Raw genomic sequence first — 283,759 nt, forward strand, 5'->3', positions numbered from 1 at the left:
ATTGTCCAGACGTGGAAATGGAATCACAAGAGAAGTTAAGGAACATGGTTCAGTCATAGGGTCGGGAAGTGGCCGAGCCAGGATTAAAAGCCAGAGTCTCCTTTCAGACATTATACTGTACGACTAAGTCAAAGAAGCAAAACACTGATGCAGCATGTATAAGCACTAATATTTCTAAAAATATTAGAAATAACCAAAAATGTAGGAGTGCTGAAAAAAATTTAAAAATTGAAAAAAATCCTATGTTAATCAAGCTACAAGCACCACTTAGTCTAACAAGCCAGGTTTATGGACTAGTTTTCAAAGAGGGAGAACACACACCAAAAAACTGTGATGTGTCTCACCAAACAAAGGAAAAAACAGAGTTAATGTAGGTTGTGGGGAAGCCTGGAGTGGAGGGTTTTGATGGGCTTAAAGAAAAGCAGGGCTGTGTGAAAGGAGGGGCATCAGAATGAGGCTTTGAAGTACGTCCAGGATCCTGTTTCCTTGGAAACCGCGAAGTTAAGATAAAGGTGGAATGTTGTGTTTAGAAACCTCTTATTGTAGTTTTCATACCTGGTCTAAGATCAAGGCTGATGCTCTGTGTCAAAGTGATTTGGGTCCTCTCAGCAGGAAGGAGGATGTTTCATTCTTGCTGATGTGCTTTCAAACAGCGAAAGTTCTGGTTGTCTATGATTTTTAGAACAGGTTTCTCAGGGAATAAGAGAAGCAGTGATCCCTCAAAGAAGGGATCGTGACTCTAGCTGCAGCATGTCCTTGGGAGAGATGTCTCCTGCTAATTCTTCGGCTCGCTAGATCTCTGTTTTCCCAACCTGATGAACAGCAGAACGTGTTTTTATTTTCTTGGTTCTAGTTAATTTCTACTTTCTGAGAATATACCTAAGTGCGGTCGTGATTTGCCAGATAGAGATCACTAGTAGGCAGAGAGGCAGGCAGAGAGAGGGGAGGAAGCAGGCTCCCTGTCGAGCAGAGAGCCAGATGTGGGGCTTGATCCCAGGACCCTGGGATCTGAGCTGAAGGCAGAAACTTTAACCCACTGAGCCACCCAGGCACCCTGGGTCATGTTTTATATCATATTCTATGTTTCACTTTCCCCCTGCTCTAACCTTGTTTTAAGAATTGGCCTTTCCGGGGCCTGAGATCATGACCTGAGCCGAAATCAAGAGTAGGATGCTCAACTGACTGAGCCACCCATCTATCTATTTTTAAAAATATTTTATTTATTTATTTATTTTCATGGCATCAGCCCTCCTCTGAGCCCACTTCCAGGCCAACCCTTGCATCATCCAACTCTCTGAGTTTTTCCCCTCTCTCTGGTGTTAAGTGATATCTCATTGTTTTCATTTTTGTTCCTTTAATTGTTAATGAGCTCAAACATCTTTCCATGAGTTTGATAGCTTTTGTGTTTGTTCTCCTGTATATTGCCTATCCCTATCCTTTGCTCCAACATTGTTTCTAGAATAAAACCTAGCCCCTCCCTAGTTTGGCATTGAGTCCCCAGTACTAAAATCTCACTTTTTTTTTTCCCCAAGATTTTTTTTTTTAAGTAAATTCTGTACCCAACATGGGGCTCAAACTCACAACCCCAAAATCAAGAGTCACATGCTCAGGGAGGGTGCCTAGGTGGCTCAGTCAGTGAAGCAGCCAACTCTTGATTTTGGCTCAGGTCGTGATCTCAGGATTCTGGTATCAAGCCCCACCTGGGGCTCTGCTTCAGGATTCCCTCTCTCCCTCTGCCCCTCCCCCTGCTTTCTTTTTCTGTCTCTCTCTCTCTAATAAATACTAAATCTTAAAAAAAAAAATTAAGAAAGAGAAGATTTTGTCTCATGTTCCACTGACTGAGCCAGGCAGCTGCCCCTAAAAGCTCCCTTCTCATCACTGTCCTTTGCCCAAGCTACATGTGGCCCCACAACAGTTCTTCCGTCTTTGTTTTTCCTGTCTCTTCTGCCTGGAGTACACCAGGCCTTGCCCCCAGTCTGGCATGTCTCAAATCTTAAATATTCTTTAGAACCCAGCTCAAACTATCACCATCCTTATTTGCTCAGCTGGAATGACCCTTTCCCTCTCAGCTCCCACAGAGCTCAACCTGCATCTCCCATTGTCACCTGCCGCAATATGGCTTCCACTGTAGCTGCTGAGGTGGGTATCACCTCCCTACAGAGTCAGGCATGGGTTGTATGCAAGCACAGAGAGGTTCAGGTGGCCTGTTCAGAGAAATATTAAGACTTTAACAATAACTAAGATGATTTTGACTTTATTCTTCGTAGTTTCCTCTGGACAGTGTTTTCCTAAGTATACCCGTTAGTGGGTTATGAAATCGATTTACTTGATAGAGATCACCTTTTTCCTTTTCCCTTTTTTAAGAAGCATAAAACAGAGTATATCGCAAACAGGAAGTATCATTTTGTGAAACGCATTGCAATTTATATTAAGAATATAGGCAATGGCGCCTGGGTGGCTCAGTGAATTAAGCCTCTGCCTTCGGCTCAGGTCATGATCTCAGGGTCCTGGGATCGAGCCCCACATGGGGCTCTCTGCTCAGCAGAGGGCCTGCTTCCCCCTCCCCCTCTGCCTGCCTCTCTGCCAGCTTGTGATCTCTGTCTGTGAAATAAATAAATAAAATCTTTTAAAAAAAGAATATAGGCAATGGAAAATGTATTTCGTACTGTGAGTTGAGGTCAAGAGAGGTCTGTTCTACTGTACTGAAGCATCACAGAACATATTCCCCCAATAGGTGCTACTTTGGCATATTGACTATTTTGAGCTGCAGGCACTTGAAAAACAGCAAATGCAAGGACAGACTTTCTCTAACCACACCTGCCAAAAGGCAGAAAAGGAACTCAGTTGTCACAAATCCCTTCCCTGGGAATTTCATCAAACAGAGAAGACTGCCCCTTATCACAGGAGAACTGGACCCCACAGCCAGGCAAACTTCGTCAGAAACTATCATACCTCCCGTGAATTCTTCTAAGGGCCTGTTCATCTTTCCTAAAAGGCATTTACTCTCCACTAAGAGGCCTCCAGGCCTCCTCTCCTTTCACTATTAAGATGGTATTTATGTCTGAATTCCAAACCACCTCGAGCAGTTACTTATTTTTTCTCAGGCATCTCCCATGTATCCATGAGGTATGCATATGAATAAACTTCTGTTTGATTTTCTCTTGTTAATCTGTCTTTTATTGTAGGAGTCTCAGCTAAGAAGGCAGAAGGATAGAGGGAAAATTATTTTCTCTTCCCTACAGTACAAATATTGATGATATTTGTATCCATGTGTGTATCACCTTCCTCTGAAATCTTGACCCAAATACAAAAGAAAAGTAAAACACAAAACCTAGGTTCAAATTCCATCCTGGCCACTTTTTAGCTGGGTGACCCGTAACCCCAAGGGTCTTACATTCACCAGAAATTTCCCTATCTGTAAAACAGGACTGAAAAGCCCTACCTCCTTCCCAGGGTTCTTGTGGAATCAAATGAGAGGATATAAAGGAAAGGCTTTTGTAAGTCATGAGACACCCAGGAACCCAAGTATTCTTGTTTTCTGGGTCACAGTCTAGAAGAATGTCTAGATGGTACTGATCTAGAGATTATATAATGTACCAATTGTTTCCTGGGTGTTAGTCTTTCTACATCGTGATTGTGAGTTTCCCAAGGTAAAGATCTAGGACTTGTATTGATTAGTGTTTATCATAATGAAATGACTAATAATTTATTGAGGTATTGCCATGTTGAGATTCTGTCCTAAGTACATTGGATGGACTGTATTTATCTCATTTTATCCCTGTGGTAACCGTATGATGTATGTACATTTGCTGTCACTATTTTACAGATATTCCAGCTGTAACACTGAGCCCTTTTTCTAGCTCCATGTCTTTTCTTTTCCTGAGGAAAGTTGCCTAGTTGCCCAGACAGTTCGGGCTTTCTCCTGGTTACTGTAGGTAACTAGCCAAGGGCCAAAGGACTTTCCATGTACTGCTCTGAAGCCTGGAGTTCCCTAAGCAGAGACACAGACTCCCTTGTGACCCCTACACTGTTTGGACACAGGGAGTGTTAGCAAAAATGCGATCTGCTCCTCTTGGTTTATTCTCAGGTATCACTGACTGACAGAAGGACCTTTTGGAGATGGAGAGCACAGGGACACTTAGAGAGGGAAAATCATGGGAAGTCTCTGGAAGGCCTGCTTCCAGAAGGACCTCCTAAGAGGCCCTGAGCTCAACAAGTGCAGGGGGTTGACCAGTGTCCTCCCAGAAGTCATGTCCACCTGGAAGCTCAGATTATGACCTTATTTAGAAATAGGGCCTTTGCAGATGTAATTAAGGATCTTTAGATGAAATCCCGCTGGATTTAGGGTGGGACAAGGGAAAGGAGTAGGAGAGTTGGACACAAGACCTGGGGAAGGCGGCCATCTGAAGACACAGGCAGAGATTGGAATTTTGCTGCTGTAAGCCAAGGAAAGCCAGGAGCCACTAGAAGCTGAAAGCCAAGGAAGGATTCTTCCCTAGAAGCTTTAGAGAAAGCCTGGCCCCGGTGATACTTTGATTTCAGAACGGTGAGAGAATCAATTTCGGTTATTTTCAGCTACCAAGTTTGTGGTGATCTGTTTGGGAGCCCTTAGATGCCCTCACTGGCTTCTAGCAGCAGTTGGGGTGTGAGCTGTCCCCAGAATGGGAAGAGCTTGCCGCTGCTGCCAGCCCCCAGTGAAGCCTGTCGGGGTTCTTCCTGCCCGGACATGGCGTCAAGGAGCCCACAGAGGTCCAGGACTGGGGGAGGTCAACCACCATCTAGGGGTGCTCAGTGCCACTAGTGGAGATGGAGATGCCCTGAAGAACTCAGGGCTGAGCAGGTTGGGGAGGCTGGGTAGGCCCATGAAGGAGCCAGTCTGCTCACTGTGGGGCACCGTGTCCCATTCCCGACCCCTTTTTTCTCCTCTGCCATCTTCTTTCCTCCAAGTACACTTCCTGCTCTGCTCCTCATCACTCTTAACACTCCCTCCCCGCCAAATTACAAGAACCTGATGTCTTTCATGAATGAAATGATGGGATGTTTCCTAATACTGCTTTAACAGATTACCCTAAATTTAGAGGCTTAAAACAGCACAAATTTATTCTCTTACAGTTCTCGAGGTCAGGAGCCCCAAATGACTCTTAAGGTACTACATTCTGTGTCAGAGGACTGATTCCTTCTGAAGGCTCCAGAAGGAGAATCCATTCCTGTCTCTTCCAGCTTCTAGAGGCCATTGGCATTTCTTGACTCCTAGCCTCAGCATCCAATCTCTGCTTCTGTCATTGCATTGTCTTCCCCCCATGAGGCCTCTTGCCTCTTTCTAATATGGCCTGTTATGATGATATTTAGGGCCCACACGGATCATCCATGTTAGTCTCCCCACCTCCAGGTCCTGAATTTAATCACACTTGCGAAGTCCCTTTTGCCAGTTAAGGTCACAGATTCTCAGGTTGCTGGGATCAGGATGTGGACGTCTTGGTGGGGGACTATTCAGTCTACCCCCAAATTTGTACTCCTCCGTAAAGCATCTCCCCTGAAGCATTGATCACCCACTGAGGGCACTGGCAGTGGTGAACTCTGCCTTCAGCTAAGGTCACCAGAGGCTGGCTAATGGTGGACTTCAGCCATTTGTGGACAAGTGTCACAGCCCAGGACAGCTATCTTCTACCCTCTTCTGGGACCGACCCGCAGGAAGTTCCTTCCAGGTATTGGCTAGACCTGATTCTGACTGGCAAATTCCCGAGAATTCCCTGAAAGGTGGTGTGGAGGTGGGTAGATACTGGGTGCTGTGTCCTTCTGAGTAAGGATTCAGAGTCTGAGGTCTTCAGGTCCCTCATCAGGCATTTCCTGTCCACTGAGGCAGTCAGGATGCTGCTTTACAGAGATGAATAGGACAACACGCCCATCCTGACAGAACTCAGAGTCTGATGAGGAACTAGGAGGATAAATGAATCCTGGAGGAACTGCTAAAACCAGAGGAGAGTATACACTTGTTAGAACCTGGGGAAAGTGCTGTTGGTCTGAGAAGGAGGAGTAGGGGTTGCGGGGGGGAGCACATGAGGAAAGCTTCACAGGACTGAATTGTATAGACTAAACAGTAGGTCCGCCAAGGAGGGGAATGTATCTGGACAGAAGAAAGGGTTATGCCAAGTCATGAGAGGAATTGCAAATTGCAGACATTGGGTTGGATGAGAACAGATGAGTGGGGTTAGGGGAATGGCTGATGAACATCCAATGAAAAGCCAGGGAAGGTTTGCAATTTAGGAGCTGTAACGGTATTTACCTTTATAATTTTGTTTTGACTTTTCTGAATAGCTAATAATCTTATTAATTTTTTTCTGTTGTTTATTTTGGATCAGACTTGTGGCGGTCACTTTACAGGAACTGTTTCCTTAAATGTCTCCAGATACCCCATTTTACAGATGAGGAACTGAGGCCTGGTGAGATGAAGCATCTTGCCACAGTGTCCTAGGTGGTAAGAGGCAGAGCCAGGACTCAAACTCAAGTCTATGGCCTTGCCCTTAGCCTCTGCTTCTCTGTACTGATCATGATACATGGGCATGCATTTCATGCTGAGGATAATAGGGTGGAGGAGGTGGAAAGAGTGTGAAGCTCAACTCTGGCACCGGGTGGAAATTTTTTCTCCCTTGAGAGTGGTAGAGACAGGTGCCTATGGGTAATGAGTCCATTGAATCAGCGAGTCCCTCAATCCTGTACATCATGAAGTTCCTGTTCCTGACCCCCGTATCCAGCTTCTGGTATGTGCTCTTCACTTGGTCTTTTCTGCTTTGGAATGTGAACTTTGGAGTCCCAGAATCTTGGTGAGAATCCCTGGCCATGGCACTCACTAGCTGGGGGAGTGTAGGCCAAACACTTTAAGTTTCCTACTTTGTAAAATGATAAAACACCTACCTGCCTTGCAGGGTTGTTATGGTGATTAAAAGAAAGATGAAATAACAGGCTTAGTCGGAAGTGACCAAACTTGATGAACACGAGTGCTTGTCATCATTTCTGAATGGCATGCACAATATGGCCCTGTTGCTCTCACCTTTGCCTCCCTGGGACAAATGCTGTCCAGGTAGCCCTCATCGGTCTCCAGCTATCCTTCTGTCTCTTGGCATTCCCTTCCTTTCCTAGCCCCATCACTGCTCTGGCTCCCTCAGTCCTCTTCTCCCAGACCCATGGCTAGATCTCATCAAATCCCCTGCCTTCTGTTAGCCCTTATTCCCTTATCCTTCTGCTAGGAGCTTCCCCCAGAGTATCTCCAGCTGAGCCCCTTCACTGAATAGATTAATATTCTTAACTCCCGGTGAATGTGTTCCTCCGGACAGTTAATGGGATTCTCAACACCAGTGTCAGAAAGGCCTTTAAGCAACTTCTTGGTTCCAAAAGAACCAAAGTTTGTTCTCCCTGAATTCTTCACTTTAGTGAATTTTTCCATCATCTCCTAGTTCCTCAGGTCAGGGAGAAGCTCCTTCTCCTCTCCTATTCTCCAAATGCCTACATCACCAAATCTTTTTTTTTTTTTTTTTACATCCCCAAATCTTACCAGATTTATCCTTCTACAATTCCCTCCAATCCATCAATTCATCTATGTCTTCTAGTCACTGCCATAGCTGATGCCACCATTAGCTTTGATTAAAGGACCCAAAGTCCAATTAACAATACCAGTTCTGGGGCACCCGGGTGATGCAGTTGGTTAAACACCAGACTCTTGGTTTCAGCTCAGGTCGTGATCTCAGGATTGTGAGACTGAGCCCTGTGTTGGGCTCTGCGCTCAGCATGGAGTCTGCTAGAGTTTCTCCCTCTGCCTCTCTGTCCCACGTGAGCACACGCCTTCTCTCTCTCTAAGAAATAAATGAATTTTAAAAACAAAAACAAAAAACCCAATACTAGTTCCATGGCAGATCTTTTCCAGGAACCAGGTTGAACATGATGAGACTTTTTCGTTTTCCTTCAAATTTTGTGATGAGACTTTTGAAGAGAACATGAATTGCCTTTTGCCTTTTCCTCCCATCCAAGTACTAACCAGGCCCAACCCAGCTTAGCTTCTGAGATCAGATGAGATCGGGCGCGTTCAGGGTGGTATGGCCATAGACGCCTTTTGCCTTTTTCTTTATGACTAGTTTGAAATTATGTATCTAAAACAATAAAATTTTGATACTGACAAAAAATTTTGGTACTACTTCACTCCTAGTTTCTCAAACCAACAAAGACATTCCAAACATTTCCTAGGAAGTTTGGATTTCACAGAATAGTGGCAGGAATGTCAGCTCTGTCCTACTACCAAACAGGTGTCAAAGTTGTCACTAAAATGCCTGTGGCAGTTTGGGAAGCCCTTGAAGACAGTGGAGAGTTCCTTGTAGTCCTCCCCAAAGATGCTTACAGTGAGAATCAGATTCTGTGGCCCTAGCCCTGTGGGGGCAGATCTCCAAGGTGGCAGCTGATAGGTAAAACAGCAGTGTCCTGACAAGACCTGATGCTCTGCTGGGTGAGAAATATTGAGTTAATAGGTCCCACTTCCTCAGAAAATGAGTTTGCATACTGCTTTTGGTTTGCTAGCCCTATGTGAGGGTAGGGGGCTCAGTCAGGCTGAGGAGAGAACCCTTCCATTGTCAAGACCCAGACCTGCCGTTGTGTCTCACCTTTGACAGGAAACCAGTTAACACCAACCAGGGAGGGCCTCCACTGTCCAATACCAGTGAGGGACCAGGTCCTAATTCCCCAGTGCTCTTCGTCTTCTGCTTTCATTCACTGTTTTCCTTCCACATCCCGCAATCTTTAAGTTTGGTGAGTGAGCACTCCACTGTTGTGGTGAGAGGAAGAGAACTGGGTAGAAACATGAGAGGGGTGAAGGCACATCCTAGCCATTCTCATTAAGCTAGGAGCCCCTATCTTAGCCATGACAGACACACATGGGCTGTCCTCCAATCTCAGGGCCATGGGCAGGTCTTGGGTATCTTTGGTATTTTAGATTATTGGTATCTTGCTTTCAAATCTGACTTAGTATCAGTTCAAGGCGGGTAATCCTGGGAAGGAAGGGTTCCGACGTGGAAAGCCACATGCTCAGGCATCTGCTCAGACACTAATGGCTCTGACACTTTGGAAGTAATTCTTCCTCTAAGAACTTCAGGCTGCACCTTGGAAAACAAATTCCAGTGGATGAGATGCTGGGTGCAAAGCTGTCATCTCTGCACAGCTCTAAGTCACTGCTGCTTCTGCTTATAATTAAGTCACAGAGGATGCCATCACGTACTGTTGGTCTGAGCAGGGACTGAGGCCCTGGGCAGAGACCCTGGAGCCTGTATTGATCTCCTAGGGCTGCCCTAACAAAATACCACAGACTGGGTGGCTCAAGCAACAGAAACTTATTTAGTCACAGTTCTAGAGGCTGGAAGTCCAAGATCTTTGTAATAGGGTTTGGTTTCTTCTGAAGCTTCTCCTGAGCTTGCAGATGGCTGCCAGATTCTCCCTCTGTCCCCTTATGGTTGTCTCTCTGTGTTGGCTGTGTCCCAATCTCCTCTTCTTTTGTTGTTTTCTTAAAGATTTACTTTATTTTAGAGAGATCACCCACGCAAGTTCATGTGAGAGCAGGGGAAGGAAAGAGCGAGAGGAAAAGCATCCCAAGCAGACTCTCCACTGAGCGCAGAGCTGCCTCATAGCCCTGAGGCATAGCCTCATAGCCCTGTCATAGCCCTGAGGCATCATGACCTGAGTCAAAACCAGGAGTCTGATGGCTAACCAAGACACCCAGTTACCCCCATCTCCTTTTCTTATAAAAAAGACACTACTCATATTGGATTAGGGCACATCCTAATGACATACATTCCTTTCCTTCCTTTCTTCCTCCCTCCCCCTCCCTTTCTTCCCTCCCTCCTTCCTCCCTTCCCTTTATTTCTTTCTTTTGTTTCACTTGAGAGAGAAGCACAAGCAAAGGGAGCAGGAGAGGGAGAAGCAGGCTCTCCACTCAGCAGGGAGCCCAGTGTGGGACGGACCCCAGGACTCTGGGATCATGATCTAGCTGAAGGCAGATGCTGAATCAACTGAGCCACCCAGGTGCCCCCCCAATGACATTTTAACTTAAATGCCTCTTTAAAAGTACTATATGGCCTTAATTACAGTCATATTCTGAGGTACTAGGAGTTAGAGCTTCAACATAAGAATTTGGGAAAGAGGGCAGGAGACACAATTCAACTCGTAACAGGGACTATGAAAATCTGAGTCTGGGGATTAAAACCGGAGCGACAATCCATATTGCTCTCTCCTTCCCACCCCCCTCCCCGCCCCAACACTCCTTGCAAAAAGGCAAAAAAAATTTCAAGTCTTTCTTCCTCAGTTTCTGTTCTCCTCAGTGAATTTCCACCAATCTCTGTAATGGTTTTACCTGTGAACAAAAACACAAACTCTGGCCTTTTCCAGGTGCAAATAAGTGGTGTTCAAAGAAGAGGGGTCACCCACACACTTGCTGCTGAGTCTTGCGCAGTGCCGGCTTTCCAAGGCCCCAACCGACTCGTTTCTAAGATACCAAGAGGCCTTAAATCTTCCACTTTCATCTGGTGTACGAATCGCCCGTCGGAGATAAACTGGTCTCTGCCCTCACAGATTCTAGGGCAGCCAAATATAACCAAGGAAGGGGAGGAGCAGAGCGGGTTGTGTGCCTCCCATTGGTTCCGACTGCCCAAGAGCTTGGACTACGAGCGCCCCGCGCTGGACAACTCCTCCACTACATGCACAAAGCTTTATGTCTGCATCTGGGGTTGTTCTGGAGGAACAGGAGTCTCCTGCTGCGGACGTGAGCAGGTAACGGTACCAACAAGCAAAGATCGCGGGGAGGGGCCTTGGTTAAGGCGGCCTTTGAACCTTCCTGCGACTGCCGCTCTTTTTGATGAAACCCACAGGACTGTCAGAACTGAATGCCTGGCTGCAGAAGCCGGACCCTCTTTGTCCTCCGGTTCATTTCTTCTTGGAGCTGCCCATACTACCTGCCTCGAGGTCCACTGGCATTAAAAAGGGGGACTGGGTGGGGACAAGATTGGGGAAATGAGAACGTTAAGGACTTAAGACCTCTGGCAAAGTCGCTCAGGCCCACAAGGGACTTTGGACCAGCAAAATCCGGTTGATCTGAGAAGCCTGGGCATTACTGACACCCAACCCGCTGGTAAAGCTCAGGAATCCAGAACTTGACGCGGCAGAAGTCGGGCCATACGAAGGTGGCGATTTCCCTCCCCAACAAGAGTGCCGCGCCTTTCGGGGCCACTTCCGATTGGGATGTGGAGGTCGCCCGCGCACAGCGACGCCGCACCACTCCCCGGGGCTTAAAAAAGCCTGCCCGGGGGCGCCTGGGTGGCTCAAGTGGGTTAAAGACTCGGTCTTCGGCTCAGGTCATGGTCTCAGGATCGTGGGATCGAGCCCCACATCGGGCTCTCTGCTCGGCGGGGAGCCAGCTTCCCCGTCTCTCTCTGCCTACTTGTGATCTGTCAAATATATAAACAAATAATCTTTAATTAAAAAAAAAAAAACCAGCCGGGGTGCGCTCTGGACGGCAAGTCTCTAGCGTCGCATAGAAACTCCGTTGTCTTGGGACCCCTCGACCCTGAAATCCCTTTTTCACTTCCTAGACAGCTTACAACCTGGGTCACGGTGGAGCTGCTAAAAGACCACCCCACACCCATCAGTAAAGCGAGCGTGGACCGCCGTTTCGCAGAAGCGAAACTGAGGACCCGGGCCGCCGGGAGAGGGAAGCTAGCCAACAGGGTACCTGGATCCGGTTCGTGGCTTTTACGTCACCTGTCGTGAGGACTCGTCTGTCCCACCCTCCCGCGATAGAGAAGCGTCCGCCGGGAAGGAGCGGACAAACAACTAAAGTGGCACAGCTTCTTCCAAGTGCTGTCGTGGGTGGCTCTGAAAAGAGCCTTTGAATAGGATGGAACCTCGAGCCGAGCGCTCACTCAAGCCCGCTCCCCGCGGATGCGGCGCGCCAGCTGGATATCCTTGGGCATGATGGTGACGCGCTTGGCGTGGATGGCGCACAGGTTCGTGTCCTCGAACAGCCCCACCAGGTAAGCCTCGCTCGCCTCCTGCAGCGCCATGACGGCCGAGCTCTGGAAGCGCAGGTCCGTCTTGAAGTCCTGCGCGATCTCGCGCACCAGCCGCTGGAACGGCAGCTTGCGGATCAGCAGCTCGGTGGACTTCTGGTAGCGCCGGATCTCCCGCAGGGCCACGGTGCCCGGCCGGTAGCGGTGCGGCTTCTTCACGCCGCCGGTGGCCGGCGCGCTCTTGCGGGCCGCCTTGGTGGCCAGCTGCTTGCGCGGGGCCTTGCCACCGGTCGACTTGCGAGCCGTCTGCTTCGTGCGCGCCATACCAACCAAATCACGACCTCAACCGCGCTGCCGCAGCCACACTAACGCCGCTTCCGCCCGCCGCCCCACTTTTTATAGGCACCGTCTGTCTCCGATTGGGCGGGACAAGACTTGAAAGTCCCGCGCTGCCTGCCCATTGGCCGTGACGTCACCCGCCCTGGCGTCACCCGTTGGCTTGGGCAGAATCCTCCCTACCCCGCCCTCCCGCCTCGCTCACTCTCCAGTTTGCCAACAGCCTTCCCGCACCTTGTTTTTCCTTTCTTTTCGGCGGGCGGGGGAGGGGCGTGTTAGCTCGCAACCGGGTCAGAATGTTGTTCCAACCCAGCCCTTCAACCTCCTAGAACACACGGCTCCCCGTTCCTTCCCACGCTGTCTCCCCAATTCGACCTCAATCTTGCGTTGGCTCGGTCCCCCAAAACGCCTTGTTACCTTTGCAGAGCCCCCTCGTTCCGTCTGACGGGCCTTTTTTTCCCCGCCTGTCGGGGCTTTTCAGGTCAGAAAGCGGTCTCACCTCATCCCCTCAACCCCACCGCCTTCCGAGCGCGAGATCCCGCCTCCAGGAAGCTAAGTGGGGGCCCGCACCGCCGCTGCCAAGGCCGTCCCTCACTTTTACTTGACCAACAGCCGGCCCAGGAAAGCCCAGGACCAGGTCCGCCGCACTCCCGCAAACTGCCCGCTCCCTTGGCGGCCGGCAGGGGGTGCACGTGTGCGTTGGGCAAAGGCCTCGGCCCCTCACTTAAAAGTAAAGATGATCGAGAACTCAGGGCTGGAGACGAGCAACGGGGGAGGGGCAACCCCTTCGCCTCGCCGTCTCCGAGATCGGCCCACTACCCGCAAAGGCAGGAGGGAGCAAGCTGGCTACTGTAACAACTCTTTTATTTGAGAGAGTGGGTGGCTCTTAAAAGAGCCTTTGATTTCAGAGGTGTCCCCTTCCACACCAGGGCTGGCTGGGCTTCAGGACGCCGGCCTCACTTGCCCTTTGCCTTGTGGTGGCTCTCCGTCTTCTTGGGGAGCAACACGGCCTGGATGTTGGGCAGGACGCCGCCCTGGGCGATGGTGACTTTGCCCAACAGCTTGTTGAGCTCCTCGTCGTTGCGGATGGCCAGCTGGAGGTGGCGCGGGATGATGCGCGTCTTCTTGTTGTCTCGGGCCGCGTTCCCCGCCAGCTCCAGGATCTCCGCCGTCAGGTACTCCAGCACCGCCGCCATGTACACCGGCGCGCCGGCCCCCACCCGCTCGGCGTAGTTGCCCTTGCGCAGCAGCCGGTGCACTCGGCCCACTGGGAACTGCAGGCCGGCGCGAGACGACCGCGACTTGGCCTTGGCGCGGGCCTTGCCTCCTTGCTTGCCACGGCCAGACATGACGACCACGCTCCCGCAAAACACCTCCCGCTAAGCCACCGACAAAGTCGCCGCGCACCACCCCGCTTCACCCTTTTATAGACAGAACCCGGATAGTCCAACCAGCCCTTCCATTGGCTGAAGCGCATCTTTGTCCTCACGGCCAATAGCGTGGCTCGGCCAGAATCCGCTCATTTCCATAATCTCGTCCCCCCGCGCGGGAGCGCCGCCGAAAACTCGCGAATCACCACGCAGCCCAAGCAGAGCCTTAATTTGCCTACGGCCTCTTTAAGTAGCGAGGCGCTTCCGGCCGCCTGGGCCTTACTGCGCTGCGTGCGCCTCCGGACGGCTCTCGGGTTGTCTCTTGCGCTGCCCGCTATGCCGGAGCCGGCTAAATCCGCTCCCGCGCCCAAGAAGGGCTCCAAGAAAGCGGTCACCAAAGCCCAGAAGAAGGACGGCAAGAAGCGCAAGCGCAGCCGCAAGGAGAGTTACTCCATCTACGTGTACAAGGTGCTCAAGCAGGTGCACCCGGACACCGGCATCTCCTCCAAGGCCATGGGCATCATGAACTCCTTCGTCAACGACATCTTCGAGCGCATCGCCGGCGAGGCCTCCCGCCTGGCGCATTACAACAAGCGCTCCACCATCACGTCGCGGGAGATCCAGACGGCCGTGCGCCTGCTGCTGCCCGGCGAGCTGGCCAAGCACGCCGTGTCCGAGGGCACCAAGGCGGTCACCAAGTACACCAGCTCCAAGTGAGTCCCCGCCGGGACGCGGCGCTCGCCTGGGGCGCCGGCCGCTTCGCTCCAAAAGGCTCTTTTCAGAGCCACCCATCTTCATGCAAGAAGCTGTTCACGTACTGTACTGCGTATGACTCCTCTATTATGTTTGGGGGGCTTCTTTTCTAGTACATTAGATTCATGCCTGTTGTGTTCAAAAGTCCGTCTCTTTTCCTTTCTAGTTAAGCGATAGGGTAGTTCATACCTACCTACTTAGGTTGGTGAAAAACGAACTGGGGTGTAGGTATAATGTGGCTTGTCGGAGAGGACTGTTCTTGAAACTGGCTTTGGTTTTGCTACGTGCAGTTGAACATGTACACTACTACGTTCGACTGAGAAAAGCTGTGTTGATTTTCATAAACTTCTTTATGCACGATAAGATAGTCGTCAGGATAAAACCAGCAATCCTATCTTGTTACTAGTTGGCAAAACGGTAGTGGTACTTAAATATTTAATTATGTATGATAAGAAGTGATGGCTTTTATATTTGGTTCCAACAAATCCCTCGAGTCGGTATCCTCGATTCACAAACACCTCCCTATATCATTTTATGGAAAATTCTTCGATTAGGAAAATTGAAGCTGATTTTGATAGAGAAATTAACCCTTCCTGATGGTGCCTTCTTTGTGCCTTCTCTACCCCCATCAAATCCCACAAAACCTGCCTAAAATATGGTAGTAGTGATTTCCCCCCAAGAACTGTTACTTAGTTTGTCCGATTTAAAGGCTATTTTCACGTATTAGGAACGAAAAATGGGTAATTTCTGAAGCAGGAAAGAGACTCAAATGCTAGAGGAGCAGAAAGCCCAATATGGTTGGCAAAGTGAAAAGGAAGTTAATTAGCTTGAGAGTTTGTTCTCAGTGTTTAGGGAACTCTTGGATTGTTTTAGGCAGGGATTTGTATAACCTTAAAAAAGATTACTCTGATTGCTTAGTGGTCATAGACCTTAGGTTGCCCAAAGTAGGAGCAAAAAAAAACAATTAGGAGGCTATTGTAGTGTTGCAGACTAGAGCAGTGATTCCTGAAATCTGGTCTTCAGATCAGGAGCATCAGCATTACCTGAAAAATCTATTAAAAGTGAGAATTTCAGGCCCTGATAATCTGTGTTAACAGATCCTTTGGGTGATTCCAATGGGTGCCTAAGTGTGAGAACCCCTAGGAAGTTTAGACACTTTGGATTGGAATACAGTGATGGTAATGGTGAACTTGCCAAGAACAGGATTATATTTTGGAGGTAAAATTGACTCGTTTTGGTGAGGAATAAAATTATGTAAGAGCAAAACCACTAAATTTTTGGTTTAAACAATTACTGCTGTGTGGGTTTTTTTGTTCTTTTAAAGATTTGTTTATTTGAGAGAGAGTGTGTGGGTGGGGTGGAGCAGCCAGGGAGGGAGAGGGAGAGAATCTCAAGCAGACTCCCTGCTGATCGGGGAGCATGAGGCAGGATTGATCCCCCAGACTCTGAGATCATGACCTAAGCTGAAATTAAGAGTCAGATGCTTAACCGACTGAGCCCCCCAAAATGCCTCTGAACAACTGGGGCTGTAAATCAAAATGGAATACTGGAGGGCACCTGGGTGGCTCAGTCGTTAAGTGTCTGCCTTCGGCTGGGGTCATGATCCCACTAGAGGAAAAAGTACATCCTCAGGGGAGAATCGGAGAACTGAACCAACCACTCATGGAATTCAGCCAAACTGCAAGCCCTGTTCTACCATCAGACATCCAGTTAAGCCCATTTATCTGACATACTTTCATTTAAACTAGTTTGAATCTTGAAATGTTTGAGAAATAATAACATAATTTCCCAGCATAAACAATGATAGACTGTCCCGAAAGGTCTCAAAGAGGTTAAATGAGGTAGATAAGAAAAAAATAGAGGTGCTCCAACTGCACATTTGGACCAAGTCTCCAAGTTAAATTAAAATCAATACTTCACCAGGGCCAGAGATTAATATTACCATCCAGGAGGAATGTTTGGGATTTAAAGAAATCGGATATTTTATTTAAAAACTTAATGTAATTCTATGACTAAAATTCTTAGTATTTGTATGAGTTTTTCAGGGCTTCCATAACAGAGGGCCAGAAACTGAGTGGCTTAAAACAACAGGAATTTGGGGTGCCTGGGTGGCTCAGTAGGTTAAGCCTTTGCCTTCGGCCCAGGTCATGAGCTCAGGGTCCTGGGATCGAGCCCTGCATCGGGAGCTCTGCTTGGTGGGGAGCCTGCTTCGCCCTCTCTCTCTGCCTGCCTCCTTGCCTACTTGTGATCTCTCTCACTGTCTCTCAAATAAATAAATAAAATCGTTTAAAACAACAACAGGGATTTATTCTGCCGTAGTCCTGGAGGCTAGGAATCTGAAGTCAAGGTGTTACCAGGGCCCGGTCCCTCTGAAGGCTCTTAAGGAGAATCCTCTGTTTTTCCCCAGCTTCTGGTAGCTCCAGCGATTTTTTTGGCATGTGACTGCATAACTCCGACCTCTGGCTCAGTTTTCTTCCTGTGTGTTTGTACATTTTCATGTTCTTAGTCACATGGGATTTGGGCCCACCCTAATGACCTCATTTTAAATTGATTACAGGCAAATTTCATTTTATTGTGCTTTGCAGATAATGCATTGTTTACAAATTGAAGGCTTGCACCAACCCTATGTGGAGCGAGCCCATTGGCATCATTTTTCCAACACCATTTGCTCACTCAATGTCTCTATCACATTTTGGTAATTCTTACAATAGTTCAGACTTTTCATTATTATTGTTAATGGCAACCTGTGATCAGTGATCACAGCTTGCTGAAAGCTCAGATGATTGTTAGCATTTTTATCAATAAAATATTTTGTAATTAAGGTATATATATCGGAGGTTTTTTTTTTACATAATGCTATTGCACACTTAATAAAATACAACACAGTGTAAACATAACTTTTATATGTACTGAGTAACTCAAAATTTCATCTGATTTGCTTTATTGCAATATTTGCTTTATTGTGGTGGTCTGGAACCTAACCCACAATATGTCAGAGGTATGACTGTACATCGCTGCAAAGACCCTACTTCCAAATAAGGCCACATTCTAAGGCCCTGGGGAGTTAGATTTCAACATATCTTTTTAGAGGACAAAATTCAATGCCTAACAGTAGTCAACAGCTGTGGTAAGAGGCACATGGCCCCCAATTACATGCACATCTAAGTCCGTAGAATCTGTGAATGTTACTTTATATGGCAAAGGGGACTTTACTGATACGATTTTGAAATAGGGGGATTATCCTCAATTATTTGGGTGAGCCCCAAATGTAATCACCAGGGCCCTTATCAGAGTAAAGCAGAAAGGTCAAGGGCGGAAAAAGGTGATGAAAGCAGAGAGAGATTTGAAGATGATACGACACCTTTGAAGAGGAAAGAAGGTCCCCGCCTAGAAGCTGGAAAATGCATGGAAATGGAGTCTCTCCCTTAGAGCCTTTGGAGAGAGTACAGTCTTGGTTTCCACTTGGTGAAACTGATTTTATACTTCTGATCTCTAGAACTGTAAGAGAATACATGTGTGTTTTAAGCCACAAAGATTGTAATACAGTTAGTTGACCCCTGAACAACACATTTGAACTGCACAGGTCCACTTGTACACATTTTTTGGATAAATACGGCCCAGAACTCCAAATGTATTTTCCTTATGATTTTAATCACATTTTCTTCTCTTTAGCCTACTTTATTGTAAGAAAATAGTATATGACACGAACTATGTGTTAATGACTGATGTTATCAGAAGGCCTTCCTTCCAGTCAACAGTAGACTAGTAGTCGTTTGGGGGGAATCAAAATTCATATGCAGATTTTTGACTGCTCAAGGGTCGGTGCCCCAAACCCTTTGTTGTTCAAGGATCAACTGTAGGCGGTGTTGCCAGTGCCCCGGCGGAGAAGCTGAGGTCATCATCGAATCTGAAATACTTCAAGTGGATACAGAGTGGTTTCCGCACTGCAGACAATGAAGTGTGTTGTTGTGGGCAATGGTGCCATTGGTAAAACATGTCTCCTGATATCCTACACAACAAACGGATTTCCACCTGCCCATGTACCGGCTGTTTTTGACAAGGATGCAGTCAGTTACGATTGGTGGAGGGCATATACTCTTGGACTTCTTGACACTGGAAGGCAAGAGGATTGTGACAGATTACGACCACTGAGTTATCCACAAACAGGTATATTTTCATCTGTTTGTCAGTGGTCTCACCATTCTCATTCGAAAATGTGAAGGAAAAATAGGTGCCTGAGATAATGCCCCATTGTCCAAACATTCCTTTCTTGCTTGTTGGGACCCAAATTTATATCTGAGATGACCCCTCTATGACTGAGAAACTTGCCAAGAACAGACAGAAGCCTATCATTCCAGAGAGGGTTGAAAAGCTAGCCCGGGGACCTGAAGGCAGTCAGGTGTGTGGAGTGTTTTGCACTGGCACAGAAAGGCCTAAACAATGTATTTGACGAAGCAACATGGGCTACCTTGGAGCTTGCCGGACCAGAGAAGAGCCGCCGGTGTGTGCTACTGTGAACGTCTCTCCAGAGCCCTTTCCCTACGGCTGGTGTCAGCATCATACTAAAAGCAATTTTAAATCAAACTCAAGATTAAGATTAAAAATCATTTTTGCAATAGTGACAAATGTCTGCACCTACCCACATGCACTCATGTGAGACAAGGCCCGGATGTATGGTTCCCTTACCCGTCTCTAATTTGAGTAATTGTGTATTATCAGAAGAGTGATTAGTACTAATTATTGTTTTGTCATTTGTTTAAAAGAAAGGCATGCTTGTGATGACTCTAGCAGATTAATGTGGGATTTTGAAGTTGCTTCCAGGCTCCATCCACTCTGGAGAATGATCTGGGACATTTAATTTTGTTTGTTTTTTTCTGGTTGTGGTAGGGACAGTGGGGTGGGGTACAGGAGTGTGTGTGGGGGGGGATGTTTTTATTTAGTCATGTTTTTTAAATTCATTAACCATTGGACAGCCCTTAAGGGGAGGAGGACGGATTGATTCCACATTCCACTTCCTATATCTAGTTTAGAAAACTTGTTCTTTACCTCGTGCTCTTAGGAAGGAGTATAGTAAATGCCTCATTTAAAAACGTACTCCTTCAGGGGTGCCTAGGTGGCTCAATGGGTTAAAGCTTCTGCCTTCCGTTCAGGTCATGATCCCAGGGTCCTGGGATCAAGCCCCACATCGAGCCCTGCATTGAGCCCCGCATCGAGCCCCGCATCAAGCCCCGCATCGGGCTCTCTGCTCGGGGTCGGGGGAGCCTGCTTCCCGTTCTCTCTCTCTCTCTCTCTGCGTGCTTCTCTGCCTACTTGTGATCTCTATCCAAAAAACAAACAAACAAACAAAAAAAACCCTCAAAAAAACCCCACAACCCACTCCTTTTTGAAAGTTGCCTTTTCTCTCTACCCTTGAGTAGGTCCAGTATTTGATGAAACTCACGAAAGTGGGTGGAACGTGTCTTGCCCCTCCTCTCTTCTAGGATGCACACTCTATATGTGACTGTGACTTTTAAGGAAATTTGTTTGCCATTTGCTGATTTTTTTTTGAAGTTAATTTCTTCTTTCACTGGTAAATGAAAAGTATTGTGCCTTTGGAAGTACACCAAATGGATTGAGTACGTAATTAAAAAACATTTTTTCCCCTGTCATTGTCTTACATGCTTAGCAGAGATCTCCAGCCTAATAGTGTACAATACGGTGTTCCTAGAATACAGCTGAAGACCTGGTAAATCGAGGAAATGTGAGGGGTGGCGCTAGGAGACAGATCTTTGGAATGATGCACATCCTCTTTCAAACTGGGAGGATGAAGAAGCTGGGGGTGTGGATGGGGTGGGGAGAACATTTAACAACATGAGACCAGTCAGGGGAATCCCCTTGTTTCTGTTTTGCATATGAGGAACCCTAGAGTAGCTAGTTGAGGGCTCTAATTTAATTAAAAAAAATCATGGAGTCTTAAGACTCTTTGTGAGTGTTAATAGGAATTTTATCCACTTATTTTGGTTGCAGTTTCCAATTTTTTAAAAAAATGTTTGGGTAATTTTCCCCATCTTCCCCTAATCCTAATTCTTGTAGATTGATTACTGTTGAACCAATGCTTTCTCATGTCCCAATTCTATGTATATGAATTCTTTTCAGATGCAAATTAACAAATAAATAATAACAAATTAACAAAAAACCCTTCACCAAAAAAAAAAAAATCAACTGTAATTTGTTACAACTGCAAAGACTATTTCCAATTAGGCCATGGAAACTAATACAACAGTTATATATAGGATATTTTTTTCACAATTGAAGACATTTGAATATGGATTGTATATAACAATATTAAGTCAGTATTAAATTTGTTGTATGTAATAATGGTATGTAGTCATATAGGACAATGTATTTCTAAGGGAGAAATGCTAAAGTGTTTAGGGAGAAATGTCAGAATGTTTGCAACTTATTTTTAAATTATTCAGAAAATGTGTAAGTGTGCATGAAAAGTGATAAAGCAAATGCAGCAAATTTGACAATTAGTGAATCTAGATGAAGATATGGTTGAAGATCTACTTTTTTTTTTCAATTTTTCTATAGGTTTGAACTCCCCCTTCTTGAGAAATTTTTTTTTAATTGTGATTAAAGACTTTAAGCATGACAGAAACAGCTTTCATAGACATTATCATCCATTTTATTTTTGCAATAAAACAAATCTATGTTAACTGATACACTTTCATCAAGAACGATTTTTCATCTCATTAAAGGGCTTATGTATGTTTGAGAATGATCATCCATCTACTAACTAGAACTCTGAATGTTATCTCTCGCTCATCATACTTGCTCTACTCATTAAAGATTACAGTGACTTGGGGCGCCTGGGTGGCTCAGTGGGTTAAGCCTCTGCCTTCAGCTCAGGTCATGATCTCAGGGTCCTGGGATCAAGCCCCGCATCGGGCTCTCTGCTCAGCGGGAGCCTGCTTCCCCCTCTCTCTCTGCTTGCTGCTCTGCCTACTTGTGATTTCTGTCTGTGAAATAAATAAGACCTTTAAAAAAAAAAAGATTACAGTGACTTATGTGATTGCACTAGTCCACGGATGCTCCAATTACATTGGCTTAGACATTTGGTTATTCTATCTTCTAAAGTCTGAGATTGAAAATGAAGTTGCATAGAGGAGTTTAGTCAAATTTGGTCTCAGTAGACCAAAGCTAAGTCATTTCCAGGAAGAGAACACATCTTGACATGTTCTAGTGAGCGATTCTAAGTGCTTTCAGAAAGAGACGGCAGATCATCTACAAAAGAGCAAGAACCAGACTTTCCACCCCCAACCCCTTTCTCTTCCCTGAACTCCAGATTATCATATTTCATATTCCCATTTGGGAATTTGGTCTTTCCTATCTGATTCCTACTTGATACTTCCACTCAGATAGCTACCAGGAGTCTCACAATTTTGTCCGAAACAGTACTTTTGGATTTCTCCCTCCAAACCTACTCATCACTCATGTCAGTAAATAGCAGCTCTTTCTGAATGCTCTGTCCAAAAACCCACAATTAATCCTTTATTCTTCTCCCGTCATAACCTACATTCAGCTCATCAGTTTCAATTAAAATATGTCTTCACTACTCAGATCTCCAGTGATACCACCTATCTCTCTCCTACTACTACTCTTGCTCTCCTATAGTCTATTTTTTAACATAGCATCCTGGATGAGCTTTAAAAAAACAAGTCAAATAATGTCGTTACTCTGATCAAACTCTCCAAAGGCACTCCAACTCACTTGGAATAAAAAACAAAATCTTTGCGATGGCCTATGAAGCCTCTCTATGGCCTACGTGGTCTGACCTTCAGCTACCTCCCTGATCTCTTCTCCCTGCAGATACTCTCTTTGCTTGCTGTGTTTCAGCCGTACTAGCATTGCTTATTCCTTAACTCCCCAAACTTGTGCCTGCCCAAGGCCTTTGCACTTGTTTCCCAATTCTTAGAATCCACTTCTCCAAGGTAGGCTATGGCTCACTATCCTATCTATTCAGGCCTTTGCTCAAATATTAAGTGATCAGACCTGTTGTCCACACTGGATTCCATATTCTGTAGTACTCCATAGTACTTATCATTCCCTGATTATAGTATATTTCTTTCATTTACTTCTTTTCAGCATCCACCAATGAACACATAGCTTTATGTGGACAGGGACTTTTTCTTCTCTGTTTATTGCTGCATCCCCAGCATGTTTTATTTATCTGAGGGTGCAAAATATGATCCCCCCCCTCGCCTTTATTGCAGGAAGTGGTGTGCACCAATACTCATGGTGGAGCCTGAACAGATGTCTGTTTTGTTTTCACACTTGTAAGTGTAAATTTTGATTCCAAAGGGAATTATTGATGGATAATATAGTTACACTGAGTCACCTCCACCTTTAAGAATTAGCTATTTTTGCTTTCCTACTCAATATTCAGAGAATCCTCAGAACAAAATAGTAATGACTCCCTCCCCAACATGTAATTACAGCATTTGCCCAACATCCTGTGTGCCTCTCAAAATGTTTTCATTATATTACTACCCTGTAAACTCAAACCTCCCCCTATTTTCTTTTCTCCTTCCCATTTCCACACTTCAGCCTCCTGCCTAATCTCTAAGTAGATTCAAGCAAAGGCACATGCAAAAGCAGTAAGATGTTTCTTGGGGTCTAATCATTGGAAAGAAAGGATGGATTCAGTAGAATACTAGGAAATAAGTTACTGTTTTTTAATTGGGCAGGGCAGACAGGAGGCAATAAAAATCATGCTGGAGGATCATATTTGGGATTTTATGTGGGTACATGAGAAAAAAAAAAAAAGAGTATACACAAGAGGATGAGCTAGGACACCTGCAGTGCACTTAACATTTTTTTCCAGGAAGTTTTAGTTTTACATCTTTATTTTAGTACCTTATTTTCTGTTCTCACTTGACCTCTTTAAAATGTGTTTTCAAACACTAATGAAGGTAGAAAAGCAAAGTCTTATGCTGTATTTAGTGCCCTGAATTAATGAGGGGATATATGAAACCAATTTTCTTTGTAGTATTATAAAGAGTTCTGGGAAAGGACAATTTAGGAAAAAGGAATAAACTGTCTGGGTGGTGACTGAAAACTCCAACAGGTTCTTACCAACTAATATGGCAACTATATAGACAGTATGTCAGTGGTTATCAAATATTTATTACCTGGAATGTCCCAGAGGTTGTCCATCCTTGCCTCTCCCCCTCAGTGCCCGTGATTTGGGTTCAGTGGAAATGTGTGACTTTAGGGATAAACTGACTGATTCAGGGTCAAATGGCCTCAAATATTAGGAAATATTTGAATTAAATATCTCTAATATTTAGTGCTTCTATTTCAAAGAGGAAGAAAACACAACTGTTCCAAGAAAGTGACAAACATTTTTCAGACTTAAAAGTTTTAGCAATGTTGAGTTCCTGGACATTTTATGATTAGCAGGCCCAGGTTCTGGAAATCCCTGAGAATCTATAAACCCTCTTTCCTTCCTTCCTTATCCAGATTATAAAATATCAAAATTACAACTATGGGGAATTGTGTAACTTAACACCTGAGCAAAAATGGTCTATTACAGATTGTAAGTGCCCTTTATATTATCTGAAAATTTAACGTCTCCAATTTTAGAAATACGTACTGACTCAGTGTACCTGAAAGGAATACTAAACTGGGACAGGAGAGGTATGTAAACTAGAAATTACTTACGACAGAATCCAGATATCGAGATACACGAAGAGGAAAGAGTTTCTGGAGATGGTTTCAAAAGCATTGCTTCGCATTTATAACACATGAATTTTCCACAGCAAGGAAAATGAAGTCACAAAGTACAATCCCAACTAAGTGCTTTACAGTAAACACTCCTTAACACTAATTACCACAATCTTTGAGACGTTGACAGCCATGCATCGCTAACCGTTTAAGTTAGAGGTGTTACTTTTCAGAACGAATACACCTACTCTACACCAAGCTCTCCACCATACAGAAAATCAGGACCCATTTTGGGTTCCTTTCTGGTTCTCCAAAGGAAGACTGATATTACCTAAGGAAATAAAGCTAAGTGCTAAAAAAAGAGAAGTTTTGAATATAAGTAAATAAAAAACAGCTTCTTTCACGGAGAAGATGGGTGGCTCTGAAAAGAGCCTTTTGGAGCGAAGCGGCCGGCGCCCCAGGCGAGCGCCGCGTCCCGGCGGGGACTCACTTGGAGCTGGTGTACTTGGTGACCGCCTTGGTGCCCTCGGACACGGCGTGCTTGGCCAGCTCGCCGGGCAGCAGCAGGCGCACGGCCGTCTGGATCTCCCGCGACGTGATGGTGGAGCGCTTGTTGTAATGCGCCAGGCGGGAGGCCTCGCCGGCGATGCGCTCGAAGATGTCGTTGACGAAGGAGTTCATGATGCCCATGGCCTTGGAGGAGATGCCGGTGTCCGGGTGCACCTGCTTGAGCACCTTGTACACGTAGATGGAGTAACTCTCCTTGCGGCTGCGCTTGCGCTTCTTGCCGTCCTTCTTCTGGGCTTTGGTGACCGCTTTCTTGGAGCCCTTCTTGGGCGCGGGAGCGGATTTAGCCGGCTCCGGCATAGCGGGCAGCGCAAGAGACAACCCGAGAGCCGTCCGGAGGCGCACGCAGCGCAGTAAGGCCCAGGCGGCCGGAAGCGCCTCGCTACTTAAAGAGGCCGTAGGCAAATTAAGGCTCTGCTTGGGCTGCGTGGTGATTCGCGAGTTTTCGGCGGCGCTCCCGCGCGGGGGGACGAGATTATGGAAATGAGCGGATTCTGGCCGAGCCACGCTATTGGCCGTGAGGACAAAGATGCGCTTCAGCCAATGGAAGGGCTGGTTGGACTATCCGGGTTCTGTCTATAAAAGGGTGAAGCGGGGTGGTGCGCGGCGACTTTGTCGGTGGCTTAGCGGGAGGTGTTTTGCGGGAGCGTGGTCGTCATGTCTGGCCGTGGCAAGCAAGGAGGCAAGGCCCGCGCCAAGGCCAAGTCGCGGTCGTCTCGCGCCGGCCTGCAGTTCCCAGTGGGCCGAGTGCACCGGCTGCTGCGCAAGGGCAACTACGCCGAGCGGGTGGGGGCCGGCGCGCCGGTGTACATGGCGGCGGTGCTGGAGTACCTGACGGCGGAGATCCTGGAGCTGGCGGGGAACGCGGCCCGAGACAACAAGAAGACGCGCATCATCCCGCGCCACCTCCAGCTGGCCATCCGCAACGACGAGGAGCTCAACAAGCTGTTGGGCAAAGTCACCATCGCCCAGGGCGGCGTCCTGCCCAACATCCAGGCCGTGTTGCTCCCCAAGAAGACGGAGAGCCACCACAAGGCAAAGGGCAAGTGAGGCCGGCGTCCTGAAGCCCAGCCAGCCCTGGTGTGGAAGGGGACACCTCTGAAATCAAAGGCTCTTTTAAGAGCCACCCACTCTCTCAAATAAAAGAGTTGTTACAGTAGCCAGCTTGCTCCCTCCTGCCTTTGCGGGTAGTGGGCCGATCTCGGAGACGGCGAGGCGAAGGGGTTGCCCCTCCCCCGTTGCTCGTCTCCAGCCCTGAGTTCTCGATCATCTTTACTTTTAAGTGAGGGGCCGAGGCCTTTGCCCAACGCACACGTGCACCCCCTGCCGGCCGCCAAGGGAGCGGGCAGTTTGCGGGAGTGCGGCGGACCTGGTCCTGGGCTTTCCTGGGCCGGCTGTTGGTCAAGTAAAAGTGAGGGACGGCCTTGGCAGCGGCGGTGCGGGCCCCCACTTAGCTTCCTGGAGGCGGGATCTCGCGCTCGGAAGGCGGTGGGGTTGAGGGGATGAGGTGAGACCGCTTTCTGACCTGAAAAGCCCCGACAGGCGGGGAAAAAAAGGCCCGTCAGACGGAACGAGGGGGCTCTGCAAAGGTAACAAGGCGTTTTGGGGGACCGAGCCAACGCAAGATTGAGGTCGAATTGGGGAGACAGCGTGGGAAGGAACGGGGAGCCGTGTGTTCTAGGAGGTTGAAGGGCTGGGTTGGAACAACATTCTGACCCGGTTGCGAGCTAACACGCCCCTCCCCCGCCCGCCGAAAAGAAAGGAAAAACAAGGTGCGGGAAGGCTGTTGGCAAACTGGAGAGTGAGCGAGGCGGGAGGGCGGGGTAGGGAGGATTCTGCCCAAGCCAACGGGTGACGCCAGGGCGGGTGACGTCACGGCCAATGGGCAGGCAGCGCGGGACTTTCAAGTCTTGTCCCGCCCAATCGGAGACAGACGGTGCCTATAAAAAGTGGGGCGGCGGGCGGAAGCGGCGTTAGTGTGGCTGCGGCAGCGCGGTTGAGGTCGTGATTTGGTTGGTATGGCGCGCACGAAGCAGACGGCTCGCAAGTCGACCGGTGGCAAGGCCCCGCGCAAGCAGCTGGCCACCAAGGCGGCCCGCAAGAGCGCGCCGGCCACCGGCGGCGTGAAGAAGCCGCACCGCTACCGGCCGGGCACCGTGGCCCTGCGGGAGATCCGGCGCTACCAGAAGTCCACCGAGCTGCTGATCCGCAAGCTGCCGTTCCAGCGGCTGGTGCGCGAGATCGCGCAGGACTTCAAGACGGACCTGCGCTTCCAGAGCTCGGCCGTCATGGCGCTGCAGGAGGCGAGCGAGGCTTACCTGGTGGGGCTGTTCGAGGACACGAACCTGTGCGCCATCCACGCCAAGCGCGTCACCATCATGCCCAAGGATATCCAGCTGGCGCGCCGCATCCGCGGGGAGCGGGCTTGAGTGAGCGCTCGGCTCGAGGTTCCATCCTATTCAAAGGCTCTTTTCAGAGCCACCCACGACAGCACTCGGAGGGAGCTGTGTCACTTACGTGTCCCGGTGTCCGTTCACTCCGGACATGTGGCGTAAAGGTCACGCGCCGGATTCAGGTTCCCTGCTGGCTGCCCTCTCTTCCGGGCGGCTAGCTCTCCCCTCCCCCCCACCAAGTTCGGCTTCTGGGAGATGGCAGTGCGTGCTCGATTTACTCAGGGACGCGGAGGGAGAGGGATGGTCTTTTTTTAGCAGCTCCACCGTGATCTAGGTTGTAAGCTGTCCGAGCAGGAGAAGAGGGGCTTTCAGGCTCGAGAGGAGCCCGAGACGGCCAGGAATCCCTAGGGGACGCTCGGGACTCGCCTTCCATAGCGCGCCCCACGCCTTTCTAGGCCACTGGGAGTGGAATTCGCGCCAGCGACCCCCACATCCCTGCCGGAAGTGGTCCCCAGAGGCACCGCGCTCTGGCTGGGGAGGGAAATCGCCACTTTCGTATGGCCCGACCTCTGCCGGCTCAAGTTCGGGATATCTGAGTTTTGAGTGTGCCTAATCCTCCCATTTCTCGCCGGTAGGATAAGTCCTATCTTCTATCTCTAAGACGGAATTGGGGTTGCAGGGACAGGCTGGAACGTGACTGCGGTGAGCTGGGCCTTCGCTGGTGCATTCTCCGCATAGACCCATAGAAGTGAGACTCGTGTGTTCTGTGAAGGTCTCTAAAAGCTTGGACTCGCGTCTGGGTTTTCTGTTCAGACTCGGAATTGTTTTAAGACAAGTGGGAACGCTTCAGGTATCTGAGAGGTTATCCAGAGAAAGAACAGATGGGTGGCTTCTGAGTGAAAGTTCTTGGGAAGAGTAAAGAGGCAGTCCTCCTTTAGGAGATGAATTTCCCCACAATCAGGAAATAATGAGGGTGTGGGCCTTAGGAACGGTTCTTGCACCATTTAGGAAGTGGAAGTGCAAGCCCTCTGGAGTGGGAGAGAGTCTTGCCGACGCCCCTCCACAGAGCTCTACAGGTCTGAGATGCTACGGGTACAGGTGCAAATGCTCTGCTGGTCTTAGATGACACCTCTTTTTAATCTTAGTCATTTCCTTGCCCCGGAATGGGCCAAGACTTGGGTTTTCTGTTTTGTCGCAGCGCAGTGACAGGTTAAAAATATTCCACCAGGAATTCACAAGGGAAAGAAGAGAAAAGGAAGGAAACAGTTCTGTTTTGTAAGTTCCTGTTCCCTCCCTGAAAAGCTGGAGACCAGCATATTTTCGTAGGGACTGGGTCACACCAATCTCCAGGGCATACCCCCAGGTTCCTATTCAGACCATTATTCCCTGTTTAGGCCCTCATTGCAGGGTAAATCCGTGGGTCTTGTGTCTGTACTATCTGAGTTAAGAAGTCACTTTTAGAGGTGGGGGTGGGAGTGGGCACCACCTTTGCACCCATCATCTCATCCATCATCTCATCCATCCATCTTTCAGGCACATAATAGGGCTTTCTGGGGTACAATCTGAGGCTCTCAGGTGTGGCTTGTCCAACATCTCAGGCCCAGGAGTGGCTGAACTGACCCTGGAAGCTGTGATGTTGGTTACAGGTGTCAGTCTTCTACATCCTGCACTTGCCCCCAGTATCACACTGCTTTAATCTACCAATCTGAGTGCCTGTAACCTCCAGGAAGTCTCCCTGTCTGAACCTCAAAGGGAAATTTAGTGGCATTGTTGATAGTCAGAAATAGAAGAAAATCTTGTGTTCCTGTTACTGGAAAAGCCTCCCCTCCCAGCAGCCTTTCAAATCTTTAAGAGACCAGCACAGACAGTACATCAATACAAGATAACAATTTAAAATCTAAGTATTCATATTTAATAATTTCTGTACTTAAATGTCTACTCTTAGGTGAGAGTTAAGAGATAGTTAAGGACAAGGTAAATAAATGTTCTTCCTGTAACGATTAGCTTCTACATGGCTAGCTGGGTTTGCAGGAAAAGTCTACCCTGAACCTGCATTTTTTTTTTTTTTAAAGAATTTTATTCATTTATTTGACAGTACAAGCCAGGGGAAAGGCAGAAGGAGGGAGAAACAGGCTCCCCACTGAGCAGAAAGCCTGTTGCAGGACCCTGGGATCTTGATCTGAGCCAAAGGCAGGCATTTAACCGACTGAGTTACCCAGGTGCCCCAGAACCTGGGATTTTCAAGAAGTGAAAACCAGTTTTTGTTCAGATATAAATTGGCCTTAGGGTAGGGGGTGTATTTGCATGTGTAGATGTAAGCTCTGTGGTATGGCCCTGTGGGCACTACCTTTTCTTCCTTGGAAGAGGACTTGGTCTCCGGGTTCACACCCTCTCCTGGTCATCCTTATCCTTCTCCACATCCCCATCTCAAACTTCTCGTGTTCTCCTCTTCTCTGCCAGGCCCACCGATATTCCTGGTTTCAGCCATGCTGGCCTTGGCTTTTTCTTCCTTCCAGCTCAAAGGAGATCGTGGATTCCCTGCTTGTCATATCTCTGCTTCCCTCAAGTGCTCCCAAGTTGGTATTTTCTGCCATGTCCCCTGTCTTGAGCTGTACACCAATATTTTTAACTGCCGGGTGGCCAGTTTCTTCTGGATAGGTTAATAAGCCCTTCACACTCCTCTTATTTCTAAAAGTACATCATCTTGCTTCCCATCTTGCTCAGATACCTTCATCCCCCAGGCTGTTTGGGGCAGAAGTTCCTTGCTCTTCCCCTTTGTCCAAATTTCAGGAGGCACCAAATGTTATCAAATCTACTTTCTGACTTTCAATCCCATCACCCTTTCTCTATCCATCCAGGGTCTCTGTGTTAACTGAGCCCACCCCCCACCCCCCACTCTGATCTGGAGGATTAAGCTTTCAGGCTAGACTCTGCCCTGCCAGTAAGCTCCCACTCTGTCACTCTCGTGTTTTAATTTTTTCTACCTCCTTCCCATTCCCTTCAGGTTAAAGCCTACCTTCTTTTGTATGGTAGTTCAGAGCAATGGAGGTTAACTAGTTGGGGCTCAGCCATTAGATGAACCCAAACCTGAAGGCCTTGACTTCAGCAGGTAAATCTCGGTAGGCCTTACTTTTCCAGTTTGAAAAATGAGGACATTTGTACAATGGGAACATCTTACGAATAGTGTTTTTGGAAATATTAAAAGTGACCATTCTTAAGGAACCTAGCACAATGTCTGGCCCAGAATAAACATTCAGTTAATTTGAGCTACTTTATTAACCGTTATTAAATTTAAAAGATCCCAATAAGAATTGATGTACATCTAGTTCCTGCCATTTCTCAGAGCCTTCCCAGCTTTTGGACCCCCTGCCAGGCAAACAAGTAAGTTCTAGCCCCATGGAACATCTGCAATCCCCAAGGATACCATGTCTTCACACATTCCATTTCTTCTATCTAGAATTTCTTCTGTCCTCCTCCCCTTTTTTGTAACCCCAAGAACCCCTGCTCATTCTTCAAGAACCAGCCCTATGTAGCCCCCCCTTCCCTTTGTCTTCCTCCTCCTCATCTCCTTGCCTCTCCCTCTACCTCTACTTACTCCCCTTCCTTTACCCTCAGCAGTAGGCCAGCAGCATTGCTCAGGGTGAAGGTCATCTTGTTTTCCCTCTTGTTCAGGCCTGTGGCATCAGTACGCAGGGTGCATGGCATGCCCCAGGGAGTCAGGAAATGCTTGATGAGGGGCCCACCCTTTGGCTTTTACATGAAGAAGTTGGGAATAAGAGGCCCCAGCTCTTGGGTCCCTGCAGTTAGAGATGAAGAGGAGGTCTGAACTGGACCACAGCAAAGAACTTCCAAGGTCCTTGGGGGTGTGTCTTGGAATGTGGGAACAAGAAAGTGCCCAAGAGCAGAGTGTCTGGAAAACCTGTTCCTGGTGATAGTAACTGAGAAAAAGAGTTCCCTGAGCTCTACCCCCACCAGCACCCCCAATCTGTTCCTGAGTGTAGACGATCTGGGGAGAAATGTCTCCCTTTCTATCCCCAAAGACCTCAGATTTAGAACTGCTAATTGGATTTTTTGAGGATGTGATGGGGGACCAGGAGCAGACAGTAAAGTGTACGTAAGGAGAGGTGGGAAGAGGAGGAAGGATGGCAGAGGAGAGATAAGGGGATAGAAAAGGAGGCCCAGGGTCCTTGCTGCTACAAACTGGGCTTGAAGTCTGAGGCCCATTGCAGGTAGGACCAGGGCTCCTGACCCCTAACCAGGGAAAGCCTCCCAAGAGAAAAGACCGGGATCTCCATTTCTTCCTGTGTAAAGCAGGATCATAAATGCACCCAATGCACGAATGTGAGGATGAAGAGAGACCATATAGTCCACACAAAATGCTTAGAACAGAGCCTTACATGTCATCATAAATCAGTATTAATAGTATCATTAACATCGAGGGTGTAAATATTAGTGACATTCATAGGAATTGGTGTAAGTTACCACCCTGTCAAGTCACAATCATGATACACATCAAAACTGACTAATAATTGTAACTACACAAGCAGTTTCTAGACTGTGTGGGTCTGGCAGTGATAATATCTAGGTCCAGGTTCCTAGATGGCTTAGGGCTCATCTTTCACTCACCTGTCATTCAATTCACAATAAGCCTGGGGGTGAGAAAGGGCTTTTTTTCCTTTTTAAGATTTTATTTATTTGTCAGAGAGAGAGAGGAGAGAGAGAGCACAAGCAGGGGGAGCAGCAGGCAGAGGGAGAAGCAGGCTCCCCGCTGAGCAGGGAGCCCGATGCAGGACTTGATCCTAGGACCCAGGCAGACGCTTAACCAACTGTGCCACCCAGGCATCCCTCGTTCCTGTTTTCTAAATCAATTCTACCACCTGCTAATGGGTTACAACCTGCAACTGAAAACCTCTGCAATAAAGAAAATTATGAACAAAGTAAAATCATCACTGAAATGAAAAATTGTTATTATTTTGTTTGGCAGGAATCCTAGCATCTCTTCATGCCTGGAAGCACATGCATGAGTTTGCAACATTTATGGAAATGAGTTCTCCAGGCTGTGTGAGGAGCCCTGCGCTATAACGGAAGGCATGCTGTGCCAGGTGGCAGAGAAGGTTTGGATGAGTTCTCCAGAAGCTCAGAGGGAAAGGTGACTTCTAACAGAGGGAATCAGGGAGCTCTTCCTGTAGGAGAACTTGGGCTGAGGCAAGGAGTCTTAATCCAGGCAGAGGAACGAGAAAAAGATGAGGAGAACTGTGAGTGGAGGCCAGACCACAGGGTGACTCAAGGGAGGGAATGGGAAATGACTTTTCAGTCATTTCTGACTCTGAGGCCAGCTTCTTGGAGGTCTTTTTGGGGGTCAGCATGCCAACCTAGGGAGGGGTAAATTTTATTCTGTAAACAGCATAGGGGAAAGGATTACAGAAGAGGAAGCAAAATATTTAACAAATACATAAAGAGAGATGCTCAGAAATATTAGCAATCAGATGCACCTGGATGGCTCAGTGAGTTAAGCGTCTGGCTCTTGACTTTGGCTTAGGTCATGACTGCAGGATCATGAAACGGAGCCCTGTGTCAGGCTCACACTGGGCACAAGCCTGTTTAAGATTCTCCCTCTCCCTCTGCCCCTCCCTACCTCCCAAAACTTGTGCTCACGCATGCTTTCTATCTCTCAAAAAATATATAAATAAATAAGCAAATAAATAGATAAAAGTAATCAGAGAAAGGTAAATTAAAGCAATAGGAGATGGCACTTTACTCTGGACACTGGGAGATATTGGAAAGCTGAATAATGCCAAGGGTTAGCCGGGATGGAGGGCTTCAATGCTGGTGGGGTGTGGACTAGGAAAGCCTTTCTGAAGAGCAGCCTGGTGCTTCTTAGGCCAATTAGGGATACACATGCGAGGAAGCAACAATTCTGTTTTTGGGGTGTTTTTTTTTTAAGATTTTTTTTATTTATTTGACAGAGAGAGAGACACAGTGAGAGAGAGAGAGCACAAGCAAGGGGAGTGGGAGAGGGAGAAGCAGACTCTCCACTGAACAGGGAGCCCGATGTGGGGATTGATCCCAAGACCCTGAGATCATGACCTGAGCAGAAGGCAGACGCTTAATGACTGAGCCACCCAGACACCCCAACAATTCTGTTTTTGAATATTTATTCCAAACTTCACCCACAGGCCTATCAGGGCACATGACATTAGAAACCATGTGGGTATTTGTCACTGGGAGAGCAGATGGGGAAAGTATGCTGGATTCACTCCCTGGGGGACTCTGCGGCAGGAAGAGACAGTGGATTAAATGGACACATAACTAGGACAGATCTTAAAAACATAGTTCTGAGGGAAATAAGATAAGGAATGGAATTCGATGTAAAACAATACTATTTATGTAAATTAAAAGACATAAGTATATATTTTGCAATCATGCATAGAAACAAAAAGATAGTTAAAACATAGTAGAATGGTTTTCTATGTGGAGTGAAGGAAAGTTTGGGAAATGAGGATAAAAGAGAACAAGGAAAGGGAGGGAAGCCAATAAAGGGTTGTGCCTCAAGTAGGTGGGTCACAGAATCAGAGCTGTGTGTAAAGAAGGCCAATCCGGGGTGAAGGCGTAAAAGGAGTGAGAGATGAGTAGTGCCCAAGGTGGGAGGCCAGGACAGAGGCCACACAGACATCGCAGATCAGGGGTGTTGAGGATGAGAACAAGGAAATCAGCCACAGCGATGGAGGGGAAGGAAAATTTTGACATTTTTGCATGTGGAAGATTGCCGTAGCCTGGAATGGGCAAGGGACAGAAGAGGTTGTTGTGGCCAAAAGTGATCAAAAGATTTCTCTAGACCTTCCTGCCTGAGTGACTAGGAGGATGTCACCTTGGCAGGAATAGGCAGCCTGGGAGGGGGCTGAGGTTTGCACATCAAGCCCCATGGGGTCAGAGCTCTCAATAGGCAGGGGCAAGTAGCTGTGACCTTCAGGCAGCTGGGAATGTGGATCTGGCCCTAGATCTAGTTACCCCGCTGGGTTCTCTCATCTGCCCTTAGGAGCTAGAGAAACACTTGGGTGGTCCTGGGAAGAGCTTGTAAAGACATGGCCCAAAGGAGAGGCCTCTTAGGAACATCTACACCACTTTAGGGATCTGGTAGGGAATGGAAGCTGGTACCAAGTTTTGTCCTGGAACCAGAGGGAATATTTATATTATTTATTTTATTTATTTGATATTTTTATAAATATATATTCATATTTACATAAAATACATAATATATTTATATATTTATATTTATAACATATAATATGTTTATAATATATATTTTTATGCAAATATAAATATATATTATATAAGTAATAATATATAAATATTTATAAAAATATATAAATGATATAATGAATCTATATATAAATAAATATATAATAAAATATGTAAATATACATTTATATATACAAATAATATATTATAAAATATATTTTATGCATTTATTATATTTATTTATTATAGTATTGTTATTATATTTTCTCATATTTATTTTTTTTTTAAGATTTTATTTATTTATTTGACAGAGAGAGAGATCACAAGTAGACAGAGAGGCAGGCAGAGAGAGGGGAAGGGAAGCAGGCTCCCTGCTGAGCAGAGAGCCTGATGCGGGACTCGATCCCAGGACCCTGAGATCATGACCTGAGCCAAAGGCAGCGGCTTAACCCACTGAGCCACCCAGGTGCCCTTCTCATTATATTTAATGAGAAAATTAGACCAGATGAGGTCCTTTCCATCACCAATATTGTATGGTTTTTAATTAACAATTAAATCAAAGAGTGGTATCTAAATTCCACCCACATGTCCCCACAAATTTGGGGAAACCAGGGATTTCCATGCCTCCTGCCAGCACCATCTCTTTTTCCAGTATCTTCTTCAGTGCTACTGCCACCATTCTTGTCCAGGGCCCTGTCTGGCTTATAACAGCCTCTTAACTGGTTTCAGTTTCTCACTCTCTGCCCCCTTCAGTCCAGCTTGCACCCAAAAAGGTCACTCTAAACTTGCCCAGAATCAACCCAGATCTCTAGGCTTTCTTCTTTTGACTCTAAATGGCTCTGTCTTATCTCAAGATTCTCCAAGATTCAGCTTTTTAGGGTGTTGTTAGCTATGGTATTGTGATATACAATAAGAACTATATATTTGGTCTTTGTCTCAGTTAATCTCACTCTCTAAAGCTATATAAACTCTATATAAACTTATTCTGTCTCAATCTGCCTCATTCTTATTAAAGGATGTAGCTTCTCATTTAAAAGATGCTTCTTGGGGCACCTGGGTGGTTCAGTGGGTAGCCTCTGCCTTCGGCTCAGGTCATGATCTTGGGATCCTGGGATTGAGCTCCTCATCTGGCTCTCTGTTCAGCAAGGAGCCTGCTTCCCTCTCTATCTCTGCCTGCTTCTCTGCCTACTTGTGATCTCTCTCTCTGTGTCAAATAAATAAATAAAATCTTCAAAAAAAAAAAAAAAGATGCTTCTTATTTACTCAGACTCATGTTAATAGATATTTAGGTACTATCCAGATTTTTGCCACTAAAAACACTGCTACAATTTATTATCCTTGTGCACAGAACTTGGAGTATATTTTTCCAGTAATTTTGGTAATTATTGCTAAATGGTCTTCCAAAAATTTCGGTACAACAGGCTCTGGACATCAGTTAACTTTTAAATCTGGCTGGTTTGTTATCTAGTTCTGAATCTCACAGTCCCTCTCAGGCACCCGGATGAGTAAAAAGTTAGGTGTTTCCTGGTCTTGCAAATTTTCTGAAGGCAGCGGTTCCTCTCCAGCTCATCAGGGCCCCTGCTCTGGGCTAAACTTTGAGCTTCTGAGTAAGTTTTCTCAGCCAGGTTTTGATTTCAGGTTTCTGTTTCTTTTTACACAGTCTTTTTTTTTTTTTTTAAAGATTTTATTTATTTATTTGACAGAGATCACAAGTAGGCAGAGGAGGCAGGCAGAGAGAGAGAGGAGGAAACAGGCTGCCTGCGGAGCAGAGAGCCCGATGCAGAGCTCGATTCCAGGACCCTGGGATCATGACCTGAGCCAAAGGCAGAGGCTTTACCCTACTGAGCCACCCAGGTGCCCCTCGGGTTTCTGTTTCTTTGATTGCTCTTTTTCCCTTCCTCTCTTCCTTTACTACTTGGTTTTTGTGTTTAGCTCTCTTTGAGGGTTTATTGTTACATTGTCCTGGCATTGCAAAGCTGTAGAAAAGGAAATGAAGGGCTGGTGCCCCTTGGGTCATCGGGATGACCTCCTGGGTCCTTGCTCAGCCCATTCCAGCCTGGTCCGTGGCTCTGTAGACTCACAAATTTCATTTTGCTGGTAGGCTGGGCGTAGGGGTCTCTGAGGACCTAGATCCCACTGACTGGACTCTGAAGGGACAAATGCATAAACCCTAATAATAACTGTTGACATTAATAGGCAGTAGCATGTATTGAGTGCCAGACATAGGGCTCTGTAAACATTAATACATGTTATCCACATAAAGCCCTGACACGGTAAATATTCTTTCCCTCCCAATACTACTAATAAAGAATATGCAGTTTAGAGATTAAGGAATTTCCTCAAGGTTTTACTGTTAGTAAATGGTGAAGTTAAGACCCTAACCCGAAGAGTCTGGTTCTAGAAATTGTGCCCTTAATTTCCGATGCGAAGCGGAACTGATTCACTCATTAGCTCCCTGCTGGCAAACCTGTACAGGAAGCCAAAATTCAGTCAGAAAGTTGGGGAGGAGCATGGAGGCAGGTGACCTCAGGCGCTGCCATTATTGAGTCGGAATGCTGTTTCACTCTAAAGGCGGCCTCATTGCAGGAACTGGATATGCTCCCTAGAGCCAGGATCCCATCTGCCCTGGAGGGTATCTGGAGGGTCACAATGCCATGGTTGTGTCTTTACCCACCCACCCCTTGTTTCCAGCCCTCTTCTATAATGTAGTTGTTGTGGTAAGAAATTACTTCGCTGTAATCATGGCTTCCCACTCTGTCACCAGACAAAGGAATCCCAGAATTCAGGGAACACAAAGGTTCACAGGCCATATGAAGACAGATATACCAAATCACACAGTTAATTACAGCCAGTTAACACATACACCAAAGAGGAAGGGGAAGGTGATGGGGGAAATCAGCACACTTAGAAGAGGGTGTAGTGATGGCAGAAGCACCCCACAATGTCCAACCTTGACTTACACGATCTGTCCCAGCTCGATCGGCCTTCCCAACTCAGACTGCAGTTAAGAGGATTACAGCTGAGCAGGGGCGTGGAGGCTCAGCAGATGGAAGGAGTCTGAAGCTAACTTATGCTCACTCCATCACAATAACCTGCTGAATAGCTATGGATTTCCCTGTGTGTGGCAGGCAGAGGACATATTGGGCCACAGTTGGTCTCACCAATGGATGGCTGATTTAAGGCTTGAACACTGGGTACCTCATGCACCTCATGAATATTCAGCATGGTTCTTGGCCCTTCCAACCCCACCCCCATATCTCTGTTTACCACACATACTCTACTTACATTATTTCTGTTAACATGTCTCAGAAGCTATGTTTACTTATCATCTACAATTAGTTTCTTCCCTCTTATTTTTCTTTCTATAGAAGAATTGACTTTTTTTTTGAGAAGGAGAGGTTTGGCAAAAGGGGAGAGACAGAGTCTTAAGCAGATTCCATGCCCAGTGCAGAGCCCGAAGCGGGGCTTAATCTCACGACCCTGAGATCACGACATGAGCCAAAACCTAGAGTCAGACACTCTACCACCTCAGCCACCCATGTGCCCCAAGAAGTGAATATTCTTAAATAATACATTTAACACATTATAACAGTCAACTCAGCTGGGGAATCTATTTGATTCTTTAAGATGACTTTACATTTTTCTTATTTAATACGGCCCTGCCAACCTGTTCAGCCCTCATTTTTATCACTGTCACCATCCTCTCAAAATTTCGGCTATACTGTCTCCCCACCACACTCATTATAGAGCATGTAAGAACTAGATTGGGTGAAATAGGCAATAAATACACCAACTTTAGTTTCTTTTTATATTACTTCAGGGCTTTAATCTTTCACGTAGATCTCCTTTGATCCTTAAAACATTCCTGTGAGAAAGACAGGAATTCTCGGTAACACTAAAGATGAGAAAACTGAACCTTGGCAAAGCTAAGATTTGTCATGGTTCATACAGCCCAGACTCCCTATCTACTTATCGATCTATTATCTATCTTGTGATTGATTGGGGGGAAAATTATACATGCTTATTTTAAGAAATTCAAACAATTCAGAAATGTTCAACAAATGTAACAAAAACCAACACCAAGAAATCATTCTACAATTTTTTTTTTTTTAAGATTTTATTTATTTAGGGGCACCTGGGTGGCTCAGTGGGTTAAAGCCTCTGCCTTCGGCTCAGGTCATGATCCCAGGGTCCTGGGATAGAGCCCCGCATCGGGCTTTCTGCTCGGCAGGGAGCCTGCTTCTCCCTCTCTTTCTCTGCCTGCCTCTCTGCCTATTTGTGATCTCTCTCTCTGTCAAATAAATAAATAAAATCTTAAAAAAAAGATTTATTTATTTGACAGACAGAGATCACATGTGTGTGTATATATATATATATAATTTAAAACTTTCTGTGTAAATGATAGCTCAGGTCTTTTGGCTCAAGTAGAGAAGTCACATATTAGAAGTAACATAGCTAGAATAGGAAGCACAGAGTGAAAGGTTTCCAAGGAAGAAAATAAGAATGTAGTGAAGGATGATTCAGCAGCGGCTGGCCTGGGTTTCTGGGAGGATAATGCAGCTATCCTGACAAGTAGGGAGCCTGGAAAGGGAAGGTAAGACTTCAGACTGGTCCACTGTGAGGTTTGATTGGCCAGTGGGACACTTAAGTGCCTCTACTTCCATGTGGAGGTAGACTAGCAGACTGGATTCTATAATCATGGAGATATACATATATTCTAGTGGAAGTCCTGAAATCACCCAGGGAGGAAATCATAGGTGGCAGCCACAGCTAGTTCACAGAGAGCATCTGAGTCATTCAGGGGTGGAAATGAGAAATAAATTATCTTGTTGGAGATTAAAGAGATTAAGTAGCTATATTCCTGTTACAGGTGGTTAAGAGCAATAACAAAAAGCCACATATTAACGTAAAAAGATGCAGAACGTGTATTCTGTAATTCGGCAATACTCAGAGGCTGGGTAGAGCTAACAGAAGATTCAGTTATGCCATATAATAGTATTTACTGAAGGAGAGACGATGAGAACAAGGATCACTGTTAAAATCACTGTAAAGAAGGGCACCTGGGTGGCTCAGTTGGTTAAGCAACTGCCTTTGGCTCGGGTTATGATTCTGGAGTCCCAGGATCAAGTCCCACATCAGGCCCTCTGCTCATCAGGGAGCTGGCTTCTCCCTCTGCCCCTCGCCCCTTTCATGCTCTCTTTCTCTCTCTCAAATAAATAAAATCTTTAAAAAAAAAAATCACTGTAAAGAAGATGCCTGATTAATAGGTAAAGGACCATAGCTTGGAGAAACTTGAGAAGAAAAAACATATCCATTGATTACAAAATTCAATAGTATTAAAACACAAGCCATTATTATTTAGGAAAACAAGCTGGCTACACTTTTCATTCATACATCTTTTATGTTTGCCCCACATACTTTGAGGAAACAAGCTGTTTTACCTTTTCCTTCTGTAATATTTTGTGCTAGAGAAAATTTACTAGGATCATTTCCCCAGTGTTTGTGTGTGTGTGTTTATTCCCTTCAAAAAAAGCAAAATTTAACATTTTTGTAAACAAATTAGGGCAATATATATTCAGATGTAAATACTTTAGTTTCATTTAGAGAAAAACTGCTACGTAGACCAGAGGTTCTCAAACTGGGTATCATAATCACCTGGAAGGTTTGTTAATACACAAATTGCTAGGTCTTACTCCTTTGAATTTCAGTAAGTCTGGGTGGATCCAAGATTTTGCATTTCTAACGAGTTCCCAGGTGATCTGAAGTTCCTAGATGAGAGACTACATTTGAGAACGGCCAGTTTAGACAAAGGACATGTTCCCCACCCCCTTACGTTATTCTCTGAGTTCTCTTCAAACTTCTGGTATCTCCTCCTCCAGAGTACCTCAGTGAGGATCAGATATAGCAATCCTCATTGCCCTTAAAATTAAAAACAAAACAAACAAAAAAAAAACAGCGATACTTGCCACAAGCCCCACTTCCACAGCCAGTATTTCCCATTTCCCAGCAAAAGTGGTAGTGCAGAGAATGCCTTACTGTGATCTAGTCTAGATCAATTGGTCTAGAACAATTTGTTTTACTTTGTCAAAAATTGTGCTTTCTGTATTGATGGGTATATTCCTACTGGTCTCTACAACAGGCCCTAACAGAAAAAGTCAAATACCTGAATTAACTGTTTCCTCCAGACTTGCTTCCATGATGTTAAGACTATATGGTTTGCTTGGCACTCTCTCTCTCTCTATATATATATATTTTAACTTATTTGTCAGAGCACAAGTAGGAGAATCAGCAGACAGAGGGAAAAGCAGGCTTCCTGCTGAGCAAGGAGCTGGATTTGGGACTCAATCCCAGAACCCTGGGATCATGACCTGAGCTGAAGGTAGACACCTAACCGACTTAGGGAGCCACCCAGGCATCCAAGTTTGCTCAGCTTTAGCTTTCTGAGCAAGTTTGAAGCTGCATCTGTATCTTTGCAATGTCTTCACTGAAATCGTCTTCTAGGCCTTTGACTTAAGTTCTTCCTTGGATATAGCATCAAAAATGAAAAAAAAAAAAAAAAAGGTACTCAGCAGACAATATGCCAAACTTGTTCTAAAACTGCCCTAATGAGCTCATCTGTTCTAATAACCTAAATTTATCCTGAATGTTGGCTGGTTGCTGACTGGACTTCAGCGCTCTTGCACTTTTTGGGTAAGAATATAGATCACAAAGCAAGGCCCGCTATGAAGAGGGCCCTTAAGTCATGTAGTCCTCCCTCTCTTGCTGTAGAGGTGGGAAGTGAAACCAAAAATAAACTGAGGCTTAAACCCACCGAACAGCCTAGCCGGCACTTCTGGGTTGCAAGCCTTCCGAGTTTGCTCAAGCGGATGCAGCGGGCTAGAGAACTCGACCTTCACGGAACTCTACTTTTCACAGACCAGCAATCACAAATGACAGAGTACCAAGAAACAAACGGAAAGGCTGCTTAAATCTGGAACCTAATCTTTAAGAAGCGAGCGAATGAAAAACATTTTTAGTTAAATGCTTAATGGATTTTAGTTTAATGCTTAGTGGATTCAGGGTGATTAGCGCTGCAGAAGCCATTACTTCCCACTAAGCTTGCCGACTCTAGCGCAACTCCCAAAGCAAAGTTCCCCAAGGTCTACCCAAGTGTCCAGCTCCTCTAAAAACTAGATGGTTGGCCCTAAAAAGGGCCGTTGGCATGGATCCACGCAGAGCTGAAGTTCAGGCCGCTTAGCCCCCAAAGCCGTACAGGGTGCGCCCCTGTCGCTTGAGGGCATACACCACGTCCATGGCAGTGACCGTCTTGCGCTTGGCGTGCTCGGTATAGGTGACTGCGTCCCGGATGACGTTCTCCAGGAACACCTTCAGCACGCCCCGAGTCTCCTCGTAGATGAGGCCGGAGATCCGCTTGACGCCTCCACGCCGGGCAAGGCGCCGAATCGCCGGCTTGGTAATACCTTGGATATTGTCCCTCAATACCTTGCGGTGGCGCTTGGCACCGCCTTTGCCCAGGCCCTTACCGCCCTTTCCTCTCCCCGACATACTGGCCGCAGCTCGCAAACACAACCTTCGGAGGGGTGAGCGTACCGGTCCCCTTAATATACAAGACTGCCGGACCAGATTGAGAACAGAAGGCGCGCGGCCGGGAAGCCCGCCCCAAATCGTCCCCGCCCGCTCGGCATCGCGTCCTTTCTTTGCCCTGTCCCCAGCCCCGCTTCCTCGCTCTCCACGGCTCCCTCTGGCGGGCTCTGTGAAACAAAAACCTACCGGCCGTTGTCCCGGGAGAACACAGATCCCAACGCCAGGCTTCCGGCTGCCGCAACTGTCTTTCGCCTTCGTCTCTCTCCATTTGCGGACTCCCCCGGCCATAAAATGTAGGCTAAGAAAGGTCTTTCTGGTGGGAGAAGACGAAAGGAAGGGCAAACGGAGTGGAGAGACGGGAGGAGAATACAGCGCCGGCGCCGGGTCTCATCCGAGTAAAGGGGCGCGGGGTTCCGAAGCACGGTTGCAGAGAACAGCAACAAAAGCAGGTCCGATGCTTTGGCAGACCTAGAAGGTCATGGCCAGGGCCGCCGCACCCGTGTGTGTGCGGAGTGTGGGCAGAGAGCGCCGTAATTTCTGAGTCTAGTGTGTTTTGTTGATGGTGGGAGCATGGAATTTCACGTCCCCCGGGAGAAATCAGATCCTAGGCAAGTTGGTTTTACTATATTTGCAAGCCTTCTCGTGGAGGTCAGTGAATCCAACCCACTGTCATCCAAAGCTCGGCCGAAAGAAGCAATATATACAGAAAGAAGACAAGGATGTTCTGTGTCCCCGTTTCTACAGATCCTCTAAAGTCGACCCTTGCTTGCAGCCAGAAATCGGTGGCAGAATTGTGTCCCCATGGACGCCCCACGTGGAGCTAGCAAAGTTTGCTGAATTGGGTTTCTCAAGGGGAAATCTCCCTTTTGAAGATCATTACCAGAAACTGCCCTATGAAGTTGGTTGGGGTCCTTTAATGATAGCATGTTTGTTACTTTACCAGGGCCTTCTGTAAGGAGAATCCACCAGAAGATGTGGTTTCTGTATCAGAAAGAATTACCCCTTTTTTCTGAGGGATGTGTATTATCTTAAATCTTACATGCCTTTTTTCCTCTCCTGGCTCTATCTTTTATATGCCAGTGAGTCCCAGTAATATATCTTTATCCAGACTTCTAGGCTCCAGGCATAGAGATCCTCCTGGTTGTTCTTTAGTCGTTTTAAACTAAAAAATCTCAAAAAGCTTAAACTTCAAAGCTCCAAGGTGTGTCTCTAATGGGGGCTGAGGGAATCCATTCTCTTCCTTCTTCCCCAGCCATAAACCTTGTTCTCTGCTCGTTGAATGGTGCCACCATCATCACTTGCCTAAATCAATACCCTGGGATTCACAATAGGTGTTGATTACAAAAATTAAATGAAAGGAATGTTGATAAAGAAGGTATCTTTAAAAAATAACCTTTTTCTTCCTTCTTTCCCACCTCTCCCCTTCCTCCCTCCTTTCTCCCCTTTCCCTTCCTCCCTCCCTCCCTCCTTTCCCCCCTTTCCCTCCCTTCTTCCCTCCTTACTTCCTTCCCTTCCTTTCCCTTCCTCCCTCCCTCTCTCCTTCCTTCCTTCCCTTCTTTTTCTTTTTCTTCTTTCTAGACAGGCTGTATATTCATTAAATTGTGAACATTCTGTCCTAATTTTCCCCATAAACCAGAGTTAGTGTTATACTAACATCTGTGGCCTGAACTTAAAAACAACAACAAAAGACCCCAAGTAATTTACCTTTCTCATGGAAAATTTTCTGAGCTGCTTTTAGGTGGAAAGGGGTAGGTCAGAGAGCCCCTCCTTTATCTGTTGTTTCTCTAGTAACTTCAGCTCAAAATAATTAATCTACCAGAGTGGCATATTTGGGGATGGTACCTTCTGAACCCTGCCAACTAAAATCTGCTGTAGAGACAGGAAAATCTTACCTTTACCTGCTTAGGTTTTTTCTATTGGGCCTGATCATTAAATTGACACAAGATGGATTAACGGGAGAAAAGCATAGAAATCTATTTACTGAGTTTTCTTTGACACTGGAGCCCTCATAAGTAAATGAAGACCCAGAGAAGCAGTTAGAGTTGACTGCTTATAGACTGAATTGGACAGAAGAGTGAATCATGAAAATGTCACAAGATGGAAGGGTTTTGGCTAGGGCAGTTCATGGTGGAAAAATTGCTAGGAAGATAAGGGTTAGTTTAACAAAGGTTTCTTTGTGCAGATTTCTCTTGGCATCAACTCCCCATCCTCGGTGAAAAGAATGCTGTTTTCCTCCTGGTATAGGGAAGACATCTTCCATGTGGGTGTTTAGTCTCCTGTTTTTAGGAAAGAAACAGAGGTCAGAGCATACTTCTTGCACCTGCTGTTTTTCATGTACCTTTAGCTCAAAATAATTCATGTGCCAAATGGCATAATTTAGGGGTGGCATATTCTGTCACTGATGGGGTTTGGGACGTGCATATTAAATATTTTAAGCTGAAGAAATCTTGAGAAAGGGCTATAAGCAGGAAGGTCATTGTCAACTTCCCTCCAAAGCCTTCTCCCTTGAAACATGTCATAAAAGCTTCTTGTGGCTTCCCTGTAGGACTAGAGGGACAGATGAGGAAAGGAGCATCTTTGGTTCTAAAGACAAAGGGACCCACAGAAGAAACCTAACAAACAGGGCTCTGTTGCCTTCTCTGGCTTATTAGACTTACCTCATACTCTGTACCCTACTGCATTTCTTTGGAGTGCCTACACTTCACCACAGCGAGCACAAAAATACTACAGTCAAACTGTTTCTTTGGATCTCCATTTCCTTAGGAAGGTTCCCACATCACATAAAACTTGTTTTAAATACCTATATGTTCTCTTCCGCTGTTGGTTCTGTCTTTGTTGGTTTAATTTTCAGCTGGGTAATTTAATTACCAGCTGGGTACCCGAAGAGGACTGAGGAAAACTTTCCTTCCCTATGCCACCCCTCACTACATAGAACAAGGACTAGTGTTAAGGTAAAAGGGGGAAATTTTCATCCAATGAGCAAGGTGTTGAGGGTATGACTTTATCTCAGAATGGAGTTAAGGAAAGAAGGTCAAAAGCCCCTGGCTTCTGAATTTGGTCCAGGGCTAAGGGCCACCTAAGATTAAAGGAAGTCATGTCATTCATGTGTGGAATTTAAGAAACAAAACAAATGAACAAAGGAAAAAAAGAGAGCGAGACAAACCAAAAATAGACCCTTAAGAGAAGAAACTGATGTATACCAGAAAGTGGGGGTGGGGCAGTTAAATAAGTGATTTAAAAATTAAAATTAAAAAAAAAAAAAAAAAAAGATGAAAGTCAATCAGGCACATGGCTGGCCCAAACCACAAACCAAAGATTCAGTCTCATCTTGAGGGTACTTGAAGCCCAGGGGTGTCTGCAATCAAAGACTGAACACAAATTCAGTCTTCTTGGAACATATAATTTAGTCCATTACTTTTATATTAAGAACAAACACATGCACATACAAAACATTATCTTTTTCTTTTACCTGTTTATTTCCTGGGGCAAATGTTAAAATTTCATTCATATGCTCTTCCTCCCATTCAGCACTAAATAATGAAACTTCAGGGCTCAATCTGGAAACTGCAGATTCTTATTATTCCTGGCAAAAGAAATTTCAGAGATATTAGTAGGAGAAAAATACTCCCTTTTCCCCACAGCAGCAGCAAATCAGAGGTTCTTCTGCATTGTCAAATTTACTTTTTTTCCAAGATTTTATTTATCAGAGAGAGAGAGAGAGAGCATGCACAAGCAGGCAGAGGCGCAGAGAGAAGCGGGCTCCCGGCTGAGCAAGGAGCCCGATGGGGACTCACCCCAGGACCCTGGAATCATGACCCTAGCCAAAGGCAGCGGCCCAACTGACCGAGCCACCCAGGCATCCCAAATTTACTTCTGATAGAGTACTGTATTGAGAACACTCACAGGAATCATTCCATTGTCCAAGGTGGAGACCGGGGGAAATCAAACGATTATGGATCTGAATTCTGTTATTAAAGGTGACTTCTAAGTGTTGGGGAGCAAGAATTTCCTGTCTCCTTCAAGGTCCTTCTACCTAGACTAAGAATCAAATTGACATGAGACAGATTAACAGAAAATCACATTTAATTCTGTAGGTACAAGGAATCTACACAGCATGGAAATTCCAAAGGCAGGTAAGATGAACTAAGGAGAAGGAGTAGGGGCCTGGGACTTCAAAAGGAAGGAATGTGATTCACAGGAAGATGAAAAAGAGTCCATGTTTGCTAAACACGTGTGCTGGGCCACTCAGAAACAATGGGACACAGAGGACTTTGATCAAACAGGCCTTGCTATGTTCCTCCCTGTCAACCAGACCTAGTTCATGGTGTAAGGTAGTTATCCACGGTGACAGATCTCTTTCTGGAACAGGTCCTCTATCTCAATTCTTTTTAGGTAGATGTAGGAGAGGTAAAAAGCTTTTCTTGAATCTACTGGGTTTTTATTGCTTTTTTATTTCATATATATATATATGTGTGTGTATATATATATATATATATATTTTTTTTTTTTAAGGATTTTATTTACCTATTTGTCAGAGAGAGAGCAAGAGAGCCAGCACAAGCAGGGAGAACAGCAGGCAGAGGCAGAAGCAGGCTCTCTGCTGAGCAAGGAGCCCGATGTGGGGACTAGATTCCAGGACCCTGGGATCACGACCTGAGCCAAAGGCAGATGTTTAAGCGACTGAGCCACCCAGGTGCCCCTTTTGATTGCTTTTTAAACTTGAAATAATCTTCACGCTTGACCTTCGCATCTGTAAATAACAACTTGTTCTATTCTGAAGATAGCCAGAAGAAGACTCTTAGAATTTTCTCATTCTCTATTTTATAGAGGTAAAATACATCCCATGACTGCGGGATTTTGTATGAAAGTACATTGTAGGGGAGCAAAACTTTGCTCCCCCAAAAAGTGTTTCTTTGGCACATAGATTATTTTAGGCTGATTATTTTTAGGAAACAGAAGACTCAAAAAAGTTTTTCTTTTTGCCTTCCTCCTAACAGCTTAAAAGAACTCGGATAGAGGAGCTGCTCTAGGAAGGGAACTATGTATGACCCTAGAAAACTACTGTACAGTATGCCCTAGGCGTGGTAGACAGGGAGGAACCCAGCAAAGTCTGTTTACTGAAATTCTTTTCTATACCTCATTGTTTCCCAATGGCCCAGCAAACATTTGTTCACCAAACATTAACTCATGTTATCTTCTTGTAATGGTCTTTCTTCCCTTTGCAGTCCCAGACCCTGACTGATCCCTTTCTTAGCCATGGATAGCATATAAACCTCAATTGCTTGACTGCCTTGGGTCTCATATTCTTGTATGATTTTCTTATATTCTTATATGATTTTCTCCTGTTAATTGGTCTCATGTCAATTTAATTCTTAGGCCAGCCAAAAAAAAAAAAAAAAAAAATGAGGGGTAGAGCAAAGTTTTTACTCCCCAACAACAGGTAAACAATCTTTTTCATATCTAAATGAATGCCATGGCCAAGAATGCATATATTAAAAAAGAACACCGCAAAGAAATGTGAGGCCATTGTGAGCTGCTTTAGGCTGCCATCTAGATTCCCGGATGGTGGTTTCCTATTCTGATGGCATTAGTTCAGTGGGGAAAAAATACTGAGGAGTTTGATTAGATGGGATGGGAATATTCTTCAGTGCTTTAAAATGTGCACCAAGCCTGATGAAACTGGAAATCCATTTTAAGTTCATTATTTTGTTTTATGGTATCATGCAGGCCTTGTTACTTGCCTGGGACAAGCCATAACTTCTCTGAGACTCTGTCTTTTTATCTGTGGAATGGGGAAAATAGCATCTATTTCACAGAGTTGGGATTAAACGAGACAGTGTATGTAGAAGAACTTTTAAATACTGAGTCATGCTCTCTATATGTTCATCATTATTACAAAACAACCACAGGAAGGGGTGACAGCTGTTCACATCAGTTACACTTTTGCAGGACATCTAAGGTCTCCCTAGAGCAGGAGACTGTGCTGCCCATGGGGACACTTGAAGATATAAAAAGAAGTTTCTAGATTGTTTAGTGTTCAGGAAATCCCCTCAAAATAACTTTTATTCTGCCTTCAGCAGGAAGATGATCATTCATATTGATACCATAAAGTAAGTTTTAAGCTTGTTGGGCCTGACTGTATTCACAGTTTTGAGGGGTGTTTTTTTAAATAAGGTTTGGATGCAATGCTCTTTCAACAGAATGAGCATATGATTAAAAGTTATATATTAATTCTTCACACTTTTTAAGCATTGGTAACCTTACATGACTTGTTTCATGACATGTAATTTTCTGAGCAATACTTCAAAGCATATGAAATAACTAAAAAGCAGAGGATCTTCAATTTTCTTATAGAGAATAGAAAAAATGAAACAGGTGAAACTTTTAGATGGAACTACTTTATTGAAGAAAATATGTTAGCAACTCAGTGATCAACGAATAATTTATTTGCTTTGAAATTTTATTATAGCTTTTAATCTGATAAGCAAGTTGACTCTTTACAAACTATTCACTATTCACAATTTCTCCTTGTAAAGGAGAAATTAACGTTTCCGGTCCTATATTCCTTGACTTAGAAGCGTCTCGTCTACAGGACCTGGGATGGCCATTGATGGATTCAGGGGAGGGAACCCTACTCCAAGGTGAAAAACCCAAGGAAAGGCGGAAGGCTCTACCCTGCAGGTTACGGCTGATTCGCATACGACTTCGGAGTTTCGAAGTTGGGTAAACGTAAATTTAATTTTTTGTTCCTTCCATTACATACTGTTTTGTTGAATCACCGTCGTACTGTAATGCAACTAACGCACTTAGCGCAGAGTCAGGCGGTAAATAAATGTTAGCTATGGGATTGGAGTTACAATAACTCTTAACTGGAAATGGAGGCTGAAACCTAGTTCATGGAAAGGCGTGCTTTTATTTCGAAGGCACCTGTTAAAAAATAAATCCCAGGCTGGCGAAAACACTTTAAAAATTGCTCTTACGAAAATGACAACAATTTAAAGGAAAGATCTAAAAAGAAAAACGTTCGTGATCGGTGAGATTACAGAAAAGTACGGTAAAGTGAATAAAGAGGGACAGATTAGCATAACAATCTACCTGGGCAAAGAGGATTGAATTTTAGCCAATGACATCACACTCTGGAGGTTCCTAACCCTTCTGGCCCAATCAAGACAAGGATACGTCTATAAATATGACTGCCTGGCACTCGTCGGAAAAAAACAGTAAGACATCATGGCTCGCACGAAGCAGACAGCTCGCAAGTCGACCGGTGGCAAGGCCCCGCGCAAGCAGCTGGCCACCAAGGCGGCCCGCAAGAGCGCGCCGGCCACCGGCGGCGTGAAGAAGCCGCACCGCTACCGGCCGGGCACCGTGGCCCTGCGGGAGATCCGGCGCTACCAGAAGTCCACCGAGCTGCTGATCCGCAAGCTGCCGTTCCAGCGGCTGGTGCGCGAGATCGCGCAGGACTTCAAGACGGACCTGCGCTTCCAGAGCTCGGCCGTCATGGCGCTGCAGGAGGCGAGCGAGGCTTACCTGGTGGGGCTGTTCGAGGACACGAACCTGTGCGCCATCCACGCCAAGCGCGTCACCATCATGCCCAAGGATATCCAGCTGGCGCGCCGCATCCGCGGGGAGCGGGCTTGAGTGAGCGCTCGGCTCGAGGTTCCATCCTATTCAAAGGCTCTTTTCAGAGCCACTCACGTTTTCATGAAGAGCAGCTGTGCAGTTTTTCGGCTGCGGCGGGCTTGCTATAGCGCACCGGTGCACTGGATAGAGACATCAGGGGCAACTCACACGTGTAGGGTAGTGATATCATAGAATCAGTGACTTAGTCGGCTGGCGCGCTAGAGGGAACAGCTGAAATGGTTTATAGATCGTTTTTGCCAGTCCCGCTTTTTAGGTGCGGAGTTACTTAAAGGTCTGGAGCGTCAGATACAGAAATTAAGTGGGAAGGCTGCCATGTGGGTTTGTGATAACGGCTGGAATGGGAATCTGCGTTTATCAGCCAGATTTTACAGCTGGGAGAACTAAACCAGATGTAAGTCCCTGTTTAAAGATTTTTTTTTTTTTTTTTTTTTGACAGAAATCACAAGTAAGCAGAGAGGCAGGCAGAGAGAGGAGGAAGCAGGCTCCCTGCTGAGCAGAAAGCCCGATGTGGGGCTCGAACCCAGGACCTGGGATCATGACCTGAGCCGAAGGCAGCGGCCTAACCCACTGAGCCACCCAGGCGCCCGTAAATCCCTGTTTAAATACTGAAACCTTTCCCTGGTTTATGTGTCTTAAGAATTGTAAAGGCAGTGACCTAATATGTTCCTCATTGCATAATCTAAGCGGCGCAAACAGGAATTTGAGGGAAACCCCTGATTTTTTTTTGAGATGTGGGATTAGGTATTCTAAAACCCAAAGAGCAAAACAAACTTCCACGAAGCGTAGAGAAGTAAAACGGTGCAAAAATAGGAGAAAGTTGTCTTCAGCTGTTCCTTCAGATCTCTTTTGTACGCAGGCGTAGGACTGAAAAGTGAAAACCATCCTCTAACGCCCCAAACAGGTGAAACTATTGGGTAGCCTGAAATGGAACATTTTGATTGGCTAAGAACACATTTACTCTGCGAGCCAGTAAGGAAGTATGAGCCGATGCTTTATCTATGTGGACTCCACCCCCCTATGACGACATTGTTGAAAATTAACCAATAAAAATGCAGGCGTGTGCGAGCCCTCATTTGCATACAGGCTCTATAAGTAGCGCGTAACCAAGCACTTCGGAAATAGTCCGGATCGCTCCTGGCGTGTGGCGTTTCTTCTTGTAAAAATGCCTGACCCAGCAAAGTCGGCTCCTGCTCCCAAGAAAGGCTCTAAGAAAGCTGTTACCAAGGTGCAGAAGAAGGACGGCAAGAAGCGCAAGCGTAGCCGCAAGGAGAGCTATTCCGTTTACGTGTATAAAGTGTTGAAGCAGGTGCACCCGGACACCGGCATCTCCTCCAAGGCCATGGGCATCATGAACTCTTTCGTCAACGACATTTTTGAGCGTATCGCCGGCGAGGCCTCCCGCCTGGCGCATTACAACAAGCGCTCCACCATCACGTCGCGGGAGATCCAGACGGCCGTGCGCCTGCTGCTGCCCGGCGAGCTGGCCAAGCACGCCGTGTCCGAGGGCACCAAGGCGGTCACCAAGTACACCAGCTCGAAGTAAGGGCACGTAAAGGACGCAATAGAACAGCTACTTGACCCAAACGGCTCTTTTCAGAGCCACTTAATTAGTCACAGAAAGTGGCTGTAAACACCGCCTAGAAGATTCTGGCTTCTGGTTAGGCGGGGTGGGCCTGTGAACTCGAGAACATTTGGGTTTGGGGCTAGGTTAGAGCCGTGGTAAAGATTGCCGTGGCTCGGGGCGCCTGGGTGGCACAGTGGGTTAAGCCGCTGCCTTCGGCTCAGGTCATGATCTCAGGGTCCTGGGATCGAGTCCCGCATTGGGCTCTCTGCTCAGCAGGGAGCCTGCTTCCCTCGCTCTCTCTCTCTCTCTCTGCCTGCCTCTCTGTCTGCTTGTGATCTCTCTCTGTCAAATAAATAAATAAAAAAAATCTTAAAAAACAAAACAAAACAAAAAAAAAAAAAAAAAAAAAAAAAAAAAAAAGATTGCCGTGGCTCTTAAAATCTGGAGCCTGCGTGTGGTGGTGTCCCCTAGTGGCACGACTCTTACTGGTAAGGAAAAACTAATTCCCAAAATGGTCTCTACCTTGTTATACGGATTCCGCGATGGAAGCTTAGATACAGGTAAGTGAGCAAGCAGGTTTGCTTAGTTTAAAGTTTTGTTTTTGGTGGGGGGTGCTGTTATACTTTTCTGTCTATAAATGTCAACCCAAAGGTTTCTGTAAGTGAGCTGGAATTTGTTTTTCTTAGCGTACCCGTGGAAGTCCCTCCATTCCCCACTGCCTTAATGTTCTGTTCGTAAACGTCTCTAGGTGTCTGTCAGGAACGATGAGCAATAAAGCAATATGCTTTAGTCTATTGACCTATGTGTAAGTTCCGACTTAGCACTCCTTACCTAACTTCCTCCCTAACCCAATCCTTCAGCCAGGTAAATTCTGCCTTCCCACCCTTTGGAACATTTAGGCCCAGCCTGGAGACAAAGTCATCTCCTGGGGAGGGATGCTAACGGCATTTAGTGGGTAAAGGTCAGGGATAATTACAAAATGCATAGGGCAGCCCCCCGCAGACAAGAGTCCATCACCTCTGTAACCCCAGTCCTTGTGCGGCAGTTGGTAGACCCAGCTCCCAGACTTCCTTTACATCAAGATTTCTCATTTGGTTCAAATCTTCCTTCCACCCCACCACGTAGTCAATGTTCCTGCTCTTGGTGAAAACTGAGCAGAACGCAGATTTACTCTGATTACTTAACACTGCACAGGAAAATTACCTTTTCCAGGGCAAGGAACTTGTTTTTCTGTAACAGTTTCCTGGTTATAAGAACCACCTTGGTGCTTGTTAAATGCATTTCCAGGTGCCTGTCCTGGAACTTCCGGATAAAGCCAGGTTGAAGTGGGGACTGGGGAGTTAGGTGGTTTTTAGTGTTCTCTGGTGTATTTTTTTAAAAAGTTTCGGGTGCATGGTATGCAAAGGACACAACTAACCTATGGGATGAATTTCTAAAGACCCCTTAGATCAAAACTTGCATAATTCAAGACTAATCCCGACAGAGGCTGGTGAATGCTTTACCAAACCACAGGTACCCTTAAGGTGAAAGGAAAAATCTTCGTTTCCAGTTCATTTGGCAAGCTTTGAAATTAAGCCATTCTTCATCAATATTAAGGAATTTGCTTGACAAGTTTGTGCTTAAAACAAATTTTAAACATTTTATTTTGTCAGAGCACGAGCAGGCAGAGTGGCAGGCAGAGGCAGAGAAGCAGGCTCCCCACTAAGCAAGGAGCCCGATTGGGGGTTCGATAGCAGGACCCCAGGACCACGACCTGAGCTGAAGGCAGCCGCCCAACGGACAGCCACCCAGGCGTCCCATGAATTTTATTTATAATGTAAGAGTTCAAATTTACATCCACTTAAAGTTACATAAAATGGGCTGTATATGATTTCTTTCCCTGGAAAATGAAGATTTTTCGGAGTCCTTTTCCCTGGCGAGAGGAATGACTCCCTGAGAATTTTAATTTCCTAGTGAAAGAAAAGAAATCGTTATGTGGCACATTTTCGAGTTGGAAAAGTTAATAAGTGAAAAGGCCAGGGTGTCTGTTGTACTCCGTCAAGTTATCAGCCTCTCGGAGACCCCATCTGGTGCCCTCCCCTTGGGTCTTGCAGGCTCTGCTCGCGGAGTGAGCCATGTTTCTCATGGTCTTTGGAAGTTGTTAAAGCATTGTCAGCTGGCTCACCTAATCAAAAGCGGTCATTAATTACTCATGACCAAAGGAGTAAGCCTCAGCCCCTTACCTTGAAACTAAAGGTCTTCTGCCATCTGGCCAAAACTTTCCCCTTCAGTTGCCTGTTTTCCTCCGATCTCTAGCAGAGCCAAAATGCAGTACCCAGTGTCCTGTACTGCCTCTTCTCTTTCTTTGTGCCTTTGTTAGGTGGTCCTTCTAAACTGTACTACTTTCTGTTGCTCTCACACTACTCATTGTCTATCCGCTGGTACCGTTACTCACATCTTGGTCCTTGAAGCCTTCCCATTCCATTCTAGGTCACAGGAAGTCTTTCTCCTTTTAACTCTTAAGGCTTTCTTTGTTCCTTGCACAATGAATTTTCAATTAACTATAGCCTTGTGAACTAGGTAGCCTTTTTACTTAAATTTTTCCCCTTGTTTTTACACGTTCTTGTTTGTCTTCTGATAGAAGACCGGGTTTACTTTTTTAAGATTTTATTTATTCGTTTGTTAGCACGCACAAGCAAAGGGAACGGCAGGCAGAGGGAGAAGCAGACTCCCCGCTGAGCAAGGAGCCTGATGCGGAACTCAAACCTAGGATCCTGGGATCACAACCTGAGCCAAAGGCAGCTGCTTAAAGGACTGAGCCACTCAGACGTCCCCAGGGTTTACTTTCTTTAAAAAATTACTCCTTGGGAATTTTCAGAAAGGCTGTTCTAGTGTCCACTATAAAATAGCATCTTGGAGCACCTGGGTGGCTCAGTTGGTGCAGCAACTGGCTTTTGACTTCAGCTCAGGTCATTATCTCAGGGTCATGAGATCAAGCCCTGAGTTGGGCTCCCCACTCAGCTGCTGAGTCTGCTTGAGATTTTCTCATTCTCTTCCCTCTTCCTCTGCCCCTCTCGTGCTCTCTCTCAAATAAATAAAATCTTAAAAAACAAAACAAAAAACATCACAGGGAAAGTTTGTTGACTGATTGCCCAGACCAGAGGATGCTAGAAAATTGGTCTGAAGGTGGTACATTCATGTACTCCAATAGGCTTTTTTTTCTCCACTTTTTCCTAAATTTTCTTGCTCCTTTAACCTGAAACACTCATAATAATTACTGACTCAGTTAAAACAACTTTCGGAGATTAAAAACTCCTAAGAGGAGCAGAAAGTACTGCACTTGATTGCTTTCCTTTATTCACTGTATCTATGTGACCAAAACAATGGGATTCTACTGGAGCTTTTCCAGCCTAGTTTAGATGCTGCTTTTCCAGTGCTGCAAACATCCATGAGGAGGGAGATGCATTCCAAAAGATGAAAAAAGCCTGTGGTATGAAGATAAGGAGCTTTAAATATCAGATCCAGTGAGCATTGCAAATGGGCTTGGTCTGGGTTAGGTCAAGTGTCATTAAGACTGGTTAATCATTATTTCAACTACTGGGGAATGGATTGTGGTATCTGTATAAACTTACAAACATGACCGTTTAACTTTGTCATAATTTGTAGACAAATGCCTCCATTTTAAAACTGGGTCCAGGGAGCCTGGGTGGCTCAGTGGGTTAAGCCGCTGCCTTCCGCTCAGGTCATGATCTCAGGGTCCTGGGATCGAGTTCCGCATCGGGCTCTCTGCTCAGTAGGGAGCCTGCTTCCCTCTCTCTCTCTCTCTCTCTCTCTCTGCCTGCCTCTCTGTCTACTTGTGATCTCTCTCTGTCAAATAAATAAATAAAAATCTTTAAAAAAAAAAAAACTGGGTCCATTTTCTCCAAGTGATCTAAGAGTCAAAATACTTAAATTCGGGGGACTATAATTCAAGCACAGGACAACAGATGGGAAATGAGTTATATGATCTCTTTGAGGGGCATAAAGTAGGAGTTATGAAAGAATATCAATCTTAAGGAACAAGATTGACTGTTTTGGAGAATTACTAGATAGTGATTTTTTTTCTACATTTCCTAACTTTAGCTGAGCCATCATGATTTGGCAAAAATAGAAAACTTGATTTAAAAAAAAAAATTCTAGGGGCGCCTGGGTGGCTCAGTGGGTTAAGCCGCTGCCTTCGGCTCGGGTCATGATCCCAGGTCCTGGGTTCGAGCCCCACATCGGGCTTTCTGCTCAGCGGGGAGCTTGCTTCCTCCTCTCTCTCTGCCTGCCTCTCTGCCTACTTGTGATTTCTCTCTGTCAAATAAATAAATAAAATCTTAAAAAAAAAAATAAAAAAATAAAAAAAATTCTAGATCCCATATTGCAAACATGAACAGACTTTTGAAATATAAAAGCAGGGTGTGTTTTCATGTGTAATCAAAGAAATATATCAAACATATATTAGCAAAGCAATGAGATGGATAAAAAGATGTAACTCTCATAAAGGGATTACGCCAGAATAAAAATAATTACAACTCAAGGCAAAATGTGTTATTTCCAGAAGATGGGTAAGAAGGAAATATTATGAGTTAAGGAGAATGATAGGTTGCCTCTGGCTGAAGGGTTCAAGAACATTCCATGAGGAGAACTTACATGTGCCAGGTCCTATATGAGTGATGGGATATAGAGGTATCCTCCTTCCCAAGTCCATGAGGTTTCTCTGGAATATTGTTTGTAACCAATATATCAAGTGTCCTTTGGAAATTTTTTAAGTTTTAGTTTTATCCAATTTTCTGTAACCTCTTTCAATTTTTTAATCATCTGATTTTGGTAGATGAAAATCTCCATCATTCTATACTCTGTGACTAGAGGTCATAATTCTGCACCCCTCTTCCCCAAACCCTGCTGAGGTTGCAACAGCTATGGTCCATAACCCAGTTGAGAAGCTTCACAGTGTAAGTTGTTGGATATTTATACCAACCTACACTGATTGAGAAGCCATAAGAGGGTAAAAGAAAACTTTTGTTGCCTCTGCTACTCTCAATACTTCCAGCTACCAAATGCACGGGTTCTCCACACCAACCAATTCTGACCTTACCTCCCTGGATTTGGCACAGATACCACAGATTAAGGGCTCAGCCCCATAAGACCACCCCCCACTTCAGACACTACTCACAGTAGGGGGTCTCCGGGTTACCCAGGCTTTTGTCAGTCTTGGCCACAAATCAGCGGTTCCCATTGTCCCCTCTTCAGGTTTGATCATTTGTTACAATGGCTCATATAATCCTGGGGGACATGTTTACCAGTTTATTATAAAAGATATAGGAAAGGATACAGATGATGATGATCCAGATGAAGATGTACACAGGGCAAGGGTCAGAAGGGTCCCAAGTGCGGGAGCTTCTGTCCCTGTGGAGCTGTGGTGTCCACCCTCCTGAGATGTATGTGTGCACCAACCTGGAAGCTTTCTGAGCCCCATAGTTTGGGGATTTTTATGGAGGCTTTATCAAGTAGACATGATGGATTATTGGCTCAATCTCCATCCCTTCTCCTCCCTGGAGGATGGCAGGGGTGGGGCTAAAATCTTCTAATTATAGCTTGGCCTTTCTGATGACCAGCTTCCATCCTGAAGCTTCCTAGGAGCCCACAAAATCCAACTCTTTAGAACAAAAGACCCTTCCCATTACCAAGGAAATTCCAAGAGATTGAGGAGCTCTGTGTCAGAAACCAGGGGCAGAGACCAGATATATATTTCTTATTATGTCACAGTCTACCCTGGTCTCTAGCCAGGGGCCCGTTACAGCAAACTGATTATAATAAAGTCAAAAGATACTGGCTGAGGGCCCCTGGGTGGCTCAGGTGGTTGAACGACCAACTCTTGCTCTGAACTCAGGTCTTCATCTTGGGGTCACGTGTTCAGGCCCCACTGCGTTGGGCTCCATGCTGGTCATGGAAGGTGAGTCCCAATCTTCCCACCTAAGAGCCATATGACCTTGGGAAAGTGTCTTTACTCCTCTGACTCTCAATTTCTTCCTCTGTAAAATGAGCAAAATAATGGAACCTACCTTATAGGTTTGTTATGGAGATTAAGTAAGATAATGTGTTGTGTGCACTTCATAGAGTACTTGGAACACAGTAAATATTTGATCAGTGTTTCCTTATGATTGTAGTTAGGCACTTCCTGCAGGTACCATTGTATCTCTGGAGCACTCTTCCTGTCCCAACAAGTATGGCTTTAAGAGATTTCTAGTGATTTGAGAGTCACCTTCCTACACACTGGAGCAATAAGACTTTCATTTTCTAAAACATCAACCAAGAAGGCAATTTTCACAATTTACTGGTCAGGCCTTTGATTCTGTAGAAACTTCAAGTATCTGCCATGTGTCCTGAAGGAAAAAAAATGAATTAGGATACAAAAGACCTTATTTAGTGTCTGTTAGCAGTGCTCTATAAAGACCTATATTATCTGGCAAATACCTTTTTTTTTTTTTTAAGTCAGATGATGTTTGCAATACTTCCCATCGATTGTTCTCTGGAAAAATAAAATACTTTCCTTAAATACTTCTTTCCTATTTCTGATTTCTGAGTTGAAAGCTCTGGATTTTAAGGACTTAACACAGGAGCAAGGCAAGTGAATAAAAATGATTTAGGGCACACTATTAGGTACCACAGAGAAGGACACACCTTATAACCAAAAGGAGACCAAATAGGCAAATATTTGGGAAATGTTAATATCAGGAATTTTATTTTATTTTTTTTTAAAGATTTTATTTATTTGACAGAAATCACAAGTAGGCAGAGAGGCAGGCAGAGAGAGGAGGAAGCAGGCTCCCCGCTGAGCAGAGAGCCCGATGCGGGGCTCGATGCAGGGCTCGATCCCAGGACCCTGAGATCATGACCTGAGCTGAAGGCAGAGGCTTTAACCCACTGAGCCACCCAGGCGCCCTAAAATCAGGAATTTTAAAATGGGCTTGGTGGAGTCAGGTTGATGACTTATGACCTCAGCTTTGTTTTTGTAGGCAATGATGTTTGAGCCTTGTCTAAGTTTTAGTTTCTACTTGGTAGATTCTAATTTTCAAATGCATTGAAGGAAAATTCTTTTGGCCAAGAAGGAGTATGAAATACAGCTCAGCTACACCACAGATACAACTCTGGGCAAAAGTTGTTCAGTGTTCTTAATATAATTCCCAATCCTAGGGTTGGGCCTTGCACTACTTGAATTTCTTTCTGGAGATGTGTTTCATCTAGTTTGGCATGTCTAGGCTCAAGACCCACGATATAAGATGTAGAATAAGGAGAAAGAGAAAGACACACTGGTTAACCTAGATATAATAGGGTTACTTCCAACAAGTGAATATACTCTTGTTTCCTTAGGCTTCTACACTCCTCTGCCTGCTACTCTATGAAAAATGAGGAAAAGTTATTTCGCTTATTGAAGTGTCTCTGTAGGGGACTTTTCCCCTGGTATCTTTTTAAGTGTTTGAATTGTTGAATTGTTCATAGTTTTTTGTTTGTTTTTTGTTTTTCACATTACTGTTAAGGGACTGGGCAACAGAAATTATTCTTAAGTGAAAATTTTTTTTCAGAAATAGCAATTATGTGTAGAGAACACCATTTTAGGATTAGCAGGAGAGTTAAGTAAGGTAAAACTTGAATTTCAATCCTTGGCCTACAGAAAAAAACCTAAGAAACTTTTCATAGTCTAAGGGAGGTGTATTTCATGGCATTAAGATTGTGGGATGTGTTTAGATGGGAAAGGGGCACAACAGATCAATCTTTCTGGATTAGTATATGCAAATCATTTCTAATGGGGAAAAGTGGAGTCTCAGGCATTGGCAGATCAAGTTGACTAAAACTTGTTGAGGATATAGAGGATCTGAAGAACATGGTTAACAAGATGAGTCATAACTATACTTACCCCCACACCATCTTGTATCCAAAGTAGAAAACATACATTTTGAATTCACATAAATACTGATAACAACTGACCATGTGAAAGATGACAAATGGAAGATCAACAAGTGTTGAAAAACTTGAAAGTATATGAGACACATTCACTAATCCTAATGCAAGGACATAACTTAAAATATTCTTCTTGATCTATACTGTTAGGAAAAAGCACAAGGACTAAAGAGGACATAAAAATAAAAATTATATACTTTTTGTATACAATAATAAAGATAGCACTTATATGTAGAGATCAGAGGAAAATTCATAGCTTTAAAATGCATTTACGAGATAATGAGAACTATTAAAATTAATGAAGTAAACTTTTGACATAACACCAAAACAGGAGGGAAGTAGATGCATAAATTAGGGCTGAAGCAGAAATGAATAGATCTTACTTCCTCACTCCCCCAAAATAGAATCAATTAAGCCAAAATCTGGTTCATTGAGAGAAAGTTAAAGGGTTAATCCTTTGGTAATTTAATAGTGAAAGAGAAAAAGTACACTACTATACCAGCAACATCAAATACAGAAGATATTTTAAATGGTATGTGTATTTTAATACATGGATTTGCAAATGTAGACAAAATATTTAGTTTTTAATATAAGTGATCAAAGTTGCCTTAAGAAAGGTAGAATGAGGGGCGCCTGGATGGCTCAGTGGGTTAAAGCCTCTGCCTTCAGCTCAGGTCATGATCCCAGGGTCCTGGGATGGAGCCCGGCATCTGGCTCTCTGCTCAGCGGGGAGGCTGCTTCCTCCTCTCTCTGCCTGCCTCTCTGCCTACTTGTGATCTCTGTCTGTCAAATAAATAAATAAAATCTTAAAAAAAAAAAAAGGTAGAATGACTGAATAAAAATAGCTGAAGGAGAAACTGAAAAAATAGGCAAAGACCTATCCTTAGGTCTACCAGGTCCAGAGAGTTTCACCAGACATTGAGGGAAGAGACAATATTTACATAAATGGATCAAGATAATGGAAAAAAGATTAAAATCCACATGCAATTATTATGAGGCAAAGAAAGCAACAGATACTATTAAGTTTAAGTGAACTAAGTGTGCCTGGGTGGTGTGGTTGGTTAAGCATTCAACTCTTGGTTTCTGTTCAAGTCATAATCTCAGGGTTGTGAGATCCAGCCCAGCATCGGGCTCTATGCTCCACACACAGTCTGCTTAAGACTCTCTCTCCCTCTGCTCCTCCCTCCCACTCTGTCTCTAAAATAAATAAATAAGTCTTAAAAAAAAAAAAAAGATTAAGTGAAATAAGCCTTGCAGAGCAATTAAGGAGTGTTTGGTAAGGAAAATGAATCCATAGAAGTTAGATATTATGGGCCACAATATAGATTTCAAAGTGGAATGAAGAGTAATTGGGATAAGAAACCGGGAGCTGTTAGGTGCACGGTTAGGATTTGAATTCTAGTGTGTTGGACCCAAAGCCTGTGAAATGTCAAGATGTGACCGAATTCAAGTTAGGAAATTACTATTTTCTAAAATACATATGGTACTTACAAACCTGTTGCAAATGTCTAGTTCTTCTCTTTCAGGCCTTTTTCTGCCCTTTCAGAAGAAATGGTCTTCAAAGTCACAGCCAGACTCCAGAGCTGATTCCCCGGAGATCATGCTGAGCAGAGATCATGGCCTCCTCAAAATTATCTCCTGACGGAGAACCACATTTGGAGAATTTATTTTTTCAGAATGTGTAAATCAATTATTTTGAGTCTTTCTTAGAGATATTCTGTCTCCATTAACTCGCTCATCATGTTTGGGAAACTTCCCCTTTAACACATGGTCCCTCTTCACAATTTATTCTTTTTTTTCTTTTTAAAGATTTTAATTATTTATTTGTCAGAGAGAGAGAGAGCACGTGCGTACAAGCACAGGCAGGCAGAGGTGGAGGAAGAAGCAGGCTTCTAGCTGAGCAAGGAGCCCAATGTGGGACTTGATCCCAGGACTCTGGGATCATAACCTAAGCCGAAGTCAGATGCTTAACCGACTGAGCTACTCAGGCGTCCCTTCACAACTTATTCTTAAGTGGAGGAGGTAAGGAGTAACATGTACTTTATGTGGTATGGAGATGAAATGGGGAAGGCAGAAAGATGAGCTTCTCACCCTCTAGGGATTTGGACCCTACAATTAGAAGCAAACCTAGAAATAAGGAATAAAGTAAGGACAGCAAACAATTTTACTGGCTCCCATTTGACTGCCAGTGTGCATTCCAAGGAAGTCTATACCTAAAAGACCTTCTGGAGGTCCAGATTTTCAACTGACTAGAATTTTTTTTTTTTACATCCTGCTTCCCATTGCCAAGCTTAATAGACAGTTCTCTTAGGGTCTTTCAGTTTTTAAATTCTCCTGACAATGAGATTGGTAATAATCACTTCTTAAGATTTTAACAATACTGTTTATAATAACTTACAAAAATGAAAAGCCTTGGAACAAATCTAATGGAAAGATGAACAAAACTTCTAGGGAGAAAATCATAACATTTTTGAGAGAGATTAGCAAGGATATAAATAAATGGAGAGTTATACCATGTTCATGAATTGGAAAGTCAGGTATGTATACATATGTATGTATATGTATGTATACAATGATGTCCGTATCTCTCCTTCACTATCACTCCCCAAATCTACATAGTTAATGCAATCCCACTCCAAATCCAGTACTCTTCAGGAGAATTTGACATAGTTTATCACTGATTTTTTTTTGAGGCCTTTCTTCTTTTCTGTTTTTCTATTTCACTAGCTATTCCTTGTCAACATCCTCTGTTGCCAATGCTTTTATACAACCTTTAAAATTTGGTGCATCCCAGGGTTCAGCCTTAGGCCCTTTTCTGTTCTCTATCTGTGCTTTCTGCTTACATTGTCTCTTCTAATCCCATGGCTCTAAATGCCATATATATATATGATGATTCTCAAATTTTTATCTCTACTTCAAAATTGTTCTCTGAACTCCACTGCTTCTTCAACAGTTAAATAGGAATCTTGACATGTCCAATACAAAATTTTTGCTTCTTGCTACTCCTCTCTCCTGTTACACCAACTTGCTCTTTCACAGTTCCTGGTCCCAGTCAGTGGAATCAGTTTATTGCTCAGGCCCAAATCTAGAAGTTGTTTCTGGGTTCCTCTTTTTCCCACATTCACTACATCTAATCAAATCAGCACGTTTTCTGGGCACTTCTCAACACCTCCACTGCTCCCTCTGAGTCCAAACTACCATTGTCTGTCACCTGGATTCCTAACTGGTTTCCATGCTTCCACTGTTGTCCAACCCTTGCTGCCCATGGGCTCTGTCTCCAACTGGCCTGGTGGCAGTGAGGACTGCTGGTCCCCTTCCAGCCAACTGCCAGCTATGCCTCCATTCCATCTGGTTTTCAGGAGGTCTGGCTATCTTTGGCTTCTGGGGTGGAGGTGGGGGTGATTCCTAAATCCAGAGGCTCTAGGGTTTCTCCCAACTGTGCGGTAGCCAGGAAAGACCTAGAATGGACCCAACTCTTCCCACTTTACCCCAAACCAGTCCATATGCCCTGAGGTTTCCTTCTCAGGCTAGTAACACAAATGGGCCTGAACTCCTTTAGAAGCTGGAATGAGTTTAGGGCTTTCCCTGTGGAGCCTGGAAGATGAAAAACTGAACCACCCTTCTCATAACCAATTGCCTATTCTGCTCTGATTGTCTCCTCTGGGATGTTGTGCTTAGTTCTGCAAGCCCTGGGGATTACAGAATGTGCCCCAGCGCCATGATATGTCCAGCAGGTTTTTGGGTATTGTCCCTGAGCAGTCTCAAAGCTATGAAAGAACATCCTCCCTCTCTCCCTCCCTCCCTCCCTCCCTCAACACCTACCACCCTCCTCCCTGCCACCTGCACCAATCCCTCCGGGGCCTTGTACTCAGTCCTGGAAGGTCTGATCACCCGGGATAGGACCGGCTTTGGGAGAAGCCATGTGATGTCCGAAGGCATTTCAGAGCGGCCCCTGAAGGGCCTACGGTCTCCCTGCCCACTGCCCAGCTGGTTCTGCAGGCCCGGGGTCCCTTCCTGGCTCTGATGGTGGTGGAACCGGTAGGAAAGTCATCTGTGTTTGAATGAACTGCCGTCATTCACTCCTAACCTGCTCCTTCCCCGCGGCCGTCTCCTCCAGCCACCGTTCCACTGGGTCTCCCGGCAGGTCAGCGCCCGTCCCCTTCCATGGTCTTCCAGTCGTAGTCCTCCTCTCCGTGGGGTGGCGCCACCGCCGGGTCTGCGAGCAGGAGGGTCGGCCCGAGGCCGGCCTAGAGAGGGGTTTTTCGGCTCCGCACTTCCGGGAGGCCGCCCGCCAACCCGCACTTTTTGGTTTCCCGCTGTACTTCCTGCGGCTGGAGACCAGACGCAGTGGGGAATCGAACTGTCACATTTGCCAACCCCGAACTGGTAACTACTTCGGAGTTTGGGGGACCGCCCACGAATTGGGTGCTCTTCTGGGTGCCGGGACTAATGGGACACTCACGACTCCTTGCTCTCCTCTCCCCGTCGGCCGCTGCGGCCGCCGACACTTGCCAAAGGCCGTTTCTCGCCGCTGCAGGCTCTGGGAAAGATCTCTCACCAGGTTTGGGGGAAGGTTGCGAAGAGCGAGAGGCGAGCTAAGGTGGCAGTGTGCACGGGTGGCCACAGGGTGGAGCCAGCGGCCCGCTGCGAGACTCTTTCGGAGCACAAGTTCTCCGGGCGGTGCCACAAACCGCCTAGGTCTTTTGATCCAGGAACTGGTTGTAGCCATTAATTAAGCGTGGAGCTTAAAAGAGTGTATTCGTGACCGTGAAAAGCTGAATGCAGTAGAATCTACTAACCGTGCCAGTTAGGAACAGAGAAATGGTTGATGAGCATATTTGCAGCCAAGTAAAAATGTGACCACGGATTTACAGTATCCAGTACTTTTTTAAAGATTTTATTTATTTGACAGAGAGAGATCACAAGCAGGCAGAGAGAGAGAGGAGGAAGCAGGCTCCCCGCTGAGCAGAGAGCCCGATGCGGGGCTCGATCCCAGGACCCTGAGATCATGACCCGAGCCGAAGGCAGCTGCTTAACCCACTGAGCCCCCCCCCCTTTTTTTAATTAACGAAAAATTATTCTAAATTGCTCAAGAAAGTTAAGAACACCAACTTACTTTCTGTACATTCCTTTTACTTGGAGGTGTAATGTTGATCTGTTAGAGGTAAAAAGTTTCATCTCTCTTTTTGAAATCAGGCAGAATACGCAACTGAGAAGCACTGAATCATGGGTGAACGCATTGTCAACTCCTTCCTTCCCTTAGAATACTGAAAATGCAGGGAGACTGCTCTTGGAAACCAGTTAATTCCTAAAATGCTTTTAATAGATCTTAAATACTCCATGTTAGCATTTATGCTTTTACAGTATTTCCAGCTTCTTGCCTATGCTTTCTTTAGGATTTTACATCCTCTTCGTGGTTGAATGGAGCTAGATAACTAGGTCTGACTAGTAAGGTGGAAGTGTTGTGTGTCCCTTCTGGGCTGGAGAATTTAATTCCTAGTTTGGGATGCTCCATGCTCTCCCTCAGCTCTGACACAACTGCTGGCAGTGTTCCCCAAAGTGCCACCTTAACAGCCTTCTCATTTGCCTCTGGTGTAACATGAATGAATGATAAACCTCTCTTGGTTTAAGGGGCTGAGATTAAGGAGTTAACAAACCCTGGCCTCTTCTTACACAGCCTAATTCAGAGATGAATGGGTCAGGTGTAGAGCTGTGCATAAGTTTGTTGCCTAGATAAGATGCGGTTATTAGTATTTCTTAACACTCTTTGCATTGTTCTCAGGACTCTCCCTCAAGAGCCAGGCTGTTTTTGTTGTTGTGGGTTGGTTTTTGTTTTTGTTTTTAATAATAATAAGACAGAAGGTCTTTAAACAAAAATTGTCATAAATTCTGCTTTACCTGTCTTTACAGTATACCAGGATTCAGAACATCTCAGCATGGGCCAGAATATTTATTTCTAATTCCTAGCGTTGCCCTTAATGCCCATAAACATGAGACACAAAAACTTACCTGTTTTGTCTCTGGTACACAGAAATTTTTTTATCCTCGGGACAATAAATCATGATTAGTATGAGTAAGAGGTAGGCCTTTTGCAGCCTGGGTGAAGGGTGAGTGGGAAAGAGTAGGTAGAAAAGCAGAACTGGCTTCAAACATTTACAGTGAGTGTGTTCTGAGGCACACAGTATAGTGTTCTCTTTTAAAAATATGGACGTCTTTAGAAGTGTTATTGGGACAAATGGGTTTTATAAGACTCCAAAGACTTTATAAAATTTGCAATGGCATACAAAGCACTCAGACTGAACCCTGGGAGATGTTAGATAGAGTTTGAGGTGCAAGATGTTTATTAAGGATGAATCCCTATAAAAGGAAGAATGAAGAGGTGAGAGTGGGCAGTGGAAGAAATCAAGAGTGCAACAAAAGCTTGCTAGAGCCTTGACCATACCGCTGAGGAGCTCTGGAGCAAATACTGCTCGCAAGCATGGCCTGCTTTGGGCGTAAATGTCCTGTTCCGTTCAGGCAAGACATGCTGGATACTCTGGGAAAGATAGGACTTTGGGAGAGCTGTGGGGGGTCTCAGCAGACAACAGTTTGCCTTCTGCTGGGTTTTGCAATTCTTTCCCTTCTCTCCCTTTGGGCCACTCGCTCCCCACTTGGATCCAGTCATTTCTGTGTGTGTGTTTCCAGTACAGGATGGAATGAAAATAGTGAGCTCTTAGATAGGTAGGGACAAGTGTCAGGGACAGGGAACCCAACCACTGTAGGGAAACTGGAGGGCTGGGCACCCACCTGGACAAAATATGAGGTGGTACCAGGCATTGACCCGACCGAGAACCAAGGCTGGGAGAACCAGCAGGTAGGCATCAATTTGGGGGACTCCCAAGAACCTATTCCTGTCACAGCTACAGGCCAGAAGTAACGGTAGACTGAAGTGCAAATTGTTCAAACGTTAGAGTAGGCAGCTAGGTTCTAACAGGATACATGGAGGCCAGCAAAGAGGAAGTCATGGCTAGGACTGTGAATGTCAGAGGCCTGTCCCCACAGAGCCCGATGTGGGGCTCGATTTGAGGACCCTGAGATCATGACCTGAGCTGAAATTAATCAACTGAGGCCTGAGACCAGTATTATCTTGAAGTTAGTTAGTAATCATCCAGAAAATCAGAAGGGCAGAGTAAATCTCTGGAGGTAAGAGCTGGGGCTTCATGACATCACTACCCCTCCCCAGCTGAAGCTGCCCCTTGCCCCTCCCTGCTGGGAGGTCTGGGTATAATTTATTAAGGAAAGCCTCGGTTCCATGATCTTCCTGTGGGGTGGGGGAGTGGGATAGGCAAGCAGGACTCCTGGTATCTCTGGACACGGAGATGTTATGAGAAAGCCTCATACGAAAGGGCAGAAGTCATGCCCCCATCTGCCCTATTGCGCATCTGCCGTGTTCTCTGTAAGCTGTGTGGATCTTCCCCTGCTTGTGTGCTGGAGAGAGAAGACACCAGATAACTGCGAGGACTCCAAGGATGGGTCAGCGCTCCACCCACAGTCTCTGAGGAGCTGTCTGCAAGTTTCCTTTCCTTCTTTTGGGTCTGCGTGCTTTTCTCGTCTCCCTGATCCACTCTCTCTTTATCTGCCTCCTTGTAACCCTCATTCTGTTTCTTTCTCTTGTCTTAATCTCTTGTACATAGGCACACACTTACCTTTTCACCCTGTCCCTAAAAATAATAATATTGTTCAAACTACCTAGTAGGATAATCAGGTTAGACTGGACTTTCAAGTTATTAAAGATTTCTTTTTTTTTTTTTTAATTTTTTTTTAAGATTTTATTTATTTATCTGACAGACAGAGATCACAAGCAGACAGAGAGGCAGGCAGAGAGAGAGAGGGAAGCAGGCTCCCTGCTGAGCAGAGAGCCCGATGCGGGACTCGATCCCAGGACCCTGAGATCATGACCTGAGCCGAAGGCAGCGGCTTAACCCACTGAGCCACCCAGGCGCCCCTATTAAAGATTTCTTTAGAGTAGGTCTCACTTCAAATCATCCCTGATGACCCATTTTCCAAGCTTATCTCCACTTAAGTCAGCTCATTTGTTTATTTCAGAGTTAATCAGATGTCATGAGAGTCACAGTTTTAATGTCTTTAAACTTTGGGATGTTTGCACCCCAGTGCTTGCATAGAGAAGAAGGGGAGGGACTGGGTCCGTGGGCACCAGCTGGGCCACTGCTATGGCCCTCCTTCCAGGGACTTCTGGTATGTCCTTTCTTGCAGTGCTCTTGTTCATGACATTATGGCTCTTCTAAATACCTCTCTTCTTGAAGGTAGGAGTTTACTCTTTTCTTTTGACCGGAGTCCAAAGAGACTTCTAAATTGCACTTTTTCTTTCTTTCCAGTTCCTTATATATAATCATACAGAAAATGGTGTCCACCAAAAACAGTATTCCCACTGGCAGACAGAAAAGAACGTGAAACCAAACAGGAGGTTGTGTCTGGAGGCCTGAAAAAGTGACAAGGGGAAGAAATGCTAGTTAGAATGCAAAGCAATCTGGCTGAGTTATGTCTGGGAAGGAAGGCTGGCTGACACCTGATATGCCTGTCCCCAGTAGAGACACCGGTAATTTCAGGGGGCAGGAAGGTGCTGCACCTGAGCTATGTGGTGTTAAGTCCAGGGGCAAGCTCCTCATACGAGCTTAACTGCCAGAGCCCTCAGTGGACTTACTTCCTAGTTTTGGACATAAAGTCTATTTCTCTGCCATTTAATACTTGAAATGAATTTGGGTTGAAGATAAATTTTTATCTTTATCTGTTTTAGAGCTTAGTCTCCCTACCTCAGCCAGACAGACACTTGGGCAAGTATTTATGTGCAATCCACAAACTCCCTACCTCACCAGTCTACCATGTGAGCTCCTTGAAATAAGAACTGTACCCCCAGTGTCTTCATATCCCCACACCAATGACAATACACAAGAAGAACTCAATATATTGATTAGATTTGGGGGATGGGGGGAAAGTGAGGGGGAAAGAAAGAGGAGAGAAAATAGGAAATGAAGAAGAAAGGAAGGAAATAAAGGGGGAAAGGAAAGGGAATTTAATGAAGTTCATGAGAATAGTGAAGGTACGAATCAAGAGTGGAAAGGCCTGTTTATGGGTTTTTCCTGGCTGGGCGATGAAATCCCCTTAAACAGACCTCAGCCCTGAAGGAAAAAAGGGAGCATCTTCTCCATGTGCCTCCTCCTGTCAGTTCCCTTCATTCTCACCAAGCACCTGAAGCTCCAACTCGGGGCTGCGCTTGACCATGCTGCCATCTTCCGTGGTAGCCTCACACCAGTATAAGCCCGAATCTTCTCTCGTAGCAGTTAGTATCTGGTATTCAGAGGCTGTGTTCCTGCTCAGCAGGGTCTTGCTGCCCATGTAGAAGGAGAAGTAAAGCTGCAAACCAGGTCTCTGTAGGAGCAACTTTGTTTCACAGCTCAGGTTGACCAGATGCCCCTCCAGGATGGGTGATGACAAAGATGCTTTTAGCACTGGGGCTGGAAATAGCTCTAAAGAAAACGTTGATGGGGACAGGGTTGCCTGCTTCAGTGTTAAGGTTTTGTTGTTGTTTTTGTTTTTTAACAAGAGATATACCCCCTACCTCCTTGGGAAACCTGCCCCTAGAGAATGCATCCATAAGACAACTTTTCCCACTTCTAGCAGAGAGGCATTCCACATAGAAACTCTTATAATGGCCAGCTTCCTCATTTCCTGCTGTGGCCCTCCACACTGTCCAGGCTTCCCTGAATAACCATATTATTATGTGACCGTGCCTTTTGGTAGTGGTCCACCAGGAGTGGACACTGATCCATACACTAGCCAGGTCACTGACTGATTATTTGTGTTACTACCTCAAAAGATAATCTGGGACAATCCTCTCTTTCCCATTAGGAATGATGAATTCTTTTTCAGACAAAAAAAATGGCTTGTAGTTAATGAGTACTAAGATGAAAGAACCACAGTCAGGCCCACATGCAAGCTGGAACAGAGGAAGCTGCTTTAGTTAGCAGACGTTCAGAAAGAAGAACTAGAGAGGCCACATTGCCTCTGAGAGATAGAAAGTATAACCAAGTCCTAATGTCCTCATGGCTTCTGTTTCTAGGGAGCTTTTTATGAGATTCCATTGAGTTCTTTTTTTTCTTTTTTTTTTTTAAGATTTATTTGACAGAGAGAGAGATCACAAGTAGGTAGAGAGGGGGAAACAGGCTCCCTGCTGAGAGCCCAATGCGGGGCTCAATCCCAGGACTCTGAGATCATGACCTGAGCTAAAGGCAGAGGCTTAACCCACTGAGCCACTCAGGCACCCCCCCCCATTAAGTTCTTTTCTAATAACTCTCCTACCTCCCATGAGTGAATCTCTATTCCTTGCAACTAAAATAAAATTGATGAAATAGATCCTCACTATGCCCTGGCCTTCATGTTAGCTCCTGGGTTTATTGAAAAGAGCAACAGACTGAGGCCCAGATAACCTCAGTTCCAGTCCCAAGCTAGCCACTGGTCTTATTTCATGGCCTTCCATGAAACAACGACTTCCCCGGGAACTTAAGTCTCTTCACTTGCAAACTTAAGTGATGATTTATGATGGTCCTTAAAACTACAGCTTTATGACTATTCAGATACATACCTTTTACAGTGATATATACTCCTGCTGATTCAAAGCGTTGCTTTCCCATGGCTGAGCAGTGATAGATGCCATTGTGACTCAGGTTGGTTTTCAGAATGGTGAATTCAGAATTCCCAGTAGAAAATTTAAAGACATTGCCATTTTGGTAGAAAAGCACATTGTATATCGTCTTATTCTTCCATCCATGACACCTCAAGGTCAGAGGTTCCCCTTCCGTGACAACTCTGCTAGAGACCTGGAGTAGTAGCCAATCTGGAAATTGTAGACCCAAAATGTATCTATACAGTAGCAGAGGTACAAGGAGGCTAGAACTGGGCCCTGGGGGGGTTTCTTATCTTTTTTTTTCTTTACAACATTCCAACCTCAGAGCTCTGCTGAGTTTGAGGCCTGTTGCCCTTCCCTCAATTATCTTTAGCTCCACTGGGAAGAAAAGTAGTCTTTACTACTTTTATTTTTTTTTATTTTTTTTATTTTTTTACTTTTACTGCTTTACTGCACACAGCCCCTTCTTATCTTCGGTTTCTGATTTCAGAAGTTGGTTGGGATAAAAACAATTTACTGTATGTGGTAGGCAGTACTCTAAGATGACATCCCCCACCCTCGTGAATCACACCCTTGCATAATCCCCGTGGGTGTGGAACCGGAGACTTGCTTCTAATCAGGATATGACAAAGGGTATGGGATATCTCTGTCATGATGATGTTGCATTATATGACTGTTTTAGCTGACTGGCCTGAGAACCTCCCACTGGTCTTGAAGAAGTGAGCTACTCTGCTGGGAGAGGGCCAAATGGCAGGGGCCTGCCTCCAAGAGTCAAGACTGGCCTCCAGCTGACAGCCAGCAAAAAGTCTGGAACCTCAGGCCAACTACATAAGGAAGTGAATTCTCAAGTCTACCACCAATGACCACGTGCACTTGGAAGAACTATAGGAAGGAACCGGTCATACCCTGATTACGGCCCCTGCGGAGCACCCGGTGAAGCTGTGCAGAGACTCCTGACTCATGGAAAGATAACAAATGTTGTTTTAAGCTGCTGTGTTTGTGGTAATTTGTTACACAGCAATAAAAGAAATGAATACACTCCAACTCTTAAGTTGTTAATGGGATCCCACATACTAAAACAAACACATAGAATAGCAAACATGTCCAGATGATATATACTTCTAAAGTGACAGGATACACGTATGTGCAGATCTGTGATCTAGTTGGTAAAAATGAGCTCCAAGTCCAAGGAGCCCTCCCTTTAGATGTACACCTCTACACAGAACTAAAAATACTTCCTTTTTCTTTCCCTGGGGCAGTGGGTTTGGCTAAATGAGGACCAGTATCTTAAATGACAAAAGAAGAGAATGGACAGTAGTGCTTTTTCCCCCTCCAGAACTTACCTAAGAATGGAAGGCTAGATGTATTCCAGTGCTAGATGGAGCATGATTTTTATAGTTTCGGATGCTGCCGTAGTGTTTCTAAATATAATGACTACTCTTCTCTCCCTTATTCCCATTCGCAACCAAGAGGTGCTCTACCTAGAGACTACACTACCCAAACACAGACACCTTTGCTTTATACATCTACAAACACAGTGGTAGATTTTAACACCCCTCCATCTGAAACGGTCAAAAATACTAGTGATGATATATTAAATATTTGAATGGCACAATTAATAGAGTTGGTTTTGTGGATTAATATAGGATGCTTAGCTTAGAGAAGATTCATACTTTCCCAACATACATGCAACAGTTACAAATAGTACATACTAGGCCACAAGCAATTTTCAACAAATACTAAAGAACTGATATCATATTTAACAAATTCTTACCAAAATGCCATAAAATTAGAAATCAGTAACAAAAGGCCACCTTCCTAAAACACTTCTAAATAAGTCACGAGGAAAGAAAAATACATACATACTAATGAAAATTAAAAATATTTAGCCTTAAGTGGTAGTGGGAGTATTATACATCAAAATTCATAGGATGCAGCTTTTAGCAGACATTACTGATTTCCTACTCAAAAGCCATTCTCCACCTTCATCATCTTAGAGCAGGAGGGGAATGCTCACTAAGCCATATGATTAAGACTTAGGTCCTCAAGCCAGCTGTGTTTTTGTGGTCTCAGCACACACACACTTAATAGAAGTAACAGAGAGCTACTATAACTGCAGTTGAATCCTCCACTGCTGGTTAACAATGGCAAAACTTTTTTTTTTTTTTTTTTTAAGATTTTACTTATTTGACAGCAGAAGCACAAGCAAGGGGAGTGGCAAGCAGAGGGAGAGGGAGAAACAGGCTCCTCCAGTGAACAGAGAGCCTGACTTGGGGCTCAATTCCAGGACCTGGGGAGCATGACCTGAGCTAAAGGCAGACATTTAAATAACTGAGTCACCCAGGCACCCCTATGGCAAAACATTTTTAACTAAGGGCATAGAGAGCACCAACCTAAAAACCTGATGTATTATACTACTGTAAATGTAAGCACTTCTTTCACTGAAAAAAGAAAACAGCATAGATAGCAAAAAGACAGGCCACAGAGTGGAAGATATTTGCAACACTTGAAAAAGGACTAATTTCTGAAATATAGAGCCCCTACAAGTCCATAAGTAAAGACAATAAAGAAAAACTGGCAAAAAACCTAGACAGGTACTTTACAAAAGACGATATCCAAATAGGTAAGAAGTCTGTAAAATTCTTAATGTTAGGAGTTTTCAGGAAAATGTAAATTAAAGCTATGTGATAACTATTGCACATGCACCAAAATGGCTAAACTAAAAAATACGGAAACTAGTGGTTTGTATGACAGTCTATAACTGTTAAAAAACTGTATGACAGTCTATAACTGGTTAAAAAAATAAATAAACCCACCGAGTGTTGATGAGGATGAAAAGGAACCAGAACTCTCAAACTCCACTGGTGGGAGTGTAATATGGAATAACTGCACTTTGAAGAACTAAAGCTGAACAAATATATGCACATTTTGTGACCCAGCAATTCCACTCCTAGGCATATTCCAGCACATAATCTATACATATATACAGCAAAAAACCTGTATAAAAATGTCCACAGTGAATACATTATATGTTTATAAAAAATTTAAAAAGAAAATGTCCACAGGGACGCCTGGGTGGCTCAGTTGGTTAAGCAGCTGCCTTCGGCTCAGGTCATGATCCCAGTGTCCTGGGATAGAGTCCCACACATCGGGCTCCTTGCTCAGCAGGGAGCCTGCTTCTCCCTCTGCCTCAGCCTGCCACTCTGTCTGCCTGTGCTCACTCTCTCTGACAAATAAAATATTAAAAAAAAAAAAAAAAGTCCACAGTGGGGGCACCTGACTGGCTCCGCTGGTATAGTGTGTGACTCTTGATCCTGGGGTTGTGAGTTCAAGCCCCATGTTGGGTATAGAGATTACTTAAAAAAATAGAATCTTTTTTAAAAAAAAAAGTTCACAGCGGTACTATTTATAAGAGGCCCCAGATAGACGGGCCCCTGGGTGGCTCAGTTGGTTAAGCATCTGACTCTTGATTTTGGCTCAGGTTGTGATCTCACTGTCCTGAGATGGAACCCCACGACAGCGTGGAGTCCGCTTGAGATTCTCTCTCCCTCATGTTCTCCCCTCTCTCTCAAATAATCTTTTTTTTTTTAATATAAAATATATTCTCAATACATCATCATGCTGGGGCTTCTAGAGTCTGTGCAGAAGTAAAGAAAATGGCCTCTTCCCATCCCTGCTTCATTTTTTGTTACTTGAACCATGGAACACATTGCTTCTGCTTGAACTACACAAAATTCTTTTTTTTTTTTTTTAAAGATTACTTGACAGAGAGAGGTCACAAGTAGGCAGAGGAAGACAGAGAGGAGGAAGCAGGCTCCCCAATGAGCAGAGAGCCTGATGTGGGGCTTGATCCCAGGACTCTGGGACTATGACCTGAGCCAAAGGCAGAGGCTTAACCCACTGATCCACCCAGGTGTCCCAAACTACACAAAATTCTTAAAACAGTTATGTCTGGGGTGGGGGGCGGGCAGTCAAGCCTCTGCCTTCAGCTCAAGTCAAGATCCTGGGGTCCTGATACTGCTCTGGGGTCTGAGCTCACTGCTCAATGGGGAGGCTCCTTCTCGGTCTCCCTCTGTTCATGCCTGCATTCTCCCTCTCTCAAATAAATAAACTAAAAAAAAAAAAAAAAAAAAAAAAATCAGTTCTGACAGCTCCCCTTACATCTGTAGCCTAGCATCTGATTCCCAGATATCTAAGAGACATGAGGAACGCCTAGCATTTCCTCTGATAGTCTCAATATTTCCTTGGCTAAAACACATTACCTCCAAAAGCAATCTAGTCCTTACAAATTTAATTCTGCCTCCAGCATGGATTAACTTTTACATGATCAATTACAATGAAGCTTTAACTTACTGCTTTTGAATAAAGAGCACATTTGAGTGATTTGTACTGAATAATGGAACATTTTACCCTAAAAAGTACTGCAGTTTCCATTTCTTGACAAATAGAAACCTTTTACAGATTTAAGCGGATAGTGGGGTTCTTTTTCCCCTTGTATTCATCAGTTTAAAATGCATCATCTCACAGTAATTTCATGTCCAGATTATTATCTTACAGATATCTATATTATGAAATGTGCCCCAGACTATACATAGAAATGTCTATTGCAGCATTGCTTGTAAACACAAAAAACTGGAAATACACTTCAAGTTTACTAATAGGGAAAATGATTTAATCAGTTAAAGCACAGCCATAAGGCAGACATTTGAAAGTGCACGATAGATGTCTATTGATTTAAACAGACCTTCAAGGTATTTTAAGTGATAAAAGCAAGGTAGAGAACAGTATACAGAGTATTCTACCAACCACTTTTTTAAAAAGTTCATATATGTATTAGGAGTTTTACTTCTATGGCAGGTGACCGTGGGACTAGGGCTTTGGGGTGGAAGAGAGATGTCATTGTTCATCACTGTATGCTTCTCTGAATTATTTACTATGTGCAGGCATAAATTTTTTCAACAAAATTAGATCATTTTAATTTTTTAAAAAAGATCTTATATCGGGGTGCCTGGGTGGCTCAGTGGGTTAAAGCCTCTGCCTTCAGGTCAGATCATGATCCCAGGGTCCTGGTATTGAGCCCCGCATTGGGCTTTCTGCTCCGCAGGGTGCCTGCTTCCTCCTCTCTCTCTCTGCCTACTTGTGATCTCTGTCAAATAAATAAATAAAATCTTTAAAAAATAAAAAAATAAAAAAGATCTTATTTATTTAAGAGAGAGCATGAGCAGGCAGAGGGAGAGGGAGAAGCAGGCTCCCCACTGAGCAGGGAGCCTGATGCCTGGCTCTATTCTAGGACCCTGAGATCATGACCTGAGCTAAAGGCAGATGCTTACCCAACTAAGCCACCCAGGTACCCCAAAATTAGATCATTTTAAATAATAAAATCTTGGGTCTGAGTTTTATACTGGATAACCTGTTCACAGCTGTCCCAGTTGGGGTGCTGTTGGGGCAGTTAAAGGACCCTAATGTGATATCCTGAGTATCTTAATTTCATCTGGTAGGCACATAGAGCTGAAACTCATACTCCAATAAATGAAAACACATATCTGGCATGCAAAAAGGAGAAAACACAAGGAACACCTTGTGATTTCCAACTCTCCTGCTCCATGCCATACTTACCCCTGTGGACTTCCAGCTGTACTGGGTCACTTGGCACTGAGAGACCTGTCTGGCACCTGTATTCACCATTGTCATTGACACTGGCAGCAGCAATTCTGTGTCTGGGGGTCAAGGTGTGAATGGCTGTGCCATTGAGAAACCACTGTGTAGAGGTGTCCCCAGGTAAATGGGGTCCCTCACACCATAAGATTACATTTTCCTCTTGGAACACACTGACCCATGGAGGTTGCAAGGTGATCACTGCCTTTGAGGGGTCTGGGGATTTAAAAAAAAAAAAACAAAAACAAAAAAAACAAATGGAATAAAAGGAGGGTCTGAGCAAAGTTTGGTAGTGGTAAAGTTTTCTGGGTAGCACAAAGGTAAAAATATATATTTAGATGAGACAGAAAAGTAAGCAAATGGGAACCTACAAAAACTAGATACTGAGAGTATCTAGACTGTGCAGAGAGCCCTGTTCATGTAATCAAATCAACATCAGGACGTTGGAGCTTAGGGGTTCCTAAAAAACAAATGACTAATTTAGTTTTCACTGTTGGTAAACAAAGAAGCAGGGTTTTAAACCAAGGAAAGTCGACTGGAGCCAGTTGTCTTGCCCCCTGTGCAATATTTTCCCTAAAGGTTAAACTCAGGCCTTAATTAGCATTTGCACTGGAAACCAATACTCAAACTCTCACTTTGAAACCTTCAGTACTGCTTGGTTCTGTCTGAGGAGAAAAAAAGTACTTGGCTTTCTTCTCAAGAGGACTAGTTCAAGGAATGTTACAAACCCCCCCCAGAGCTACATCTATGGTTTTGCAACTCTAGCTTTTTCCTGCTATTATATACATGTAGGCATTTAGTTCTGAAGTTGGGGCTTTTTCAGGAAATCTTAGAGAGAAACCTTAAAAACCAGGATTTTATCAAAATCATGCTCTGAATATAGGGGACTTTACATCATTTCTAAATCCTTCTAGTTCTATCCTCTCCCCATACTCTCTTCTTCAGGATAACAAAACTCACCCTTTAGAACAGGAACATGGCAGAGGAAGAGAAACTAAGTTAAAGATTACTCACCCGTTTGCGCACCAGCTGGCACTGTAAGAGACCGAAGAACAGAGGCATAAGTAGGTCAGTGGCAGATGACAAGGAAAGGAATCGAGAAGACAAAACTAATGTGGACATAGAGGGACCAGCTTAGGTCTCTTGAAGCTCTCTCTACTCTCTCTCCAAATCAGGTACTAGTGGTATGTACAGTCTATAGATGGTTATTGATAAGGCTTTATTTTGATACGATGCTTCCAGGCTAAATTTTACTACCAAGTCTCTCTTCCCATGCTTTTGGTAGGAGCATGAATAAACCATGGAAGCACAGATCCAGTTGTCCCCATATTCATGAGTTCTTAGCCTAGGATACCAAAGGAAGACAAAAGGTCTTGAGTCCCCATTACCAGAGCCAGTTCCCCTCTAGCTACCCCCTTCTAAGCCCAACTTACCCCAAAGGAGCAGAGCTGTCAAGAGCCACATGTTACCTCCAAGCTGATGGGAGTAGTGAAGTCTGAAATGTGCAAGATATTGAAGAGTTTCTGCTGGAGGCTCTGAAGTTGAAATTAGAAAAGAGGAAGGAAATTGCCTCTTCTAGCCACTACCATCATGCTCCTTTTTTGTGAAATACATCCTTAATTCTTGCATTCTCTCCCCATTCTCTAACTACTTAGCCTCTCTTCCCCAGTTTGAAACTCTGGGTTTGAGGCTTATGAAACTCTCAGAACTCAAGGGAAAGACTAAAGTTTTTATTGATATTCTAACTGTATTTTCCCTTTACTAATTCTGTTTCTTAGGGCTAAAATACGGCAAATCCTCGTTTCTAAAAGTGATTCAAAGCCTGGCCAATGCCTCTAAAACTTTATCATTTGAATCCAGATTATTCTATATCAACCTCTACATGATATGGGAGGAATAACTCATTTATAAGAGTTCCTCTACTACAATGAGACCTCTATTCCTCTGGGAATGCATACAGGATCAATGTCCCATTTTGGTTTGTTTTTTTAAAAAGCCACCTCCCTGGAAGATATGAATGTGAAGTGTTTGCCTTGGCTACATCTAAGGAAATTAACTGTTCAAAGTAAATGCTATAGAGAAGAAAAATGACTTATATGTGAGTGGAAATATCCCTAAGATGGGCTGTGTCTTCATGGACATGCCAGATATTTCTAATGTTTTACTGTTACAACCAGCACTGCAAGTCTTGTACTTAAAAGATTTAAGCACTCAACTTACTATCTCCATAGGACACATTCCTAGAACGAATGTTGCTCAGTCTAAGGAAAGGTATGTTTTTTTCCTTCAGATAAATGTTGTCAGATTGTCTGTTATCATTATCATCATCATTGCATATATTTGTAGATTGCTTATTATATGCCAAGCAAATGTGCTTGGTATGTCTCTTTTCATTTAACCCTCATAATAAACTATGAGTAGACAGACACTCTTGTCGTCTCCATTTTGTAAATGAGGAAAATAGACAAAGTATGAAAGGAATTTAGTAATTTGCCCAAGGTTGTAAAAAGTAGAAGCCAGGTTTAAACATGCAGTATGATTTCCTTCACTTTCTCACCAAGAGAGTGTAACATTACCCAGCCCATCCCTCACAATTCCTTTGTAGGAAAATAGCTGCTTCTTTGAAAAATGAGTGAATGATCAGGAAACATGGGGAAATGAATATTGTTGTGGAAGAGGAGTGAAAGACATTCATGATCTGGAAGGATGAAATGTTCTTTTTTTTCTAACAAGTATCTGTAAATGGAGCAAACACTATTAACTAAGGCAGATAGACAAATCTCCAGTATTTAATGATCAATGAAAATCATGATGCCCAGAAGAGCCATAGGAGAATTTACATCTATATATGACAGTTATATTTCCATATACTGATTTTTTATAAGATCATCATATTCATAAGCTTCATACTTTTAAAATCACCTCACAAATACACTTTTCTCAAAGGGAGATGCAAAGTCTTATTTGCCTATTTTAACTAAAATTTTTCTCTTCTTTACTACAGAAAACAATTTGTGAACAATTATTTTGTATATTTTTTATGGTAAAATAATTTAAATCTCATACAGAATTGACCAAAAATTTATTTTTACACTCTTTACAAGTAAAAAGCAGTCAGTAATACTTTATTCTCTACTTAAGTCCTCCTTTAACAACCATATTTTTAGGAATTATTGAAACCTATCAACAAAATTTTAAGTACTTGTATATAATTGTCTACAGCACAATTTTGCTTAATATGTTTTGTATACTATTGTATATCTCTTGAATAGCTGTAATAATACTACCTTTATATATTCACTAATGCTGAAAGTGTTTTTCAAGAGATTCAGTAAACTTTATCTAGTGTTTTTCTTCAACAACCATTCATTTTGAAAAGTTCCTGATTGGTTCAATTTCAAGTTTCCGTTAGAAATCCAATGAGTTTTTTATCCTTAGTTATTCTTACTACTTGACCTATCAAATCTTTCTCTGCTTCACGTATCCTCAAATGATTTCATCAACTTAAAAAATTAATTTTCCTCCATGACTAGATGACATACGTCATCTAGCCTTTATGGTTAATTTCTGGTGGTATTATAATTTGTATTTTATAGGTTGTCTCAGTCTGGAATGACCTTGTCCATTTCCTCTTTCTCTAACCCCACTTTTTTTTTTTTGTCATCATGAATATATTCATCAAGTCCTTTGTCTAATTTTCCTATATACCCTTGAGATTCTTTCCTAAGCTTTTCAGTGATTAAATCAGTGGCTTTACCAAAAGCTCATTGTCATGGAATTCTATGCATGGGATATTTTCTATAGAAACTCTATTTTATCACTTTTTCCTTAAAACTATTCTAACTTACAGCTAATCTAAGATGCTGTCTGCATACTATCAATCCTTTCAACATTCCATTGCAAGAGAAAGGACCCCTTTTATGACAACATAAAAAATTTCTAAGAACTTTACTACTGGTGACACAATTCTGACCCTCAATATTCTGATGAATTAATGATGAAAATAATAGTGATTTTTTTTTCATAGTGACTATGAGGGAGGCAGACTAGACTATAGGTAAGGATGACTACAAGTGAAATTGGCAGTTTGAAGAACATTTCATAATGCAATACTACTTCTGCTAGAAGCTTCTACTCTAATGATTCAGCTAATGCTCCTGCCTACAGTTCCTCCGGCGGAGTCCAAATAATAAGTAACCTTCACTTTGTGATCAAAGTTTGTGGGAGTCAAACCAGTTTTTTTGAACTTTGAAAAGCTCTCAGCTCACAGAACTACTAGGGGTGGGTTAGTGTGAATTGATGGACTCTAAGATTTTGCGATAGGAGAGTTATTTGAATGAAAATCTTGTACTTTTTAGAAATCAGAAGCAGCACATATGGTAGTCTTAATCCTTGAAACTTTCCATACAATAACTTTGTTTCTTAGGGTTTTATCCTATCTATTTGGATGAGGTTGGCTCTTACCACAGTCTCCAACTTGTTTTTTGCCACCACAATTAGTTTCTCTTCCTCCAATAGCTTCCAGGCTGATTCTCAACAAAAAGTAAAAACGAAACTTACTGGAAAGGCAGGGTAACAAAGCAGACGAATCCATCTAAACAAGGCTGGAACACTCCAACATTTTACCTAGATGAGAATATCTTGCTATTACCTATCTCAATTTTGTGCATGAGAAATAAAGCTAAAAGAGGTCAAGCACCTTGCTCATAGAAAGTTAATAAATAGTGCAGTGAGACACAAACAAGCTCCAAGTCTGGTTTTGTGCAGTAGTGATATAATAATGGTAAGATTTAGCAAAAACAGAATTACTGTTAATTGACCCCAAGTATGCTTACCTCTGTACCGTAACTCAGAAATCTTTTCTGAGGGAATTGGCAGCTTTATCCTATGGAAAGGAAGTCAAAGCCAGATGCCCTCTGGGGAAAATTAGTTCTTTACTGTAGAATTGTGCTAGAGATAAAGCATTTATATCTCCTGGCAGCTGGCTAGTGTAAATAATGGATTGGTCTCCAGTATTGGTTACTGCAGACTGTGGCTCAGAATTCTATTTTTATCAATGGTCTAGCCATTGTCCCATTTGCATATTCAGTCCCTCATCTAGAATCCACTACAATCACACCTTCATTCTCATCATTCTCCTGAAACTGCTCTTATCAAGGCTGCCAAAACCTTTTTGCTGAACCTAATGGTCAGCTCTTACCCTCATTTAATCTAATCATCAACATTTTACAGTTGATCCTTTCCTCTTCTTGGAAACATTTTCTTCACTTGGTGGGGGAAAAAATAAATTTTGAAATGAAATAAAAATAGCTAAAATTAAGAATTCAATGAAAGAGTTCAACAGGAGAGAAGTCACAGCTGAAGAGAAAATAGTAAAACAGAACATGAGGAAGAAGAAAAAATTCAAAATGTAGGGAAAGGATAAAAATGTAATATTAAACACACAAACAAAAAATAGCAAATGGAGTGAGAAAGTGTATCTTATATTTTGGTTAGAGTCTTGGAAGTAGAAGAGAGCGAGAAAACAAGGCAAAAGCAATATATTTGAAGAAGTAATATTTGAGAGTTTTCCAGGCAATATCAGGAATCAACAGATTCCAGAAGGCCAACCAATCCCATACTAGGTAAATAAAGCAACATCATTACTAGAGAAATCAGTAAAACTGCATAAGATAAAAACAAAGACAAAAATTGTAAAAACAAAACAAAACAAAAACAAAAACCCCAGAGAAACAGGAGAGATTACATTCAAATCAGTAGCAATCAGACCACTGACTAACTTCTGAAAAACAAAAATCAAATGCAAATTTTTTCAATATTCTGAGAGTAACTGCCTCCTACACTTACGTACTTAAAGAAAGTCTTCAATAATTAAAGTCAAATAAAGGTACTTTCAGATTAAAAAACGCTAAAACAGCTCTTCCCAAGCAGACTAACACAAAAGAAAATTCTAAATGATGTTTCTCAGGCAGAAGACAAATGATTCCATATGGAAAGACAGGCATGGAAAGATATAAAGAGAAAGGCAACCATAAATACATGGATAAATCTAAAATTGATTATATAAAAGTATATAAATTCTGGGGCTTAATACTCAAAGCTATAGCAAATAACAACTGCATATATGTGGATGACACTAAATGGAATTAAAATATTCCAAGGTCTCTACAGTGTCCAGGATGAGGGTAAATACAGTAAATATTACTATGCTTGATAAACCAAGGGATAAAATTAATGAAAAAAGAAAAACTTAAGATTAAGACTCATTTTTAAATTAATCACTGAAAGAACAGAAGCAAAGTGAAATACAATGAAAAACATAGAAGGACAAATGGAAGTAAAGTATATAAACAATAAAAAAAGTTATAGTAGTTTAAAAGAGAACGAATTCAAAAAGAGAAAGAAATAAAAACATAGATCAAGGAGGAACATAGAAAAAAGATAGATTTAAAATTAATTATATCAACAATTATTAGAAAGACAAGTAGACCTAATTATTCAGTAAAAAATAAATACTGCTAGACTGGATTTAAAAATTAACTATATGCTGTATTCAAGGGACATAATAAAACCATAAAGTGATAGAAAGGTTGAAAACAACAGAAGAGAAAAGGAGCACTATTGAAAACATTAACCAGGGGCGCCTGGGTGGCTCAGTGGGTTAAGCCGCTGCCTTCGGCTCAGGTCATGATCTCAGGGTCCTGGGATCGAGTCCCGCATCGGGCTCTCTGCTCAGCAAGAAGCCTGCTTCCCTCTCTCTCTCTCTCTGCCTGCCTCTCCGTCTATTTGTGATCTCTCTCTGTCAAATAAATAAATAAAATCTTTAAAAAAAAAAAAAAAAAAGAAAACATTAACCAAAAGATAGCTACATTAATAGACTTTAAGGCAAAAAGCATGACTTCAGTATGTCTCTACTGGAATATAACCATCCATTTTTAATTGCCTTTTCTGCTAGTTGGTTATCATGGGTAATGATGTATAAATTAATCTCCAAGAGCCATTTTGTTAGACAAAAAGCTTTGATACTTTCTTCTTTACCCTTCAACTATAATGAACGAATAAATCTTTAAAGATACCTTATTTTTAAATTTGTGTGTGATTACTGTCATATTATAATTTAGGATGATTCCCTGGCCACAGCCTGCACTGAAGTCAGAACTTCTACCCTAGATGAATTGTAGGTTATTAAGTGCCTGGTGTGAAGGGAGATTGCCAGGAAGAACTGCAAGAAAGCACCCAGGCATGGGGCTGGATAGATGGTGGTGCCAGATTCCTTGCCTGCCTTGCCCAGCTTTCTGCTGCACTTTTGTCTCTGTCTCCCATAGTGTATCAAATGCTCATCAATGTGGCTCCTCTCATGCCAACTGCTTTCCTGATCACAGGGCCAACAGTGGGAAGTATTTGGTCCAGAACAGTCTTCCACTACCCCCACTGAACTTCCAACATTGTCCCCCAACCCTCACCCCTTAATTTTGTTTCCTCAGAACACCAAAACTGGTGATGGCCATTCCTCTGTCCTACTTCTTGGGGTATCCCCTAAATTATTGTGTTTCCTAAGTGTGTAGCAAAGAAACAGAGGTTGTATACTCTCCTGCACTTTCAGCCTTCTGGAGCTGGCATTTTGGACAGAGTAGAGATAAGGTGGACATGCTTCGGCTTTGGCAGTTATCACATTATCACTTGATGTAGTCGCATTTGTGAAGAGTGGCCATGTGATCAGTCAAATCAGTTAGAGAGTTCAGTCGTTAATTGAGTGGTTGACAATTAAAACTGACCGGCTTTTGATTGGCTTTAGAACTTCCTAGCACTTCTTCCACACTTCAATTTCTCTCTTGTTCTGAACAGTTTTCATTCTACATTTGCTATGCCCACCTAAGTCAGAAAGTCTGAATACTCCTCTATTTGTAAAGTACCTGTAGCTGTCTGATAGGCTTTTTCTGATAGAAAAGGCAAATACTTAGCATTCAAAAGAACTGACTTCTCAGACACTAGGTTCCTGAAGTTAACTTAATGTATGATTTTGACCATTCATGATAAAATGACCTGTACAGTGACCTATAGAGAGAAATTTTCTATTGGCCAAATTTCTCAACTTTCTGGTCCAACTTAATACATAGGTGGTCAAGAAAAGTTAATGGAATAGCAACCTAAAGGAGAGGATGCGACATTTTTTATGTTCCTCAAGTCTCCTTCCAGGGATATACATACACATACATGTATCATGACAACAGAAAATCAGAATCAGGATTGACAAAGAAGGGAAATCTTCTGGCCTTTATCCACAAGTAATTCCCAAAGAGAAAAACACACACTGAAGTTATTCTTCATATTCTAAGATACTTATCTGCTAGTACGTGATGTCACATTAGAAGTTTTATACATGAGTATGGCAAGAATATCAGTTCCAAATGTTACATACATGTCCCCAGCAACATACAAGAACTTACTTTACACCCTAGAGGAATAGTTGTGCAACTCATGCCAAGCACTAATCCTTCCATGATCATAGCCCTGTCCTAGTCCCAAGGCTGGAAACCACTGTGCAGGCACACTCTTTAATCATTTTTATTTTCCAAACACTGCCCACTTTATTCTTTCTCTCCCTCTCCTCAACTGACTGCAGTGTTGCCCCTGCCTGTTGGATCTTTGCATAGACCAGTCTTGCCCTTGTAATAAAGTCTCAAGAAGAGGTAGTAAATGAAGTTACTGTGGTGGAGAAAAAAGAAAAACAGTTACTTGTATGGGCCTGCAACCAAACCTGGAACAGTCAGGCGGGAGGTGAGATGCTTGCTACTGAAGCACCAGTATTCTTAGGTTAAGGTGTCCTTTGGCTTCTAACATATCTGATTACTTCATGAGGTTGCTTCTCTCACAACCCACAGCAGGCCCAAAGACTTCATCTACAGGGCTTCACAGAAATGGAGCTACCTGTCTATACAGGGACTCAGTGACTGCACAGATCCCAGCTATATTAAGCAGCCCCCTCTGGAGCCTGATCTGGGATGGAAGAGAACCTCAGGTGGGATTTGCTCTTTCGAAAGGGTACAAATTCTCAGCTGAAGAATCCAAAACTGTCCCTGTGTGGAAACTTCTGTGCTCCTAGGACACCTCTGAAGCTTGACTATGAAGAATTCCCATAAAACCAAATTTCAAACTATGTTCTCCAAGGAGCTTCCTATTGGGCGTTTTGGTAGCCTTTATCCCAGCTGTCAGGAAACTGACTTGGTGAAACTGAAAAATTAGTACCTCAGGTTTACCAGCACAGTGACTCATTTAGTTCTTGCTTCCGTATTACCAATCCTTTTCAGAGACTTGTACTTCTCCAATTTGTATATGTGTTTCAAGCCAACACAATCCCGAACCTACTAGCTCTATGAGTTATCCACTGCAGTTCTTTCCCAACACCTTCTCTGGTTCCCATGAACATGGAAGGAAGGACTACTGTTGGTTAGCTACTGTGGTGGTGGACGTGGATTTAGGCAATAGGTATGTCCAGCTTTACACCATGGAATGATCAGTGAGAGTGCAATATGGCAAATGGATTGAAGTAGACTAGGCTGGCTGTAAGAGGACCAGTTTTTTATCTACTTATATTAATGGAAGTAAGAGGTGATAGATGGAACAAAAGACCTCTATGTTAATATTTCAACAATAAAGTATTTTTATTTATTTTTTTTAAGATTTTATTTATTTATTTGACAGAGACAGATCACAAGTAGATGGAGAGGCAGGCAGAGAGAGAGAGAGAGGGAAGCAGGCTCCCTGCTGAGCAGAGAGCCCGATGCGGGACTCGATCCCAGGACCCTGAGATCATGACCTGAGCCGAAGGCAGCGGCTTAAACCACTGAGCCACCCAGGCGCCCAACAATAAAGTATTTTTTTTTTTAATTTTAAAGATTTTATTTATTGACAGACAGAGATCACAAGTAGGCAGAGAGAGAGGAAGGGAAGCAGGCTCCCCGCTGAGCAGAGAGCCAGACACAGGGCTTGATCCCAGGACCCTGGGATCATGACCCGAGCCAAATGCAGAGGCTTTAACCCACTGAGCCACCCAGGCACCCCTAAAGTATTTCTTTAAAATAGTCTACTTGTCATATAGCTAGTAAATCAAAGCTTATTAATTTGGGAAATTAGATTCTCCCAAACATTAATTGCAAACTTAATTTTTTTATCTTATATCCATTCAAATGTTTTATACACATTAAAAAACCAGATGCATTCTTAGGTTACAAGATAGCTCATTACTCTTTTACCAAAAAAAAAAAAAAAAAAAAAATTAAAAGCTACAAAGGACTAACTCCATAGACCAGAATTTATTTCTTCATTATATCTATCTTGATTCTGTTCTTTCCCCTCTTTTCCATCTGATACTAATTCTGGTTCCAATTCTTATTTCTTCTCTGGATTAGAATTTTACTCACCTAACCTACAAGTTAGGTTACATTCCCAGAACCACTAAGACAACAATTTGAGGTTGACAATTGAAGATTTAGGAAGAGAAACATGGAACTTAGATGAATTTCTTATGTTTTTCTATAGGAGTCTGTTATGCAGCTGGAAAGAGCCCCTTTCAGAATTAAGAGTTTGATCAGACAAATCAGATATTATTTTTATATGTATAGTTTTGTCTAGTATAAGTTTTCTATAAGAATCTTTGGTTTGGGTGCTTTTATTAGGTATTAGCCAGCACTCCAAAAAACCGGTTTTGAACTACTGTCAACTTGTTCTGGATACCCCTAGATTTCACCTATAGCACACCATAGGAATAGGCATTGGTGGTTCAGTGGCAGAATTCTTGCCTCCCACGTGGGAGATCTGGGTTTGATTCCTGGCCAATGCAGTGGGCTTTCCTTCATTTCGGTGAGGTTTTCATATTTTTATCCCACAAAATTATACTGCGCAGGCAAATAGCGTCATTTAGGAGTTTTGATTGCTATTGCTGCAATGCTTGCATTGAGCAACCACCTTCTTTGAAAAGTGGAGTGTTTCCTGGTGGTTTGCAGTTTAGACTGTTTGGACTTAAGGCCACAGTTACTTTCAGTCTTTCCCCTGCAGGACCCACGGAACCCAAAGGGCCACCAGGTCACTGAGGCCCGTGTTGGACCTGGGTCGGCCGCTGGGCCACGTCTCACCCCGGAGCGAGGGCAGCCACGGGAAGGTCGCCGGAGGGGAGCCGCCGCGGGGCCCGGCAGACACCCCCAGTGGCCGGGGCAGCATCGGCGGCCCGAGGAAGGCACAGGCTGGTGGACGCCAGGGGAGCTGCGGCCAGAGGCCCCTCGCTCGCGCAGCCGCACCGCACACCCGCAACCGAGTCGTTCGCGCGACCGGCCACCGCGGTCCGTGCTCCTCCCGCCGGCCCATCCAGGTTCCGGGGAAGGACTCCGCGTGCCCGGCGATGCGCCTCAACAGGTGTGGGCCCGAAGAAGAAGAGTATACTTGTGAAAGGAAGAGGAACTAAAGACTCCGGGAACCGTGGACCCGGGTTTGTTCTCTAGCTCTTGGGCGCTCCTTGGAAAGGATTCCGATTAGAGGGTAGTAGGGGCGTGACTGCGTTAGACACTGCGGGTGATTAACTTTCATCTAAGAATAGCTTAAAATTTAAGTTTTTTAAGCCTATTTTCAAGTCAACAACATTTTTGCTTTTTAATAATTTATTCATGTCCAACGGCTTTCTTATTCTGGCATTATGTCTTTCTATATTTTACTGTAAACTGATGGTGATTTTTTTTTAAGTCCTTACCAGGCAAGAATGTGTTGAAATCATCTGGATTGTTACTATTTTAACTTGTTTGGGAATCCCTGTATTTGTTGGATAAACATTGTAATGTGATACATAATTTCTCATTTTTTAAGATTTTTCTCTAAACAGGAGTCAGGCTGTAGAGAAAACAATCTAGAGGCTTTGATCTTATTATAAAAAAGGAAAATGATACACTACTTAGGTGAGGAGGCACACTGCAAAGACTCATCAGGTACCAGGGATTGACCTAGATGATCAACTTGAAAACAATACCATAGTAAAGCTATTAGACTTTAAAGGTAAAGAAAACATCTTCAGGTTCTCCAGGTAAAACTATGAAATAGGTTACAAACTCAACAGAATTAGATGACTGCTAACACAGAAAGCAAGGCAACAGTGAAACAGCATTTTCAAGAAACTTACATAAAGAAAGTACAAATCACAGATATTATATCCAGCCAACCTCCTTTTCAGTGATCAAGTATAGGAGAATGACTCTGCTATGGCACTCCGGTGACCTTGTACTTCTCCACATGGGCCACAAAGGCAAGGTTCAACTGTTGTTTGACCCAATTCTTGGCTGAATATCCCCGTGGAACATGTAAAGATAGGCAGTCTTGTGAGTTGCTATTGTATGGATATTGTATGGATTAATCTCTTGCTGTAGACTGCCTGTCCTGCCTGGGGCAGGCTACAAATAGACGCTCTCTCACCTGTCTTCCTGGTTTTGGTGAGACTTGGAAATCTCCACCTTATCTCTACCCTGCAGGTTGTGACTACAAGCTATCAAATGACTTGGCAGCAAAATGAAATTGGCTCCTTCATGACAGAGCAAGCCACCACTTGTGTTTTCTTGTCATCTGATCCCTCCAGTGTGGTGTCATGCTATAGGATTACAGATGTGGGCAGGTGACATGATACACTCGCTTATGCTGTATATATAAGTAATAACTACTTCAGTTCATTTGAGATTGTCTCCTTACTAGAAAGGCACACCTAGCAGCTAGTACTATACTACTGCCTAGGGACCACTATACTGCTTGACAAAGGTGGTACTCAATGTGGGGCTGGTAAGGTCACAGTGCTTTCTCAGAGACAAGACAGCAGGGAGTGCATGGGCCAGGTTAGGGAATATGAGAAGGTTTCTCAGGATGATCTCCCCTAAGTGGTGGTTATGAGCCAGGGGAGTAAGGGCCTTTTGACTGTCTATGTGTTCATGGACAACTGGAGGTTCAGTAGTGACAAGGAAGGATGGAAAGCAGCCACCTAAATGGTGCTTTAGTTGTTACTAAAAGTTCACTGAGACTGAGTGGATGACCTCTTAAAACCAAAAACAACTACATGGCTGTGCTTACTGTAGGGGTGCTGCTCCATCCACAGCCCCCATCCCTCTCGTCCCCTTATCCTGACCTCAGAATATAAGTAGATTCCCCACTGCTCCAATGGGCCTCACAGTCTAGTCACACCTCCTTGCTCTCCCTGAGCCCTTTGTCAAGGAGATAAAATGGTCTCCCGGCTGCTGTGTAACCTGTAAGTGTTCAAACACAAGTGCTCAACTCCTTGGTCTGTGTTCCTGTAAGAGAGTATAAATTCTACTGACAGATTGTGGGTAAAACTTGTGGTAAAGAGAAAGGGAAGCTAAAGTTAAGAGAAAGGCTTCTGTGCCAAATTAATGTACGGTTGTGAAAATGTGTAATTGAAATCAATGAGTTGAATACTTATACTATGAATGCTCTTAAAGTATTAGAGGAGATTAAGAGATTCTTCTGTTCAGGGCACTGTCACGTGTAAGGTGCTAATGGGACAAACTCCCCTATCAGTTGCCACCAACAGATGGCTCAAAATTTAGCCTGAGTGAAAAATAAATAAATAAATTTAGCCTGTGAGTGCCTAAACCCTCTGATGTCCAAAGTCCGACTGTATAAATAATGTCCTATTGATTGGCAAGTCAAAAGTTTTAATCTCAACAGCTCTGCCTGCAGTGTTAACAGATCTCTACCAGCAAGAGTGACTGATAAACCTCACCAGTTTTCAGGAGCTTGCTTGCCAAGTAAAGTTTCTTGGGACTATGTAGATAAATCCTTCTGGCAATGCTCAATCCTTCTGGCAGCCAAAAGGAAACAAACAAACAAAAAACCTGTTTTTTCTCACAAAGAACTCTATATTTCTGATACAGAAGCTACCACTGCATGCTAACCTTGTAAGTCCTGCCAAAGTTTGACCTGTTTGTTTTACAACAAAAATTGTTCTTCCACTGTCTTATGGCCTCCATACTTTTCGATGAAAAATCTACACTATGGTTTAAAGTTTGAAAAGTACAGAAATAACATTAAAGTAATAATCTCCATTGCCTCCAAACTGAACTGTCCAAAATAAACAGTGTTTAAAATACAGTGAGTATAATTTCAAAAATGGTGGAATTAGAGCACTAACTGGTGGTGTTTGGCCAGAGGACCGAAGAATTCCCAAATCTCATTCTGTCAATAACCTAGGTTCCCTGGTGGGTGCCAGGGTTCCTGAGGGAGATATACACACCAAGAAAAGTGGCAACATGTATATAATCACAATTTGTTATTGGTAGGGCTTGTGTCACAGTAGAGGGAAGCCTAGGAAACCGGTCAGTTAAAGGTCTTAGAGGGTTTTCCTTCTGTCTAAGCACAAAACCACCTTAACTAAACTTCCCCAAATGAATCCAATGGTACAAGTTCTTTGAACGGAGAGTGCCAGGAAAAAAAGGCAGATAGATGCAGGATTAGAAGCTCTCCTTGTCACCAGCCAGGCTGACAGTTTTGATGGTCAGGGAGGAAAGGGGCAGCAGAACCCACACCCTTTCGTATGATGTTTTATTATAGTGTGTCCTCAACCATTAGAAAAGGAAGCTCAGTATCTATCCTGGTATGTGAAGGATGAGAAAAGTGTTTGCTCCTCCACTGGAAATTAAGGGTTGGGAAGGAGGAAAAAAATTTCTACACGAATATTTCCCTTTGCTTTTCTGATCTCGTTCCAAATAACAATAAGAGAGATAGATTAGGTAAGTCCTTCAAAAAGCCATTTTCCCCCATGGTCATTCCTGTGTATCATACTGGGTCAGGAAATGGGCAACAACTGACCAAGGGAGGCCATTTTACTATTATAGCATAGCCCTCTAAAGTATGTGAGAACACGGCATAAATTCAGTTAATCTCAGGGCTACACTAAGAGGTTACAACACCTTCCTACTATACTTCATTTTTGGAAACATAAATAGCTGCAGTACGGTATGTATTACTGTGTCGCTGAACACAGCTCATCAGGTAATGTTATACAGTGTGCAACACATGACAGCATAAGCCAACTATATCAGTGTGGATAATGTAAGATGTGAAATTTTATTATTAAATCTTACTATTTTTATTGTTTATTATATTATTAACTTCTTATTATCACTGAATTTCCTTTAGAAAGAAATAAAAATATAGAAAAATTACTGATCCAATAAAGCAAATTCCCTCCACTAATGTTCTCATCAAAACAGATCAAGTGGAGGCCCCTGGTTGGCTCAGCCAGAAGAGTAAGTGACTCTTGATCTCCGGGTCCTCAGTTTGAGCCCTACACTGAGTGTCAAAATTACTAAAAATAAATAAACAGAGAGGATGAATACTTACCATTTACATCGACATGGATGGAACTGGAGGGTGTTATATTGAGCAAAATAAGTCAATCAGAGAAAGACAATTACTGATTTCACTCATATGTGGAACATAAGAAACAGCGAAGAGTATCATAGGGAAAGGGAGGGAAAACTGCATGGAAGTCATCAGAGAGGGAGACAAACCATGAGAGACTCTTAACTATAGGAAACAAACTGAGAGTTGCTGGAGGGGATGTGGGGGGGGGATGGAGTAATTGCGGGATGGGCCATAAAGAGGGCACACCTAGTGTGATGAGCAACTGATGAATTATTGAACTCTACATCTGACACTAATGATGTACTATTTGTTGATTAATTGAATTTAAATTTTTTAAAAACTGAAATAATTAAAATAATAAAATAACTCTCATCTTCCTTCATTTTTTTTTAGAGAGAGAGCTGAGCAGGGTATTAGGGGTGGGTGAAAGGAAAGGGAAAGGGAGAGAGAGACTCTTAAGCAGGATCCAGGCCCAGCATGTAGCCCTAGGCAGGGCTGGATCCCACCACCCTGAGATCATGACCGAGCAGAAATTAAGAGTGAGATAACTCCTATCTTCCTTTTAAAAAAATAAAGTGGCCATCAAAACGAACATTGAATTATTGAAACAACTTTTCTCTGGTTTTTAAAAATCTGCTCTGCTTCCAACCATTGTTAGGTCTTCAGAAGCTGTCATCTTCATTTCTGGTGCTCATTTATTTCTCCCAACACTTCCGAAGATGGATTTAGGGACCCTCCTGTGCACCACTTCCCCAAGTTCCTCAAGGTGAAATATGCCCATGAAACTATTCAAGTAACAGCTCCATAGCCACAAAATTTAGAATCCGCAAGACCACTCAGGCAAAAAGTCCAGACTTCAACGTTTACTACAACTAATCTTACATGGAAGAAAAGGTAAACACCCGAGCAGAACATGGAGACTTCAAGAGCGCTGAGATAATAGGCAATTCTTCCAGTTTATTTGTCCCTTGTGGACTCAAAGGCTATGGGAAAATGAACTCTGAAGAGGTTGGTTGGTGGTAAATAAAGTTTGAGATTATATTTAAAACACAGATAATTTATAGTGCTAGTTTTATTTTTTTTAAAAGATTTTATTTATTTATTTGACAGAGAGAGATCACAAGTAGGCAGAGAGGCAGGCAGAGAGAGAGAGGGGGAAGCAGGCTCCCTGCTGAGCAGAAAGCCTGACATGGGGCTCCATCCCAGGACCCTGGGATCATGACCTAAGCCGAAAGCAGAGGCTTTAACCCACTGAGCCACCCAGGCGCCCCATATAGTGCTAGTTTTAAATGGGAGGTGGGGGAATGAAGTATCATACAAGTTGCGGCATATAATTGGTGCTTACAGGTTGGTGGGTAGTATATAGAGGAGAGTCTGAAATTCTCCATTTCACTTAGCAGTTCTACTTTCTGGAATGTAGCCTCAATAAATAGTGAGCTCTATTTTCCCGCCAGTCTCAGGAACGGGAAAAAACAAGCCAAACCAAAACTCAACACTGAGACAACGACCCGGGAATCGAACCCCGGCCGCAGCGGTGAAAGCGCCGAATCCTAGCCACTAGACCACCAGGGAACCTCAGGAGAGCTCTCTTTAAAAATGCTCTGAGAGGAGTTAGCTCTTGCCTGATTTCTCTAGAAAAGCCGCCCGGATCTGCCTTTACCTTGCCTCCCGCTCTTGAAAGGAATTCTCCCTAAATCCATTCCCTCCCTGCTTTCTCAAAAAAAGAGCTCCACAAGAAAGACCGATAGCTCGGCGGGACAGCAGACGCGCCCCGAGCCCCCCCGCCAGGTCCACAAGTCCCGGCATCAATCCCCTCCTGGTGGCCGCTCAGAACCACCCTGAGAACGCGCCTTCGTGAGGCGGCCGCACGCCAACACCAAGTCGCAAAGAGGACCCGGCAGCGCAAGGCGCCCGGCGTGACACCCCGGGGTCCCCAACATCAGCCGGTAGACTCCGGGGGACGCAGCAACCCAGGCGGCGCGGATTGAGACCGCTTTCAAGAAGCTTCGGCGGCCCGAACCGGATCTGGGGTCCCGCCCCCCTACAACCCGCCGCCCTGCGCTAACCCCCTACCTTAGCCGCTGCTCTGCACGCTCGGCCGGAACGGTCCTTTTCGACCCTGGCCTTTCTCCTGAGCCACACAGCCGCTCTGTTCGAAGGCGTGTTTCTTCTCTTCTCGGCCGCGGTCTCGGAGCCACACGCTCTTCTCCCGGCGGCCCGCCTGCGGCGAACAACTCTCCCGACACCGGCGGCGAGGACTAAGCTCGGACCCCGGGCTGGGCCGCCTTGGAGCCTCTTCCCGGCCCCGCTTCGAAGGGGAGGGGCAGGGCCGGGCCCCTCCAGCGCGGGCCCTCTCGCGGGTCTGAGGCCCGCACTCCTGAGTGCCTCCCGCACGCCAACTGCGGGCGGCGTCGATGAAATAGGTCGGACTTGCGACGCGCATGCGATGCGCGCGGCCGCCGGCAGCGAATTCTCGGGCTCCGCGCCCGCTGCCCTCGCGGCCCAGCAGTCCGCACCCGCGGGCCCTAACGTCCCGGCCGGACTGAGCACCCAAGACGCCCCAGCGGGAGGGACCCGGAGGAGAAGGGCAGCCTCCCCTTTCGGTCCTGTCCGATATTAGCTTCCCAGAACGCTCTGGAAGAGACAGAACGGGAGAGCTGGAAACAGAGCCGAGAGAAAGGAAGAACTCCATGCGATTTTCCTCATCTAAAAACCGCATGAAGATGAAATCGGGGTTCGGTCGCGGGTGACGGTGAGTCGAGTCCCCCTCTCCAGTGGGAGCCAAAGCCTTGGCCTGGCCACCCACGAGTAAGCAGCCGCTGCTCCTTTTGGCATTTGAACGTCTCCCCCCTTGGGCTTTCCGTGGATTCCAAGGATGCAACTGGTAAATTTATTTTTAATGCCCTTCCTTGAAGTAAGAGTACTTTAAAATCTCTTAACAGAAGATACGGTTTCTGGTAGTTTTTGAATGAGGTCTTCCAGGTGTGGGGGAAACTAGAGAAAGCAGCTACAGCTGAGAATCACACACTCCCAGGAACTGCACTTCAGCCAGGTGGGTTTGTCTCTTAGGCTGGGCCAATGTTATTTTAAATACATCTTTGGTTGAATTTAAGATAAATTTAGGACGTTTGTGAGGAATAGTTTAATTTTCATAGGCTTTAATTTAAATACATATTTTAAAAGTTATATAACAAGCACATGAAGCCTGCCAGTTTTACAAAAATGGGAAAGAAATTATGTATAAATGGGAAAGCATCATAAAATGGCCTGTATTTAATGGCCAGTATTTAGTGGTTGTTTCCACTAAAGGTTTTTATCCCCTTGGATAGGTAACCACTAGCTTCTCTTTCTATAAAACCTGACAATCACTGCAAGAACTAAAATTCGACTTTCTAGTTCCAACCTACTCTTCCTTACACCTTTTCTCAGCATCTACCCCTAATCTTTTCTAATGCAATTTTTAAAAAGTCAATTTTTACATAGCCTCCAATTTCAACCTCATGGTCAACAACTATCAGTCCAGTTAATTAGAGGCCCTCCTGGAATTTGATCTCCCACAAAGAATAGAGAATTCCAAACCAAACATTGTATTTATGGTCATAAATAATAGAAAAGTTTGCTCTAGCCAAACACCTGGAAAATGAACTTTTTTTTCAATAAGAATCTAGATTCATGGTTGAGTGTTGCAGACATTTTGTCTCTAAAGGAAACTGGAGATTTATTTTTTCTGGGAGCTGCAATAGAGGGTCTTTGGCAAAGGGATCAGATATAATATGTGAGGACCTATGTCTTACAATGAAATGAGAGAAGTTAAGTGACTGCAGATTCTTATTTGTGTGGTGGCTACTTTGTTATGTACACATTTCAAAATTTATTGAGCTCTGAAAAAATCAAACCTGGAAGACTTTAAGACTTACTATTAAGCTGCTTATTACTATAAACAAGACCGAGTGGGAGTGGCAGAAGGGTACACGTGTAAATAAAAAGAACTGAATTGAGACATGTAAAATAGACCTCTCTTCTCTGGCCAAATTATTTTCCAAAAAGAGACACTAAAGCAATTCAAAGGGGAAAGGACTATCATTTCAACAAATAGCATTGGAACAAGATATCTACATAGTGAAAAAAACCTACAATCCCTACTTTACTATATACATGAAAGCTAATTTGAGTTGGATCATAGACCAAATCATACACACTACAACTATAAAGTTTTAGAATAAAATACATGAGACTATCCTTATGACCTGGTGGTAAGCAAAATAAATATCACACACCAAAAACAAAGAAGAAAAATGATAAGCTAGACTTTAACAATATTAAATATAAAAATAATAAGTTAGACTTTTAAAATATTAAACTTTTAGTCTAATTAAATATTAAATTAGACTTTAACAACAGTCATACTTAAAATATTAAATGTTAAAATTATAAAATAATTAAAATATTAAAAATGTCTTCTCATTAAAGATACCATTCAGTGAAAAGGCAGAGCCAAATCACAGACAGGGACAAAATATTCACAGAACATATCTGACAAAGACCCTATCTCCAGAATATAAAATGACCTCCTATAACCAATATTAGAAACTGAAACACCCATTTTTTAAAAATGGGAAAAAGCTTAAACACTTCAGACAGAAAGATAAACCAATGGCCAGTAAGCACATAAAAGAGTGCTCAGTATCACTACTTAGGGATATAGATATTAAAACTGCTTTGAAATACCACTGCACCCAGTAGCACGGCTAAAAAAGTCTGAAAAACACCGAATCTTTGTGAAGATGTGGAACAACTAGAACTCTCCCACATTTTTAGTGGGAATGTGTTATAGGCATTTTGGCTTTATAGTTTCTTATACATTTAAACAAATTTACATAAACATCCCTTTATTCCCATAAAATCCTTCACCTAGATATTCTTCCAAGAGAACTGAAAACATATGTCCATACCAAAAAGATTGTAACAAGAATGTTCATAGTGTTTTAATTCTCAATAGCCCAAACTAGAAACTACTCAAGTGTCCACTATCAGGACACTGATAAACAGATTGTGGTATATCCATATAATAGGATATTATTCAGCAATAAAAAGTAATGAGCTTTTTTTTTTTAAGATTTTATTTATAACAGAGAGAGACAGCGAGAGGGGGAACACAAGCACAGGGCGGCTGGAGAGGGAGAAGCAGGCTCCCCACTGAGCAGGGAGCCAGATATGGGGCTCTATCCCAGGACCCTAGGATCACGACCTGAGCTGAAGGCAAACACTTAACAACTGAGCCACCCAGCACCCAAATGGCACGAATTTTTATATACTCCACAATAAATAAAACTTGGAGACATTATGCAGAATACAACAGCATACATACTCCATGATTCCATTCACAGGAATTTCTAGGAGAAGCAAAACTAAAGTGCAAAATATCAGCACAATTATTTTCAAAAATAATGCAGAGGATAATGACAATGGGGATGATGATCCTGATTATGATATTATTGAGCAGCTACTAAATTCAGGCACAGCCAACAACAGAATGAAGTAGCTACTCTTATTAGCCCATTTTTTAAAAAAAATATTTTATTTATGTGACAGAAAGATCACAAGTAGGCAGAGAGGCAGGCACAGAGAGAGGGGAAGCAGGCTCCCCCCTGAGCAGAGAGCCCAATTTGGGGTTTGATCCCAGGACCCTGAGATCATGACCTGACCTGACCTGAAGGCAGAGGTTTAACCCACTGAGCTACCCAGGCGCCCCTTATTAGCCCCATTTTACAGAAGAAAGAATTGAGGCACATAAAATTTAAGTTACTTCTCCAAGGCCACACAAGGACAGAATCAGATTTAAAAACTAGAGCCTGTGCTCCTGAGCACAGATAGATCATCAGATCTTTCTTCTTCTCAGTCTTAGGTATTTCTGATTTTCTCAGATGTAGGTAGAGGTGAGAAGAGAAGAGAGAAGGAAAGAGAGGGCAAAAGAGGAGTGAGCGATAGAAACACAAAGATCTGTAGTCAACAAAGAGCAGAACGGGAAACTTATGAATGTTTTTACATCAAAGGTTATAAAAATTTCTGGGAGGTTTGTGATCTGCAAGCAAGCTAAAGATTCTTATGCTGAAGTGGTTAAGTATTGTGCTGAGGTCAGAAAATTAATCACAATTTTTAAAGCTGAAAACTAATACATTAAAATTTCTAGAAGAAAATGTGGGAAAATGTACTTACAGTCTTGGGCAGAAGAGATGTCTTAGCTTAACAATAAAAGAAAAAATAAATCAGATTCCGTCAAAAGTAAAAACTTATGTTCATCAAAAATCACCATAAGAGGGGCACCTGGGTGGCTCAGTGGGTTAAGCCTCTGCCTTCGGCTCAGGTCATGATCTCAGGGTCCTGGAATGAGATCGATCCCTGCATTGAGCCCCGCATCGGGCTCTCTGCTTGGCAGGGAGCCTGTTTCCCCTCTCTCTGCCTGCCTCTCTGCCTGCTTGTGATCTCTCTCTTTCTGTCAAATAAATTTAAAAAACAAACAAACACCATAAGAAAGTAAAAAGGCAATCCATAGAGTAGGAAAAGATATTTGCAATATTCTTATCTGAACATGACTCAAATTGAATGGACCGAGAACTTTTAGAAATCAGTAATAAAAGCCAAAACATTAAAAATTAGCAAAATACCAGAATAGGCTTGCTTCACAAAAGATAATTTCTAAATGGCCAAAAGACATAAGGAAAGATGCTTACTTATATCATTATTTATTAGGGAAGCACAAATTAAAACCACAGTGAGATACTACCTTTATGCACTCACAGCAATCAGTAAACTTTTAAAGAGGGAGAACACCAACTGCTGACAAGAGTTCCTTGTCGTTGCTGTTGACAAGGTAAAATCACACATTCTGGAAAATTGGCTGTTCCTAATAAAGTTAAATTTACACCAACCCCATGACCCAACAATTCCGCTACAAAGTATATACTCAAAAAATGAATGCACATGTGTAAGGACCTTGTTCACAATGGCCAAAACTATAAATTATCCAAGTATCCATCAATAGCAGTATGAGCACAGGAATAACATTCATCAAGAACACTGTAATAATAAACTCAACAGCATGGATGCATCTCAGAAAAAAAAATACATTCACTTCTGTGAATTTTAGAAATAGTCAACATTAACCTCTGGAGATAGAAATCAGAACCGTTTAATCTACTTAATTATATGTTTTTGTTGAACCATTTTAAAGTAAGTTACATTGAACTTAAATACTTCAGCATGCAAATGACTTCACCGGCTCCAATATTACTTAATTAAGTCAATCCACTAGACTGGGGTCAGCAAACTTTCTTTTGTAAAGCGCCCAGTAGTAAGTATTTTAGGCTTTGTTGAAACTACTCAACAATGCCGTTGGATTACAAAAGCAGCCATAGATAATACATACATGAATAAGTATGGTTGTGTTCCAATAAAACTTTATTTACTAAACAAGCCGTGTGTGGGATTTGGCCAGCAGGCCATAGTTCACTGACCCCTGCACAAAAATCACAGTTCTTTCTCATACTCAAAGTATCACAACTCATGCCAGTGGGAATTCCTTCAAGCCAACTGTGGGTGTTTTTAAAAGACCCTAGTGGATTGTTAATGAATCACCGCCTTCTGGGAATGGTATTAAAGATAAAAACCTGGATACTCTGGATAATCATGGAACTTTGTGATGTTGCTTTTAGATTAGTTCAGTTCACAGTGCTATAGTACATTGTAACTGAATTTATTTTGCATATATAAAATGTTCATTGGAAAATGACAGTGGGGTGCCTGGGTGGCTTCATGGGTTGAGGCACTGTTTCTTGATTTTGGTTCAGGTCATGATCTAAGGGTCCTGGGATTGGATCCGAGCTGGGCTTCACACTCAGTGGGAAGTCTACTTCAGGATTCTCTCTCCCTCTCTCCTACCCCCACCTTACTCCATCTCTATCAAAAATAAATAAATCTTCTTTTAAAAAAATAACAGTGATTTGGGACACCTGGCTCAGTCCATAGAGCATCAGATTCTTCATCTCAGGGATCGTGAGTTCTAGCCCCATGTTGGGTGTAGAGATTACTTTTAAAAAATAAATTAATTCTTAAAAATAACAATGATTATGCCTGTTTGGGGTCTTGTGATTTTTTTCTTTTCTCTTGGGCTCAAAATCTTGATTGCCAGTTAGCAAAGTTACTTATCTAACTTGTTGCTAAAATATAAATAAGGCCCTTTCAGAACAACAAAAAAAAATCAGAATGGTTTGCTTAAACACAGCACAAGTAGGTAGGAATTGGCTGGAAAGGGCTGTACTGATGTTTCTGGGCTGATGGAAATTTTGTATAGCTTTAACTAGGTGTGGATGTTTTTACATCAAAAATGCTAAAGGAGGCACGCCAGATGCAGTCAGGTATATGGTGTGCCGTGATCGTATAGTGGTTAGTACTCTGTGTTGTGGCCGCAGCAACCTCGGCTCGAATCTGAGTCATGGCAGTATCTGGCATCTTTCTTGAACACATTTGGTACGTGTTTTAGCCCTGGTGTTAATCCCCTTACCACCTTTTGTGGCCCAAGATCAAGGTTTGCGGTGGCTCCCTAATACTTTGCAGTTATAAGGGGAGGAAACCCTATTGTGCACTAAACTGGGGTCAGGTATTCTGTCTTCCAGAACCATGCCCTATATCTGAGCATGCACAGAGCAATCCCAAAAGAGAAAGAGCCATCTGTAGCTTCCACTTACGTAACGGTGTAGACATGAAACTTTTTCTGGTTGAGATATTGTAGCTGTTGATGGGGCCTTTTTAGACACTATGACAATGAGCTTTTTATGAGTTTGTACAATAAAATCTAATAAAACCCAATTTCCATACCATTCTCTGCCCCTCCAACCCAGCTTTCATTCTAATTGTACATATTGAAGTCTAATTCATGTGGAACACAATCAGGGTCTTAAGTGCACAACACAAAGAGCCTTCACAAAGGCCAAATACTGCTGTGGCTCAGATTCGAGCCAGGGTTGCTGCAACCACAATGCAGAGTGTTAACCACTATACCATCACAGCACACAGCAAAGATGCTAGCAATTGGTGTGTGTCCTTTAATAATTTTGATGCAAAATATTCACAATATTTTCTTGCTTTGTTCTTGAACAACTACAGGTTCTTGCACTTTTCTCTCTGTCGGGTCCTCTCTCTCCATTTCTCTCTCCCCATTCTGATACAAAATGAAAAACCATTTTCATCTCCCAGGATCTGGCCAGTGCATCTCCACAAGCCTCTTGGGAGGTCTCCTTGTCTTCAATCATGCCTCTCCTACTTCTTTCCAGTCTCCTGAAGGTTCCCTTTTGGCCTCAACCCTTTTTCTGCTCCCTCACACTGACCCTATGGACCCCACTGAAGGCAGAATGCGGAATGCGGTTGAATTGAGCGCTGGAGTTTAAGCTGCACAGATGGCGTGCTGTACGTCCCTCTGCTGCCCAGCCCATGGGACATTGCAGGCTTCGAAATCAGTTGACAAAAATAAAATCTTTAGGGGCGCCTGGGTGGCTCAGTACGTTAAAGCCTCTGCTTTCGGCTCAGGTCATGGTCCCAGGGTCTTGGGATCGAGCCCCGCATGGAGCCCCGCATCGGGCTTTCCACTCAGTGGGGAGCCTGCTTCCTATCCCCTCTCTCTGCCTGTCTCTCTGCCTACTTGTGATCTCTGTCAAATAAATAAGTAAAATCTTTAAAAAAAAAAATCTTTAGAAAAGAACTTCCCCCTTTTAAAAACATTTTTCTATTTCAGTTCTCAGAGTTCTTCAAAGGATTAAAAGCTTAACAGTGACAATGTACGGGGGAAAAAATGAAGACCAACCAAAGGAGAAAAGTAAAGATTGTTTATACAGAACTTGCTAAAGCAAGGCCATCAGCCATGGTCACTTGCGTTTTAAGTCTAAAGCTGCGGGGGGAGTGGGAAAGCTTTATAGTAGGAAAAAGGGAGGACTTAAGGTGTGCCCTCCTTGGAGGCTGTTGGCATGGGAAAGCTGTAAGTAGGTAACTAGAAGCTGAGCGTCCTGTATGACTGGTTAGCGGGCATATTTGACTTTCTCTGGGTGGTCCTAGGTTGCAATGGGGATAAAAATTAGGGAAGTAATTAATTATTAAGTTATTAATCAAATCCTGGCCATTTTGAGCCAATTGTTCCACAATTTTATTTTTTAGCTTCCTGGATTGTTACTAGAGTTAAAAGCCTGACTTTCTACAAATCTGCAGACTTCTAGCAGGCTGCTTCCTGGGGGGCTGCTGCAGCTGGAGGACCAGAGTTCATCAGAGTCTATATATAAAGAGAGAAAGTCTATATATTCTATATATTTTTTATATATTCTATATATATTTGTATATTTTAAATATTCTATATATATATTTTTATATATTTGTGTATATGTAACATACTGCATAACATATATACATGTGGTGTAGCCATTGTCCCTTTGTATGCTCAAACTCTAAAATGCGTTAATTCAGCAAGTCCTAATTGAATGTCCTGGGCATTCAGCTTCCCTTGGGCCCCCCTCGACACAGCCTAGGGCGTAGAGGGGTGGCAGGGTCGCGGTCCGGGTGTCTTCAAAGGTTCTGGCTTCTGAGGGGCAAGGCGGGGCGAGGCCGTTTGCTTTCCCCAGTTTCGGAATCACCCAATGCACCGGTTTCAAACCCGAAAGACGGCTTGATTTGTCACTCTAATCTCCGGTTTTCCAAGGCTTTGGAGCCTGCCGAATCACACAGCAGGGACTGGTGGCCATTTGCGATTCGGGAGGAATCACTATTATAAGGAAGAAAGAGAGTGCATTGTGTCTCTGTGGCGCAATCGGTTAGCGCGTTCGGCTGTTAACCGAAAGGTTGGTGGTTCAAACCCACCCAGGGACGGTGTGGAGTTTGTTTTTCTTCTTTACTTCTGTTTGGTTTTCGCAGATTCGCCTCGGCAAAGCGCGAAATACCTCATTTCCCTCCCTTCAAGTGATATAAGGGCCCCTTCTGGAGCTCCCCTGTCCTCCCCGAAGATCTGCCAGAAGAAACATAGGAGACAGAGAAGTTCTGAGAAACAAGGAACAAGAGAGGCTTGGTGTAATCTGTCCTAAAGAGCATGTTTTGTGGGATGGGATCTTATTTTTTTGGGCTAGTAACAAATTTTATGTACCTCAATTTTTCAACTGCATAATAGTATCTTGCGGGATGTGTCTATTTAGTAAGTGTTCAATCAATAATGCTATCAGTGGAATTGTGAGCATTGTTATCATTATCTTCTGCATTATTTTTGATGAAGGCATTTCTTTGTACTGTTACTTAAACTTTTACATTTTATTTTTAAAAATAAGTTGATCTGGCGCCTGAGTGGCTCAGTGGGTTAAAGCCTCTGCCTTTGGCTCAGATCATGATCCCAGGGTCCTGGGATTGAGCCCCACATTGGGCTCTTGGCTCAGCAGGGAGCCTGCCTTCCCCTCTCTCTCTGCCTGCCTCTGTGCCTACTTGTGATCTCTGTCAAATAAGTTTTTTTTTTAAATCATAAAAATAAGTTGATCTTACAACAATCCAATAATCCTGCAGTCATTATCCGTGTACCCATCTCTTTTGCCACTTACACAAGTATCTCTATAGGATAGAGTCCTATAAGTGCAATTGCTCTGTCATAGTGGTTACAGTATGTTTTTTAATGTAAATAATAAATCCTGTAAATTTGCCATCAATTGTAGTGGTACCAATTTATAGTTCAATTTATTTTTCTAACTAGGAGAATTCTTTTCCTCATACTCTTGCTAGCACAACACACTTTCTATACACTTATCTTTGGTCATCTAATAAAGGGAGTGTTGTCCTCCTGACTTAACTAACAGGGAGGTACAGCAGATGACATGGTGGGCATTAAGCAGTAGGTATCTCTGCATCTACTCCTCTACTAAACTGCCAAGATATTTTTATATACCTGTAATTGATTTCTGTGGAGCCCTGTCAACCAGTGCAGAGAAGACTGGCTAGCGTGTCCTCTTTGTGCCAGTTTACCCAGAGGGAGAAGAAACTCACTAGTCCCAGAGGTTTGTTCCTCTTCCCCTCTCTCTATAAATAGCAAGGGTGAATTAGTATGTTGTCTGTATTAGGATTCTCCAGATAAACAATCAATTCAGAACTAATATATACAACATACTAATTCATCCTTAGCACTTCCGATAAGTAGGTAGGTAAGTAGGTAGGTAGGCAGATAGACAGACTAATTGATAAGATAGATGGATCATAGAGTAAGGAAGACAGAGACTTATTTTAAGGAATTGGATCACACAACTGTGGAGGCTTTGGCCTTGCAGGATAGGATGTCAGGCTAGAGACCCACAAAAGGCTAAGTTTGACTCCAAAGGCATTCTGCTGACAAAATTTTCTCTTTAAGGAAGGTTAGTCTTTCTCTGCTAAGGCCTTTGGCTGGGTGAAGCCCACTCACATTATGGAGGGCCTAAATCAATAGACTAAAATCTGCTTTAATCAAAGTCTACCGGTTTAAATGTTAATCTCACTTAAAAATGCCTTTACAGGAACATCTAGAATATTGTTTGGCCAAATATCTGGGTGCTGTGACCTAGGCAAATTAACACATAAAATCAACCATCACTTAACACTGCATTATTCCTTTACAGTTTTTGGCAGCTATTTCCACAAAAAACATACCTGAGACACATCATTCTAGCCAAGAGAAATCTGCATCTGACAGGGGCACCTTGTGTTACAGCCATTGGTTCATGTTCCCTTGATTTTTCTGTTGACCCTCAGGAGCAGAAATTGAGCTCTATGACTTTTACATACTATGTGTAATTCTTAGATAAGTCGTCTTCTTTCTCATTTATACACTGTCAATTATTTTTTCCCATCAGTGGTATCAGTGTGGAATTCTGGTTTTGCTTTGATAAAATGCACATTGAGAGATGATCTCTGCTGGGTGGTGGTTCACAAGGATCTATTCTCTGTTGGATGGTAGATGACAGATATAATCTAATCTGCAAGTCTTCTGTGATTGGCCCTTTATCCTGAGGTTTTTGGTATTTTCTCATGTTTGAGTCTGCAGTGTTGAGAATTTGTTCACATCTGATCCAAATTCTGTGGACCCAAAAGTGGAATACTTTCTATACCAAGAATTATCTCAACACACAGTGATTCTCCCCTAAGTCAAGTCTCTTGACTTTAATAAATTGCTCTACATAATGGGGAGTGTGGAAAAGAAAAGAAACTGAATTTCTGGTATCCATTAGCCTGTTTTTGTAGTCTATACTGAAGTTACTAAATGATAGAATAATTTCACAACTGTTTAAATCAGGCTAAAGAAAGGAGGAAAAGGCTATGTCATTGAAATTAGGCAATTAAGTCAACAAATAGGGCTTCTGACAGTTATATAAACAAGATTTAATAATTTCCAGAACTGTTAACTAGTTCATCCTTTTATTAAAAGAAGAAAAAATCCTCTTAAAATTGATTTTTAAAAACCAATAAAATTCAGTGACCATAATGCAAAAGACTCTGAGAAGGCCCTACCGCACTGAAAAGGCTATCACAAAATTACTCAGATTTCCAGCAGAGTGTCTTCTCCAAACACTTAGTGGTACATAGTTATTTCCTTTTATGCTCCTCATAATAAACATTTTTAATAAATACCATTGCCTTTTTTCCTTTCAGTGGTGTTATTACTTTCTATAATTAGTTTTTTTCAAATGCCCAGTAGTTTTAGGAGCTTTTTCCATTGTATAGTTGTAAATTGTTTTCTAAGGAAAGTAATTGCAATAATTCGTTTTCTTCTGGAGGGCACAGATAGGTCTCTAACAATTCAAAGGAGGTACTTCCCAGATTGGCTTATGGATACTAATAATCACTTATATAAATTGAAAATAAGAGAAACTAAGTACTTCAACCAAAGAAAAGAAATTTTACTATTTATGTTTAGATTTTCAGAGAGTATTTGGCTCCTTCCAATTTTCATAGGTAATTACTTTGTGCTTTTTCTATGTGATTCCCTGACATTATTCTTTTTGAGTAATCAAATTACTTACCCTGTTCACATCAAAATGCTGCCTGGACCATAGTCATATGACCATTCTAACTATTGCTACTACTACTACCAAAAAAAAGAAAAGAAAAGAAAAGAAAGGAAAAAGGCAATTGCTTATATCTTATTAAGAAACTAACATGCTAAGGATCTGAGCCAAGATTCTGAATTTCACCAGTTTGTAGTGTATGCAAATTTCTTTTCTGGCTTGTTCTTAAACTAGAACATATGATTTGCATATCCTGTGCTAATACACAATCGATGTATCAAAAAGAGACTGAGGCTCTCATGGTCAAATTGGCTCCATTTGAAGCAGAATTTTGACCAAACACTGACAGCTTAAAAATTCTGAAAAGGGGGATGCCTAGGTGGCTCAGTTGGTTAAGCAGCTGCCTTCGGCTCAGGTCATGATCCCAGCGTCCTGGGATCAAGTCCCACATCGGGCTCCTTGCTCCTGCTTCTCCCTCTCCCTCTGCCTGCCACTCTGTCTGCCTGTGCTTGCTCTCTCTCCCTCTCTCTCTCTGACAAATAAATAAATAAAATCTTTAAAAAAAAAAATTCTGAAAAGGAAAAGGTACAAATCTGGCTTCAATGGATGGACACTGGAAGAGATAACTTATCATGTGCAGTTTTTAGCTAAACTTTCAATTCTATTCAGAAAACCTCCAAATCACTGAAATTGGTTTCCTTCATGACCCAGTGAAATTGCTCCCAGGGTAGACTGCTTAGCTTGTCCTTTTACAGATTCCAGAATATCAGCTTATGAACAAAACAGAAAGAAGGGGAAAGAGAGAGAGAAATTCATTATTCTCTGTTTTCTTTCTCCCCTCTCGCCTATTTTGTTTTAATATAATTTCTTGGAGAAAGGCTTTGTTTAAAGATCAACAGTTTATGAGAGTGAATTATGTACTCATAATTATCTCATTCACTTTGGGTGGAAATTAATTTAGTACAACAATTTTGGAAAATTATTTGACACTACTAAAAGTGACTGTAGGGGTGCCTAGGTGGCTCAGTTGGTTAAGCAACTGCCTTCGGCTCAGGTCATGATCCTGGAGTCCCTAGATCTAGTCCCACATCTGGGCTCCCTGCTCAGCAGGGAGTCTGCTTTTCCCTCTAACCCCTCCCCTCTCATACTCTCTCCCTTTCTCTCAAATAAATAAAATCTTTTTAAAAAGTGGCTGTAGGGCCGCCTGGGTGGCTCAGTGGGTTAAAGCCTCTGCCTTTGGCTCAGGTCATGATCCCAGGGTCCTGGGATCGAGCCCCATGTTGGGCTCTCTGCTCAAAATCTTAAAAAAAAAAAAGTGGCTGTAAATATAAATGTAGAAACAGATATAAATATAGATAGGGAAATAGGCATATATGTATATATCCTATGACCCAACAATTCCAATTTTATCTAAATAGCCTGGAACCATGCTGCTGACCTAATTGTCACTAGCCACATATAGCTGTTGAACATTATGGTTAGTGTCCCATGTTGAAATGGGATTTTTTTGATATATCTAGCTAAATAAAATATATTATTAAAATTATCTCATTTAGTGGTGCCTGAGTGGCTCAGGTGGTTAAGCATCTGCCTTTGACTCAGGTCACGATCCCAGAGTCCTGGGATGGAGCCCTTGTCAGGCTCCCTGCTCAGTGGGGAGGCTGCTTCTCCCTCTCCCTCACTCTGTCCCTCTCCCACTTATGCTCTCGCTTTTTCTCTCTCTAATAAAGTATTTTTAAAAATTATTTCACTTATTTTTATTTTTTAATGTGGCTATTAGAAAATATAAAATTACTTTTAGCTAGCATATGGAGAACACTGCTTTAGACAAAGGTATGCGTATGTTCACCAAAAAGCATGTAAATAATGTTTATAATTGCTTTGTTCCAAATGACTCTAATCTGGAAACAAATCAAATGTGCAACAAGAGCAGACTAAATATATTGTGATATAATCATATGATGGAATACACACAACAATGAAAATCTGTGAAAATAATACGAATAAATCTATACCATAGTTTAGAGTGAATAGTCAGATTACCCCCCATGCCTGCACACACACACACAAAACCCCACAGTATTTACTTTCTGATTCCATTTATGTGAAGGCAAAGAACAAGCAAAACTAAATGGTAATAGAAATTTAAGGAAGTCTAACTCTGTGGAATGTTGCCTGGGAAGAGGCATGAGGAAGCTTTCCAGAGTTTGCAAATGTAATATACCTTAGTCCAGGTGGTGGTTACTCAGGTGAGTTTACATTAATAAAGGAACTCTTAACTGCACAGTGTACTTTACATTTCCTATAACTGAGTAAAAATAACCAAAAGGCCGCTTAGTTAGCTAAGGTTTGCAAAACTGATAATGAAATTTATTCTCCTTGGAAAGCCTAGGCTAGGATGCAAAGTAGGTTAACCTTAGGAAACTAGAGTAAGAAGAACAAATTAAATTGTAGGTAAACAGAAGAAATGAAATAGTAATGCATAATGAAATGAATAATGAATAATAAGTGATGAATGAATGAAAAATGAATAATGAATAATGAAATGAAACAAAGCAGAGGTCAATGAAATTGAAAACAGGAAAATAGTAGAGAAAAACAACAAAGCCAAAAGCTGGATCTTTGAAAAGATCAATAAAATTAATAAACCTCTAATCAATGAAAAAAAGGCACAAATTACTAATCTAAGAAATGAAAGAGGCCATCAGTCCTGATCCCTTGGACATTAAAAGGTAATAAAGGAATATTGTGAAAAACTATGGCCACAAATGTGATAACTCAGGTGAAATGGACCAGTTCCTTGAAAGACATAATCTACCCAATTTATACAAGGAGAAATAGATAATCTGAACAGACATGTATCTCTTAAAGAAATTGAATCAACAATTAATAACCCATTTTGCTTTTGCTTTGCTCCAGGATACTCTTGCTCTCAGGAGGAACTTGGGCAATGAAGAGGAAATAGCAAGTAGAGTCAAAGGCCCTGAGGTGCTAGAGCTTCCCTGGGTTCAGCCATTTGGCTCCTGTTAAAGGTTGCTTTTCTGTCACCATTCAGGTCCTCCCACAAAGCTTCATGCTCCTCTGTCCTCTAAGAACATTATTTCTTTAACTTCCACTTTTATACTGCAATCTTATCTGTGCAATAGAGAGATTAGCTTTGCAAAATTCAGTAAACACTCTTCTGGGGAATCAAATCCAATGTCCTGGGGGTGGGACAAAAACATCTACCACAGATCCACAATGGCTGACAAGACTATCTTACTCTTAAGTCACCTAATTAGCATAGATTACCCAGCTTTATGTGGACTCCCACCAACCAGAGCCTGGATTTGCACTCTCTTTTCCCAGGGGCCTTCAAAAACAGGAAAACTGCAATGACCACCACCTCACACTTGGGCCAACACAGTGCTGGAGCAATATAACTCATTTAGTTGGCAGGAAGGTGTGAAGCCACCACCTGTGTAGAACCTGGGACCAGGGACTGAGACTCCACCTGTGAGAGGGCAGGACTGGCTGGGGCTCCCGTTCACTTGGGATGGGTGTGTGGATCTGATGAGGAAGCAGAGGCAGCAGAAGAGGTGGCCCCTGGGGCTGAACTGACATTCAGATGTATCAAGGCAAGTGGAGAAAGCCATTCAGAATTGTTCTGGAGTGTGAGATCTTATTAAATCTGTTTCTTGCTACAGGGAAATCAAATGATTTTATGGTAAAATGGTTATTCTGTAACCCGTGCTGTCCTGTACTATAGCCACTAGCCACATGTGGCTATTTAAATTTAAATTAATTATTGTTAACTAAATAAAATCCAGTTTCTCAGCACTAGCCACATTTCAAATGTTCAATTCCCATGTTTCTAGTGGCCACCATATTGGAAAATGCAGACCCAACTCATTAGTCAGTTGTACATAAGATATTTTTATTCCAAAGTCCTGACTTCCTACTCATCATTAAACTCATTTTAGTTGATTTAGTTCATCACTAGAATAAGCAGCTTTGAGAGAAAGACTTTCCTGCTTTCCCTGGACTGGTAAAGAAAAGCAATTCCATGCCTCGGCTACTGCAGGGCAGTGGTAAACCTGGTCTTGCATTGATCATTCCAGCCCCAGAGTTGCTGCAGGTTGTTCTAAAGACTGCCCCTGCCCATGCCTCCAAGGAATGCTTGTGGAGATTGGAGCTCTGCTTCAATGCTAGCCCTTCGGCCTCCCCAGCAAAGACCGCTGAAGGGTCCCTACCAAAGAGTGACCCGAAATATTCTCTCATCTTCCTCTCCAACTGTGAAAGCTCATTTCAGTGTGGTCATGCACTGTAATCCAACATCTATTTTTTTTTAATGTGTAGTATTTTTTCTTTATTTATAGTACATCTTTTAACAAATAGTATCTTACATTTAAGAGAATGACAGTTGTTTTGCTTTACATTTTTTTAAAATTATTTTCCAACATCTATTTTAAATCTCACTGAACATGAGTTTGGGGGCTTTGACATCCAATAGACTTTGGTTTGATCTTGCCTCTTGTATTAGCTCTGGCCTGCCAGTCAAATTTGGGGTTTTTTCATATTTCAGCTTCCTCCTCTATAACAATAGAGATAATATTTACTTTGAAATGCTGCGATGAGAATTAAATTACCTTTTATACTTTATGCCAGTTTACATTTACAATTTAACTTCTTTTTAAAATATTTTGTTACGTTAGGGGCGCCTGGGTGGCTCAGTGGGTTAAGGCCTCTGCTCGGGTCATGATTCCAGGTCCTGGGATCAAGTCCCACGTTGGGCTCTCTGCTCAGCGGGGAGCCTGCTTCCTCCTCTCTCTCTCTCTCTCTCTCTCTCTCTGCCTGCCTCTCTGCCTACTTGTGATCTCTGTCAAATAAATAAATAAAATCTTTAAAAAAAAATTTTTGTTACGTTACTATAACAGACTTACCCTAAATACTTTAAGATTAAAGTCCAAGTGCATACCAGTAATCTATTTTTGTTGTTTTTAAGAAATGAAAGTAGGAACATTTAATTTACCTAGAATTTGTAGATTTCCTCAGTGATGAGGAGTATGTGTAGCAAACCAGCCCATACACTGCAAAAAGTAGATAAAATCTGGTTTAAAGGAATTGTTTGAAGTCTTTGGAAGACCACCAGTGCAGCTAGGACACACAGAGCCAGCAAGAGAGAAAAAAAAGAGAGAGAGGTGCTCATTGGAGCAAAATTAATTTTCTGCCTTTTCCCGTCAGGACATTGACCTGGGCAGGAATCAGAGACCGAGAAGCTGAGGAGAAGGCAGCTACTAAGAATCAGAAAAAAAAATAGCAGACTTTAAATAATTCATGATGGGGGCGCCTGGGTGGCTCAGTTGTTGGGCATCTGCCTTCAGCTCAGGTCATGAACCCAGGGTCCTGGGATCGAGCCCCACATCAGGCTCTCTGCTTGGCAGGAAGATTGCTTCACCCTTTCCCACCCCCACCGCTGGCTTATATTCCCTCTCTCTCTGTCTCTGTCAAATAAATAAAATCTTTAAAATATATATATAATTTTAGAATAAATAAATAACTAATCCATGAGGGGAAGCATAGTGGAGGCGCTGGGAAGACCTGTGGGGCTGTCCTGCCATTGTGACTTGAGGAGCCAAGACCCTGTAGCGCCCAGGGATGTGAGCTGGATGCTTGGTAAAGGTTTTGCCCTTGTTAACCTTAAAAATAAAACTGCCAGTTATTTTACCAACAAAAGATGTTTATTGGAAAATAGAAGAAAGTTGTAACCCACAAGCAAGCTATAGCAAAACCACTGGCAACTCCCACCAAAAAAGGAGCAGAAAGGTCTTTTATAAAGTAAAAGGGATAGTTGGGTAGAGGTGTTCTAAACAAAAAGGTCTACTACTGCGGTAAACTGGGAGTTCAAAGTATAGTGGCTTTTCATTGCTGCGTTGTGACTGTTCCTCATTGGCTGGGCTATTGCTGGGGCAGGAGGAAAGCCTTTCTTCCTCCTGCAGGAAGAGTAAAGTAACATTCCCTTACTTGCAAGGTCTCTTTCTCTTCCTCTTGGGTCTGCAATGTAATAGGGCGTGACATCTCACCCTGACAATCTCTCCATTCCAGGAGGCTAAATCTTGAGGTTTTCTGTTTCCAACGTTCACACCCTCAAGGCATTTGCAAATTCAGCTACCTGCAGGGAAGAACCTATGAAGGCAAACAGAGTAGGGCTGAAAGAAAAGCAGTTTCAGTGATACCATGATGCAGAGGATATAGATATAAATAGACGTTCAGGACCCTCCAAAGAGAAGGTACCTCTCAGACAGCAGCCCTAAAGACCTACTGGCTAAGAATGCAGGCAAAACCAGATTGGACTGAGACTTCCAATCAGTACAAACTAAAACAGCTCAACCATGAGATGGATTGAGGTGATCTGCCTCTCTGTCTCTCCCAAAAGATAACATTATCCAAAGCCTCCATAGTTCTTCACACATCAGGCCCATCATCAATGACATTTTCCAATGATACAAACTAATAAGAGCAAGAGAGGGAAAAACAAACAAACAAAAGAAACTGACTCACTACATGACTGAGCTCCTGGACTTCTAAGATAGGAACACTAAAATATATAGCTGTTCAAGGATATAGATGACAAGATGGAAATTTACACTGGAGTTTAGGAATCTATTGAAAACTCATGGAAACCCTAGAACAGAAATATGTGATAACTAATTTTTAAAAAGCAACATATGGGTTGGTTTTTTTTTTGTTTTTCGTTTTGTTTTTTAAAAAGACTTTATTTGAGAGAGAGAGTGAGAGAAAGACAGAGCACAAGCAGGGGGAGGGGTAAAGGGAGAGGAAGAGGCAGACTCCCCGCAGAGCAGGGAGCTGAGGGACTTGATCCCAGGACCCCGGGATCATGACCTGAGCTGAAGGCAGATACTCAACCAACTGAGCACCCAGGCGCCCCACAACATATGGTTTTAACAGCAGTTTGGACCCAGTTGAAGAGGAATTAGTAATTGAAAAATAATAAGTATAAAATATCTAATTGAAGTATTGGGCGCCTGGGTGGCTCAGTGGGTTAAGCCGCTGCCTTCGGCTCAGGTCATGATCTCAGGGTCCTGGGATCGAGGCCCGCATCGGGCTCTCTGCTCGGCAGGGAGCCTGCTTCCCTCTCTCTCTCTCTCTCTCTGCCTGCCTCTCCGTCTACTTGTGATCTCTCTCTGTCAAATAAATAAATAAAATCTTTAAAAAAAAAAAAAAAATTGAAGTATGTGTAAAGAGCTAAAAGGAAGGGAACTTCAGAGAGGAGAGTTTTTTAAAAGTACACATGTTTTTAAAAAGCTAATGTACCTGTATTTCCATTAGAAGATGGAAATTGGATTAAAATCAGTTTTATAAATGTGATGGTTGATTAAAAAATAACTGATGAGGAGGAGGAGTCAAGATGGCGGAGAAGTAGCAGGCTGAGACTACTTCGGGTAGCGGGAGATCAGCTAAATAGCTTATCTAAAGATTGCAAACACCTAGAAATCCAACGGGAGATTGAAGAGAAGAAGAACAGCAATTCTAGAAACAGAAAATCAACCACTATCTGAAAGGTAGGACTGGCGGAGAAGTGAATCCAAAGCGACGAGAAGATAGACCGCGGGGGGAGGGGCCGGCTCCCGGCAAGCGGCGGAGCAATGGAGCACAAAATCAGGACTTTTAAAAGCCTGTTCCGCTGAGGGACATCGCTCCAGAGGCTTAACTGGGGTGAAGCCCGGGCGGGGTCAGCGCGGCCTCAGGTCCCGCAGGGTCGCAGAAGGATTGGGGGTGTCTGAGTGTCGCAGAGCTTACCGGTATTAGAACGGGGAAGCCGGCTACAGAGACAGAGCCGAGGAGTGACTCTCAGCTCGGGTTGCCTTGAACCGGTCGCAGGCTCGGTCAGCTCGGAGCGCGGCCAGAGGCCAGGGTGACGGGAGTCATTGGGCGCTGTTCTCTGAGGGCGCACTGAGGAGTGGGGCCCCCGGCTCTCGGCTCCTCCTGGCCGGAGACCGGGAGGCCACCATCTTCATTCCCGTCTTCCGGAACTCTACGGAAAGCGCTCAGGGAACAAAAGCTCCCGAAATCAAACCCAGCAAACCTGAGCAGATTACTCAGCCCGGCCCCGGGTAAGGGTGGTGCAACTCCGCCTGGGGCAAAGACGCTTGAGAATCACTACAACAGGCCCCTCCCCCAGAAGATCAACGGGAAACCCAGCCAGGACCAAGTTCACCTACCAAGGAGTGCAGTTTCAATACCAAGGAGAGCGGCAGAATTCCAGAGGAGAAGAAAGCAAAGCACGGAACTCATGGCTTTCTCCCCATGATTTTTTAGCCTTGCAGTTAATTTAATTTTTTTTCTTTTTCAATTTTTTTTTCTTTTTCTCTTCTTCTGCTAAATTTTTTTTAACTTTTACCGTTTTCTTTTTTAACGTTTTTTAAATAGTTTATCTAATATATATATATATTTTTCCTCTTTTTATATTTTTTCTTTATTGGCTTTCTTTTTTTAATAGTTTCTTTTTTTTTTTATTTTTTCTTTCTGAACCCCTTTTTATCCCCTTTCTCCCCCCTCACGATTTGGGATCTCTTCTGATTTGGCTAAAGCATATTTTCCTGGGGTTGTTGCCACCCTTTTAGTATTTTACTTGCTCCTTCATATACTCTTATCTGGACAAAATGACAAGGCGGAAAAATTCACAACAAAAAAAAGAACAAGAGGCAGTACCAAAGGCTAGGGACCTAATCAATACAGACATTGGTAATATGTCAGATATAGAGTTCAGAATGATGATTCTCAAGGTTCTAGCCAGGCTTGAAAAAGGCATGGAAGATATTAAAGCAACCCTCTCGGGAGATATAAAAGCCCTTTCTGGAGAAATAAAAGAACTAAAATCTAACCAAGTTGAAATCAAAAAAGCTATTAATGAGGTGCAATCAAAAATGGAGGCTCTCACTGCTAGGATAAATGAGGCAGAAGAAAGAATTAGCGATATAGAAGACCAAATGACAGAGAATAAAGAAGCTGAGCAAAAGAGGGACAAACAGCTACTGGACCACGAGGAGAGAATTCGAGAGATAAGTGACACCATAAGACGAAACAACATTAGAATAATTGGGATTCCAGAAGAAGAAGAAACAGAGAGGGGAGCAGAAGGTATGTTGGAGAGAATTATTGGAGAGAATTTCCCCAATATGGCAAAGGGAACAAGCATCAAAATCCAGGAGGTTCAGAGAACTCCCCTCAAAATCAATAAGAATAGGTCCACACCCCGTCACCTAATAGTAAAATTTACAAGTCTTAGTGACAAAGAAAAGATCCTGAAAGCAGCCCGGGAAAAGAAGTCTGTAACGTACAATGGTAAAAATATTAGATTGGCAGCAGACTTATCCACAGAGACCTGGCAGGCCAGAAAGAGCTGACATGATATATTCAGAGTACTAAATGAGAAAAACATGCAGCCAAGAATACTATATCCAGCTAGGCTATCATTGAAAATAGGAGAGATTAAAAGCTTCAGGAAAAACAAAAAACTGAAAGAATTTGCAAATACCAAACCAGCTCTACAGGAAATATTGAAAGCAAAGAGAGACCCTAAAAGTAGTAGATCAGAAAGAAACAGAGACACTATACAATAACAGTCACCTTATAGGCAATACAATGGCACTAAATTCATATCTCTCAGTACTTACCCTGAATGTTAATGGGCTAAATGCCCCAATCAAAAGACACCGGGTATCAGAATGGATAAAAAAACAAAACCCATCTATATGTTGCCTACAAGAAACTCATCTTAAACCCGAAGACACCTCCAGGTTTAAAGTGAGGGGGTGGAAAGGAATTTACCATGCTAATGGACATCAGAAGAAAGCAGGAGTGGCAATCCTTATATCAGATCAATTAGATTTTAAGCCAAAGACTATAATAAGAGATGAGGAAGGACACTATATCATACTCAAAGGAACTGTCCAACAAGAAGATCTAACAATTTTAAATATCTATGCCCCTAACGTGGGAGCAGCCAATTATATAAACCAATTAATAACAAAATCAAAGAAACACATCGACAATAATACAATAATAGTAGGGGATTTTAACACTCCCCTCACTGAAATGGACAGATCATCCAAGCAAAAGATCAACAAGGAAATCAAGGCCTTAAATGACACACTGGACCAGATGGACATCACAGATATATTCAGAACATTTCATCCCAAAGCAACAGAATACACATTCTTCTCTAGTGCACATGGAACATTCTCCAGAATAGATAACATTCTTGGTCCTAAATCAAGTCTCAACCGGTATCAAAAGACTGGGATCATTCCCTGCATATTTTCAGACCACAATGCTCTGAAGCTAGAACTCAATCACAAGAGGAAATTTGGAAAGAACCCAAATACATGGAGACTAAACAGCATCCTTCTAAAGAATGAATGGGTCAACCAGGAAATTAAAGAAGAATTGAAAAAATTCATGGAAACAAATGATAATGAAAACACAACGGTTCAGAAACTGTGGGACACAACAAAGGCGGTCCTGAGAGGAAAATATATAGCGGTACAAGCCTTTCTCAAGAAACAAGAAAGGTCTCAGGTACACAACCTAACCCTACACCTAAAGGAGCTGGAGAAAGAACAAGAAAGAAACCCTAAACCCAGTAGGAGAAGAGAAATCATAAAGATCAGAGCAGAAATCAATGAAATAGAAACCAAAAAAACAATAGAACAAATCAACGAAACTAGGAGCTGGTTCTTTGAAAGAATAAGATTGATAAACCCCTGGCCAGACTTATCAAAAAGAAAAGAGAAAGGACCCAAATAAATAAAATCATGAATGAAAGAGGAGAGATCACAACGAACACCAAAGAAATACAGACAATTATAAGAACATACTATGAGCAACTCTATGCCAACAAATTTGACAATCTGGAAGAAATGGATGCATTCTTAGAGACATATAAACTACCACAACTGAACCAGGAAGAAATAGAAAGCCTGAACAGACCCATAACCAGTAAGGAGATTGAAACAGTCATCAAAAATCTCCAAACAAACAAAAGCCCAGGGCCAGACGGCTTCCCGGGGGAATTCTACCAAACATTTAAAGAAGAACTAATTCCTATTCTCCTGAAACTGTTCCAAAAAATAGAAATAGAAGGAAAACTTCCAAACTCATTTGATGAGGCCAGCATCACCTTGATCCCAAAACCAGACAAGGATCCCATCAAAAAAGAGAACTACAGACCAATATCCTTGATGAACACAGATGCAAAAATTCTCGCCAAAATACTAGCCAATAGGATTCAACAGTACATTAAAAGGATTATTCACCACGACCACGTGGGATTTATTCCAGGGCTGCAAGTTTGGTTCAACATCCGCAAATCAATCAATGTGATACAACACATTAATAAAAGAAAGAACAAGAACCATATGATACTCTCCATAGATGCTGAAAAAGCATTTGACAAAGTACAGCATCCCTTCCTGATCAAAACTCTTCAAAGTGTAGGGATAGACGGCACATACCTCAATATTATCAAAGCCATCTATGAAAAACCCACCGCAAATATCATTCTCAATGGAGAAAAACTGAAAGCTTTTCCGCTAAGGTCAGGAACACGGCAGGGATGTCCGTTATCACCACTGCTATTCAACATAGTACTAGAAGTCCTAGCCTCAGCAATCAGACAACAAAAGGAAATTAAAGGCATCCAAATCGGCAAAGAAGAAGTCAAACTATCACTCTTTGCAGATGATATGATACTATATGTGGAAAACCCAAAAGACTCCACTCCAAAACTGCTTGAACTTGTACAGGAATTCAGTAAAGTGTCAGGATATAAAATCAATGCACAGAAATCAGTTGCATTTCTCTACACCAACAACAAGACAGAAGAAAGAGAAATTAAGGAGTCCATCCCATTTACAATTGCACCCAAAACTATAAGATACCTAGGAATAAACCTAACCAAAGAGACTAAGAATCTATACACAGAAAACTATAAAGTACTCATGAAAGAAATTGAGGAAGACACAAAGAAATGGAAAAATGTTCCATGCTCCTGGATTGGAAGAATAAATATTGTGAAAATGTCTATGCTACCTAAAGCAATCTACACATTTAATGCAATTCCTATCAAAGTACCATCCATTTTTTTCAAAGAAATGGAACAAATAATCCTAAAATTTATATGGAACCAGAAAAGACCTCGAATAGCCAAAGGAATATTGAAAAAGAAAGCCAAAGTCAGTGGCATCACAATTCCAGACTTCAAGCTCTAATACAAAGCTGTCATCATCAAGACAGCATGGTACTGGCACAAAAACAGACACATAGATCAATGGAACAGAATAGAGAGCCCAGAAATGAACCCTCAACTCTATGGTCAACTCATCTTCGACAAAGCAGGAAAGAATGTCCAATGGAAAAAAGACAGCCTCTTCAATAAATGGTGTTGGGAAAATTGGACAGCCACATGCATAAAAATGAAATTGGATCATTTCCTTACACCACACACGAAAATAGACTCAAAATGGATGAAGGATCTCAATGTGAGAAAGGAATCCATCAAAATCCTTGAGGAGAACACAGGCAGCAACCTCTTCGACCTCAGCCGCAGCAACATCTTCCTAGGAACATCGCCAAAGGCAAGGGAAGCAAGGGCAAAGATGAACTATTGGGATTTTATCAAGATCAAAAGCTTTTGCACAGCAAAGGAAACAGTGAACAAAACCAAAAGACAACTGACAGAATGGGAGAAGATATTTGCAAATGACATATCAGATAAAGGGCTAGTGTCCAAAATCTATAAAGAACTTAGCAAACTCAACACCCAAAGAACAAATAATCCAATCAAGAAATGGGCAGAGGACATGAACAGACATTTCTGCAAAGAAGACATCCAGATGGCCAGCAGACACATGAAAAAGTGCTCCATATCACTCGGCATCAGGGAAATACAAATCAAAACCACCATGAGATATCACCTCACACCAGTCAGAATGGCTAAAATGAACAAGTCAGGAAATGACAGATGCTGGCGAGGATGCGGAGAAAGGGGAACCCTCCTACACTGTTGGTGGGAATGCAAGCTGGTGCAACCACTCTGGAAAACAGCATGGAGTTTCCTCAAAATGTTGAAAATAGAACTACCCTATGACCCAGCAATTGCACTGCTGGGTATTTACCCTAAAGATACAAATGTAGTGATCCGAAGGGGCACGTGCACCCAAATGTTTATAGCAGCAATGTCTACAATAACCAAACTATGGAAAGAACCTAGATGTCCATCAACAGACGAATGGATAAAGAAGATGTGGTATATATACACAATGGAATACTATGCAGCCATCAAAAGAAATGAAATCTTCCCATTTGCGATGACGTGGATGGAACTAGAGGATATCATGCTTAGCGAAATAAGTCAATCGGAGAAAGACAACTATCATATGATCTCCCTGATATGAGGGAGAGGAGATGCAACATGGGGGGTTAAGGGGGTAAGAGAAGAGTAAATGAAACAAGATGGGATTGGGAGGGAGACAAATCATAAGTGACTCTTCATCTCACAAAACAAACTGAGGGTTGATGGGGGGAGGGGGGTTGGGTGAGGGGGGTGGGGTTATGGACACTGGGGAGGGTATGTGCTATGGTGAGTGCTGTGAAGTGTGTAAACCTGGAGATTCACAGACCTGTACCCCTAGGGATAAAAATATATTATATGTTTATAAAAAATAAAATTAAATTTTAAAAAAAGGCTAAAATACTATCATTTTGATCCACATTTAATCCCTGACAAAATATCTTTCAAAGTGAAGGTGAAATAAAGGCCTTTCCAGATAAGCAGAATACCTTCAGAAAAGGAAATACAAAAGATAGTTCCTTAGACAGAAGTGATCCCAAGGGAAACATGGAAATGAAAAAAGTAATGAAGAGCAATGGATATGTTAAATATGTGATAATATTATATGTTAACATATTTATTAATTATTAAGTGATTATTGATAATTTATTAATAATTATGTTAATATATTTGTTGATAATATTTGTTATACTGGATATGTTAAATATGTGTTAATATTTATTAATTAAATAAATCAAATAAATATTACTGTCCCAAGCAATAATTACAATGTCTGTGTGATTTAAATATATTTGAAATAAAATTAATGACAACAGGAGGGCAAATGAAATTATCAGTAAAGTCCTAGTGTTGCCAAGTTTACTGGGGAGACCCTGGGGGCCTTGGGTTGACCCAGTCTGTCCCAAAGGTGTTGCTGAAGGTGCTTGGTCTTGTCCCAAGAAAGAATTCAAGGACAGACATGCAACATAGCAGAAGAGTAAGTAACACCAGCAAGAAAGTTTATTAAACTAAAAGATATGCTCTCAGGATAGGAGAGCTGGTGAGCTAGAGAGAAAGAGAGGGAGAGGGAAGGTGAGAGAGGGAAGGAGAGAGAGGGAGAGTGCTCTAGCTATATGCTCCGGGGTTGGGTTTCAATCTTTTATTGACAGTTGTTAAGTAAGGAATGGAATATTCATTACTTGGGGTGGGGATTTCTTCGAAGCAGGGTTTCTCATCTTTTCCTCCTTATCTGGTCAGGGGTTTCCTGTCGTGGCACCAACCATCTTCATGTCTGGTTTGATCCAGTTTCTGTGGCCTGCTGCCAGGACAGGCCTCTGACTTTCCTGATAGCTGGCCATGACTTACTACTCTCTGCTGGGCTCTAGCTATCCTGTTAGAACCTAACTTAACTGCCTACTCCAACACTAACATAGTCTAGAAAATATGAAAGTTCTAATTTATATTAGAGTCTTTTGTTTAGATTTTACAGAAGACATGAAACTTTTTAAAAAGTATGTGTCAGGAGGTAACTAAAAGCTAAACAATTTGTGTAATTTCAACAATTTTAAAAAGATAATCTTGTTCTTGTGCTAACAATATGTTACTATTATATAATTTACAAACAATGCACCTATGTAAAGTATACAATTGGATGAATCTCGACAGATGTGTGCAGACCAAACTTTACAGAACATCAACTTATTAAATTTTCCTCATGTAAATTACTATTCACAATACCTCAAAGAAGCTACCACTCTTCTGATTTCTAGACTACAACTTAGTTTTGCCTGTTCTACCAGTTCTGGGACTTTATGTACCTGGAATCATACATGAGTAACTCACAGGAACATTAAAACAGCTATGTTTTAGGGGCGCCTGGGTGGCCCAGTCGGTTAAGCATCTGACTCTTGATTTCTGCTCAGGTAATGATCTCAGGGTCGTAAGATTGAGCCCCGCATCAGGCTCTGGAACCTGATTACGATTCTCTCTCACTCTCTCCCTATCCCTCTGCTCCTCCCCTGCTCACTCTCTCAAATAAATGAATAAACCTTTTCTTTAAAGCTATTTTAGATACTCAAAATTGTCCTTTTGCAGAGGCATCCTTTGCTGAGCATACTGTTTTGGAGGGATTTATTCATGTGACCATATGTCATTTGATCATTTATATTGCTGAATAGTAATCCACAGAATAGAAAAATTTGTCAGTTCCCCTTCTGATAGACATTTGGGTTGTTTCTAGTTTCTGCCTAGTATGAATAACACTGCTATAATCATTTCGTAGAAATCTTTTTGGATATATACATTCATTTCTCTTGGGAAATAAATAGGAGTACTATTGCTGGGTCATAGGATAGGTGTATGTATAACTTTATGAAGAACTCCTCAAAATCTTTCCAAAGTGGTTGTGCTGGCTTACAGTCCAACACCACCCGGCAGTATCATTACACAGTCCATTAGGAGTTAGGAAAGGATAAGGCAGCAGTAACAACTTTCAAAATTAGTTTTTCAAACTACCTTTCTTCATCTTCTTCCAAATCCTTTGAAGGATGTGTGGAGATGGCCATGGTCACACCAACAGGTCCTACTACTGGCCTCTCCAAGCCTGAGAGCAGAGCCACAGACAGTTAACCAGGGCATCCCACCCAAGTTGTAGGCTCTTCAGCCCTAGACAGGACTCTGTCAGTAGTACAGGCAGGTAGCACCGGCTCTCAGAGCTGACTGTGGAACACACAGGAATCCACCATTATTAAAAATTAAAGTATATCAACTTAACAAATAAATTACATCAGGGATGCCGGGGTGGCTCAGTGAGTTAAGCCTCTGCCTTCAGCTCAGGTCATGATTTCAGGGTCGTGAGACTGCGTCCTGCATCAGGTTTCATGCTGGGTGCGGAGCCTACTTAAGATTCTCTCTCTCCTTCTGCCCCTCCACCCCCAAGAAAAGAATCACTAGAGGCTTTAAAAAATTGATGAAGGAAAAGCCAGAAGAATTCTTTTTATTGCAACTATCTTCAAGAAAATAAAGATCTTGAAAAAATATTGTTTTGATGGTTTTTGTACAAAAGTAAGATTGAGGGGTGCCTGGATGGCTCAGTGGGTTAAGCCACTGCCTTCGGCTCGGGTCATGATCTCAGGGTCCTGGGATCAAGCCCCACATCGGGCTCTCTGCTCAGCGGGGAGCCCGCTTCCCCCCCTCCCCGCTCTGCCTACTTGTGATCTCTCTCTCTGTCAAATAAAAAAATTAAATTTTAAAAAAAAGTAAGATTGAGACTCTTGATCTTTGGGTGGTGAGTTTGAGCCCCACACTAGGAATAGAGAGTACTTTAAAAAAGTTGATTGATAGTATCAGTAAAAGGGCACCCAAATATTAAAACTGGCTGGTAAGAGGGGCGCCTGGGTAACTCACAGTCAAAGTGTCTACCTTTGGCTCAGGTCATGATCCCAGGATCCTGGGATTGAGTCCTCCATCGGGCTCCCTGCTCAGTAGGAAGCCTGCTTCTCCCTTTGCCTCTCCCTGCTCCTCGTGCTCCCTCACCTGCTCTATTGCTCACTCTCTCTTAAATAAATAAAAGCTTTAAAAAAAAAACTGGCTGGTAAGAGGGGTGGTCTCCACTGATAGAGACATCTAGGGAGAAACAGGCAGCCTTGTGTTGTATATGGCAGGTCCTCAGAAGGCATCGCTTTCTCAGGTTCTGTAGCTACCAACATTCTAATTCTGTGATTACAACTTGAGACATGGAAACTGGAGTCCTTTCCATGGCACTATTGTTGATGTCCCAGTGACTTCGGATTTGACCTGTGGTATCTCAAATTTTGTTTCTCCCTTCATGACTCTCAAAACTTGTCGGTGATATAAAGGCTTTCTGATTTCTGAAGGGACACTCCCAGGAAACTTTATCTCAACTGTAAGAATCAAAAATACTCAACTCTTGGGGCGCCTGGGTGGTTCAGTGGGTTAAGCCTCTGCCTTTGGCTCAGGTCATGATCCCAGGGTCCTGGGATAGAGCCCCACATTGGGCTCTCTGCTCAGCAGGGAGCCTGCTTCCTCCTTTCTCTCTGCCTGCTCTCTGCCTATTTGTGATCTCTCTCTATCAAATAAATAAATAAAATCTTTAAAAAAAATACTCAACTCTTGGGGCATCTGAGTGGCTCAGTCAGTTAAGCAACGGACTCTTGATTTTGGCTCAGCTCATGACCTTAGGGTCATGAGATTGAGGCCCATGTTGGTCTCTGTGCTTTGCATGGAGTCTACTTGAAATTCTCTCCCTCTCCCTCTCCCTTTCCCCTTCCCCCAACTCACATGTGCTCTAAATAAATAAATAAAATCTTTAAAAAAATACTCAACTCGGGGCGCCTGGGTGGCTCAGTGGGTTAAGCCGCTGCCTTCGGCTCAGGTCATGATCTCAGGGTCCTGGGATCGAGCCCCGCATCGGGCTCTCTGCTCAGCAGGGATCCTGCTTCCTCCTCTCTCTCTGCCTGCCTCTCTGCCTGCTTGTGATCTCTCTCTGTCAAATAAATAAATAAAATCTTTTAAAAAAAATACTCAACTCTTACTCAGTTTAAAACCCATTTGATTTCATTTGTTTATTTTTTTTAAGATTTTATTTATTTGAGGGAAGCAGAAGGGAGAACAAAGGGAGTGAGAAGAGAAGGAGATTCTCTGCTGAGCAGAGAGCCTGACATGAAGCTTGATCCCAGGACCCTGAGATCATGACCTGAAGGCAGACACTTAACTGGCTGAGCCACCCAAGCGCCCTTCATTTGCTTATTTCATTGTTTCCTTGTTTGTTTTAACCTAAGACACCTCTGGACCTTCCTCTACCTCCTCACAGCACCATCTCCCCCTACTTGCTATATCCTTCCTCCAACCAAATGAGTAACCAGGGTCCTCATGGCTGAGGAGGAACTCCTCAAGGGGGCACATTGTAGGTGTCATCTTTTACCTCCTGGTAGGTTCTCCCCTACCTTCCTTTATTCTCCTATGGGATCCTCTTTAGTAACCCAACTCTATAAACCATAATTTTGTTTTGATTCCTCTAGGTACCTTTAGAGGAAAGCCTGGCCATTGTGGAGACCCAGACACACATCTCTTCCATCTTTCCTTTTAAAGGAAGCAGTAAGAGGTTCTTCATGAGAAAATGCTCCAACTAAAAGCTGGAATGCAGCGACCCCTAGAAAAGGGACCTGCTGAGAGGAGAGTGGATGGGCAGCAGACTCAGCCCGAGGAGGCAGGATCCTCCTCTGTGTCCCACAGCGGGTAAGAGATTTCCACTGTCAGAATTAAATCATTGCTCTCACAGCAGCTTTCAGGGTCTGCATCCAGGCTCTGTACTTTAATTATAGGGCTTTTTCTAAGATCTTTCTGGAAATTCTTTAGAGAAAAGCCTAGAGTGTTTTTTATTATAAGTTACTTTTATTATCCTGAGAAAGTTGGTTTTATTCTAAGTAACAATGCATATATATTCACCAAATATACCATCTTTTTTTTTTTAAGATTTTATTTATTTGACAGAGAGAGAGATCACAAGTAGAGAGAGAGAGAGGAGGAAGCAGGCTCCCTGCCTAGCAGAGAGCCTGATGTGGGACTTGATCCCAGAACCCTGAGATCAGGACCTGAGCTGAAGGCAGAGGCTTAACCCACTGAGCCACCCAGGCAGCCCCCAAATATACCATCTTAATGGGTGATTGGGATTTCATGGAACTCTTCCAGTCACATCAGTAATGTCTCTTTTCTGCACTGATGAGAGCACCTAAGAATCTCCTGTTATCTCAGGAGATTCCAGGACAATCAGATTTGTCCCTGGTTTCTGGAATGGCAATCATGATAAGTTCAGGTCTTGAAATAAGCACAGGAAATTGCCAAATAATGGCCTGTTGGCTACATTTGTCAGTGTTTTTAATGGCTGTTTGCTTACAGCTTTTTGAAAAAGTCATTGTGTGTTTGTTTGACCAAGAAAGAGAGAGAGAGAGCACAAGCAGGGGAAGCAGGAGAGGGGAAGCAGACTCCTCACTGGGCAGGAAGCATGACCTGGGGCTCAGTCCCAGGACCCTGGGATCATGACACTTAACCAACTGAGCCACCCAGGAGGCCCAGTTTGCTTACAATTTTTTGAAGGCATTAAAATAATATGGAGTTAATCCATTATACAGTTACCTGTGAACACCAGTTATTGACATGCCACATCATAAGTAACTTGCTTAGAGGTTGGGCACAGCTCTGAAGGTGATAAAATTCTGCTTCATGCTTCATTGGGTCACTGTCAGTATGAACCACTCAAATTTCACTGACCCAGAGAAGAACATTAGAGCTAAAATAATCTTAAAATCAGTTCATCTTGTTTCCTCATTTCAGACCAGAGAACATTCAGGCCCAAAATATGGTTGCTTGATTAAAGTTGCAGCCTTTGGCAGAAGTAATATGAGAAACTTGGAATCTTAATTTACAAAGTCTACATCCACTTTGTCAAATACATTTTAAAAATTTATATCGCATAATTATTCTTTTTTAAAAAAGGCTTTGTTTTTAGAGCAGTTTTAAATTCAAAGCAAAATTGAGTGGAAACTACAAAGTTTCCGTATATCCCCCCAACACTCCCCCATCTCCACACATGCATAGCTTCCCCCCGCCCCAACAACATGCTGTCCCAGAATGGTATATCTGTTACAATCAATGAACATATATTCACACATCATTATCACTCCAAGTCCATAGTTTACACAAGGATTCATTCTTGGTGTTATACATTCTTTTGTACTTTTGACAAAAGTATAATGATATGTGTGTATCCACCATTAGAGTAACATATAGAATGACTCTTCGTTGCCTTAAAAATAATACTCTGTGCGGGGCGCCTGGATGGCACAGTGGGTTAAAACCTCTGCCTTCGGCTCAGGTCATGATCCCGGGGTCCTGGAATCGAGCCCAGCATCAGGCTCTCTGCTCTGTGGGGAGCCTGCTTCCCCCCTCTCTCTCTGCCTGCCTCTCTGCCTACTTGTGATCTCTGTCTGTCAAATTAATAAATAAAATCTTAAAAAAAATACTCTGTGCTCTGCCTACTCATTCCTCCTTCCCTTTTTTTTTTTTTAAGATTTTATTTATTTATTTGACAGAGAGAAAGAGATCACAAGTAGGCAGAGAGGCAGGCAGAGAGAGAAGGGAAAGCAGGCTCCCTGCTGAGCAGAGAGCAGGATGTAGGACTTCATCCCAGGACCCTGAGCGGAAGGCAGAGTCTTAACCCAATGAGCCACCCAGACGCCCACTCCCCTCCTTTCCTTCTAATCCCTGGCAACCACTGGTCTTTTTACAGTCTGCACAGCATTGCCTTTTCCAAAATATGATCTAGTTACAATCATACCCTATATAGCTTTTTCAGATTGGGTCCTTTCATTTAGTAATACACATTTAAGATTCCTTAATGTCTTCTCATGGTTTTATTGCTTCTTTCTCTTTAGTGTTAAATAATATTACATTTTCTGGATGTGCCCATTTATTTATAAGTTCACCTCCTGAAGGACATCTTGATTGCTGCCAAATTTTGGCAATTATGAGTAAAGCTGCTATAAGCATTGTGTAAGATTTTTACATAGACACAAGTTTTCAACTCATTTGAATAAATAGTGAGGAGCACAATTCTGGATCATATGTTAATAGTACGCTTAATTTTGTAAGAAACCACAAAACTGTCTTCCCAAGTGGCTGTAGCATTCTGCATTTCCACCAGCAATGATGAGAGGATCTTTTGCTCCCCATCCTCACTAGTATATGGTGCTATCAATGTTCCAGATTTTTACCATTCTAATATGTGGTGCTCATTGTTTTAATTTGCAATTCCATACTCACCTATGATGTTGAGCATCTTTTCATATGCTTATTTGCCATTTGTGTATCTTCTTTGATGTCTGCTCAGGTCTTTTCCCCATTATTTGATTGGCTTGTTCATTTCTTTTTTTTTTTTTTTTTGTAAGATTTTATTTGTTTATTTGAGAGAGAGAAGATGAGTGGGGGGAGGGACAGAGGGAGGAGGAGAAGGAGGCTCCCTGTTGAGCAGCCTCAATTCCAGGACTCTGGATCATGACCTGAGCCAAAGGCATATGCTTAACTGTCTGACTGAGCCACCCAGGCACCCCCATTCATTTTCTTTTTGTTGAGTTTGGGGAGTTCCTTGTATATTTTTGAGAATTGCTCTTTATTAGATATGTATTTTGCAAATGTTTTCTCCATGTCTATGATTTGTCTTCTTATTCTCTTGACCATGTCTTTTACAGAGCAAAAGTTTTTCATTATAATCAAGTCCAGATTATTATTTCTTTTATGGATTGTGCTTTTCGTATTTGTATCTAAAGAGTCCTTATTAAACTGAAGATCATTTAGACTTTCTGCTTTGTTTATCTTTTAGGACTTTTATATTATGTATTTAACATTTAGTTCTATGATGTATTTTTTTTTTAAAGATTTTATTTATTTATTTGACAGACAGAGATCACAAGTAGACAGGCAGGCAGAGAGAGAGGGAAGCCGGCCCCCCGCCGAGCAGAGAGCCCGACGTGGGACTCGATCCCAGGACCCTGAGATCATGACCTGAGCCGAAGGCAGCGGCCCAACCCACTGAGCCACCCAGGCGCCCCATCTATGATGTATTTTGAGCTAATTTTTGTGAAGGATTTAAATCTTGTCTAGGTTCTTTTTTTTTTTTTTTTTTTTTTTTTTTGCATATGGATGTCCAGTTGTCCGGCACCATTTGTTGAAAGACTATATTTTCTCCATTGTGTTGCCTTTGCTCCTTTGCCAAAGATCAGTCACCTATATTTTGGTGGGTCTGCCTCTGGGCTGTCCATTCTGTTCCATTGGTTTGTTCATTCTTTTTTTTTTTTTAAGATTTTATTTATTTATTTGACAGAGAGAGATTACAAGTAAGCAGACAGAGGGAGAGGGAGAAGCAGGCTCCCTGCTGAGCAAGGAGCCCAGTGCGGGGCTCGATCCCAGGACCCTGAGACCATGACCTGAGCTAAGGGCAGAGGCTTAACCCACTGAGCCACCCAGGCACCCCAGTTTGTTCATTCTTTCACCAATATTACACTTTCTTGATTACTAATAACTTTACAGTACGTCTTGAAGTCAGTAGTATCAGTCATGTGACTCTGTTCTTTTTTGGATATTCTGGTTCCTTTGCCTCTCTATATAAATCTGAGAATCAGTTTTTCAATATCCACAAAGTAACTTGGTGGGATATTGACTGGGATTGCTTTGAATCTTTGGATTGAAGTTGGAAAGAACTGACATCTTGACAATATTGAAGCTTCCTATCCATGAACATGGAATATCTATCTCTCCATTTATTTAGTTCTTTCTGATTTTCTTTCATCAGTTCTCATTTTCCTTATTTAGATCTTACACATATTTTGTTAGATTTTTACATAAATATCCCATTTGGGAGATGTTAATGTAAATGGTACTGTTTTCAATTTCAGATTTCACCTGATAATTGCTGGTATACAGGAAAGCAATGGATTTTTGTATATTAACCTTGTATTCTGCAACCTGACTTTAATCCCTTTCAAGTTTCAAGAGTTTTTTGTCATCCTTTCAGATTTTCTACATAGACAATTGCGCCATTTGCAACAAAGACTGTTTAACTATTTCTTCCTTTCCAATCTATAAACCTTTTATTTATTTATTTATTTATTTATTTATTTTATTGGTCTTACTGCATAGTCTAGGACTTCCAATATGATGCTTAAAAGGAGTAGTGAGAGGGGACACTCTCAGTTTGTTTCTGATCTGAGTATAGTTTCTTGGGACACCTGGATGGTTCAGTGGGTTAAAGTCTCTGCCTTCAGCTCCAGTCATGATCCCAAGGTCCTGGGATTGAGCCCCACCTAGGATTGAGCCCCACATTGGGCTCTTCGCTCAACAGGGAGCCTGCTTCTCTTCCTCTCTCTCTGCCTGCCTCTCTGCCTACTTGTGATCTCTGTCTGTTAAATAAATTTTTTTTGTAAATCTTAAACAAAAAAACTTATAGTTTCTTACCACCAAGTATGATGCTAGCTGTTTGTTTTTTGTAAATATTCCTTATCAAGTTGAGGAAATTTCCCCCTGTATTCCTAGTTTAACGAAAGTTTGTTGTTTTTTTTTTTAATCATGAATGGGTGCTGGATTTTGTCAAATGCTTTATCTGCATCTGTTAATATGATCATGTGTTTTTTCCTCGTTAGCCTGTGATGGGACAAATTACATCAGCTGATTTTCAAATATTGAAATCAGCTCTGCATATCTGGAATGAATCTCACTTGATATATTACATAATTCCTCTTACACATTGTTGGATTCAATTTATTAATGTTTTGCTGAAGATTTTTGTATCTGTGTTCATGAGAGATATTGTTCTGTAAGGTTTTTTTTTTCCCTTTGGTTTTGGTATTAGGGTAATGTTAAGCCATTCCAACAAAATTAGTTGGAAAGTATCTCCTCTTCTTCTAAATCTATAGAAAGACAGTAGAGAATTGGTATAATTTTTTTCTTAAACATTTGGTAGAATTTATTGTGAGCTCATCTGGACCTGGTGCTTTCTGTTTTAGAAGGTTATTAATTTTTTTTTAAAATTTAAGTAGATGCCATACCCAGTGTGGAGCCCAACATGGGGCTTGAACTCACAACCCTGAGATCAAGACCTGAACTGAGATCAAGAGTCCAATGCTTAATCGACTAAGCATCCTGGGGTGCCTAGCCCCGGGAAGGTTATTAATTATCGATTCACTGTCTCTAATAGACATAGGTCTAGTCAGATGGTTTATTTCTTCTGTGAGCACTTTGGCAGATTTTATTTTTCAAGGAATTGGACCATTTCATTTAGGTCATCAAATTTGTGGCTCATAGTATTTCTTTATTATTCTTTTAGTGTCCATCAGCTCTATAGTGATCCTTTCTTTTATTTCTGGTATTAATAATTTGTGTCTTCTCTCTTTTTTCCTTAGCCTGGCTAGAGGCTTCTTGATTTTGTTGATCTTCTCAAATAACCAAATTTTTAAAATAAAATTACCTCAAAAAATTTTTTTAGAGAGAGGATGAGAGCACGCATGAGCAAGGGGTGGGGGGGAAGGGCAGAAGGGGAAGGAGAGAGAGGATCTTAAGCAGATTCCATGCTCAGAGTAGAGCCCAATGCAGGGCTCAGTCTCATGACCCTGAGATCATAACCTGAACCAAAATCAAGAGTCAGGTGCTTAAATGACTAACCCATCCAGGCATCCCTACCTAAATACATTTTAACTGTCCTTGTGATAAATATTATTTGTTATTGGGAAACTGACTGAGAATAAATAATAGACCTATAGAATCCAGAAAAATAAATGTATTCCAGAAAAAGGACTTCTCTTAAAAGTAGAACAGCCTTGTTTATCTCAGAGACCCCTGAAACTCAGCAAGAAAATACTGATGGTGATAAAGAAGTGGAGTGAGAGTTTAGATCCAACTCTCACTGGAGTGAGAGTTTAGATCCAACATTTTTAAATGGTTTTTCCACCAACTAATGATGTGAGCTCAGTTGTGTTTCTTCCCACTCCAGCTTTATTGATATATTAGTTACATATATCAGATACATTTCTTACTCTTTGTGGATCTCAATGTCTTCATCTGTAAAATAAAATGAGGCCTTTTCCTGCACTAGTATTTTCTACATCTTAAAGGACTGGGATGTTAAAAGATCTATTAATTTAGTAACTGCAGCCAGGACCAAGCCCTGACCCCCTTTGCACGTCTATGTCCATGTACATGTGTGTGTACATGTGTGTATTTTGCAAGGAACACTGCCAACATTATATCCTGAGATCTCAGAGGTGAAAGAGCAGACAGGAGGAGCATCTTCTTGGTTGGAAAAAGAGAATGAGAAGAAAGAGAGAGGTGTTGGGGGTGCCTACATAGCCAAAGTTGGTGTGAATGATCAAGTTAGAGAGAACTGAGTGTCAAAAATCTAGACATAGCAAGACTGAAACCACTAGACCACTAAAATATTAGTCAGCATTTATTGTGCACATAAAAATAGTTTACCCCTGGGAGCTCTCAAACTGACCGTGGAATGAGGCTCAGAGGTGTATTGTTATAACAGCTTATAGAGTGAGAATGCAGAGGTTGTTTGTTATTTTCAATGATTGATTACATCATTAGAGTTTTCCTAATGATTGAGGATTGGTTTAAAGTGACTGCCTCATTCCAATGTGGGAGAACGGCTAGAATGTCATCTATGAGTTTCAGAGGCATATGCAAGAAGTGGCCCAAGGTAATGTTTGTTTGTTTGTTTGTTTGTTTGTTTGTTTGTTTTTGCAAAATAAGCTAAGTTTGGATTCAGTATTTTCCTTATAGCATAATCAAAAGTATCATTGTCATTATCTATTTTAAAATCTGTGTTGTTGGGCACCTGGGTGGCTCAGTTGGTTAAGTGACTGCCTTCAGCTCAGGTCATGATCCTGGAGTCCCGGGATCAAGTCCCGCATCAGGCTCCCAGCTCCATGGGGAGTCTGCTTCTCCTTCTGACCTTCTCCTCGCTCATGCTCTCTCTCACTGTCTCTCTCTTCTCTCAAATAAATAAATAAAATGTTTTTTTTAAAAAATCTGTGTTGTTATATATAGAAGCCCAATTTTCAGCATTTGAGTCAAACCAAAGTATGTGATTATAGAGTGAGTCTAGAACAAACCTAAATTAGGTCCAATGCCATTCCTATGCATAGGAACAAATTTCCAGCAATGCAGTTTGCAGTGGTTATGGGCTATCCTATGGCTTCCAAGCTTCCTCCCAATACCAGATTAATTGGCCATAAGTATTAGTTAAATGGCCAAGGGATGGATATCAACCCTTTTTGTAAAGCCACTTTCCTGCCATCCAAGCATGGTTCTGGAGTTGGTTCTAATATTCACTGAGAGTGTTCCTGAGCATGTAAGCAGGTATACACTAACAATCATTTTGCTTAGTAAAGGAAGGTATGCATTGAATGGTAGGCCTTAGTGAGTAGAGAAAATCCCTAACAGAAAAGGGAACATGACTGTAAATGTCCTGTGTTAGTTTGTAGAGCAGTAATATCATGATAATTGTTATAAAAATGGGTCCTGGAAAAAGATAAGCGATCTAGCAGAAACTTTTTCAGTGGTCTTGGGTGTAAGCTATCCACTTTTGCCTTGTTTCTGCTTCAAGGGAAGATTGTTTTTCCTGGAAATCCTTAATTTGAAGTTAGCCATAGATTGACAAGCCCAAGAATTGAGGAGTGGGGGGGGTTCTCTTTAGTTGAGAGACATGGACCCGAAGTTCAATGCCCTATAATTTAACTGCTGTGTGAAAAAATAGAAGCTGATAGAGCCCTTTTCATCAAGGCACAAGTGCTATTTTTAACTGATATCTCCTTCAGAACCTGCAGTCTCCAGGTTCCAGGGTATGAAGTATAATGTTATCATCAGGCAGAGGGTCTCTAAAAGCCTCCTTGACCTGCTAAATATAAGTTTTTGAATATTGCATTCATACTTTAAAGTATTGGGTCATATTAGAATTTACAAGAGCAAGATGTGCATGGGGTTCTATCATCGAAGGCATGGGTTGCCTAGTGATAAATTCATAAGGTGTTAATTTATGTTTCCCAAAAGATATTGACTTCATTGTCATAAGGGCTAAGGGTAACACTTTAGGCCAAGGTACTCCTGTGGTTTCGGTCAATTTGCCAAATTTAATCTTAGAATATCGTTGGAACATTCGACCTCCCCTAAAGGCTGAGGATGAAAGAGACAATGATAGGGCCATAAAGCTTGAACAACCTTCTTTAGTTGTTTTATAATCCATCCAGGTAAAGTGAGCCCCTTGTCACTTGAAATTTCATTTGAGATTGCCCAGAATAGAAAACATTTTCTAGTAATTTCTCTGCTACTGTGGTGTCATCAGCTTGCCCACATGGGAATGCTTCTACCCATCTAGAAAAGAAATATACCACCACAAGTACATATTGATAGCACATAGAAGGAGACAGTTGAAAAAGTATAACTGAAAATGTTCAAATGGTCCAGATATTGGGGAGCAGTCCCTGGGGTTAGTTTAATGGTTTTAACCAGTTTATATGATTGAATATACTCATCATGCTAGTTTAGAACAATCACCCATGATATTTTTTCATAATATGTAAAGTCAATTCTGTGGTGGGTAGTCACTTGAAGCACTTGCAAGAGTGATAACTGAGAGATCCAGGAAGCACGAGTCAGTCATATGCACCCTCCAAAGTCCTCTTTTTATGATAAATGTGCATCCTTCTTGGTGCCACTTTTACAATTTTTTGTCTAGTATGCAAATTGTTTTAAGTAATCTGACTTGAACCTACAGTGGACCATAGGTTGTGGAAATTCAGGAAAATGCTTTTACCAAAAGGTTTAGTATCTATCCCTTGGCCATTTTATGGAATTTATTTAATGTTTTGGTACATTGGGATCCTTAGCATGAAAGTTAGCTATCGCATTTCCCTGGTATTCAGCGTCTCATGAGAGGGTATGAGCCTCAATTTCTGTGATAGCAACTTGTGAGGACACTAATAATGTAGAGGGAAGGTCAGCAACCTGAGATCCTATTTTATAGCTGTACCATTTGATGTTGAAAATCTCTCTTTCCAGGGGCACCTGGCTGGTTCAATGTTAGGGCACATGACTCTTGATCTCAGGGTTGTGGGTTTGAGCCCCACGTTGTGTATAGAAACTACTTGGAAGGAAAAGAAAAAAAGAAAAAAAACTTTGTTTCCAGAGCATACCAAATCATGAACTACTCTGAAGGCATACCTGCTATTGGTATAAATATTTGCAGTTTTTTCTTTTGTCAATTTAGAGGCCCAAATGAGAACCAACACCTCTGCAGGTTGGGCTGAATTAAGTAAAGAAAGGGCTCCCCTTCCTGAAAACTCATGTTGTGTCATGACAGCAGGTTTGGCTTGATATTTTCCTTCAGAATTTTTGGCATAGGAGATATCAAGGCAGAGTACTAAATCTGGATTAGCATTTAATAGGGTTTATTGTAAATCTAATTTGGGAGTTTGATTTGAGATCAACTCAACGGTTATGAGTCTCTCCTCTGTTATGTAAGGATAGGAGAGTAGCAGGATTTAAAGAGTCGCAGGAATCCAGCTCCCTGCTCAGCAGGGAGCCTGCTTCTCCCTCCCCCCCCCACCTTGTGCTCTCTCTCTCTCTTTCAAATAAATAAATAAAATCTTAAAAAAAAAAGAGTTGCTGGAAAGAATACTGAGGAGACAAGAGTAGAATCTCACAAAAATGTCTACTAGCTGAGAAATGGTGTGTATGCTGTGTTTGGCAAACTTTCTACAGCATGAAGAAACTGTAAATTTAATTCATTTTCCTGAACAAGTTTCAGGGAAAGTTCTGTAATTTTAGCGGCTGCTAAAATTCTGTAAATTTAGTGGCTACACTACCTTTATAAACAATTTGGGTATATCCTGGTCTTTGGATGCAATTGTAAGCTATAATAGTCTTTAGCGCTATTTTTCCCTTCCTTTTCTTGAGTTAAGGGCTCCCTGAACCTGATTATTACATTCCTGACAAACAACGTAAAAGGTTTAGGATAGTCAGGAAGTCCCAACACAGGAGAATTCTGTAAAGCCCATTTAATTTCAGTAAATGCTTCCTCCTACTTGTTTTCCAAAGAAGAGGTTCTTGAGTATTGTGCCTAGAGTGAAGAAGCTAACTAGGAAATGTCAGAGACCCAGGACTAACAATATCCTGCAAGTCTTAGAGGACATTCCCATTTCATAGAGCTCCCCAAGTGAGTACAGGATCTTTCTTAAGGGTTTTCTGCGTTAATGGAAAATGCATAGGATCCCTGAGAGGACATTTAGGACAGGAACACAGTGAGAGCTGAGTGGAGGTTTGTAAGGATTCTGTTTCCCATAACTGGAAGAAATGTTTACTGAGAGCCTCCTCTGGGTTTGGCTGTGTATATAAGATGACTAAAATACTCCCAGCTCTGAAAGCGCTCTTACTCTAGAACCAGCCATTGCCTAATGATATTAGAAACATTGGTCAGAAATATGAATAAGGGGCGCCTGGGTGGCTCAGTGGGTTAAAGCCTCTGCCTTCGGCTCAGGTCATGATCTCAGGTCCTGGGATCGAACCCTGCATCGAGCCCAGCATCAGGCTCTCTGCTCAGCAGGGAGCCTGCTCCCCCCTCCCACTCTCTGCCTGCCTCTCTACCTACTTGTGATCTGTCTGTCAAATAACTAAATTCTAGGAAAAAAAAAAAAAGAAGAAAGAAATATGAATAAAGTATAACATGGTTTAAAAGGTTCAAAAGGATCTGATGCTACCTGGGGGATGACCTGTCTGATCCCCATTCTGGCTCCTTCTAATGCCTGGATTCCCTGTTCTAAACCAGTGACTGGGGCCTCAGGCAAATTTCAGCTTCTCAGGAAACCACTAGCCCCTGTACACCCTGCTGGCTCAGAGTCTCCAAGAAAAACGGGTGAAACTGGAAGTCCTTGGTTCCGCTCTAGCACACCTACAGAAGCACAAGGGATGTCAAGTTGGTCTGATAAATTCACCATTACCAAAGTCATGAGTGATAAACTGTCTTCTTTTTGATAAGACAAATGCATTACTGGCATTGCTCTACTCATCCCAACATTTAAAATAAAGTTCAATCTCGATCACATTTCTAAAAAGGCAAGTGGTCATTACCCTCACTTTGCAGATGAAGAAACTGAGGCACAGAGTAGTAAAGTGACTTCCCAAGTTTGCAGCAGGAGGGTAAAGGGAGCACCCTGGGCCTACAATCTGGGCTTGCTGCTTCCTCTTCATCCATCCAGCCATGCTGCCTCTCTCAGGAACAAGATGAACTAAAACCTCCTCTTTTACTCTCCTCTATAACAAATAGTCGCCATGTTGGCCAGGATATTATGGGATATGAAGTTAGTTCACGTCATTTTTTTGGAAGTCATTTTTCAGATCATTCTTCTGAATACTGTAAGCAAAACACTGTGCTGGTTAGTTACGCTGGAGCATACAGAAGTGGCAGAATACAGTGGTTAAATTAAAGGAGCCTGAAGATGTCCTACCCATGGAGCCTTGGCTGTCTACAGGAAAGACACAGATAGGTCCATCCTGGTGATGGAAGAATCCTGTTGCCTGGAACAAGTGGTTCCTTTTCTCAGATGATGGTTTTTCCTTTCAACTTTCCAATTAATGCCTGGCTTTGTTTACTGTATTGAGATGGTTTATAAACCAAAAAGAGCGACTGGGAGCAGATCTGAAAGCAGAACTAGAGAAGAAAGTCTGGTTCCATTTTCAGAAGTGGGGCTGGGGAAAGACACGTTTGGAAGAGATCTTCCAAGCAGAAGAAAGCTTTGTGGGGTGCCTGGGTGGCTCAGTGGGTTAAGCCACTGCCTTCGGCTCAGGTCATGATCCCAGGTCCTGGGTTCAAGCCCCGCATCGGGCTTTCTGCTCAGCAGGGAGCCTGCTTCCTCCTCTCTCTCTGCCTGCCTCTCTGCTTACTTGTGATTTCTCTCTGTCAAATAAATAAATAAAATCTTTTAAAAAAATAAATAAATAAATAAATAAATAAAAAGAAAGCTTTGTATTCCTTTCTTCATTCCCTTTACCACATTCAGGTCATGAAACATGTGCTATATAATTCAGTGTAGGGGATTTTGGGGTGAAGTTCTCTAAGTACCTTCTGCTGAAGTAGGTACTTAGAAGACCATACCCTATCAGTCACCTCTTTTCCTATTTACTGTTTCTTTCCCACTTTAGGAAATACCGTTCCTTGATCCAGGATCAGGCTCGAGAGTTGACCCACCTAAGGCAAAAGATGAGGATGGGGAGAGCTTTCTCTTCCCTTCTCATCCAGCATGTCAGGAATACGGTGAAAACCTTTGAGGAGCTCCTTAGCAGCAATAAAGTTGACCGCTACATGGAACAGCACTTCCGTGAGCAGCTGACCAAGGGGAGCCTGCTGGCAGAGAGCCTTGCCAGCAAATTCAGCACAGGTAAGCTGGTCCCAGGGCTCAGGAGGATCTTCAGTCCCTCCCAAGGACCCCAGCCTCAGACAAGCCCAAACTCATCTATAAGTGACTTTTCAATCTGATGTCCTGCTTTGTAATGACCATCTTGGAACCATGGTGGAGTCAGGACTGGCTGGAGAGGAACAATGAAGAGAATCACACAGGAATGGGGATGCCAGGATGATCACCAGCTCCTTTATCTCTCGTGGAATGTGGTTGCTAGGGCAAAAAACATCTCTGGGGGGGTGATAGCATTTATCTGAAACTAACTGGCAGCAAGATAGGTAGAATGGGGGCAGCTAGTTGCTGTGAACAGAGCGCTGAATTAGGATCTGAAGACCATGGCTCTAGTCTGTATGTGTTCATTGCTAGTTCTGGACACATTCATACTTCTCTTGATTTCTGTTTTCTCACCTAAAAAAATTAGGTCAAGTAATACCAGCATGATTGTTCTAAGGATCAAATCAGCAATATTAATCAGTGCATTTCAAAAAATGATAAAAGAATCATGCTGATTTGGGCATGGTTTAGATACTGTATGTACTACAACCTGGTGGTGGGAAATTTAGTTTCAGGTGCCTTTTTCATAGAATATTCCCTAGAGCACCTGAGGGCACATAGTAAGAGCAGGCTTGAGGTCACTGTGTGGGTTTCTGATACCAGATCAGAGGCAGGACAGGGATGTCTGTCACCCCTACAGAGACAGGAGTAGATTCTGCATGAAAGCTGTGACAGGGTATACAGATGTGAGGCCAAAACCCAGCCTTTTGGCAGGACCTGGAGACTCTGGTTAGAGTGGTCCAGAGGTCTCTGGACAAGTGTCTCATGGCCTGTAGGAAAAATGACATTTTTAGCTTTTGACTCCGACCTAGGACAAAGCAAAAAGAAGTGATGATCTCTGTGGTGAGTAAGTTCTGGAAAGTTAGGAAAGCCTGTCAGGTAAGTTCTCCAAAGTCTCAACCCAATGTCTCCTGAGAAAATTCAGAGTATCCTGGACTGGAAAATCAAGTAGTCACATCTGATCCCAGAGAAAAGTCAGTGTCTTTCTGTAATCTGAGGAATGAGACCTGCTTAAATTATAACTAGTCCTTTTTGAATCTGGTTTTCAGATGACTGTACAAGTGAGAAGAATCAAGCAAGACAGATGCTGCGAACCCTCAGGTAACTCCCAATTTTCAGGGGCTGTAGATCATATAATCTGATGAAGGATTTAGAAGTAAGGGACAGAAACTCAAAGCCGGAGCTCTTACACCCCACAAAAAGCAAATGGCTGATTATAATATCAAATCATTACGTGTCCCTAGTGATGAAGTTGTCATGTTTCCTATTTTTTTAATTTATTATTATTTTGGTCCCATTCTCTATTAGTTCATCAATTTAGCGATACTGACCTGCTCTAACCTAACTACCCAGTCTTGTGAGTCTCCTGAGTCCTCAGGGACCCCCTCTGATTTCCCCTAGATCTTTAAAGACCAGAGTGAAATTGTATCTGGTTTTTTCCATGGTGACCCCAGAGGTGCTGGCAGATGTTAAATAGCTACACATTTTCCTCACAAAAGAAGAAAAAGCTTTTCACTGTATGACAGTATTTCGGGAAGGCCGAGAAACTACAAGACACCTGGGAGGCCACATTGCCTTGGAAGCAGTTTTAAATGGGCCACAGCAAATATTACTGAAAGCATCATTGTTCACGGAGTGTGTCAAACCTTCAAAGAGCTCTGGTTGTCTTGTAAAAGAGCCAGGAGCATTATTGAAAGGGCTGAATGGGTCTTCTCTCTTCCTCGGGATGTTTGTGGCCAAGGCTCTGAGCCACTGTTGTTCTCCCCTGCTCCCCACTCTCCACTTCCAGACAAAAATGAACTGTTTGGCTTCTCCTCCTAAGGAACAGTCTCCTTGACTTGTCCTTTGAGCCACCAGATCGTTACAGCCATGTCATTCAGGTGACCTTTATTTTTCCTCTTTCTTACCCTACCAGTATCTTAAGGGAGAAGCATATGAAGGGTAAAGTGACGGAAGTCCTAAGGACCATGCAGGAGGCCCAGCCCCAGACTCTGCCCCAGATACACTCCAGCAACCGTGGCCAGTCTGCTGCCCATCCGTCCTCCAGCAGCACCTCCCTGCTTCACGAAGAGCCAGAAGCATTCCCTTCAGTGGATGTGACCGGTGAGCACCCAGACCGTGTCCAGTTGCTAGGTGCTTGCTCCTTTGTCTACACCAAAAGCAGGTATCTTTGCAGCCAGGCCCTGCAGATCCACCCTGATGTCCCTGGAGAGCACAGGCCCAGGACTCAGTTCCAAGCATAGGCCCCAGGGGTGTCAGGTGGTTGTTTTCCATTCCTAGTCCCACACGTCCTCAGCCACCAGACCCTCTCTGGCACATACATGGTGTTGGACTTGAGGGGAGGAATCATGAGTTGGGAAGAGGAAGGGGCAAGCACTCCCTTATCATTGTAACCCAGTCATGTCACCTTTCACATCATGGGCATGAACTTCACTCACATTGGGCCTCTGATCTTGAAATCCTTGGGGTAAATAGTCAAGGTTCCTATTTTCTGTTTGCCACTAAATATTCTTTATCATTTGTGGATTTGCAGAGCCCATCCATCATTCTAATAATTCAGCCACAATGTCCTCTGAACCTTCATTAACTGGGACGTGTCTTGGGTTCAGGCTGATTCCATCACCAGCCTGCCCCTCCCCAGAATCCCCCAAGCAGGGGCTTTGGGTAGCTGTGGTGGGGGGTAGGAGGAGGAGAGTACATTTAAAATCAAACCTTTATTTTTTCCTGGTCAGTTTTTCTTTAATTTCCCTCCCAGGAAAAGCATTTCTATTTTTAGGGAACTATAGCAAGCAAATCCCAGTGAGGACAACACCGAGAAACTATCCTTTGCCTCTGGCTAGATCTGATTTTTTCCCCCTGAATTGACTGTTTTAGGCAATGAATAAACCATAGTAGGTTTCACCTGGTACTATTCCTGCTTCTCATTTTACCCTGAGGACGAGAGCAACATAGTGTTTCTCCCAGGACGATAGAAACCAAGGAAAGAGGAGTGCCTGGGTGGCTCAGTGGGTTAAAGCCTCTGCCTTTGGCTCAGGTCATGATCCCAGGGTCCTGGGATAGAGCCCCACATCTGGCTCTCTGCTCAGCGGGGAGCCTGCTTCCTCCTCTCTCTCTCTCTGCCTGCCTCTCTGCCTACTTGTGATCTCTGTCTGCCAAATAAATAAATAAGATCTTTAAAAAAAAAAAAAGAACCAAGGAAAGAGAGGAGTTTACATTTATTGAGCACACATTTAATGCTCACATTATTGACTACTTTACATCTCTTGCCTCATTTAATCGGCACAACCAACCAATCTCTCAGGTAGGTGGTGGTATCCCAATTTTACAACACAGCCGAGGACAGAGGCTCAACGAAGTCAGGGAACTTAGGGAAGAGCGCCCAGCTGGGGGTGCCATTCACCTTGAGCCTGCACAACACGAAAGCTCAGACGGTCCCCTGCACTGTGGCCTGAGCAGCCAGGGACGGAGCAGGGAGGCAGTCACTCTTCCCACACCTCTTTTGCTGGGTTTCTGGAGCTAGTGTTTGCTCCACTCCACTCTTTGTGACACTCTGCACGTGAGAAAAGATCCTATACACATTGCACTTTCATCCAAGAATTTATAAATATATGGGCTGCCCTTGCTATGTACATGACCTCCTCCAATGGGCCCATGGAGTTTTACCCACATCCCTGAACTCAGTTGCCCAAAGGCACTTGCTTCCTCCTCATTGCTACCCTGAGAGACAGAGGCAGAGAGGCAGACACACTTTCCCCTCACCTGCAGTTCCTGCCATGACTGGTAGGAATGGTCACACCGGAGATGTGGCCTCTGGGGTGGCATTGGCCTTCTTATCCACCACCACCAGCTTTTCTGAGGGAGACGGAAGCCCTTCTTTTTTCCATCGGAAGTCATTATCCTCTCAGAGGGGCAATGGCTTATCACTTGCTCCTCCTTTGCTTTTTTGAGCCAAAACTTCTAGAGTATTTAACAAAAAGTGTGATTGATGTGGAAGCTTCCCTTGTGAGGCAGAATTATCCTGGCAAGAGGCTGTTCCCCATTGCTTTCTGTGTACAGTGTAGGGCATATTTTCCATGTTGTGTGGCCGGGGGAGACCGGGACATGAGAAGGCTGGCCACTATTACTGATGGATTGGACCTCCTGTAGCCTTGGCTGAGAGTAAGTGGGTTTTCTGGAGAGGGGATAAAGGAGGTTTGGAAGGAGCTGGGAATCACCTTTTTGTTGAGTGCCTACATTGTCGGGCATTGTGCTAAAGGCTTATGTAGTTTACCTTCTTCTTTCTTTCACAGTGATGTTAATTAATCGGTTATTAGGTAATGCCATCCATAATGGAAGGAGAAGATCTACCAGATGTTGACTTAAGTGCACAGTTCCTTAGAGGAACTTGAGTTGGTTGAAGGGAACTAAGGATTCACTCCTATCTTCTCAGAGGAGAAATTGCCTACTCTGTGGCCCTTGGTAATAATCCTTGAAAGGGAGCTGACTCATATTTTTAGCTGAATTATGGCCCTGCTACCCAGGAGGGGTTTTTTTCGCAAAGGGAGACAGCAAAGGGCATAGCCAGGTTCTCATAGCATCATTGGTGCCATATATTTTTGCTTCTGCAATCCCCCATGCAGAAGAAAACGAGTCATTCTTTGGACAGGAGTCAGGCAATCTAAGCTATATTTAAGAATTATTTTTACAGTCTCGTGAGCCATTCTGGGTGGGATCCAAATCACCACCTGCCATCTTCCGAGACTCCCTCAGCCTCAGTAGGCATCCAGAGTAGGAGACAGGAGAAGAGGGAGGCACCAGTAGCATCAACCTGTTTAAGTTCTCTGCACGTTGGCTATTAATGGAAGCCATTTTCCCTTTCTCTTCCTCCTCTAACAATCCCCAATATAGAACGGTCTCATGAAGGGTGAGTATATTACCTGTTCACAGACCAGCAAAATGCTTCATCTCCTTCATCTCATGATTTCTAAGAGGGGCAGTGAGTTCTACTACTGGAGGAGACATTTCTGCAGTTCCTCCCTGGGATCATTCCAGCACTGGGAATCCTGGAAGGAGCCAGGAGAGAGGCCTTTGTTCTTCTCATGTGCATGCACTGGAACCATCAAATACTACATCTAACCACTACTTCTTTGTTTTTCCTTTTTTTAAAATTCAAGTATAGTCAGATACAGTTATATTAGTTTCAGGTGTACAACAGTGTAACTCAGCAATTCTCTGGTGCGCCTGGGAACTGGGTGGCTCAGTCAGTTAAGCATCTGACTCTTGGTTTCAGCTCAGGTCATGATCTCAGGGTCATGAGATTGAGCCCCACATCGGTCTCCATGCTTGGCACGGAGCTTGCTGAAGATTCTCTTAAGATTCTCTTTCCCCCATCCTCTCTCTCTCTCTCTCTCTCAAAAAATAAAAACAAAAAACAATTCTATACATTTCTCAGCACTCATCATGATAGGTTCACTCTTAATCCCCTTCACCTATTTCCCCCATCGTCCCATCACCTCCCCTCTGGCAACCACCAGTTTGTTCTCTATATTTAAGAGTCTGGTTTTGTTTATCTCTTTTTTTCCTTGGTTCTTTTGTTTCTTAAATTCCACATATGAGTGAAATCATACAGTATTTGTCTTTCTCTGACCAACTTATTTCACTTAACAGTATATACTGTAGCTCCTTCCATGTTGTCACAAATGGCAAGATTTTATTCTTTTTATGGCTGAGTATTATTCCATTGTATATATACACATCTTCTTTATCCATTCCTCTATGGGTGGACACTTGCTTCCATAATTTGGCAACTGTAAATAATGCTGCAGTTAACATAGGGATGCATATATCTTTTCAAATTCATGCTTTTGGGTTTTTTTTGGGTAAATACCCAGAAGTAGAATTACTGGATCATATTGGTAGTTCTATTTTTTAATTTTTTAAGGAACCTCCATACTGTTTTCCACAGTGGCTGCACCAGCCTGCATTCCTACCAACAGTGCATGAGGGTTCCTTTTCCTCTACATTCCCACTCGCTGACACTTATGTTTTTTATTTTAGCTATTCATACAGGTGAGAGGTGGTATCTCATTGGTGTTTTGATTTGCATTTCCCCGATGATGAGTGATTTTGAGCATCTTTTCATGTGTCTGTTGGCCATCTGTATGTCTTCTTTGAAAAAAACGTCTATTTGTGTTCCATGTCCATTTTTTAATTGGATTATTTGGGGGGTTTTGGTGTTGAGTTATGTAAGTTCTTTATATATGTGGATATTAACCCCTTATTGGATATATCATTTGCAAGATATTCTCATTCAGTATGTTGTCGTTTTGTTTTGTTAAAGCTTTCCTTTCCTGAACGAAAGCTTTTTATTTTGTTGTAGTCCCAATAGTTTAATTTTGCTTTTGTTTCCCTTGCTAAAGGAGACGTATCTTGAATAATGTTACTATGGCGGAGTCAGAGAAATCACTGCCTGTGCTTGAGTTCTGGTATCTGCTCTAGTCTTCAGTCCAGGGATTACTGTATTCATTTTTTTAAGGCTGCTGTAACAAAGTGTCGTGGACCGTGGTGTTTTTTTAAAGATTTTATTTATTTATTTGACAAAGAGAGATCATAAGTAGGCAGAGGCAGGTAGAGAGAGAGAGGAGGAAGCAGGCTCCCCGCTGAGCAGAAAGCCCGACGCGGGGCTCGATCCCAGGACCCTGGGATCATGACCTGAACCGAAGGCAGAGGCTTTAACCCACTGAGCCAGCCAGGCACCCCAAACTGTGTGTTTTAAAACAAACAGACATTTGTTCTGTCCAAGTTCTGGAGGCTAGAAGTCTGAAATCAAGGTGTCAGCTGGGCCATGCTCTTCCTGGTTTCTGGTGGTCGCTGGGAGCCTCCCTTGGCTTGTAGATGGATCACTTCAGTGTCTGCCTCCTGACTCCCTCATCATGGGGTTCTCTCACCCTGTGTGTCTCTTTATCTGTGTCTCCTCTCCTATTCTTTTAAGGACATCAGTCATGTTGGATGAAGGTCCACCCTAATCCAGTATCGTCTCATTCTAACTCATTATATCTGCAAAGACCCATTTTCAAATAAGGTCACGTTCTGAGGTTCTAGGTGGACATGACTTTTTGGAGGACGCTATTCAACCCAGTATAATTATCTTTAAGATACTTTATTTCTGACTTCCCACTGGTTTCTCCCTCATGTTCCTTTCTGGACAGATGTCAGCCGGGCCACTCCTGCTGATTCAGCTTCGTTGCTCAGCAACCATCCAGATGCCAGATCTGCCCAGCCCTCCTACCCTCCAAGCGGCGCCACACAACTGAGCAGGATGCCAGACCCAGGGCACCGGGGGAGCAGTGGCCCACGGGACGAGATGCAGCCTCAGAAAATGAATGCGTCTGGGCATCTATCCTCCTTCTCCTCTTTGTACCGGCCCAACTCCAAGCCCTCTGGTAAACACAAAGGAGCAGATCGTGAAGTAGAGCCCATGGTTGGCAATGAGCACATTCTTTCCCGGCCCAAGGATTTTTTTATTCTTCTGTTAGATCCTGGCTCACAGAACTGGGTGAGATGAAGGGGGTGTTATCTGGTGGCTCAGCCAGAGAATAAGATGCCAGCCCAGTGCTGGTCCTTTCTAAGTGCCTCTCCCATTCCCCCTACACAGGGATTCAGGCTAAGCAGGAGAATACAGGAAGTCAGGGGCATTCTGAGGCACTCCACAGAGAGGATGAGCTGTTTCACATTCGTGGGCTCCCTTTTCTCTGGGCTATAATCTTTCTAGGCCTACACTGAAACTGTTCTTAGAATTCCTAGCTCTGGATTCCATGGGAAAGGTCTTCTTCCTTAGGTCAAGAGCTATTTACTGCAGGATGGGAGACTATTTCTCCAAGTACACTCACACATCCTTTGTATGCAACTATAAGTCAGTCTTGCCTCTCAAACTTTGCTACTGAGTTTAGAGCCAGGTGTCCTGGCCACCAGTGACTAAAGGTATAGCCATAAAGAGGAATGGCTTGAAACATGTCAGTTTCGGGGACCCAGACAGTGCAACAATAAGACATTTGAAACCCTCAGAGAAAAACCTGGCCCTAAGCAAGATGTCCTGGTAAATGAAGCCCATTTTTGGCCTCTTTCCCCTTCCCTTAGTGCATCCTCTGCCTTCCTCAGAGGAGTCCCCTTCTCTCCTTTTCCTCCTTCAGGTCCTAACACCTTACCAGTCCCCTCTTTGTCACTCTTCACTGAAAGTGGTTAAAGGAAAACACTCAGTGTCTCTCATTATTCTCTGCCTGATTTAATTTAATATGCATTTACCTTTGCCTTTCTATTGGTGGGTGGATGTTAAAGACTTTCAGTCATGGATCATCAGGTAAGATAGGTATGAGGTAGAGAGAGAGGCCTTCTGGATTACTACCAGGAAATAGACCAACTTTCTCATTGTTCAGCCAGTCCTACCTGGAGGCCTGTAGCAGATTCTCACCCTTGATTTCCAGCCCAGTGTCCATCTCTCTCAGATGTACTCGGCCTCTATCTGGGAGGAGGCTCTGTGGGGTTTCCTTACAGAGGGCCATCTTGTGTTTGAAAGCCCACAAGCTCTTTAAACAAATTTGACTGCTGCTTCTTGAGTGCCCAAGTGAGAGAAAGAAGTTGACAGAATTACAGGGATGGGCAGGGATCTGAAAGAGAAGTTCTGGGCAGCCTCCATAGCTGCCCACGAGTGACTGGCTTTCCCCACCTCTTACCTCTCCCGTGTCTTGGTGGGATGCAACAGGGGCTGACCTACTGGAAAAGAATCTTGTGGAGATCCAGAACCTGCGCCAGCGCCTGGAGGAGTCCATCTGCTTCAATGACCGCCTGCAGGAGAAGCTGGAACACGTGCTCAGCAGTGCTGACCAAGGAAAAAGTAGGAAAGGGGAAAAACTGGTTCTGTCCACATCTAGAGTCTCAAAGGGCACATAGGGCACATAGGCTCCCAGTGAAAAGGCATGTCGGTGTGTGTGTAGTACCCTAGTCTTCCTGACAATCTGCCCAGAGAGGGAAGCAGGGCAGGCACAGTTGTCCCCACTTTATACATGAAGACACTGAGTGTTTTGCCCCAGGCAGAGCTGGGTCTCATGCTCAGGGCTGTCTGACACGATGCCCATTCATGTAACTCCCAACACTACCTGGTCCTGCACCTGGCTTATGGCCTGACTGGCACATGATAGAACCAAGACTTCCACGATGTCCCCATCAACAGAGGGAGGACCACATCCCACTTTCTTACCACGGCCCCATGCCCTGGATACCACCTGCCACCGCCCATTACATGAAGGGCCCATAATCCCATACTTGCCACAGGAGGCTGTCACTCGGAGACCAGTACTTCCACATCCCTTCTCCCTTGTCAAGCTCAGGAGAATGGCGGCCAGAGCCCCTAAAGCATCACAGTAGCAGCTAATTCATGGGAGAGACTGTCCCAGAGCTGCAGCCATTGCGCATGAGTGTGCAGCCTGCTCGCGTGTGACTCAGCCACATCACGCTCTCGTGCCACTGCATGAAGCCCCCAGGGGTTCTCTGTGGCTAAGGCTCTAAGGCTCTAACTTTGGTGGTTGCAGGAAAGTATATCTTAGAGAGCATCTGCTTCCCAGGGCTATGATTGTCTGAGTTTTTTAACTCCCTCTGATAATATCCACATCTGGCTTCCATGGGTAGAACCCGAAGTCTGTGCCTTAGCTCCACCACAAGAAAAGGGCCTTTGGGAAAGCATACTGGAGTTTTCAGCTTACAGAGGGCAAAGCCCAAACCTGGTCACTTCCATGTTCCCCCTTTCCACAGCAGTACCCAGTTATAGAGACAAAGAGAAGAGGGTGGAGGTACAAAAATTGCTTAGACCCACATGAGCCAAAATTGTAATTGTAATTGTAATTGTTATTCTCAATTTGAATACGATGGCTGCTTCTTATAAGGTCCTATCTACACATCCCTAGGAATGCAGGAGTGAATAGCTCTGGGAAGTTCACAGTTAGTATATAAGTCCCTTGCTCCATCTTTGCAGATAACCAGGGAGTCACTAGCTGCGAACTGGATCCCTGCTTAGCGCTCTCTCCCTCCCTTTCCCACTTCCAGCTGAATGTGAGTAAGGAGGGAAAAGAATGTCAGCTTTTTTCGAGTAGTCAGTGAAGGAGTAGTCAGTGAAGAGTTCCCTCCGTCCCTGCAGACATCACGCCGCTCTGTCTCTCCCTCCTTCCCTAGGCACGACACAGTCTGCTCCAGGTGTCCCCCTGGCAACCCCTCATCCTTACTCTCAGAGTCACTCTTCCGGCTCTGCCTAGGATGTCTTGTGACATGATGTCTGGATGGTCTAGAAGAATATTCTTCAGAACTTTTCCAGCCCTATTCAACAGCATTCTTGGCTGTGAACTTGGAGGCATTGACATCGACCTTTAAATGAATGGATCAAATTAGTAAATTCTTATTTAAAAATTATTGTCTATAGGTATTGAATACAAAGAGTCAAATTTGTGAGGAAAGGCTAAAACCAGTAATGGCCTAAAAATTCATAGAAAAGGTTAAAGGAAAAATGAGTTTCATCTATTAGCTATTTCTTCTTTTTTTTTCTTTTGCAAAACACTTATTTATTACAGCAATATATAAAGCAAATATAACCTTTTTTTTGAGATTTTACTTACTTATTTGTCAGAGAGAGAACACAAGCAGAAGGAGCAGCAGGCAGAGGGAGAAACAGACTCCCCGCTGGGCAAGCAGCCCGATGCAGGACTCGATCCCAAGACCCTGGGATCATGAACTGAGCTGGAAGCAGATGCCCACCTGACTGAGCCACCCAGGGGTCCCTAAAGCAAATATAACTTTAAATGTCTATGACCACGACTGTACATTATTATGACTGCTGGTGTTTTTCAGCTTGCTCAAATTTGGGGGAATAGCTTATATGTAATTCTTGAAATTCACTGACCTTCTTTATAAAAATGTGGGTGGCTCAGTCGTTGGGCATCTGCCTTCTGCTCAGTCGTTGGGCATCTGTCATGGTCCTGGGGTCCTGGAATCGAGCCCTGCATTGGGCTCCCTGCTCGGTAAGAAACCTGCTTCTCCCTCTCCCACTCGCCCTACTTGTGTTCCCTCTCCTGCTGTCTCTCTTTCTGTCAAATAAGTAAATAAAATCTTTTTTTTAAATGTGGGATTGAAATGCATGTACACATTTTTAAGAATATCTAAATTTTCACTCTCCTGACTTTATTCCCAACCTTGGCATTTTCACACATCCTTGGTGAGTTAACCAAACTTGAGGCCTTTTGTTACTAAGACCACCAGCAAGGTTATGTTTGCCAGTGGCAATATCCTTAAAAGTTAATAATAACTGTGGTCACCAATAGATTTTTGACCTAGTTCCTTCTTCCTTGAGGGCAAACGAACTTTCACCTGGGCATTTCATCCAACCCCTAAAGATTGCCCATCCTTCAAACACCTCCTTAAAAGCACTTTATTAAGCAGCCATTTCCATTTTAATAGTAGGGTGAGGATCATACCCCTCAATCTGAAAGCCTTCAGCCTTGAAGTCATCGATTGTCTCAACTTTTAGAAGCATTTTGAGGGTTTTCAGCAGCCCAACATGATTCAGGTAAATATATGCATCTCCCAAAGTATCTATGAAGTTAGCTGGCTTCAGGCCTGTGATGTGTGCAAGCATGTAGGTGAGGAGGGCCCAGGTAGCAGGTGATGAAGGCCACACTTAGGCCCATGTCTCGAAACCCGTGGCCCAACTGGCAGGACAGCTCACCTTCACCGCATAGTGCCGGCAGAGACCATGGAGGGGAGGCAGATCCCCTGGATTCCAGCCACCCAGGATGATTCTTCCATCACCAGGGTTGGTTTGGATTGCATCGGTCACCTTTTGCAGTCGGTCTACTCCTTGACCTGAAGAATCTGAATTCTTATCTCTGTATTCTGCCCCACAATACCCACTGAAAGCCTGACCTGGAGCTAGTTTCCTCCTTTGCCTCAGGTTTACGGCATCCTCTGCAGTCTCGCGCTTCAACCTCAGTGAGAATGAGGTGGGTCACGTAAATCCCTCCCTTGCCACACTTGAGCCTCCCTTGGCGATCTCAGCCATAACACCCCTCAACACCCTTGCACAAGCAGCTCATGGATTACCCACCAAGTACCTAAGGCCAGATTGTACCATGCCCTCTAGGTAGGTCCTATTCATGAGCCATATACAATGGCTCTATGACAACCTTCAGCAAATCAATCAAGATACCTCCCAAGTGCGCTCATGTGCAGCATACTGGTAACCTGAATAAAAGTATAAAAAAAAATCAGCTGGGCAAATCAACATCAAAAACATGTGTCCACTTCCATATTCAAGGAGATTTATTGGAAATTGACCTTATGCAGCCAGAGTGAAATGTAAAACCAACAAGTATAAGAATAAAATTCATACCAAAAAAAAAGGCAGAAACAAAAGCATCGGGGTGCCTGGGTGGCTCGGTGGGTTAAGCCTCTGTCTTCAGCTCAGGTCATGATCTCAGGGTCCTGGAGGGAGTCCCTGCATCAGGCTCTCTGCTCAGCAGAGGGAGCCTGCTTCCCTCTCTCTCTCTCTCTCTCTCTCTGCCTGCCTCTCTGCCTACTTGTGATCTCTGTCTGTCAAATAAATAATAAAATATTTTTAATAAAATATTTTAAATATTTAAAATATTTTAAATAAATATTTTTAAAAACAAAAACAAAAAAGCATCCCACAGGCAGGGGTGGTAGTGAGAGGTGAGACATGAGGAGGTCAAAATTGACCTCAATTTAAATGAAACAAGAAAATGATATTGGAGTATATTAAGAAGAATATCAAAAGTCAGGGGGGAAAAACCTTCTATTGAATTAATGAGTCATATCTCAGTAGAATATTGCATTTATGTTTAAGTTAGTTTCATTTTTTGAAGAATGTGAACATCCGGAAACTGGAGAGAACTAAAAAAGAAATATCTAAAATTCTTTGATTTTTTATTTGAGAAGGAGCCATACGATCTATTTTAATTACAAGGGAATGAGGATTGACTTTTTGACAGTCCTCAGTAAGGGTGGGAAGGTGGGAATATGTATGCCTTGATATTGTACTTACATAGAGAGGATTGAACAAGCAACAGTATTTTGGGTTTTTAGAGGTGGTTGGTTGGCAATTTTGGCAGAAATGTATAAAAAGACTGCAAATGGCTGCTAAAATAGACAGTGCCCAGAGAGTAGACTTTTAGAGCAGGTTGCACTGGGTGTTGGGTTTAGCTAGACAACCAAAAGGCAGAGGCTCTCTGGGTAAGAAGCTCTCCTTACATTCTAAGTCTGTGCTTGTAACTCCAGACAGTTGCTGGCAATTTGGGGGCTGCAAGCCCCCAGTCTTTAAGCTCTGGCATGCTGAGCCTCCCTCTCCCAGATCCAGCACTCTCCCAGAAAAGGAGTCTCACGGAACTCTATCTCAACGGTAAATATCCTCCTCCCCACCCAAGTTAAACACCATTTGTTTCCGTCTTCATTTAATCTACTTTTTTGTCTCTTCTCACACTCCTTGCAATGGTCCTCACCCTCCTCTCTCTCCATGGCCGCATCCTCTTCATAATATAGTTGCTATGTTTTCCCCATGTTAAAAGATCTGACATTGATCATGCCACTGCTCTACCCCCCAGGAGGGGCTGCCCTTATGATCTCGTCCTCCTCTGGGATCCTATTGTTTGAGCTGACTTATATCAGTTGTGATTTCTTTCAGCTCACTGAGGTGGCTTAGCAGAAATCCTAGAACTATGGAGATCCAGACTAATCTCCATCCTCTCTTTCACCAAGAGGAGAAGACAATAACAGGATACCTCATGATGGAAATGCTCCATAGAGAGCGGAGATCACCCAGCAGTTAGAGCAGAGAATAAAGGGGCAGTGGGGAACAGAAGGAGCCAAAGACATGCACTGGGGAAGCAGTGCTTTTGTTTCCCAAATCAGCTGGGACACTGTTTCCAGAAAAGGGGAGCAGGTACCATTGAAAGACTACCCTGAACAAAGGACTCCCGTGCTTCAGCTGAGTCACTCTTGTTGTAGTTAGGGCTTTGAGGGTTTTCATCTCAAGTTGTTTGCATAATGGTGGGGCTTTTCCTTTACAAGAAAGACTCCTAGGGAAATTGTCTGAAATGTGGCTTCTTGGGCTATATCCCCAGCTATTTTTTAAAATTCAAGGATACTTAATACAGTGTTATATTAGTTTCAGGTGTACAATATAATGATTAAACAGTTCTATACATTTCTCAGTGCTCATCATGGTAGTCTACTCTTAACCTCTACCTACTTCACCAGTCCCTCCACCCACCTCCCCTCTGGCAACCACCAGTTTGTTCTCTATATTTAAGAGTCTGGTTTTTTGTTTATTTCTTTTTCTCTGTTCATTTGCTTTGTTTCGTAAATTCCACATATGAGTGAAATTATATGGTATTTGTCTTTCTCTGGACTTATTTCACTTAGCATTGTATCCTGTAGTTCTTTCCATGTTGTTGCAAATGGCAAGATTTTATTCTTTTTATGGCTGAGTAACATTCCATTGTATATAAATACCACTTCTTCTTTATCCATTTCTTTATGGGTGGACACTTGCTTCCATAATTTAGCAATTGTAAGTAATGCTGCAGTAAACATAGGTCTGCATATATCTTTTCAAGTTCATGCTTTTGTTTTCTTTGGGTAAATACCCAGAAGTAGAATTACTGGATCATATCGGTAGTTCAATTTTTAATTTTTTGAGGAACCTCCATACTGTTTTCCACAGTGGCTGCACCAGCTTGCATTCCCACCAACAGTACACAAGGGATCCTTTTTCTCCACACCATCCTTACTTGCCAACATTTACTTCTTGTGCTTTTTATTTTAACCATTCTGACAAGTGTATATCTCATTGTGGTTTTGATTTGCATTTCCCTGATGATGTGATGTTGAGTATCTTTTCATGAGTCTGTTGGCCATCTGTATGTCTTGTTTGGAAAAATGACTATTCATGGCTTCTGTCCACTTTTTAATTGGATTATTTGTTTTTTTTGGTGTTGAGTTGTATAAGTTCTTTACATATGTGGATATTAAGCCTCTTATTGGATACATCATTTGTAAAATCTTCTCCCATTCAGTGAACTCTCTTTTTGTTTTGTTGATTTTCTTCACTGTGCAAAAAGCTTTTTATTTTGATATAATCCCAATAGTTTAATTTTGCTTTTGTTTCCTTTGCCAAAGGAGACATCTAGAAAAAATGTTTCTACAACTGACGTCAAAGAGGTCACTGCCTATGTTTTCTTTGAGGAATTTTAGGTTTCAGGTCTCACATTTTGGTCTTTAAACCACTTTGAATTTGTTTTTGTGTAGGGCATAAGAAAGCAGTCCAGTTTCATTCTTTCGCATGTAGCTTCCAATTTTCTCAACACCATTTATTGAAGAGACTGATTTTTCCCCCTGTATATTCTTGCCTCCTTTTTTATAGATTACTTGACCATAAAAGCATGAGTTTAGGAGTGCCTGGATGGCTCAGTTGGTTAAGCATCTGACTCTTCTCAGCTTGTCATGATATCTGTGTCATGAATTCAAGCCCTGCAGTGGGCTCCACACTGGGCATGCAGTCTACTTAAAAAAAAAAAAAAAAAAAAAAATGGCACGGATCTGTTTCTGAACTTTCTATTCTGTTATCTAAGTATCATTTTTGTTCCAATGCCACACTGTTTGGGTTATGACAACTTCGTAGTATGTCTTGAAATCTGGGATTGCAATACTTCCAGTTTTGTTCTTTTTCACAATTGCTTTGGCTATTCAGGGTGTTTTGTGGTTCCATACAAATTTTAGAACTATTTATTCTAGTTCTGTGAAAAATGTGGTTGGTATTTTGATAGGGGTTGCATTAAATCTGTATATTGCTTTGGGTGGTATGGACATTTTAACAATATTTATTCTCCCAATCCATAAGCATGGAATATTTTTCCATTTGTTTGTGTCATCTTTGATTTCTTTCATGAACATCTTATAGTTTTTAGAGTATAGGTATTTCATCTTTTGGTTAAGTTTATTCCTTAGTATTGTATTCTTTTTGGTGCAATTGTAAATAGAATTGTTTTCTTAATTTCTCTTTCTGCTACTTCATTATTAGTATATAGAAATGCAACAGATTTCTGATTATTAACTTTATATCCTCCAACCTTACTGAGTTCCAAAGTTTTTTGGTGGAGTCTTCAGGGTTTTCTATAAACAGTATCATGTCATCTGCCAATAGTGAAAATTTTACTTCTTCCTGACCAAATTGGATGCCTTTTATGTCTTTTTCTTGTCTGATTGCTATGGCTAGGACTTCTGGTGCTGGGTTGAATAAAAGTGGTAAGAATGGGCACCCTTATCTTATTCCTGATCTTAGAGGAAAAGTTCTCAGTTTTTCACCACTGAGTATAATGTTAGCTGTGCATTTTTCATATATTCCCCAGATGTTTTTAACAAGCACACTGATGACTATGATGCTGGGATTGGGAGCTTTCTCAGCTAATGTTAATTTTAACATCCAGAAACTCTCCTGGTTAGTGCTTCCTTCTCTATTTTAGATGTGAGCAGAACAGGCTGAAAGAGGATAGTGAAATCATCCATTAAAGCATATGTGATATGTGATGAAACTGGTACTGAAATTTTAGACTGCTTTATGGGGTGCCTGGCTGTCTGGCTAAGTCAGTAGAACATGTGACTCTTGATCTCAGAGTTGTGAGTTCAAGCTTCATGTTGGGGATAGAGCTTACCTTAAAAATAATAGTAAATAAATGAAAATACCAAATCCTGGACTGCTTTTCCTAGGGCCATGCTTTTATTTCTTCAGCATAGACCCAAGACAGGATTTGTTTGGAAACATGATTAGAACTGGACATCAGTAAAAGTTAGTTGTTCCTGGTAACTGTTATTTACCTATTCCACAAATATTTACTGAATGTTTTATGTGCCAGTTTCTTGTGGAGGCACTGGGGAGGTGGGGTGAACAAGGCAGACCGAGTGCCCGCTCTAAGGAGGAAGATCTTCTAGCACAGGAGCCTGATGTCTTTTAAGCACATCAATACATTTTAATTATGGCTGTGATAAATTTTACTTAATAGTTGTGTTCCTTGATCCCACTGTGTCAACCACCATTGAAAACTGAGTATAAATAATAGGACTACAGAATTGTGACAAAAGAATTGTCCCAGGAAAGGCTCTTTGGTTTAACAGTGGAAATGCTTGTGTTTGACCCAAATTTTGACCCAATTCGACCCAAATTCCCCTGAAATTTGGATGTGGGTTCCTTGGGATGTGTTATGCACTTTGGACAGAGAAGCTTGAGGCCAAGGTTTGTGTGGTAACTCTGCTGCCATCTAGTAGTGAGGGAGCTTGGGAAAAATCTCTTAGTCTCTGGATCTGTTTTCCTCATCAGTAAAATAAGGTTATTGTTTTTGCTCTTTGAGGGCTTTTCCCATTATGTTTTCTCTGAGCCTGTGGGGCCCTGGAATGTGTATTAAACACGCCCTAGGAACTGCAGCTGGGACCTGACTGTGGCTCCTACTGTGTGTGTTTCCTCTAAGGACCTGAACTGAGCCAATGCCCTAAGAGTCCAAAGCTAAGAGAAAAAATGGAAGAAAGTCAGCACGTTTGGAGAATGAAATTATCCAAAGAAAGTCAAGATAATGGCAGAGCATGGGGTAGCAAATGCCGGAGAAAATAAAGATGTTCTTCAGGTTCAAAAAAATCAGGGGACACTGAGGAATGCCTATAGCATCATCAGACGCCTCAAAGAGCACCCTGAGTGAAGCAGTGAGAACTAGGAGAGTTACTTACCTCAGTGAACTTGCTGTAAAAGAAAAACCTCCCTAGTTTGTCTCCTCTGGTCTCAGTATTACAACACTACTTCACTGACACCAGCTATATGAATTTTCCGCATATCAAGTAATTCTGCAACACCAGTTGGGTGTCCTACAATTTAACTCAGTTCTGACACTGTCTACCTGGAGATAGTGTCAAATCCCACAGGTCAAGTGCTCAGTCCCACCAGACTGCCTTCTTCCCATTTCAGATGCCAGTCATCAGCCCAGGCTACTACCTGTGCTTCCCACCAGCTATAAGCCAGAGGTTCCCAGAACCCCTTCCTTGAGTTCAATTAGCTTGCTAGAGTGTCTGACAAAACTCAGGAAAACGATTTGCTTATTAGGTTACTGGTTTGTTACAAAAATATATATAAACCTCAGGAACAATCAGATGAAAGAGCTGCATAGGGCAAAGTATGTGAAAAAGGGTAAAGAGCATCCATGCCCTCTCTGGGTTCGCCACTCTCCCAGCACCTCCATGTGTTCACCACCCTGGAAGCTCACCAGACCCTGTACATCAGGGATTTTTGATGGAGGCTTCATTACATAGGCCAGATTGAGTAAATCATTGAATGTTCGTGATTGATTCCATCTCCAGTCCCTTTCCCCTCTGCAAGGGTAGGAGGTTAGGACAGAAACTCCAACCTTCTAATCACAATTAGTTCCCCTGGCAACCAGCCCTCTACTTTCCAAGTGTCCCCCACATTAACATAAACTCAGGTGTGGTTGGAAGAGGCTTGTTATGAATAACAAAACCACCTTCCAAAACTTAAAAGCAGTGGGCTAATTCCTCAGTAACTGCAAACTAGCAAAACCCAATCAAGATGAAATAGACATTCTGAAAATCCTGTAAAGATTGAAGAATTTAATTTGTACTTAAATAACTCCCAATAAACAAATCTCCAGGCCCAGATGGTTTCACTGAAAAGTCTATGAAACATTTAAAGAAGTAACATTTATTGGGCGCCTGGGTGGCTCAGTGGGTTAAGCCTCTGCCTTCAGCTCAGGTCATGATCTCAGGGTCCTGGGATCGAGCCCCGCATCGAGCCCCGCATCGAGCCCCGCATCGAGCCCCGCATCGAGCCCCGCATCGGGCTCTCTGCTCGGCAGGGAGCCCCGCCAGGGAGCCCCGCATCGGGCTCTCTGCTCGGCAGGGAGCCTGCTTCTCCCTCTCTCTCTCTGCCTGTCTCTCTGCCTATTTGTGATCTCTCTCTGTCAAATAAATAAATGAAATCTTTAAAAAAAAAAGTAACATTTATTATACGCAATCTAATCTGGAATATACAAGAAAAAGGAACACCTTCCTACTCATTTTATGAGGCTAATATTACCCTGATACCTAAACCAGGCAAAGATGATACCAAAGAAAACTATAAACTAATAGCCCTCATGAACTTAAATGCAAAAATAGTAGCAAATTGAATCAGCAGCAAAATATTAGCAGATTGAATCCAGAAATGTATAAAAAGAATTATACATCATGACAAAGTGGGATTTATTCCAAGTGTTTGCCAAGGTTGGTTCAACAATAAAAAATTAATTGATATAATTTGTGGTGTCTCCCTTTTGATCAGATGGGAGCCCCAAATGTGGGGCGACGATCAGGTGGAAGCCGGTGGCATGGGCAGTGAAAGGATTCACCCAAGGCAGAACAAAGGAGATAGAAATTTATTGAATCTATCACCAGAGAGCAGTGGGCAAGAATGCAAAGGAGAAGCTGTCTGCCACAAGACTGCTATTTTTAAAGAGGGAAGATGAGGAAGTATGGCAATGCATCGAATTTCTCCTTTTTGGTTACTGTGCCTAGTTGTAAGTAGGCCACTGGCTAGTTAAAGCCTATGGATGTTCTGAGGTGGACGGCCTGATAGGCCTGTCTCTATCCAGCCAGGGGTGGCTGAGGGCCCTCCTGCAGTGATCAGGTTTCCATTGCTCAAGTCTGTTGTCTAAAGTGGCCTCTACATAATTCACTGTATTAACAGGCTAAAGAAGACACAACATACTGTACACCAACCTATGCAGAAAAAGTATTCAACAAAATCCAATACTCATTCATGAATACAATTCTCAGACAAATAAGACTAAGATTTAATAAAGAGCATTTACAAAAAACCTACAGCTAACATTATACTTAGTGGTGAAATACTGAATGCTTTCTGATATAACTTCGTGTTTGGGTCCGAAAGTGAAATGTCAAGTAAGAATTCTTGAGATGTTTTTGTTGCAAAAAGGTGGTTTTGTTTAATGCACAGGGATAGGACCCATGGGCAGAAAAAGCTGCACTTAAGTGTGACAAGTAACTGATAATATAGGGTTTTTTATTCTATGGAGGGAGAAGGTGACTTAGGGCTCCAGGAAATGGAGTCTATAGGTTCCTGGAGGTCCGACTATTCTCAAGATTGTGCTTTTCTTGGTAAATCATTAAGACAGTTACAAACTGATAGAGTTTATGTCCTGTATGACTGTGATCTTTATCAGTTGACCATTTGCTTTTTCCTTCCTTTGTTCTTGGGCAGCCCTGAGTGCCTGAAAAATGACACATATATCACTCCCACCTTGAGAGGGGGAGGTGTTCTGTGGAGTGTCAGTTTGCCCTTTTATCCTCCCCTTGCCTTTTGTTATCTCATCACTCCCCCCAAAGATTAGGGAAAGAAATTGATGTCTGCTCTCAGGATTTTTATTCAATATCATACCACAAGTTCTGACCACTGCACTAAGTCAAGAACAAAGAAATAAAAGGCATATAGATGAATAAGAAAGAAATAAAACTGGCCCTATTTGCAGATGAAATCACTGTCTATAAAGAAAATTCCAAGGAAAAAAAGAAAATTCCAAGGAAAAAACAAAACCTAGAACTAATAAATGAGTTCAGCAAGATTGCAGGATATGGGGGCGCCTGGGTAGCTCAGTGGGTTAAAGCCTCTGCCTTCGGCTCGGGTCCTGATCCCAGGGTCCTGGGATCGAGCCCCACATCGAGCCCCACATCGAGCCCCACATCGGGCTCTCTGCTCAGCAGGGAGCCTGCTTCCTCCTCTCTCTGACTGCCTCTCTGCCTACTTGTGATCTCTGTCTGTCAAATAAATAAATAAAATCTTTAAAAAAAAAAAAGATTGCAGGATATGAGATCAACACAGAAAAATCAACTGCATTTCTGTACACTAACAATGAATACATGGAAATTATTTAATTGAATTTTTTTTTGAAGATTTTTTTATTTGAGAGAGAGAGACAGCGAGAGAGAGCATGAGAGGGGAGGTCAGAGGGAGAAGCAGACTCCCATTGGAGCTGGGAGCCCAATGCAGGACTCCCAGGGTCATGACCTGAGCCAAAGGCAGTCGATTAACCAATTGAGCCACTCAGGTACCCTATTTAAAATTTAAAAAACAGGGGCGCCTGGGTGGTGCCTGGGTGGCTCAGTGGGTTAAAGCCTCTATCTTCGGCTCAGGTCATGATCCCAGGGTTCTGGGATCGAGCCCCACATTGGGCTTTCTGCTCAACGGGGAGCCTGCTTCCTCCTCTCTCTCTGCCTCCTCTCTCTCTGCCTCCTCTCTCTCTGCCTGCGTCTCTGCCTACTTGTGATCTCTGTCTGTCAAATAAAAAAAAAAATTTTAAAAACAATACAATTTACAATTGCCCCAAAGAAAATAAAATACTTAGGTACAAATCTAACAAAGCAAATAAAGAACTTGTATGCTGAAAATTATAAGATGCTGCTTCCCCCTCTCTCTCTCTGACTGCCTCTCTGCCTACTTGTGATCTCTGTCTGTCAAATAAATAAAATCTTTTTAAAAAATTAGAATTTAATTTTAAAAATAAAATAAAAACCTAAATAAATGGGGAGAGATACTATGTTTATGACTGGACATCTCAAGACAGTAACGATGTCAACTCTCCCCATATTGATCTATAGGTTTAGTATAATTCCTATCAAAATCCCAGCAAAATATTTTACAGACATAGACACATATATTATAAAACTTACGTGTAAATAACAGACTCTTAAATAGCTAAAATAATCTTGAAAAAGAAGAAAGTGGAAGGAATCATTCTGATTAGGTAGGTTATTATACAGGGTTATTGTATGGTTCTAGTAAGCAATACAGTGTGGTATTAGTGAAGGAATAGACACATAGATATAACAATGGAACAGGACAGAGCACCCACAAACAGACCCACACAAGTATGTCCAATTGATTTTTTATAACGTGCAAGAGCAATTCAATGAAGGAAGGATAGCCTTTTCTAACAAATGATGCTGAAGCAATTGGACATCTACAGGCAAAAAAAAAAAAAAAAAATGCACCTTGCCTTAAACCTCACACCTTAAACAAAAGTAATTCAAGATGGATCACATACTTAAATGTACAATATAAAATTATAAAACTTTTATAGAAAAGTAGGAAAAAAATGGTCAGGGTTTAGGAGTAGGCAAAGGGTTATTAATCTTGGCACCAAAAGCACAATCCATAAAAGGAAAGATGGATAGATTGGACCATATCAAAATTAAAAACTGTTGCTCTACAAAAGATTTTGTTAAGAGAATGAAAAGACAAGGAGAAAATATTTGCAAACCATATATCCACAAAGGACTCGTCTATACAACACAAAAAGAATTTCAAAACTCAATAATAAAATAACAGACAACCCAATTAGAAAATGGGCAAAGATATGAATGGATATTTCACCTGAAATGAAATAAAGACTTCAAATAAGTACATGAAAAGCCATTCAACATCACTAGCCATTAGCAAAGGCAAATTAAGACCACAATATCACTCCACACCTATCTGGGATGGCTAAAGTTAAAAATATCAAATGTTGCTATAAATAATTTCATTGTATGCTCCTATAAAATTCTTAAATGTTGCTTAAATATGTAATTAGCTACTCTATTCTGGCTTTCTACTAAAGGTAAACCTTATGACAGTCAAATAGATGTTCAAATTCTAAACTTGCCTCATTCTGATTTGACTGGTAATAACCATAAGGATAATCCTTATATAATATTTTTAGCAATTAAGCATAACCAAAAAAGCTAAGATAAAGCTATATTTCTCATGGTAGAATTGTCAAATATTCTGTTATAAAGTTATCTTTTACTAATAGAACATTCTACTCAGATGACTCTGGCACAAACATGCTATTCTGCTAAAGGTCCGAGAATATAAATAGCATCTTTCCTTGAGGGGAACTATTTTCCCTTCATTCAAAAGGCTCTACTAGTTGTGAATTTGTTGAGCATCTGTGGCTACTGTGATTCAAGTCTGACTTACATTCACTCAACTTAAAAAAATGTTTCTGCTTTTATAGATCAAGTAAAACTCTAAGCTACCCATCTATTTCAGATCTAGGGACACTGATGAGTCAAATGACAAAAAGTGCTGAGCCATTCTGATTAATGCTTCAGGTCTGCTATCCATCATATTAACTGTGATCACCTTGTCTTTGATGATTAATTATTCACACATGACCCTCTCAACTCCATCTCCCTATTATCCCCATTGATTTCAGGGATCACAGTTCACTGGCAGCAGTTCCCACTGTCCTTTCCAAAACAGCCACCACAGAGTACTTTGAGGATGCAGAAAAAGCCTTCTTGAATGTATATCCCACAGCCTTCTTCAAAGTAGTGTTCTTCTTTATCTTTCCAGAGGATGTAGATAGGGGAGAATGAGTTTGTCTTACATGATAAATGCTAGAGTGCTAGCATCCTGATCTCCTTAAGCTTTTAGATACTTTCCTCTGTAATATACCAAAGAAGTTCTGGCACCTGAACTTCATTTACAATAGGCCATTTTTTGGTGCAAGTTTTCAGTCAACCAAGCAAGTGAACAGTGAGAGCCTCTTGAGTAAATGTCTTGCTACTGCATGCCATGAACTTGTTAGAAGTTAGTTGGACAGTTGGGTAGTCAGGGTCAGGGTCCTGAACAAGAAAATATGGAGACAGGACAGCAAAAATAAGGTAGCACTAACATCCTGTTTTGCAGCTTAGACAGGACTACGCTAGCATTCTGCTTTGCAACCTTTGCAGAAATGACTTCTGCAAAACGTCCTAAAATAAGACAATTAACCACAAAGCATTTGTCAGTATCACAGGCAAGGGGCAGTTAAGACATAAGCCCCCAGATGTCAGCAAAAAATACCATCAGCACAGAGACATTAACCTGATCAGTAGACAGATACATGACCAAAGCCCTGATTGGCACAACTCAGCACACCCTGATTGCTCAATATAGTTCGGCAGAAGCGCTCATAAAAACCCCTAAACTGGGGCTCCTGGGTGGCTCAGTGGGTTAAAACCTCTGCCTTCCGCTCAGGTCATGATCCCAGGGTCCTGGGATGGAGCCCCGCGTCGGACTCTCTGCTCCGCAGGGAGCCTTCTTCCCCCCCCCCCCCCCCGCCTGCCTCTCTGCCTACTGTGATCTCTCTCTCTCTCTCTCAAATAAATAAAATCTTTAAAAAAAAAAAAAAAACCCTAAACTTAGGAACTCCAAAGGCAACCCTCTCGGGCTTCTTCCCTCTCCAGGAGCTTTATACTATTGCTCAGTAAACTTTGCTTTGCTACCTACCATTCTTCATCCAGTCTACCTCTTCATTCTTGAAAGTGGTGTGACCAAGAACTGTGGGCACTAAAGGTGGAGATTTCCAGCAACAAACTGTCGATGTTCCCTGACATCAGGATCCTTAATACCTTCAAATCTAATCAGGTCTAAGACCCAATTCCAAACAATCCAGAAAAAATTCTGGGAACCCATATGTAGGCTTATGTTCTTCTGGAACCACTTCGCTTACTATAACTCAGTTCTAACCAAGGATATCACTAGAACAATGTTATATACAATAGAACAGTGGCACCTCACAAAGAAATAGTACTGGGAACTTTAGCAAATTTGATCTCTGCTACCATGCTACTTTCTTGTGATTTCTTGTGTACACACGCATGTACACACACACACACACCCAACACCACACACCTTACTCCCTCCTGCCCATATATTGGATCAGGCATTTGCACTGACCAGTTTTTCAAGAATTTAAAAATAGAGCTACCCTACAACCCAGCAAATTCCATTACTGGGTACCTACCCAAAGGATACAAATATGATCCAAAGGGGCACCTGCACCCCAATATTTATAGCAGCAATGTCCACAATACCCAAACTATGGGAAAAGCCCAGATGCCCATCGACAGTTGAATGGATAAAGAAGATGGTACACACACACACACACACACACACACACACACACACACACACACAGTGGAATATTACTCAGCCATCATAAAGGATGAAATCTTACCATTTACATCAGCATGGATGGAACTGGAGGGTATCATGCTGAGCAAAATAAGTCAGTCAGAGAAAGACAATTATAATATGGTTTCACTCATATGTGTAATTTAAGAAACACAACAGGATCATAGGGGAAGGGAGGAAAAAATAAAATAATACGAAATCACAGAGGGAGACAAACCATAAGAGACTCTCAAGGCACCTGGGTGGCTCAGTGGGTTAAGCCTCTGCTTTTGGCTCAGGTCATGATCTCAGAGTCCTGGGATTGGACCCCACATTGGGCTCTCTGCTCAGCAGGGAGCCTGCTTGCCCCTCTCTCTCTGCCTGCCTCTGCCTACTTGTGATCTCTCTCTCTCTCTCTCTCTCTGTCAAATAAATAAAATCTTTAAAAAAAAATAAGAGATTCTTAACTATACGAAACAAATTGAGGGTGCTGAAAGGGAGGTTGGTGGGGGGAATAGGGTAACTGGGTGATGGACATTAAGAAGGGCATGAGATGTAATGAGCACTAGGTGTTACATAAGACTGATGAATTACTGGGGCACCTGGGTGGCTCAGTGGGTTAAAGCCTCTACCTTTGGCTCAGGTCATGATCCCAGAGTCCTGGGATAGAGCCCCACATCAGGGTCTCTGCTCAGTGGGGAGCCTGCTTCCCTTCCTCTCTCTCTCTCTGCTTACTTGTGATCTCTGTCTGTCAAGTAAATAAATAAATAATCTTAAAAAATAAAGAAAAATATCCTCTTATAAAAAAAAAGACTAAATGAATTACTAAACTATGGGTGCATAGGTGGTGCATTTGTTGGGCTGCTGACTCTTGGTTTCCACTCAGGTCTTGGTCTCCTGGTCAAGCAATCCAGCCCTAACTCAGGCTCCACACTCTGGGTGGAGTCTGCTTAGGGTTTTCTCTCCCTCTTTCTCTGCCCCTCCCCCCAAGCCTCCAGCCCCCAGCCCGCCTTGGGCTGGCACATTCTCTCTCACTCAAATAAATAAATAAATAAATAAAGCCCTAATGAGTGGAGTATTAGTAGATATAACTGAAATATTTTCATCTGGAGCTCTAGAAATAAAGGTAAAACTTGTCTACAAGGTAGTTTTCTTTTATTGCTAGAATTTGGCCATTTGTAACTCTGTATCCTTCCTCAGAAGGCAGGTTTGGTGCGCTCAAAACTTGTTTCCAACTCTTGCTTTCTTCAGCCAGCTTAGACCTATTTACAGGATTCCTTTGGAGTCCTCCCAGGACACAAATGATGTCTTTTATATTGCTTACATTTTCAAGCAAGACTCTTCAGAAAGAGTACATTAAAGTCTTTAAAAAAAAAACTTTATCCAGTTTCTGAAAGGACTTTTTTTTTCTTTTTCTCTTTTTTCATTCAAATATAACTAATACAGGGTATTATATTAGTTTCATCTTCCACATGTGAGGCAACCTCTCCACTGTAGTGTCTCCACCCCTTCCTGAATACAGAACTTTTTGCTGTGTCCAAATTTAGGGCATGCGACATGCAAAATTCAACCAGAAGCAATGACTTCAGAAAGAACTAAGGCAGTGCTTCAGCCAAATGAGAGCTCAGCCCTGCAGAGGCCCCTGCTTAGGGGCCATATTGGCTTTCCCTTGAAGCAAGGGCACAGAATTTTCACATCCTAGATTCAGAAACCCACATTTCAGTCATGACTCCCAATTTAGAACAAAGCAGAAGTTGAAAGCTTTTATCCCCTGGACCTTGGAGCTTCTGGAAGCTTCAGAAGCTGGGGGACTTGCACGCTCTGAGGCTTGGGAGAGCTCCTTGCAAGCCAAGAGCCGTGAAATTTCTTCCCTCCCCATTTTCCCTTCCCTTCCATGACATTGCTTTGCCAGGTCATTCCTCTCAACCTGCAATGACTCTGCCCTGCCTTTCTTTCAGAAATAGAGAATCCCTTTGGCTTCTGTCACTTTGGGTTTTATTTTTTTTATTTGATCAAATTTAAGGCAAACACTTTAATCCAGACTTCATGTTTTGAACAGCTCCATAGCCAAGGCTGTAGGTCTCAAGGGCATTTGGCTGTTGTAAAATGGTGAACATTCCACCCAAGTCAGTCCTTGATTACATGCTTAAACTGGCCAGAACACAAGCCATGAGAGCAAGTGTTAATTATTCATATCACAGGCCACCCCCAAGTGCAGGGCCAAGGTTTAGGAAACACAGCCATATTGGCTCTACTTTCTCTTCTTTTGACTTTGTATTATTTGTTTTGATGTAGATAATGATGTTTTATAAGGGTGCAGTTGTTATTTCTAGCTTCTCAATAGCTGCACTATCTATTGTCTTGTCCTGTATGTATGTATATATGTGTGGATGTATGTGTGTATTGGTTTTTTTTTAAGATTTTATTTATTTGACAGACATAGATCACAAATAGGCAGAGAGACAGGCAGAGAGAGAGGGGGAAGCAGGCTCCCCGCTGAGCAGAGAGCCCGATGCGGGGCCCAATCCCAGGACCCCAGGATCATTACCTGAGCCGAAGGCAGAGGCTTTAACCCACTGAGCCACCCAGGCACCCCTGTATGTGTATATTTATGCTGACCCAGAGGTCACCAAATAAGAAATTTTACTCAGGATTAAAGAAACTGTAACAGACAGAAGCAGCCTTAAGTCAAATGAATTTTGTTCCCTTGGTTGGATCTTCTTACAGGAAAGTATCCTAGAGGGAAAGCAGGCAGCAACTGCTTTTGTGAAAGACCTTCATGTATCCATTTTCTCAGGAATGTCTACAGAAATGTAAGGAAAAAATATCAAAAGCATCCTTCAACTCCTCTAAGACCCTGGAAACAGAAATTCAGTCACTACGCCACTTGGGGACAAAGCACAATTGAATACAAGCTGCAAATTAAGTTGCCTGTGTCTGCTTGGACTCAGACTGAAGCCAGGACCAGCTCAAGGCCAGGACAAGAGAAGACTAAGCACCATCATCACAGGGCCACCACCTATCTGACAGCACCAACACAGACAACTCTGAAAAGCTCTTGAAAACTCTCCCCTTCCGTTTGAAGAATTTTCCACCTGCTCCCCTCACCCTCCCCCCAGAGGAAAGGATTCTTCCCCATTTGTTCCGCTGGGACCCTTTCAGATCCCTGCAGAGCACAGAGAGCCAGGAGGGCAGGAGCTAAGGGGGAGCTACACCTCCCTGAAGGGTCTGTCCTGGGGTGGGGGGGTTCTAGAGCTCAGGCTGACCCTAGACCCCCTGCCCACCAAAGCCACCAGAAGGAGTCCAGAGGGCAAGTGGTTGCAGGGCACGACATCCTAATCGTGTTCCTACAGCCACAGGGCACACCTGGCCTGCACCTTCCAGGAGAGGCAATAACAGTCAGCTTGAAGCTTCTCTACAGCCTGAAGGCAACAAGTGTCTGGTTCCTGAAGGGACTAGAGAGGTCTCCTCCAGAGGACAAGCCCTCTCCTTAGCCTTGGAGGAGAGGTCCTGCAGAGGCTGGTTTTGAGGGACATTGTCCAGAAAAGGAGAAACAGTGGCCTAACCAATTATCTTGAGATGTCTGCAAGGTATTTTCAAAGGGTGTCCAGACTGAATATATGGAAAGAGAGAAAGTAAATGTGGGAAAATGCTAACTGGTGCACTGAGGTGAGGGATATAGGTTATTACTATTCTTGCAACATTTTTTTTTATATTTCACAGTTCGTGTGTCGCTGGGTTTTGTTTGTTTGGTTGGTTAGTTTTGTTTGAAGGAATGAATGGAAGTTCCAAGTTCTCTTTAGATGGAAATCCCCAAAGTGACACCTTAGGTTTCTGAAGTAAGTGGATTAAGAGGAGTTTCTGTCCAGGCTCATTCCAGCTCTTTTCTCCCAGCATGGGAGTTGGCACAGACCCCGGGGCCTGACCTCCTCGGCATTTAAAGGACTCAGCGCGGAGGCAAAGGCTCTTCACCCGCGGATGTGTGCCTCTGGGAGCCACTGCAAAATAGCATTCCCTGACCGGGAATCGAACCCGGGCCGCGGCGGTGAAAGCGCCGAATCCTAGCCACTAGACCACCAGGGAGCCGCCAGTGCGTTGCTTTTAAGAAATACAGGTACGTTCTGCATTAAATTGTGACTGATTCCTGTCTGCCCATTCCTCTGGGTGACGCACGCCCCTCTCAGGAATTGACCCCTAAGGCCATTCCCTCTCTGCTCTTTTAATAAAAAGAGCCCTACAAGAAAGACCTCACGCTGTGTGGGACAACGGTCGCGCCCCGAGCCCCTTCTGGTCCACAAGTCCGGGCACCAATCCTGGCCTGGCGGCCACTCATACCCACCCTAGGGACGCGCCTTCGCGAGGCGGCCGCGCGCCAACACCAAGATGCGAAGAGGACGCGGGAGCACGAGGCGCCCGGAGCGACACCCCGGGGACCCCAACATCAGCCGGTGGACTCCGGAGGACGCAGCTACCCAGGCGGCGCGGACCGAGACCGCTTTCAGGAAGCTTCCACGGCCGGGAACCGGACTTCGGGTCCCGCCCCGCTACAACACGCCGCCATGCGCTTCCCCGCTGCTCTCCACGCTCCGCCCGAACAGTCTTCTTCGACGCCGGCCTTTCTCCCCGCGCCACACAGCCGCTCCATCCGAAGTCGCGTTTCTTGTCTCGTCCGCCGCGGTCCCGGAGCCACACATTGTCCCAGCGGCCCGCCTGTGGCGAACGACTCTGCCGATACCGGCGGCGAGGACTCTCGGGCCCGGGTCGGGCCGCCTTGGAGCCTCTTCCCGGGCTCTGCGCGTCCAACGAGCCTCTTCGGGGCGGGCACCGAGGAGCAGGGCAGGGGCAGCGCGACCCCTCTCGCCGGGTCTGGAATCCCACGCGTCTTCCCTTTCCGCCTACAGAGAAGCTCCAAGAAGCGCTTGGTTGGGTTTGCGGGAACCCAGCGTCAGTGACGCGAGTGTGTTAGTTTGTGGTCCTTGAGGGCTGACTGCCCTTCCTTTCTCCTGTCCACGCGGGACCGCAAAGGGTCCCCCAGTGCGACAGTAAGACGGTGAATCCTCTCCACTGCCTGGGTGGGGGAGGAGAAAAATAAATTTGGAGGGAAGGAATGGGAGGGAAAACTAATGAAATTTCGGGATGGAATGATCTTTTGGAACTAAGCCCTCCGGTTGCTGGTGAAGATGAGGCAGTCCAGTCACATCCTCAACTGCATTCTGAGCCAAAGAGAGGAAGACAGAGCACTGAGGGCGGTGTCCAGTGAGTGTGCTGCCTCACTTCCTCAGGGTGGGAGCGCTTGACTCCGAGTGTGGAGAAAACTCCGTAAACACCGCACTAAGAGGGCGCAACTGCTGGAGGAAAGTGGCACATTTCTTCCCCCAAACGTTTACTTCTAAAGGAAAACGAAAGAGAGAGAGAGAGCATTTCTCAGCATTTCCGCTGTTAGCACTTCGCTCTGAGGTAAACGTGAAAAGCCCTCCAGACATGGCTTTCTGTGAAAACGCCTTCACCTCTTGTCCCTCCTAAGTTAAAAATTGCACTCTGCGGACCTGTTGAACAGGGAAACTACAAAAGGCAAATTAAAGGAAGTTTCAGGTATTGTCAAAGGTAAAACGAAATAGTTCTTCAACAAATGCTGTTGGGAAAACTGGACAGCAATATGCAGAAAAATGAAACTGGACCACTTTCTTACACCATACACAAAAATTAATTCAAAATAGATGAAAGGGGCGCCTGGGTGGCTCAGTGGGTTAAGCCGCTGCCTTCGGCTCAGGTCATAATCCCAGGTCCTGGGTTCAAGCCCCACATCGGGCTTTCTGCTCAGCAAGGGAGCCTGCTTCCTCCTCTCTCTCTGCCTGCCTCTCTGCCTACTTGTGATTTCTCTCTGTCAAATAAATAAATAAAAATCTTTAAAAACAAAATAGATGAAAGACCTATAGGACAGGAAACCAAAATCCTAGAGGAGAACATAGGCAGAAACCTTTTTGACCTCAGTAGTAGTAACTTGTTACTAGACACATCGCCAGAAGCAAACAAAAGCAAAATGAACTATTGGGACTTTCACCAAGATAAAAAGCTTCTGCACATGGAAGGGAATAGTCAACAAAACTAAAAGTCAGCGTACAGATTGAAGAAGATATTTGCAAAGGACACATCTGATAAAAGGTTAGTATCCAAAGTCTATAAAGAACTTCTCAAACTCAACACCCCCAAAACAATAATTCAATTAAGAAATGGGCAGAAGACATGAATAGACACTTTTTCTCCAAAGAAAACATCCAGATGGCTAACAGGCCATGAAAAGATGCTTGGCATCACTGATCATCAGGGAAATACAAATCAAAACCATGATGAGATACCACCTCACACCTGTCAAATGACTAAAATTAACAACACAAGAAATAACAGGTGTTAGTGGATGTGGAGAAAGGGGAATCTCCTGCACCGTTGGTGGGAATGCAACCAGTGCAGCCACTCTGGAGAACAGTATGGAGGTTCCCCAAAGGGTTACAAATAGAACTACGCTAGGATCCAGCAATTGCACTATTAGGTATTTACCCAAAGGATACAAAATACAGATTCGAATGGGTACATGAACCCAATGTTTATAGCAGCATTATCAACAATAGCCAAACCGTGGAGAGAGCCCAATATCTATGGATTGATGAGTGGACAAAGATGATGTGGAATGCAATGGAATATAACCCAGCCTTCAAAAAATGAAATCTTCAGAGCACCTGGGTGGCTCGGTGAGTTAAAGCCTCTGCCTTCCGCTCAAGTCATGATCCCAGGGTCCTGGGATGGAGCCCCACATTGGGCTCTCTGCTCAGTGGGGAGCCTGCTTCCTTCTCTCTCTCTGCCTGCCTCTCTGCCTACTTGTGATCTCTCTCCGTCAAATAAATAAATAAAATCTTTTTAAAAATGAAAGCTTCATATTTGTAACTATGTGTACTATACTAAATGAAGTCAGTCAGAGAAAGACAAAAACCATATAATCTCACTCATATTTTGGAATTTAATAAAGAAAACAGATGAACATATGTGGGGGAGGAAGGAAGAGGAAACAAACTATAAGAGACTCCTAAGGATAGAGAACAAACTGAGGGTTGGGGGGGGGGGGGGCTAGATGGGTGATGGTCTTAAAGAGTGTACTTGTGATGAGCATTGGTGGTTGTATGTAAGTGATGATCACTGAAATCTACTCCAGAAGCCAATATTGCACTGTTATGTTAACTAAAATTTAAATTAAAAAGAAAAAACTCTTCAAAATGAATCTCAAGACCAATTAGGGAGAAATCGAACAATCCTGAAATTTGAGTGGACTCCCCCTGGGTCCTGAATAGATTTATACCTCTATCAAGTTTTCAAACGAATTCAGTACTGGCCAGGAATCGTGAGTTGGCCCTTATAGTGTTGGATATTTTAAAACAGGCAAATGTCCTAACACGTAGCCTTTGCAACGATACTGCCTAAAACAACGTACAAGCATGATTAAATGTTGGGAATAAGTTAGTCAACTAGAATAAGTGACAACGGCAGGAGTCGGAAGGACCCCCGCTGCCCAGAGGACCGCGGAGAAGCGCAGAGAGAAAGGGCCCGCGAGCGCAGAGCGCGCCTGGGCAGGCGCGGCCGGGCTGGCGGGAGGCGGGGCAGAGCGCATCCGCCGGTTCCTAGCACCGAGCAGCGGCCACGAGCCGAGAGCACCGACCGCCCCGCAGCGAAAGGGGCCACCGACAGCCCGGAGGGCGGGTGACCCCCCGGCCGGGCGGAGGGGGCGCCTGGGGCTCGGACGCACGTGACCCGCCCCTCCGGGAGCCGGAGAGTCGGCGGGGCGCCTCGGCACCGGGGCGCGTCGTTCTGGATCTGGAAGCCCTGCGTTTGATGCGGATCCCGAAGCCAGAACTGACGGCGGCCCCCGGGTCTTCGCTTCCTGGGGGAGACGCGGGATCCCAAACCGGCGCCGCAGCGGGGGCTGCGGTCCCTTTGCCTGGAGGGTCGCGAGGGCTTTCAGGGCTTTTTGCACTTAGGAAAGAAGGTGGTGGGCACTACAGTAGGGGCAGGATGGAAGCTGTTCAGGCTCCGGCATGAAGTCCCGCCGCGTGTTTCGTTTCCGTAGTGTAGTGGTTATCACGTTCGCCTCACACGCGAAAGGTCCCCGGTTCGAACCGGGCGGAAACAACATCCTTTTGCCCCCTAGTTCTCCTGTTGACGACACACAAAGGAGGACGCTTGGAGCCAAGGGAAGGCAGCGTGCGCAGCCTCATTTTCCTTTCAGAGAAACAAACACGAAGCCAGGCTGCTGCTCCCTTGCTTCCTGAAAGCCTGCTCCGCACTTGACAACCTGGCCTCGTTCGTCCGCTGCCGGCCCCGGTGGAGAGCCGGCCACAACCAGTCAGGCAGGCCGAGAAGGGCACCGGGGACAAAGCCCAACGCACGTTTCCTCTACATCCAGAAACCCCCTAACCTGCTCCTCTGGCGCCTCAACCCGCTCTACAGGCGGACGGGCACCCGGGCTCGGAGAACCGACCACGTCCTCCCGGAGCCGTACACTTGGTTTTCCCGAGCCCAGCCCGCTGGCGCAACAGGTGGATTTGCCCCGACAGAACCAAAGAACACGAACTGCACCTGGGACTCGTCGAGTCAGCGTTTCAGGCTCCACCCGATGAGCCCACGGGGGCGCGGAGGAGCCCTTCAGGTGCCATCATCAGGACAGCCCTTGAGCGAGTTGGGAGGTCACCAATAGAGGGACACTCTGCTCTTCACCCGCACCTTACTCTCGGGAAACCGAGGCTCACCAAGAGAGCATGGCCTTGGCTCTGCCACACACAGGAGTAAAGCTAGACTAGAATGGAGCACCGACCAGTTAGCTTGGGGTCAGACCTCAGAGCCCAAAGTGCCGCTGAGGCTGGGAGAGGTGCTGAGCAGCCGGGCAAGCCGGGAGCCTTGGGCCGCTGGGAATTGACCCCATTTTTGGTTTGTCCCTCTGGTAAATCCAACTTTACTGCAAAGGCCAAAGCAGAGATCTTGCAATCTATCTTAAAGATAGTCTAGTGGCTAGCATTCCCCTCTTTCACAGCCACTACCTAAGTCAAGAAAACTCTTTTCCCAGCTTGCCAGCATGAAGAAGCCTATTCTTTATCCCCAGAGGTAGGTGTGTCCCAAGTTCCAGGGGTGGAGAGCCCCTGCTCTGAATCCCTAAAGTCTGGTGAGGCCTAGCCTGAGGGTCCAGAGCCATCTCCCAGGCAGGGAGAGGTGAGATGTTATGTCTTGTTATGCCTTTACCTGGTCCTAGCTGCAGTCTGAGTCCAACCAGACACATACTGATTGGTGTGTGTTCAATTGTGTCTCTCCCTCAAGTGGGGTAGTGACTGAGCTTTCATTTTCATGACCCCAGTGGAGCCCAAGGATGCTACCATTGAGGTTTTATACTTTGCACTTGTTTTCTTGCTGAATCTGTAACTCAGAAGGGGAAAAAACGGTTTAGCTGTGGATAAATTAGTGGTCTCAGTGCTAGGTACAAGGGAAAAAATTTCAAGATGTTAGTAAGGATAAATCTCAAATACTTTTAACAAATCAAATAATTTTAATAAATGAGGGACAGCTCAGTCAGTTAAGCAACTGACTTTTAATTTCAGCTCAGGTCATGATCTCAGGGTCATAATTTCAGGGTCATAAGATAGAGAGACCCCATGTTGGGCTCCACTGCTCAGCAGGGAGTCTGCTTGAGATTCTCTCCCTCTACCCCTTCCCCTGCTCCATGCGCTTGCTCTCTCAAATAAATAAATACATCTTAAAAAAAAAGAATTTTAATAGTTGACATACTATGGCATAGAAAATGTTTAATGTCATGTCATTTTTTTTTCATGTCATGTTTCTAAAGAGAACTCCTTGTATACATCAGACTGGTTTAATCATTTTGGTCTAAAAACTGCTCTATGCTGTCTTCCCGATTTTCTAACAACTTAGAAAATATTGATAGCATAGTATTCTAGTTTGTACAAGTCTTGGTTTAATTTTCTCTTCAGAATCCTAATGACACTTAACATCCTAAATTACCTATCCTGGTTTTATTGGTCATTGACAAACTGTAATTCCAATAACTAACTTTACACAATTTAAAATTATGTGTTCCAGTAAATTAAATATACTGGATACCTAACATATACCATATAATATCTTTTAAGTGAAGATTAAGTTTTTAAAATTCTAGAAATCATCATAATTAATTATTCCACACACAAACTTCAGTAAATGTTTTAGGTATAATCTAATACATAATTCCAACATATATTTCTCTACTATGTGTTAGCTTCCTTTGAGATTTTAAGATCTATTAAGTTCTTTAAATGATATTAAATTGAATTAATGTGTAATCTTTGCCTGGACAATTTCTAATTAAAAGAGAAATAACAGGGGTGCCTGGGTGGTTCCATTGGTTAAGCATCTGACTCTTGATTTTGGCTCAGGTCATGATCTCAGGGTCAGAGATTGAGACCTGCATCAGGCTCACTGCTCAGTGGGGAGTCCTGCTTGAGATGTCCTCTCCCTCTGTTCCTCCCTGCTGCTATCTCTCCCTGTGTCTAAGATAAATAAACAATCTTTAAAATATATATACAGAAAGAGAGAAATAACAAAATGCTGTTTTTAATATAATGTTGCTGCATATTTTTATAAATTATAGAGTGGCTACAGGTTAACAGGTTGATAGGAAGTGTGAATACCTTTAGGGGGTGTTGGTACAGGTGGTCATCATTGTCATTTTAGGAAGTATAAAATACATGCAATGTCTGGAAGTAAGGAGTTGTTACTGGAGGGCCTGGTTTTGTTTTTGTTTTAAGATTTTTATTTATTTATTTGACAGAGAGAGATCACAAGTAGGCAGAGGTGGGGGGGGGGGCGGGAAGCAGGCTCACCGCTGAGCAGAGAGCCTGATGTGGGGCTCAATCCAAGGCCTTGGGATCACCTGAGCAGAAGGCAGAGGCTTTAACCCACTGAGCCACCCAGGCGCCCCGGAGGCCTGGTTTTTCCTGGAGTGCTTGTTTATAGAAAATATCTTTAAATGACTGGAGGGGAGTCAACATGTAATTCTATGATTCCTTCCCCAAAAAAAGTCTTTCAAAATGAAAGTGAATAATGACATTTACATACAAATGCTGTTAGACTTCATCACCAGCAGACCCACACTGCAAAAAATGTTAAAGGAGTCCTTCAGGAAGAAGGACACTGATACCAAATGGGACTCTGCATGTAGCCTAAGGAATGAAGGACAACAGAAATGATATTGGCATGGGAAAATATTTTTTTATTTTTCCTTATTATTTAATTAATAAATATTATTTATTTATTACTTATTATTTAATTAATAAATATTTTACTAATTTTTTATCCTTTTTATTTAAATCTTGGGGGCTCCTGGGTGGCTCAGTGGGTTAAAGCCTCTGCCTTCGGCTGGGGTCATGATCCCAGGGTCCTGGAATGGAGGCCTGCATCCTGCATGGGACTCTCTGCTCAGCAGGGAGCCTGCTTCCCACCCCCCCCCCACCTCCCCCGTCCCCGCCCACCTCTCTGCCTACTTGTGATGTCTGTCTGTCAAATAAATAAATAAATAAAATCTTCAAATTTCTGAAAACAAGGAACAGATTAAACAAAGGTAATGACGATGGATTGTGACGTTTATAACATGCAACATAAAATGCATGACAAAACTAGCATAAAGACAGGTAAAGGAGAAATGTTAAGAGATATGAGTTGACCTAAAGGCCAATTGCGGTAAATTACAGATGTATGCAGCTATGAAGCCTAAAGCAGTTGCTGAAATAACGAAAGAATTATAGCTAATAAACCAACAAAAGGAGAAACATGGAATCGTGTAGAAACCATGTAATTGCTCTTCCAGCATTCTTCGGTAAAGATGTGTACAGTATTAGCTGCATAGGACCAAGGTATTATTTATGATACTAATAGCATAAAACCAACTTAATTTCAAAAGTAAATGGAAAGGGTTAAATAAATACTAACACAAACAAGCTTCATTGTCAAAAGGAATTCAGGTTAACAACGATGACTCTACTCTTGAGGATTCCTGGTGACCTGTTTTCCTCCTGAGCTCTTCTGGATCTGAGGATCCGTGACGATTTTGGCTTAGGTCCTTCTCTTGTACACAAAACACTTAAGGACCGGAGGGTGATAGAGGCATTTCTCTCCCATTAGGTGAGAGAATGCACAGGGTAGAAACAACTGCAAACACTGTCACCTTCTAAAAATACCACCTCGTCCCTGGGTGGGCTTGAACCACCAACCTTTCGGTTAACAGCCGAACGCGCTAGCCGATTGCGCCACAGAGACCGGTGAAACCGCGCCTCCCCATCCAACAGAGAGCAAGCACATGCACTCTACGCTAGAGGGAGCTACCCACCTTTGCAGGACAGCCGTTAAGTCTCCAAAGTCTCCGAAAAGCCGAAAGGAGTCGAGGGGGTGTGTCTGTCGCGTTTGAACCCGTACGTTGGGCGTTTCCGAAGGCGGAAGGCAGTCAGGATTCCATGCCGGTGATCCCCGGGCCTGAGGCAAGAGGGGCCCAAGAGAAGCGGAACGCCTGGTGGGTTCGCGTAATGGCTCTACCAAGTTGCTTCGCCTTCACCCGCCTACTATCTGCCCTGCTGGCGCCCCACTCGGCTGCGGCCGGCTGGGTAGGAGCCGGAGGGGAGGGTGCGGGGATCAAGAGAGGAAATGTCAGGAGGACAGAAAGAAATGGGAGAGACATAAACGCTGCAAAGTTACTTCCCAGGAGATCCCTACAGATGCACGGGCTGGATGCAGTGGAGATGATAAATGCATCAGAATAGGGAGGGAAACAGCACGAGTACCTGCAGTTGACCGAGAACAAAGCGGCGCGGTAATTGGAATGAATTTGTCAAAATTAGTAGAGCAAGTTCTCAGCTTGCCACCAGGGCTGTGGCGCGCCGTGATCGTATAGTGGTTAGTACTCTGCGTTGTGGCCGCAGCAACCTCGGTTCGAATCCGAGTCACGGCAAAACTTCCGTTTTTCTTTGTGTCTCAAACCGCAAGGGCCGCTCCCCTTACCTGCAAGGCAAGGGGCCACGCTTTTCGCTGGACACCGGTGCAACATGGTCAGTAGAAGAGAGGAGAACCCCGGGCGTGCCCCACGTCACCATTTAACAAAATGTCTAAAGTGACGTGCAAGCTCTCAATAAGCTCTGTGTATCGCTTCCCCTAAGGAAATGGTCTGGTCATATCGGGGGCTTTTCTGGTGGAAATATTTTACACATGAGTGAGACTTTCGTACACAAAAAAAGAGCAGATTTTGGAGAGTCTGCAATATACACTCCAGAACTGTCCTGGCCTACGTTGGACTCTCTAACGTTGGATAGCTAATTTTTATCCTAAAAAAGGAAAATAGCAATGTGTGTTCACAGAACAAAATCCCCAAATAATTAAAGGACAGCTATTTAAATATTGAAATGCTCAATTATCACCAGGATCAAGACAGAAATTTTCTATCAGCCAAGCCAACGTATGGCTCTCTGATACACTTTCCAGGTAATGGCTATCCATCCCTGCTATTTTAAACTATTCTGATGTCTACCCCCACAGATTAGCCTGGTCGTTTCTTCAAATTCACATGGATGAATATACACTTTTTCTATCTAGCCATTATCAAGCAACATTATAGTTTTTATACATGTTATTGCATTTGTCACACTTTAATTCTGGTGTTAAAGATAATGATGCTAGCGTGATGATAAGTATATTATCGTAAAACTAAAGACAAATGATAGATATTTGAGTGATTTCAATCTGCAGCAATTGAGGACTCATACAAATGCCATTCTACAAGTCACTTGTGTATATTTGACTAAATGTCCATTGAAGGAAAGGGAGCCATGGACCAAAACACACACATACACACGTCTCCAAGGTGAGCAAGACCACCGTTTTTCTATGCTAGAGGTGCTAGAACGGAAGAATGGAGAGGAACAGTGAGGCAAGTCACAGAAAAGTGGAGTTTTTATTGCCACTGAAGAGTGCGTCCTCCTCCATCCTTCGTCCTGTCTCCAAGGCCCTCCCGGGGATGGACCAGCCGACGAAACGACGTTGAGAAGCGGTCCGGTGTGCAAAGTCTGGGCTCCGGCAGCACCCTTTGTCAGGTGTGTCTTCTGGACCGTAAGAGCGACCCCCACAGGATATTCCTGCTCTTTCCGGAGGTGCGGTGGGAGAGACGCTAACTGGCCAGCTCCGTGAGCCGCGCGTGTCTCTAGCGGGTTCCAGGCCCGTCGAAGGGCTGAGCCAGGAGCACCAGCACCGAACCGGTTGCGGGCTGCCGCAGGTTTTCTCTCCTCCCTTTGTTTGGCAAACGTGGATCCAATTTCCTCCGCAGGCACGGGAGAGGAGGCTGGGTCCTTTCCGCGGGTTGGAGATGGGTGGGTGGGAGGGGTGGCGGCTTCCGGTTCCCAAGAGCACAGAGGGAGCGGAAGACAAGGAGGGAGAGGGAGAAGCCGGGAGAGGCGAGGAACAGCTGGCTAGCCGGGGCAGGGACCGAGAGGTCGCGCTGGCACCGGGAGCCTGAATGCGAAGGCGGGTCTCGGGCCCCCACGTTTCTGGAAGGGGAGTCTCCTTCTGACTTGGCCCCAGAGGGAATGTAGAGGCCTTCGGGCGACGTCCCCCGTGCTTTCTCACCATTATACGCCGCGTGGAATTTCTTCGGCAGGTATTCGCCCACGAACCTGCGAGAAATTTCGCGCCTGGTGCGGAGTTCGATGGGCAGGGTCCCGGCGCAGGAGCGCCCACAGACACTTCGGCTGTAGGGAATAAGCCGAGTGTACCTCTGGCACCTTTTGGACAGGAGGCGTTGTGCAAGAAGAAGTTACATCATGGACTTTGGTTACGAAATAGGAGAGCCCGGGGGATGAGGGAGGAGAGCCAGGGTATGAGGGTGGGGACCCAATACCAAGAGGGAGAAAACGCACTTGACCAACCAGCCTCAGTGTTTCCACACAACCCCAGCGCAGAAGAGGCCTTTGGCTCCTGTGCTTTGGAGCTATGAACCCGTGCCACAGGCACCTTGTACGTAGGTGTGAGGCAGCCACAAATGTTTGTCATCAAGGTCTGGAGTAGGAGATACATGAAATTGGTTGGATGATCAATTCTGGGGATGTTGGATCCATCCCAGGACCTTCTAGAATTGGTCCTGGATGGATTGTGGGTCAGGTACCTGCCCTAGATGGCGTGAGGAAGAGGAATGTGTAAGTGAGGTAAGTGTTCAAATATGACGAATGTGAGTTTGTATGCGTGTGTTTGCATGATGCGTTCTCAGGGCTTTTTAAAGTGCCATCTAAAAATAAAATGCCATGTACTATGGAGGAATCACTGGAGATAGCCTTGGGAAGAATGTAATTCAGAAAATACAAAAAAAAAAGGAGACAGAGAGGGAGCCGGAGGCGGAGACCAAGGAAGAAAATACCTGTGCAAGTAATCTAGGAAGACTTTCCCTGGAGTCCAGTAAACATCCGTTTCAACTAGGGGAAAACTGTGTTGTAAAGATTTCCAAAAGAATCATTTTCACTCAGCGCTTGACAGGTTTGAAAGATAATATCTGAATCTTCCTGGGACCATAGAGTATGCTAATACCATCATTCCTACAAGTACCGGAGCCTAATGGATTCTCGTAAGAGCATTTTAGAAGTGTTTCTGTGCATTGTCATTGATAGCTCCCCAGAAGATTTTTATTTTGAGAATATTGTCACAGGTTTTTAATTAAAACTTTTAAAAATCTAGGGGCTCCTGGGTGGCTCAGTGGGTTTAAGCCTCTGCCTTTGGCTCAGGTCATGGTCTCAGGGTCCTGGGATTGAGCCTCCACATTGGTGCTCCCTGCTCCGCAGGAGACTTGCTTCTCCTCTCCCACTTCCCTTACTATATTCCCTCTCTCTCTCTCTCTGTGTCAAATAAATAAAATCTTTTTTTTTTTTTTTAAAGTTAGGGACGCCTGGGTGGGCTCAGTTGGTTAAGTGGCTGCCTTCGGCTCAGGTCATGATCCAGCATCCCGGGATCGAGTCCCACATTGGGGCTCCTTGCTCAGCAAGAAGCCTGCTTCTCCCTCTGCCTCTGCCTGCCACTCTGTCTGCCTGTGCTCACTCTCTCTGACCAAAAAAAAAAAAAAAAAAAAAGTTAAATCACAAGCTGAGAAAATATATTAGCCATATTACTTTAAATGTCTTGATTATTCAAATATATGACGATTTTTTTTATAAATCAGTTAATTTTTAAAAACTAAACCAAATAAAAGGCAAAATATTGAATAGATTTTCTTTACAAAGTGAGATATCTTAATGACCAAAGTTATATGAAACATTCTTGAGGGGTGTCTCAGTCGATTAAGTGTCTGACTCTTGAGCTCAGGTCAGATCTTGATCTCGGGGCTGTGAGTCCAAGGTGTGGAACTTATTTTAAAAATATATTATTGATATTTTATTTATTGGGAAATACAAATAAAATATAAGGAGATAATATTACCCACTCTCCAACATGGCTATATATAAAAAGAATTAGTACACCAAATGCTGATAAGACTGTGGAACAATTGCAACTATAGTTACTGTTCAAAACTATTCTAGAGGACTGTTGGCAGTTAAACTCATACCTACTCCATGACCCAGCAACTGCAGTATACCTATCAATGCACAAGTACATAGAAAGACTGGTACAGATATTCAACAAACACTAAGATATTGATCAATATACTAATTAATACCAAATAACACCAAAGTTTCTCCAATAATACCAAAATCAAGTTATGTACCTTCAATATGGATATATATAATGAACAGAATATTGCATTAAAGGCAAATGCAGGGGCGCCTGGGTGGCTCAGTGGGTTAAGCCGCTGCCTTCGGCTCAGGTCATGATCTCAGGGTCCTGGTATCGAGCCCCGCATCGGGCTCTCTGCTCAGCAGGGAGCCTGCTCCTCCTCTCTCTCTACCTGCCTCTCTGCCTGCTTGTGATCTCTGTCTGGTCAAATAAATAAATAAAATCTTTAAAAAAAAAAAGGCAAATGCAAAAAATAAGCATTCATTCATTTGAATTTGAGAATAATCACTAGTAACCTATAGCAAATAGACCTCAAAATAATAATTAACTAAGCGAGATAGGGTATGAATTACCCGGAAAGGAGCTCAACCTATACTTCGGGGATGATGGCAATTTTTCATAACTTGATTTGGGTGATGATTACATTTGCCCACATTCAACAAAGTATACACTAAAGATTTGTGATTTTTTACTCTGTGTGAACTATAGTTCAATAATTTACTGTTTCCATAAAAATTAGCAGGTGGCAGATGGAGACAAGCTGTCATGTAGTTGTCATGGCAACTTGTTTGCATTTTATTGTAAACGCAGAGACCTGTTCTCATTTAGTGTTAACCCCCCCCCCCCCACACACACACTGTACTTGAAATATCTTTACCAGAAAAAAAGGCTATGAGGACACTATTTCATTCATGAAAACTATAGGCCAGTCTCCTTGAAAGGCAGTATTTCATCTTTGGGGATATTTTCTGCTCAGTAAGGAGACAAGGAACTTCCAAGGTTTCACTTTGGTCCGCCACTCAAAGGTTTGTACACTGTGGAATTTATCCCTCTTCTGACTGCACCTGCCTTGGGGCTAGCGGGTGTACTCGGCTCCTAAGTATCCTGTGTTCTGACTGCAGCTAACTAAGGCGCCGAGTCGGTGCTGGGATGAAGAGCAGCCCAAAAGATTGGTTAGGCCACCTACTACGGACACCTACACCTTGGTTTGAACCGAGGTTGCCTTAGCCACAAGGCACTAACCCGTATACAGTAACGGTGCCCCCACAATCCCACTGGCAGCCACTGCGCTTACTATAATTTTTATTTACACTTCTTGGCTGTTTTATTCTGGACACCCGCAGATTGTTTGTGCTGGTCTCTTTCATACTGTTCTCTGTTTCTCCCCTCCTGTTCTTCTACATATAAAACAACTTCATTTCTCAGGTCCAACTCTGCCTCTCACAGATTTCCTAGCAGTCCTTCGTCTCATCCATATTTGTTTCTTTTGCTCCTTTTCACATTCCTCTTTTTCCCTTGATCTCTTTCCCGCTTATCCCCCTACGCTCCCCTGTCCCTTTATCTTCTGGTTCCCCCACGAGCACCAGCAGTTCGGCTTGCTCTCTTGTTGGAAGGATTAAGTGGGTTCTCACAGGTCTCTGTGGTGCAACTGATTAGCGTGTTCGGCTGTTAACCGAAAGGTTGGTGGTTTGAGCCCACTCAGGGACATGGTGCTTGCTCTTGGAAAGTCTTTGTTCTGTGGCATTCTCTCTCTCAAAATGAAGGAGGTCTATCTTATGACCATTCTGTCCTGTGCAGATCCTTTATGGGATCCTTTATGGGAAGATCATCCCAGATTCTCAGAAGAGCTATTTAAAGCATATGTGGGAAAGCAAGAACAACCAGTGTTGTTCTCTGCCTCACTTTCCATACCCTGTGTACTAGTGCTTATTTAACCTTCTATGTATTAAGAGTTAGTTGCACAAGTAGTCAGGGCCAGAGTCCCCAACAAGAAAATATGGAGTCAGGACAGCTAAAATAAGACAGCACTAACATCCTGTTTTGCAGTTTAGATAGGACCACCCTAACATTCTGTTTTGCAGCCCTTGCAGAAATTAATTCTGCAAAGTGTTCTGAGATAAGACAATTAACCACAAGCATTTGTCGATATCACAGGCAAGGGGAGGTTAAGACATCAGCAAAAAAAGACCATCAGCAGAGACATTAACCTAATAGGTAGGCAGATGCCTGACCAGAGCCCTGACTGGCATGACTCAGCACATCCTGCTTGCTTAAGATATTATGCAGAAGAGCTCATGAAAACCCCTAAACTTAGAAACACCAAAGGCAACCCACTTGGGCCCCCCTCCTCCCTCTCCAGGAGCTTTATACTCTTACTCAAGAAATTGCGCTTTGCTGCCCACTGCTCTTTGTCTGCTCTACCTCTTCATTCTTAGAAGTAGTGTGAGCAAGACCTGTGGGCACTAAAGAAAAAGAAATCCTGAAACAATATTTTCCCCCATTTTTAGTTCTTTCATGCGTAGCTTGGAACAGATTTGTGCTACTCTTAATATTTATCCCTTTTTTGTCTACTACACTGCTGTAACTGGAACTTACTTTTATACACGCCGTGAGACTTGAATCCATTATAATTAGCAGTATTTAGTCTTTGTGTTAGGGATCCCTGACATTGTTGGTCTCATTTCCACCATATCGTATATTTAAAAAAATATTTTCCTTTTGTTTTTCACTAGACTGATTTACATAGATAAAATTTGCTGTTTTCCTATAGCGTTTAAAAAATTCCATTCCTGGAGTGCCTGGGTGGCTCAGTGGGTTAAGGCCTCTGCCTTCTGCTGGGGTCATGATCCCAGGGTCCTGGGATGGAGCCCCGCATGGGGCTCTCTGCTCAGCAGGGACCCTGCTTCCTCCTCTCTCTCTCTGCCTGCCTCTCTGCCTACTTGTAATCTCTGTCTGTCAAATAAATAAATAAAATCTTTTAAAAAAAAATTCCATCCCCCTGATTAGTTAATATATATATTTTTTAGATCCCGGGTACATGATTAAGTATTATGTTCCTTAGTTCGGGAAACATTAACATAGATGCCCTAAGAAGGTTCTTTCATACTTGTCTTTCAGTTATTTTCTGTTTATCCACACCCATTCCCTTTTCCACCCCCAGAATTTTACACTCTCTGGGATTCACCATGTCTTTTTATTCCAGTATCTCTTTGTATATGTAAATAAGGTAATGTCTTTGAAAAATATATATAGCGGTTCTTGGCTGTTATTATTTTAACTGTGGTAAAATACAAAAATATATACCTTTAATTGGTATGCATACGGAATATTGATTCCATAAATCCTTGACTTGAGATCCAGATACGGATTTAGATTTATTTACTTTGGCTTTATCATGGAAATTAACCTGTTTTGCAATTTTGCTCCAGAGTGAGGGAAGCTCAACAGTATCCTTTAGGAAATACTTGAGAACATAATCGTTTTCCGATGTCAGCCAATGGAGAAGATTCGGGGGTAGAAGGTAACAAAGGGAATTTTAAGGGATTGCCTGATATAAAATCTAACCTGAAGTGGGCACTGTTGCTTGCTTCCGGAGGGAACCCCGTCACTTTCTGGCCTGTTCAACCTGCTTCGGAGAAGAGAATGGGTACTGGATCATAGATAGTGAGCTAGCTGGGTAGTAATGGCACTTTCTCTCAAGGTTCCTGAGAATCACAGAGCTGGGCAGTAATGGCACTTTCTTTCAAAGTTCCTGAGAATCACAGGTGCAGCTATTGCTTCCCAATGTCCCTGTCTTTTTTCCTAACGTTACCCAACGGAGAATTAACTTTGAGGGGGGAAAAAAATGTTGTTTCCGCCCGGTTTCGAACCGGGGACCTTTCGCGTGTGAGGCGAACGTGATAACCACTACACTACGGAAACGAAACACGCGGCGGGACTTCATGCCGGAGCCTGAACAGCTTCCATCCTGCCCCTACTGTTGTGCCCACCACCTTCTTTCCTAAGTGCAAAAAGCCCCTGAAAGCCCTCGCGACCCTCCAGGCAAAGGGACCGCAGCCCCGCTGCGGCGCCGGTTTGGGATCCCGCGTCTCCCCCCAGGAAGCGAAGACCCGGGGGCCGCCGTCAGTCTGGCTTCGGGATCCGCATCAAACGCAGGGCTTCCAGATCCAGAACGACGCGCCCCGGTGCCGAAGGCGCCCCGCCGACTCTCCAGCTCCCGGAGGGGGAGGGTCACGTGCGTCCGAGCCCCAGGCGCCCCCTCCGCCCGGCCGGGGGTCACCCGCCCTCCGGGGCTGTCGGTGGCCCCTTTCGCTGAGGGGCGGTCGGTGCTCTCGGCTCGTAGCCGCTGCTCGGTGCTAGGAACCGGCGGACGAGCTCTGCCCGGCCTCCCGCCAGCCCGGCCGCGCCAGCCCGGCCGCGCCTGCCCTGCGCGCTCTGCCCTCGCGGGCCCTTTCTCTCTGCGCTTCTCCGCGGTCCTCTGGATTACGATTACGATTCCTGCTGCTGTCACTTACTCTAGTCAACTAACTTAAGTCCAATATTTTAACCACACTTTCATCTTTTAGCCTATTCCCTAGTAGAAGTTGACGTCCCTAGGGCATTTGTCTGTTTGAAGATGTCCAACATAGGCCAAACCGTGTTTTCTGCTTTGTATTAAATTCATTTGAAGATCAGGCTGCCAGGCGGAACATAGACCAGAGAGCTTTCAGATTTGCCTGAAGGTGGAGGAGCCTGGGATGGCCCATGCAGATTTTATGATCACAAGATTTCTCCCTCATTGGTCTTTTGATTCTTTGTTAGGGGCAGCTTTATTTCAACTTTTACAACACCCAAAACATCTTTTTACTTGCCTTTTTAGTTTTCCTGCTCAGAGGAAAACTCGAACAGGTTTTGGAATGTAAGTTTTATTAGCAAAGAGGTTAAGGCCAGTTTTCAGAGAAAGGTAATGTCTGAAAAGTTTTCAGGTTTGTCTCTGTTAAACAGCAAAAATGCAACTGAGTAATTAAAGATCTAATGGGTTTATTAGACACCAGGCCAAGGTGGTTGGCCTTTTTCAACTCTGGCTCAAACTGGAGACCAGGGCAGGAATGAGCCATATCACTCTCATCAGCTACTGTGGGGCACGGTGGAGGGCATCTTTCCAGAAGAGGCGGACTTCAGGGTAGCTTTAGATCAGGAAATTCCATATTTCCCCCCTTTCTTTCTCTCCTTGATCTATCTCCCTCTTTCACTGCCCAGTCAGAACAGACCATCATTCTCTTCTATTTCTTCTCTTCTATTTTCTATTTTCTGTTGCTTCTATTGTTCTGCTCTTCTACTCTGTTCTTCTATTGTTCTGTTGTTCTATTTTCTTTCTATTTTCTATTTTCATTCTCTTCTATTTGTAGGACACTTTGGGGTCCCTATTGGACAAAACAAAGGGAGCAGTTGCCTTTCCTTTACAGGAGTGTGAAGGGCTGCCGTCACTGGGGAAACCACGAACTCACTTCGAGTGCACCGGAGCCTCTCAGGATCCTGCCAAACTTCACCAAAGCACCACGCAGCAGGCTGAACAGGAGAGTGTGGGGTTCCTGACTCTGCTAGAGGAGAGGAGGCACAAATAAGGAGGCACCAATAAGAGGCTGAAGTTGAGGGCTGAGCCAAAGAAACGGTGCGAAAATAAGCCAACCCCACTGATGAGATTAACAAAAGGCAAGCTGAGGGGAAAGGCAAACTGGCATTCCACAAACTCCTTCCCCTCCCACCCAAGGTGCAATAAAGTGTGACATTCCTCAAGCACTAACGACTGCCCAAGAACAAAGAAAAAAACAAATGGTAATGGTCAACTGATAAAGATCACTGTCATGCAGGACATGAAACTCTATCAGTTTGTTATTGTCTTCGAGATTTACAAGAAAAACTCGATCTTAAAAATAGCCAGACCTCCAGAAACCTATAGACTCAACTTCCTGGGGCCCTAAAGTCACCTTTCCCTCCACAGGATTAAAAAACAAACATGAACAACAACAAAACAAAACCCTATATTATCAGTCGTTTCTCAGTTATAATGCAACTTTTTCTTCCCCGAGTCCTATGCCTCTGCTTTAATAAAACCCCTTTTTTGCACTGAAAACATCTCAAGAATTCTTTCTTTACTGTTCACTCTCAGACCCAAACATCAACTCACATTACCCAACCAACCTGAGACTAAGTGTCTAGAACCTAAGACCTTGAGCGAGCCAAGAATCACTTGTTTAAATTGATCTCTCCACTTTTATCAAGAGAGTTGTTCGCTCTAATTCAGAGATCAAGAAAGAGGAGGATAGTACAGACCAACACCCATACTTGCCTGACAGGAAAACACGAATTCCTGACTAATTAGATGTGAGGGTTGAGCAAAACATTGGAGTCAAAAAGAACTCTTAAATTTTTTTGTTCGGAGCACTGGAAGGACGGGAACAAAGGATTCCAAATGAGAAGGAAACACTGTAAGGTACAAAATATGTTAGGGAGAATACAGGGAGTTCTGTTCGGGACCTTGAAAGAGATCTCCATCCATCCTGTCTCCATTCCTGCATGTGTCTGAATCCTGTTGTTTTTGATCCCTGGGTCTAAGTGCTCAGCTTCACCTCACCTGGAAGCCTCCCCTCCCGCATCCTCCCAGCAATCAGATGGTTTCCTCCTGGTTGCAATGAAAAGGCGCATCTCCAGGTCTGTAGCCAAGAGGTGGAAATTCCCTCTGTGACTTGTATACCTGGCTGCCTAGGCGGTGTGCTACTTGGGGGACAGGGCACCCGGTGAATCCCCTGGGCTTGCCTATTGGAGAAAATTTGGAGGGTAGGATCTTTAGGCCATCCCTGGAGGGGCAGGCAAGACAGGGAAGGATGAGACAAAGAAACCAGCTAGAGCACCATTCCAATGGAGTTCTCATCAGAAGGCTGGAGAGAAGACCTAGAGGTCAATTCCCTGGTGGTCTAGTGGTTAGGTTTCAAGGCTTTCACCACTGTGGACCAGACTCTATTTCTGGCTAGGGAATGTGCTTTCTTGTAAAGTCTCAGCACCCAGGAGAAATATCCTTTGTGTACAGAGCAGTTTGGCGGTGTACCATAATGTAGTAGATGCAGAAGGATCTGGTCTCCCTGCAATTTGGGAAGCCCTAAAATGGATGAAGGAAGAAAAATGATGGCGATCTACTCTAGTCCCTTTCCAAAAGTGCTGAGGTTGGCCCAGCTCCTCACCCTCTGGAGGCGTCAATCCCCTTACCTGTATGCCCTATTTATCTGCCTCCACACATCCTGGTTTTAGTCATATCTCCTTTTTCACACTTGGGGCAGGAGTGACTTTAGAGACCCATTAAGCAGCATCTGTCAAAGCTTAGACAGTCATGCAGAGATTCAAGTCCAATTTGCTAAGCTGCCATTACTGAAACAATGAGGTAAGCTTCTGGTCATGGCTGCTCACTTTTTTTTTCAGAGTACTCCTCCAGATAACAACTATAAACTGAGGATAAAATACGTTTCTAGGGGCACCTGGGTGGCTCAGTGGGTTAAGCCGCTGCCTTCGGCTCAGGTCATGATCTCAGGGTTCTGGGATCGAGTCCCGCATTGGGCTCTCTGCTCGGCAGGGAGCCTGCTTCCCTCTCTCTCTGCCTGTTTCTCTGCCTACTTGTGATCTCTCTCTGTCAAATAAATAGATTATAAAAAAAAAAAGATACGTTTCTAAAATATTATCTCAAAGTGCTGGGGAGACTGAACAAAGCAGGCAGACACAAGACAAAACTGCATATGGTGAGTTTTCTATTTTACAAGGTTTTGGCTGAGAACACACCTTGGTCTGCCCTATTCGGGTCAGCTAAATTCCAGTACAAAACCAAACTGTCTTACTGGATTAAAGGAGCAGAGGACAATGTTTGGGCAAGCATGGCAGTTGAAAAACCAAGATGTGGAAAGGAATCTCAGAAAGGAAAAGGAAAGTTGCCTATAAAATTCTGCCCAAGTTTCTGGCTAACTCCTGCATAATGCATGCTGGGCAGCCTCCAAGTAGTTCAGTTAAAGCTAAAGTGACAACTGAGATTTCACCTGTCATCCATTACAAGGGAGAGAATTTGCAGTTTGATATCAACCAGGCCTGCTTTTATAAAAATTCAGTGCTTTTGTAATACATAGCAATCCAGAATATGTGTACCATTCACTGTATCCACAATACAATCTAAAATACTGACATATTACTCTGATATTACTTTACCCATGCTCAAGATAAGACAATCATGGGAGACTGACCAAATGTTGAAACTAGGAGGCAAGAAATACTAAGCCACAACTATAACTATTTCAAGAATGTGAAGGAAAATATAACCATAACAAAAAGAAAAAATTATTTGAAATAGAAGTAGAAAATGAAAGACCAAATGTAAATTTTGAAATTGGAAAGAGTTCTCAAAAAACAATCACTGATGGATTTAACTGCATATTAGAAATGACAAAAATGCAATGAATTTCAAGAGAGAGTGCCGCTTCCTGTTGGCGAACGGGAAAAGAATTAGGCACAAATAAGTCAGCTGCAAGAGACTGGGAGCAGGGGACAACAGTCGAAAAGACTGCTGCCACGAGCAACTCCACAGTCTCACTTTTATTAGAAACAGCCAACAGAAGGACCCATGAAGGTCAAATATTAGTCACACGTCTTGTGGACAAGGAAGGAGGAGGATAAAGTTTATAGTTAACCAAGCACATTCAAAGGACTCATCTAACTAACAACGGGCGCTTCTGGGAAGAGAAAGGAGCGATAACGGAAAAGGGAAGCAGGCGGTTTTCGTTCCACCCTGAGCTGACCGGGCGTTCCCGGGTGCTCGGCTTCCCTGAAGCAGGCGGCGTTCCGCCCTGGACAGGCCGGGCGTTCCCGGCTGCCCGGCTTCTGTGAAGGGGCGGCCTTCCGCCCTGAGCAAGCCGGGCCTCCCCAGCTGCCCAGCCTCACGGTCGTGTACCGTCCTTCTCCCCAAAGACCTGTAGCCAGTGTATGTTTTTCTTAAGGCCTTATCTAAATGTGCTTGGCAACTAGTAAAATCCTCCAGGGGCTATAGTTTAAGTAAATTGTTCCGAGGGGCAGTAGCAAGAGAGAGAAACAGAAATCCTGCCTGAAGCATAAAGAGAAAGAATTGAAAAATAAATAAACAGAACCTTAGCAACCTATAGGGCGATATCAAAAGTTCTAACAGATTTGGAGTTCGAGAACAGGAACGGGAGAATGAGGCAGGAAAAGAAACGGCTATCTCCCATTTGTTGAGAAATATGTATTTACGACGAGGACCTCACCCCCGGCTCGGCTCCTTTCCCTTCCTCGCCAGGTCTCCTGCAGGCACCTGCTGCACACGCCCAACACGCAGTTAACACGCAAGGAGAACCACAGAGGCTGAGCGGACCAGCCCGCTTCCAGGCTGTGACTGTCACCGTCCGCAGAGCACCTCAGGAGCGGCGAGAGCAAGAGCGTGGCTCGGCCTGAACCAGTGCGAGACTTCGCCTTTGCGCTTGGCTGCGGAAGTTTGGACAAGTCGGCTTACTCTCGCGGTAGAGCCGCTCGGGCCCTCGTGTGAGATGGAGATACGATCAGAACAAGGATGCTCCGAGGGCAAAAAGAGAGCGCGCGCAGGTAAGAGAGCCTGCTGTGGCGAGCGGGCGGAGCGGGGTGCTCAGCGCTGAGTCGGAGAAGCAACCCCGCGGACCGCCATTACTTCCCTTTCTTCACCCCGAGCTTGGGGACTCGCTCCGGAGCCGCTTCTGCATCCGTCCTTTGCAACACACCAAGGACCCAGAGATAAAGACAATTCCTGAGGGAAGGGGCCCGTTGCCAAAACGGGACGGGACCAAGCCATGGGGGGAGTGGGGAAGCGCCGGGTCCCAGCCGCCGCGTCACCAGGGCACCCCGTGCCACTTAGTTTTCTCGCAGCCTGCGACCCGCTGTAGCTCCGTTAGAATTGCGCACCCAGAAGCTTCGACTACTCACCTACCCTTAGGGCTGCCGCCCTTCCTTCCGAGGAAGATCCAGAAAACTGTTCCTTTCCAGCTTTCCTCAAAACGAAGCCCTCAGGCGACGCACTGAGCACTGGGAGAAGCCAAAGGCGCGCGGCGGGTCCAGCCAGGTCCGCAAGTCCCGGCGCGCCAGTCGCTCTGCCCTGGTCCAGTTGCCCCTCAGAGCCGCCCTGGTGACGCGTCTTCGCAAGGAGGCCGCGTGCAGACGGGAGGTCGCCGCGAGGGCGCGGAAGGGGAGGCGCCCAGCGTGACACCCCGGGGTCCGCGACATCGCCCGCTGGAACCGCTTTCATGGAAGGCTTGGCGTCCCGGAACTCGATTCCGGATCTACCCCCTACACCCTACAACCTGCTGCCCCTGCAGTTCTCCCGCCGTAGTTCGTGCGATCTCCATCTTTCCGTGTGCCCAGGCCAAAATCTGAGTTCTCCCTGACACCCTGACAGTTTTCCTCAGCTTCCATATCCGGTAATCAGTGTTGTCTAGTAAATAAAGTGTGGACATTGATCTACACCAGGGGTTCTCAACCTCGCCTAACTGATACTGGTTGGGTAATTCTTTGTTGGGGAGGGATTCCCCGTGCATTGTGTGCTATTTGGGTGCACTGTGGGCTGGGGCTTCCCAGGTGTCTGTGTACTAAATGCCAGTAGAAGCCAAACACACCCTCAAGTCGTGATAATAAAAATGTTTTCAGACATTGCCAAATGTCCTAGTGGGAAAGGGGGTGGGATGGGCCAGAATCCCTGATGTGCGTTCTCACTCCCTGAAGCTGGACTAAAGACTCTCTTCATAAATGTGGAAAACTGATTCAACTCATGGCCCTTACCTCATTCAGAGGTTAAGATTGGAGTCTTTGGTCTCTGTATCCTCGGGTTGTGCTATACCATTGCTCTCTTTCTTTGGGTTTATCCTACAGTCAGCCTCATTCAAGCCTGTCCCAGAAGCCCAGGCTGGGGTTTGGGTGGACTCAGTAAGGCTCTTCTTGACCTTTTTGGAACCTCCCACTTCATTCAGTTTGTCCTGCAGAGAGGATTTAGAGATCGTATTTTCTTCTTTACCAGAAAACCCAGGCAGCAAGTGAGCTGTGCACTCAGGACCCAGACCTTAACTGGGTAATCTCTTAGAGTTTGTGCTATCCACATCCATTTGGTCCCACACGCAGCGAGTTATGTCGTGGGTCACTTCTGGTCATTGAAAATCAACCAGATTGGGAAAGACACATAGAAGAAACCAGCTGCCTACCTTGGACATGTCCACAAGGGACTGCAAAAGGACAAAGAAAGGCAGTGAATCCCTCCTGTTAGGTAAGCAAGAGATAGTTCAAAGAGAAGGGAAGAAGTCCCGTGAGATTTCAGGATCTAAAGTTACCATAAGTCAGCCTCATCTGACCCTTGTCTTCCCATGGCTGGTTAAAGTGAGTTGAGTCTCCTTACTCAAGTAAGGGAAACAAACTTGGCCAGGCTACCAGTGAGCAGGCAGTCTTTAACCTTGCCTTGAACTTCCTTAGCCAGGATTTCTGTGGATTCCAAGGGTACAACTGGAGGTCATTTGCCCTTATTTAAAGAAGAAAGGAGGCGCCTGAGTGGCTCAGTTGGAGCAGCATGGGACTCTTGATCTCAGGGTAGTGAGTTCAAGCTCCACATTGGGCATAGAGCATACCTAAAAAAATAAAAATAAAAATATACATTCTAGAAAAACAACACATCAAGTTCAACTATACCACATTTACAAAGATGGAAAATAATTATATTATTAGCAAATAAGCAATGTCATAAAAGGGACTTTAAATATCTGTTGTTTAATTTTTATTTATTCCTAAGTATGCTCCATGCCCAACATGGGGCTTGAACTCACAACCCTGAGTTTAAGAGTCACATGCTCTACCAGCTGAGCCAGGCAGGCACTCCAACTATCTGCCCTGGTGCTCCAACTATCTGTTGTTTACACTGAAGTTTTTTTTCCCCCTAGATATGCCATCCAGTCTCTTCCCTTTTCCAAACTCTGACATTCACTGCCAAATCCTAACATTAGTGTTCAGGTTCCAAACTATTCTTCCCACTTTGGTCCTCTGCCTCTCTCCTGTCTCTTTCATATGCAGAGAAAAGTCAAGTCTACCTTAATCTTCAATTTGCAACATTAGATCTTACAATCAGGTTAGCAAATAAGGGATCTTCCATAGAAATCTATTTTCCTAGAAAGAAAAATTATAAATAACACGAGGCTTTATTTCACAATTGGAAATGTTCCAGAAGTAAGGAAAGGAAACATTTCCTAAGATCAAAGTCCAGAAACGTGATTGAAATTTTTTTTGTTGCTTGGAAAAATCCAGACTCCACTGAGTGTTGCAGACTTTCTGCCTCTTCCTCAGCCTGCAGACAACAGGAGATTTCTCTTTCCTAAAGGGTACAATAGAGAACCTTGGACCACAGGGGTCAACCAATAACTAGGTGGGGATGTGTCCTACACTGAAATGAGAGGGATGAAAATGACAGCATGTCTTAATCTATACAATTGTTTACATAGTTTTGCATTTTTCAAAATTCAGCTGTTGAAAAGAAGAGGAAGAGCAATACCTGCTTTAAAACTCACTGGGGTGCCTGGGACACTCAGTCGGTTGAGCATCCGACTCTTGGTTTTGGTTCAGGTCATGATCTCGGGGGTCATGGGATGGAACCCCTTGGCAGTGGGCTCCGTGCTCAGCAGGAAGTCTGCTTGAGATTTTCTCCCTCTCCCTCTGCCCCTCCACCCCTGCCCTCTCTCTCTAAAACAAATCTTTTCTTTAAAAAGATTTATTATAAGCTACAGCAGGCAAGGCAATGTACTAGTGACAACAGGATACACCAATAAGTAGGCTGAATACCCCTAAAACTAACCTCTGTTTGGTCAACTGGTTTTCAGTAAAAACCAGTTCAAAGAGGTTCAATACATGGTGTTAGAACTACTAGTGTCCATTTTGATAGAGAATGGAGATAAATCTGTGTAGGCCTATGGCTACAGGAGTTTGGATTTTATTTAAAATGCACTAAGGTCATCTTCATTTCTCCTAAAAAAAAAAAAAACACTATTTTACATTTCTCAATCAGAAAAACAACTATGAGGACACTATTTCATCAGTGGCAATTACAATCTCCTGGAGAGGGAGCATTTTGGAGTTGTTTCTGCACATGCTCATACATGGGGCATGTTCAAGTTTCCCAAACACTTGGCTCTAGGAGTGTTTATACTGTGGGTCTTCCTTCCCTTCTGACCACATTGTGCTCTAGAGTCCACAGTAAATCCCTGGCGGCAAAAGAGTCACAGTCAGTGCTGGGATTAAAAGCAAACCAAAAAACAAGTCAGTACTGTAAGGGCCTATTTAGCCAGAGCGGCTCCCTCATGAACCTGCCTGCCCCCCTTCAGGGAACTTACTTAAAAACAACTCCCGAATGGGACGCCTGGGTGGCTGGGTGGCTCAGTTGGTTAAGCAGCTGCCTTCGGCTCAGGTCATGATCCCAGCGTCCTGGGATCGAGTCCCACATCGGGCTCCTTGCTTGTCAGGGAACCTGCTTCTCCTTCTGCCTCTGCCTGCCATTCTGTCTGCCTGTGCTTGCTCTCTCTCCCTCTCTCTCTCTCTCTGACAAATAAATAAAATCTCAAAAAAAAAAAAAAAACAACTCCCGGGGGTGCCTGGGTGGCTCAGTGGGTTGAGCCGCTGCCTTCGGCTCAGGTCATGATCTCAGGGTCCTGGGATTGAGTCCCGCATCGGGCTCTCTGCTCAGCAGGGAGCCTGCTTCCTCCTCTCTCTCTCTGCTTGCCTCTCTGTCTACTTGTGATCTATCTCTGTCAGATTAAATAAATAAAATCTTTAAAAAAAAAAAAACTCCCGGAGGGGCGCCTGGGTGGCTCAGTGGGTTAGGGCCTCTGCCTTCGGCTCAGGTCATGATCCCGGGGTCCTGGGATCGAGCCCCGCATCGGGTTCTCTGCTCAGCGGGGAGCCTGCTTCCTCCTCTCTCTGCTTGCCTCTCTGCCTACTTGTGATCTCTGTCTGTCAAATAAATAAATAAAATCTTAAAAAAAAAAAAAAAAAAACTCCCGGAAATCAGTCCCAGGTAACAAAGCCCAAATACAAGGGTGGGTCAGGCCAGGTGGAAGTATCCAATCGGTGGGGGCGCATACTGTCTCCCTAGCTACCAAGGAGTATGGGCCCCGCCCTTTGGGGGGGCCCTTTGGGCGCCAATTCTGACCAAGGTGATAGGCTAGTTCAAATATCTACTATAGGGTAAATTATAACTCAATTGGTCACTTATATGTGACCTAGCAGGACTGTGCAACTTTCTCTGTGTTACAATCTCATTGGTCACCTGTGCATGGCCAGGCCCAACCACATGGCCCTTGCCCTTAAAAGCTAGTCTGTAAAGAAGAGAGGGGTTGCCTCTTTGCAAGAGACGGTCCTGGCCAGTTTGATTCTCCATACTTGGCGCGAAATAAAGCTTCGCTTGACCTTCACTTTGTATCAGTCTCGCTCCTTTGACCATGGACCCAACATTGGGGACTCGTCCACAATCAAACGACGAGAACTGAGCCAGCATCAGAATTTCTGGGAAAAGCCTCCAGAGGTAAGATCTCCAGATTTTATTCTGTGAGATCCGGTCTGTCTGTCTGGTTGCGGAGCTCCAGGGTATGGCCCACCGGGGAGAAGCTGGATGCAGCCATGCTCCCCAGGGTTGGAGTGGATGCGGGGATGCCCCATCCCTCTTCCGGTAGATCGTCTAGGGGTTCGAGTGCCCCTAGGCAGTCAGAGGACCGAGAAAATCCCCACCAGCGGGTGGTTGCAGGAGACCAAGAAAAATCTCCACCAGCTGCTGGGTCTGGTTGTCTTTGTCTTGTCTTTTTGTTGCCTGTTGTGTTGCTCGTCCCTAGGGGACCGAGAAAATCCCCACCAGCAGCAGGCTCTGGGTGAGGACCGATGGGTCTGCAGTTGTTTTTGTCCTGTCTTTTTGTTGTCTGTTGTGTTGTTTGTTGTGTTTGAAGAATTGGGGCAAGCAGAGAGTAAGAGGACTCTGACTTTCATCTCTCCATTCCTCCATTCCTCTTAATAGATGTGGGGCTTCTCCCTTATTTATTTCTTGTGTTAATGGCTGGCTATAACCGGAGCCAACTGTGGTTAGTCTAACTCGAGACAGAGACTTTAAGGAATATTCCCAAGCAGCTGCCGAAACTCCCTTTGTTTCGGGGAAGTTCCTTGCCCTCTCTGGCCCGATGGGGACTGACTAGCCCCTCCCCCTTGCTGGCAGGAAAGCATGGCGTCTGCTCCTCTCTTGGAGCTGGTGAGGTCTAGAACTGGGAACCCTTTCTCTGCCTTCTGGTGGCACGTTGTTCTGTTCTTCACTGTTGGGAAACAAAAAGAGCGCCTCCTGGACCTAACACCCCCCACTCCGTATCTTCCCACCCGGGTCTCAGGTAAATATTCAAAGCGGAGTGGGCCCAGATGGAACGTAAATCAGTATTTGAACTAAGTTAAGTTTGTTGGGTTAGTTAGGATGAACATATCTTTTGAGTTAACAGTAGTAAATGTGAAACTTCAGAGTTTTTACTTAAGGTCAAATAAACTCGTATTATTTGTTAAAATCTGTTAACAAAGAGATGACTAAACTGATGCTTAATTGTCTGTCTCAAAGTTTTAATGGGTAATTGTTTTTTTTTAAGATTTTACTTATTTATTTGACAGAGAGAGATCACAGTAGACAGAGGCAGGCAGAGAGAGAGAGCGCGAGAGGGAAGCAGGCTCCCCGCAGAGCAGAGCCTGATGCGGGACTCGATCCCAGGACTCCGAGATCATGACCTGAGCTAAAGGCAGCGGCTTAACCCACTGAGCCACCCAGGCATCCCTAATGAGTAATTGTTAAAGTAGCTTTCAAAGTCTTTGGTAACTTGAAACTTTAATCCAAGTGTGATAAAATGCTAGAGTGTAGGTTGCTGGAACTAGGTTTGTGCTTTTGAAATCTGTTGGTAAACATGTTTTGTGCTTAACTGATTCATAAGTTTGCCTTCTAAGAATTCTGTTGTAACAGTTCACAATTGGTTTATATTTAGTCTTCACTAGAGGTTAAGGTATTTCTTTCTTTTTTTTTTTTTTTTAAGAATTTATTTATTTAGTTGACAGAGAGATCACAAGTAGTCAGAGAGGCAGGCAGAGAGAGAGAGAGGAGGAAGCAGGCTCTCCGCAGAGCAGAGCCCGATGCAGGACTCGATCCCAGGACTCCGAGATCATGACCTGAGTCAAAGGCAGAGGCCCAACCCACTGAGCCACCCAGGTGCCCCCGAGGTTAAGGTATTTCTAAGAGTACAAAATTCTGTTAAGTGTAACTAAGACTGATGGAAATAAGGGAAGCAACTCTGTATGTAGAAAAGTAGGGGTTATGTAAAAAAGATAAGGAATGGGAATACATTTTGTTAAAAGTAAGAAAAGGTAATTTTGTCCTAAATGAGATGGTTGTTTGGAAGAAAGTGACTTGGGACAAAACCTGAATGTAAAGGAAAGTTACAGGTTTGTGAAGGAAAATCTTCAGGAGAAAAAAATTTAGGTTGGTCAGGATGGACTAAGAAAAAAAGAGAAAAAGACCAGGTGCCTGATCCTGTTTGAATAAGAAAGAAAGAAAAACAGCCCCAAGGTGATTTAGCACCCTCCTGAGGTGCATCTATATATATTATATTTCCACATGAAAGGGCCATTTGGCCTTGAGAGACTGTGAAAACACCCCATTACCATCCCCCATTGTACCACTGGTGTGGGACAGGAGAGGGGCCTTGGAGGGCAAACGGAGCACCTGCCCTAGGGTTTAGGCGTGCCCCACTGATTTCAGCGGACCCAAGCCTGGGCTCTCCTGGACAGCCGAGGCTCACCTCCGCCCTGCTGGACCAACCATAGGAGGCCAGGGACAACTGACTGGATCTGCCCATTGAACCAGGAAAGCCCCGGGGCCACTGTCTGAGCCAGACCCATTCATAAAGAATGGAAGGGGAGACTGATCACCTCCCATTAGCCAGGGATACCCGGGAGGGGGAGGGGGGCGTCCAACCTGTTTAAATCTGAAGGGTGCCTGACTGTGTGAATCTGTCTGTATGGCTCCACTGCTTCAGCTATGGAGTCTAAGTGGGCTGCACCCTGAGTCTAGACGCAGGGCATGATATGGCATACCGGTCACCTACTCCACAGAGTAGCCTCGTCCGGGGCTTACACGGACAGACCTTAGCTAAGACACTCCTAAGTTCCTGCGAGGGACGCAAGCAGGACAGCATCTGAAAGATTCCCCTCCTTTTTGTCTGCGACATCATTCACCATGGGAAGGAAACCCAGTAAACCCACTATCTTAAGACTGCATGCTTAAGAATAAAAAGGAAAGACACTGGTATAAAAAAGCTGGTTTTCTCTCTGTTTAAAAGGGCAAAGTTTTCTTAGGTTAATTGATCTGTTAAAAAATGTAAATGGTTTTGGGGCGCCTGGGTGGCTCAGTGGGTTAAGCCGCTGCCTTCCGCTCAGGTCATGATCCCAGGTCCTGGGTTCAAGCCCCACATCGGGCTTTCCGCTCGGCGGGGAGCCTGCTTCCTCCTCTCTCTCTGCTTGCCTCTCTGCCTGCTTGTGATTTCTCTCTGTCAAATAAATAAATAAAATCTTAAAAAAAAAAATGTAAATGGTTTTCTCTTTGCCTGCCCAGAGTTGTAAATAAGGTCTCTTTGACTCATAAGGCTTTTCCTTGATATGCTAAGTTACTCAGGGAGTACTGCTAAACCAATGATAAGCCTTGGGTTACATTTGGGTAAATGCTGTAACTACTCTAGAGGTTCTATACATTTCCTAAAATTTTAATGTTTTGATAAGGGTCATCACTTGATATGTAACCATATCTATTCTGAGTTTTTGTCATTTGTAATTGTTTTAATTCTCTTGTAAGATGAATTCCGCCCTGAAGAAAATTCATATGGAAGACTTTCAGGACAAATACAGGTCTTTGATATGTTAAAATCCTGGAACTGAAATGGGTAAGAATTTCCAGAAGTAAAAGCTGCATTCGGACTAAACCAGAATTAGCAACATGGGACTAGATGAACTGAAAGATTGTAATGTTGTGTCTCTTAATGTTTTAAACAATTATTGGTTCTGTAATGTTTGCTTCTCCAGACTAGGGAAAGTTTTTCTTAAGTTACCTGTAACTTACAGAGATGTAAAAGTACTCATTTGTAAACAAATCAAGGCATTCAACTCTTTCTGTCTGAACCCTCTGAAACTCAAGGTCTCAGCAAGCATTCTTTCTTCCATGGCAATCAGTCATTTGCATAAGTTCAATAAGAATCTGTTCTCCTTGTAACAGGACACCATTGGAAACACTGGTTATTTTACCAAGGCTCTGACTGGAATGTCATATTTGAAAAGACTCAGATATGACCAGACAGCTTAAAGGAACTAAGGTTGACTTTATAAACCTGGAGGCGTAAAGCCCTTTGGAACTGTTGGCCTGATACCTTGCTTACAGAGTTCCCAGCAGCCTCACCAAGTGAGTAAAGGATATCCTTCCTGGCAGGTTCAGGAACCTCAGGAAGAGTAATTTGCCCAAATCTGACAGGTACTGCAGGCATGTCTGATGTTAAGTACGTGGCTTGGCTTCTGGCCCAGAGAGGCTACTAAAAGTTCAACCTAGAGATTCCTTATAAGAAATTCCAGCAAAGCAAATTCTAAAAGATCAATATGATCACTTAACTGTTCTTGCTGAGCTTATGTAAATAATTAGGCCAAGTTTGTTAAAACTGGACTTGTTTTTCAAATGAATTAGTTCTGATTTGGCTATCTCTGGAAATGAGGGTTATTTTAGAGAGAAAAATTATGTTTTAATAACATACCTTTATGGGTGTTAAATTCTGGATTTGATTGTTTTTAAATGCTTGTTTACCTAAGCTAGACAACTTGAGGTAAACTTCAGAGAAGTTGCACGATAGCTCATTTAGATGATCTTGCTTCTGCCAGTCAGTCAGCCCCAAATATAAAGAGGAAACTTCAGAAAATTAAAGGATTTTAAGGAAAGAATCTTACTGAGTTAGTGGGAATAGCAGAAATAGCCGCTGAGGACTATGGGTCATGCTTGCGGGGGACGGGGGACGGGGGACCAGAGCTCTCTTACAGACTCTGCAGGGCAAAGGGTATCAGGTGTCAGCAATGAAAACAGCTCCGTCAGAGCCACGCCACTTACTTAGGCTTTGATCTCTACGAGGGAGCTACTTGGGACGGTGGGCTACTGTAGGCTGTGGATACCGAGGTTCACAGAGATGGCCTGACCTCTCTACGAACTAAGGGAGGACTCAACTATGATGGAGTGGACAGCTGAGGCAGAAAGAACATTTCGGGAATTACAAACAGCCTTACTGAGTACCCCAGCATTGGCCCTCCCAGACATTACCAAGCCCTTCCACTTGTATTTGGATGAAAAGGCAGGGGTGGCCGAAGGAGTTTTGACTCAGACTCTGGGGCCTTGGCAAAGGCCAGTAGCCTATCTTAGCAAGAAACTAGATCCAGTAGCGGCTGGGTTCCCTGTTGCCTCCGCATAATTGCTGCACAGCCCTCCTGGTCAAGGATGCAAGTATATTTACAGAATGGACTAAATTAGACTATGAAGGGGATTGGGCTAAGACTAAAACAGGAAAATTAATTCTTCCTCGAAGATCTGTTAGTTTTTGTGGATACTTTTTCAGGCTGGGTAGAGGCTTTCTCTGCCAAACATGAGATGGCAGAAGTGGTAGCCAAAAGCTACTAGAGGTTTGGGTTACCTCTTGCGATCAGGTCAGACAACAGCCCTGCATTTGTGAGTTCAGTCTCACAGGCATTGGCCAAGGCCATGGGCACTAATTGGAAACTACATTGTGCCTACAGGCCCCAGAGCTCCAGGCAAAGAGAGAGAATGAACTGGACTCTTAAAGGGACACTGACAAAGCTAGTTCTGGAGACTGGCGGTGGATGGGTGGATCTCCTTCCTTTAGCCCTTCTCAGGGCGTGATGTACACCCTGCTTAAACAAGGTGATCCCAGGGCGCCTGGGTGGCTCAGTGGGTTAAGCCGCTGCCTTCGGCTCAGGTCATGATCTCAGGGTCCTGGCATCGAGTCCCGCATCGGGCTCTCTGCTCGGCAGGGAGCCTGCTTCCCTCTCTCTCTCTCTGCCTGCCTCTCTGCCTACTTGTGATCTCTCTCTGTCAAATAAATAAATAAAATCTTTAAAAAAAAAAAAAAAAAAAACAAGGTGATCCCATTTGAAATAATGTTTGGGAGACCCCACCCCCCACCCCGCCGCTCTGCCCTCGGCTACAAGAGGTTGCCCTAGCAGAAATGACTGATCAGTCTATACTCCAGTCACTGCAGGCATTGCAGTTTGTCTTGGAAGGAGCCTTTGCAGGGATCTGAACTGCCCACACTGGGACAGAGACGGAGGTGAAGCCATATCCTTGTCAACCTAGGGACTTGGTTTGGATGTGCCACTGCCAAGTGGGAGGCTTGGAGCCTCGCTGGAAGGGACCGTTTGCTATCATCCCAACCACCCCACGGCGGTGGAAGTTGAGGGCGACGGAGCCTGGATTTGTGCAGGTTAGGTCAAACGAGCCAAGGACGAGAACGCCCTCCAGAGATGGATGCCACTTGCCGGTGGACCCTGCTGATCGTGGACTAAAGCTAAGACTCAAAATGATCAGTTCATTAAGTTCATTGCTGCTCCTAGTAAAGTATAGGTGGGAAATATAGACAATTAGGGCTTGACATACTATTTCTAAGAAAAGGGGGGCTCTGCGTAGCCCTAGGAGAGGAATGCTGTTTCTGGGTAAATCACACTGGAGTCCTTAAAAACAGGATGGCAGCCATGAAAAGAGACTAGAAGAGTCAAGGATTTGACTAATCTCCAAAGCAAAGGGGGGAATGTAAGGGCCTATTTAGCCAGAGCGGGCCCCACCTCGGTTGAACAGCCATTTTGATGTTTACGCAGTAAAACTTAAACTGACCCTGCCCCGCCCCACCCCACCAAGCCCAGGGGAACTTACTTAAAAGCAAGTCGGGGGAACCAGTCCCAGGTAACAAAGCCCAAATACAAGGGCGGGTCAGGTCAGGTGGAGATAATGGCCCGAATGCAGGGATGAGTCGGGTCAGTTGGAGACATCCTATCAGTAGACTGCACATACTGTCTCCCTAGCTACCAAGGAGTGTGGTCCCCGCCTTTTGAGCGCCAATTCTGACCAAGGTGATAGGCTAGTTCAAATAGCTACTATGGGGTGAATTGTAGTTCAATTGGCCACCCATGTGGGACCTACCATGACTGTGCAGCTTTCTCTGTGTGTTACAATCTCATTGGCCACCTGTGAGTGGCCAGGCCCAACCACATGGCCTTTGCTCTATAAAAGGTAGTCTGTAAGGCAGGGAGGGGTCACCCTCTCTGTAAGAGGCGGCCCCAACCAGTCTGTTTGACGGTTGGTTTGATTCTCCATGCTTGGCTCGAAATAAAGCTTTGCTTGACCTTTGCCTTGTATCAGTCTCACTCCTTTAATCACAGACCCATTATTGGGGGACCTTTCATATTCTTTCAACTTTTCTGTAGGTTGGAAATGTTTCAAAGAAAATCATTTTGATTGTAAAATTTAGGATACTGAACAGCTCAGTCCTGGACTAAAAATTGGCCCTCTATGGGTCTTCCCCTTGCAGGAAGGTATGGCAGTCCTCAATACTACCTACCAGTACAAGAAAATGTAAGTCACTAGTTTGCTGTACACACCCATCTAAAGGAGCCTTTCCTGCCATCTAGGATTTGTTCTTCCTACATTAATCAACCTTCAAGCCTGGAAATCTGTTAAGTTTGAGGCTACTTTAATGTTTCAAAGCTTCAGAATATGATGTCTGGCTTTCATATTTAATTGCAAAAGACAAATCAATGGATACTTATTCAGGGAAAAAAATCCAATGAGGGCCCCCCGCCCCCTTCTCTGCCTACTTGCAATCTCTGTCAAATAAATAAAATCTTTAAAAAAAAATCCAAATGAGAGTGGAGTTATCTGAAACCTACCAGTTCCTGTAGATATACTATTTCTCCCTGTGTACTCTAAATAGAGACCTCTAGGATGCAACTTTTGCCAGACCTACGTAGGAAGTACAAGGGTGAATAAAAATCTCAGGATCCTTCTCCAGCAGTGATTGTATCATCCTTTCTTTGGGTTCCTCACCAGTAGACACATATGAGACTGCTGCCCTGCTTACAGACACCTGTAAAGGCAGAATTTTTGCCTGAGTTATCTCCTTTCCCAGAGTGTGAGACCCAATGTAGTTTGTATATAATACCAGGGGCTCAATAACATTTAATTTGGAATGAAGTGATGTATCCAGCCTTGGTTGCTGTTACTCTGGGGTATAAATATAGCAGACATACCGAGTTTCCTGTTGTTACCTGGAGAAAGAACACTTTGTAAATTTGATTTGTTAAAAATGACAGGCAACAGACTATATATAAAATAAACTCCATTCTTTGAGATTTCTAAACTTTCATCCTTCAAGGAAATGGACATGTGCTGAAGAGCTGATAACAGTCTGCAATGACATTATTCTGACTTATTCTTGATCCAAGTCCTTGACATTTTCTTCCAGCTGCTGCTGACTCCAGTTATCCACAGGATGGGGATGGGGAGAGAAAAGGGTGAGGCATCTCAGGATCATCAGTGAATCTGCGTATTGCTGTTTCTTACGTAGTTGTCAAATTTGCAGGCTGAAGAGCTGTGATTTCTGCAAACGATCCATCTGGAGTAAAAATCTAGAGTAGCTGTGAAAGTTGATTCTGAGAGATGAAGTCTTCTTGCTTTCCTATTTGGGAATTTCACTTTTTTTTTTTTTTAGTTTTTCTCATCAATGGGGAAACTGTGACTAAGCATAGCTGAAATAAGAACTTTTCGTATTTCCACTGCTAGTTCTTACCTGAAATAGAAGAGAAAAAAAATTAAATGAGAATTTTTTATTAGTTCTGCTGGTATTTGAGGCTGAAGTGGCAGCTGAGGAAGAAGTGAAGCCGAGTGCAACCTGAAAAGTGGGTAAGTTGTGGTGGTAAACTACAGTCTGGAAAGAGTTACACTAGCAGATTAGAGGGTAAGTCCTCTAAAATATATCATGTGCCCTGTGGTGTGGAATACAGGGTCGCACAACCTCATAATGCTGATAGCCCTGCTCAAACTGCTGCAAGTGGGCTAGACAGATCCCTACCATCACCTCCCTCAGGATCAATTTATTCTTCATTCTACTCTTCTGAAGAAAAATGAAGACCTTTCACAGGAGATGTGCCTTGCTTCAAACATGTATATTCAGAAATAGTCTGTTCTAGAAATAAGAGCATACTTTGCATGAAAAAAGATTTTCATGCTCCTAATATGTCATTTATATATATATATGTATATATATATATATATATATATATATATATAATAGTATACATATATGTACGTCTATGTGTGTGTGTATTTTTTTTTTTTAAATAGGAGGGTGGTGCCAAGGTAGGAGTCCTAGAATGTGAAAACCAACACAGTCCTTACATATAATCTGTAATATTGTGATGTATAAGAAATGTAAATTTGATCTTTGTTCTAGTTTCTGGCAGAACTCTTAAAATGCTTGGCATTAGTCTTTTGTTATATTAATGAGGTGACCTTGGGAAAGCCCTGGAGGGATGGAAGGTGATTACCAACAGTAGGATTTGAAAAGTCCGAACTTTTAGTCTTTTTTTTTTTTTTTTTAAAGATTTTATTTATTTGACAGAGATCACAAGTAGGCAGAGGCAGGCAGAGAGAGAGAGGGGGAAGCAGGCTCCCCATTGAGCAGAGAGCCTGATCCAGGGCTCTATCCCAGGACCCTGAGATCATGACCTGAGCGAAGGCAGAAGCTTAACCCACGAGCCACCCAGGTGCCCCGAACTTTTAGTCTTACATATCCTGAGCTCTGAGGATGAGAGAGGGGCTGAAGTTGACTTCAGTCATCAACTGCCAATGATTTATTCAATCATGCCTACGTAATGAAGCCTCCATTAAAAACCCAAAAGATGTGGGTTCAGAGAGTTTCTGGGTTGGTGAACACACAGAGGTGTCGGGAGAGTAGAGCTCCCACAGAAAGCATGGAATCTCTGTACCTTTTCCCCATGACTTGCCCTATGCATCTCTTCCTCTGGATGTTCCTGAGTTATACCCTTTTAAAATAAGCCAGTAATCAGGGCTCCTGGCTGGCTGAGTCAGTAGAGCATGCAACTTATTTTTTTTTTTTAAGATTTTATTTATTTGACAGAGATCACAAGTAGGCAGAGACTCAGGCAGAGAGAGAGGGGTGTAAGCAGGCTCCCCACTGAGCAGAGAGCGGGGCTCCATCCCAGGACCCTGAGACCATGACCTGAGCGGAAGGCAGAGGCTTAACCCACTGAGCCACCCAGGCGCCCCAAGCATGCAACTCTTGATCTTGGGGTCATGAGTTCCAGCCCCACACTGGGTGCAGAGATCCCTCTCTCTCTCTCTCTCTCTCTCTCTCTCACACACACACACACACACACGTATACATGGAAAAAATAAACCAGTAATCTAGTAAGTAAAATGTTTCTCTGACTTCTGTGAGACACTCTAGCAAATTAATCAGACCCTAGGAGGGGTTCTCAGGAAACTGATTTATAGTCAAGATATACAGGTGACAACCTAGATTTGCTACAGCATCTGAAGTGGGGGCCAGGGTGGGGGCAGTCTCACAGGACTGAACCCCTAACCTGTGGAACCTAATGCTATCTTCTACTCTGTAAACCTGGTAGGTAATATCAGAATGGAATTCAATTTTTGGTGTTCCAAAAATTGCTTGTTGGTGTGGAAACATCCCCCCTCCAAGCTGGAATTGATACTGGAATCTATTTATTATCCAAATCCAATTCCACTTTTGGCCTTGAAACCGTGGTATCAATAGGTCAAGCAGTAATTAAAGACACAAGACCCATAAACGAAAATCCTGAGACTAAAATCCATGTTTTGAGCCTTTTTACTATGTCACAAAGTTTAAGAAAAAAAGGGAGAGGAAAGGCTCCAATCTGGAGGAAGCCAACGGGCTCCAAGCTATATTGAGTACCTTGGCTGGGACAGGAATAAGACTTTATAGAGTCTCTTAAGAGATTACAGAGAAAGAAAGGAATCATCAGAAAGAGAAAAGGGAAAATTAGCAAATAAAAGCAAAGTTAAAGCTTGTACTGATCCATTTACACCCTTTAGAGCCAAGAGCCTGTAACATTAATTTTCCATCAGGTTGTTAGAGTAGGAAGTTGGGGTCTGACAGGATATGGAGGTCAATGAGATAGTCAGGGCAGCTACTGGGAGGGTCAGAGGCCTGTCCTGGCCAACACACTACAAGAAGCGAGATCAAACCAGACCAGCTAAGATGGCAATGCCATTACAGAAACTCCCTGACCAAATTAGGAAGAAAAAGTCAAAGCCCTGCTTCCCGCCCCCTAGTTAACAACTGTAAGAAACCCAACCCCCAGGGGACGCTGCTCTACCTCTCTCTTGAGCTTGCCTGCTCTCATAGCTTAAGAGTGTACTTTTTTGCTTTAACAAACTTTCCTGCTTCTTTACTCAATCCAGTGGGCTACGTGTCTGTCTTTGAATTTCTTCTCGTGACAAGACCAAGAACCTTCAGTAACACGTTGTCTGGCTAGGTGGAAGCACCAAAGGCTGGAGGTCTCCCCAGTTCACATGGCAACACTGACGCTCCTTAGGAACACTTGGAGGAATGTTTCCACTAGATCATCTGAGTTTCTAAGTGAAAACTCAAAAAGTAATTTCTCATTCTTAGGTGTTCCTTATCACTAAATTCTTTCCAAACTAATTCTTGGGGAAATATTTTATTTTTAAATATTTCACTTCAGCATAGGGAAGCCAAGTATAAATACAAATTTGTTCTGTAAAGTTTTAGATTTTTTGCTGCTATATTCTCTTTAGGACAGTAAGATCTAAAAGCTTTTGAAGGCATTAGATTTGGTGTAAAGATTATTTTCAAGTTAAAACATCCAATCCCCCCCCAAAAATATCTAAAATCTTAATTTCCTTTATCTGCTCTAGAGAGACCGGTTATAGATCTAACCCATTCATCTACTTCTTTTCTCTTTTTTTCCGTGCTATACAATCAAGACTGTTGAAAGAGGAATGCAAATCCCATTAATGGCTAGTATGGGCCTTTCATAAGTAACTGCATTATTTGGGATACTTCTGTATTGATGAGCTGAGATCTTAGTAGATTGGTGGTCCTTCTCATTGGTAGCCACATATTTGAATCACCTAGAAACTTTTAAAAACTAATACCCCAAACACCTGTGAAACCATTTTAATCAGAATCTCTAGCTGTGATATCTGGGCATTTGTGTTAGGCAAAACCTGACCAGGTTCTTACAATGACAGCATGAGCTAAAGGTACTCAGGAGGGGCGCCTGGGTGGCTCAGTTGTTAAGCATCTGACAATGGGGCTCCCTGCTCAGCCCGGAAGCCTGCTTCTCCCTCACCTACTCCCCCTGATTGTGTTCCCTCTCTCGCTGTGTCTCTGTCAAATAAAGAAATAAGAAAATTAAAAAAATTAAGCTACTTAGGAGACCAGCCCTATTTCCCATGGTTCTCTTTGTTTCTCTCTAGCTGTCCCACCATGGGCTTCTTTCCCATGGGACCTAAAGATTTAACTCTTTCCTCTTTTGATCTGAGGTGAATCTCTTTCTCAATTGGATTTCCTTCTGTTTATTTATCTGGGTCTTTATTTACCAAGTTCACCTCTAGATTACATCTTCCCAAAGTTAATTCACCACAAAGTCTTCCTCAAGTCAAGCAGCTGGGCTTTCCTTTGCCTATACCTATAGATCATGGATAATGATTTACAGGTAGGGTCTCTGGAATTGATACAAACTCCCAGGTCCTTCCACTCTCTGAGCCACCAGGCAACTGGTTCCAGTAATCTGAGGTCTGTCCTATTTAGAAGAGTCCTTGGAAACAAAAGCAACATAGGTACAAGAAGGCAAAAGGAGGGGTGCCTGGGTGGCTCAGTTTTGTCTGCCTTTGGCTCAGGTCATGATCCCAGGGTCCTGCGACTGAGAGCCTACATGGGGCTCCCTGCTCAGTGGGTCAGTCGGGAGTCTGCTTCTCGCTTTCCCACCGCCCCTGCCCCAGCCTGTGCACACACACGTGCTCTCTCTCTCAAGTAAGTAAAATCATTTTTAAATTTTTTGTTTTTAAAAGATTTTGTTTATTTATTCATTTGATAGACAGCAAGAGAGGGGACACAAGCAGGGGGAGCAGCAGAGGGAGAGGGAGAATCAGGCTTTCCGATGAGCAGGAAGCCTGAGGCACGGCTCAATCCCAGGACCCTGAGCAGGGAGCCCGATGTGGGGCTCAATCCCAGGACGCTGAGACCATGACTTGAGCCAAAGGCAGAGGCTTAACCCACTGAGCCACCCAGGTACCCCTTAGGGGAGTTTTCTTAACTGACAACTACAAGATCAGGCAGGAATGTCTATCGGGGTGGGCATTACACATAGCAAAAACTTCGTAAATACTGAGTCTGGTGTATAGGGCATAGGTGGAAGATATTTTGCAGGTTTGTGAATATTTTTGCCAATCTCAGGGTAATTTGGTTTGATTTGACTTTTCTCAATAGTACGAGTTGGGAACCATACGGTGACTGGAATATTATCGTTGGAGTGCAATAAATTTGTATTTTGCCAAGGATCAATATAAGCTACACTTACCTCAATTTTTTAGTACTCTATTTTCATCCGTTTCAAAATTGGGGTTTTGCTCCTTTTAAGCTCATTTCTGGTCCTCACATTGCCTCAAAGACTACTGACCTAGAATCTAAATTCTGTTTGCTTGTTCTTTCAGCATTCTAAGACAGACTTTATCTAATCTTGGCAAATTTTACTCAATTAAAATAATTGTTCTCTTATGTCTTCTCACCTTTGAGGATTGTTCTTTTCTTCTCAGGCTTGCATTAGTGAGGTGTGGTTTGTACCTAAAATGGTGCATTTCTCAGAGGTACTCCTTCCTGGAGTCTGGGGACCTGTAGAGGGAACACCTAGGAAGGAGCCCTCTCTAGATTGAGAATTATGAGTCATGAGGCTTTGGGAAGCTGTGGCCTCCTGATCATTTTTTGTTTTTATAGCTGGGTACGGCAAGAGACAAGAAGGCTGAGAGTGACCGTCTCTTGTGGGTTTTGACCACTTACCTCTGGAAATACGATTCAGGTGAGCCAGAAGGCTCAGACTTTCTTCCCTGATACCTCTGTTTTCATTGTACAGCTGGGCAGCAGACTCCAAGCTCTGCCTGTTAAGGTTAGACGTGCATCCTAGTCCAGGAAATAATTACAGTTTAGGCCAAGTTAAACACATTCACTTGAGAAAATGCTTTCTGTAATTCCTTCTCTCTTCTTTCTCAGCCCATAAGAAAACTTTGGGGAGGGGCACCTGGGTGGCTCAGTGGGTTAAAGCCTCTGCCTTCAGCTCAGGTCATGGTCCCAGGGTCCTGGGATCGAGCCCCGCATCAGGCTCTCTACTCCGCAGGGAGCCTGCTTCCTCCCCTCTCTCTCTGCCTGCCTCTCTGCTTACTTGCGATCTCTCTCTCTCTCTGTCAAATAAATAAATAATCTTAAAAAAAAAAAAGAAAAGAAAACTTTGGGGACTCAAAGGTTGGGTCTTCGGTGTAATGGGAGAGAAGCTTCATTTTCACAAGGCCCTTAACAAGTGCCAGCTCATTCATTATTATTATCACACCCAATGGCTGAAATTATGAAGGACACTTTTCTCACGATATAGCTGCTGCTTTGGTATGGAGAGAGGCCCAGTCACTGTTCTGACCCAGTCCAAGACTGAGGAATGATGGCCCCTGTGTGAGTGCAATCCAGGAGAGGGATGTGAGGAGAACCACGCTGAGGACAATGAAGAGTAATGAAGACATTAGAGAAGGGGATGAGGATGGCAGCAGCAGAGACCCTCACTCTGCTGAATGCGCTACTCAGCAACCTGAGTCCTACTGGATGACCACCACGTGAGAGGAGAGGGGCAACAGAAAGGATATAGCAGAGGAGTCACAAGAAGGGTTTAGGAGGCCAGACAACTCAAAGATGGAGGCATAGCTCAGCCTTGGGGCAAATCTCTATCTGAGCTTATTTACGTACCTAAAAAGTAGGAATATTCATAACTGCCCTATTCTCCCTAGTTGGGCCATTTGTTAAGAGTAAATGAAGTAAGTATATAAATGAAGTAAATGAAGTATATCAAGTTCTTGCGATCTGTGAAGCCCTGAAACATACATGGCAAATCCTTGGAAAGGTACATAATGCCAGAAGCAGGCAGTCTTGGGCCCCTCCCTACCGTTTCCTTGGTCAGAAATGCTGAGATGATGTTCCAGCTTTTCTTGAAGGCAGTCATTGATGAATTTCCCTCAGGTGTTGGTGCAGGTTGTGGACCTCATCTTCTGCAGCCATTCCACCAGACAGGGAATGAGGTAGAAGATGAAGAATCCTTATCGCTAATAGGGTGGCCTTTCAATAAGATCCCTGCCTTTTGCCATTCTTCTGCCAACCTCCTCTTTCATCAGGGAAAACCAAGGAACTTCCTCTAACAGCCCTTTAAAGAACTTCAAAGCATGGTCCAGTGCTAAGCAAACTCCACAGGACCACCTCTCACACAAGGATCTGGGAAGCATAAAGGGGGTTGACACAAGGCAGAAAAATACCAAAGAACCCTACTCGGAAGGGAGAGGAGGTGTGGGCACCTCTGAGGTAAGACTTTCCGGTAGGGGAATGTCTCTACTAAATACCTCTCCCACATGATTTATGACTGAACATCTTTAATAGATGTCACATCTCTAGGTGAAATGGAAAGTAGGAATGAGGAAGCCTCTGTAAGGGGACTGCCTGGGTAATAAAAGGCACCCACCATTGGCAAAAAGACAAAACCTAACATGGCTTATATCACATTAAAAAACTCAGCAAACACTGAGTGGATTAAGATAGTCTCCTTCTCGGGGCACCTGGGTGGCTCAGTGGGTTAAAGCCTCTGCTTTCGGCTCAGGTCATGATCCCAGAGTCCTGGGATCGAGCCCCACATTGGGCTTTCTGCTCAGCAGGAGTCTGCTTCCTCCTCTCTCTCTGCCTACTTGTGATCTCCGTCTGTCAAATAAATAAATAAAATCTTTAAAAAAATTTAAAAAATGATAGTCTCCTTCTGGGGTGCCTGGGTGGCTCAGTAGATTGAGCATCTTACTCTTGATTTCTGCTAAGGTCATGATCTCAGGATTGTGAGATATCGGGCTCCGTGGTCAGCAAAAAATCTATTTGCCCCTCTCTCTCTCTGCTCCTCCCCCTGCTCTCTCCCTCTCTCTCAAATAAATAAATAAAACCTTAAAAAATCTCTTACTCATGCCTACAAGAGGACTTAAGACATGTAATTCTCTAACAGTCCAAACTTTTATCCTCAAAGAAAAGTCAAAAGTCAAAAAAGGAAAAGGAGATGAAGGTTGAGATTTTAATCTCCAAACACACACACACACACACACACACACACATCCATGAGGCTGCTTCCCCTAGGGACTCGTATATGCCTGAAGGAACTACACTGACTAGTTTGGGGTTTCTATAAATATATATTTTTTTAAGATTTTATTTGACAGAGAGAAATCACAAGTAGGCAGAGAGGCAGGCAGAGAGAGAGGAGGAAGCAGGCTCCCCGCTGAGCAGAAAGCCCGATGCGGGGCTCGAACCCAGGACCTGGGATCATGACCTGAGCCGAAGGCAGCGGCCTAACCCACTGAGCCACCCAGGCACCCCTAGTTTGGGGTTTCTTAGGAAAGGGGCATGCTAGCAGCATGGCTGGTAGATTAGGCCTTTTTTTCCCAGTAGATAGGCTGGTTGTTGGTTTAGATTAGATTATAGCACTGAGACTAAACCCACAGACATTTTTAAAAAATGGTGTCACCCAAAGGATGGGAACCCTAGCCATGTACCCAAGGGTTACTAAGAGCTGAGCCTTGTCCTTAGGGAAGCCAGCAGATGTTCTGGTACTAAGATGGAACTTTTTAAGGAAGCAAGTCATCTGAGGGGAGATGAAGACTGGAGACTAGAACCATGATACTCCACCTCCAAAAATACAGGCAAAACTGCTGGTATTTCTCAGGCAATACTCAGATACATAAACAATACCTATACACACACAACTAAGATGCTTCATCTTAGAGGAGGTCTATTAGATTTCTGTACACAGCTGAAGTGATAGCAGAGAGCCTGTCATGATCCCTTCACCCTCAGTCTGGCTTGCCTAGAGTCCACCAGCTCGCACATGCCAGCAGGGGCCAGAGTGACTGAGATGAGGTGTGGACCAGGAACAATGCAAATTACCTGAGCCACCAGGGACCTGTACTTGAAACTTGGTACCAGAACTGTGTTCAGCCTAAGCAGTATTTCGAGGTCAGTCTTTAGGGCCTGCCTGCAGAGATGATCTCATGCAGCCTAGACAGAGGCAGTAAGCATGTAGAAGCTACTGGAGCTTTATTCTCCATTCTTCCAGTGTTGGTGGTTTTATTCTCTTTACAATGGGAATACTCACTGGTGACTTCCACAGCAGAGCTGGCTTCCTGCACATCAGAGGGGAAGGCACTGCTGCTGGGAGGCTGGTCAGAGTCACAGCGACTGGAATGAGTCAAATACCGTTCATCTAGTGAGTCTTCCTGGGCTTCATTCACTTCCTCCTGGAGCTCCCTGCTGAGCCTGGGGTGGGGGCAAGGAAGGAGAGAAATCAGGAGATTAAACTAAGGCAACCTGGAACCACAGCTTTAGAAGTGGTCCTATCTGAAGCTCCTGGAAGAGACACCAGAAATCAGAGGCCAACTGGATGAGAAAGAAAGCATTAACAATCCACTTCTGGGGCACCTGGGTGGCTCAGTGGGTCAAAGCCTCTGCCTTCGGCTCAGGTCGTGGTCTCAGGGTCCTGGGATGGAGCCCTGCATTGGGTTCTCTCTGCTCAGCGGGGAGCCTGCTTCCCCCCCTCTCTCTGCCTGCCTCTCTACTTGTGATCTCTCTGTCAAGTAAATAAATAAAATCTTTAAAAAAAAAAAATTCCACTTCTGACGGGGGGTTACTGTACATAGAGCTGGGCAGAAGGGAGCAGCAGCAGCTGTTCTGTGTGCTGATTGCTTAACATGTGGATAAGGAAGTAGACCCAGCTATTTGAGAAAATATACTTAACGACACACAAAGACCTAGGATAACAGTTTCAAAATGCTGTGGACAACTTTTGTTTAATATAATATGAAGTGGTCCCCTAAATACTGGCTCCTGAGACAATGTCTCACTCTGGTTTGTTTTTTTCTTCTTCTTTTTTTTTAACCGTACAGGTTTTCAGAATACAGAAACCAGGGATCTCTGGCCCTTATGTCAGACTGACTCTAACTAACTAAACTTCATGAATTATTAGGAAATGGTAACCAATATAAGAACTGCACAGAGAACAGACAACATTGTTTCAAAAGACAAACATAATACTGTACAATGAATGAATGAAACCGGTACAATCAGGGGTGCTTGGGTGGCTCAGGTGGTTAAGCAACGGCCTTCGACTCAGGTCATGATCCTGGAGTCCCAGGATGGAGTCTTGCATGGGGCTCCCTGCTCAGCAGGGAGTCTGTTTCTTCCTCTGACTCTCCCCCCTTCTCATGCTTTCTCTCTCTCTCAAATAAATAAAATCTTTTTTAAAAATTAAAAAAAAAAAGAAATAGGTACAATCAGCAGTTTCTGAGTTTTTTTCCCTGCATCTGGGCATTTGACCTCTTGGCTATTGCTTCTGGAATCTTCTCTAGACTTCACCATTCTATCATCACTTCATATTCATTTACCTGGGTGCCAATGGCTCTTGTCCATCTTCATCCTTCTTATCATTGTAATTTTCTGTGATCCAAAAAAACAGAAATAGCCAGTCAGAAATTGAGCAAGTCCCATTTCACACATTACAAATATGAGGGCCTGTATGATCAGTACTGTGTTTCTGATCATATGTGATCGTATCTGATCACAAATATGAGGGCCTATATGATCAGAAACGAACACTCTGCATGTTTGTTCAGAAGGCTCTGAGAGAGGCGGCTTAGGTCGTGTCTTTAGAGAAGTAGCCTGGCAGGTTTTCCTGAGAAACACTGAATGGTGTTTTCCTGGTATGGCAAATCATTACCATGACATCTGCTACCAAGCCAAGGCAAAAAGTTTAAAATGTCTTTTGTCCGATGCACAGAATCCTTGCTTAGCTGCCTTGTGGACTTCTCCAGCTGTAATATCCATTTTTGCCACACAGCTAGCTGCTGGCTAGACCATGGTTGTGTGTCCTGTTTGGCTCTCATAAAGAACCCATTGCGATCTCTGAGGAGCAAAAACTTCAGGAGAACCCACCTAGCCCTTCTAACCAAATGACTGGACAAAGGCACCTGTGCATGCCAGAGTGTATGAAGAGAATCTCCCTTTCTTTTATTTTTTTCCTTTTTTTTTCCTGACCCCAACTAGAGACCACCACAGTTGCAGAACTATATTGTCAAGGCAGCTGAATTGTGACCTAAATCACAAAAGAGAATCTAACTCTTTGATCAAAAGAACCAGGAAGAAGGGACCTCTTGCCTAAAAAGTGTGAAGAATGCTCCCTTTTATTTTCTATTTCTCTACTTTCTTGTCTCCTCTCTCTCAAAGTAGCCCCAGTGATGCAGAACTGCAACATAGTGTGAGAAGAGAAATCTCTGAGTGAACTCAATCTTTCTGAACAGAGGAATTTGGAAAAGGGACCCTTGGGAAACTAAAAAGTATGGAAGAAATACCAGAGAGAAGAAAGGCTAGAAAATGGTCTATGAGCTGACAAAAGTGCCAGGACTCACCCCCAAACCGAATATGTGTGGAATAGACCCAGCGAATCATGACAAAGGATTAGAGAACTGAATCACCACATAAACTACCACCTAGTCCAGACTAAACCTGAGTAACATATTTGCTGGACCAACCCAAACAGCTGCCTATCAGAGGCACTGAAAGGTGAGACAGAACTTGGGAGTCTGAACCTAATGGGGTTGACTGCCTGCTAAAAAATAATTTCCACAGGGTTTTAATAGGACCCAGGGTCTTATGATACAATATCTAATCATTTCAATAAATGAATAAAATACATCTGTCCGAGTTCGACCGCTATTCAAAATAAAACTTTTGGAAAATAAGGAATAAAAAGGAACTTTCTCAAATAACTTGGAAACATTTTTGGTTGGACCATGCCTGCTCATGTTTCATTAGGAGACTTAATTTTTTTCCCTACTGTCAGCAGTCACCATCATAAAACAAAAAACAAAAGATTTGTTTGTTCATTCAAATATGAATAAATTTAAAAAGGGAACTTCCTCAACCTAACAAGGCACTATGATCATTAGAAAACTCAGTATTATTTTAAGATTTATTTATTTGAGTGAAAGCGAGCGAGCAGGGGAGAGGCAGAGGGAGAGAACCCACAGAGGGCTCAATCCCAGGACCCTGAGATCATGACCTGATTCAAAACCAAGAGTCAGACACTCAACCAACTGAGCCACTCAAGTGCCCCAGAAAACTCAGCACTGGGGCACTGGGAGGCTCAGTGGGTTAAGCCTCTGCCTTGGGCTCAGGTCATGATCTCAGGGTCTCTGCTCAGCAGGAACCCTGCTCCTTGCCACCACCACCCCCACCCCGCTCCCCGCCCCCGCCTCTGCCTACTTGTGATCTCTGTCTGGCAAAAAAATTACCCAAAAAACAAAAAACTCAGCATTATTAAAAATGTCAATCCTCCTCAAACTTTTCATAGATTCAAAACAATGCCACTCAAAATCCCAAGAGGATTTTGTTGTTGCTGCTCTTTTTTTAGAACAGTAATGGGGGTGCCTGGGTGGCTCAATGGGTTAAAGCCTCTGCCTTCAGCTCAGGTCATGATCTCAGGGTCCTGGGACTGAGCCCCTCATCGGGCTCTCTGCTCAGCAGGCTCTCTGCCTGCCTCTCTGCCTACTTGTGATCTCTGTCAAAGAAATAAAATCTTAAAAAAAAACAAACAGGTAATGGTAAGCTGAATGTAAAATTTATATGGAAAGGAAAAGGACCTTGTTTTAGGCAAAGAGTTCTCAGATATGTAACTACAAAAGCATGATCCATAAATTGGACTTTATTAAAATTAAGAAATTCTGCTCTCTGAGGACACTGCTAAAAGAATGAAAAGATAAACCATAGTCCGGGAGAAAATATTCGCAAGTTAAATATCTCATAAAGGACTCGAATCCAGAAATGTAAAGAACCCTCAAGACTTGTTAATATAAGAACAAACAACTCAATTTTAAAATGACAAAATGTTTGAATACTGGCTTCACCAAAGATATAAGGACAGTCAATGGGCATATGAAAAGATCCTTAAAATCATTAGCTATTAAGGAAATGCAAATTAAAACCACAGTGTCTTCTCCCGCACCTACACTTATTAAAATTGCTAAAAAGATAAAAAGCAAAAGAACAAAAACCTGAAATTATTAAAAGTTGATATAGGAAAAAAAAAAAAAGTTGACATAGGGGAACAGCTGAAACCTTCACACAATGCCAGCGGGACTCTGAAATGGTATAGCCACACTGGAAAACAGTGTGGCAGTTTCTTCTAGGTTAAACATACACTTACCACGTGACCCAGCAATCCCACTTCTAGGTATTTACCCAAGTGAAGTGAAACGAAAATGTATTTTCACACAAAAATCTTGATAGCTATTATTCATAATTGCCCCACACTGGAAATAATCCAAATGCCCTGCACTGGGCAAGTAGATAAATAAAAGTGGTGTATCTATATAATGGAATAGTACTCAACAGTGGAAAAACAAAGAAATGACTGATACATTCAGGAGATGGAAAATCTGTAGGGGCAGAAAACAGATCCAGTGGCTGCCAGAAACTGGGGCGGGAGACAATGTTCAACTGCACAGAGGCACAAAGGAACTTTGAGTGGTGATGGAACTGTTCTGTATCCTGGTTGTGGCCATGCTTACACCTCTGTGTATGCATTTCTCAAAGCTCACAGCACTGACACTACAGTGTGCCATTTTACTGTAAATCAATTATCCTTAAAAGAAAGAGGAAATGTCTGTAGGGGCTCACGTTCGGCCCAGGTGAGTGCTCCTAGGTATTTCTACCCGACAGCATCACTATCAATAGGCTGAGAAGGGCACAAAACAGGACATCTGGCTAAAAAGTCACTCTTAGAGTCATGGAAGCATGGAGACTTACGGGAGGAGAGGACCTTTGGGAGGATCTAAGGGTCTCCATAGCTTGTAAGCCAACTTACCAGTGACGAGTTTGTTGGCAAGGTTCTTTGCCAGCTGGCTTCCGTGGGCCAGTTGTTCACAGAATCTCTGTCCCTGGTAATGGGCAATGTCAGTGCTCCTGAGGATGCCCTTAAAAGACTTGACCATGCTCTTTGTATGCTGAATGAAAAGATAACAGACACCTTTCCCTTCCTGTATCCTCTGTCGTAAGTGGGTCAGTTCTCGTGCCTGAGCCTGAATCAGGGGATCATATTTCCTAAATTAAGAAAAAAAAGTAAAATATAATGGCACACAGCTTATGGGAGTTTCAGCAGAGACATCTCATAGAAGGCCCCTAAGAAATTTCCCAAGTTGAATTTTTTTTTTAAGATTTTATTTATTTATTTGACAGACAAAGAGCACAAGTAGGCAGAGAGGCAGGCAGAGAGAGGAGGAAGCAGGCTCCCTGCTGAGCAGAGAGCCCGATGTGGAGCTCGATCCCAGGACCATGGGATCATGACCTGAGCCGAAGACAGAGGCCTTAACCCACTGAGCCACCCAGGCGCCCCCCAAGTTGAATTTTTACACAAGTTGTATGACTTGCCTATGGCAGAGGGAATGAGGAAACAGTACTGGGTTTGTTTCTTTTTTAATTAACTTTACTTTGAAAAGATGCCCCTGCAGTTCCTCAATTCAGCCCACATCCATTTCCATGGAATATAGGTCATCAATCATTATGCAGAAAATGTGGTGCACACACACACAAGCCAGATATAGAAGTGTTGGCTGGGTGCATGTGGTGTTGATTCAAAGGATGAAGAGAAAAATCAATGAAAGGGTCAAGAAGGATAGCATTCTTTTGAGTGCCATGAAAATAAGCCATAATCAGGAGACAATGAAGAGTAAGTTAGTTCTGAGTAACAACAATTACATCACACTAAGTGGGTTTTCACCATTTTTGAATGATTATACAAATATTTAGCATGGACTTCAATCCAAAATGTGAGACAGCACCACATATCACACAACTTACAGCGCTCGACAGAGTGTACACACACAAGCAGGTATTCAGTTAATATTGAGAACCACATAATCCTAAAGCTGGACTAGACATTTATAGTCATCTGTCTCATCTGATGCCTGAATCTCCTCTCTGCTCTCCTACTGAGTGATATTCCACAGACCGTCTTTCAAACCCTATCCCACAGAGTTTTTATAAAGTGTCAGAGCTGGTGAAGGCTCCAGACCTAGGCTTCCTGCAATCAGGTATCTCTGGTTTAGTAGATTTTACACACTTGAGCTTCTCAGATTTCATTTCAACAGAGGGCTAAAAGACATCTTGAATTCCACAATCCGGCCTATATTTGAAACCCTCTGAGGATAGACCATGCTAGTCCTCAGCACATTAATAACCTATTTTCCAGATAACAGCTGCCTGATCATCCATCTGCCCAACAGCCCTACATTTAGTGCTCCACATAGTATGGTACTTAGGGGAAAAAAAATCAAAGTTGAGAAGAAACGTATCATGAAAAGGCATTTTGGAAAGCTGGGAAAATCTCTCTTGTGGTAGAAAATGTTAGTCCATTAATGATAACCATCACACTTATAAAAAAATAAAGTATAATAATCACAAAAAATACTTGTTGAGAGCTTCGTATGTGTCAGAGATGATTCTAACTTGGAATCATGCATTTTTTTAAAAGATTTTATTTATTTATTTGACACAGAGAGAGAGAGAGACATCACAAGAGGCTGAGACGCAAGCAGAGAGAGGGGCAAGCAGAGAGAGGGGCAAGCAGAGAGAAAGGGGGAACAGGCTCCCCGCTGAGCAAAGAGCCAGATGAGGGCTCCATCCTAGGACCCTGATCAGGACCTGGACCGGAGGCCGAGGCTTAACCCCTGAGCCACCCAGGTGCCCGGGGAATCATGCATTTAATCTTCACAACCCTCTGAGGGTTATGATACTGTTTGTATTTTCATTTTACAGGTGAAGTAGTGGAGGAAACTGAGATGCAGGAAAGTCAAGTAAATTTGCCCAAGCTCACACAGCTAGAAGCCACACTGCTAGTGTTCCATCTCAGGTATCTGTCTCCATTTTATTCACATGCTATTTAAGGGAGAACTCCAGACACCTAGCTACTCTACCACCCAATTCCCACAGCCCCGCCAGTGGTCTTTATCTAGTTCTGTGCCTGCCATGGACTTTTTTATCCCTCTCCTTGGACAAAAGCGCTCTTTATACCAGCAGCCTGGGCTGCCCCACTTCACATAGTAATTCCCACTTTCCCACACAGGTACCTCCTTACCCAAGCCTTGCAGTCGGTCTCGTCTTCTCTGCCAGCTCCCCGTCAAACTGCACTTCCTCCTCCAGCACGGATTTGATGAGGCCTTTGTACTCTTCACTCTCTGAGAAAATAGACACACCTGCCTCAGTGGAAAGCTGGACATGCTGCTGTGATTGCTGCCCTCAGATGAGGCGGCAGGGTCCATCCCGAGGACAAATGGAACCCCATCACCAGGCTCCATGCTGGGATTCCCACATCTCATTCCTCAATCTCCCACACTATATGGCACTTTAGATTGAGGAAATAGAAGCTCATGGGCAGGTAACTTACTCAAGATGACTGAAATGGAAGGAGACAAGTCAGAATTCATATCTCCTGAGGTCTGACTCCAAATCTTGGGCCACTTTACCAAGCCTCATAGCCTCTTAGGTAAACCGTTAACCTAGGACATGAAGTACTGATATCCTGTGTTTTGGGGAAGTCTCCATATGTTGGACTGATAGCTCTCCATGTTGAGAGTTTCAATAATGCCCCCAAAATTTCAAAGATTTCCAAGTTTATCTGGATATAACTATGTAACAGGTATCCAGAGGGGCAAAAATCTGAAAGATGTATGTTCAAATGCTACCAGGTGTTGTGTTAGAGGGAAAACTAATACATAGTGCCTTCATGGCATTGTTCTACTAGATTTTCAAGAATTAGTATCATGTAGGGATGACTGAGTGGCTCAGTCGGTTAAGGGTCTGCCATTGGGTCAGGTCAAGATCCCAGGGTCCTGGGATCAAGCCCACGCTCGGCAGGGAGCCTACTTCTCCCTCTCCCTACCACTCCACCTGCTTGTGCTCTCTTTCTCCCTCTCTCTCTGTGTCAAATAAATAAATATTCTTTTTTTTTAAACAGCTGCCTTGTTTTTTTAAGATTTTATTTATTTGAGAGAAAGAGAGAGAGCACAAGCAGAAGGAACAGCAGGCAGAGGGAGAGGAAGAAGCAGAGTCTCTACGTAGCAGGGATCCTGATGCAGGACCCGATCCCAGGACCCTGACATCATGACCTAAGCCAAAGATAGCCGCTTAACCGACTGATCCACCCAGGTGTCCCTAAATAAACATTCTTTTAAAAAAAAATAAGAAAGAAGGGGCTGCCTAGGTGGCTCAGTGGGTTAAGCCTCTGCCTTCAGCTCAGGTCATGATCTCAGGGTCCTGGGAGCCTGCTTCCTCCTCTCTCTCTCTCTCTCTCTACTTGTGATCTCTGTCAAATAAATAAAATCTTAAAAAAAAATAAGAAAAGAAAAAGAAAAAAATTAGTATCATGTAATCACCACTACTAGTTGAAAAGGCAATTATTATTCTTATTACCATTACAGATGAGAAAACTGAGGTACAAAGAGGGTAACTTGGATTTGACCCCAGAAGTCTGGCCCCAGGATACGTGCTCTTAATCACTGCACTGTAATACCTTTACACTAAGATCTAGGGTGGTATCTTTTTTCTTTTCTATCTTCAAAAAATTTGTCTTACAATTGTGATTTTAATGAGTGATGTAAAAAACAAAACAAAACAAAACAAAATAAAACCCTTATATTTCCACATCCCAAAGCTCATCTTTTCCTTCTTTAATAAGTAGGCTTTTTTTTTTAAAGATTTTATTTATTTGACAGGCAGAGATCACAAGTAGGCAGAGAGTCAGGCAGAGAGAGAGGAGGAAGCAGGCTCCCTGCTGAGCAGAGAGCCCAGATGCAGGGCTCAATCCCAGGACCCTGGGGATGACCTGAGCCGAAGGCCGAGGCTTTAACCCACTGAGCCACCCAGGCGCCCCAATAAGTAGGCTTTTTAGCTTTTTTCTCCATGTCTAGTAAGTTGGATAGCAAATTTTATCCCCCATTGATTTAGTGAAAAATAACTGTAGAAATCTGAAAGCACACTTTAATATCAGCAAGAATCTTCCTCGAATATTCCTGTCTCTCATGTGTCCTCACTCCATCATGGTTCCCTTGGTCACTACATTAACCCCCTCCCCGGCCCCCATTACCAACAGGTTTGGGATTGTCCAAGGATTTCCAAATGTGAGAGCTGAGCATGGAGAGGAAAGGGCCAGCTCCTACACTGACTGGGTCTGCTGGACTGGAGGCCTTGCTTGCCCCCTTAGCCTCACCCTTATTCTGGCTACCCGTCTCAAAGCCCAGATCCTGGACTAGCTTGCTGTCTGCAAAGTTCATATTCAGGGAGAGACGAAAAAGGTATTACAGTCTCTGATTTTCCTGGAAATATTTTCAATCTCACCAGAGTGTGAGGAACAGCTTCTTAGAAGTCATATGGGAAAAAAATCTTGCTCCAGGCATCAGGACTTCCCTCTGAGTCTGCTATCGATGTTCTGATCTCCAGATATCTGTGGTTCAGTTGGGAACAGACAGCTTTAAGCTCCTATAAAGCAGGAAAGAATACTCATACACTCCTAGTGCAGCTAGCACAATGCTTTGCAAAGGGGTACTTAGTCAAAGTTGGAATTGAATCCTGAGATATTTGAGCCAACAGTGACGTTATATGTTTCTAGAATCTGACACATGTTCCTAAGAGAGAAAAAATAATTCAGTGTCTGAACTAGGTTTTAGCCTCTACGCCTCCCACCTCTCACTGTAAACTTTATTCCTTTGTGCCTCAATGTTTCCATCTTCTGCAAATTGAGGGTTAAATACCCACTTCTACCTTCCCAGGAGTATAATCAGGATAAGATTTTGGATGGAGGGAGAACAACGTTTGGACAGTGTTTAGTTTCTCATGGGGAAGACAGGCCATCATTTATGACTGGTGACTGTGAACCCAGGGGCTTACTGTATTTCTGCAGTTGGTTGGCCAGGACGTAAGCAGTAGCCTTGGATGTGAGGAATTTCTCCATGAGGTCCCGGAAGTTCTGTTTGCTTTTTTCCAGCTGGGAGCACAAGTACTGGTTGGTTTCCAGGATGCTCATTTCTGTCCTTGGATCAGAGAAGGTGGTGAGAGATTCTGCCATGCTGAAGCTTGTGGTGGTAGAAGAAGTATAGCCAGAACCTGGGGAGCAGAAATCCCACAAATAATTAGAAACAAGTGAAAAGTGGGGTGCCTGGGTGGCTCAGTGTGTTGAGTTTCTGCCTTCGGCTCAGGTTATGATCCATGGTCCTGGGATCCAGCACTGCATAGGGCTCTCTGCTCAGCGGTGACCCTGCTCCCCACCCCCACCCCGACCCCTGCCTACTTGTGATCTCTGTCAAGTAAATAAATAAATCTTTAAAAAAAAGAGAGAGAGAGGGCGCCTGGGTGGCTCAGTGGGTTAAGCCGCTGCCTTCGGCTCAGGTCATGATCTCAGGGTCCTGGAATCGAGTCCCGCGTCGGGCTCTCTGCTCAGCAGGGAGCCTGCTTCCCTCTCTCTCTCTCTCTCTCTGCCTGCCTCTCCATCTACTTGTGATCTCTGTCAAATAAATAATAAAATCTTAAAAAAAAAAAAAGAACGAGAGAGAGAGAAAAGGTTATGGTGATGGCTGCACTGCCCGGTAAATTACTAAAAAAAAAATCACTGAAATATACAATCCCAGTGAGTTTTATAATTTGTAAATTATACCTTGAAGTTTCATTAAGCGAGGGAAAAAATGGAATTAAACAAGTTGAAAATATGTAGATGAAATTCATACTCACGTTGGGGCCAAACTTTGTCAGCATTCCACAACTGGAAGAATTCTTAACCACAAAAACAAGGCAGAAGATACCAGAGCTCAGAGCTCTGAGGCACTGCCTACAGCTCAGGCTCTGGTAAGAATGCCAGACAGAGCACCCAGGCTGCCAGGTAACTGTTTGGAGTCACAATAACAGAACTGGAAAGTCAGAGCTGTCATGGAATCTTAGGAGTCCCTGTCTTCCAGTTGCTGAGGCCTTGCCTATACACAAGGTCACCTGGTCTGTTGTGAAGGTCACCATTGATGCAGAGCCCACCCACCCCCAGCAGCCAGTCTCAGTATTTGTGTGCCCAGGTGCTGATACCACATCTCTCTCTAAAATATAAGCATATTTTTCATTGTTTATTCTTGTAAGTGCATAGAAAACATAAGGAATCAATATTTTCCCAAATTCTTTTATCATCTTAAAGATTGTCATGAAGTCACTTTTCTGTCAGGAAAAATTTCAAAGTTTTTTTTTTTTTTTAAAGATTTTATTTTTTTATTTATTTGACAGAGATCACAAGTAGGCAGAGAGGCAGGCAGAGAGAGAGGAGGGGAAGCAGGCTCCCTGCTGAGCAGAGAACCTGATGCGATGCCGATGCCAATGCCGGCCCTGAACCCAGCACCCAGGACCCTGGGATCATGACCTGAGCCGAAAGCAGAGGCTTTAACCCACTGCACCACCCAGGTGCCCCGGGTCTTGGTGTTCTTCTTTGGTTCTCTAGTTTTATTCCAGGTTAGTTTAACATTATAAGAAATAATATGAGTATAATATTCAATGTGTGAATAACTAATTTATAAAGATTTCTATCCTGTCTGAATTTTCTTCTTGCCATAGCCCAGGGTTATGTCTGCTGCTGTTCCCTCATTGAGGAAGTATATTAGGTTTTCATTAAACTTGAAGTCGGGGCGCCTGGGTGGCTCAGTGGGTTAAAGCCTCTGCCTTCGGCTCAGGTCATGATCTCAGGGTCCTGGGATCGAGCCCCACATCGGGCTCTCTGCTTGGCAGGGAGCCTGCTTCCTCCTCTCTCTCTGCCTGCCTGTCTGCCTACTTGTAATCTCTGTCTGTCAAATAAATAAATAAAATCTTTAAAAAAAAAATAAATAAATAAACTTGAAGTCAAGTTTGACATCCCTATTTCCTAGCCTTGCCCTCCTCCTGTATGTGTGGATTGTTCTGTGTTAATCTCTATACAGGTATTTTGTGATTGTCACTTATGAAAATCATTCTAGCTCCACGGGGTATCTTTCCCATTTGTCAAAGTCATTTAAAGAGTTTTTGTACATGTCTTTGAATACATGCAGTGGTGACTTATACACTAGTGTTACTCTTTTTTTTTTTTTTAAAGATCTTATTTATTTATTTATTTGTCAAAGAGAGACAAATAGCACAAGTAGAGGGAGTGGCAGGCAAAGGGAGAAGCAGGCTCCCTGCAAGGAGCCTAGATGCAGGGCTCCCCAGGACCCTGGATCATGACCTGAGCTGAAGGCTGAGGCTTAACCAACTGAGTCACCCAAGAGCCCCAAAGTAGTATTATTCTTATGTCCAGAGCAGTTTTTGTAGAACACAGATTGATAGTTTGTGTTGACCCCTATCTGCTGACTTGTGGTTGTTTTGTCAGAGCAAGGTAAAAATTAAGGTGTATGGTGGTTGGTGGTGATTCACAGCATTTCTATGCAATGACATGTTGTGACATAGAGGCTGAAGTTTTAAAGAGAGACACAGTTAGGAGAGAAAGTGATCCTCTGACACCTCCTTACTTTCCATGGAGCAATTTCTCCCTGGTTTTGTGAGCCTGACACTAGAGAAACTTCTCTGGAATATTTGTCTCTTCCGTTTAGCTGTTTTGCTTTCCCAGGTTAGTGGCCCACATTATGTGTGACCATGGCCACCTCCGTATGTGTCACTGAACAATTATGACAAAGTGAAAGAGGACCAAACAAACTACCCAGCACACTTGCCAATTTGCAACTAGACTATGCGATAGTACTGGTTTGTGAGATGTCTCAAAATTTAAAAATCTCAGTCCTTTTAAACATACTAAGGCTTTTTTCATGGCCTAGTGTATGGTCTATCCTGGACAATGTTCTAAGTGCAGTTGAGAGGAACTGTATTATTCTGTTCTTGGTGGCTGGAGCACTCTATAGGTGTCTGTTATGTCATGTTGTTTAAGTCTTCTATCTCCTTGTTGATCTTCTGCAAGATTTTTTTTTAAGATTTTGTTTATTCATTTGTCAGAGAGAGAGAGGACATAAGCAGGGGGAGCAGCAGGCAGAGAGAGAAGCAGGCTTCCTGCTGAGCAAGGAGCCCAATGTGGGACTCAATCTCAAGACTCAGGCAGGGAAAAATTCTTCTTCTTCTTTTTTTTTTTTTTTTAGCAATAGAAATCACACAATGAGGTGGTGGAAGTGAAAAACAACTGTCAGCAATCTCCAACCACTAAACCACTAAATACAACCAATTACAAAGAATTCAAATCCTCTCAAATTAGGTGTAAAAGTCAGTTCCAGCTAGATATATCAAAAATAGTGCAGGTCTGTACCAGGCTAACTGTAAGTGAAGATTGGACTCTCATACAAAGACAAAGGCAGGGGGAAGTTTTCAAATTGGTTGAAGAAGGGATATTCTAGAGTCAATAGGAAATGTCAAATTCTTTTTCCCTGGCTACCTTCTGTGGCCAAGATGGGTGTGTTTCTCTTTTCGATACACTCAAAAGAAGCTTCAGAGGTGCAATATTTCAATTATCACCCCAATTTTCCTGTGTAACTCAGCCCACACCCAATGAGCCAGCCTCCTGAACTTTCACTGTGTAAAGAACTGGTGAAAAAAATGGAAGGAAAGGGTTTGGGAGGCACTAAGCAATGGGAGAGCAAAGAGACTGCTTCAGCCAGGGAGGAAATTAGCTTTCCGTAGGTCCACACTAGATTTAGGACCAGACAAGAGTCTAACTAATTTCTTTTTCTTTAAAGATTTTAAGTAATCTCTACATCCAACATGGTGCTCAAACTCACAACACTGAGACTGAGACACATGCTCCACCAACTGAGCCAACCCCATTTTCTGATATTTTTCTAGAAGTCTATTATCTATTTGGGAAGAGAGTCCCGCATACCCCCCCCCTCCAGAATTAGGCACTTTCAAATCAGACATTTTTATTTGAGTGACATTACTTTGTAGTGCTACTTTACATAAATCCCCATTGCAAGGCTTTGCCGCAAGTGTTTTCTACGTGCCACCTGTTTTCCAAAGAGAACAGCTGTGTAAAAAGCTGTTTTAGAATTGCTTTTTCGAAGTCCTTCCAGAGACTCTGAGTAGACCTGCTCTCCAGCAGTTGAGAAACAAGCATCAGTGGTTCAGCGCAGAATTCTGGCCTTCCATGTGGGAGGTCTGGGTTCCACTGCTGGTCAAAGAAGGGTTTTCCTTGCACTTCTATGTGCCCAGTGCTCTCTATTACCTATTGCACTAGCAAGACAGCTTATTACAGGGTTGTGGTTCTCAGGAGGCAACGCTAAAAAGGAAAAGGGGCAACTATATCCCTTAGGTTAATTCCAGAGCAGGACAGGCTGGGGGTCTCAACAACGAAATATTTTTCATAGCTCTCTGTCTTTGAAAGGACAGGTGAGTATGGTGGGTCATTTTGAATACCTGACACCAAAGCCATTGCTACTTCTGATCTTTATGCTGGCAGGTATCTGGAATTTAAGGTGTCATCAGATCACTGTATTCAGGTCCACCCATGCTGGATCTCGGGCTGACCACTGAGCAGCGTCTTACTCTGCAGCGAGTATCAAGAAATGAAGGTCCAGGAAGGAGAGAAGCTGTGGGGCCCAGCAGACACCCTGGTGATTAGGAAGGCATTAGCCGCCTAAGGAAAGGAAAGCTTTGTGTGGAGGGATTAGTGTGGGTATGAGGGAAGCTAAAGACTTTTCCGTGGTCTTGGTAAAATTACGGACAAGAATGAACTCCAAGTAGAGAGCAGCACATACGAGAAAATCATTTTTATCACCCTGCTTATTTTATATTCCCCTAAGCGAGACCTTTGGGAGAAGGCTCATTTTTAATGCTTCTGGGTAAGCAGCACTGGGGGAGGGACGTGACAATCTCTGGCTCTGGAGGGGGAGACTCTGGAAAAGGAAGGTTCTTGGAGTCCAGTCGTTTGTTTAGTCCTGTTTTCAACAACTCTTTTCCTCTGCAAAGAGTGGGCGAGGTTGCCGAGGAGAGGCGCCCGGCGAGACACCCCGGGGTCCCCAACATCAGCCGGTGGACTCCGGGGGACGCAGCAACCCAGGCGGCGCGGACCGAGACCGCTTTCAGGAAGCTTCGGCGACCCCGAACCGGACCCCGGGTCCCGCCCCCGTACAAACCGCCGCCCTGCGCTTCCCCCCTACCTTAGCCGCTGCTCTGCACGCTCGGCCTGAACACTCCTCTTAGACGCCGACCTTTCTCTCGCACCACACAGCCGCTCCATCCGAAATCGCGTTTCTTCTCTTCTCGGCCGCGGTCTTGGAGCCACACGCTCTTCTCCCGCGGCCCGCCTGTGGCGAACAGCTCTCCCGACACCGGCGGCGAGGACTACGCTCGGACCCTGGGCTGGGCCGCCTTGGAGCCTCTTCCTGGGCTCTACGCGTTCAACGAGCCTTTTCGGGGTCCGGCCTCGAGAGGCAGGGCCCGGCCCTCCAGCGCGGCCCTTCTCGCCAGTCGGAGGTCCGCAACCCTGCTTGCCGCCTGCGCGCCAACTCCGGGCAGCGTAGATGAAATAGGTCGGACCTGCGACGCGCGCCGGCCGCAGGCGGCGAACTCGCGGGCCCCGCGCCGACTACCCTCGCGGCCCCGCAATCTGCACCCGCGGGCCCTAACGTCCCGGCGGGACTGAGCACCCAAGACGCCCCGGCAGGAAGGACTCGGAGGAGAAGGGCAGCCTCCCCTTTCGGTCCCGTCCGATATTAGCTTCCCAGAACGCTCTGGAAGGGACAGAAAAGGAGAGGTGGAAACAGAGCCAAGAGAAAGGAGGAACTCCATGGGATTTTCCTCATCTAAAAACCGCATGAAGATGAAATCGGGGTCCGGTCGCGGGTGACAGTTGAGTCGAGTCCCCCTCTCCAGGGGGAGCCAAAGCCTGCCTGGCTGTTGGTGGAGGAGAGACGTTAGGGTTTGAAGATGAGGGCCAAGAAGGAATACTTGAGATGTCTTTGGTGCAAAAAGGTGATTTTATTAAAGCAGGGGTTCAGGACCTGTGGGCAGAAAGAGCTGCCCTGTGGGGTCATGAGGAGTGGCTGACTACACACTCTAACGTTGGGAGGGGATTAGGAATACCGTAAATCTCTAAGGAATTTTGGAAGCAAGGTTTCCAGGACCTTGAGGGGACTAGTTATTGTTGGGAAAAGGTAATTTATTACTGTCTAGTAAAACCCAAGTCATGAGATCCTTCAGAGGTATATTGGTGGGTCATATACTTTGGAGATGTTTGCCAACATGTATTTTGGGGGTAGAGAAAGAAGTTTCCAAAAGAATTTTTATTTGTTAAGATAGACTTACAGGATCCTGGGGTTTGGGCTAAGATTGCCTTTTGGTCTTAGCAAAATATTAACATCCAGGCAGCTGAGTTCCTAAAGGAATGTCACTCTGCCTGTTTCAAGGACTTGTCAATGGGCTGTTATCTGGTAAGGAAATTTAATAACTTTTCTTCTGCTTTTTCCCCACATCATCTACAGTGAGTAAGCAGCCCCTGTTCCTTTTGGCACTTGAACATCTCTCCCTGGGCTTTCTGTGGGTTCCAAGCATACAACTGGTAAGTCTATTTATTTAAAAAAAAATTTTTAAAGATTTTATTTGGTAAAGAGAGAGAACATGAGGGGGCAGGTGAGGGGAGGGTCAAAGGGAGAGGGAGAAGCAGACTCCCAGAGGAGCAGGGAGCCCCAACGTGGGCTTGGTCCCAGGAGATCATGACTGCTACTGCCCCTCGGAACAATTTGTTACTTAAACCCCTGGAGGATTTTCCTAGTTGCCAAGCACATTTAGAGATGGCTTTAAGAAAAACATATACTGGCAACAGGTCTTTGGGGAGAAGGACGATAAACGACCATGAAGCTGGGCAGCTGGGGATACCCGGCTTGCTCAGGGTGGAAGGCCGCCCCTTCACAGAAGCTGGGCAGCTGGGAACGCCTGGTCAGCTTAGGGTGGAACGAAAACCGCCTGCTTCCCTTTTCCGTTATCGCTCCTTTCTCTTCCCAGCAGTGCCTGTTGTTTTTTAGATGTGTCCTTTGAATGTGCTTGGTTAACTATAAACTTTGTCCTCCTTCTTGCTTGTCCGCAAGACATGTGACTAACGTTTGACCTTCATGGGTCCTTCTGTTGGCTATTGTTTCTATCTAATAAAAGTGAGACTGTGGAGTTGCTCATGGCAGCAGTCTTTTCGACTGTTGTCCCCTGCTCCCAATCCCTTACAGCTGACTTGTTTGTGCCTAATTCTTCTCCCATCGCTGACTGGAAGCAGCACATGACCTGAGCCAAAGGCAGAAGCTTAACCAACTTAAGATTATTTTCAATGCACTTAAAGAGTACTTTAGAAAAGGAAACAATTTCCTTTGCTAAAAGATTTTATTTACTAATTTTATTATTTTGTCTAAAATAGATAAAATTTATTAATTTGTCTCTTTGAGACACAGGAGAGAGGGACAAGCAGGAGGAGTGGGAGAGGGGGAAGCAGGCTTCCCACTGAGCAGAGAGCCCAATACAATCCAGGGCTCAATCCCAGGACCCTGGCATCATGACCTGAGCCAAAGGCAGCGCAGTCGCTTGATGACTGAGCCACCCAGGCGCCCCTCAAAAGAAATTGTTTCTGATGGCTTTTAAATGAAGACTTTAAGGTGTGGGAGCAACTGTAGAAACCGCTTTTAGGCAACTGGCTTGAGTGATGGAATGTAGAAAGGGCCCATGCCACCCCCTCCAGCTGAATACCAGGTGACCCCCCTCAAAATATCTGTAGGCCCTAAATAACCAGTGGGCTATTTACAACCAGACACAGTTACCAAAAAAGGGAAAATGCCATACATCGCTATACCTCATCTTCCTCCTCTAAATACAGCCGGCACCCACTGCCTGGTTGCAGAAGTCTCTGCTTTGCTGACCTGCCCACTGCTTCCTTGAGGTGTATTCAACAAACTTCTATCTCCTTTGTTCTGCCTCAGGTGAATGCTTTTACCACCGGTACCACCACCCCCCTCACCCCATCAGGCAGGCCCCACATTTGGGTGCCCCATTCCAACAAGGGACACCACAGCAACTACAGCTGAGAGTGTCACACACCTTGCGGCACTTCAGCTAGGTTTGACCCCCAGGTTGCGCCTGTCTTACTTTCCATGCATTGTTTATGGAACTTACCTAAATATGCATTAAAAGAATATGTAACAAATACATCAAGTCCACCTTTTGCTATCTTTACACAGAAAAGAAGAATCAATGATAAAGTGTGGTAAGATAGCCTTTAAGTACCTGGTATGTCCATTAAAATTCTTGCTCTCTTATATATAACCATTTAGCCTCCTTTTATCCAAAATCTGATGATATCCATGGCCAAACCCTAAAATCCGTTTACTGGTTCCAGCTTATTCTTTCTCCTACTGTATGTAAACCTCACTCCCATCTTCCTTTATATGCCCAAAAAAAAAAAAAAAAAAAAAAAAATCCACTCTCCTGTTGCCACTTTGCAACCTTATGCTTGACAAATCAGCCCAATAAATGGGGCTCTCCATAACTCTTCCTATAAATTAAGCAGAAAATTTAAATAACACGTTATTTTTCATGATCAGCAATAATCAAAAGGCCTTGAAAGTGAACTAATTTTACTTCAAGAAAAAATCCAGAGGAAATGTTAAGTATTGTAGACATTGTGCCTCTCCATTATCTTTGCAGAAAACTGAGTATTTATTCTCCTCGGAGGGTACAAAAGAGTATCTTTAGCCACATGATCAACCAGGACATGTAAGGACATGGATACAATACTAAAGTGAGAGGGGCAAAATACAGCATACTTTGATCTGTGTGATTACATAAGCATATGCATATTTTGAAATTTATTGAGCTGTGCAAAAAAAAAAAAAAAAACAAAGTTGGCAAACTTAAGGATACCTGGGTGGTTCAGTTAGTTAAGGGTCTGACTCTTGATTTCAGCTCAGGTCATGATCTCAGCTTTCTTAAGATTGGACTCTGCCCCGGGGCATGGAGTCTGCTTAAGATTCTGTCTCTCCCTTTGCCCCTCCTCATTTGTTCTCTCTCTTTAAAAAGGAAGGGTGCCTGGGTGGCTCAGTTGGTTAAGCGACACCTTCCGCTCAAGTCATGATCCTGGAGTCCCTGGATGGAGCCCGGCATCAGGTTCCCCACTCAGCAGGGAGTCTGCTTCTTCCTCTGCCCTTCACCCTGCTCTGGCTCTCACTCTCTCAAATAAATAAATAAAAATCTTTAAAAAAAAAAAAAAGCTGGCAAACTACCTAACTTTTAAGACTTACTATAAGCTCTTCTAAGCAAAGCAGTGGACCGTAAGCATATGGAAGATAATATAGATAAATGGAACTGAGTTGAGAGGCCTGAAATAGACTCACAACTATGGTTACCTGTAGACTCATTCATATGGTCAGCTGTTTTTCAATAAGGACTTAAACCAATTCAGTGGATATAGGAATGTAATTGAAACCAGTGGTGTTGGGCACCTGGGTGGCTCAGTGGGTGGAGCCTCTGCCTTCGGCTGGGGTCATGATCTCAGGGTCCTGGGATTGAGTCCCACATGGGGCTCTCTGCTCAGCAGGGAGCCTGCTTCCTCCTCTCTCTCTCTCTGCCTACTTGTGATCTCTCTCTGTCAAATAAATAAAATCTTAAAAAAAAAAAAAAAAGAAAAAAGAAAAGAAACCAGTGGTGCTGGAAGAAACTCTATTCCTGCCTCACAAAAGTTAATTTTTTGTAACTCACAGATCAAAACATTAAGTTTTTAGAAGAAAACATACAAAAATATTTTTGTGAACTGGGTAGGCAAATAATCCTAGCACAGGGCACAGGAAAAAAAATCATTATAAGAGAAAGCAATAGTAAATCAGACTTTATCGGCATTTTTAAAAATCTACTGAAAAAGAAACCATTATGAAAGGAAAAAAGCAAGCCATAGACTGAGACTAAGTATCCAAAAAATGTAACTGATCAAGTATCTGTGTCCAGAATATATTATGACCTCCTGATTTTTTTTAAAAATCAAGTAATGCATCTTTTAAAATATGGCTGAAGGACTTGAACAGACACTTTAAAGATATATTAGTCAATAAACACGTTAAGAGTGCTCAGTATCATCAGTTGTCAAGAAAATGGGAATTAATACCACATTGAGATACCATTACACTCAGTAGAAGAAATAAAATTAGAAGTCTGAAAACACCAAATCTTGGTAAAGAAGTGAAACAATGTGAAAAAAATCATTCATGACATTTGTTAATGAACAATAAGGCAGAAAGCTGCCTTTCTTCCAACAAGGGATGGAAGTATGTATATATGTGTGTGTGTGTGTGTCTGTGTGTGTGTGTGTGTGTGTGTCTGTGTATACACATACACTCTGTGGGAATGTATAGCCTAAAGCAGGAACAGAGAGAAGGTTACTGAATGAAAATTTACTAAGAGGAAAGAAACACCGGAAGTAAGGGAGAATATGGCTAAATCAATCCAAGGGACTCTTGCTGCAGGCTGGCCAAAAATGATCAGACACCACCCTGGAGGATGGTGGAGGATGAGGAACCTGACCAAGTATCTGGGGAGGGGGAATCCCGGTTGACAGGACTTGGCAGGCTTCTTGCTAAAACTGGACACACAAAGACAAACCTAGAAGCTTGAAAATTAGGGCTTACTTGAGAAGATAGTTTAGAGGCCTGATAGAGTCTGGTTAAGGAGAGAATTTTTTTTTTTTTTTTTTTTTTAGATTTGTACTTGGTAAATTTATTTCTAAAGTTAAAGATATAAACAAGCTCATTAAAGAGTGTCAGAAACTTGTCAAACATCAAATGGCTGTTATATAACAACACACCGAAGTTTGGGTTATTACATACAGATTTGCATCTTCATTTTTTTTTTAATTTTTATTTTTTTCAGCATAACAATATTCATTATTTTTGCACCACACCCAGTGCTCTATGCAATCCGTGCCCTCTACAATACCCACCACCTGGTGCCCCCAACCTCCCACCCCCCACCCCTTCAAAATTCTCAGATCGTTTTTCAGAGTCCATAGTCTCTCATGGTTCACCTCCCCTTCCAATTTCCCTCAACTCCCTAAGGAGAGAATTTTTGTCAACAACCAGAGCCCTCATACATTGTGGCATGACCATAAAATGGTACAACTACTTTGGGAAACATTTTGGCAGTTTCTTATAAAATTAAACATACACCCCCTCCCCTTTTGATTCCATCAAATATCCTCTCTTAGGTGTCTGTCCAAGAGAAATTTAAAAAGAATGTGTCTACAGAAACACTTATAAGAATGCTCAGAGCAGCTTTATTCACAACAGCTCAAATTTGAAACAGCCCAAATATCTATTATTATGAGAATGGTAAAGAAATTTTGAAATATCTATGCGATGGAATCCTACTCAGCAATAAAAAGGAATGAAAATCTGATTCACTCAGTAACATGGGTTAAATTCGAAGACGTTATACAGGGAAGAGTAAGTAGACATAAGCATACATACTCTGTATGTATGATCCCATTTACAGGAATTTCTAGAAAGAGCAAAACTAATTTAAGGTGAAATAAATAAGGATAGTGGTTGTCAAAAGATTCGGAAGATAATGGCAATATTCATGATTCTGCAGCTTTTAACATGAATGATCCAGTATTTCCTAAATCCAAGCACAATGACAACAGAATTAAGTAGAACGGCTCTTAGTCCCATTTTACAGAACAAAGAATGAGATAATTGAAGTGTATTTATCCAAGCCATACAAGGGCAAAAACCATTTTTTTAACTTAAGCATGATTAGTGTTATTAGTTTTGGGTGTGCAATATGATGATTCAAATTTTCTATACATTACTCGGCGCTCGTGTACATGTACGTGTACTCTTAATCCCATGTATCTATTTCACTCATCCCCCCCCTCACCCCCCACCCTGCCACCAAGGACAGAACCATCTTTACAACCAAGAGCTCGTCCTCTGGAGCATACATTAGTTGGGTCTGTCTTCTCAGACCTCAGGGTATCAGAGTTCTTCAGCTGTAGGGATCGGAAGAAAAAAGAGAGGGAGAGCGCAAATGAGGGAGAGATGGAATTATAAATGCTTTCATCCCCTTCCTGTCTTCCTCCCTCCCTCCTCCTCTCTCCCTCCTCTTTTTCAACCCCCGCACCGTCTCTGACCCTTCCCCCACAGTTATAAAACAAAAACAATTCTTACTTTCAGGAAGCGCCTTCCGTTCCCCCCCCCACCCCGCACAAGCCTCCTAGGAGGTCTCATTGCGTTTTTCCTCCCCTCCCCCGGCTCCCTCCCCTAGCTGAGGTTTCATTTCCGCCTACTCCAACCCATACACAACTTCGCGGGGCTGGGAGTGGGGAGCTCAGGCGCCGAGGGGGCTCCCTGGGCCTTTCCCGTTGCCGCTGCACGGGAGGCTGAGCAATCCGAATAAAGGCTTTATACAAAGAACTTTCTACTTTGAAAAACTTCCTTATTTCCATTCTCAGGGTTCTTCGTGGGACTAGAAGCTAAACAGCAATGTATTCAACAGGTCTTGACAGTGCTTCCTGGTGAGTTGCAGACTCTGTTCTCTGAGGGGAGACCCCACGACCCCGACCTTCCTGGAGTCCGGTGTTAGACACGGGAAACCAAACACACCGTTCCCGTAGGGCTCTGGAGGAAGGGCAGGCAAACTCTCATTCTCGGGTGAAGGTGGACCAGTGGAAAAAGCCACCAAGGGAGCACAACAGGCCTTCAGTTTCCCGCAGACCCCACGGAGCTCAGGTGCGGGGAACTGCGGCCTCGGGGTCTCTGCAGGTGCTGACAATGAGGCCGGTAAGGAGCAAGGTGCGCAAGGCCGTTCCGCTGCCCTTTTAGTTTCAGAATCACCCAGCGCACCCAGTTTCAAATGAGACGGACAACGTGATTCATCTCTGTTCTGCAAAGCCTTAGAAATTGCAGTTTTCCAGCAGAATGGGCACAGTACATTCCGGGGTGGGAGTTCCAATTGCTTATGGAATCAACCATAGCACACTGTCAAGTCTCTGTGGCGCAATCGGTTAGCGCGTTCGGCTGTTAACCGAAAGGTTGGTGGTTCGAGCCCACCCAGGGACGGAGTGTGTGACTTTTAACTCAGTTCCGTGTCTTTCCTGCTGTTTATCACCTGCACATTTCCTCACATGAAATCTGTGACTTGATTCTGGGTCCTGTCCGCTTCGTATCAGCTAACTCTTAATTAAGACCCACCGGCCCACCCCACCTCCCCAACCTGATTCTCGTAATAAAAGAGTATCTGCTAACCTATCAGCTTTATACCCCTCAACCTGAACTCCTGACAGAAGAACCCAGGATCTGGTGGGGTACAATTTTTTATTCGGCCCTTAAAAGATTGGATGAATAACTTAGACTTTGGTGACTCAATTTTTAAAAAGTGTACATTTGTTTGCATTCATTGTTCAAAATTGCTTACTTTGGGAGGATTGTTCTTAAGGGTGCTTACTTTTAAAAAATATTAAGGCTTGGGCGCCTGGGTGGCTCAGTGGGTTAAGCCGCTGCCTTCGGCTCAGGTCATGATCTCAGGGTCCTGGGATCGAGTCCCGCATCGGGCTCTCTGCTCAGCAAGAAGCCTGCTTCCCTCTCTCTCTCTCTCTCTCTCTGCCTGCCTCTCCGTCTACTTGTGATCTCTCTCTCTCTGTCAAATAAATAAATAACAAACATTAAGGCTGTTATTTTTTAGAGCAGTTTTAGGTTCACAGCGAATTGAGGGGAAGGTACAGAGTTTTCCCACATACTTCCTGCCCTCCACCCACACATGAATAGACTCCCTCATTGTTAACATCCCCCACTGGAGGGCTGCATTTGTTACAACTGATGAACCTACATTAATACATCATAATCACCCAAAGGCCATAGTTTACCTTGTGGGCTCACTCTTGGCAGTCTACATTCTTTGGGTTTGGACAAATAGATAACTATCCACCATTAGTTTCACACAAAGGATTTTCACCCTCCTAAAATCCTCTGTGCCCCCTTTCTGGCAACCACTGATCCTTTTACTGTTTCCACAGTTTTGCCTTCTCCAGAATGTCCTATAGTTGGAATCATACCATGTAGCCTTTTCAGATCAGCTGTTTCATGTAGTAATATGCATTTAAGATTCTTTGATGTCTTTTCAAGGGCAGTTCATTTCTTGTAAGTGTTGAGTACTATTACTTCAGCTTATCCCTTCACCTCCTAAAGGACACCTTGGTTGTTTCTAAGTTTCAGCAATTGTGAGTAAAGCTGCTATAGGCATGGGTGGGCAGGTTTTTGTGTGGGCTAAACTTTCAACTCCTCTGGCTAATAGCAGGGAGCCTGACTACTGGCACCTATATTAATAAAATATTTTTAGTTTTGTAAGAAATTGCAAACTGTCTTCCAAAATTGCTGTGCCATTTTGCATTCCCACCAGCAGTAAACCACTGTTCCTGTTGCTCTATGTCTTCACCAACATTTCTGTGTTGATTGTGCCTCAGTTTTTTTCATATGTGTCATGAGGCCAACAATGGTAACCTGTCCCCAGGAAGTGCCTGGACTTGGTAACTGCTCCATTAATAATGTCCTGATCAGTGGAACCCTCATAATTATCCTCTGTATTCTTTTGACAGAGGCATTTCTTCCATAGTATGTGTACTGTTTATTTAACCTCTTTCATATTGCTTTTGCATTTAAGTCAGTTACATGATTTTATGATTCTGAATAGGCTGTAGCCATCATGCTCACACACATGCCTTTGGCCACCTGTACAGGTATTCCTATAGTTTACAGACCTGGAAGTGCTATATATTATAATATTCATAGGGCTTTCTGCTCAGCAGGGAGCCTGCTTCCCTTCCTCTCTCTCTCTGCCTGCCTCTCTGCCTACTTGTGATCTCTGTCAAATAAATAAATAAAATCTAAAGAAAAAAAAAAGATATTCTGAAAAGGGAAATGGTTCCCTCCTGACTTAACTAAGGGCAGGTACAACACAGGGTCTTTGTGAACATTACACAGAGACATTCTACTGCATATGTTGGACAGCTAACCTTTCAGGATGCAGTCATTGAATACAGAGTCCTCCAATCACTGTCATTGTTTTCTGTACTCAGCTTAGTCTAGGATGGACTGCTCAGAGTGATGGCTTTGCCTCCTGCCAAGTAGCTTATCCAAGAGGAGAAAAATCCCTCTGGCTCCAGACTCCAGATGTTTTTTTTCTCTCGGGGGGTGCCTCTCGGGATTGTGAGCCCCATGTTGGCTGTAGAGGTTGCTTAAATAAATAAAACTTGAAAAAGATAAATGTTGGTTTTGCTTTTATTTGATGGAAACAATCTCTCATGCCTGTCTTCCTTGCTATGCAATGGTGAACTGGCATGCAGATTTAACTACAGTATTCCTTGACAGTTTGCTTTTTGCGATGTCCATAAAAATTAGCCCATCTGAGACATCTCACCGGAGCCAATAGAATCCTGCCCTTGACCAGCTCCTGCACACTTGGACCATTGGTGCTGTTGGCTCCGTCTTCTGTTAAATCTCGTATGAGCAGAAAGTGAGCTCTTTGCCTTTTATATACTAAGTGGGGTGACTGGAAAACTTTCTTTCTCTCATTGTGCATCATTGTTTTCTCCTATCAGCAGGCATCAGTGTGTGATTGTGGTTTAATTTTATGAAATAAATTCCAGGAGCTAATCTCTGATGAGTTATTGGTTGATGGGGATCAACCAAGTGATGGTTGATGGGGATCTACTCCCTGTTAGGTCAGAGATGACAACTAATCTGGCCTGTGAGTCTTGTTGATTGTTGTCCCGAGGATTCTGGTCAGTACTTTCCGGTATTTGATACTACAGCAACAAGAAGCTTATCTTCCCAATATTTGGTATGAACCCAATACTTATCAATATCTGCAAAAGTGGAATGTCTATGATAAGGATGACCTTAATACATAGTGATCTCCCTGTAGGAACTCTTGGCTTTAGTAACTACTATATCTAAAAGGGATCTTAGGGTGCCTGGGTGGCTCAGTGGGTTAAGCCGCTGCCTTCGGCTCAGGTCATGATCTCAGAGTCCTGGGATCTCAGAGCCTGCTTCCTCCTGTCTCTCTGCCTGCCTCTCTGCCTGCTTGTGATCTCTCTCTGTCAAATAAATAAATAAAATCTTTAAAAAAAAATAAAAGGGATCTTAGCACAAGAAGAAAACAAAATTTTTAACATGCAAGGGGCAACCTTCTTTGATTAGTATATACAATTTTCTAAATAGTTGAGTAAAAAAATGTTAATGTCTATTAAGGATTCTATTTTATTTATTTATTTTTTTTAAAGATTTTATTTATTTATTTGTCAGAGAGAGCGAGGGAGAGAGAGTGAGCACAGGGAGAGAGAGTGAGCACAGGCAGACAGAATGGCAGGCAGAGGCAGAGGGAGAAGCAGGTTCCCTGATGAGCAAGGAGCCCGATGCGGGACTCGATCCCAGGACGCTGGGATCATGACCTGAGCCGAAGGCAGCTGCTTAACCAACTGAGCCACCCAGGCGTCCCAAGGATTCTATTTTAAATTACAACACTAAGTAAAGGAAAAACATATAACAGACAAGCAATTAAATCAACAACATGTGCTTTTCTGACAAGTCAAGATTTATTACTTTTCATAATGGCAAGCAAGTTTGGTTTGATAAGAATGGATGAAAAGCAATGACTTCATGGGCAGATATATACACAGGGAAAGAGAATGTCCTGTTAGACTCAAAAGGGTATCACAGAACTACTCTGATTTTCAGCAGTGAGGGGGTCCTTCAGGGACCTCCTACTGTTTAATCATTTCCTTTTGTGTCCTTCACTAGCAAGACTTGTTCATAGACAGGTCACCTTTGTTTCCACATTAAATGATGTTACTTACCACAATTAGTTCCTTTAGAATGCCCATTAGTCTGATGGAATTCTTCCCTTTAATAAATATGTTTTCTTAGAAACAAATCAGTATATTTTCTCTTCCTCTGCAGGGAAAGACAATTAGGTCTCTAAAAATTTAATAAGGGTGGGGGGCGTGTGGGGGGCTCAATGGTTTAAGCCTCTCTACCTTTGGCTGGGGCTTCGCTTTGGCTTGGGTCATGATCTCAGGGTCCTGGGATCGAGCCTGTATCAGGCTCTCTGCTCTTTGGGGAGTCTGCTGCTCTCTCTCTGCCTACTTGTGATGGCTCTCTGTCATATAAATAAATAAAACCTTTAAAAAATTTGATCAGGGTAGTAATAATAATTTATGTACATTTATATATATAAAACTAAAATAAGAAATTAAGACTATCTGGGAAAATTATTATGTATGTTATAAGTATGATATTTAATCATTTTAAAGTAGGCTCCACCCCACCCCCACCCAATATGGGGCTTGAACTCACCACCCGGAGATCAAGAGTCACATACTCTGCCACCTGAGCCAGCCAGGCACCCCTAAATGTGATATTTCCTTAAAGATTTTGTTCCTGAATTTGCAACACGGAAAAAAACCAAATTTAATTCACGACCTTGACTGGGTGGTACCCAAAAGAGAGAAAGAGAAATGGAAGTTGATAATGGAGAGGAGCATTAGTGTTTTTTTTAAAGATTTTATTTATTTAGTTGACAGAGACACGGCGAGAGAGGGACACAAGCAGGGGGAGTGGGAGAGGGAGAAACATGTGGGGCTCAATACGAGGATCCAGGGATCATGACCTGAAACAAAGGCAGACGCTTAACGACTGAGCCACCTAGGTGCCAGAATTAGTATTTTTAAATAATTTAAATATGTGACATATAAAGGTCATGGAAAAAGTTTATGTCATGTATTTTTTTATTAACACAGGTGACTCCTTAGAAAAATTAGAACGGGGGGTGCCTGGGTGGCTCAGTGAGTTAAAGCCTCTGCCTTCAATGCAGGTCATGATCCCAGAGTCCTGGGATCTAGCCCCGCATCTGGCTCTTTGCTCAGCAGGGAGCCTGCTTCCTCCATCTCTGCCTGCTGCTCTGCCTACCAGTGCTCGCTCGCTCTCCATCAAATAAAGAAATAAAAATCTTTTTTTAAAAAAAGTTACAGATTTCCTTTCAGATTTGTTTTAAGATTTATTTTGCCGCTTCCTGACCGCTCACGGGAGAAGAATGAAGCACAAACAAGTCAGCTGCCAGAGAGGGAGCAGGTGACAGATGACGACAGTACCATCGCCCCAAACCACAACTCCGTCCCATATTTATTAGATACAACCTAACAACCAACATCGGAGAAGACAACCCTTATTTATGAGTCATAGGTCTTGTAGGTAAACAAGGAATGCTGAGTCATACTTAATCGCAAGTCTTACAAGTAAACAAGAAGAGTACTAACGAGGGTGTGCCTGGTCGAGCAGCTTGGAATTTGTGGGAGAGTAGAGCACTTAAAGGGATTACCTTAACAGCGGGCTTTCCCTGGGGCAGGGGAGACAACGGAAAAGGGATGCAGGCGGGTTCCGCCCTGAGCGAGCCTGGCATCACCAGCTTCAAGGACGCGTATCACATCCTCCCCACCAGAGGATCGCTGCCAGTGCCGCCTCTCGTGGGGGTCCGCCTCCGGTAAAACCTGGCGGCTGCCCCCACTAAATGCTACACCGCGAGGGCCTCCGCCGAACGACCTCTCTTTGCACGGGTTGTCAGGTTGTGCTGCCGCTGCTCACTCACTGGAGGGTGCTGTAGTTCTGAGGTCGATGGTTCCGAGACCTAAATTGGAAGTGCACTAGCCTGTTTTTGAAGCAAAGCCTTGAATCCTTATTCCGCTTTTACCTAGCCGGTCGGCTGAGCTTATGTATTAACTCTGAGATGCTTCCAGCCCAGGAGATTACATTCTGACCACAGAAAGCGTTACTTCACAGTCCCTGGGCGGTCCACAGCCACTGAACATTGATCCCTGGTGTAACTTTTTAATAAAATCAGTTTTCATCATGTCCAGAGTGTCTGCAGTGTGGCGCCCCAAGTAACGACCTACCAGTCAACGATGATAGGTAGAGTGCTTGGGTCCCAGGCCTAATCTACAAATTTAAATGCGCTACTTACTGACTCCTTCGACAGACGCCACTGATACCAAATTGCCCTCACTCGCCGTGTGAGAACACAGATACGGAGAGGATGCAGTTAGTCTGGACACTTGAGTGGGCGGGACTTGAAAGCAAGAGTTTGAGCCTAAGATAGCCAGGCTCCAGAAGATAGACTCAAAACCACTAATACTTCCCTTGTTTAAAGTAATGGTGGAAGGGGCACCGAGATGGCTCAGTGGGTTAAGGCTTCTGCCTTCAGCTCAGATCATGATCTCAAAGTCCTAGGATCAAGCCCCGCATTGGGCTGTCTGCTCAGCAAGGAGCCTGCTTCCACCTCTCTCTGCCTGCCTTTCTGCCTATTTGTGATTTCTATCAGATAAAACCTTAAAAAAAGGTGGAAATGCTCGAAAGAAACAGTCTGTTCTTTTGAAAATACACCTATTCCTACAACAGGTAGGAAACTATTTCCTGTACTTTCCCAACACTCTTCACTTCTTAATACTACAATTACTCCTGCAAAATCTCCGCCTTAAACTCTCCTCTGGAAAAAAAAGAGAGTCCTTCTATTACGTTTTGTAAAAACACTACACTTAACAAGACGCCCCACGATATACAGAAGCAATAAAATCTAACATAAAACGCTCTCTTAGCTCAAACAGTAAAAACACAAAAAATAAAAGAAAACAGGACTAGCCTTAAAACTCGTTAAGTGCAGGGGAGAGCGCGCACGCAGTCCCCCACTACCACAAATTATGCAGTCGAGTTTCTCACATTTGGGGAAATCGCAGGGATCAGCACATCCGGAGTGCAACGGATAAGCCTCGCCCTGGGAAAACCACCTTCGTGATCATGGTAACTCCCCGGCCAGGTAAGTATGACTTCCAGGCTCTACGCCCCACACCAGCGGCACACGCCCTGCACTCTTCACACACGCCCACTTCCCTCCCCACCACTCTTGAGCCTCCCGACGCCTTCCACGCACGCAGCACAACGAACCTCCGTCAACCGCCCCGCACTCCTTCCCGGAGCCCCGGAGATCCCATTGTATTTAGGCGGCAGCGGTCGGAATCATCAGCCCCTGCGCTGCTATATTTACATAGCACACGCCCTCCTCGTGACGTCACAACAACCCTGACCTCCGGCCTAACTCCTCCCTCACACCCACCCCTCCCCGGCCCCGCTCGTCCTCTCTTTCCTTCCCAGCCCCATCCGCCGCGGCGGCGGGCGTGGGTTCTGAACCTCTGTTGGCCTGCAAGGAGCCTGACAGGCTGTTCCTGCCTCTGTGCCTTTCTTCAAATAATGCCTTTCAGTGTGTAAAATAGAACAAAGCAAAGGGGTTCCTTTCAGATCCAGTCAGTCAGCTTTGTGATTGCAGCACTGTGTGTACATCTATTAACACTCACGAGGCATCACAACTGGTGGCGAAATCTAGTCCGTTCTTCAAAGTTCAGTTGCATGCACGGAACATCTCATTCATTTCACTTTCTAACCCTTCGATATGGGAAAGTTTTGGATTTTTTTTTTTCCTTCTAGTCCTTTTCTGGAACACACGTTATTCTGAAAGCAGAAAGAGTTAAGGGTCCTCAAACAAAGCCTAGACGTCGCTTTCGGGACACAGGGTAAGTCATTTTTGGCCCGATTGTTTTCCATGATCTCTGATGCCCTACCTCGCTCCTCGCCTGAGCACACTTCTCCAGGAACTTCCCAAGAGGTGTCAGAATTACAAAGCAATGCAAAACCTTTAGTTAAGAATTTTAAGGGAATTCAAGAGAGTGCAAAAGCTAACAGTCTCTACCAAGGCTAGGAATTAGCCTAACCGTATCAGAGACAATAAATCAATGGTAAAACTCCCAGTACCTTTTCCAAAAGTAAACAAGACCCTGTATTCCTTACCAGAGATAAGGAGCCCTAGACCCCACCCAGCATGCCCAAAGCCCCTCTTCCCCCTGGCCAACTACCTCTGCTGCATCAAAGTGTTACTCTCGGCCCTAGGAGGAGCACCAGCTTCATTAACATAACATCAGATGCACCTTAGAGGCCTGTTTTCTAAGTGGGATTGCAACATTCTGTCTGCCTTTACAGGCTATGACCAAATCCCCCTTTTCTGAGAATCCTAACCCTAGGTAGAAAGAACCTACTTGGGGAGCCGCAGCTTTAGAATTTATTCCCCCTCCCCTTCCCATGATATCCTTACTTGCTGCAAAGTTTCCTTTGTGGGGCAACTCCACCTGGTGTAGTCTCTCTACCTGTCACTCACCAAGGAGGGGAAGTCATGTTAGTTTGGTTCCAACTCGTGCTTGGACCTCCTGAACTCATCCCTCTTTTCCTGAACTAAATGTCTGGAGTTTTTTGTTTGTTTGTTTGTTTGTTTTTTAAGGATTTCATCTATTTATTTGACAGAGAGAGAGAGAGAGAGAGATCACAAGTAGGCAGAGAGGCAGACAGAGAAGGGGAAGCAGGCTCCCCCCTGAGCGGAGAACCGGATGCCGGGCTCAATCCCAAAACGGTGAGATCATGACCTGAGCCGAAGGCAGAGGCTTAACCCACTGAGCCACCCAGGAGCCCCTAAATGGCTGTTTTTGACTCCCTTGCTTTTACTTTGGTTTCTAGCAAGTGTTCTGGAGGTCAACCTCCCAATCTAATTGAACCTGTGAATGTCAAAGAAAGAATCAACGGAAGCTACAGAGAACTACAAAGTGGTAAGCGAGAGTGGCACTAGTGCCTTCAGTTGTTGCTGTTGTTGTTTTTAATTACATCTCTCAGTTAAACTGACTTTGATCCAAAGAAGGGCATTGCTAAAAAGAAAACCGCAGACCCAGAATGGCTTCACATAGATTGAGATGCCAAATCCGTAGAGGAGGAGGACTTAATACCTAAGCTAACTGAAGTTTCACACTGTCCCGTCAGGAATGTAATCTTGAACCAGTCAACACGGAGTTTCCTGGTCAATACTAGGAAGTTTTCGGATAGATCCCCTTTTTCTCCCCTTGCCTAACATTACATTCCTTGTTAATGAATTCCCTCCTCCTCCTCATCTCCCCCACTCCCTTCCCTTCTTTAACGCCCTCTCTCCTCCTCTGAAACCTTTTTGTTTCAACTCAGTGGAGCTCTCCTCTACTTGCTAGACGGAATGCGGCCCTATTCATGAATTTTTAATAATAAAGCTAATTAGATTTTTAAATGTACTTGGTTGAATATTTTTTTTTTTAACATTTACTTATTTGACCGCAGAGAGAGGAACATAAGCAGGGGGAGTGGGAGACCCAGACTCCCCATGGGGCTCCATCCCTGGGACCTGGGAGCATGACCTGAGCCAAAAGCAGACGCTTCATGACTGAGCCACCCAGATGCCTCTGAATTCGGTTTTTAAACAGGTATTAGGGTAAAGTTTGCCTCCTAGAATTAGTCAGGGAATGTTCTGTCTTCTATTTTCTGAAAGATATTGTAGAGAATTGGTATTGTTTCCTTAAACGTTTGGTAGAATTCAGCAGTGAAACTAGGTCTGGTTTTGTTTTCAGAAGCTTATTGAGTCCATTAGGCCTTATTTCTCCTTGTGAGAGTTTGCGTAAATTGTGTCTTTCAAAGATCTGGTTCATTTCATCTAAGTTATCAAATCTGGGAGCAGTTGTTCCTTATAGTCCTTTATGGTAATTTAATGTCCGCGCAATCAGTACTAAGGGTCTTCCATTTCTGGTAGTACTAATTTCTATGTTCTCTATTTCTTGTTTAGTTTGGCTAGAGGTTCATCAATTTTATTCATCATTCCAAACAAACTAGCTTTGGATTTCATTGATTTTTCTCTATTAATTTCGTTTCTAATTTTTATTGATTTCTGCTCGTTTTTATTTCTTCTCATCTTACTTTGTTTTTTGAATTTCCCAAAGTGAAATCTTATTGATTTTAGATCTTCTTTGCTAACACACGCACTTCCACGAACGAACTACTCTTGCTACATCCCACCCGTTTTTAAAAAAGGTTTTGAGAGAGGGGGAGAGCAAGCGAGTGAGCCAGTGTATACAGGTGGGGAGGAGTGGCAGAGGGGGAGGGAGAAGCTCCATCCAAGGACCCCAGAATCATGACCTGAGCTGGAGGCAGACACGTAACTGAGCCACCCAGGTGCTCTCATCCCAAACATTTTTTTTTTTTTTAAGATTTTATTTATTTGACAGAGCGAGCGAGCAAGCGCACAAGCAGGCAGAGCAGCAGGCAGAGAGAGAGGGGGAAGCAGGCTCCCCACCCAGCAGAGAGCCTGACTCGGGGCTCAATCCCAGGACCCTGAGATCATGACCTGAGCAGAAGGCAGAGGCTTTAACCCACTGAGCCACCCAGGCGCCGCCCAGACATTTTTATAAGCAGTATTTTCATTTTCATTTAGCTCAAAATAATTTCTCTTGAGAATTTCCCATGTAGTATTCAAAGTGTGTTGTGTAATCTCCAAATTGGGGTTTTCCAGCTGTTACTGATTTCCAGTTTTGTTCCATCGTGGTCTGAGAGCGTGCATTGTATTTCTAGTTGGAAATCTCCGACTCCAATCAGTAGTGAATTTGTTTATTTCTCCTTACAGTTTCTGTCAGTTTTTGCCTCATGTATTCTGTTCTTAGGCACTTACTCATCGAGTATTATTATACCGTCTGGATAACTGACCCCTTTATTATGTGACACCACTTTTTATTCCTTGTAGTTTTTCTTGCTCTTAAGTATATTCTGTCTGAAATCAATATAACCACTCCAGTTTTCTTTTAATTAGTATCAGTATGGTATACTTTCGCTCTCTCTCTTTTAATTTACCTGTGTTTGTAAGTTGCTTTTTAAAATGTTTTGAGAGAGAGAGAGATCAGGAGCAGGGGGGCAGGGGTAGAGGAAGAAACAGACTCCCTGCGAGGCAGTCTGATGTGGGACTCCATCCCAGGACCCTACGTTCCTAACCTGAGCCCAAGGCAGACGTTTAACTCACTGAGCCACCCAGGCGCCCTAAAGTAAGCTTCTTACAGGCGACATAGAGTTGGGTCCTGTTTACCACTCTGATAGTCTGTTTTTTAACTAATGTATTTAGACCATTTAAAGTGATTACTGGGGCGCCTGGGTGGCTCAGTGGGTTAAGCCGCTGCCTTCGGCTCAGGTCATGATCTCAGGGTCCTGGGATCGAGTCCCGCATCGGGCTCTCTGCTCAGCAGGGAGCCTGCTTCCCTCTCTCTCTCTCTCTCTCTGCCTGCCTCTCCATCTACTTGTGATCTGTCAAATAAATAAATGAAATCTTTAAAAAAAAAAATAAATAAAAAAAAAAAATAAAGTGATTACTGACATAGTTGAACTAGTACCTACCAGATCTGCAACCGTTTCTATTCACTGCCTTTGTTCATTGTTCCTTTTCTCTTCCGTTCTTTTTCAGCCTTCTATGGTCTTAAGTGAGCACTTTACATGACTCTATTTTCTCATCTCTTAGAATATCAATTCTGTTTCTTTTTAAAATGTTTTAGTGACTGCCCTGTAGTTTGCAATATACATTTCCCAGCCATCTGGGTCAAGTTGCGAATAACACTAACGCTTCACAGACAGTGCAGGTCCTTGTAACAGAGCATTCCCAATTCCCTCGACTGCCCTTTAGAATGTTGCTGTTTGCTCATTTAATTTCTCCACAAGCTATAATCATCTAACACACACACACACACACACACACACACACACACACACATTATTTTTAAAAGGTTTTATTTGAGAGAGCGAGTGAGCGAGCGCTTGAGCCTGAGCAGGATGGGGGCCAGAGGGAGCAGCACACTCCCTCCTGAGCAGGGAGCCAGATGTAGGACTTGATCCCAGGACTCTGGTATCATGACCTGAGCCGAAGACAACCTACTCAACCGACTGAGCCACCCCAGCGCCCAATATAATTATCTAATATAGTTTTGCTGTATTATCATTGTGAACAAATTGTTATCTGTTAGCTCAGTTAGTAAGATTTTATTTTCACTTATTCTCATTTTATTTAGTTGGTGGAGATTTTTTTACAGCACTTTTAAATATTTCACTGTACTCTCTGTTCTTGATTGTATGGTTTCTGCAGAGAATTCTGATGTAATATTCAATCCTTGTTATTCTATAACCAGGTTGTTTTTTTCTTCAGGCTTCTTTCAAGATGTGCTCTGTGTCTTTGATTTTGTGCACTTTAAGTATTATATGCTGTGATGGTTAATCTTATGTATCAACCTGGCTGGGCCATGGAGTCCAAGCATGTGGTCAAACGTTATTCTGGATGTTTTCTGTGAAGGGAGTTTTTTGGATGAGAATAATGTTTCAATCAGTGGATTTTAACTGAAGCGGAATGCTCCCTATACTGCTGCCAGGTCTCCTCCAGTAGGTTGAAGGCTTCCACAGAACAAGCGAGGAGGAGCTCAGCCAGCAGACTGCCGTTAGACACCAGCTCTATCTAGCCCTTCTCTGAGTCTCCAGCCTGCTGAGCTCTCTCACCAGATGGGACTCATCAAGCCTCCACAGTCCCATAAGCCATTTTGGTACCAGGAGTTGCTCTAGAGGAACAGACTCTTCAGAATGTCTTTTAATGGGTCCGGGGTTTCTGGAATTGGCTCTCTGATCTGATTCGATTGAAAGACACTAAAAACTCTATTTCCAGTAGTAAAAACAGTGCTGCTAGTCCATGGTATAACGTGGCAATAGAGATATGCAAAGTATCACCGGATACTCCTGCTCAAGCACCTAGAAAAGGCAGGGATTTGGGGGACTATGTATATGATACTTGAACATTTTTGTCAAACTAACAAAGGAGACTGGCTCACCCCATCATCAAATAGAAATGGTACATACGAAATAGGGCCCAAGCAGGCCCTGAAGGTACAAGGAAGTTACATGAAGAAGGGGCACGAATGCCTATGGTCCCCATTCCTGCTACACGACCCCTCTCATGGCCTGCACCCAGGGCCTCATGGGGCATTCCCTACAATTCACATAGAAAGAGAAGACTGGAGCCCCGTTTGCATATGGTTCTGCCTGATATGCAGGCATCGCCCAAAAGGGGACAACCTTAGCATGACAGCTCTTTCTGGGGCAGCCCTTCCAGTGAGTGGAACTCTGAGTAGTATACCTGGTGTTTCATCTTACTCAGAAGCGACATGTTGATCATGTTGATCGGTGACAAGGGAGCCCGGGGAAGAAGTATGTGGATAGACTTCTCAGAATGAGCGCAGACATGAGGATGTTAATAGTCGTGTGGGTAAGAGGACCTGTTCTGTGGATACCAGTCCATCTTTCCCCAGCCACCCACTCTGGCATCACCCAATGGGTTCCTGGACAAAGTGGTCATGGTGACAAGGATGGAGGTTATGGGCAGGTTCGGCAACATGGGATCTCTACTCACCAAGGCTGGCCTGCCTACAGCTACTGCTGAGTGCCCAGTCTGCCAGGAGCACAGACCAGTCACCAAGACAGCACCATTCCTGGGTCAAATACCGACAACTCCCTAGTGGCAGATCCGTGACGTCGGGCCACTTCCATCACGGATGGCACAGTCTTTTGTTCTCACTGGAACAGACACTCTGAGCACAGGTTTGCCTTCCCTGCACACACCGCTTCTACCAAAACTCCTGTCCGTGCACTTGTAGAATGCCTTACCCGCCCCTACAGCATGCCACACAGCATTATTTCTGGTTACGAACTGGATTTTGCCTCCCCGGCCACCAAACTCATAGGTGTGCGCCTAACTCCCAATGTGCCTGCTTGGAGATAGGGCCTTTAAGGAGGTAACTCAGGTTATGCGGTCCAGTGGGGCCCTTAATCCAATGGGACTGGTGTCCTTGTAAGAAGTGGAAGAGGCATCTGAGCTAGCAGGGTGTGTGTGTGTGTGTGTGTGTGTGTGTGTGTGTGTACGTACGCACAAGCCCGCACACGTACACGTAAGCACAGAGGAAAGGCCATATGAGGACACAGAGAAAAGGCAGCTGAGGAAAAGAGTCTTCACCCAAAAAACACTAGCACCATGAGAAGTTGGACTTCTCACCTCCAGAACTCTGAAATAATTGTTGTTGTTTAAGCTATGGTATCTCGTTATGACCGCCCAAGCAGACTATAAACCCCTTCTGCTCAGGGAAGTCACTTCACAGAATACCAAGTGCAGCAGGAGCCCACGCTTGTGGAATTCACGAGTCTGACCATGATCCCCACCATCCGGAAGCAGCTAGCGGGAGAAACCAGTGGGACGGCCTCCTGAAGACTTAGTTACAGTGCCAACTGCCACCTGGGTTGCAACACCTCAAAGGGCTGAGCGAGATTCTCCAGGAGGCCGCATATATGCTCTGCGTTGGTGTCCAAGACGTGGTGCTGTTTCTCCCATGGCTGGGATGCATGGGTCCAGGCCTCCAACAGTAGAAACAGGAGTGATATCGTTCACTAGGACCTCTAGTGACCCTAGCAAAACCTTTGCTTCCCGTCCCTGCAGCCTTTTGCTCTCTTGTTTGACTTACACTTTTTCCTGTATGGCCACGCTTTCCAGCTCAGGTGTGCTCTTCTAATCCTAGAACCGGCAGTTTATCAACAGCCTTGCTAAATAACGTTAACTTAGCCCCGTCACCAGGCAAGTGTCACAGGATTTGACAGGTAAAGAAGCACAGGACTGTCCCTGTTGTTTGGTGTTAGGGACTGAACTGTGCTCCCTACCCTCACCCCAAATTCTTATGTTGAATCCTAACGCTCCATGTGACTGTGTTTGGAGGTAGGGCCTTTAAGGAAGTAATAATCGTTAAATGAGGTTAGTAAGCTGGGACCCTGATCTAACAGAACTGTTGTCCATACAAGAGGAGGAGGAGGCGCCAAAGCTCTCTCCTGTTCACAGAGAAAAGGCCATTCAGGGACAGAGTGAGAAGGCAGCCTTCTCCAAATGCTGGAAAGAAGTCTCATCAGAAGCCAACTTCTGGTCTTCTGGCCTCCGAAACCGTGAGATTATGTCTGTTGTTTAAGCCACCCAACCTGCAGTACCTCGTTATTGAAGCCCAAGCAGGATGCATGTAATCAGGATGCATTCACTGACTCCGGCTACGTAACTGGAAGTGAAAGGTGTTTTGGAATAAGCACTGTCCAATTTCACGGTCTGCATATCTGCGTGTCTTTTGCACTGATAGTGCCTTCCTTAGTTACACGTATATTGAAGCCCCAGGCAAGGACCACAGAAACACAGGCAAAATGGGGAGGGTGGGGGTAAAAATGGGAGGGGGAAAGATACAAAGTTTCATGACTGCATCCTCTCATCACCTTACAGATCGAAGTCTGCACTTTAGGTACCCTCGGATTCAATCTGAATACACAGTCACTTAAGCAACTGAGCCAGTTTTTCCAACTTGCTCCTCACGTGCTTGGAGAAACAAGTATTTCATTTACCACTGAGAGCACCATTCTAAGGGTTATAAAGCTGTGGTGTAACATTATGTCACATGTAAGGGGGATAAGGAGATGTAATATTGTAATGTCTCTTTGTCTTTTTTCTATATCCAGAAATCTCCTCTTCATTCTGCTAGCCCTGATCTGACCACAAACTGGAATCCCAACAACTCTCAACGGTCTCTGAAAAATCTGACCTAATTATAAACCCCCGTCTCCAACTTGTACAGAGATTAGGTATGGTGACTAAGGAGAAAGAGCCCCATTACAAAAACTCAGCTATAGCTGCGGATGATGGTTACAAGTTTCCACAGGCCTATCCCGAGGTTGCTGTTCAGCACCAAATAAATGCCCAGGCGGATGTTAATTCGCCTGGATCCTCAGGGTGCTCATCTGCGCCACCTAAAGGCCTCATGAGAAGTTGTCTTCCGTTAGAGGAATTAAAACAGTACTAAAGAAGTTAGTCCAGACCAAAGATAAAGATTTCATAAAACCGAAGTGCAATTCCACATGTGCTTAAGAGACAGGAAGCTGTAAGAGGAAGGAGTTTCCACTCGGACAAGAGAAAGCTGGATGATCTACCGAATCATTCCTCTTTTGAGCCCAACAGAGAGCTGAGATTGCAAGACCACTGGGTAGACTGAAGTCCAAAAGCCCAGTAAAGCACTCCAGGGAGGGGCGTACACATGAACCATTTCCTGTCTGGCAGAGAGTGAAAAGGAAAGACGGCAGCCACAGAAGTTGTGAAGGAGAAAATAACTGCAATTTTAACCATTTCTTACAAGCCAAAGCTATCGTTGACAGTTTACAATCCCAGAGGCTCCTATGTAAGGTGGGGTTTTGCCTGTCTTTCAGGATTTTTTTCTTTTCCAAGATTTTATTTATTTACTTGAGAAAGAGACGGGGAGAGGGACAGAGGAGAAGCAGACTCTCCGCTGAGCAGGGCACCCAATGTGGGGCTCGAGCCCAGGACTCTGGGATCATGACCTGAGTCAAAGGCAGATTACTTAACCGACTGAGCCACCCGGGCACCCCATCAGCTGTTTTGCCTCAGGCTTCTGCCAAGGGTTCTTACTGCCTCTGGAAAATCTGACCTAATATAACCCCCAACTCCAACTAGAACAGGGCACAGCAAGGACTCTGGGGTGCCTCAGTGGTGTAGGCACAGAGACCAGGATCAGCTACCGCAGGCACAAAACCCAGTCACTTCTCTCATTTGTAAGAAAAGTCACCTGCCATTGATGTTAGAGTGAGAAACCCTGCCAACCCTTGCTTCCAAGTATAGGTCAGCCTCAATAAGGGCGTGAAACGGGCTGGGGCAAGGGGCTGAGGAGAAAGAGAGTTGAGGAAGATGGGGAGAGATGAGAGGTGCAGCAGCAGAATGGGAGGAGAAGCAGAGAGAGGATGAGGAGGACTTACATTCCTGGGGCCCTTCTGTTCAGGACAGCCCCCCCCCCCCCCACCACCACCACATCCCCATCTCTCACTTTGGGCTCTCAGACCCCACAAGGACACTCTCTCCACCCATCGCAGTTTCCAACCTCATTGCTCTCTCTTCCCCGCTCCTCCTCAGAGCCTGGTTCTCTGGCTTTCCCGGCCTTTCTGTGATCTCTCAACATCCTTTCAACAGACTTCTTTCCTTTTGAAATCAGTCACAGTCCATTTCTGTTCCTTGCAGTCATAAAGCCTGACTCACTTCAAGCTTTCCTGGAGGAATACTTGGTGATGTTACGGCTCAACTTTTTCGTTTTCCAGAAGGCACTTTCATCTTCTCCTCAAACTCTGAGGAGAACACTTTCTTCTTCATAACAAAGTAGACCTTTTGCCTTCTGCCTCCATTCAAGCCTCATCCAGTCTCGAGGAACAAAATACCTCTTCCAGAGCACCGGGCATCTTTCGTTGTTTTTCAGGCAGCGGCTTCTTTCTTTCAATGTCAATTTTTTTTTCTCTTCTGTGTACCGAGTAAGGGAAGGAATGGCTTTGGGATAAAATGAGGAGGGGCGCCTGGGTGGCTCCGTGGGTTAAGCCTCTGCCTTCGGCTCAGGTCATGATCTCAGGGTCCTGGGATCAAGCCCCACATTGGGCTCTCTGCTCAGCGGGGAGCCTGCTTCCCCCTCTCTCTGCCTGCCTCTCTGCCTGCCTCTCTGCCTCTCTGCCTGCCTCTCTGCCTACCTGTGATCGTTTTCTCTCTCTCTCTCTGTCAAATAAATAAATAAAATCTTAAAAAATAAAAAAAAATTAAAATGAGGAGGTAAAGGGGAAATTAAGTACACAGATGGCTATTTTGAATGTAATGTGGATTTACATCTATTATGTGTATATTTAGTGTGGTGGTATTTTGTGTACCTAAGTCACGTACACACTGTAAGACACCTTGGGTACACATACCCTGTGGCCCAGTCCTGGGTGCTCTTGGGTACATGGATATATGTTCGTTGTTTTGTTTTGTTTTGTTTTTTAAGCGTGCAGTTTCCAGGTTATGATATATTGAGAAACTGGAATGGAACTGACTTGGCCAAACTCGCCGAAAACAGTCTTAAGAGTCAGAGCCCTGCCTTGTGGCTTTAATGGTATGCTGTTGATTTTGAGTCAACGCAAGCCAAGTTTGGTTTGGTTTGTCAGAGTGTTTGATGTTAATGTTAAACATGGCTGATTACTTTGTACTGTAGGTCTAACAAATACAGAAACAGAAACAGAAGAAAAGCTTACAGCAACAGCAACAACAAAACCCAGAAGTGTATGGGGGAAGAAAAAAAAAAAAAAAAAAAAAAAGGTAAAATCCCCCTGCCTCCCAGTCCCACTCCACTGCTGACACACCTTTACCTCTTACATGTAGGAGTCAGTTGGTGGCTTTGGAGGGTGAGGGGTGCTTTGTGACCAAGGGACCCAGGAAGTCCCAAGTCTTGCCTTTTCTCTGGGGAATGGGAAAAGTGTGAAGGCAAGGAAAAGCAAAGTAACTGTACTCTTCACAGAAATTTCACCTCTGGACAGAAAACTGGATAAAACTGGGGTAGAATCTGTGGTTTATGAACTCTTCCCTAACCCTAGGCCCAGAGTGGATTTCCCTTATTTTCTGAGATGGAAGTGACAGGATAGAAGTCAATCAAAGGAGGCGGACAGAGAGAAAGCAAGGCGGATGAGCACCGACGCGGGCCAACCGTAGTCTAGTCTAGCCCCCCCAGTACAGAGAACATACTTGGGATTGCCGGCGGGCGTGTGGAGGCTGGATCAGTACTTAGACACCTCTGGCGAGGGACAGCACACAAATTCTGTAGGGGTTCCATGGTGTAATGGTGAGCACTCTGGACTCTGAATCCAGCGATCCGAGTTCAAATCTCGGTGGGACCTTTCCCTTTAAGTGGACAGGGTGGTTTTTTAAAAAACTCTTCAAGGGGCACAAGTGCTTTCCCGCTCTTCACCCCGCCCCCAATCCCGCGGAGGGAAACTCCCGGGACGTCGCCCCCCACCCCACGCAGCCGCGTCCTCCGCGCTCCGCAGCCTCCTCAGGAACCGGGAACCCAGAAACTCGCATCTCAGAGTGGCCCCGGCTCTCATCCCCACCTCCACCCGGCGCCACGGACACTGCAGCTACAGCGGGGGCTCCGGGCCACTGGCGCCTCTCATCCCCCACCCCACCCCCTCGGGCCTCGAGTAAAACCTGGCGTCTGTGACCACTAAATGCTGTACCCCGAGGGCGTCTCGCCGCGCGACCTGTCGTTGCACCGCTTGTCTTGTCAGGCAGGTTTTGCTGGAGGGTGCTGTGGTTCTGAGGTCGATGGTTCGGAGACCTCAACTGGAAGTGCCCGGGCCTGTTTTTGAAGCAAGGCCTTGAATCCTTATTCCGCTTTTACCGAGCCGGTCGGCTGGGCTAATGTATTAACTCTGAGATGCTTCCAGCCCAGGAGATTACAGTCATTCTGACCACAGAAAGCGTTACTTCACAGTCCCTGGGGGGTCCACAGCCACTGAACAATGATTCCTGGTGTAACTTTAATAAAATCAGTTTTCGTCACGTCCAGTGTCTCTGCAGTGTTGCGCCCCAAGTAACGACCTACAGTCAATGATGATAGGTAAAGTGCTTGGGTCCCAGGCCTAATCTACAAATTTAAATGTGCTACTCACGGACTCCTTCGACAGGCCTATCTCATACCATAGTCCTCATTTCCTATAAAATAGAACACTGAGATAGGGAGAGGAGAGGGTAGGTAATCTGTGCAGTCACTCTGGACACTCGGGCGAGCGGGATTTGAAAGCAGGAAATTGAACCCGAAGATAGCCAGCTCCCAGAAGAGAAGCTCAGAGCCGCTGGGTTTAAACTCCCCTTAACTTAGAAAGAAACAGTAGCATTACTCGACAGGAAATTAAGCCTGTGTACTTCTTTTGGGAAAAAGACCTTGGAGAATTCATGCCACAAGCAAGAAACTATTCTACACAGCATGGCCACCCTTCGTAGAACCACTGTTTCTGCAGATTCTCCAACCCGAACACGTCTAATTCCGAAAGCAAGACTTTGTCCTCCTTCTTCACCTTTTTAAATAACCGCGTGCGCGTGGGTAATCTCAGTAAGGCCTAAAACAACACAGAAAGCAAAGCAAGAGAATAAAACTCAAGCACAAGCAGCCATGCCTAAGCATACCGGCGCCACGCTAGAATGCCAGGCCCTACGTATACTGGCAGAACCATACCAACGTCCTGTTTTTCAACCAGACCAAAAAACAGGGGAAAGCGCGAACGCAGTCCCCCACTACCACAAATTATGCAGTCGAGTTTCCCACATTTGGGGAAATCGCAGGGGTCAGCACATCCGGAGTGCAATGGATAAGCCTCGCCCTGGGAAAACCACCTTCGTGATCATGGTATCTCCCCTGCCAGGTAAGTATGACTTCCAGGCTCTACGCCCCACACCAGCGGCACACGCCCTGCACTCTTCACACACGCCCACTTCTCTCCCCACCACTCTTGAGCCTCCCGACGCCTTCCACGCACGCAGCACAACGAACCTCCGTCAACCGCCCCGCACTCCTTCCCGGAGCCCCGGAGATCCCATTGTATTTAGGCGGCAGCGGTCGGAATCATCAGCCCCTGCGCTGCCATATTTACATAGCACACGCCCTCTGTGTGGCGTCACAGGAGCACCTCCCTCCGGCTCACGCCCCGCCCCTGTCCTTGTCCCCCCTGTCCTTCCCACCCCGAAACCGTGCGGCGGGCGGGCGTAGGGTCTGAACCTCTGGCCTGCGGGGAACCTGTCTGGCGGGCTGTTCATGCCTCTATACCTTTCTTCAAAATAATGCCTTTCGGTGCGTAAAACAGAGCAAAAGAAAGGGGTTCCTTTTAGATCCAGTCAGTTTTAACTTTGTGATCCAGGATTTCAATTTCAATGGAAGTTTGTCCAGAGGCGCCTGGGTGGTGCAGTTAAGCACTGGAGTCTTGGTTTCACTTCAGGTCTGGATCTGGGTGGGGGTGGTGGAATCAACCCCGAGTGGACTCGCGGCTCACCGCAGTGGTCCTGAACTGTCTCCCGGTCTCCCCCTGTGCTCCGCGCCTTCCACCACCCCCTCCCCCCACCCCCCCCGTGCATGCGCACTCTCCAATAGATAATTTTTTTTTTTTTAGATTTTTATTTATTTATTTGACAGAGATCACAAGCAGGCAGAGAGGCAGGCAGAGAGAGAGGAAAGGAAGCAGGCTCCCTGCTGAGCAGAGAGCCCGATGCGGGGCTCCATTCCAGGACCCCGGGATCATGACCTGAGCCGAAGGCAGAGGCTTAACGCACTGAGCCACCCAGGTGTCCCTCCAACAGATAAATTTTTTAAAAAATTAAAGCTATCCAGTATCCGAAAGCAGCTGAATTTATGAAACTAGAGACAACAGGTGACTGAAAACCAACGCTTCTGGGTTTTTGTGTTGTTTTGTTTTGACAGAGAGAGCTAGAGCGGGAACACACGCAGGGGGAGTGGGAGCAGGAGGAGAAGCAGCCTTCCTGCCAAGCAGGGAGCGCGATATGGGGCTCGATTCCAGGACCCTGAGACCATGACCCCAGCCAAAGGCAGACAGACGCATAACAACTGAGCCACTCAGGCGCCTCCCCCCACCTTCCGTTTTCACCGCTAGTGGCGCTCTAGCCTGGGAAACCCAACTGAAAGGCTATTAATTTTAACATTAAAAGTAGATTCTATTCTGTTGCTCCTGTCATAATGTATTCATTGGAGGATTCTCCTCTGGAGACGGTAAAGGAAGTGTCTCTGGCCAGTCAGGGTAGGAGAGGACACGGCAACAGGGATTAGGTGACAGTGGAGCCAGTGAACGTGAACGCTTGATCTAGGTCCCATTCCTTGAATCCTGGCAGCCAGACGCACTGTCCAGGCGGCAGTGAGGAATACTTTCTGGGGAATCTGACCAGCCTTGTAACAGAAAGAGCATGTCCTCCTCTGTATTGCTTCTATTTCCCTTGCTGCTATGACCTATACCGTCAGAATACTGGCTTGCGTAGCTCTGCTTGTAGGCATCTGACAGCGAAGTTTTGCGAAGATTGCTTTTTACCTGACCTCCACCTCACCTGAGAAGGTAAGGAAGTAGGTACAGAAATGCCTATGCTATGTTTAAAGATTTGCAGGATCAACATGACCAGATTCCTGGATGCAAAGATCAGCTGACCAGGGACAAAAAACTTACAGGACCTTCCTCAGATGCCACACACACACATCATCCAGCTCTTGAGCCCCTCCCGCTTTCCTCTTTGGTAACATAAAAGAAACCTGAATTTCTTGCCAAGAGGAAATAGTTCTTTGGGTTAACAGTCTACCGTCTCCGGGGTGCCTGGGTGGCTCAGTGGGTTAAAGCCGCCGCCTTCCGCTCGGGTCATGTTTGAGCCCCGCATCCGGCTCTCTGCTTGGCGGGGAGCCTGCTCCCCCATCTCTCTGCCTGCCTCTCTGCCTACTTGTGATCTCGGTCTGTCAAACAAAAAATTTTTTAAATCTTAAAAAAAAAAAAAAAAACAACCTACTATCTCCTTGGTTTGCTGGCTTTCTGTATGAAGTCCCTTTCCCTGCCCCAGCATCTTGCCTCTTTACTGGCCTGGCATGGGGAGGGAGCCAGAGGAGCTTGGACTTGCGATCAGCCTGAGTGGAAAGACCTGGCATGGTCCTGTCAGGGAATGTGCAGCCACTGGTTAAAAATGCAAGGCCGACTTTTTGCTTTAGCTACTGCAGTAGGGGAGAGACTTCGGTATAAACCTGACGGCAACTCCCAAATAAACAGCAAAGACAACTGTGGGTCAGTGATTGGAAAATTACTCACAGAAACTTGGGTTAGACATCAACAGTGAGGGGATTCTTGCTGGGGCTGGGCCTGGAGGGCCGAGGACTAGGACTAATGCAGGAGGGCTGAGAGGAGCCCGAGTAAAGGAAAGCGGATGCTCTTTATTCAGAGCTTGCAGCTTGTGTTTTTGCAGAGACTGGAAGGAAGGCAGAGGAGTGGGAGAGCAGAAAATGGGAAGGCTTCGTGTGTGCCGTGATTGGAGGCTGATGGCACGGGTAAGCTATAGGCAGGTGTTAACTTTAAAAATAAGTTATTTTCCCAGCAAAAATGGGCTTATTTGGAAGCAGCAGAGGATTGCAAATTCAGGACATGCATGTTGTGGCAAAACCACAGGCAGGCTGAGTAAACAAAGGAAGGAAATGTCCTTTTATGGAGGAGGAAGTTGGGAGGGGTTGCTTTGAACAAAAATCCACTGGAGAAAAGCAAGAGTTCAGGGTGATGACGGCTTCTCACAGGCTGAGTTGGTGGGGGGTAGTCAGTTTCATGCAGGAGATACAATCCACATTCTTTTTCCTTTTAGGACCTGTCACTGTGAATTCTTTCCTGTTGAGAATTCTTCTGTTGGGAGTCTCCAACTGACAATTCTTCCTGTAATTGATGCTGGTGGTATGGCTCCCCCTTCTGGCCTCTATTTTAGTGAGGTTTCCCTTTATCATTTTTCACACCAACTGCATTTAGGTATCCTGTGAGATTGATTGGGGCACACCGCACATCTGGCTCTCTCCGGTGGATCCCAGGTGGGAAGCAGGAATGAGAACTACGGAAATTGTCAACTACCAAGTCCTGGCATCATGGATGGGTTTCTTAATATGCTCACATTGTTATCACGAAATGCCGCAGCCTGGGGGGCTTAAACAATAAAAGCAACTTATTTCTCACAGTTCTGGATGTTGGGAAGTCCCAGATTCAGGCGCCACCAATGTAGGGGTGGCCAAATAGGGCACCCCAAAATATGCCACTCTGGCATAAGGATTATTTTGAGCTAAAAACATACTTGAAAAAGAGCAGATGCAAGAAGGGTGCTCTGACCTCCCTCCTCCTTCCTAAGAGGAGGAAGATAAAGCTCCCCTGTGAAAAGATGCCCTCCCTCTACCAGGAGGAAAAAAAACATTCTTGTTGCCAGAGACAGGAAGTTGAGGCCGAGAGAAATCTCTGCAAATGGACCTTGTTAAAATAACCCTTATCTGTCTTTTGCCTCCTCCTAGGTTTTGGTTACTTTTTCAAAATTTCTACTCTTGCTCAACCTAGTACACAAGCACTTAGGCCTTAGCACTTTTGGGGTCTTTATTTTTCCCTGACAGCTTCCACATACGTGTAAAATACATCCGTGCTTTTCTCCTGTTAAGTCTGTTTTACAGCCAACTTAATTCTCAGGCCCAGAGACCCTAAAGGGAACCCAGGAAGAGTTTCGCCTCTTCTGCAGCTTCATTCTCAGGCGTCCTGTCTTGGCTTACATCAGCCCCCATCTCTCGCTGTGTGCTCGCTCACAGGGCCTCCCTTTAGGAAGCGGGGTGGGGGGGGGGGCGCGGGGACGACGTTGAGGAAAACTTATCCTGGCTTTTAACTTCCTCAAGTGTCAATCCAGGTTTAGTAAGGGGTGTGGCCACAGCACAGACCCGTCTTTCTGCAGCTGGAAGAGGATGGAGGGCTATTTCATTATCCAGAACAACTGTGGCCAGAGATTTCACCGATCTTTGCCTGGCAGCTACTGCTTCAGCAGCAGATTCTGTAATAACTTAAAGAAATTAAGAAGTTCCTGGGGTGCCTGGGTGGCTCAGTGGTTAAGCCTCTGCCTTTGGCTAAGGTCATGATCTCAGAATCCTGGGATGGAGCCCCACATCGGGCTCCCTGCTCAGCAGGGGAGCCTGCTTCCCTGCCTCTCTCTCTGCCTGCCTCTCTGCCTACTTGTGATCCCTCTCTCTGTCATTTAAATAAATAAATAAATAAAAATCTTTAAAAACTAAGGAAATTAAGAAGTTCCTGATCATCGCCTTATTTACTTTTATCCCTTACCAGGAAGAAGGGATCCGCCAACAGGAGTGAATCCCGAATCACAAAAGCCTCCTGGTAGGTCCTCTCTCACAATGTAAATGGCAATTCCACCAATGAGGTGCCTGCCTTCTTTTGCTTGTGAAAGGCTGGGGGCAGAATTACAGGGTTGTTTTGTTTTGTGTTGTGTTTTGTGTTTTTCCCTAGCCTGAAATAAGATTGTTCTAAATTCCGGAGGTTACCCCCACTTAGCAATGGCCTGGGGGGTCAAGATGAAGGTGTTCCTCTTTCCAGGCCAATGCCAGGGGAAAGGAAAGGAAAAGGAGGAGTAAGGGGTTCGTGATTAGTTCAAGTATGAAGTCTTGATCCATCGTCTGGGGCGGAAGCAGTCGATCTCCATGTCAGCTGCTTCTCTTCATCAGCCTGATTTGGAGGTCTCCAGCATCTGTGCCGACTCAAGTGTCACGTGCAACTTTTTTTAGCTGTGTGATGTGGACCTGAGGATCAACGCTTCCTAGTTTTGCAGCAGTGTCTGTGGTCAGGAACACTTGGTAAGGTTCCTCTGCATGAGGCTCAAGGGCTGTCTCCCTCTGACAACACTTCCAGAATACCCAGTCATCAGGCCAGACAGACTGTGACTGACAGAATCCTTTGAACGCCCATCTCGGAAGGCTTCTTTAACCTGTGGACGACAGCCCTGAGCGAAGACACTACACACTTCCAGTAGCTGCTATTACTGACAAGGGAGAGAATTCCAAAAAGTCTGTCTGCAAGGTTTTCATCAGGGTTTGTATTTGTCCAGGGATGTGGAGAACGTGGAAGGTATAATTCAAGTGGGAAACACACTTTCTAACAGTTTTTCCACTATCGTGAGGACATCAGCCTTGCAGTAAGGATAAACCTCAGCCCATCTGGAAAACATATCATACAGTAACAAGAACATATTGATAACCTCTACTACCAGGTGGCAACTGAATGAAGTCCAGCTGCACGTGTTCGAAGGGTCCAGAGGGAGGTTTGAGGCTTCTAGAACAAAGGGAGTTTTCCCAGGATTATAGACCGGACAGGTCAGACTTTGCTGGTAGACTGTGTTCTGTAACTTTATGTAAAGTCTTTCCACCAATGTCTATTTATCATCTGAGTCCACTTAAATGTACTATGGTACGTTAGAGAGTGCAAAACCCAAAAAATGGGGTTTGTTAGGGAGCCAGGAAGAACCAAGTGACCACCTTGGTTTTCCACTGGCCCCAGCTGTTCCTTTAATTTACAGCCATTCTTTACCCACCTTAGTTTTTCTGATTCAGGAGCAGACTGCTTGCCATGGGTATAGGACATTTAAGATGGCAAAAATCTGGCAACAAGGGGCCATTCTTTGCAGGACCACAATGGACATTATCCAAATGTATCATTATCTTTATAGAAATCTGTTGCTGTTGCCTTGTATGTCAGCCAGCTTGATCACGTATTAAAATTTCTCTCAAAAAAAAATATATACATATATACGTACACACACACACACACACACACACACACACATATGTATTTTACAAACCTACAACTTTCTTTTTACATTCAGATTTTGGGGGCGCGCCTGGCTGGCTCAGTCTGGGGAGCATGCAACTCTTGATCTTGGGGTTGTGAGCTTGATCCCCCCGTGGGGTAGAATTTAGTTAAAAAAAAAAAAATTCTGATGTTGTCCTATGTTTTCCTTCTTAAAATTATCAGTCTCACCTTAGTCACTAACACAAAAGTACTTTCTTTTTCCCTCAACAAAAATGTATTTCCATCCCTCCTCCTTTTTCTTACCAAAACCACGTATTTCACTTTCCTTGTATATGAAAACATTTCCCTTATTATTTCCAGTAGTCTTAGTTACTTGTATCAGAATTTTTAACTCTTAGAAACCTTAATGTCTAGTCATAATAAGCACTTGTGAACTATTACAGCAGTGAGGTAGGAAATTGAAGGGACTCCGTTTTAGAAATTCTAAGTGTCCATCTCTGCTGTTTTTCTGCTAGGCCCCATTTACGCACACTCCATCTTTTGCCCCTGAATCAGCCAAAGCAGCTATGTTCCCACTTCGAGGGGGACCAAGGAAGTTAATCATACTCTGAGTTCTGTCCTAGACCCCAAACACCCGTTAACACCTAAGAAGAGCCAGATCCCAAACATGGTTCAGGGTATTAGCTTCAAACCAACCTCTGCTAACGCTGGCATCAATATCCCTACCTTCCCTAATTTATGCAGTAACACCTACTGTTCCCCTGACACCTCTGATTGGATCCTACCACACTCTTGAAGAAACACAACCCTACACCCTCTCCAATATAAACTGCTAGCCTCAAGGAGACTTATCCTTTCCTTTCCCAGTCTTCCAGCTACTTGGTCTGCTATTCTCCACCTGTCACTCACCCTATTTAGGAAACTCTGTTTTCATGTTCTCTGGCTTGTGTTTCATTTCTGTCCTGCGTCAAGTCAAGGACCCTCTTGGCTGGTCCTGCTCAGACCCAGTCTGCCTGTATCACGAGCTTCTTTAGATTTGCAAATTTCTGAGTATATTTTGTAATTTCTAGAAGCACTCGCCTTTTTAAATTTTCTAGTGTGGCACTAACACACTTAAATATCTTTTAGTTTCTCTGCAATCAGAAGCCAAAAATTAATGTTTTAATATTCTGTCTTATTTGGAAATAAGCTAGATATTTAATAAATTTAACTTACCGTTTAACTAACTTAGCGAAACTGTTAAGGTTTCAGATTGCCAAAAGGATTTGGGGAAACTACTAGTAAATTCCAGTGAAAAAGAAGTTTTATATTTAATGCTGGTAACTCTAAAGATGTGTCTGTTTTAATTAAGCCATCAACCTTAAACTAGTTTTTTAAATTTCTTTTTTTTAAAGATTTTACTTCTTTGACAGAGATCACAAGCAGGCGGAGGTGGAGGGGTGGGGGGGGAATGGGGGGTGGGGGGGGGGAGTAGGCAGCCTGCTGAGCAGGGAGCCCAATGCAGGGCTCAATCCCAGGACCCTGAGACAGAGGCTTAACCCACTGAATCACCCAGGCACCCCTTAAACTAGCTTTTATTAATTCCGTATTTTCCCAGAGCATACAAACTTAAAAGACACTTGGGTAGTTTCTTTTCCTTTCCTTTTTTTTTTTTTAAATAGAGGAAGTGGGGGAAGGGCAGAGGGAGAGGGAGAGAGAGAATCCATGCCTAGCTTGGAGCTTCATGTGGGGCTTCTCTCACAAGACCTGAGCTGAAACCAAGAGCCAGATGCTTATAACTGACTGAGCCATTCAGGTGCCCCAGTTTTTCTTTCTTTCTGAGTTTTAAGAGTGCCCAATCCTTACAAGCACTTGCCTTCAAACCAAATGAATGAAACTCTTTTACAAATTAATTTCAACAGTACCATCCAGGTAGAAAAATATTGACATTACAGTACACACACACACACACACACACGGGTGCAGAGACGCTATAGTTACTTTGGGTTGTTTTTTTTTTTTTTTTTTTAAGATTTTATTTATTTATTTGACAGACAGAAATCACAAGCAGGCAGAGGCAGGCAGAGAGAGGAAGAAGCAGGCTCCCCGCTGAGCAGAGAGCCCGATGCGGGGCTCGATCCCAGGACAGGACCCCGGGATCACGACCTGAGCCTAAGGCAGAGGCCTTAACCCACTGAGCCACCCAGGCGCCCCTACTTTGGTTCTTTTTAAGGCCAACAATTTACAAGTCTTTTGGAGATAAACAGGGGAGGTTTGGGGATCAGTAAGGGAATAGGTGAATTCTGAATTGCCTCTAGAGCTAACTTCTGCAAAACTTATGTCAGATCAAGATAGCTGCTGTCACTTTCTGAAAGATTTGGGTTTTAAGTTAAATGACAACTTCGGCTGAGCCACCTATCCAACTATATTATCTGCTTTGTTTCTTTCCCTCCGGGTACAGTTTCAGTTTCAAGTGTTTCTGGCATTACTGAATAACCCTGCTTGGGTGTAAGCTGGGTCCCCAAAGAAGGTGCAAAGGATATCACCTTTCCAAAATCCAAAATCACGCTGACAACCAAAAGGAAACACAAGTTGGACGCCCCAGGCAGACCAAACACCTAGCCCAGTAATGCAAAACGAGACAAACAAGACGACAATAGCTATCCCAGGGAGAGAAAGGATCAATATAATGGGCTTGGATCCGAAAAGAAAGGGACAATGTGAAATTTTTTTCTCTCTCTCAACTGGGTGCTACAGAAAGAAATTCAGAACTGATTCTGGTGAGAGTTTCCACCCTTCACTGGCTTCTGCCAGTTTTTCCAGGATCCCCTGTGCAGGCTCTGGTATTTACCAGAGTTACCCCTTGTCTGGTTAAAGGAATAATACAGCAGTTTACCAGAGAATCTCTCGTGTTCATCAACTCTGGGAGAGGCCCATATGGGGCCCTCTCTTGAAGGTAGGTATGGAATTGTCTGTAAGGCCATCGTCTTGGGAGGACTTTTGTTTACAGCGGTGTCGTCTCTTCAGAGTTGAAAAACAATTCAGAGGATTATCGGAATGGGTACTCAGACGATAGAGGGGTTCAACAGGAGTTACATCAAAGTTATAGTCTTTTAATTCTCCATGAGCCTTTTGCAATGAGTCTTTCAATAAACTGGAAGGCATCTGGAGGCTGTGGCTCGCCAACTGAAACAGGTATCCCTTAAACAGGTATCTGTTTAAATTTGAAAGCCCTTACTTTTAAATACACTTCTTCACTTATCTTAGGTACTTGCAATGTCCCGCATCATGGCCATTGTAATTCCAAGTTGTATTTCGAGTAAAACTCTGCCATCTCTGTAGTTATTCACAGCTCCTGGCCCCACAAGTTTTTCAACACAAAGCAAGCAGGCTGGCCAGAAGGTGGCGCGCTTGCCTCTAGAATTTCAGAATCCCATTACCTAAGCCTCTGTTCACACAAGACAAGACAAACAAGGGCACCTCAACACAACAGCAGTAACCAAAAGATGTTACTGGCAAAGAGAAGTCCCCGCATACCACCAGCAATTCCCAGCATGGACTCAACCAGCGGACTTCGGTACATGGAGAGTGCGCAGGAAATGAGGAAAGGACCAACCAGCGAATCCGAGTAAATGGAAACCATGGACTGGAAATGGGGAAAGGACCCCAACAAGGAACTACAGAGCAGACTGAACCAAGGGCTAAGGACTGCAGCTCTCTCAGAGCCTCCCGTCCGTCTTGTCTACCCCCATTACCCCTGGACTGAGAAGCCAATTAGATCAGTAGCTCCAATGGAGAAAAAGAGGGGAGCTCAAACCAAGAGAATCTTACCAATAGTCCTTGGAAAGACCAAGACAGAGCTCAGGAGGCACCATGCCTGCTTTTCATTATCCCTGAAAGCCACTAGAAGTTCACTTTGAATTCCTATGCTGCACCAATTCTTAGAAATACCAAACCCATGAAATCTGAAGCTCTAATTGGCTTTATTAAATGAGTCACAAATCAGGCAGCATCCCATCTAGCAAGTACAGGGGAACTCTGCTGAGTTTACAGAGAGCAAAGGTTTTTTTTTTTTTTTTTTTTAAGATTTTATTTGTTTATTTGACAGAGAGAGATCACAAGTAGGCAGAGAGGCAGGCAGAGAGAGAGAGAGAGGGGAGGAAGCAGGCTCCCTGCAGAGCAGAGAGCCAGATTCGGGGCTCGATCCCAGGACCCTGGGATCATGACCTGAGCCGAAGGCAGAGGCTTTAACCCACTGAGCCACCCAGGCGCCCCGAGAGCAAAGGTTTTTAAAGACACGCAGAGGGCTTAAAAATAAAAGAGGAAAGGAATTTGTGAGCCAGAATGCATAGTTTAGGCAAGGTTGCCCTCAGAGGGGGAGGAGTGGGGGTCTATCAGTGAAGTTCCTACTATTGACCAAGAAATTCCACGTTGACTAGTCAAAGGTGACATTTTTGGGAGGCTGAAACTGCAGTTAGGTTAAGTAGTAAGTGTTTTCTTACTGGGTTGGGGTCTTTTTAAGTGGTACCATTTGGGGCCTGGTTTTCTTTTTAACCTACTGTTGCCAGGTGAACTGGGGAGACACCGGACCCTGAGGCCTCATTCCAGCCAGTCCTGAAGAGAGGGAGAGGAGAGAAAGGGAGAGGGACAGGGAGAGCTAGAGCAAGAGGGAGCTGGATGGCGAGGGGGGGGGGGGTAGGGTGTCCTTCACTGATGATCGGTATCAACAAGCTTACTACCTTGCGGTGGGAGGCTGGGTTTCCCTTTTTTTTTTTTTTCCCTTCTTAATTTGGTCAAGGGTTTCCTGTCCTGGCACTGGCCACCTTGGGCCTGTCTGGTTTGATCCAGCTTTTTGTGGAGTGCTGCCCAGACAGGCCTCTGACCTCCCAGATAGCTGGTGATGACTTCCTCATTGCTGACCTCCAGCTATCCCGTCCAAACCCAACTGACCGCCTACTCTAACAATACCAAAACCAGACGAATGATCCAGGATGTTGAACTGGTCTGGGCTGTTGACCAACTCAAAAAGCTACCATGTTAGAATTACAGAAGGAAGAAACAGGACTACAGAAATTATGAAAATTTATAAACCTCCACAGAGACTGAAGGCAACTGTGAACTGGTGTGTGCAGGTGGTTGATGTTCAGAGGGAGCAGAGCTACAAGATGGAGAAAATCATTTAGGTTCTGACCTTGCGTCTCACTCCCATGGCACTGGCTCAATCATTTCTTATTCCTTCAAGAAAGGAATTACTGGCAGCACTTACTCAATTTGCCAATGTGGCGTGCAGTTTGATATCTGGGACCCGCATAAGCTTTGTTGAGTGAAACAGGTGTAGACACGCCTGATGATCCCTGGGTGTTCTTTTGCCAGAGTTTCCTTCTCCAAAACTGCAGGGCTGATGACTGTCATGGCCTACCCCAGTGGGGCTTACCCATCCCTCAGTATAAAAGTGATCCCCTAAAGAGAAGATTTCCCTGATGGACTATAACACAACAGTAACGGAAATTATTTCACTGTACATGTTGCTCTACACGTGGGAACTCATTCTTGATTTTACCACAACCACCAAAGACTGAGGCCTACCTCTACCGAGTTCCCCTCATCTCCCTGTGGATTCTTCCCCCCAGGTATCCCCCCCCTTCCTTGTTCCCCTAATTCCTTCCCCTCCACCAGGGTGTCTGCCAACCCTGCAATGTCTCTCCGTTTGAGAATTTCATTTCTTGATCCCCACTGCATAGTGAGACGTGGCCCAAAGGTCTGTCCAAGTCTAGCATGGGAATCAGTGACATGATGACTCTGGATTCCAGGGACCACCAGGAGAAAGAATAAAAGTTAACACTGGTTTAACACTGGTTTTAGACCCAAATATGCAATACCTCAAAGACCCATCAGACACACCTACCACCCGAAGGACATAGCCTCTCCAAAGTCCCTGTGCACACTAATTCCTCCATGTCTTCTGCCCTGGAAATAACCAGAGAAGTTTAGTTCCACTTTCTTTCCCTATTGTGGCAGTTGTTCCCTGAAGGTCAAGACCCCAGGGGGCCCTAACTTGCCCCAACACCAGATAGAGAGTTCGAAGTAAAACTTCTGAACACACTGCACTGGCCATACCCTGGCAAGTACCCACCACTCTCGGGCAGGGGGTGGGGGGAGGAGGGTGAGGCACAGCCCTGCAAAAACTCACGTTGGGGCTTCTTGTCCTGTTTCCTTTCGGTCCCTCTTTGGGTGCCACTTGCTAAAGGCGCAGGGGAGGAAAACGAAGCACAGGCCAGTCAGCACTTATTTATTAGATACAAGATAACAACCAACAAAGAGGAAGAAGACATAGGTCACAAATCTTGTAGGTAAACAAGAAGAAGAGTAGGGTGTGCCTGGTCGAGCAGCTTGGAATTTGTAGGAGGGCAAGCGCACTTGAAGGGATTACCTTCACAGCAGGCTTTCTCTGGGGCTAGGGAGACAACGGAAAAGGGAAGCAGACGACGGTATTCCGCCCGGAGCGGGCTGGGTGTTCCTGGCTGTCCGGCTTCAAGGACAGGTACCATCCTCTCCCCCAGTGGCCCGCTGCTAGTACAGGTTTTTCTCAAGGTCATTTTTAAGCCTGCTTGCATGACCAATACAACTCCTCATTAGTTATATTTTAAGCAGCATATTATCCTGAGGGACGGTTACAATCCCAGGGTCCTGCGATTGAGCGATGGGATCAAGCCCTGAAATCAAGCCCCGAAGCGCCCGCACCCCCCACCCCCCAACCACGCACTGGACTCCCTCCTCAGCCGGGAGTCTGCTTCTCCCTGTGCCTCTGCCCCTTCTCCCTGCTCGTGATCTCACTCTCTCTCAATTAAATAAAATCTTTTAAAATACATAAATATCCGCATGTACATATTGATGTAAGTAAATAGATAGAAAAATGAATAGGGAAAATAGACAAATGTCCCATGCAGAAGTATCCCAAATTTTATGTAGCTACTACACTAACTGTGGGCTACTCACTTCCCTACCCATGGAAATGGGATAAAAAGTGATTTTACAGCGGAGAAGCCTAACAAACACTGCCTCAGCCAGCTGATCAAGATTAACATCAATAGAGATAAATAATGTAATAGTACATATTGTTAAGAAATAGAGTTCTGGGGCGCCTGGGTGGCTTAGCCGGTTGAGTTTCGGACTCCTGATTTCAACTGATCTCAGGGTTGTGGGATCCAGCCTTGAGTCCAGCTCTGCTCCTTCCCCACCCCAGCTCCTGAGCTCACACGTGCTCTCCCTCTCTCTCTAATAAATAAATAAATAAATAAATAAATAAATAAATCTATCTTTTTAAACAAGTAATACAATTCGACTGAATAAATTTGACGATCAAACTGTGTTTTTGTTTTTTTTTTTAAATGATTCCTGAGTCAGGCAGCATTCCAACCAATAAGCAGAGGGGAGTTCTGCTGGGCTAAATAAAAGGAGGGTTTTTTGTTTTTTTTAAGATTTACTTATTTGAGAGAGAGAGAGAGAGAGAGAGAGAGAGAAAGGGAACAGGGGTGGGCTGGGGCAGAGAGAGAGAGAATCCTAAACCAACTCCACGCCCAACTCCACGCTCCGCACGCTCGGCACAGAGACCCACGTGGTGCCGGATTCCAGCACGCTGAGATCAGGACCTGAGCCGAAACCAAGAGTCGGACGCTCAACCAACTAAACCATTCAGCTGACTCCAAAAGGAGGTTTTTAAAGGCCAAGAGAAGACTTTAAGGAAAAAAGAAGAAGAAAGACAAGACAAGACCAAGGTACTTATCAGCAGGGAATATGTTATTTAGGCAAGGTTGCCCTCCTAGGGTGAGAGGAAGGGGTGTACCAGTAAAGTCCCTAGTATTGACCAAGAAATTCCATGTTGACTGGTTAAAGGTTACATTTCTGGGGGGCTGAACCTGCAGTTTAGGTTAGGTATGAAGTTTTGGTTTACTTTCTTGGGGTTTAACCTAAATGATGCTATTTTGAGCCTGTGGTTTTCTTTTTAACAACTTCCATAATACAAAGTGATGAGAATGGTGCTTTACCTCCCAAAACCCATAACCCCTGATTGTGAGAAAAACATCAGACAAATCCCAGTTGAGGGACAGTCTACAAAGTCCGTGACCTGTACTCCTGAGAATTTTCAAGGTCATTAATAACAAGGGAAATCTGAGAGACTGTGACAGTCAAGAAGAGCATAAGGAGAATATAACGGGATATTCTGGGTAGAATCCTGGAATAAGAAAAGGTCATTATGTAAAAAACTAAGGAAATCTGAATAAAATATGAACTTTAGTTAATAATAATGTATTCATTCAATTATGACAAACATACCACTCTAATGTAAAATGCAAATTGTAGGGGAAACTGAATGCACGGTATATGGGAATCTTCTGTACTATCTTCTCAACTTTTCTATAAATCTAAATCTGTTCTAATATAAAAAGTTTACATAAGGGCGCCTGGGTGGCTCAGTTGGTTAAGCAACTGTCTTCAGCTCAGGTCATGATCCCAGAGTACCGGGATTAGGTCCCCCATCATTAGGCTCCCGGCTCCACGGGGAGTCTGCTTCTCCCTCTGACCTTCTCCTTGCTCATGCTCTCTCTCACTGTCTCTCTCTCAAATAAATAAATAAATAAATAAAGTCTTTAAAAAAAAAGTTTATGTAAAAAGTAAAAAAAAAAAAAAAAAGTCAAGCCAATTATAAAAGTGGACAAAACACTTGGAATCTCTTCACAAAAGAAGATTTCTTTAGGGCCAAGAGGCATAAGAAAGAATTCTCAATATCATCCACCACTCCTTAGAAGCACAAATTTAAAATGCCCTGATAAACCATTGCATACCTATCAAAATGGCTAAAAAATTTTTTTTTAAAGATTTTATTTATTCATTTGACAGAGATCACAAGTAGGCAGAGAGGCAGCAGAGAGAGAGGAAGGGAAGCAGGCTCCCCGCTGAGCAGAGAGCCCAACACGGCCAATCCCAGGGGCGCCTGGGTGGCACAGTCAGTTAAACAATGACTCGGTTTTGGCTCAGGTTGTGATCTCCAGGTTGTGATCTCAGGGTCGTGAGATCGAGCCCCATGTCGAACCCCACGTTGGCTCTGTGCTGGGCACAGAGTCTGCCTGGGATTCTCCCTCCTCTCCCTCTGCCATTCCCCGATGCACGGGCTCGCTCTCTCTCTCTTTCTCTCTAATAAATAAATAAATAAATGAATGAATGAATAAATCTTTAAAAATATATATCGATATCCCATGAAATGAAATTCAACCTAGTAAATATGAAGATCCAATTGGCTTTTTAAGGCCATCCATAAACCAGGCAGCATCCCATGTAGCAAGCAGAGATGCTCCAAGGAGACGCATTTTGAGCCTTGGAAGGTTTTTTGTTTTTGTTTTGTTTTTGTTTTTGTTTTTAAAAAGGAAGGTTTTTATAGGAAGGAGGGTAGGGCAAGGAAGTTATTAGCTAAAGAAAAAGTGGTTGAATATTTTTTAAGGACACAGAGAATACTATACATTCTTACCAATAAAATTTTTCTATCTCTCTTGGGATAGAGGCCAAGCTATTCATTCAGGTATCTCACGAGTATGGTTTGTTCTGGCACAAATCAACAGTCAGTCAGGTTTGTAGAGTCAGATGATGGTTTCTTGCAGGGTAGGGGCAAAAAGATATGGTAAGGCTTGACCATTGGCAATGAGGGTCACAAGAAAAAAATAATATGTTAACCCAGGGGCTACGATTTATTCCTGATAACAGGCCATTGTAAGAAGAACTTAGATAAAGTCAGTAAGGTATTTTGGCTACTATATGGGTTTCAGGCAGGATAGAGGAATGAACAAGTAAGAGATTCAGTCTGTACAGCAAATAACCTATGAAAGCAGTGAGTTTTTCAATATTACAGGGTTTTACCACCAACTAAGGAGTCTTACTTACTGTGTAATATTGCAACAAGAGTTAGCATACTTATTAGGACAAGTAACAGCCCCAATACCTCAATCCAACAGTCCTTCATGATTAATTCCCCAAAGAATCTGAAGGGTGTTCTCCAAGTTAAAATGCCAAGTATAAGCCCATTCGTGGAATTCTTCATTTCCTGCAGAGAGGTCCACAAGGAGTATAAGGACACATTACAAATACTGCCATATTACTTCATAGAGAAATAGACAAAGGAGGTTCCCCAATAAAATGATTACGAAAAGTGTTATAAAGAAAATTACAGGGGCGCCTGGGTGGCTCAGTGGGTTAAAGCCTCTGCCTTCAGCTCAGGTCATGATCCCAGAGTCCTGGGATGGAGCCCCGCATCAGGCTCTCCGCTCAGCAGGGAGCCTGCTTCCTCCTCTCTCTCTCTGCCTGCTTCTCTGTGATCTCCACCTGTCAAATAAATAAGTAAAATCTTTAAAAAAAAATAACAAGTTATTGGTTTTAAAAAAAAAAGATACTGTACCAGTTAATTGTGCTTCATTGGTGGTCCTAGAAATACAGCTCCTCTCATATTGTTTCACGAGATTTCTAAGTTTATCAGCTGCCCAGTGGGTCAGCTGATGATGAGTCATTTTCATGAGGGGTCTTTTCATGGACTGTGGCAAGACAGGTTTCTTGTTTGGGCCGTACCATAAATCAGTCAGTGGACTGATACTACAACTGTGGTCAGCCCAATAAGGTTTTTCTTTGTGGGATGTCCTAGATTGAACATCCTTAAAAAGGACTTTCAGATTTTCCTTCAGGACATAATTGCCTATGAGGGCCTCGGTTTTGATAAATTTTAAGGCAGGGGGTCCTTGCTGCTTAATCAGCCAAGAATTTGTCTTTGCTTCTCCTGAGTCTAATTTTGAATGTCCAAGAACTTTGAAAATGGCCAAGGTGGGGGCGCCTGGGTGGCTCAGAGGGTTAAGCCTCTGCCTTCAGCTCAGGTCATGATCACAGGGTCCTGGGATGGAGTCCTGGGATCGAGCCCCACATCGGGCTCTCTGCTCAGCGGGGAGCCTGTTTTCCTCTCTCTCTCTCTCTCTGCCTGCCTGCTTGTGATCTCTCTCTGTCAAATAAATAAATAAAATCTTTAAAAAAAAGGAAAAGAAAGAAGGAAAGTGGCCAAGGTGGATGCAAGTTTGTCAAAAATACCAAAAGGTTTTAGATACCAGACTAAGTAGGATCACAGATTGTGAATCAATACTTAATTATGTATTTGACCACAGTGACAACAAAAGATTTTAAAGGCCAATACCAGGAGGTTACATAGTTGAGCAAAACCCATAAAAGACCTGATAAAGCACAGAAAATTATTTTGATAAAACATGAAATCTTTGCTCCTTTTTAAATCTCCTCTCAGGTTGCAGACCAATAGTATAGGAAAATGGGGCGCCTGGGTGGCTCAGTGGGTTAGGCCTCTGCCTTCAGCTCAGGTCATGATCTCGAGGTCCTGGGATCGAGCCCTACATGGAGCCCTACATCGGGGGTCGGGCGGGGGGGGGTCTCTGCTCAGCAGGGAGCCCGCTTCCCCCTCTCTCTGCCTGCCTCTCTGCCTACTTGTGATATCTCTCGCCCTCTCTCCCTCTCTGTCAAATAAATAAAATATTAAAAAAAATAGTACAGGAAATCTTTGTCCTTTTAGCAAATGAAAGGATATTAAGTTTCTGTCTTACATAAGTAAATTACAGTATGAAACCCATTCTTTTTTTTTTTCTTGAAATCCATTAATTTTTATAGGTTCATCCTGACATTGTTCTGCTAGACTGGGAATGACAGAACAAGGAGGCACAACGGGATTCCCATATTGCTGAAGAGGGTTGCTCTGAGTAGGCAGAATAAAGATTTAAAAGATGGAACAGGTTCCCAACAGACGGCAGAGGGTATCAATATCAAAGAAGCCATCACCAGAATCCCGGCCTTGCAAGTAGTTTTAAAACGTGGGGGAGGTTCTTTTTTTTTTTTTTTCTTCCATTTTAAAACTTACCTTTTTTTTTTTTAAAGATTTTATTTATTTATTTGACAGACAGACAGAGATCACAAGTAGGCAGAGAGGCAGGCAGAGAGAGAGGGGGAAGCAGGCTCCCCGCTGAGCAGAGAGCCCGATGCGGGGCTCGATCCCACAACCCTGGGATCATGACCTGAGCCAAAGGCAGAGGCTTTAATCCACTGAGCCACCCAGGCGCCCCTTAAAACTTACCTTTTTATTATAAAAACGTATGTTCATTATAGAAAATCTGGAAACTATAGATAAGGAAAAAAACAAGTAGTTATAATCTTATCACCCAAAGAGAGAACCACTGTCACCATTTTAACATTCTCTTCCTTACACACCACATATACCCACACACGTGTGCACACATGCACAGACATCATTTCAAATAATTAAAAGGAGGTCAAAATATTCATCCAGTTTTTAAAATGTGTTCCACTCAGCAATAAATGGTGATTTTAATTAATTCTTACTAGTTCCTATAGTTTACCATTGATTTTCTTGCATTTATAGATCTATTACATAAAATACTTTGACCTCATTTTTGCAAATATATTTATACTGCTGGTCTTGTTTTCCCACCTAATTGCACTGACTTTCCAGAACAATGATAATTAATTGTGAAAAAATATGCTTATCGTGTTCTCGGCTTTACTGGAACCGTATGTACCTATGTGTATAAGTGGGTATGTGCACGTGTGCGTGGTGTATGTGCGTCAGCACTGATGGTATTGCATGAAAGGGGTCCTGAGAGTGTTTGATTGGTTCATTGGGTAGGATAAGTAACCATCAGTAAAGACTAGGGGATTGAATAAATTCAGAACAGACAGTTGTTCCAGCTTTTGGGAGGGAAGAAAGGATTAAAGGTGAAGGATAACTAAAGGCTGACTCGCCAGTACTTCTTCTAAGACCCTAGTCGCTGGTGGAAATTCATGTGTATGCCATTTATTGAAGAGAAGTGGGTGAGCCTGGATCTAGACAGGGAACAAACCATTCAGAATCCCTTTCATTGTACTGGGGCAACAACACTCGAAAGCTGGATCTGTGCAGTAGCTAAATCGAGCGAAGCCTGGTAGCACAGCGGGGCTTTTGCACCCAGCAGAATACCCAGGAGGGAGGTCCAAGACTGGTGCAGAGGCCAGGCTAATCCTAAAGCTCCCAAGAAGAGAAAGCGGTCCTCGAGCACAGCTGTGTAACCAAACAAGGAAGAAGTGATGCGTAAGGATTCCTTGCTCCAGATGCCACTGGTTCACTGAAGTGTGATGTAAAGCTATGTCAGGCAGCATTCATGCTTAAGATTGAAAAAGGAGAAGTTCTTTCAAACAAAGGTTGCTGCCTGGCTATAAATCATAAAAGACAAGGCAACAAAGTTATGAATCCACCAAAGAGCGGCTGTAGCCTGGCTTTGAGGAGTGACCACGGTGCATGTACAGGACAGAAAGGATGACTGCTCCCATATTGGCCTTTTCTACTGGCCACACAGAACCTTCGTCGTTCAGTTTACTGCGGTACAAAAGCAGCGGCTTTCAAACATGTTGCATCATTTCACAGCAAGAAATAGTCTGTGTATTATGTCTCAGCGCATACACGTATAAAACCATATAAGTAACTGAAGTAAAAGTTTAATAAACTGCCATGTGTTGCTTATTTTCCATATAGGCCAGGCATGTACTCTCCTTTCTACTTTTTTAAGTAAAATTTTTTCTTTTTTATTCATATATGGATAAATACCCCTATAATAAAATCTATAAATTACAGATAAAATTGAAGATACATATATCATCCATTCAACTACATAAGCAGATAGAGATAATATTTGTATTTTCTACTTAAATAAACGTTCATCAGAACTCATTAATGGTCTATGACAGCAGTTTGAAAAAACAGAATTTACAATAAATCCTTCCACAGTAGGAGAAAGCTCTTAGGAAAGTTCACGGATTCTTCCTCTTCCAAAGGCACACCTGCTCCCTTGTGTGCATTCTCTCAGCACATCAATGCACATGACATATGCAGAGTTCATGTATGCTTACTGTTCTAAGTGTTTTGACATTTTTCTCTTTGATTCATTTGTATTTTTAGCTCCTTTTCCAACCTTTTTAACCACTTGTAATCTTTGCTTTTTAGTGACTATTAAGAGGCAGGCAACTAACCCTCCTATACTGTTGGTGGGAATGCAAGCTGGTGCAACCATTCTGGAAAACAGCATGGAGGTTCCTCAAAAAGTTGAAAATAGAGCTACCCTACAACCCAGCAATTGCACTGCTGGGTATTTACCCTAAAGATACAAATGTAGTGATCCAAAGGGGCACGTGCACCCGAATGTTTATAGCAGCAATGTCCACAATAGCCAAACTATGGAAAGAACCTAGATGTTCATCAACAGATGAATGGATAAAGAAGATGTGGTGTATGTATGTATGTACACACACACACACACACACACACACACACACACACACAATGGAATACTATGCAGCCGTCAAAATAAATGAAATCTTGCCATTTGCCACAATGTGGATGGAACTAGAGGGTATTGTGCTTAGCGAAATAAGTCAATCAGAGAAAGACAATTATCATATGATCTCCCTGATACGAGGAAGTGGAGATGCAACGTCGGGGGTTATGGGGGATAGGAAAAGAATAAATGAAACAAGATGGGATCATCTCACAAAACAAACTGAGGGTTGCCGGGGGTAGGGGGTTAGGGAGAGGGTGGTGGGGTTATGGACTTTGGGGAAGGTGTGCTATGGTGAGTGCTGTGAAGTGTGTAAACCTGGCGATTCACAGACCTGTACCCCTGGGGCTGATAATACGTTACATGTTAATAAAAAAATTTTAAAAACTTAAAAAAAAGAGGCAGGCAACTGTCCATTATAAATTAGCATCCTGTAGTATATTAGCAAACTTAATAAAAACATTTCAAAATTTTTAGAGATATATTCCTTCTCATAATAATTTTTTGGTAAAAATTAAAAAGCCAAAGCTAGATAAACTATGTTTAGCAATTAATGTTCATCTTTTTTGGAAATGATTTAGATATTCAATGAATATCCACTATTTAGTTTAACAGTACAAACGGTCTCATTCATATTTATTTAAATTATTTGTTTTTAACAATTTATACTTGGATTCGACATTGAACAGTTAATCACCCTTCTTTCTTTCTTTTTTTTCTTAAGTAGGGTCTACGCCCAGCTTGGAGCCCAAAGTAGGGCCTGAGCTGAGATCAAGAGTCAGAAGCTTAACTGACTGAGCCACCCAGGGGCCCGAAACTAATCATTTTATTTCTTTCATTCACAAATTTTGTAACACAGAGATAACACAAGCTTATTTGATTAGTAAACCCAAGTAGAAGAAGTTGTTTATCTGCATTATATTTAATGCAGACAACTGAAGATGCTCTTGTTTTTATTAAATCAACAAACCTGAATTAGCTTTTATTTACCGAAGATTATCCTAAATTATATGAACTTGAAAACATTTGGGTTAGCCTTTATTCTATTTCTGAGAACTTTAGGAATACTTAATTTATAAACACTTAATTTTCCCTAAGCCAATTAAGCAGAACTGTTTTATTTTTTTTTAAGATTTTATTTATTTATTTATTTGAGGGAGAATGAGTGAGAGAGAGCACGAGAGAGGAGAGGGTCAGAGGGAGAAGCAGACTCCCCAAGGAGCTGGGAGCCCGATGCGGGACTCGATCCTGGAAGTCCGGGATCATAACCCGAGCTGAAGGCAGCTGCTCAAGCAACTGAGCCACCCAGGCGCCCAAGCAGAACTGTTTTAAAATTAATTTTGGCGATACCATCCTAAGGTAGAAACATACCATATCTGTAACATACATATATGCACACAAACACAGAGATCTTATAGTTTTGTTTTGTTTTAATTTTAGCTATGTCTCAGGGGAAAGCTCAAGAGAATAGATGGATCCAAATTACGTTTCTAGCAGATGGACTAATTTAAGGCTTCCTGCTCTGATGACCAAAGTCTTTTATTAAGATTTTATCATTATTATTTGCATTCCGTGTAAGGAAAGTTTCAGAGGTGTTTTGGACTTACTTTGTCCTTTGTATACTATTCAAAGAATGCATTCCATTGTCTCAGAGAGGTTTGGAATCCTCTTTTTTAAGGGTGCTCCCAAAGGTTTCCTGGAATGGTCACTGCAATTTTAAATGATCCAACAGTTGTTGTAAAACCCTGGGCATCACAAGTTTTGCAAGCCTTTGAAACAAAGAGTACTCCTCAATAGTGAAAACCCTGCAGTGGCATAATGAGCATCTCTCTCTCTCTGGGCAGCCACCCACCCGATCCCTAAGAAAGACAACGACCCCAACCGGAAGCAGAGAGGTTGGTACGTTTAAGAGGACTCAGTACAAGTGAAAGGCTCTTCATACACTGTCCCTGAGCACAGAAGTCTCCTATGGGTACTGCAGCGGCTTCCAGGAGCCACTGGCCCTGCTGTGAAGTCGCTTCAGGTCCTGCTTCTGACAGCAGGCATGCAACCTAAAGGCGTCAGGAGGCAATGGTTAATAAGACTGTTTATTTGGGATCAAAGAACTGCAATTCGGCACACATACTTGAATAACAACCTAAAGAGTTGCTTAGCGAGAACTCCCACCCCACCCCCTTTTAAAAACTTTTCCAGGTAGAGTCCCAAGTGGCACGGAGTACAGAGTCCAATAGGAGGCTTCTTGAACTCAAGACTTTGAGATCCCAGATCTGACACTTAACCCATCAAGCCGCCAGAGCGACCCTAGCAGACTTTCCACTGGGGTTGATGGCAGAAAGCTAATCTTGACTATGATTGATTGCTAGGGTTATCACTAAGCAAAGTCTCTTCCTGTGGCAAGTTACATATTTTCGGGCTCAGTCCTTGTAATATTTGGGGTTTGGCTCAACTCAAAAATTCCTGATTCTACCCAGTGGAGGCATGCGTAAAAGCCCATCTCCTTAATGGCTTCCTGCCTCCATTTTATTTATTCTCTTTTTATTATTATTATTATTATTATTTTAAGATTTTATCTATTCATTTTGACAGAGGGAGAGAGAGAGATCACAAGTAGGCAGAGAGGCCGGCAGAGAGAGAGGGGGAAGCAGGCTCCCCGCCAAGCAGAGAGCCCGATGTGGGGCTCGATTCCAGGATTCCAGGACTCTGAGATCACAACCCCAGCCAAAGAGAGAGGCTTAACCCGCTGCGCCACCAAGGCGCCCCCCCCCCCCCCCCCCGGCTTCATTTTAAAACCCCTTCACGCAAGAGGCCCCATTTCATTCGATCTTTCAGATTCTTTTTTAACAACTGGAAAGGAACTCTAAATTTTTGGACTAAGATAAATTTTCCCTAATTTGATCGAGATACCAGTTACTTTAAGCAAAATTCACTGGGCTGTGCGCTTCAGATTTGTGCACTCTATGTTCAGTCATTTACTGTTCGAAGAAAAAAATGTTAAGATTTCATTTTATTCGTTGGATTTTATTTAAAGTATCCAGCTAAAGTGCGAAGTCTCATTTCATTTCGTTCCTATTTTGGTCTAAAAAGGCCCTACTGATGTTTGAAATACCTCAACCAGAAAAATGGCTGTAGCCTCACCACTGATTTTTAGAAAGATATCAATACAAGGTGACTCCTCCCTCACCTCCTTCCAGACGTGGGGCAGTCCAGCATTTCGAGATGCCTGTAAGTCCAGCGCGCACTGTGCGGTTTCCCCTTTTCTCAGCGCAGAGCGCGGGGGTCTCGGGAAACCGTGCTCCGGAGCCGCTGGTAAGTGGCGCGACTCTGCAGAATTTTAACACTCGCCACAACCTGACCAGACTCTGCTTTGAGGCGATTGCAGCCGAGTGCAACGCAGAGTACTGAGCACTGTACGATGACCGAGAGCCGTGGGCCGGCTGGCAACCGCTGTGTTCTAAGTCGTTCTAACAGCCTCGATGGTATTTTGCTGCTCCCCGTCCCCCTTTTTTAAACAGAGCTACAGGTCTACGCGGTTTTCCTTCTTTCGGGTTCTCTTTTTCCTTCCTTCCTTATCCGGCTAGGATAAAAGCAGCATTCTCCTCTCTCCAGGATCGGGCCCTCACCGCTGCCCAGGCCGCCTAGGAAGTCTCATTGCCCCCGGACACGTGCCTCCGCGGCTTCTCGCCCCCCACCCCCGGCGCTCCCCTTTCTCTCGGTGCCTTCCGGCGGCAGGCGCCCACGCCCGCCCCCACGGAAAGCCCGCGGCGCGCGTGGGGAGGGGCTGGGCGCGCGCGGCCGAAGCGAGCTGACGGCCCGCCGTACGTAGGCCCTTTCTGGGGCGTCCGCTGGGGATGCCGCACCATGAACTGTTAGAAGTTTGAGGAGTTTGGAAAAAAAGAAATTTCCATTTGAAAAGTTTTTCAGGATTTCCATTCACGAAGGGCCTAAGAGCTAAAGACGACAGTGGAATCTGACAAGTGCCAGGAGAGCGTCCTGGTGCGTGTGTGACCCCCAGTCTCGGCGTGGGGACGTTAGAGCGACCATCACCACGACCGCTGCCCGCGCAGAGCTTCCCTGCTTGGCACGGGAAACCGAAGAAGGCAGCGGAAGCGCCCCCACCCCCACCCCCCCCCGCCCCGAAGGCATCCCCGAATGTGGACAGATGCTCTCCTTCTGACCGCTTGTATTCTTCCCACCCCCTCCAGCCCGCACAGCGGTCCTGGTGCAGGTCCCCCGCACCCCTGAGGACAGGTGGCGACGAAGGGCGGTCTGGTGAAGGCGGAGAAACGGCAAGTGCCATCAGGCGAGCCCACCGACTTGCACCGTCCCGCGGAGCCCACTCGCCTCAGACCACGAGGACCCTAGCGTTTAAGGCACCGGGTGGGGAGCAAAGGGGGAGAGGCCGTTGGGGTGCCCTTTTGTCTTCAGAATCGCCCGGCGCCGAGGTTTCACGTGATGAGCACGCGGCATCCGCTCCGATCCTAGTCTCTGGTTTTCCAAGGCTTTGGAACGTCTATTGTCCAGTGCGCGGCACGTCGAGAGGTAAGGAGCTACTGACTACCTAAGAAGGCGGGGGAGGACGGGGAGCTTGTGTCTCTGTGGCGCAATCGGTTAGCGCGTTCGGCTGTTAACCGAAAGGTTGGTGGTTCGAGCCCACCCAGGGACGGCGTGCCTAAGTTTTAACTTGAGTTCAGCGTCTTTCCTGCTGTTTACCACCTGCCCGTTTCCTCACATAAAATCTATGTTACTGGATTCCGGGTCCTATCTAATTTACATCAGCTCTTAAATAAGACCCACCGGCCCCATCTCCCCAACCTGATTCTCTTTAGAGTATGGGCTGGCCTATCATCTGGCATGCGTATAACTGCAGTATTCCATGACAGTTTTGTTGTTGTTGTTTTCTGCTATGTCCATGAAAATTAGCTCAGACATCTCAGTGGAGCCAATAGAATCCTGCCCTTGACCGACTCCTCCTGCACACTTGGACCGTTAGTGCTGTTGGCTCAGTTCTGTTGAATCTCATGGGCAGAAAGTGAGCTCTTTGCCTTTTACATACTAAGTGGGGTGATTGGAAAACTCTTCTTTTTCTCTCTCTTCCTCTCATTGTGCATCATTATGTTCCCCTATCCGCGGGCATCAGTGTGTGATTGTGGTTTAATTTTATGAAGTGAATTCCTGGGACTAATCTCTGATGAGTGGTAGTTGCCAGGGATCTCTGTTCCCTGTTAGGTCGTAAATGACAACTAATATAGCCTGTGAGACTCTTAAGATTGTCTGTTGTCCTGAGGATTCTGGTTGGTATTTTCTGGTATGTACTTGGGGAATGCTATTGTTTGCGTGGTTCACATATATATTTCTGTATATTGAGGGTATGTGGGTGGTGCTGTGGATATTCTTGGGTGTTCTCTTGACTCCCTGCAAAAGTTCAACAGAATCATTTGTTGTTTTCAGTGTTCTGACATTTCGAAATCGTATGCCTTGGTGTTGTGCACTGCACAGTTTCTCAGACCTTCTCAAGCTTCATTCCTTGTCACACACTGATTTTGGGGTGGGGGGGAAGGTGCTTGTTTTTTTTTTTTTTATCACAGCAACCACCAAAATCCAGTTTCATGTACAAGTATCACTGAAGAGAATGTAGCATAATCTAATGTTCGTGAATTTTACTGTATGTAAATTACATCTCTATAAATCTGACTTAAAAAAAAAAAAAAAAAGACTGACAATCCCAAATGCTGAGAGGATGAGGAGCACTGGAGACTCTTAATTCTGGAAACGGTAAAAATTAAGTTCCAAAACTGTTGGGAAAAAAATTTGGCAGTGTCAGCTAAGGGTCGTGCCTTCATGGTTGTATACTGTGGCCCAGAAATTCTACTTTTAGCTACATACCTTAGTCCCGTGCTCTCCAATATGAGAGGTCAAGCCACATGCAGCTACTGAACACCTGAAATGTTGTTAATATCGCATGTCGCAATGACAATATTTTGATATAGTAGGTCTAGTACGATATTAAATAGATGTTCACCTCTTTCATTTTACTTTTTAAAAGGTATCTACTAGAAAATTTAGAACTATATGTGACTGCCATTATATTTTTATTGAAACGGGCTGTCTTAGAGAAATGTATATGTCCACTAAAAGATGTAGAAAAGAGTGTTCATATCAATTCAAAATATCCTAAACTGGAACCAACTCAAATGTCCAAGAGCTCAATAAGTATACTGAGATATAATTCATACAAGGAATATGAAAACAAGCACTACATGGAAAACATGGATAAATATCACAGACATAATGGTGAGTGAAGGACTCAGACCATGCCTGTCTCCCCCCGCAAAAAAAAAAAAAAAAAAAAAAAATATATATATATATATATATGCTTTATGATTTAATTTATGTGAAAGCAAAGACAAATACACACACACACACACACACACACATACATACTGATAAAATGGGGGGGGGGGTTGTGGGGCTTTGGGATGGAGATGACTCCGTGAGTTCTTGGGTGGGAAAAGTCATGAGGAAGATTTCTGTGCTCTGCTAATGTTCTGAACTTTAGTTGGTACTACATCAGTGCTTATTCAGGTTGGCTTATATTGGTAAAGGCTTTTTAATGGTCCACGTTTTGTACTTTATATTTAATAGGCCTTGGTTGGAAAAAGTTCAAAGCCACTGGGCTATGCTAAAGTGAAGCTGATACTTCTTCTGGTTTGGTTGAGGCAAGAAGGCAAAGTAAATTTAAAGTATCTATTGTGATATTTTTGCTGTCCTCAGATTGTTGGCTTTCCTGTGCTATCTTTCCTCTGTGTTGCTCACAACCATTACCTTAAGTTGATATTCAACTGTTAAAGGTGTATCAAAGTGACACCCAAGTGGGCATCATCAAATCTGGTCTTTTCAGAATAATTATGGCTCAACAGGGATGGTTATGAGCTTAAGAAATCCTGATGGAGAAAGTAGTTCAGTTAGGCTGAATTAAGAGGTGCCAAAACAAGGGCCTGGCAGGTATTACGCAAAGAAAACTGGGGAGGCAGAGTCACCACATTCATCCCACAACTAAACTTTGAAGAACTTCTGGTAGCATTCACAAATAGCTAAAAATATTGACCTGACGAGTGAGGCAGCTTCACCAGAATTAACTGTTTAGACTAGCTGTTTGCTGGCTTTCAGCTGATCTGTTTACCAAGGAAAGGAAAAACAAAACCAAAATATTCTCAAGTCTTCTGTAGGGTTTTTTCTTTCTCCTCCCTTTTCTGTCTCTTTTCTAAATCCCGTTTTTCTCTTTGTTTAAGGACAACATTCTTATAGCTGTTCCATTTCTGTAAGTCGACAATGAGTGGGATAACTCTTTCATAATCTCTTTACTACTGATATAGAAATACAATTTTCATATGAACCTCTGTATACACATCATAGCTAGCTTTGAAATATGTTGAGGGGTGGAAATTCTTCTGTGGAAATGTAGCCCTTGGACCATCCGAAGTTAAATGACCATCTAGTCGTTAAATAAAGCCAATTCCCAGTTAGTGTTTGGTCAGTACACCCATTGTCCTTTTCTCTGGGTCACTCTCCATTCTGGTCCTTTGTGTCCCACCCTCAGCTTCTGGTGGATCTGGGAGACCTGTTGTGTTTTCGCTTTGCTCTGGGATGTTCTTTCACTCTGGGACAGACTTGGGGAATGAAGAGTATTGGCATCCATCCAGAGTCAAAGTCCCTGAGGTGCCAGAGCTTTGCTGGGCTTGGCCTTCTGGCTCCCCTGGAAGGTCAAAACCTCGCCATCACCATTTAAGTCCTACCTCAGAACTTTGTCTTTACTCTTTCATGACCAGGAAGGCCATTGCTTCTGTGACGTCCATTCTTGTTCCGCAGTCCTCTTTGTGCCATAGAGAAGTTAGCTTTGCACAATTCAGTTAAAAACGCTGCTCTTGAGAATCAAACGCAGTGTCCTGGGAATGGGACAAAAGTTCTACCAGAGACCCACAATGGCTGTCATGACTGTCTTACTCCTGCCTCACCTAATCCGCACAGAGATGGCATGGCTCTATGTGACCTCCTGCCAACCAGAGCCTGGAGTCATGCTCTCGTCCCAGGGACTTTCAAAAACAAAGAAACTTCTGCAGTGTACACCATTGGGCCAACACAGTGCTTCAGCAACATCAGTCAGATCTGGGGGGAAAGGCCTGAAGCCACCACCTGGGTAGAGCCCCATGACTAGGCAAGGGACGGAGACCCCACCTGTGAGAGGGCAGGAGTGGCTGAGGCTCCCATTTGTTCCCTTGGGGAAGCCGTGTGGATCTGATGAGGACGCAGAGGCGGCAGAAGAGATGGCCCCTGGGATTGAACTGACATTCAGCAGTATGTAGTATGTAGCTGAAGAAAGCAATTCCGGATTGTTCTTGGGGGTGCCTGGATGGCACAGTGGGTTAAGCATCAGACTCTTGTCTTGGTTTTGGCTCAGGTCGGGTCGTAATCCCAGGGTCCTGAACTGTTGGGCCTGCACTAGCATGGGGTCTGCTCAAGGCTCTCCTTCCCTCTTCCTCTCTTCCTCTGCCCCTCCCCCCCAGCTTGCTCCTCTGTGTGTTCCCTCTCTCTCTCTCTCTCTCTCTCAAACAAATCTTCAAAAAAAAAAAAAAAGAATTGTTATTAAAAGCGAGGTGTCTGGGGTGCCTGGGTGGCTCAGTGGGTTAAGCCTCTGTCTTTGGCTCAGGTCATGATCTCAGGGTCTTGGGATCCAGCCCCGCATGGGGTTCTCTGCTCAGCAGGGAGCCTGCTTCCGAGCTGCGCCCCACCCCCCCATCTCTCTGCCTCTCTGCCTCCTTGTGATCTCTCTCTGTCAAATAAATAAATAAAATCTTAAAAAAAAAAAAAGTGAGGTGTCATAAATCTGTTTACTGCTACAGAGCAATTAGGCAGACGATGAGTTAGTCAGCTTCACCAGATGTGGTATGCTGGTTATTATCTAACCTGTACTATCCTATACTGTAGCCAGGGCTATGTGTAGCTATTTAAACTTAATTATGAGGTATCAAAAACAAATTTGAAAATTCAGTTTCTCAGCACTAGCTACATTTCAAGCACTCATTTGCCATAGGCGTCCAGTGGCCTCCGCATTTGAAACTGCACATCTGGCTCATTCATCTGGCACGTCAGTACACATGAGATTTGTTTATTTGAAGGTCTAGACTTGTCCTTCAGCATTAGATTCATTTTAGTCCACCTAGTACATCCCTAGGACCAGCAGCTCCTGTATCTGTACGGATCTCTCTCCGCTTTCCCTGAGCTTTACTGGAGGGGAGGACTTTCCTGCTTTCCCTGGGCTGGTGAAGAGGAACCCATTCCCGGCCCTGGCTCCTGCAGGGCAGTGGTGAGCCGGGCATGACCAGGGTTTTTCTTGCCTTGATCACTCAAGCCCAACATTGCTCTAGGTTCCTCTAAAGGCTGCCCTTGCCCACACCTCAAGGGAATGCTTGTGGAGGCTCCTGGGCTCTGCTTATTACTTCTGTTATTAACTATAACAACTCAATTTTTTCCTTTTACGTAGTTTTAGAGTTACATCCTGTTTGTGGTAGTTCCTACTGGTATTTCAGTTGTGATGCTGATATACAATTAATTTTAAAAAATAAATCAAAAGTATGGGAACTATTAGCTCATCAGTGATAAAGGTACATGGATGTGGTCAAATATGGAAGTGCTCTGTTCCTAATGAACTTGGAGAAGCATGATTCTGTCTCATTTTTATGGGCTGGCCTCCCTTACCCTTGTCTCTCCCAGGAGCACTCCCTTTTGCCCTAAGTCAGGGCACCTGACTTGCTCACCTTGCTCACCTGTCTGTCTCCTCTGGGCTTTGAACACAAAAGGCACTGTCAACTGTTTTTTTGTTTTTGTCTTTGCTTTTTTCTGGCCTCCCTGGGGATGTTCCCTGTTCAGACCATTAAGAAGAATCAAGATTTCAGAAGTGCTTCTGGCTGGGAGATGTGATTACATCATCCCTGAAGCCATGGAGTCTGTTTCTAGGGAAGACTAAATCTTTTTCTGTGCTCTTTGTCCTCTACGTCATCAATTAGTTCTCAGTGTTTTGTAGGCTTTACTTTGAATCTTCTCTCTTTTTTTTTTTTTTTTTTCCTCAGATGAGGGATGCTGAATAAGAAGGAGGGGAGGGAAATCTTGGTGAAGGCTTCCCCGTGAGCACTGGCACGGTGGCCAAGCACAGGGGCTCTGGGGGCAGACGGCCTGGCTCCGAGTGCTGGCTCTCACCATCAGTGGGCTGGGGCCCTTGGCAAGTCAGCCAGCCCTCCAGTGCCCGAGTGTCCTCATCTGCAACGAGGGTGGTCAGAACCTGCACTGTCTCGGGGTTGTATGTGGGCTGGATACACAAGGAACCGTGTGCCCGTCACACAGTGAAGCTCTGAGAAAGCTGCTAGTACAATGGAAATTAAGGCTTTGCTTTCCACTTCTAACTGTGCCACACCGCCAGCTTTCAGCATTCCTCAGAAGAAATGAGGGGTGTTAAATAGTTTGGTTGGCATATTAGTGACCAGCACCAGAAAAACTGGTTACTTGATGATTTTGAAAGCCATCTAACTGAGTGGAGATAG

General features: G+C 44.0%; 11 protein-coding genes, 5 long non-coding RNA genes, 12 other non-coding genes and 2 pseudogenes across 52 annotated transcripts; 15 read left to right on the forward strand and 15 right to left on the reverse strand.

Moving 5' to 3' along the window:
• Positions 1–11,433: 11,433 nt before the first annotated feature.
• LOC125097602 (histone H3) lies at positions 11,434–12,367 on the reverse strand. The gene has a single exon (XM_047725392.1). The coding sequence runs from the start codon at positions 12,357–12,359 to the stop codon at positions 11,949–11,951; it is 411 nt and encodes a 136-aa protein (XP_047581348.1). The 5' UTR covers positions 12,360–12,367; the 3' UTR covers positions 11,434–11,948.
• An 851-nt stretch (positions 12,368–13,218) lies between these two features.
• Positions 13,219–13,788, reverse strand: LOC125097597 (histone H2A type 2-A). The gene has a single exon (XM_047725386.1). The coding sequence runs from the start codon at positions 13,718–13,720 to the stop codon at positions 13,328–13,330; it is 393 nt and encodes a 130-aa protein (XP_047581342.1). The 5' UTR covers positions 13,721–13,788; the 3' UTR covers positions 13,219–13,327.
• Positions 13,789–13,918: 130 nt separating this feature from the next.
• LOC125097600 (histone H2B type 2-E) lies at positions 13,919–14,964 on the forward strand. The gene has a single exon (XM_047725390.1). It carries the CDS (start codon positions 14,078–14,080, stop codon positions 14,456–14,458), a length of 381 nt encoding a protein of 126 aa, XP_047581346.1. The 5' UTR covers positions 13,919–14,077; the 3' UTR covers positions 14,459–14,964.
• A 266-nt stretch (positions 14,965–15,230) lies between these two features.
• On the forward strand, positions 15,231–19,674 carry LOC125097328 (cell division control protein 42 homolog; annotated as a pseudogene).
• Positions 19,675–24,550: 4,876 nt separating this feature from the next.
• LOC125099199 (histone H2B type 2-E) lies at positions 24,551–25,228 on the reverse strand. The gene has a single exon (XM_047728607.1). The coding sequence runs from the start codon at positions 25,067–25,069 to the stop codon at positions 24,689–24,691; it is 381 nt and encodes a 126-aa protein (XP_047584563.1). The 5' UTR covers positions 25,070–25,228; the 3' UTR covers positions 24,551–24,688.
• Positions 25,229–25,351: 123 nt separating this feature from the next.
• LOC125099198 (histone H2A type 2-C-like) lies at positions 25,352–25,928 on the forward strand (annotated as a pseudogene).
• An 826-nt stretch (positions 25,929–26,754) lies between these two features.
• On the forward strand, positions 26,755–50,031 carry LOC125097329 (histone H3.v1-like). Its single transcript, XM_047724901.1, has 4 exons — positions 26,755–27,196; positions 41,732–41,854; positions 41,958–42,434; positions 49,211–50,031. The coding sequence occupies exons 1-4, from the start codon at positions 26,788–26,790 to the stop codon at positions 49,624–49,626; spliced, it is 1,425 nt and encodes a 474-aa protein (XP_047580857.1). The 5' UTR covers positions 26,755–26,787; the 3' UTR covers positions 49,627–50,031.
• LOC125099200 (histone H4) lies at positions 41,579–41,990 on the reverse strand. Its single transcript, XM_047728608.1, has one exon. The coding sequence runs from the start codon at positions 41,944–41,946 to the stop codon at positions 41,635–41,637; it is 312 nt and encodes a 103-aa protein (XP_047584564.1). The 5' UTR covers positions 41,947–41,990; the 3' UTR covers positions 41,579–41,634.
• LOC125099202 (uncharacterized) lies at positions 43,997–45,989 on the reverse strand. The gene is made up of 3 exons (XR_007127053.1): positions 45,889–45,989; positions 45,455–45,568; positions 43,997–44,261 (listed from the first exon to the last, which is right to left on the reverse strand). It is a non-coding gene; the product is annotated as an uncharacterized LOC125099202 (long non-coding RNA).
• A 223-nt stretch (positions 50,032–50,254) lies between the features above and the next one.
• LOC125099197 (histone H2B type 2-F) lies at positions 50,255–90,825 on the forward strand. 3 transcript variants are annotated; one of them, XR_007127049.1, is made up of 3 exons: positions 64,464–65,534; positions 76,437–76,666; positions 86,547–90,825. XR_007127049.1 is itself a non-coding variant. In XM_047728604.1 (2 exons), exons 1-2 carry the CDS (start codon positions 50,792–50,794, stop codon positions 60,740–60,742), a joined length of 438 nt encoding a protein of 145 aa, XP_047584560.1. In that variant the 5' UTR covers positions 50,255–50,791; the 3' UTR covers positions 60,743–63,248. The 3 variants fall into 3 exon arrangements, 2 of the variants coding, with proteins under 2 accessions (XP_047584560.1, XP_047584561.1); XM_047728604.1 differs by lacking the exons at positions 64,464–65,534; positions 76,437–76,666; positions 86,547–90,825 and adding exons at positions 50,255–51,168; positions 60,682–63,248; XM_047728605.1 differs by lacking the exons at positions 64,464–65,534; positions 76,437–76,666; positions 86,547–90,825 and adding exons at positions 50,261–51,168; positions 70,519–72,043.
• On the reverse strand, positions 55,588–63,339 carry LOC125099201 (uncharacterized). 3 transcript variants are annotated; one of them, XR_007127051.1, is made up of 4 exons: positions 63,243–63,339; positions 60,651–60,793; positions 56,529–57,579; positions 55,588–55,728 (listed from the first exon to the last, which is right to left on the reverse strand). It is a non-coding gene; the product is annotated as an uncharacterized LOC125099201 (long non-coding RNA). The 3 variants fall into 3 exon arrangements; XR_007127050.1 differs by lacking the exon at positions 55,588–55,728 and having other exon boundaries at positions 56,247–57,579; XR_007127052.1 differs by lacking the exon at positions 55,588–55,728 and having other exon boundaries at positions 56,247–57,579; positions 60,647–60,793.
• FCGR1A (Fc gamma receptor Ia) lies at positions 67,032–93,109 on the reverse strand. 7 transcript variants are annotated; one of them, XM_047728596.1, is made up of 8 exons: positions 92,973–93,106; positions 80,052–80,117; positions 76,925–77,026; positions 76,506–76,526; positions 75,453–75,707; positions 69,795–70,046; positions 68,395–68,679; positions 67,039–67,634 (listed from the first exon to the last, which is right to left on the reverse strand). In XM_047728596.1, exons 2-8 carry the CDS (start codon positions 80,083–80,085, stop codon positions 67,426–67,428), a joined length of 1,158 nt encoding a protein of 385 aa, XP_047584552.1. In that variant the 5' UTR covers positions 80,086–80,117; positions 92,973–93,106; the 3' UTR covers positions 67,039–67,425. The 7 variants fall into 7 exon arrangements, with proteins under 7 accessions (XP_047584559.1, XP_047584552.1, XP_047584553.1 ...); XM_047728603.1 differs by lacking the exon at positions 68,395–68,679 and having other exon boundaries at positions 67,032–67,634; XM_047728597.1 differs by lacking the exon at positions 80,052–80,117 and having other exon boundaries at positions 67,040–67,634; positions 92,973–93,109.
• A 198-nt stretch (positions 93,110–93,307) lies between these two features.
• Positions 93,308–146,836, forward strand: LOC125099194 (myomegalin-like). 13 transcript variants are annotated; one of them, XM_047728590.1, is made up of 11 exons: positions 93,308–93,651; positions 93,861–93,951; positions 123,077–123,201; positions 123,387–123,533; positions 136,044–136,279; positions 137,404–137,455; positions 138,270–138,457; positions 143,542–143,775; positions 145,092–145,223; positions 146,358–146,434; positions 146,555–146,836. In XM_047728590.1, exons 4-11 carry the CDS (start codon positions 123,415–123,417, stop codon positions 146,747–146,749), a joined length of 1,233 nt encoding a protein of 410 aa, XP_047584546.1. In that variant the 5' UTR covers positions 93,308–93,651; positions 93,861–93,951; positions 123,077–123,201; positions 123,387–123,414; the 3' UTR covers positions 146,750–146,836. The 13 variants fall into 13 exon arrangements, with proteins under 13 accessions (XP_047584546.1, XP_047584542.1, XP_047584539.1 ...); XM_047728586.1 differs by having other exon boundaries at positions 93,842–93,951; positions 123,317–123,533; positions 146,555–146,835; XM_047728583.1 differs by having other exon boundaries at positions 123,317–123,533; positions 146,555–146,835.
• Positions 101,731–101,804, forward strand: TRNAN-GUU (transfer RNA asparagine (anticodon GUU)). Its single transcript has one exon. It is a non-coding gene; the product is annotated as a tRNA-Asn (tRNA).
• An 18,592-nt stretch (positions 146,837–165,428) lies between the features above and the next one.
• On the reverse strand, positions 165,429–165,500 carry TRNAE-UUC (transfer RNA glutamic acid (anticodon UUC)). The gene has a single exon. It is a non-coding gene; the product is annotated as a tRNA-Glu (tRNA).
• Positions 165,501–169,520: 4,020 nt separating this feature from the next.
• Positions 169,521–169,592, forward strand: TRNAV-CAC (transfer RNA valine (anticodon CAC)). Its single transcript has one exon. It is a non-coding gene; the product is annotated as a tRNA-Val (tRNA).
• A 4,093-nt stretch (positions 169,593–173,685) lies between these two features.
• TRNAN-GUU (transfer RNA asparagine (anticodon GUU)) lies at positions 173,686–173,759 on the reverse strand. Its single transcript has one exon. It is a non-coding gene; the product is annotated as a tRNA-Asn (tRNA).
• A 613-nt stretch (positions 173,760–174,372) lies between these two features.
• On the forward strand, positions 174,373–174,444 carry TRNAH-GUG (transfer RNA histidin (anticodon GUG)). Its single transcript has one exon. It is a non-coding gene; the product is annotated as a tRNA-His (tRNA).
• Positions 174,445–174,879: 435 nt separating this feature from the next.
• On the reverse strand, positions 174,880–185,557 carry LOC125098956 (uncharacterized). Its single transcript, XM_047728244.1, has 2 exons — positions 185,525–185,557; positions 174,880–176,263 (listed from the first exon to the last, which is right to left on the reverse strand). The coding sequence occupies exon 2, from the start codon at positions 176,109–176,111 to the stop codon at positions 175,422–175,424; it is 690 nt and encodes a 229-aa protein (XP_047584200.1). The 5' UTR covers positions 176,112–176,263; positions 185,525–185,557; the 3' UTR covers positions 174,880–175,421.
• Positions 179,650–179,723, forward strand: TRNAN-GUU (transfer RNA asparagine (anticodon GUU)). The gene has a single exon. It is a non-coding gene; the product is annotated as a tRNA-Asn (tRNA).
• TRNAV-CAC (transfer RNA valine (anticodon CAC)) lies at positions 181,865–181,937 on the reverse strand. The gene has a single exon. It is a non-coding gene; the product is annotated as a tRNA-Val (tRNA).
• A 14,953-nt stretch (positions 185,558–200,510) lies between the features above and the next one.
• Positions 200,511–220,460, reverse strand: LOC125098737 (neuroblastoma breakpoint family member 6-like protein). Its single transcript, XM_047727800.1, is given in 10 exon segments — positions 200,511–200,977; positions 206,273–206,392; positions 207,417–207,481; positions 207,483–207,519; positions 209,649–209,809; positions 210,934–210,985; positions 214,410–214,645; positions 216,678–216,777; positions 219,485–219,700; positions 220,322–220,460. Coding segments are annotated over 9 exon segments (960 nt in total). The 5' UTR covers positions 219,663–219,700; positions 220,322–220,460; the 3' UTR covers positions 200,511–200,966.
• A 4,709-nt stretch (positions 220,461–225,169) lies between these two features.
• On the forward strand, positions 225,170–232,958 carry LOC125098740 (uncharacterized). Its single transcript, XR_007126939.1, has 3 exons — positions 225,170–225,272; positions 226,054–226,130; positions 232,047–232,958. It is a non-coding gene; the product is annotated as an uncharacterized LOC125098740 (long non-coding RNA).
• On the forward strand, positions 232,580–232,653 carry TRNAN-GUU (transfer RNA asparagine (anticodon GUU)). Its single transcript has one exon. It is a non-coding gene; the product is annotated as a tRNA-Asn (tRNA).
• Positions 232,959–239,296: 6,338 nt separating the features above from the next.
• On the reverse strand, positions 239,297–239,460 carry LOC125099593 (U1 spliceosomal RNA). Its single transcript, XR_007127299.1, has one exon. It is a non-coding gene; the product is annotated as a U1 spliceosomal RNA (small nuclear RNA).
• Positions 239,461–244,577: 5,117 nt separating this feature from the next.
• On the reverse strand, positions 244,578–249,939 carry LOC125098739 (uncharacterized). Of its 2 annotated transcripts, XR_007126938.1 has the most exons (4): positions 249,453–249,939; positions 248,548–248,667; positions 246,815–246,948; positions 244,578–244,841 (listed from the first exon to the last, which is right to left on the reverse strand). It is a non-coding gene; the product is annotated as an uncharacterized LOC125098739 (long non-coding RNA). The 2 variants fall into 2 exon arrangements; XR_007126937.1 differs by having other exon boundaries at positions 248,548–249,939.
• Positions 249,940–251,241: 1,302 nt separating this feature from the next.
• TRNAQ-CUG (transfer RNA glutamine (anticodon CUG)) lies at positions 251,242–251,313 on the forward strand. Its single transcript has one exon. It is a non-coding gene; the product is annotated as a tRNA-Gln (tRNA).
• A 1,368-nt stretch (positions 251,314–252,681) lies between these two features.
• Positions 252,682–252,845, reverse strand: LOC125099589 (U1 spliceosomal RNA). Its single transcript, XR_007127296.1, has one exon. It is a non-coding gene; the product is annotated as a U1 spliceosomal RNA (small nuclear RNA).
• Positions 252,846–253,146: 301 nt separating this feature from the next.
• Positions 253,147–256,160, forward strand: LOC125099331 (uncharacterized). 2 transcript variants are annotated; one of them, XR_007127109.1, is made up of 4 exons: positions 253,147–253,262; positions 255,416–255,497; positions 255,803–255,872; positions 255,961–256,160. It is a non-coding gene; the product is annotated as an uncharacterized LOC125099331 (long non-coding RNA). The 2 variants fall into 2 exon arrangements; XR_007127108.1 differs by having other exon boundaries at positions 255,803–256,160.
• Positions 256,161–277,756: 21,596 nt separating this feature from the next.
• TRNAN-GUU (transfer RNA asparagine (anticodon GUU)) lies at positions 277,757–277,830 on the forward strand. Its single transcript has one exon. It is a non-coding gene; the product is annotated as a tRNA-Asn (tRNA).
• Positions 277,831–283,759: the final 5,929 nt, after the last annotated feature.

Source organism: Lutra lutra, chromosome 4, assembly GCF_902655055.1.
Source record: "Lutra lutra chromosome 4, mLutLut1.2, whole genome shotgun sequence".
NCBI classification, from domain to species: Eukaryota; Metazoa; Chordata; class Mammalia; order Carnivora; family Mustelidae; genus Lutra; species Lutra lutra.

Bases quoted from the DNA above. Each gene is read 5' to 3' on its own strand.
- LOC125097602 (XM_047725392.1), bottom strand. From the start codon at position 12,359: ATGGCGCGCACGAAGCAGACGGCTCGCAAGTCGACCGGTGGCAAGGCC.
- LOC125097597 (XM_047725386.1), bottom strand. From the start codon at position 13,720: ATGTCTGGCCGTGGCAAGCAAGGAGGCAAGGCCCGCGCCAAGGCCAAG.
- LOC125097600 (XM_047725390.1), top strand. From the start codon at position 14,078: ATGCCGGAGCCGGCTAAATCCGCTCCCGCGCCCAAGAAGGGCTCCAAG.
- LOC125099199 (XM_047728607.1), bottom strand. From the start codon at position 25,069: ATGCCGGAGCCGGCTAAATCCGCTCCCGCGCCCAAGAAGGGCTCCAAG.
- LOC125097329 (XM_047724901.1), top strand. From the start codon at position 26,788: ATGGCGCGCACGAAGCAGACGGCTCGCAAGTCGACCGGTGGCAAGGCC. The intron at 41,855-41,957 runs GTAATACCTTGG...TACTGGCCGCAG, and splicing joins GGCGCCGAATCGCCGGCTTG to CTCGCAAACACAACCTTCGG. The intron at 42,435-49,210 runs GTCCGATGCTTT...AAAAACAGTAAG, and splicing joins GAGAACAGCAACAAAAGCAG to ACATCATGGCTCGCACGAAG.
- LOC125099200 (XM_047728608.1), bottom strand. From the start codon at position 41,946: ATGTCGGGGAGAGGAAAGGGCGGTAAGGGCCTGGGCAAAGGCGGTGCC.
- LOC125099197 (XM_047728604.1), top strand. From the start codon at position 50,792: ATGCCTGACCCAGCAAAGTCGGCTCCTGCTCCCAAGAAAGGCTCTAAG. The intron at 51,169-60,681 runs GTAAGGGCACGT...CTTCTCTTTCAG, and splicing joins ACCAAGTACACCAGCTCGAA to GCCTTTTTCTGCCCTTTCAG.
- FCGR1A (XM_047728596.1), bottom strand. From the start codon at position 80,085: ATGGATTCGTCTGCTTTGTTACCCTGCCTTTCCA. The intron at 77,027-80,051 runs GTAAGTTTCGTT...TTTCAACTTCAG, and splicing joins TTTGTTACCCTGCCTTTCCA to AGCCTCCAGCAGAAACTCTT. The intron at 68,680-69,794 runs GTATGTATCTGA...CGTTTTCTTTAG, and splicing joins AGTATATATCACTGTAAAAG to AGCTATTTCCAGCCCCAGTG.
- LOC125099194 (XM_047728590.1), top strand. From the start codon at position 123,415: ATGCTCCAACTAAAAGCTGGAATGCAGCGACCCCTAGAAAAGGGACCT. The intron at 123,534-136,043 runs GTAAGAGATTTC...TTCCCACTTTAG, and splicing joins TCCTCTGTGTCCCACAGCGG to GAAATACCGTTCCTTGATCC. The intron at 137,456-138,269 runs GTAACTCCCAAT...TTACCCTACCAG, and splicing joins CAGATGCTGCGAACCCTCAG to TATCTTAAGGGAGAAGCATA.
- LOC125098956 (XM_047728244.1), bottom strand. From the start codon at position 176,111: ATGGTGAGAAAGCACGGGGGACGTCGCCCGAAGGCCTCTACATTCCCT.